This window comes from Peromyscus maniculatus, chromosome 16, assembly GCF_049852395.1.
Source record: "Peromyscus maniculatus bairdii isolate BWxNUB_F1_BW_parent chromosome 16, HU_Pman_BW_mat_3.1, whole genome shotgun sequence".
Lineage (NCBI taxonomy): Eukaryota > Metazoa > Chordata > Mammalia > Rodentia > Cricetidae > Peromyscus > Peromyscus maniculatus.
In genome coordinates, this window is record NC_134867.1 from 33,833,280 (window position 1) to 34,121,637 (window position 288,358).

General features: G+C 41.4%; 2 protein-coding genes and 1 pseudogene across 16 annotated transcripts; 1 reads left to right on the forward strand and 2 right to left on the reverse strand.

Annotated features, from left to right (window-relative positions):
- The first annotated feature begins 15,703 nt into the window (after positions 1–15,703).
- On the forward strand, positions 15,704–131,610 carry L3mbtl3 (L3MBTL histone methyl-lysine binding protein 3). 14 transcript variants are annotated; one of them, XM_016005237.3, is made up of 24 exons: positions 18,146–18,277; positions 20,004–20,080; positions 23,830–23,922; positions 39,586–39,706; positions 49,842–49,953; positions 50,321–50,395; positions 51,929–52,088; positions 53,311–53,440; positions 55,477–55,561; positions 57,083–57,174; positions 58,666–58,770; positions 63,568–63,703; positions 65,936–66,027; positions 68,474–68,625; positions 80,527–80,603; positions 86,548–86,633; positions 88,256–88,366; positions 97,363–97,477; positions 98,905–99,007; positions 108,228–108,377; positions 118,690–118,769; positions 126,231–126,721; positions 127,000–127,062; positions 129,781–131,610. In XM_016005237.3, exons 4-24 carry the CDS (start codon positions 39,605–39,607, stop codon positions 129,922–129,924), a joined length of 2,661 nt encoding a protein of 886 aa, XP_015860723.1. In that variant the 5' UTR covers positions 18,146–18,277; positions 20,004–20,080; positions 23,830–23,922; positions 39,586–39,604; the 3' UTR covers positions 129,925–131,610. The 14 variants fall into 14 exon arrangements, with proteins under 14 accessions (XP_015860728.1, XP_006986770.1, XP_042118108.1 ...); XM_006986708.4 differs by lacking the exons at positions 18,146–18,277; positions 23,830–23,922 and adding an exon at positions 15,779–15,857; XM_042262171.2 differs by lacking the exons at positions 18,146–18,277; positions 23,830–23,922 and adding an exon at positions 16,738–16,844.
- Positions 131,611–134,876: 3,266 nt separating this feature from the next.
- Positions 134,877–140,468, reverse strand: LOC143268877 (sterile alpha motif domain-containing protein 3-like; annotated as a pseudogene). The gene is made up of 3 exons (XR_013045020.1): positions 140,358–140,468; positions 135,331–135,413; positions 134,877–135,126 (listed from the first exon to the last, which is right to left on the reverse strand). The product of XR_013045020.1 is annotated as a sterile alpha motif domain-containing protein 3-like (transcript).
- A 17,903-nt stretch (positions 140,469–158,371) lies between these two features.
- LOC107402426 (sterile alpha motif domain-containing protein 3) lies at positions 158,372–183,559 on the reverse strand. The gene is made up of 7 exons (XM_076552571.1): positions 183,511–183,559; positions 182,480–182,582; positions 181,677–181,866; positions 178,407–178,511; positions 166,418–166,603; positions 165,596–165,680; positions 158,372–158,614 (listed from the first exon to the last, which is right to left on the reverse strand). Exons 2-7 carry the CDS (start codon positions 182,556–182,558, stop codon positions 158,405–158,407), a joined length of 855 nt encoding a protein of 284 aa, XP_076408686.1. The 5' UTR covers positions 182,559–182,582; positions 183,511–183,559; the 3' UTR covers positions 158,372–158,404.
- Positions 183,560–288,358: the final 104,799 nt, after the last annotated feature.

Consider the following 288,358-nt stretch of genomic DNA (forward strand, 5'->3'; position numbering starts at 1 on the left):
CGGTATAACTTTTGGAGTGCAAAGATCAAAAATCCTGTAATTCTATTATCTAAGAGCCAGAGAAGAATCATGCATCCCATCTCAAAGAGAATAATCTTTCTGTTCTATCCAGGTTCCCAGATGGTCGATGGTAGTTTACAATATTGCATTAGAGTTGCCTGGTGTAGATAACTTGTGGGTCCTCCAACTCATGATGCCTCTCCTCTGGAAACCCTCACAGACATGCTCAGAAATAATGCCTTACAACTCCTTGCGGAAATCCTCAATCCAGTCAGAATGCTGATTTAAACACCAAACGCACATTCATCAGATGAGAAGGGGAAGAGGGGCGGGGCCTGGGGCACCAGGGAAGAGTAGAACAGCAAATTGGCAGAGATGCTGCATGAGAAGACAGGTATAAAATGAATTAGTCAGCACTGCCAAACGATTCCAAAATCTTAAGTAGGAAGTAGACTGTGGCCTGTAGATTGGATGTGTAGGATGTTGCTGGGGACTTGCCACGGAGGGAAACACACACACAGAAATCTCCATGGTTTGAAAAATGACTAAGAAGTAGGGAAATGAAGAGAGTAAGTGTGAACCACTTGCTCAAGAATGTGGCAGGTGGGGCAGCAAGATGGCTCAGTGGGTAAAGGTGCCTGCCATGCAAGCTTGGAGACCAGGGTTCAATCCCCTGAACCCACATAAAGGTGGACTGAGAAAGGCAACTCCACAAAGTTGTCTTCTGACCTATATGGACACACACTAATGACAAACAAATAAATAAATATTGGGAGGCGGGAGAGATGACTCAGGTTTTCAGAGTACTTGTTGCTCCTGTAGAGAATAAGCAACCTCGTGGCATGGCTGCTAACCACCTGTAACTCCAGCTCCTGGGGTTGCCCTCTTTTGACCTCTGATGGCACTGGGCATGCACACGGTGCACATATACACATGCAGGCAAAACAGTAAGATAACTAAACCTTAAAAAAAAAAAAGAATGTTGGAAGCAAAGAAAAGGGAGAGATTATGGTTCAGAGTTTGAAGGGATGTAGAAATGAGGAAAGAAAAAAATGGCTTTAGGCTATGAAGAAAGTTCTAGAGAATGATAGTCTGGAAATTTTGAGAGGATGATGAAAATTCATGGGTTAAGGAGAGGGTGTCTTAGAGTGATAAACACCATAACCAATGGTGAGAAAAGTGTGTATTTCACCTTATAACTCTGAGGTAACAATCTATTACTGAAGGAAGTCAGGACAGGAGCTCAAGGCAGGAACCTGGAGGCAGGAGCTATTGCAGAGACCATGGAGGAATGCTGCTTACTGGCTTGCTCCTCATGGCTTGCTCAGCCGACTTTCTTATAGTACATCAGCCCTCTAGCCCAGGGGTAGCAACACCCACAGTGAGCCGGGCCCTCCCATATTCGTCAATAAAGAAAATGTACCACAGTCTGGCCCACAGGCCAATCTGTTGGGGACATTTTCTTAATTGAGGTTCCTCCTTCCAAAATGATGCTTGTATCAAGTTGACATAAAACTACTCAGCACAGGGGATGTAAACAAGAACACTTTGAAAGGCATGGCATGGGTAAGAAATAAGGATATTGTTTCTCTGGAAATAAGAGAGAGTTTAGGAGTTAAAGAGAAAAGTTAGAGGTATTTGGTGTGTGTGTGTGTGTGTGTGTGTGTGTGTGTGTGTGTGTGTGTGAGAGAGAGAGAGAGAGAGAGAGAGAGAGAGAGAGAGAGAGAGAGAGAGAGAACCTAATGAATGAGGAGATTCTCTGATGAAGGCTGATTTGGAGCCATGAACCCTGACGAAAGGGGAGTCAACACCTAGGCCTAAATGGGTAAGTCTTCCAGCTTTGCTGACAGCCCCTCGGCATTAGTAACATTTCAGTCTGTAAGGACAGTGACCGAAGGCCAGTATCTCTTTCAGAGCAGTGTGTGTCCCCTTCCTGAAACTCTAGAGTTGTCTAATGATTGGGCTTGGGCATTTCCCAAATGACCTGAGTGTATTTATAGACCCTTACACTACACCCATCTTTGCTGATTTCATCAGTGGAATGCTGAGTTTTATCCATTTTAATTTTTACTGTTAACAATTTACAGTTAACTACGTATAAACATTAGAAAGACCTACCTTGTGTGTGTGTGTGGGAGGGTTTGAGATATGTATAGTCATTTGTGTGGGAGTATATGTGTATGAAGACCAGAGGAGAAGCTCTGCCTCCTTTGTCCCCTAGGTGCTATCCACCTTGACCTTTCCTGCTGTCATGACAGGGTCTCTCTCACCTGGTGCTTGACAATCAGTCTAGGCTGGCTGCCTAGCAAGCCCCTGAGACCTGCTTGTCTCTGCCTCCCCAGTGCTGGGCTTGCAAGCATCCACCACCACACCTAGCTTTTTACATGGTTTCTGGGGATCAAGTTCAAGTCCTCAAGCTTCACCCATGGGGCCATTCCCCCAAGCCCCAAGAGCTACTTTGCTGAACAGTTTGTCATAGGCAAACATTGAGAAATTACTGAACTATGGTGAAATGGCATAATAAGAAATTTCAAAATTACATTCTGTGAAAATGTTAAGCCCATTGAAAAACCCTCAGCTTAAAACTCTCCTATTGGATCGGAGATTCAAGATGGCGGAGACAAGCAGACGCAGGTAGGCCTGTGGCAGCGGCCCGCAGAGGTAGACGAGTCCGGCGGCAGCGGCCGACAGGGACATTCAGTCCCGGCGGCAGCTGGCGGAGACATTCAGGCCCAGCGGCGGTCCACAGAGGTGGACAGGCCCTGCGGCGGAGATAAGCAGTCTGAGGTGGACGGGCCCAGCGGAGGCGGCCGACAGAGACATTCAGGCCCAGCGGCGGTCCACAGAAGTAGACGGGCCACGCGGCAGAGACAGGCGGACGCAGGTCGGCGACTCGCGGAGGTGGAAGGGCCCCGTGGCAGCGGCCGACAGGGACATACAGGCCCGCGGTGGCAACCAGCAGAGACATACAGGCCCGGTGGCAGTTCGCAGAGGTGGATGGGCCCGGCAGCAGTGACAGACGGAGGTAGGTAGGCCCGCAGTGGCAGCCGGCAGAGACATACAGGCCCGTTGGCCGCCCGCAGAGGCAGACAGATTCAGCGGCAGCTGACAGGGCCATACAGGCCTGGCAGAGGAGACAAGCAGACACAAGTGGGCCTGTGGCAGCGGGCCACAGGGGTGGACAGGCCCGGCGACGGAGAGGGGCGGACACAGCTTGGAACGGGGAAGCCCCTAGCCCCAACACCTGGGGAAGAGGCTATCTCCGTGGGTCAGAACCAGGGCGAGTCTGGGCACTCCATCTGGGGACAACCCAGGGCCCAACTGCTGATCCTGTGAAACCCAACAACTTGAAGGTGTTGGTGAGACTACCCTGCTCAGCTGAAACTCATCTGGGAGAGGATTCAGATGCCTACAGTTTGAAGTCTGAAGAAACAAGATCAGCTGAGGAGTTGACAAATGAACAAAACGTGACCTGGGAACACAGAAGAAGGCGCTACCCAGCCACTAAACCAGATCACCAGAATCATAAGTATATAATTCACCGACTGAAATCAGCTGTCCCTGAAGAAACAGCCCAATAGCACCAATTTAACCAAGAACCCCTACTAAACCAAGACTAAAAATTAGAACAAGAGAGGCACTCTCAGACACAGACACCACCTGCACCGCACAGAGGAAAAGATGAGTAGACGCCAGTGCAAAAATACAGGCAACAACATAAAGACCTATATGGCAACATCAGAACCTAGTGATTCTACACCTGCAAGACCTAAACATACCATGACAGAAGAAACAGAAGAGATCAACCCTAAAAATGACTTTAAGAAGATGATAGAGGCCCTTAAAGAAGAAATAAAACATTCCCTCAATGAGGAAATAAAAACTTTCCTTAAAGAGGAAATGAAAAACTACCTTAAAGAGGAAATAAAAACTTTCCTTAAAGAGGAAATGAAAAACTCTCTTAAAGAGGAAATAAAAACTTCCCTTAAAGAGGAAATAAAAAACTCCCTTAAAGAAATGGAAGAAAAAATGAACAAAAAATGGGAAGAAATCAAATCAAGCCAAGAAAAAGCAATTAAACAGATGAAAGAAACATTCCAAGATCTGAAAAATGAATTTGAGACAATAAAGAAAATACATGCTGAGGGAATGCTGGAAATAGAAATCCTGACAAAACGAACAGGAACTACAGAAACAAGCATAACCAACCGATTGCAAGAGATGGAACAGAGAATTTCTGACACTGAAGACATGATAGAGAAAATAGATTCATCAGTCAAAGGAAACACTAAAGACAAAAAAGTCCTAACACAAAACATCCAGGAAATTTGGGACACCATGAAAAGACCAAACCTAAGAATAATAGGGATAGAAGAAGGAGAAGAATACCAACTCAAAGGCACAGAAAATATATTCAACAAAATCATAGAAGAAAACTTTCCTAACCTAAAGAAAGAAATACCTATGAAGATACAAGAAGCTTACAGAACACCGAATAGGCTGGATCCAAAAAAAAAGTCCCCTCGCCACATAATAATCAAAACACTAAACACACAGAACAAAGAAAAAATATTAAGAGCTGCAAAGGAAAAAGACCAAGTAACATATAAAGGTAAACCCATCAGAATAACACCAGACTACTCAATAGAGACTATGAAAGCTAGAAGATCATGGACAAATCTCATGCAGACACTAAGAGACCACGGATGCCAACCCAGACTATTATACCCAGCAAAACTCTTAATCACCATAGGCGGAGTAAACAAAATATTCCAGGATAAAACCAGATTTAATCAATACCTGTCTACAAACCCAGCCCTACAGAAAGCACTAGAAGGGAAAATTCAACCCAAAGAAGCTAAACACATCCATGAAAAATCAAGCAATAGATAATCCCACACCAACATACACCACAGAAGAAACAAGCTGGTGTAGCTATCCTAATATCTAGAGAAAAAGGATGTTTCAAAAGAGAAGAAGTCTTGTGGCAATGCTCAGTGGTCCAGGTAACTACCAGAACTTGGAAAAGTTGGTTGAACTTGGGATTGACTGGGAGGCCAAAGATTTAAAAAGCAGAAGATTCTCTCAAGATACAAGTTGTGTGATAATAGTGTGTTTTGTGTGTGTGAATGAGAATTTGTAAATGTTGAATTCTAGGCTTCGACAATCATTGTCAGTGCAGATTAAGCTGCAAGTATTTATGTTCTAAAACTTAAAGCTAGTTACGTCTTTCTAACAACTAGTTTTAATGTTTATGAGCATATTTTACCTACATTACCTTATCAGGATGTTGAGAAAGATGCATCACAAGCACAGGCAGGAGGCTGGGGGCTAGATGGTTTTGAGGAAGAGGTCTTGGTGGACTCTTTCATAGAGCAAAGGGAAGCAATGCCTTCTGGGAAATGAGCTAAGTTTTAATCTAGTCTTTAAGATTAGAAGTCAAAAACAAAAATATTAAGGAAAGGAAAACCTAACTGATCTTTGAAGTATTGTTATGTGGAATTGAGTGGGACTTTTGAGGCCTTTCTTCCAGAAAACAAGGACTTGGTTGTCAGGCCTATATTAGGCCTAAACCTTGGTGCCATGTAGTTGTACTTAAATCATTTCAATGGAAAGTGTCTTAGTGATTGGAACTTCTAGTGCAGTTTGGAGTTCTTCCATTTGAAAAATGTGATATTTGCATGGGATTGTTTGAATCTTGTTTTCTAGTTCCTCCCCATCACCACCCTTATAGTCTGAAGGTAGATTTTTCTCTTGATAAAGAAACAAAAAAGGTGAACATCTTGTTTGTAAATAGGTATCTAGTAACTAGTGGTAAACTTGAAATGGTAGAATTCTTTAAAGCCTAATTCTAGGTAGCCTTAAGAAAATGTATCTTAATTATTTTTGAACCTGTATTCACCTTGTTTTTTTCAAATATCTTAAGTTATATTTTCTTTTTCAGAGCTGCTTCTTATTTGGGGCTACTTTTTTTTTTTTAAATTAGGCGTAATTCATAAAAGGTATATTGTTTTGATGAGACTTTTTACAACTGTGGCTGGATGTCTTTCTTTAGTCTTCCAAGAAAGGTCATTTTACTTTTTTAGAGTTACTTTTTAAAGTCATGAGGTCAACAACTTGGACTACTATGCATGTAAGTGCTAATGCAAATTAAAGCCCAAGTTGACCTCCAGCAGCAGTTCATTCTATGTTGACAGTGAGAGAACACTTTGCCTGTTAGGATACTGTTACTCGTGGACTGAAATGCTGAAGAAACCCCTCCCCCTATTTTGTTTTTTGCAAAAATCAAGGTATATTCTAGGGTTTCCTGGTTGACCTCAACAGATAAACTGAGATGATAGCCTTAGTTCAGAAATGATCTGAATGTAGATTTACAGCCTACGTGTATAGCTGGCTAAGTGAGATTGCTTTCACAGTTCTGCATGTATCCCATCGGCTCCCCATTAGTCACTGAACTTAAAACTGGTATTGTAACATTATCACAATGTTTTGCGCCAATTTTATAAACTTTACAGTGCAATATGTGTTCCTTTTCTGAGGCAAACCAAAGGTATATTTCTCAAGGTTCTGCTGCTAACAGCAGCGTTGATGGAGGATTTTTTATACATTTGTAATAGATAGAAATAAACCAGAAAAAAAGAAGAAAAAAAAAGTGGTGGAGGAAAAGGTGAACACTGCAAGAATACTCAAAAGGGCTGAGAGTTGCAAACGCCAAGAATGGCTTTACATAGTAAATGGAATAGAACAGCTCTGAACTATAGCTTACTTTTCCTGGTTTGGTCTGACAGAATGATTGAATGCTTTTGTACAAAAATCAGAGCCTTAAAAACAAGGATTTGGTGAGATTGTAAAATGGTGTGCCACTTTGGCAAAACAGTTTGGTGGTTGGTCAAAATGCAAAACATTGTTACTCTGTTACTCAACAATTCTACCCTTAGGAATATATCCTCAAACTACTGAAAATGTGCACCTATGAAACATGTACATGAAGGTTTACAGCAGTGTGTTAAAACAACTCAAATAGCTATCAAATACTGGAGAGAAATAAAATGTGGCTTATTCATACAATAGAATATTATTAAGACATAAAAATGAATGAGAAACTGACAGATTAAATGACTTTGGTGAAGCTTCATAAAAAAAAAAAAAAAAAAAAAACTCTCCTATTGTTTTCTACTTCTGAAATAGAACCAAGTGCAAGACACAGTATAATGTAAAGTAACAGATTGCTTCTTCTCTTACAGTGACATCCCATTCAGAGCCTTCTACACAATATAATGTTACACACCACACACACACACACACACACACACACACACACACACACACACACGGAGAGAGAAGGAGAGAGAGGGAGAGAGAGAGAGAGAGAGAGAGAGAGAGAGAGAGAGAGAGAGAGAGATTTACTGTATTTATATGATAAAGTCAGCATTTTATAATACCAAATATAGGTATTAGCAACTGGAACCGTGCCTCAGTTATCTCTCTTAAGAAAGATAGTATAGGAATGCTTTAAACAAATATTTAGTTAAAAATTTGAATAGGCCTGGAGAGTGTAAAGTGTAATATAAATGCTAAATAAAGATAATATATTCTGAACAGCAAGCTCCTTTGAAATGGGGCCTATGGATTTCATGATCACTCTGTTTATGTGTTTTTAGAAACCTTCAGGACCCACTTGCCCACGAATACTCCTACAGCCTGATACCTATAGCCCAGTGACCAGCGAGAAAGGAACAAGAAAGAGGGTGGTATAGTAATATGTATCACAGTATTTCTTTCAATTGCTTAATCAATGTTTATTGCACAATCATGAGTAGTTGTGAAGACTTTGTCTTGGCTCATGGTGCCTGGGCTCTCACTTCTGGATGATAGGCACACCACAGGAACAAACAGACAGACTGACAGAAGACTTCAACAAGTACTTCTCTAACAAAGACATACAGTCAACAGATACAAAACAAATATTCAACACCACTAATCATTAGGGAGATGAAATTAGCTGTTACCGATTGCACTCGAGTTAGGAAGACCATTATCAAAAAGCGAATGAGAAGTGTGGGCCAGGACATGAAGCATATCTTTGCACACCAGGGGCACGTCACTCTGTAATGTCATTACAGAAAACAGCATGGAGGTGCTAAAAAATACTGAAACTATAATTATTACTCATTACTGTTCTACGCATTCTACATCTCAGTGTTTACCCAAAGAATTTGAAGACAGAATGCAAAGGTTATTGCATTCACTCCTGTGGTTATTGCAGCACTATTCGTAATAGTTGACTAGTAAATTCAACTTGTATCCACCCGCCAATAAACATATAAAGAAAATGTGGCACATATGCATAGTGGAATGCTGTTCAGCCTTAGAAGCTGGGAACTTGTTTCATGTGAGACAATAGCATGATCATGAAGTTAAATCCACTCACAGAAAGATAAACCTCAAATGTTCTTTTAACAGAACCCTGACACAGACGCAGAGTAAGTAGAATGGTGAGTCTTAGAGGCTGGGGTACCAGAGAATGTGGAGATGTGGGCCAGTAGATACAATGTTTCAGTTAAGAGGAAAGTGAGACTAAAGTATCTGAAGTGATGGATAAGTTAATTAGTTTGACTCAATCACCCCCCCCATAAACATATTAGAATAACTTTGTAACTCATTGTGTTCCCTTTTTATTTGTAACAAAAACACTCGAGAAAACAAATTAGAAGAGAAAGATTTATTCTGGCTCACAGTTTCCGAGGGTTCAGCTTTTTTTTTTCCCCTAGGGGCTGACTTTATTGCTCTGGGCCTGAGATGAGGTAGAATTCCCTGATGGCAAAAGAGGCTGGTCCTTTCAGTGTAGGCAGGACATAGAGACAGAGTGGGGAAGAGCCGGGTATAAGATATGCCCTTTGAAGATATACCCTATTAATCTGCTTAGGCTAGTCAAGATTGCATTCCATTTCCCTTCACTTCCCCATGGTCCATTCAACTATGAACCCATTGAAGGATTAAATCATTAATCAGGTCAAACAGAAGTCCCCTGATCCAGTCACTTCCCCAAGTCCCTTCCTCTGCACATTGCACTGGAGACCAAGCCTTCAAAACACAAGCCTTTTGGAGACATTTCATATTCAAGGCATAACTCCTGTAAATATATACAATCATCATTTCCTAATAGCTGATAAATACAATAAATATGGGCAAGTCTCTACCATTTATTCGTTACAACTAAATACTGAGGACTTTTTCTAGCATTCATCCATAAAATACTTATAATACCCTTCTGGGCTAGGTATTGTTAGCCATTTCAATTTACAAATATAGAAAGGGAGCGAAAGAGGTAGAGTAGATGGTCCAAACTGCATGTTTGAGACAGGATTCTGTCCTGTTGCCTCTGCTATGGCCTCAGACTGTGGTTTTCCTGCCTGCATTTCCTCAGTGCATCAGGATTACAGACACATGCCATAATGGCTGGTGTCTTTCTTATCTTCCTCTGACTATGAATGATCTACCATTTGCAATGCCTATCAGCTACCTTCATCTCTGGTAGCTCTTGTCCATATGGCTAAGTGTGACTGGCCATTGGCAAGGGCAAGCACTCTCTCCGAGGCTGCCCTTTCCATTCACTTTGTAGATGAACTGTTAACTCCTGGTCCAATCACCTGTGGCCAGGAAACCAGGGTAAAAGCAAAGGGGGTTCTAGAGTGAATTGCTAAGGGAATAATGGGACAACGGTCACCAATATATTCTGAAATCTGGTTTGTTCTCAGGTGTTTGGTGAGGTGTTCAGATTAAGGTTTTCCTTCTAAATTTTCTTTTCTTTATTTATTTAGTGTTTTCATTTTTAGCAGTGCTGGTGATGGGATGGCTCTTTTGTATGGCAGGTGAAAGAGCTCTACCACTAAGATGCTTGAATTTGGCTTTGTTGGCTTTCAGACAGTCTCATATGTAGTCCAGATGGCTCTTGAATGATCTCTTGATCCCCATGCTTCAGTGTGACTCAAGTGCTGGGACATCCAGCATGTTCTCAGAATTTCAATTGTATTTCATGATCATAAGCTTTGCGCTAATAAAGCACACTTATGCAGATGTGTCGCAAGAACAGGATTCAGGATTGGAGTTAAAGTACTTGGACAAACCTTTCAGTGTTGTGTAGAACTTGTTTTCTCAAGCTGTGGATCGCATCTCCATTTTGGGTTACATAACTGAATGTGGAAGTCATGTACATAAAACAATTGGCAACAGTACAAGGTTCTTTTTGTTGTTGTTGTTTTCCAAGACAGGGTTTCTTTGTGTAGCTTTGTGCCTTTCCTGGAACTCACTCTGTAGCCCAGGCTGGCCATGAACTCACAGAGATCCACCTGGCTCTGCCTCCCGAGTGTGGGGATTAAAGGCGTGAACCACCACCACCCGGCTCAGCACAAGTTTCTTGATCATGCAACAATCAGAGATTAATTCAAAATCAAACATGCAGTACATGCATCTAAGCTGTATCTGGAAGTGTTTGCCAGTGTTGCATTATGACTTCACTGCAGCCTTGGTTCTGAACATACAGGATGTGCACATTGCAATGAGTTCCCAGCTACACCGTGGAATACCAGAAAAGATCACCTGAAACACCAAGGCCTAGATTTGAGACTGTTATATGCTATGACCTACAGTGTTTTGATTGTACATACAAAACTGTTTGCACTTAAATAAGCATAAATGTATAATTATAGAAAACAAAGACTTGCCGGGTGGTGGCGGCAGTGGAAGTGGAGGCGAGGCAGCAGCAGTGGTGGGTGGTGGTGCATGCCTTTTATCTCAGCACTTGGGAGACAGAGGCAATGAAATCTCTGTGGGTTCAAAGCCAGCCTGGCCTACGGAGTGAGTTTCAGGATATCCAGGGCTACACAGAGAAACCCTATCTCAAAAAAACCAAAAAAAAAAAAAAAAAAAAAAAAAAAGGAGAAAGAAAAAAGAAAACAAAGACTTTTAATATTTTTCTATCATCCCTCAGCACATAAGTATCAAATTAGTATACCTTTGGATTATATTTTGTTAAAATGTTTGATTTTAAAAGTTACTACTTTCATTACATAAAAAAAGTCAAAAAAAAAAAAAAAAAAAAAAAAAACCCGGGCGGTGGTGGCGCAGGCCTTTAATCCCAGCACTCGGGAGGCAGAGGCAGGAGGATCTCTGTGAGTTCAAGGCCAGCCTAGTCTCCAAAGTGAGTTCCAGGAAAGGCGCAAAGCTACACAGAGAAACCCTGTCTCAAAAAAACAAAAAACAAAAAACAAACAAACAAAAAAAGTCAAATAAATTTTGACTTGGAATTAGAACAAAATCTTCAAAAATCTCTGAAATGGCCCTAAACATATTTCTGCCATTTTACAGTATATATTTATGTGAATGGCATTCTCAGCATTGATAATTATAAATTTTAAATGTCAATAAACTCTGGAATATCGTGAAGATGCTCTACATCCTGCAATATTAAATATTCAGATGAGATTTGATTCTTGATGTACTGATAAACAAGCACATTCATTGCATTAGTATGCAAATTTGCTTTCATCTTTCTAAATGGTATGGTTATATATCAAAGAATTGTTTTAAAACAAAATTCTTTATAATTTCTTATAAATAAATGCTTGATTTATGTACCTATTTTATATACTCATAGATGGAAGGTCCTATAAAATAATTTTGGAGCAATAATGGGTTGCAAGTGGAAAAAATGTAAGAAGTCCTAGTTCAGAGAAAGATCAAACTGAGCTCTTATAAGTATCAATAGTAAGAATCTGGGTGAAACCAGTTTACACCCTTGGAATAACATGGAATGCACAATTACCTGGGGGGAGGGAAAGAAACCCACAACAATCACCTGATCACTCAATGCATATTTAAAAGCAAGACAATTCAGTAAAAAACACCATTTTTTATTATTGTTCACTTGACAATTTTTCTAGAAATAGCTGACTTTACCATAAAGACTGATGACCAATCACACATGGCAACATGAGGTCCTGGGTTAGGAAAAGCAGTTATGTGACTACAAAGCCGATCAAATCTAACTGGCCTTAGGGAAATGGAATCTATGACCTTTATCTCATTAGCGAGGGCTTAAGCCCGGGGAATGAGCTCTCCGTTGACAACATTCTGGTACCTGGATGGCGGATGAAGTCTCACTCCTGACTTCAATTACTTCCTGGGTTCTATATCATTTGTGCTACAAAGTGACATGTGCCTGTGACACATTGGGAGGGGTGGAGGGACGTGGTTTTTAAAGAGGCTCAGAAGTCAGTTAGTCTGTTTTCACTGTCAAACCAAGGAGAGAAGGGAAACCCCCAAATGTGGATGGGCCTGCTCAGTGGTTCCCAGTGGCAGAGAACACGAACCTACTGGACTTCATTCTCTGGCATCTTTAAACTTGGGGTGGGGCGGGGGCACTGGCTCAGGGAGGAGGCCATCCATCACAGGCCTGTGTCCTAAAAGGGAGGACATGCTTAGTGTTGGGGACAGGGAGTAAAAGTCATTATTAACTTGAAGTTCATGCAGTGGCAGTTACAGGAAGGATATAGAGTAGGAGGCGCCCAATGACCGCCACTTGGGAGCTGTTGAGAAGCCTCAAAATGTCTTTGAAGAGTGACTGTCATCATTTGTTTAAAATATTCTCCACATAAAACTACTTTGGCGCCTGGCGGTGGTGGCTCACGCCTTTAATCCCAACACTCGGGAGGCAGAGGCAGGTGGATCTCTGTGAGTTCTCGGCCAACCTGGGCTATCAAGTGAGTTCCAGGAAAGGTGCAAAGCTACACAGAGAAACCCTGTCTCGAAAAACAAAAACAAAAACAAAAACAAAACAAAAAAAAATTACTTTGGCTTCAGCATATCTAGGAATGGACATTTGGGGTGGTATGGATGGACATTTGATATAAAAGTATAGAAAAATAAGGAAGTGAGGTTATCCCCTTGTTTGGGATGTCAGGAGAGTGGTAGTCCTATGTCTGAAAAATGAGTTTGGCACTTACTGTTCTGGGATGAGGCGGGGTTGGATAAGTAAGAGGTAGAGCAGGAGGAAATTGTACAATGCTGGCCAGAAGCATAAAGTATTCTCCAGTTATCCAGCAAATGATTGGTGGAAGGCTGAAGACAGGACACAGAAGCTTCTATTAGTATATTACTTTCTTGGGGAACAAGTGGTCCAATGTACTGATGACCGTATTAATTTATACGAAGAATAAAATTGACATCTAGATTCTAAGGGCATTTCTGCTTGTCTGTGATGGTGTCATTTCAGGATTTTTTGTGGGGGTGGGGGCGGGGAGAGGCAGCAGTTTTTAAAGTCTTTATTCTCACAGGTCTTCAATATCTTCAGTATCTCCTCTATGTTGGGCCATAACAACTTGAGACAAAGTTACCACAGTGACCTCTGGAGCAGAGATACAATGTATTGTATCGAACTTCAAGCCATCCCCATTTCTGTTGGCCAACCCTTGCCGGGGCAGGCTTCCATATGCAAGTCATGCTCTCCAAACCCTTGGCTTTAATAGGCCTTCTTTGATTGGTTGTCCTTCATAGACTCCTTCCAGGATAATGGGTTATCATACATTCTGGACGTACATCTTTCCTTGCTGCTAAAGGCCCTCCTCCATTATTCATTCTACCATGGTATTTACTACTTAACATAGTTGCTCATAATGTTACTTTTGGTTGCATTTTCATCTCAGGCACCTTGTAGGAAGGTTGGTCAGCGTGGCAGCAAACACCTACTATCCCAGCCCTTAGGAAGCTGAGGCAAAGGGCTGCTGTGAATCTAAGGCCGGCCTGGGTTGCAGTATAAGACTTTAAACCAAAACCAAACTAAAACAAACCCAAAAATCTAATTAAAAAAAAAAAAGGACTATTGAATTCATGTCTATGAAAACACACTCACACAATAGAAATAGAAATATCACCTAAAATTATCTGGAGAATGATTTTAAGATGGATGGAGTTTTAGAAAGAGGAATTTGAGATTAATTTTGATTTTCTTGGGGGGCAAGGTTAACACACAACTCAAGGCCTTTCTTTCTTTTTCTCTGGTAGTCTGCCTTTGGCGGGTTCACTTTTTGTTATTCAAGAGTTGGGGAGAAAAGGACGGAGGTTGAAATTCCTGTCTGCTAAGGAAGCCGTCCTGGCACAGCCTTGAAGCTGGTAGAATGTAATGAGTAAACTCAGGTGGTGGCCTGAGATTATCCGTAGCCCTCACTAACCTTTTTCCTGCTGCACACCCCTGAACCATGGCAACACATGAAGCTTATTTTACTAACTCGTCGAAACTCAGCAGGGTTAGTCAGCACCTGTGTCCCAAAGCACATGTCAAGCCATGTACCTCGGTTTGGGGTTCGGAGAACTGGTCTCTACAGTAACTGAAAAAAAATTGGTGGTGTGATCTGTTTCTCTGGGGCAATTTCACGGGCCTGAGGAAAGAATTGAAGAGTTTATTTTCCCGAAACTAGTTCAAGGAACATTCCTTAAGCGGAAAAAAAAAAAAATTCAATCAAGAATAATCTTACTTACATTTTAGGGGGAGGCTTTTTAATATGGAATTTCCATCTGTGATATATTTAAATTCTAGGCCTCAGGCAACAATAGCAGAGAAAGGCCCCTGTACCCCTCATGAGATGCAAAACAAACAGTAGACGCTGGGGGCGGAGCCTTCCTCTACTTCCCCAATGCTTTCCCTTCTTCCCTCAGAGAAGTGTTAGCCCGGCTTCACCATCTCAGAAATCACACGTTGTTACTGCCTTTTTTCCCTCCCCCTCCTTCCCTCCCCAGCAAACTCTCCTGTTGGCATCAACATATTTATCGCAACTTTAATGACTTTGAATTGTTTTGTCTGTCCCCGAACCTTGTAGAAAAGGGGAAGCGTAAACTCCCCCCCCCTCCCCAAAGCCAGTTGGCAGTCCGCAAGCAAAAGGCTGTCAATATCGAAATACAATACTAGCTTGATCCAGATTTGACGCGCTGACAAAGGCTGGGTTTGCTATTTGGGAAAGCTCAGCCATCTTGCCTGAGTACATCGAGCGGGCGGGCGGGCGGTCCCGTCTTATTGCCTAGGCACTTTACCAGGGATTTCTAAGTTGAGGTGGAACTCCCAGCATCCTTTAGAGCAGAGGCCTAACCCGCTGAAGCTGTCAATACAAACCCCATTTAGGATGCGGAAAGAACGCGCAAGTTTCAGACTTTATGATGCATTCTTCCAGTCTCGAAAAGGGCAAATTAAACTCCGTACGAGCTTGGAACTTTATTTCTTATTTTTCTTGACCTGTGGCATGTCTTTAGCCTCCCCCCCGCCCCGTCCCTCCCTCCACCCCCGGGTAGCAACGGTGGGAGACCAGGGCCCACTCTTTAATGGCTGAATGCACACATTTCACCAGCACATGGTGGTGGATTCGCTGCTCTGCGAAATGCCTCGGGAAAAAAAAAGAAAAAGCAAAAAAAAAAAAAGTAAAGTGCAAAAGCAGACAAAGAAATCTATAACCTTCTCGGTCTGTTCCCATTTGTTCGGGCCGTTCTTTTGAGCCAGCTCGGGGAAAGCAGGCGACCGAGGATCGCGAAGAAGAAGAGATGCACCTGAACCGGGGTCTGCTGCGGGCGGCCGCCCGGGCCGAGCCGCTCAATCGCTGCTTTCCAGCGGCGAAGGCGCAGCAGCAGTAACAGGGAAGCCAGCGCGAGCCTCCCCGGCGGCGGCGGCGGCGGCGGCGGCACCGGCACCAGCGCAGTTTCCCCTCTCCCCAGCCCTGACTCTACGCGCACATGCGCACTGCGCCCGCAGCCCTGGACCATTTGTCAGGACTACTCGTGAGACGGAGAAAAAAAAAAGAGAGGAAAATTTGGGGGTAAGAAGCGGCTGATCGGATCTAATCTCTAATTAATCCGCAGCTCGGGCCCGTGCCAAAGCCATTCATTGATTTTTTTTTTCTTTTTCTTTCTGGGGGGAGGATGAAAGTTCCGAGACCTTAGCGAGGGAAGGAAGCGCACCCTCGTCTTGGGAAAGAGATCAGGGGAGGGGAAGGCGAGAAGGGGTTTTCTCCCCCACTTCTCTGCGCCTCTGGGAAAGAGGAGAAAACTTAATCCCGGGGAAAAAAAGTGGGCAAGTGACTCGGAAGCGGCTGGCGGGGGAGTCTGTGGGCATCTCACTCCGAAGTAGTGAGTGCGAGTGCGAAAGAGGAACAAAAGAGAGAGAAAAGAGAAAGGAAAAAATGGGGGGAGGAGAGACTTGTATTTTTTTTTTTCCCCTGCTTTTGCGCGCACACGGGGAAGGGTGTGGGGGGCCGTGCGGAAGGGAGCGGGCCGAGGCGGCCGCGTCGGGCCGTCGCCGGCGCGCAGGCGGCGGGATGCGTGTGGGCCCCCCTCCCCCGCGGCACCCCCCTCCCCAGCTTGTCACTTTGGTCGCTTTTTTGACACCGGGCGCGGGGTGGCGGCGGTGGTGGTGGTGGTGGAGCGGGGCGGGGGGGGGGGGAGCGCGGCGCCGCGGGGCTGCGTGTCCGGGGCGGCGCTGGGGGGGATGGGGGGGGGGGAGAAGAAACGCGGCGGAGCCGCAGCCTCCCCGGGGTGTGTGTGTGTGTGTGTAATGGGGAGGGGAAACGGCGGGGGAGCGCGATCGGCCCGAGGCAGGGGGCGCCGGCTACCGGAGGGGGGGGGACCGTGGGCACGATCGCGGTCGCGACTCCGGTGCGGCGGCGGCGGCGGCGGCGGGAGGAGGACGCGAGCCCCGGCGCGCCGCCCCTGCGGCTCCCCCCTCCGCCCGTTGTGGCCTTTGTGCCGGGCGCGCACCGGGAGAGCGAACGAGCGGGCGAGCGAGCGGGCGAGCGCGAGAAGTCCAAGTACGGGAGACCGAGGCAGTGGGAAAAAAAAAGAGAGAGAGAGGAGAGGCCGGGCTACTTTGCTTCCCCGGCTCGGCGGCTGCGGAGAACGGACTGGTTGAATGTGGCAGCAGAGGCGCGTCTCGGCGGCGGCGGCGGCGCGGCCGTGTGTGTGTGTGTGTGTATCGGTGTGTGTATGTGTGTGTGTGCATATGTGTCGGGTGTGTGTGTGTCGGTGTGTGTGTGTGTGAGTGTGAGCGCGCGCGGAGAGGCCTCCGCGACTCGCACCGCGCACACGCACCCTCACACGCACGCACAGCCCGAGCCGCGGCGGGGCCGGCGGCCGAGAGTTTGCGTGTGTGCTCTTCTTCCCCGCTCGCCGCCGCCTCCCCCGCTCGCCGCCGCCGCCGCCGCCGCCGACTGTGGGAGAATTTCCTAGAGATCGCCTCCAATTTCCGCCATTTTGGGAAAGTTGCACGGAAAAAGAAAAAAAAAAAAAAAAGAAATAAAGCCTCTTGCTTGATTTTTTTTTTTTTTTTTCCTGCCCGAGGCAGGAAAGTGCTTTTTGGGGGAGCGCGGCGGCGGCGGCGGCGGCGGCGCGGGCCCGACATCGGCGTCCCCGCGGGGAGGAGGGCGCGGGCCGAGCCGGGCACCCGCGCCGTCGCGGTGTTCTTCTTAGTGCAGCGCCGCCGGTGCGGGCGGGCGAGCGGGCGGGCGGGCGGGCGCGGGCGTGCAAGGCGAGGCAGCGGCGGCGGCCGGGGGGGGGGGGCGGCCGGGCGGGCGGCCGGGCTGCGGCGGGGGGCCCCGCGGTGCCTGCAACTTGTTTACGGCCGCCCGCGGTGGCCGAGGCCGGCGACCCGGGTCCGCCTGGCGCCGCGTGCGTGCGCCGATCTGCGCTCATGGGCTGCTGTCTGCTCCACGCTCGCGTCCTGGGCCCGGCGGGGCCGGCCTCGCGCGGCGGCGGCGGCGGCGGGGCGGGGGAAGTAGAGGCCGGCGGGGGTGGGGATCGGGAAGCGCAGGAGCCGAGGCATCCGCCGCGCGCCCCGCCAGCCAGCCAGCCAGCCAGCCAGCCAGCCAGCCAGCTAGCCAGCCAGCCGCCGACCGGAGGAGGAGGCAAACTTGAGAGCGGCGGGGCGAGGGGCGCGCTGGCTGGCGGAGGGAAAACTTTAATCGCCTCCTGAGGGTGGAGAAAAAAAAAACCAACCCAAAAAGACAAAAAAAAAGGGGGGGGGGGAGTGATTCTGAGATCCGAACCCCGCGATCACGGCCCCCACCGCGCCACCGTGAGAGAAAGTTGACCGGCGGGGCGGCTTTCTCCGCGCCCCGGCCCGCGCGGAGGCAGAGGTGTCTGTCTGTCCGTCCGCGCTCCGTGAGAGCCAGGGTGGGAGATCGAGCCGCACTGCCGGGTCGCGTGGGTCAGGGCTCTTGCCCCACCCTTCCACGGGGACACGAAGGTAAACGACGCTTCGGTTTCCCTTCTCTGTCCTCCTGCAGCCACCGCCCAGCTTCCTTTTCCTCCTCTTTCCCCGCTGATTTTTTTTTTTTTCTTTTTCTTTTTTCAAGAGGGGACCCGAAAAACGGAGTCTCTTTCCTTATGCAACTTCCTCGGGCGCCGTTTGCACGGCCCTTCCCCCTCCGCCTTCTGCATCCCTTGGCCCGCTCCTTTGCCACCTCGGGGCCACCGCCAGAAACATGCATGCATTAGAGATCACCCAAAGTGCCCAGGAACAAAAATAGATTTTAAAAAATTGTTCTAAGTTAAGGGAAACTGAGACGATTGTGGTGTGTGTGTGTGTGTGTGTGTGTGTGTGTGTGTGTGTGTGTGTGTGTGTAGGGGGGGAGCGTTGAATTTTCATTTCGATTTTCGTAGATGGTTGGTTGTGATGTCTTTATTGGTGTGGGGAGCCCGGGAGGCTCTGTACTGGCTACCTCGGTCGCGTAGATTTTTGCGCAAGTTTTTAGAAAAACACTGAGTCGAGCAGAGAGCATTTCTCCGGAAAGTTTCAAGTGCAGCAAAATAACGAGCCTGCAAAACTGGCCAAGGGGGGACCTCTAGTGGTTAAACGCATCTTAAGTTCTCGAGGCCGAGAGCAAAGTTTGGCCTTTACTTGTAGCTACGTAGTCCGTTTAGACGTGGAAGTCATTAGAGGACCTGAGTTAGCACCCAGATGTGGGAAAGGATGCTGATCAGAAATAAAAAGTTCTGTAAACCAGAGAACAATGAAGTCTGAGTTTTCGGGACCTGTGATTTCCACCCTTCCTTGCTTACATTAAAAAACAAATCTTTTTTTTATTATTATTCTGAGATTTGAGATTGGCACACCTTTCACAAGGAAATTTGTTTTATAATTACCATCATCTGTATCCTTCATCTTTTTTTCCCCCTCTAAGTAAGGAGTCATAGCAGTTGCTTAATCTGGAATGTTAAGGAGATAACATTCAAAATAAATCAAATCAAAATAAACATGTGCTTAAAACTTTGCGAAAAGTGAAAAAAAACTTTTGAAATTTGCTTTTGCTTTTCATAGGAGCCGATCATTTTTTTTTCTGATACAATGTAATTTCAAGCTAACAAGTTATTCACTAACCTACATATATACTCATAAAATAAATAGTACCTTCTCTTTGTAAGAATGTATTTTTGATTCACTGAGTAAAAAGTTATTTCGGGGACACTTTGTATAACTTATGATTTAAAAACATTGATATGGGTAAAAATTATATGAGTTATTGAACTATTTCCCAGTGTTTATACTGTAAAGAATCCTGAATTTTAAAGGTTAAAAACCAGAGAAATGACGGTTGTATCAAATCATCCTTGTAATTACCACCTGTCTGTCATGTATACAATGAGAGAGACAAGGTCCAAGTTCAAGGCTGGTGTTGAACTTACATTTTCCTGCTACAGGGTCCCTAGTGCAGGGTCCCTAGTGAATAACATCACTCTTATTTACAATGTGAAATTTTATTATGTGAACTTAGAATACGGGGATGATGTGAATGATTAAAATTAATTTCACCTCATGTGGAACTGGTTAATTTTATTTTAATACACAGAGCAAAGTTGTGTGGAATGATACATGTTGAATTGTAGATTGTAGACGTGAAGGCGTTATGAGAGTGCTTTGATTTTTTTTTTCTTTTTCTTTCTTCCTTTTCCTCTTTTAAAATCATTGCTAGATCCTTAAGAGAAGTCTTGGGGGTACTCGGCAGTTGTGAAGGCCACCAGACGGTTCTGTCTTTCACCAGTGCTCAAGGTAAGAGCCACTTGATGCAACCATTTGTTTTAATTTACTAGAAATGCTGAACACTGCATTTGGAAATCAAGGAGAGTGTGTGGCAGGATGAGCAGAGGGAAGTAAAAAACTAAGTTTGTGGGAACTGCTTTGAACGTATGAACAAGGAGATACCAAGTGTGCTTGAAAAGTTAGGAAAAATGGGATTGTGCTAGGGTGTGTTTATGTTTTTGGTGTGGGTGCATGGAGATGGAGAGGCCAAAGATCACCTGGAGTTGGAGTTGCTACTTGTCTTCCTGTATTGCTGGCTACGGGCTACGCTTTTTTTTTTTTTCTGGAAACCTGGTCCCTCTCTCTGAATCTGCCTCGCTGATTGGCTGGCTAGATTGGCTGGCCAATGAGCAACAGGGCTTCTTAGGTTGCTACCCTCCCCCAAGTGCTCAATTTGCAGATGAGGGTGCTATTATGGGAGTGATGAGGATCTGAACTCAAGTCTTCACGCTTTTGTGGCTGTCGCTTTATTGACTGAGCCTTCTCCCCAGCTCCATTTTTGGGGGAGGGGAGCGGGCCTAGGATGGGGGTGAGGGTGTGTTTCGAGGCAGGGTTTCTTTGTGCAGCCCTGACTGTCCTGGAACTCAACTCTGTAGACCAGGCTGGCCTGCCACTCACAGAGATCTGCCTGCCCCTGCCTCCTGAGTGCTGGGATTAAAGGACTATGCCACTGCTGCCCCGCTGTTACTGGATTCTTTTTTGTTTGTTTGTTTGTTTTGTTTTTCCGAGACAGGGTTTCACTGTGTAGCTTTGCGCCTTTCCTGGATCTCGCTCTGTAGACCAGGCTGGCCTCGAACTCACAGAGATCCCCCTGGCTCTGCCTCCGGAGTGCTGGGATTAAAGGTGTGCGCCACTACCGCCCGGCTACTGGATTCTTAATTAGCATTTCAGCACCCCCTTTTCTACTGAAAGCAATGTTTTTCTTTTCAATTGAAAAAGTGAGAAAACAAGAAAAAAACGATTGTGAATTAATATCTTATATAAATGTACAATAGTAGCGAAGAGCCGGGAACTTTAAATGTGTTTGGAGTCTGAGCTACAGTTTTGTAGCTAAATTTTATGATGGTGTGTGTGTGGGGGGGTTTAATTAATTAATATGTAATTAACATTTAAGTGTCTCCTATGGATTAAATCCAAGAAGGCCTTACTTCTGCCACATACCACGTCTTAGGGATATAGCATAGACTTGTGAGTTTTTGAAAACATTTCTGTGGGATATGGAGCTATTATCTAATAAGATCTTTTTGCTCATCTTGGAGGGTGCTAGCTTAACCCCAATAAGTAATCCAGGACCTACCTTTAGGATCAAGACCATTTGATGGGGGAAACCGCAGCAGGGTTAGAATATCTAAGTAGTGAATTCTGTTATTTATTTCATTTCTACTCTCTTTTTTTTTTTGCATTTTCAAGACAGGGTTTCTCTGTGTAGTTTTGGTGCCTGTCCTGGATCTCACTCTGTAGACCAGGCTGGCCTCGAACTCACAGAGATCCGCCTGGCTCTGCCTCCCCAAGTAGGAGGATTAAAGGTGTGCGCCACCACCGCCCAGCATCCCCTTCTACTCTTGACTCTTCCTTTCTCCTTTCCCACTGGCCTTCCTGCCTCCTCTGTCTTGAGTACTATAGAGTTTGTTCATTTCTGTTTGGCAGAAGCCAAAGGAAATGAAAGTTAGCTTTCCTTTTAAAATTTATTTATTTATTATTAGTATTCCTCTGTGTGTGTGTGTGTGTGTATGCATCATATTACATGTATGGCAGTCAGAGAACAGCTTTGGAGTTATTTCTTCCTCTCCATCTTTATATGGGTTCTGGGGCTTGAACTCAGGTTGTCAGGCCCAAATGACAGATACCTTTACTCACTGACCATCTCATTGGCCTAAGGCTTTTTTTTTTTTTTTTACAAGCAGAGCCAATTACCTTCTGTGGATCAGGTGTGGATGACCAGTGACACTGAATAATGACCAGAGAATAAAAGTGATTGTGGACAGTAGTTTATTGTCATTTTCTGTTTGTGGCTTGACTTAAGGTAGTAGAACTCACAGATTTCGTCCTTGTCCCCGTGTGGGTGAGCCTACAGAGAGAGTGCACAAGACCAGCTACCCGACCACGCAAACAGGAGCACAATTCCAGGGAGAGGAGTACCCCGGCTTTCTGGGGTACTCAGTGTAGTATCTGTGTGCCGAGTTGAAGACAATGCTTGTCAGTCTTCCTGTGGGGAGCCACACGTGCTGGGGATAGGAAGCTAAACTAGGCATCAGCAAACGGAACTCCGCAATCTATCCTCTCCTACGAGTTACCGGGCCCCCTTCAGCCTGGATTTTCCCCTCTGGAAAATGGGAATGCCAACATTTACCTTTTGTTGTAAAGGAAGGAGGGTTTTGAGAACGGTAAAGAGGTGTTCACGTGTGTGGTGGGCATTTCCCTCCCCGTCACTGTCACTTGGCTTTGTGAGGAACAGAGGCAGGTTGTTTAGGGCACAGCCTGGGGTGGCGGGTCAGCTCCTGGCTTTATAGGATGTATAGCACATAGACTTGTCCAGCAATGAGTGCCTTTCTTACTTCACTTTTCTTTCTTAAGTTTTTGTTTGTTTGTTTGTTTTGTGTTTTTGAGACACGATCTTGGATTTGTACCTCTGACTCTCCCTGTGTAGACCAGACTGACCTGGAGTTCACATAGACCCTCCCACATTTGCCTCAGGAGTGCTAGGATTCAAGTTGTGTTCCATCATGCCTGGCTTTGTCCGTCTGTCTTTCCTTATTACTTACATTTTTTTCCCTTCGGATTTATTTGTTTATGCCTCTCAGTGGTGATGCACGCCTTCCATCCCAGCACTCAGGAGGCAGAGGCAGATGGATATTTGTGAGTTTGAGGACAGCCTGGTGTATAGAGCTAGTTTCAGGAGAGTCAGGGCTATACAGAGAAGCCCTCCCTGTCTCAAAACAAGCAAACAAACAAACACAAAAAGAGATTTATTTGTTTGTTACTGTATATGTATGTGCGCTTTGCCTGCATGTATGTCTGTGTGCCGCATTTGTGCCTGGTGAACTCTGAAGTCAGAAGAAGGTGTTAGATCCCGTAAGGCTGAAAGTGGGTGCTGGGAGTCTAACCCAGGTCCTCTGCGAGAGCAACAAGTGCTCTTAACCACCGAGCCAAATCTCCAGCTCCGTCGTCTTTTGTTTCTTAAAAAAAAAAAAAAAGTATATTGGTTTCCGAATGGACGAACAATGCTCTATCATGCTGCTGGTTACGAAGCCTGAATGTTGTCCCAAATGAATAGAAGGGCTAGTGAAATGCTTATGAAAATAAAAGAAATGTTTAAAAAATAATGCCTGCTGGTGGAAATGGTAGGGTGAGGGAACTGTGGGTTGGTGTGAGGGGAATTTGTTTACTGTAGTTAACGTTTTGATGGTATAGTGTGAGTCTGCCTGGAAAAGATGGTGAGAAATTTGGTGACTGTGGAGGTAGTGATGGGATTCACTGGGGAGGACAGGAATTGATTCCTGAGAATGACTGGTTTTAAGGAAAAGTTCAAATAAGATTCTCCCCACGTTTTTAGACATCCTTGTTGCTGGGTTGCTCATTATAGCTAAAATCGAGATAGAAAAAAAGAGAGAGAGAGAGCAATACTATGTTATTATTTTCATCCTAATGATACTGAACCTGACAAAGCAAACCCTGACATGTTCTGGTTTTATTAGTTTTATTTCATCTCCTTTTTATAGATTATCCAATCAATATCCTGAGGGCCTAAACACTCAGTAGTGAAGGAGAGAAGATGTACTTGTCCATTTAATTAATCCTGGAGTAACTGAGAGGTAATTCTTGAGTAAACTCCATGGTTTTGTTGTTTTTTAATTTTAGGCCTATTGGCATTTTGCCTACATGCATGTCTGTGTACCACTTGTACCTAGGGAGCACGGAGCACAGAAGACATCTTAGAATCCCCTGGAACTGGAGTTACAGATGATCATGAGCTGTTGTGTGGGTGCTGAGAACTGAACCTGGGTCCTCTGGAAGAGCAGCCAGTGCTCTTAACCACTGAACCGTCTCACCAGCCCATGGTATTTTATTTTTAGGAATCATGTGCTGTCATAGATAAGATACCTGGGGTTTATGCTAGATGGGTCAGGATAGGGAAATCATAAGAGAAGTCACTGTGTGTGGCATGTGACAGTGGATGGAACCCATGGAGTCCCAAGGACAAACAGGTCATGGAGTCTTCCGCCAAGCAGTGTTTTTGGTTTCTTAACTAGTTGTTGCTGATTTTTCACTGTGCGTGAAATCTGAAAGGCTGGGTGTTGTTCCCTGGGAGCTCCCAGGATCTTTAGTCCAGGAGGAGAGATAACAGAGCTCTGCCAGTTGTAACAACTGCTGGAGTTTGTTCTGGTGTATATATAGTAATAGTGTAACCAGTGCACGGCACACACACTGTGCCGTGGAAGAGAACACATGCTCCAGGTGTTGTAGAAGCCAGTGAGTCAGGAAACAGGAACTTGAAGGGTGCTGACTGATGGTGCCAAATGTTAGACACAAGACACTACATATCCCGTGTTAATTAGTTTCCAGACGTGAGTAAGCCACTTTCTAACCCGGGCCGAGGTACACCTTAGTTGTGCTTCTAGTAAAAGTGATGGGTTTTCTTTGACCGGTGTGCTCACAAGATGAGCTGATGAAGATCGGCTCTACCACTATTCCTGTTTGCTACTATGGGATGGACTCATGCCTCCTTAGGATTTGGGGATTATTAAAATATAGATGAAGATACTGTGTTTAAAGTCATTACATGTTCACATGTGTTCAGATTTGTATATGATGTCTTGAAGTTGAAGGGATCTGTAGGAGTGATATTATTTGTATAGTCTTTATTTTAATATATATCTTTATAAATATAGATACATATTTTGTAAAGTCTTCATTATCCAGTGGAGATACTCTCAGGGGTTGTCTTTTAACAGTGGTTGAATTATCTTAGTAATATGTGTGGGTGAGAGTCAGTGATTGTTCGTGGCCGTTATGGAGCAGGTGGAGGAAAGGCGGTACCAGGAAGATTGCCCTGATGTAGAGTTGAATTTGATACAGGGTTGAGGAAACCGCATTTAAGAAACAGGTAGTTTGGAGGAAGGAAAAGAACGTGTCAAAGGAACTTGGCTGAAGTGGGGTGATCTTGGAGAGAGAAGTAGATTTGGGGGCCATGGAGATGGACCTGACCCGTGGGTAAAGTCACCTGCTGCAGAGTGAGGTGACCTGAGTTTGATCTAGTCAAGGAAGAGAACTGACTCCAGGAGGTTGCCTGATCTCCCTGGGAGTGCTGTGGCATGTGTGCTTCAAGTGAGTGCAGAGACACATGCATGCACTCATGCACACATGCACAGGCACTGTGAGACAGAAATACATGTAATTAAATGAAAAAAGTGGTTTGGAGTTACGAGCTTTGGTGGGCATTATAAGGACTGCGTGTACATTATATGTAATATGGTAAATGCCTTCTCTAATATCTCTTTTCCCCATATGTACCGTAAATGTTTTGTGTTCATGTAGCTCATTTGTGGAACATCTGTTTTATATAGATCAGTATTGGGGAGAATTCACATCATCAGCATTTAGCATTCAATCAGTGAATGCTTTGTCTCCAGAGCTGCAGAACACGTCAGTCTTTAGTCTCAGTGTGTCCGTAATCTAGAGAGATAAGCTGTACACATATGACAGTGTACAAAACATGATTGGGAGTGAACGGTGGAGATTAAGTCACAGGTACACAGTATACTTCTGGATGTGCTGTTACCCGTGCTGCTGACCGCAAGATGGATAGAGAGCATGCCCTGTTCATAATTTATGGTGATTGTTCTTCTCCTAATACTTTTACTAGTCTCAAACAGTTACTTCTGTTTTTGAGACAGTGTTTCACTGTGTTGCCCAAGGCAGCTTTAAATCCCACTGTAGTGGAGGTTGGCCTTGAACCCAGAGTAGTCCTGCTTCAGCCTCCTGATCTGTGCTTCTGCTTCCACCTGTTATTTACTTCCAAAGTCAGTCCTCAGAGATACTGAGTAACTTGTCCAAGTTCATTTCCTGCTGTTTGAAAGGGGAAGGGCCAGAGAAAATGAGGTATAGGCTTAGGACTGCTTTGTTGTCTTTAGATTTCTGATTTTCAAACAGCAATTCCTTGAATTAAAATAGAAACCTATTTCCAGATTAATGTATTTTCTCTGATGTATTGGCTCATACTAATGGACAATAAAGAAGGATTGATGGGAAGAAAATATTTATCTTTTTATCCCAATTTTTTTTTTAATCAGAGAACTGAGATAACTGATAATGGTTTATGCTGACAGTCCTCTGCCTTGAAATGACACAAAGTATTAGTAAAATAGGGAAAAAGTATGGAGGCTAAGATTGTGGCTCAGTGGTTAGATCATTTGCCTAGCATATGTGAGACCCTGTCTTCAATCCTCTTTAGCATAGAAGAAAGTGGAACCTAAGTTTACTGACACAGTCTGAAAACCTCATGAAATTTACTCAACAGCCAGGATTGTAAAAGAAGAAACTTAAGGGAGACACACACGCACACGCACACACACAAGAGGGGGTGTGGATATCACATGGGTGGGGTGGTGATGGTGGTGGTGGTGGTGTAGTATCCTTGAATAAAAATGAAAATGCAACCCGGGTTAGAAATATTTCAGCAAACAGTGCTTTAATTACTGGTGCTAAATTCTGATGAGAAGGCCATGTGTATGGTGGGGGAAGAGAAGAGTCTTTTGCCTTCTTCAGGGAATTCTGTGTTGCAGTGGCCACACATATCTGCTGTAGGAGTTGTTCACATCTAACAAGTCTTTAGTGTGGCTTAGAAAGTTGTCATCACATTACAGAGTAATGGATCGCTCAAATTCGATGGTCTTTCCCCCCCACCCCACCCCCCCCCACACCCCGTGCCCCTGCTAAGTAGGACCATACCTTTATTCTGTATATTGTATTCATCTGCAAAAGCAACTGAGTATTTTCCCCATCTGTTTCCCCATTGACTCCTGAAGAGTGAATTGGAAGGACTGCATGGCTAATTGCATCTGGGTGTTAAATAATCTAAATAATTCACCCTGTTGGTGTGGTCTTACTTGGTGGATGCAGTTTAGCTGCTCAATCTGTTGATAGGGAGGCTGGCTCCAACTGGTTATCGAGATAAGCCTGGAGGCATGACCTCCATGAGAGAAGGAAAATCTGGTCAACTCTAAATTATGACATGCAAAAAGAGAGAGAGTGTAAATGCTTCAATTTTAGTTCTGTGCGCTATAAAAATATGAAGCGGAGTAAGAAGATCCTGCTTTTAGCATTTAAAAAATTATGAAATGAAATAAAAAGAACAAGGCACTACTTTTAGCCTCTTTTCTTTTAAATTTCGGTTCATGCATATGTAGCAAAAGTAAGGAAGTGTCTGTGTCAGTCAGGTGCCTGTTCTTTTTATGGCCCTTGGATCTCTCGAAGGGTGTAGAATTTCTATTACTGCCATTCTAGTATGTATGTAGTATGCTGATGAGATGGTGGCGCTCTTCAGACCATTTCTTCTTTGCCCTGAGATGTCTCCTCGTCTGTACACTGAATGTGAACTCAAAAGCGTTTGGTGGGAGCTTATTAAACAGGCCACCAGCCCGTTAATGTCAGTTAATGTGATTTCACTTTCTGTGTACATTTTTTTTTTCTTTCTTGAAAGACATTTTTCATTTTCTGTTCCTCCTTTAGAGGAAGTAAATAGGTTAGGCCCCAGAATTTCAAACACTTCACCTTCTTACAGGAACGGGCGAAGGGGCAGGAAGTTGAGATTTTTTGTGAAGGTTGCCCTGGGTGACGACTGCTTTGCATACAGTCTTCATGATGGCAGAGGCAGCAAGTCACAGAAATTCTGTTATGCTGTAAATAAGTCTGTTCTCACTCCAGTGAGGCCGGCAGGACAAGTAAGGAAGGAAGAGCAAGACCTGGCCATCCTAATTACGGAATTTGTATTTAAAGGCGTCGTAGATCTTGGGTTGCTCGGGGCCAGTGGAGAATAGGAGCTTGATAACCTCAAGGATTGGTTCTTGATTGTACTAAGGTTTCAGTTCTCACATCATAATAATATAGAGTTCTGTCTGTTCGCAATATGTGAACCTGGGCCCTCAGGGCAGAACTTATCATCTCTCCACTACAGATCCCAATTCCAATATGTGTGCAACTCAGAGTTCTTATCAGGCCGGGCGAGTAGAATATCAAAGCTTGTGGCTGTCATGCTTGATTTGAAAGGGAAATTTTTCTTTGTAGCAATATGTGTTTGTTGAGAGATGCTTCACGCGCGAGTTTAGATCTCTCTTAGCCTTATTGAATAAGCCCATTTAAGAGGTTTGAATTGAACTTCTTTTGATGTGTTCTTCTGACGCTTAAGTGAGGGGAGTTTCTTGGAGCACCAATGCTGTGCTTCTGCAAAGCAGTGAACTAGGTACTTAGCAGCCGAGGTGTCGGTTGGGAATTTTCAATGGAGAACATGACATGGATGGATAAGGGAATTTCTTTTCAGTCTCCCCAGTGCTCTCTTCCACTAGTCTATTGTCCCTCTACTCCTTATTACCCCACCTTTTTTTTTAAACATTGCAAACACTACACCTCTGAGCTGCATCCATAGCTCTCCTTTTTTATTTCTCTCTCTCTCTCTCTCTCTCTCTCTCTCTCTCTCTCTCTCTCTCTCTCTCTCTCTCTCTCTCTCTGCATAGGTGCACGTGGAGGTCTGATGGCAACCTTGCATATGTTTACTCTGGGCCCCCCTTACCCCTTGGATTTGAGACAGGGCCTCATTTATCTAGAACTTTCAGCAAGTCTGATAGGCATTTGATTAGCCAACAAACCCAAGGGATCCTCCACCTTTCTCTGCCTCCATCTCATCCGGCGACATTTCGGCGCGCACCCCTGCCCGTGCTTTTTAAAATAAGTTCTGGGGATCTGAACTGAGGTCCTCACCGTGACAGGGCAGCCCTGTACCAACTGAGCCATCTCCCCAACCCTGGTTCACCCAGTTCATAAACGTTATACCTACCACGCATCTTTCTGAGGGATTTTAAAAGTTAGCAAATCAAGTTCTCGCTCATAGCCTTCTTCCCTGTAGATGATCAGGACACCGTGTGGGTGTTATCATCAGAGGGCAGATTCTGTCTTCCAGTTCTTCCCCTGGTATCTCCCTGTGCGCTACGGGCACATGCAGGGCTCATGCAGAGACTCTCCCTGTGCTCACAGCCGCCCTGTCTGGGTGGGTGGCACCTCCTTTATCTTTCTTTACCCCCTACCTTCTCACCACAGTGCATTCTGTTGTCTTTACACCTGCTCTCACCAGCACCGTTGTTGGCAGAGAGGACCTTTTAATGTTCCCTTAGCATAAATATCACAGAAAGGTCGCCGGTGGCTTCATGGTAGTTGTTCAGAAGTTAGGTCTTCATTATGCTTATTTGCTTTCGAGTTGTTAAAATCTCCTTCTTCTTCTTCTTCTTCTTCTTCTTCTTCTTCTTCTTCTTCTTCTTCTTCTTCTTCTTCTTCTTCTTCTTCTTCTTCTTCTTTTCCTTCTTCTTCTTTTGTAAAAGATTTTGGCCAAACTAAGTTCCCGACCTTCTATTTGGGAGACTTTACAAAGTCTTCCACATTCTCTTTGGAATGTTCATGGAATCTCAAGAGTCCTTGGGCTTCTTGCCTCGTCTCTGAACAGCTGGATAATTGCAGAGGGATTCATAATGCAGCGGTATCAGTCTTGGCACAGTTATCCTCTGCCCTGCACTGCTTATAACACCTCGGATCCTCAGGCTGGAGGAGCGTGGGCACTACAGAATAGATTTCTTTCCTTTCTTCTGGATGACCATCCACTGTGCAGAGCATTTCCACTTGAATACTGTAGCAAAAAGAAGTTCTTGTGTCCCTGGCAAGTAGACATTCCTATCTGTTTTGGAGCCAAAGGCTGAGGCGGGGCCTGATGCCTGGCCTAAGGCAGTGCCTAGAGTAAACTATGAGACTGGTGTTTAATCCCAAGGGTTGTGGCTCCCAAGCTTTTGCTTACCACACTTATTTGATGTTTACCTTTCTATTGTGTAAAATTTAAAAAAAAAAAAAAGATATTGGGCTGGGCGGTGGTGGCGCACGCCTTTAATCCCAGCACTTGGTAGGCAGAGCCAGGAGGATTTCTGTGAGTGTGAGGCCAGCCTGGTCTACAGAGTGAGTTCCAGAAAAGGCGCAAAACTACACAGAGACACCCTGTATGGGCAGGGTGGGGGGAGGGGGTGGATATTGAGTACTGTCTTGGAAAATAAAAGGGTGTTTCTTATCCAGATGGCCTGAATTTTCTTACTTTCAGAATGCAGATAATAGTCCTTACTGGTTTTAAAAGAAAGTTATAGGGTTCAAGCTTGCTTGTGTTGGGTGACATTCTTTAACAAGAGTCCCCTTTTCCTCAATATGTCTGTGTTCCTCGAGGGTCCTGTGTTCGTATTTTGGGGAATGGGAAATGTCCCAATAAAGGCCATATAGGAGGTATGGAAGGTCACTGAGACCTCTAGGAAGGTCTTAAAATGCAGGGACCAAATCTTTCTCAGGATCACTTTCTGAAGACTGGACTTAGGGGATTGTAGGTGTGGGGCCATTCCCAGGATTAGACACTACAGACGTCAGCACAGGGATGCAAACCGGGAGCTAGATCTGAAGATAGCATCCCAGTAGTGAAGTCCAATCTGAAAATAAATAAGCCCTGTTCCATAGTGAGGATTCTGTGGAACTCCATGTACTACGATAAGGAGCCCAAGGCTGAGTGTCTATGGAGAACATCAAGAGAGTACCTTACCTGGGCCTGCAAGACCTCCTGTGTGTACCTTCATTCTCCCAAAGGCTGCTAGGGAATTTCACTTTTCCTTTTTAACCACAAAATCTTTTTAACATGAGTAAATGGCTTCCTAAAATGCATTTGGAGGGAGCAGACTTTGGGACATATTACCTGGCCTTAGTCTAGTCTTGTTCAAGTGCAGTTGGACCAGTGCAGTGGCCGTATGGGCAGTCACGAGGCTGGGCCCGAGGTGTGTGGACGTCAGATTCTCCAGCTCCCCTTAACACATTCATCTTCATTATGGCAGAAGAATTGCTTTGGGAAGAGGTCAGTAGTCTTTCTAGAGTGTTAAAATGAGGAACTCTGAACAATGAAAGAGTCACTTTGAAACAAATTTATATGAGAACTTCACATAGGAGTACTTCACATTATTTCCCCCTTCTCTTTTTAACTCCTCTCATGTTCCCCCACACCCTCTCAAATTCATGGCCTTTTTCTTTAATTATTGTTGTTACACACACATTGTGTATGTATATATATATATATAATGTACACATACACACATATAAATACAGTCTGCTGGGTCCATGTAGTATTGTTTTCATGTGTATGCCTTTAGCACTGACTTCTCAGTATTGGTACTGGATAACCAATTAGGAAGCTCATCCCTGGGGCAGACTGATTCTCCCTCTCGGAGTGTCATTAATTGCCTGCAGTTCTCACTCTAGGGGTGGAGCCCTCTGGGATTTCCCCTATCATTTTTCTTTCTCTTTTCTGTGAGTGCGTCTTACTGTGTAGCCCTGTCTATTCTCGAACCTGCGTAAACCAGGCTGGCCTTGAACTCACGAAGATCCAGCTGTCTCTGCCTACCCAGTGCTAGGGATCAAATACACCACAGCCAGCAAGAATGTCAGTTTCTATAAGGAAACAAAAGGCCTTCTTCAGCTAATGATCGTAAGAAAGCATTGGATTCCTACCTCTGAGTGTGGCTTTCAGTCATTGTCCTGTTACTTTTTGACATAATTGTCATTTTATTTGGTTCATGGTAATGATTTGAGTGCTCCTGACTCTCTATAGAAGGTATTAAGGTATGTTGTCTTCTTAACCAAAGCTTAGAAAGGTCAGTCTATCAGCATCAGGCAGTAATATCTCGGGCCTCTGTCAGTCACACACCTTTAATCATGTTCTCTGAATTTTAATGGGATCCTGCTTTGATGTGACGTTTGCTCCATTGTATAACCACTCTGGGTTCACAGCCTTAGCATCTCTGTGCCTTCATTTTGAAATTGCATCTGTTCAATGAAAAGCTATAAAGTGCAGCTTCAAAGAAAGCAGGTAGAAAATGACCGTGGCTATTTAACTCTCTTTTGTTTGTTTGTTTCTTGGTTTTGTGTTCCTAAGAACTGAGTCCAGGGCATCTAACATTCTAGGCAAGCACTATACTGCTGGGCTACACCCCAGCCCTTATTGATGGTTTTTGTTTGTTTGTTTAGTTACAAAAATCTCTTTGTGGGATGTGTGTGTTCACATCTGTGGGCTCACGTGTGTGCATGTGTGTGAAGGCTAGAGGATGACATCGAGTGCCCGTCTTGATTATTCTCAACCTTATATCTTGAGACAAGGTCTCTGACTTGAACCCCAGCTTGCTCTGGGGTTCCCCTGTCTCCACTTGCTGAATGTTACGATCAAAAGTGAAGCATCATGCCCGTCTGGCATTTATGTGGATGGTGTGGATCTGAACTCTGGGCCTCGCTCTTGTGTGACAGAGTTTTTTCTGCTGAGCTGTGTCCTCGACCCCTGTCTCTTTGCTCTTTATGAGCACCGACTTGCCATTCTCGTCAATATAATTTTTAGAGAAAACGCTTGGAGCAGCAATGGCCAAGCAACACACAATGCTGGACCGATGTCATCCTTGTCTGCTCCCTCCATCTGCTGGCCCAGACTTCCGGTGGGAGTTGGGCAAGTTGGGCCACTCTTTTGCTTTGTGCTGAGCCAGCCAGGTTGTGCTGTTTGTCTTCAGAGGACTGTTATCTTGTCTCCATCTCATGCCCTCCCTTCAGAGTCTGCTCCCGAAAAGCCTCTCTTTTATCTGCTCACGGCAGAAAGCGCAAACAAGTGGCATGAAAGAATCACGAAGAGCACACACGCTCTGCTCATGTTTAGTCGAAGTGAGATGCGTAGATTCATGACATTTGCGAGGGGTAGGTCCCAAGCCAAACTGTAAAAAAATAAAAATAATTTAAAAAAGAAAAAGAAAATTGTGGCACCTAAGTTCTGTAAAATCACTAAAGTAGAGCTGAAATAATCTCTCCAGGCCCTAACTACTCATCTCACTTGTTGCGTGATCTTTATGGTGTTGAGCACTAACTGAAATAAACTTGCACATCTTTTCTACTGATTTCCTTTTGGAACGCTTAGTCGTTGTGTTCACACAGTGCGTCTGAGTCATTGCCTTTGACATTTCAGTCTTTAATTTATCCGAAACGTCTATCTTGTGGCCAGGGTCTATGACTTTCATAAGCATTTCCATATTCCCTTTATTCTGTCTTCAACACTAGACTCAACTAGCAGCTAATTTTGCTTGTTTGGTTTCTTAAAAAGAAACTTTTTTTTTTTTTTTTTTTTTTTTTTGTGTGTGTGTGTGTGTGTGTGTGTGTTAATCATTTTATTTGCAGTGTTTGTAGCAGTAAGAATAAGTTCGGTGACTAAGCATACCTGGCCCTTGGCCAGGCCTGGCGATGTGCTCCTGCCCCTCGGCTGGATGGCAGAAATGATTCAGAATCACATCTCTGAGGCAGGATAGATTAGGAAATGTCAGCAGAACTTCAGGTGTTGCTCAGGAACGGTGGGAACTGTAAATGCTGGCTCTGGGGATGCATATGGTCGCTGTGAAGGAGCGAGCCCTGCACGTTTCCTATCATCCATCTGCTCTGCCGATATCCTTGCCCCAACGCTTCTCAGTGAGTTACCCAAGAGCTTCACAGGGCCTATTTCCCCTTAACGACTTCTAGACCATCCTTTGTCTGTTGACATCAGTAGCAACTATTCCCATGGGAAGACATGCCTTTTGTAATGCACTTTTAAATAAGCACGAAGCAGAATTTAAAATTTATATATTATATTTATATCATAATTGTTGAATGTATTGTTTCAACATTAGTAGATACACATAGAAAACTCAGCATGGCTGTTGAGCACCATTACCTTTTTTGGACACAGCTAGATTTCCCAGTTCCTGAGAGATCTGTCTAAAAATATTTTATGTGCATACACAATGCATACTTCATATTTCCTTCTGTTTTACACAAAGGGTAGCACACATTTTTGCACTTTGCTTAACATTAGTCCTATTAACCATGTCTTGAATTATTTCTGTATTAGAACAGAGACTTGCCTTGTGGCGTTTTACACCATGGCATGGAATACCCATGATGAATCCATGGATTGTTACAGGTTTTATACACACAGAAGTATCTAAAAGGACAATATTCTAGAAGTAGACTTCCTGAGTTGGAGGATAAGGTCTGGGTTATTAGTTCATAGCAGTTTTAACTTACAATGACTATGAGAGGCCCAATTCCCTCCAGCCTCATCACATAAACATTTGTTTGTTATTTTATTTGTTTGTTTGTTTTGTCCCAGGAGTTTTCTACCACTGAGTTGTATTCTTAGCCCCTAAAACATGTTTTGTTTTGTTTTGTTAATATCAGATACTAACTAGTGACATCATTTGCCTACCTAGAAGTGCTGTATGAGGCCTAGCTTTCAATCTCAGTCCATACATTCCTCCCAAAACAAACAAATGAGAAAAAGGAAGAAAAAAATTTAGTTTTATTAACATCTAATGAAATACTTTTATTTACATTTTGTGGGAAAGGTTCATTAGCCGGGGGCTGCCAAAGACTTGTTCACATGAGAAACTGGGGTGGTGCATTCAATAGGTAGATGATCTCAAGGAAGGGTCAAGTTGTACAGCTTTGATTTGGAGACCAGGAAGTGGTAGAGGAGAGAGAGACAGGAGATAATTCTGAGGATACCGCCATGTGTCACCCTACCCTAGAAACTTAAGTCAAGAAGGTTGTAATAGAAGTGGGCAAAGCTGAAATGTTCACAAGAGGGCACTTTGGGATATAATGTATGGTACTGGTGCCAGCAGTGATAATCTTTTACTTCAGCAAGTGCCATCCGTTTTTTGATGAGGCGTCCATAGAAGTCACTGGCAAAAGCTTGCTGGGCAACAATGCCCTTGATTGTCATGGTCAACAGGTCATCGATACTTTTGAGAATCAAAAGCTTCACTGGTATATTTGGTGGCCATCTGAACCCCCAAAGTGCCCCGTCGAACATCATTCATGGCTGGAAAGCTTGAAAAAGGACAGGTTAGGAAGAAAATACTGTCTCTTTCCTGGTAGCGCCTATCATGGTGCACTTCTGTGGTACTTCCTGAGGAAATCTCAGTGCTGTTCACCAAGAGACTGGGAATGGCATTCTTGCAGAGTGAGATGCTGTTTGTGGCTTTTATTCTCTCTCTCTCTCTCTCTCTCTCTCTCTCTCTCTCTCTCTCTCTCTCTCTCTCTCTCTCTGCGTGTGTGTGTGTGTGTGTGTGTGTGTGTGTATTTGTCCACTGTAGATATAGTGTGTGTGTGTGTGTGTGTGCACGCGCATGTCCCCTGTAGATATAGTTTACTTTATACATAGAATTAGAAAATAGTATCAAGTAGTAATTAAAGAAATAAAACAAATCTAAACCTTTGAGAGTGCTGCACAGGTGAACTCTACCACAGGAGCAAGAAGTAAAGGCCTTTGTGTATTTTGTCCATGTGCACAGGGTAAGAATGAAACAAGAACGACTTGGGTGTCATAAAAGAAACAGCTTTTGTGAAGTGTTGGTTGCCTACTGCTCTTCCTGATTAGTAGGTGGTGGGAAACCATTTTAATCTGTTGTAGCTATTCAGACTCCTTGTGTCAGAGTAGCCAGGGGCTTCAAAATTAGAAGATGGGAAAGACAGTGCAGTAAACGTCTCTTGCTATAATAGCTTATACAGCACCTCCACTGACCTTAAAGGGAAAGACATGAATGGAAACTGTATTTGCGCGTGTTGATGAATGCACAGGGCTGAGTTTGCTGTGTAATGTTGATGTTGTATGAAGCAGAAGCATATTCAGGCATTTCATAATGTACACAGTGAACATTTACCACCGCTTTTATGTAGTGCCGACTTTCAGATTTGTTCTACGGTCCTACTGTTGTGGAGTTTGTACTTGCATGGCTCTTAGGTAGGGGAAGACTAAACACCCTGCTTACTTACTGTTTACCCAGCAGGGGAAAGTGTTCTGTCAGGGAAACACCACTCTTACATGATTTCAAAGGGAGCCAGTGCCATTGCGATCTGAGTCCATGGGAAGTTTATTCACAATTTAAGTGCATGTCTCTTCTGGCTAGTTTTTTTTTTTTTTTGTCAACCTAACACAAGTTAGAGTTATCTGAGAAGAAGAACTTTAATTGAGAAATCACCTCCAGCTCATCGGTGGTGGCTCATGCCTTTGATCCCAGCACTCAGGAGGCAAAGGCAGGTGGAGCTCTATGAGTTCGAGTCTAGCTTGGTCTACACAGTGAGTTCCAGGATAGCCAGGGCTACATAGAAAGAGCTGTGTAGAAAAAAAAAAAATCACATCTATTAGATTGTTTTTAGGGCAGCCTGTAGGGTATTTTCTTGATTAATGATTGATGTTGCGGGGTCCAGCCCACTGAGAGCAGTATCACCCCTGGGCCTGTGGTCTTAGGTGATATAAGAAAGCAGGCCCCGAGGAGCTCTTCCATGGCCTCTGCTTCAGTTCCTGCCTTTAGTTCCTGGCAGGTGTCTCGCAGTGATGGAGTGTGACTTGGGAGCTGTAAGATAAAATAAATCCTCTGAACAAAGTCTTAATTCACTTAATATTTTCAAAATTTTTCACATAATTCTCCCCTGACAACCATAGCCTAGTTCCTGTTCTGAGCATTAAGCCTTAGTAATAGTCAGATCTGGTTCTTGTGTTTCACACTACATACAGTTTGAAATGTCTTCTAGTTGATATTTTGTTTAGAGCAAAGAAGACAGAATATTGGCACATCTGGAAATTCTCCGTGGAAGATAGTCTCTCATTCAAAGAAGCACAGAGTTTTTACACACTATTTAGAAATGCATACGACATGTATTAAAGGACCACACTTAAAAAGCCTTGAGGCTGGCATGGGGGAGCAAGCATGGAATCCCAGCATTTGGGAGGCTGAGGCCGAGGGAATAAGATCAAGGCCGGCCTGGGCTTCATTGCAAGTTGTGGGTAGTGTATTACATAACAAGATTCTGTCTAAAGAAAAAAAAAAAAAATGAAACACCTTGAACTATTTCTTCTATGCATATGTAAAATTGAGGATGCAGAATGAGTCACCAAAGGCCCTGCTCACATCTGGACAGTTCCCAGCACAACACTGGTTTTATTTGGCCATGTGGCTCCATTGATTAGTTTAAGACAGATTTCTCACATGTCTTTTCACCTATCCATTTTAGTTTGTGTCACTAAAATGTAAAGCGCTGCCCACTAAAAGGAGCATACTCCCTGGTGTGGTGGAATGTACCTGTGATGTTAGCACTTAGGAAGAAGATACGTGAAGATCATGAGTGTGTAGCCTTCATAGTAGCAAGACTCTGTCTCAAGAAAAAAACAAAAAAACAAAAACAAAATAAAAGGTGGCTCAGTATCATCAAATCTGATGACCTGAGGTCAACCCTCAGAATCCACCTGATATAAGGAGGGAACTGACTCCCTGCAAGTTATTGTCAGACTTCCACACATGCACTGTGGAATGTGTGTGCCCTGAAAGATACACATACACTCAATGAATGAATGAATGAATGAGTGTTTAAAAAAATTCTCAATTTCTTCTTTATGGAGAGAAGCAAGTTACTATTCTGCATAGCAGTGACTTTCAGACTTTTTGGTCTTAAATATCCTTCATGATTGAAAACTCAAGTAGATATTTTTATAATATCCTATGCATATCAATACTGTGTTAAAATAGATCGATTACTTATTTAAAAAATAATGGTAGTAAACTCACTATATGATAATTCATATAAATACAACTTTTATGAAAGAGCAATAAAAATATAATAATAGTATTAATAAAAATGAGAGAAGTTGACATAGTTCCAACTTCTGCAAATCTGTCTAATCTCTGGTTTTACAGGCGATAGCTGAATTCTTACAGCTGTTTCTGCCTTTAGTCTATTTCAGCTTATTGTTTTGGCTGAAGTATATGAAGAAAGTCAGGGTTCATGTAGATACACGGTTGGAAAAGAGAGGAATATTTTGCTAGTCTTTCACTAATAGTAGAAATCTTTGATCACAGCAAAACTCCAGGAAGGGTGGTTTATCTTCAAGGTAGATTGGTATGCAGTTGAAACCTGATCACTGAGGTTTCACCCTGTATTTAAACATATTGATCTGAGAGTTGGAACTAATCCATTTTCTGGGCTCAGTGTTGGAACAGTATACCTTAGTCATTCAGAGAACATTTCTCCAATGGACTCTGTGAATCTTCCAAATCTCATCATAGCTCATTGAGTCTTTTAGACTTTGTGCTCATTTCTGTCAAAGTCTTGGCTATTGGGAAGCCATGGGGGTCATAGTAGATGCTTCAACTTAGTCAAACAAACATGATCTTGTTCTGAAACAATTACATTCACATTTGTTGTGTTGGTAGGTCCAACATGTAGATAGGTTAATATAGATAACAGTGAATAATGGACTCAATTTTGCTTTTATTTTCCCACTATCAAAATCCACTTTTTATTTAGTAGTACTCTTATCTTTGGTTCCACTTTCTGAGATTATAGTTAACTGAGGGCTCAGTTACTTGAGGACAACAGCTGCCCAAACATATTAAATGGAACTGTCCAGACACAAACAGTCCATCAGTTTTAAATGTTGTTCCGCATAGCGTAAGATCTGAGGCTGCCCAATTTCACTCTGCTTAGGAATGAGTCTCCTTTGGGTCCGGCAAGTCCATACTATACAGACTACCCCCCTCCCCTACTTAGGTGCTTGGTGACTTGGCTGTCACAGTTACCAGACTGACTGTCCAGGTTCACCACGCTTGTATTCAAGTGAACTTCAGTTTACTCACCGTTGATGCCCAGCTGCAAGAGCACTCACTGATGCTTATGACTTGAATAGGCCAAAGAGAAGTCATTTATTGTTTAAACGAAAAGATGAGGATTCTCACCTTAACCAGGAAAGAGAATCATGCCAAATCATTGACAGTTGTTGCTCTTAACCTTTTACAGTGTCTCATTTATAAGTTAAAGTTTACTGTAGGAATGAATACTTGGGGACCAAATTGTACAGAGCTGGTGGGGTAGCTCAGTAGTAGAGTGGGTGCCTTCCCCAGCTCTGGTTGCAGTTTCTGGCACCACAAAGTAAAACAGAAACATAATATAAGAAGGTCTGGAGGGCCTCATACGTGCTAGGCAAGTGCTCAGCCCCGTTAGTGATCCTTTTGAAGCAGTTGTTTCTAGATGGATGAATCAAGAAAATAATGTGATTAAAAGAAACAAGTAATAATGAGCACTAAATCAAAATGATGTGCACATGAAATATTTACACTCCCCTTTTCCTCTTCCAGGTTAAAAAAAAACTAAATCATGACTGAGTCTGCCTCTAACACAAGTGGTCAAGAGTTTGACGTATTCAGTGTTATGGACTGGAAGGATGGAGTTGGTACCTTACCAGGAAGTGACTTAAAGGTAGATTTTCTTTGTCGTGTGTGAATTATCTATTGTGTGTATCTGCGTGTGAGCTTATTTTACAGTGATTGCATACATGGAATAAGAATTCAGAGCATTAAATATGGTGTTATGGCTCTAGATAGTATATGGTTTTCTGCAGTAAATTTGCAAGGCAACTTGAAATACTGATAGAGTGTCAGATTTTGTCATTTGGGTTAGGCGACTGAAGAATATGTTTAGAATGGCCTTAGTTTAAGAAAATCAATCAATAGCTCTGAGGAGGATCATCTATCTGTTTTGACTCTATTATGAAAATGGCCAATATATATGGAAATGGCAGACCTAGAAGGTCTAGTTTTTTTTGTTGTTTTTTTTTTTTTTTGGAGATTTTAGTAATGGCTTTGTAGCTTTGAGTGTATAACCTCATTCCCTGGGTCCTAGTGTTCTTATACAGAAACTGGGTAAAATAATATGAAAAATTTGAATCAATAGAACTATTCACTGCCTTTAAATTACTTATACTATGAACATGAGTTTTTCTATAATCATTTTTTCAGCAGCAAGCTCAAGCTCTACCTGTAAGTCAGACTGTGATTTTTTTTTTTTTTTTTGAGACAGGGTTTCTCTGTGTAGCTTTGCACCTTTCCTGGAACTCACTCTGTAGACCAGGCTGGCCTCGAACTCACAGAGATCCGCCTGCCTCTGCCTCCCGAGTGCTGGGATTAAAGGTGTGCACCACCACCACCACCACCACCACCCGACATCAGACTGTGATCTTATAGAAAGGGCACTGTTCAGTTTACTGGGGTTCAGTCTACTCACTATATATGTGTTAGCCCATTGTGTGTCTCTGTTCTTCATGGGGTTCAGTCTGCTAACTCTATATGTGCTGTCCGCCTCTGTCTCCATTCTTCATGGGGTTCAGTCTGGTAACTCTGTATGTGCTGTCTGCCTCTGTCTCCATTCTTCATGGGGTTCAGTCTGGTAACTCTGTATGTGCTGTCCGCCACTGTCTCCACTCTTCATGGGGTTCAGTCTGCCCACTGTGTATGTGCCGCCCACATGTGCCCTGCCCCATTGAGTCTACATTAGGACCACCTCTGCCGCTCCATGAAACACAGCTGTGCAAGCTCAAACCAAATCACCCTACTTCTCATTTCTAATTTGGTTTAGCTGTGTTCCTATCTCTGGGACCTTGAACCTGTCTGTGGCCTTTTAGACTTTGTGTTTGTACTCAGTCCTTTAGGTGTTTAAACTTTCTGTCTCTCTAACGGGCTGTCACTGGGCCTGTCTCTGTAATACTTGATGTGCTGTGCTGTCTCAAATAGGAAAATTTTGCTCCTGACTTAGGCTTCTTGAAATCTAATCCTTTTGATGGCTGATTGACAAATATCTTAGCCAAGTTCCTGCCCTCACTTATCCTCAGGGGTACAATTTAAACATCTGCCTGCCGTTGGAAAAATGTTTGAGAGTTTAGTTGGCTTAGGTTTAATTAAGTACAAAGTGCCAGTGCATGAGTTTAAGGAAATAAAACTATTGCAATGAGGTTTAGTGAAATCCAAAGAAACTTTTTTTTTTAAATGGGTACCAAAATATAGTCAGAGGTTTTTAATTCTGGTATTCTTTTATGCCATAAGGCAATTATAGTCTAAAGTAATGCATGGTATACTTTAAAATAACTAAAAAAGAAGATTACAAAGGTTCTTAATATGTAGAATTGGAAATATTTGAGGAGGTAGGAAAGCTAATTTCCTCATTTGAACATTACGTATTATAGGTGTATATAGAAATAGCATATAGTGTTCATAAATATGCACATACTATGAATCCACTTAAAATTATTAAAAAGAAGAAGTTTTCAGTTTTAGTTTTATGTGATGACTAGTCATGGAGTAAGTTAATCCTTCAGGATCAAGATTGCTCGGCAGTAAAATAAATAAATACAAGAACAAATAGGAATTGAATTGCTCTGACATTCTCCAAGTGTCTGTCTGCATGAGACATGATGAATATAGAAGGATGAAGTTTTTTTTTTTTTTAACTAAAAAAAAAAACCCTATTTCTCAAGCTCTGATAATGTATTAGCCTCCATGTATTAGCCATGTGAATTCTGTCAAGTTATCAGGGACTGGAGAGGTAGTTCAGCAGTTAAGAGCATGGACTACTTTTGCAGGGTACTCTAGTGTGGCTGGGCAGCTCCCAACTGCCTGGAAAGCCAGTTCCAGGGGATCCAACAGTCTTCTAGACTCCAAGGGTGCTTGCACTCACAGCTTCCCAATCCCAGCCACAGACACATAATTAATAATAAAGTAAGTCTTATGACTGATTACTTAAAATCCTTACACTTTGTAAGCTTTATCTGAAGAAAATGGGAGTTGTTAGGATCCTTAAGATTCACAGCTGTACACAGACCCTGAGCACAACCATTAATAAATGGGACCTCTCAAAACTGAGAAGCTTTTGCAGGGCAAAAGACACAGTCAATAAGACAAAAAGACAGCCAACAGATTGGGAAAAGATCTTCACCAACCCCACATCTGACAGAGGATTGATCTCCACAATATATAAAGAACTCAAGAAACTAGACATCAAAGCACTGAACAGTCCAATTAAAAAATGGGCTAAAGAGCTAAACAGAGAATTCACAAAACAAGAACTACAAATGGCTGAAAGACATTTAAAGAAATGCTCAACATCCTTAATCATCAGAGAAATGCAAATCAAAACGACTCTGAGATACCACCTTACACCTGTTAGAATGGCTAAGATCAAAAACACCAATGACAACCAATGTTGGAGAGGATGTGGAGCAAAGGGAACACTCCTCCACTGTTGGTGGGAATGTAAACTGGTACAACCACTATGGAAATCAGTATGGCGGTTTCTCAGAAAATTAGGAATCAAACTACCTCAAGACCCAGCCATCCCACTCTTGGGCATATACCCAAAGAATGCTGATACATACCATAAAGATACATGCTCAGCTATGTTCATAGCAGCACTATTTGTAATAGCCAGAACCTGGAAACCACCTAGATGCCCATCAACGGAAGAATGGATGAAAAAAATGTGGTACATATACACAATGGAGTACTACTCAGCAGAGAAAAACAATGAAAGCATGAAATTTGCAGGCAAATGGATGGAACTAGAAAATATCATCCTGAGTGAGGTAACCCAAACCCAGAAAGACAGTTATGGTATGTACTCACTCATTGGTGGATTCTAGATATAAAATAAACAATCAGACCACAACCCATAGAACCATAGAGGCTATATATATATAGCATGGAGGTCCGTAGGACGACTGTGGCATATAATAAATTTCAGTTTTACTCAATTATTGAAAAAAAAATAGCCAAATGAATGGAAACACATGAACTATGAACCAAAGACTGAGGGGCTCCCAGCTGGATCAGGCCCTCTGAATAGGTGAGACAGTTGATTGGCTTGATCAGTTTGGGAGGCATTTAGGCAGTGGGACCAAGTCCTGTGCTCATTCCATGAGTTGACTGTTTGAAACCAGGAACTTATGCAGGGACACTTGGCTCAGTCTGGGAGGAAGGGACTGGACCTCCCTGGACTGAGTCTACCAAGTCAATCACAGTCCTCGGGGGAGGACTTGTCCTGGAGGAGATGGGAATGGAGGGTGGGCTGGGGGTAAGGGGAGGGCGTGGGAGGGGGGAGAATAGGGGAACCCATGGCTGATATGTAGAACTGAATGGTATTGTAAAATAAAAAATATATATCACAAAAAAAAAAAAAAAAAAAAAAAAAAGATTCACAGCTGTAAAAAGGAGCTGTGGGCTGATAAAGAATGTAAACAAACACTTAGGGTATGCATTTTCGGACTTTGCGATATATTATGAAAACTGCCTTTTTCTGTTATTTCATATGCATATGATTCTTGTGCATTTTTACTGTATAATGCCTCTTGCACGTCAGGTACATGATGAAATTTATAACTTTCTTTTCGTTAGCTTTTGGTAACAAAGGGGAGTTTCCACCCCTAAGAAATCTGGATTGCTTTAAAGTTTTTTTAAGCAATGGATTTTAGAAGTTAACCAATTATTTCTATTAAGATAATCAAGTAATTAAGTCATTTAGGGTATTATAATCAGGGTTATTTGATATGCCTTTTATACTCATGTAATTACCGGGGTAATTGCGATGTGTCCCATCTACTTCATGAGCAGTAGGCAGTTTGATACCTCGATTTATTTATTTATTTATTTATTTTTATTTTTCGAGGCAGGGTTTTTCTGTGTAGTTTTGGTGCCTGTCCTGGAACTCACTCTGTAGACCAGGCTGGCCTTGAACTCACAGAGATCCACCTGCCTCTGCCTCCCTAGTGCTGGGATTAAAGGCATGTGTCACCACCACCCCGCTTGATACCTCGTTTTAACAAATGATTTGAAGAGCTGGGGAGGTGACTTAGTGGAAGACCAGAGAGGAACTAAATCTGAACCCTTAGCACCGTGTACGAAGAGGCCAGTTGGAGAAGGGGAGCAGACAGGAGGATTGCTGAAACTTTCTGGCCACCAGCCTAACTAGGTTTGGGGCAAGATCTTTTCTCAAGGAGATAATAAGGTGGCGAGTAACAAGCAGAACATAGATATGCTAGCCTCTGTATGGATGGTGTGTGCACCAGCATGTGTGTGCATACAACACTCATGTATACCTCTCTCTGTCTCTCTGTGTCTTTATCACACATAAAATATATTATTTATAACCCCTTTAAATTGAGATTCATAGCCCATCTGTTGTGTAACAGTTTCCTATGAGATTTTTTTTGTTTGTTTGTTTTTCAAGACAGGGTTTCTCTGTGTAGCTTTACATCTTTCCTGGGACTCACTTGGTAGTCCAGGCTGGCCTCGAACTCACAGAGATCCGCCTGCCTCTGCCTCCCAAGTGCTGGGATTAAAGGCGTGCGCCACCACCGCCCGGCAGTTTCCTATGAGATTTAAACATAACAGCCTGCAGGAAATTCCTTAAGCAGGAAACTAAACAACTCAAATAGCTTCAGGAAGTCCCCGAAACTGAACAGATTCACTAGGCCCCTCTCTGCCAGGATGAGCAATAAAAGCTGAGAGTCCCTCCCCAAAGAGAATTATCAAGCTGCAAAGAAAATTCTCAGAAGAGCTGAGCTGCAAGAGGTCAGAGCAGACCAGCTGCCTGGAAGAAGCAGAAATCAGCAGAGCAGCCTGGAAGAGGTTCAGATCAACCGTTGAAGCACCTGGAAAGGCCACTCTCCAAGCTGATGAGCTGTCTGAAAGCTGTGCAGTATGCTCCAGGTTCCGAGCCTTGTGAGCTGTCACCCATGCCGGGGTGGGCTTTGGTGATGCAGCTGTCTGAGTTGTTTTTTGCTTCTGAAAGTAACCCCAATAAAAACATGTGTTCACCAAGTTGAACTTTGGTAGTGTCAGTATTTTGGTCTGTTGTGGGCTCCCTATCCGGGATGAGTAGATGTATGTGTTGTGACTCCCTAAGAAAAATTTTGTCACATAGCACCACCTCATTGACTATATTTCGTAGCATTTCTTACATCAAAATTGGGGTTCTTTACAAGGTTGAGAAAATTATTTTCTACTAAACTAAAATGTTACCGCGTTGAATAATTCATAAAATTTGCTTCCTCATATCGTGGAGGGTATGCTACATCACCCAGGCTGCTGCTTTTCAATGGTTTGTGAATTGATAGGCACGTGGATTTCCTAACAGTTGGTACTAAGTCATCCAACTCAAGTTTATCCAGCTGATACAGCCTGGCCTCATAGGTAGAGGTCAACTTCCCGTTGTGCGAACAGGTTTTATGTTTTGTGGATTTTTCGAAAGAACTTAGCTCTGTGACAGCCTCATGGTTGCTGGCTGATTACATTGTCATTTTTCTGGTGAAACTTCTGGGAGCAGTTACCATTGTCCAAGTTGGAGCTCCTGAAGGGTTTTGGTTTGCTGGCCCCCACTTTTCTCCGGTCTCATCTCCTTTTACCTCAGTGCCTCTTTATTTCCTCCCTCTCTCCTATCTTGAGCTTGTGTTCCTGTCTTGTCACTGGTATGTTCTGCCCTCTCACACTGGGCCACTTAACCATACTTTTCTTTTTTTTGGTTGGTTTTTTCGAGACAGGGTTTCTCTTTGTAGCTTTGCGCCTTTCCTGGAGCTCACTTGGTAGCCCAGGCTGGCCTCAAACTCACAGAGATCCGCCTGGCTCTGCCTCCCGAGTGCTGGGATTAAAGGCGTGTGTCACCAACGCCCAGCTTAACCATACTTTTTTGAAATAAAGCACAAACATCTTTTTGGGTGCAGAAGTGAGAGAAATAGGAAATTGACTCTCCAGGGGAGCACCTTACCTGCGCTGTGTTTCATCCTTTTACTCAGCTCCTTCTGTCCATCTTTGGTCAGTTTACACATGGGGAAACTGACGACAAGAGTGTTTATTCCTTTGCTCACGTCAGTTATTGCAGCTCTGGGGTGGAGGAGACCGCAATGGTATTGAAACTGACTCTCTTAGCACTAGTGCATGGCTGTCTACAGGCAGAGTGTTCGCAGATCGAGACCAACAGACAAGGAAAACGGTACACATGTAGAGAGGTGGGAACTTCCTTGGGTGGGAGGGACCAGGAAGCCTTCAGAAATCGGGCATCATTTGAGCTGAAAATGCTCTTTGTGAGAAGACTTCTTGGAAGGTGTCGGGGAAGAGAGCAGAGCAGGGTTTCCAGAGGCAGAGTCATTTTAGCAGGCAGAGTGCTAAAAAAAAAAAAGAGATTGTGGTCATTATCACGGCATTTCTGCCTAAACAAGCTTCAGGAATTTTGCCGTTACCTGATTTGTTCTTTGAAGATGCAAATAAGCTTTAGTAGAGTAATGTCTGAAGGAGAGTCAGCTATGGGAGAGGCAACTGACTAAGGGACTGGCAGTAGAAAGGTGTCTGGTGGGGCTTCCCCAGGCCTGAGTCCTTTCTCAACCTGAATATCTAATGGCATCTGAAATATTTCTTCAGAAAGAAGCAGTCCTCTGAGTCAGAGGGAGTTAGTCTTTCAGAGTCCCTCAGTAAAACGCAGATGCTCCCTGGAGAGTGATAGCATCTTATCTAGTAAGAATAATTGCTCCTCATCGGAGAGCCAGACCTGTAACAGCAGCAAGGCAGAAGCCAGCTGTAAATCCAGCCCCTCTTCCTAATGCATGGCTTCACCTTGTCTCAGTGAATGTTTAAAACAGTTTAGTGACCAGACATCTTTGCCCTTACAACATGTTGGTAACTGGGATTCGGGTTTCAACATCGAAAGTAATGAAATGGAAATCATAGCCTCAATTGAGTCTTCTAGTGATCTATTAGTAAAGAGACCCCCAAAGAGGGAAAAGGGATTTTCCCCCTAGAAGCAAAAATAAAGAGCGGAGTAGATAATTTGTTTTATTGGCCAAGCCAAATAAACAAAACCTGACGCATAATTCTTTATTTTTATTTATTTTTACTGACCTGGATAGATTCATATGTAGAAAAAGCTGCCCTGCCAACTTTATGTTTGCCTTGCTTAATGAATTACTTTTGTAAAGTTTATAATTTGATATTTTCAGTTGGAGAATGGAACACATGAGAAATTTCACAGCATGCCAAAGTCATTCATAAAAACATGGAGGACCCAGGTGTCTAATTGGGGAAACAAAAGGAAATGCATCCGTCTTTCTGGAATTCTGTATTTGGACCTCTAGTGACATCAGCATCCCTGTTCTTCCTAACATTTCCCTTCATTAGGAATGTCATGAAAGACACAAAATCCAGGTTGAGAAGCCATAGCAAAATGGATTCCCTCTGTCTTTTCTCAAAGAGTGGGATGCTCTGAAAGTTCTCAGAGGGTTTTGATTTCTGAGCTGAGTGACCGTAGGAATGAGCAGATGTGCTCCCAAGTTCTAGAGTTTTAGGGTGCCTTTCGGGGTACAGTGAATCCTATGAATCCTAGTCTCACAAGTATGCACATAGCTTCATTTTATGCCTGTTTTGTGCATCAGTCCTTGAAGTCCATCCTTGGTCTCTGGCTTCCGGCTGTTCATGGTGTCCCCAGGTGACTTTGCGCGTCTACTTTGTGTTTAGACCGTCAATTATGGCAGTTAATGTTAGCAGAAGGAGAAGATGGCTAAGATTTAAATGTTGTGTTTGCAGACATACGACCTTTGAACTTTACAGGTATTTGAGCCAAACCCTTGCGAGTGTCAGGTCTGCACTTTTCACCCAGAGGTCTGGCATCCTTTCTCAGGCGTGTATAATGCAGGGTGGTTTGCAGTGTATCGGCCATTGCGATCATTTCTGTCTTCTCTAAATGTCTGGGGCTATTGCTCACATCTCACATTTGTCAAGTGAGCATACATTAGCATAGACAGCAAGTCATGAAAGCAGAATTATTCATCTTAAGTGAATCATCATTTGTGTCTATTAAAAATAATCTGAACTCAGAATTGATTTTTGTATCACATTCTTTAATATCATTAAATAATGATCTTGGTAGCTTGTTTTAGCTACTCTTGCCCAGTAGATGGTACTGTCAGCCTTATTTTGGAGAGTTGCTAGTTAATTTTTTTTTTTTGAACTTTAAGGTTTCTTTCTTTTTTCTGAAGTTGTTATTTTTAGTTCTTGTCCATGACATTAATTTCTTTCTTTTTTTTTTTTTACCATTTTCTAAACTGACATGGACACTAGGTATGCTATATACATTGCTTGTGAATTTGTACTCAGAATATATAATAGGGAGAAAACATTCTCACCTTCCTGAACTATTTCAATTCTTTCAAACTGGGAAGTATTTGATACTTTTATACAATGAGTGTGGAAATTACACATAACTGAGTGAAAAATCTGAAACATTTTATTGTCCTTTCACATATGAGCTTTCTACCGCTCCGTCCTCCTGCTAACACCTGTGAATCCTGACAGCCATTCTGTTCTATGGAAACTAGAAATGAAAAAAAAAAATTTAGATCCATGAATTCTTGAATCTGAGAGATAACAGGGTCCCTGCCGCCATATAATAGCAACGATTAAGCCTTCCACGTAAATATAAGTGGGTTGATGCAGAAACCTGCTTTATCTGTAGCTGCCGTAAATTGAGAGGAGGCTTGTAGGACCTGGCATGAGCACTCCATGACCTTCCTCTTTAGTGATGAAATGGCATGTCCCAGACTTGTTCGCTCTTACGGTGATTTCTCCATTATCTCTCAGTTCTTTGGGAAAACTGGGACTGAAGTGCATGGAGAAGTTTTGAGGGTGATGAAAGAAAAGGGAAGTGTGGCCCTGGGGAGGGAATATCTTGTAACAGGAATCTTAAAAGGTCTTATAATAAAAAACTCAGAGCCAGATATCAGGGTGAAAGCTGAAAGATCAGAGAAGCAGAACAGCCAGCCACTAGCTTACCTCTACAAAATCCTCAGCCTCAAGAGAGTGAGTTCCTGTTTCCTCATGCCTTATATATCTTTCTCTGCCAAGACATCATTTCTTGGGATTAAAGGCATGTGTGCTTCCCAGCACTGGGATTAAAGGTGTGTGCCACCACTGCCTTGCTCTGTTTCCAATGTGGCCTTGAGCTCACAGAGATCCACACTGAATCTCTGCCTCCCGAGTGATAGGATTAAGAGTGTGTGCCACAACTACCTGGCCTCTATGTCTAATCTAGTGGCTGGCTCTGTCCTCTGATCCTCAGGCAAGTTTATTAGGGTATACAATATATCACCACAGTATCTCATGGTTTATGTATTTTTGTCTTGGACTATAAGGAGGGAGGTGACAGGCCATTATGTCCTTCTCTTTAAATTTGGTCAGCTTTAGTGAGATGAATCGATTCCTTGAGGGGGGAAAAAAGAGAATTCCCCTCTAGTAGCTTTGCTAAATAAACAGTAGTATTAAATAAATAAAAATCTTAGTGAAAACGTGTCTGAGATGACAAATAGAAGTGACACCCACTACATTGGTCCAGTCTTCCTCAGTCTAAAATTCACAAAACAAAAGGGCCCATTGTTACTAAAACGCTTATCCAAGATAGGGCTGTTTTACCCCTTTGCACGTGGTTAATTTGCTTAAGACTGCAGGTCAGTCATGAAATTGATGACGCCCTGAGGAATTTTGTAAATTTTGCTTTTTTTTTTTCTTCCTTCCGTGTTATTTGCCAGTTTAGGGTGAATGAGTTCGGAGCTTTGGAAGTTATCACAGATGAAAGCGAGATGGACAGTGTCAAGAAAGCAACTGCCACCACCACCTGGATGGTCCCAACGGCTCAAGAGGGTAAGGCTGGCCTGCCCACTGCCTACTACTTCTTATTGAGAGATTTAAAATCAGTCTAAGCTTTTATAGGAGGGCCAGGCTTCGAAAGCCCTGGATTACTTTTGTGTCTCATGTCCCTACATAAATTTTTGTAATGCAGCCGACAGGAACCAGCTTTTACATTTTAAAATAATTATTCGCTGTCTTGTGTCTAATGCCAGATCTGTAATAGCACGAAGTTAGTTGCAAATTATCAAGTAAATCCAACTTGCTAATGGCCTGCCTAGGTGATTTAGCCAAAAAGCCTGGCACTTTTTTTTTTCCTCATCTACTCCAATGGTTGTAACTAACATCTATATGCTGACGACTCCAAAATCTATATCTCCAGCCCCGACCTCTCCCCCGAGCTCCAGGCCCGTATTTCCACCTGCCTACTGGACATCTCCACCTGGATGTCCCACAGGTACCTCAAACTCCACATGTATGAAATGCAATTCATCCTCTTTTTCTTTCTCCCTTCCCCTAAACCTACTCTTTCCTCCGTAACCCGTATGTTAACTGACGGCAGCACCATCTCCCTGGTGCATAATCAAGAAATCTAGGAGTCATCCTGTATTCGTCCCTCCTACTCCCTGTTCCTTAATGCTCTTGATTTTGATTCCCTAAACAAGTCTCAGATCTGGCCTTTCCTGTTGTCACCGCCACTGACTTAATGTAGGCCTCTAACTCTCCCTGAAACTACTGCAGAAGTCTCTTAAATAATCACCGCTTCTAACTCACCCCTTGCCAGTTTATCCTGCACCCTGAAGTCAGTGGGACTTGTGTAGTCTGCTCACCTGCTGCTTTGCTAGTTTCTCTTTGCCACCCTAGCAAAGCCTTCCAAGATCAGGTGGCCTGCACCCACCTGCTTGCTTTATCTACCTACTGTATCCTCTTCTCTGTGTGTTGTACTCTGGCCCTTCAAGCAACATGGACCTACATGTCATTTTCCCAATCATCCTATGGTTTCTGCTTCCCTGCCTTTATTCATGTTGGGTTTTTTTGTTTTGTTTTGTTTCATTTTCTGGCTCAAATGCCATTTCTTTCTCTGTCTATTTTTCTTTGACCTTTAAAACCCTGTTGAGGGGCTACATTAGAAACTCCTTTCCTGACCTTACCCATGGCTGAATGAATCACCTCTTCCTCTGCAGTCCTAGAACTTGCTTGTGCTTCTATGAACTTCTATGACTGCATGCATCCCACACGATTAGAAGTCCTGGGTTTCTTGTATGGCTTCTCTTCTAGACTGTGAGCTGTCTTGGGCGAGGTCTGTACTGACATAATCAGTGTCCAGCATAAATTGGTGCCTAATAAATGTTTGCTGAATGATTCAGGCAGAAGGAAAATACGAGTTCCTAAATGATTTGGGTAATTATGATCCAGGAAATCAATTACATTAAAATTACATGTGTTGATTTAATCAATTAAATAAAAATCACTCATCAAAATGTTATAAACATGAAGTAACTTAGATGACCTTTTTAGCATTATCAAAGATCCACCTATAGATTAGAACTTTTAGGCCAATAGTATTATCTGAAATTCAGTAACTAATGAAATTTTTTTCATTCCATGTTTAACTCTGTAGGTCTCATGTGAATTTTTTGCTTGTCCTTTTTGGAGATTGGTTGTTGTTGAGATAGAGTCTCACTAAGCCAAGCAGGTCTTAAACTCAAAGAAATCCACCTGCCTCTGCCTCCCAAAGGGTGGGATTAAAGGTGAAAGCCTCTACATCTGGCTCTCTATCTAGATTTTTTTAAAAAAGAAGTGATTCAACTGATTTCCTGCCATGCTTAGCCCTCATCCCCAACTTTTTAGTTCAATCACTGATTCATTCAACAAACATCATTCTTTACTGTGTCGCTAACAAAATTAGTAGAAGAGAAAGTTTACATATACTTTGAAGTGCCTGCTGACATGGTTTTAATTTCTTCTCTTTTTTTCCCCCATCTTCTAGTCTTTTCAGAGAAGACTGGGGTACCATTCCGGTTGAAGGATCAATCAAAAGTAGATGGGCTTCAGTTTTGTGAGAACTGTTGTCAGTATGGCAACGGAGATGAGTGTCTTTCCGGAGGAAACTACTGCAGCCAGAATTGTGCTCGGCATGTCAAAGACAAGTAGGTTTCCTTCCCTTCCGTCTATGAAATGGGTCAGAGACTTCCAGATCATAGTATCTGAGGAGACGGAGCATTAAGTGTGCCGCCGTCAGACATCTGTCCCCCTCTCGTACCTGTTTGCTAGACTCTCTCTCTGGTGACAGATGACCCTTGACCTCTCCATTGGACCCAGTGCCTTCTCTAGAAGGTCTATTCTAGTAGCACTATTCCGTCTCTATAATCGACCACTGTTACATTAATTTGATTGTTTCCAGTGAAGAGTACTTAGGTGTTTCTGACCTATGCACGCATTAGGATGGTACTGATACTTATGACAACACACTTATTTACTTCCACATGGGGGAACTAAGGTCCTCCGTGGAAATGTCCATAGTAGATAATGTAATAAGTCCTTGTAGGATGACCTCAGGGGGTATACAGTAAGTGATGTGCAACTTCCCCATCTGGGGACTATCTAACAAAGTGCACCTTAGGAGCAAAAAGGTGTGTTTCTTGCATGTAATAGCATAGGACAAAGTAAATAACTTGACATTTATTTTTTTTTTAGTTTAATTTTTTAAAAAACTTTTATGTATATAAATGTTTTGTCTATGACCACATGCATGCCTCAGAGGCCAAAAGAGGACATCAGTTCCCCCTAGAACTGTAGTTACAAGCAGTTGTGAGCCACCATGTGGGTGCTGGGAATAAAACCTGTGTCCTCTGAAAGAGCACCCATTGCTCTTAGCCACTAAGCCATCTCTCCAGCCACTTGACTTTTGTATTTTATTGGAGATTCTCTTGTATCATATTTAATATTTGTATTGGTAAAGGGATTCTTTACAAATTTATAATCATTTTTTTCTACTGGATTTGACAATCTTAAAATTGTTAGTTCCTTGGTTTCAAATTGTCCTCGAAACATATATCTCTACATAATTGATTCTTTTATTATTATTATGGGAGACAAATAATTATAAACACATTAGAATCCATTTTACATACATTGATAGTTCCCCTTTAAAGCTAATATATAAAATAATGTTCAGTTTTTACCCAGAAATATCTATGAAACATGATTTTAAAGGTTCCCTAAACATACTATATGCTGTGGATTTCTCTTAGTAATTAAATGTTTCTTTGGAGAGTAATTTTTTCAAATAATTTTGCATCAATAATGAACATGTCGATATTTGATAGACATTGTTTCCTGTCACTTTTTTGGGGGTTATAAACATAACAGAGATCAGAAGGACGAAAGAGATGGCGGTGACGACGAGGATGAGGATCCTAAGTGTAGTCGGAAGAAAAAACCAAAATTATCTCTGAAAGCTGACTCCAAGGAAGATGGAGAAGACAGAGATGATGAAATGGTGAGTAGCCCTTGTGTGTCTATTCAGAGACATGGGCAGTCTTCTTGGGGTGTTCAGTCACCAGATCTGTTGTGGAGTCAATTGCTTGAGTTAGATAATGCTAGTTCAGGGACCACTTACATCAGGAGATCCCATTCCACTTTATGCCTCACTATCATCATCTAAAAATGAGAATCATAAGTAACAGTATGCCTCCTTCAGTACTAAGACGTTGGATGTCCTGAAATTTATTACTTGGATGAGGAGCAACAATCAAAACTTAAGTTTTGCAGATGAATTTCAAATTCTCTTACCAGCAAAATGCCAATACAATTTTGCTAAATTGCAGACAGATCTCATGAACTATGTGAATGGATAGAAAATGACATGTAACTATCTTGTGTGTCTAGGGGGAAAAAATCATTCAACATGTGTTTATTGGAATGTAACTACTTTCACCCTGAAGTAGGTATTAGTAGTTCTATAGGAATTGAAGACTTTGAGGTCTTGAAGCCTTTCACCCAAGATCAACTATTGAGCAGTTGTTATCTGCTAGATACTATTCAGTGGACTGGGAATATGGAGGTGAATAAGACGTGTAGCAGGATTAAGGTCCTTCTTCATGGAGACATTGTGCTCTGGCTAAGGAGACATGATAAACAAACAAGAAGAACCAGCGAGATGCCAGTTCATCCTGAGTAGTGCTATGCTGGTATTTAAAGTAGAGCATTAGGACTGGCTGACTGGTTTAGATTGGGTTTTGGGGGAGAGCTCCTAAAAAGACAGGAACACTAAGATGTGAACAGTCAGGAGGAATCTGCTATGCACATTCAGCCCTCTGCACCATACAGCTTCTGAGTGAGAATACCTAAAGTGGGATCAGTTGCGGCACATTTTGTTGGAGGGCATACTCAAAAGTCACAGAAGACTAGGGAAGAGGGGGGGAGGAAGCGGAGGTTAGTGTGATTTGGGTCAGGTCAACTTCATGGCTTCCTGAGTGTAGTGGGAAGACCCTGGGAAGTTAAAGGCAAGAGACTGCTGTGGTCTGACGTGTTCTTTGCTTGACCAGTTTGCTGTGACCTATATAAGCAGGAGTAGAGTCGGAAACCAGTTAGATATTCTTGCCATCGCTAGGTCAGAGGGCCGTGTAAGATAGAGGTTAGGTGATTCTGTTAGAGTTAGGGTTGTGAGGATATAAAAAAAAAGGGAAGAGTCAGGGATTCTATGAATCATAGGTTCCTGGATTGAATACATGCCTGGAATGTGAAGGAGGCAAGGGTGGAGTAAAGACTCAGGAGGCCTTTGGATGTGCAGAGTTTATTGTGCTTCTTACCTACACATCTCAAAGTCGTTAGGTAGGCAAACACAGACACATGGAGTCAGGGAAAGGAAGCTAGAGATGGAGGGGGAAATTATTTAGCGTAATAGCGTGACTATAAGGACCCAAGTTTAGATCTCCAGAACCCTATAAAAAGCTAGGTGCAATAGCACCTGCTTCTAATCCCAGTGCTGAGGATGTGGAAACAACCGGGGTCCCTGGAGCTCACTGGCTTAAAGCCTAGCTTACCTGATGAAGTGTTCCAGTCCCACCTCACAGGGAGGTGGAAAGAGCTTGCAGAATGACACCCAGGGTTGTCTTCTGATCTCAATACCACTTCATGCCCTTCACAGCCCTCCTCACATTCAAAGAAATGACCTTGAAACATATGGGCTAGAGAGGAGCAGGGGTTGAATGGGTGTAGACATCAGTAGAGAGCCTGTGAAAAAGACCTAAAGAAAGAGATCTAAGCAACAGCAGGACACTGTTCATAGAGCTAAGATCAGGACGTGTTCTAAGGAGGAGGGAGCGGGGCTTGTACTCTTTCAGAGAGCAATTGGAAATGTTCTTTGTCAATGGCTCAGTTCAAAAGCAACAAGGTCTCTAGTGGACCCTATCGCTGCTTTAAAAGTTAGGAAGCAAAGATCAACAGCAGAAAGCTTTTCGACAGACCTCTAAGTGTTCCTTGAGACCAATTTCATGAACTTGTGAAGTCAAAATTTTTCCTTTCTTGCTGTAGGAGAACAAACAAGATGGACGGATTCTGAGGGGTTCCCAGAGAGCCAGAAGGAAAAGACGTGGGGACTCGACTGTCCTAAAGCAGGGTGAGCTGATGATGTAAAAGCTGTGTTGACTTGGTGGTCCTGAAAACCGAGTTCAGAGATGCAGCTTCAGTCTTCATGTTTCTCCACACCACCACAGAGCACTCCTATGAGTTTCTCTTCGGTGCAGTTTCCTCCATAAAAACAAAGGCTAGAGGAAGCAGCTTAGAAAAGGAACAGTAGCTAGTTTTCAAGTTGTTACCGTGCATGTCTTGAATACCTTCTTTCGTTTACTGGTTTATCCATCAAGATGGAAGTTCCTGCTTCTACCCCTTTGCCCAAACCCTTGTTCTTGCTCATTTCCCAAGATGTTAGGTTTATTGTGCTCTCTCTTCCCATGTGATCCCCCCTTTTTTTTTCTTTTCCTTGGCCACACCTGATTCTGTTGGGAAGTCCAGTTCTCGGTTCTTCCTCTTTGCTGTTTCGTTGGATAAACTCTTCTTCTTTAGTGTGGCCCTTGGGTCATTTCCATATAAGCTCCTCGCAGCCTTGCACACATAGCCCAATGCGTCTGCCCTGCCCGGCCTTTGATCGAGGTCACTCTGACGAGCACAGCCCAGCTACCAACCTGCACGCTTCCACTCTTCCCTGAAAGACAGGGCTGTGAATCCAGTGACCCAGCATTCCCGCTCTGCGCATGGAGGCACTCCTTGCTGGTTCTTCTGGTAATCCCCCAGAAGGAGCTGTAAACATTTCCTTCCATCTGTCTCTAGCTCACAGCAGAACTTCTGCGTCCTTTCAGATGGCCTTTTGGTTTGTTTGTTTGTTTCCGTGATTAAGGGAAGTAAATTAAATCCTGTAGTTACTCTACGTGAAATGTCCTTGTCCTTCAGCCTTTCTCTTCTCTCCTCCTGATGCCTGCTCTGGATGAAATTCCAAACCCTCGGCTCTTGAAGACCCTGTCCTTCCAGTCATTTTTACCCCTTCAATGTTTCAGTTTCCTTCCTTTGTGAACTGCCCGTGTGCTTTGCACATCCCAATGGACCCACAAGCGCCTCCAGGGTTGCTACTGGTCAACCTGTTTCAGCCCTTCGTCTGTCACATTGTTAATCCAAAGCTTTCTGGTTTTTATCACATAGGCAGTTTCTGTATTTAATGAATATGATTTTCACCACACCAATGTTTTCCTTCATTTCCAAGATGCGTAGATAGTCCCGACACACTCAGTGCACCAGCCCTTTCTCGGTCTTCAACTTTTAGACACCAAGGAAACAAACAAACAGCACCCTTAAACATCTTGCTCCTGGAGAATTTTACTTCCTGTAGCTTCTCTGGGCTTCCTCCTGTGCTTTTCGTGCATTCCAAGTTCTTCCACTTTCTTCTGTCTTCATCAAGTGGATATTTATGCCACAGCTCACATCTCAGTTCTTGTTTCTATGGAAGAGGAACCAGAAAAAGAGAGAAGTATCAGCCATGGAAAGGGAAGAACCATACAGCATCGTATTTGCGCAAGAGAGATGTCCCGGAACATTTCATTCATTTCTTAGCTTCAGAAAGTCCATCATTTGGTATCCTGTCTTTCAGGGTTGCCTCCTAAAGGCAAGAAAACTTGGTGCTGGGCATCCTACCTAGAGGAGGAGAAGGCTGTGGCAGTTCCTGCAAAGCTGTTCAAAGAGGTACGAGTCCTTCTAGAAGCACTGTGGGCAAAGGGTGATGGAGCAGGAATGCTCATCTGAATTCATATGGTCATTTCCATTATCTGCTTAGGAAGTGTGACATGGGATAATGTTTCAGGTATATTGTTTCTCTTTCTTTCTTTTTTTTTGTTTTTTTGTCGGAGCTGAGGACCAAACCCAGGGCCTTGCACTTGCTAGGCAAGCACTCTACCACTGATCTAAATCCCCAACCCAGGTTTATATCATGAGACTGTTATGTGGAAGATCCCTCAAAAGGCAGCTATTACAACACTCACAGATGATCACAATGTTTCCTCCACATTTTCACTCACTTTTCATTACCAGAATATTATTACTGAAACACGAGTAGATGCATATCTTGTCTGGTTAGGAGGGACTGAAAGTGAGTTACTGAGGTTTGCATCCTGTTAAGAAACATTTAAAATGGTTTGCCAGATATATTACTGATAAGAATAGAGCTTGTTACATAATAATAATAGAGCTTGAATAGTGATACATTCATATGCTTTAAAGTGTCAGTACTAAAAGGCAATAAAGTATGACCCTTGTGACTTTGTCCTTCTAAACACTGGCTTTGTTCCCGCTGAAGGGGCCAGTATGCTAGTTCTTCCATTTCCTTCCTAGAATGTCCTAAGCACACACAAGCACCTCCCTGCCCTGTCTAAAACACAGTGACAATGGCTGGCCCATACTTTCTTAGACTTGCTGTTTAATTTTATAGTTTGGAGATTATTTCATTTGAGGTCATTGATTCCCTCCATCTTTCTTTTTATGATAAACCATAGTATTTTAAACACATTTATTCCATAAAAATTGAAGTTGCTCTCTATTGGTTTACAGGCAGGTGTATGTCTTTAATTTTTTTTTTTTTTTTTTTTGGTAGATGCTTTAGTGAATGTGGTCACACACCTAACATTTGCATATCTATGAATATCTCTGTTAGGTAATTCCCTAGAGTCAGAATTGCTGAGGAAGGCTCAACTTTTTGTAGATAGCATGAAAGTGCTACTGATTGTCCAGACATTATTCCTAGTGGTCTGTGCCCGAGTCTGCCTTCCTGGGGCCTTCCAGCACAGAGCCATTAAGCTTTTTGATTTTCACCCATCTAACAGGAAATGTATCTTGTGTGATTCTGATGGGCAGAGCTGATTGTCTCTTCAAACCTGTCAAAGACAGAGGCTATAAATCATGAGACTTCTTTTTCATGACTTGCTCGTAGCCCGTGGGAATTTCTCATCTTTCATTAGCCCCTTTCTTTTGGGATTTTAAGGAATTGTTTATTAATCTATATGTTTGGTGAGATCCATCTTTGGGATGGTAGGGATGGGACGCAGGGCCCTACCTGTGCTGGAGAAGCTTGTAGCCACTGAGTCCTATCCCCAGCCCCAAGGGCTCTGTAAGAATAGAAATTGTTCATACGTTAAGTTAGTCTTGGGGGTTCTGCAACGCTGCTGTTATTTTATATTACAGCACCAGTCCTTCCCATACAACAAAAATGGATTCAAAGTCGGTATGAAGCTAGAAGGTGTGGACCCGGAGCATCAGTCTGTGTACTGTGTCCTCACTGTGGCTGAGGTGAGCTTTGCCTTGTATTTGCTTGGAAAATAAAATGATGGCTGTGGGGCTGTAATGATGAAGAAGAAATGTCCTTGGCTGAGTGTTTACTTCCTGTGAGGCAGGATGCTCAGTGTTTTTCATGTACATTATCTCTCCTGATCATTGTGAGGTATGTCTTGTGCAACTCATATAATTTTTTTTTTCAGCCCTGATTCACAGAGGAGGGACATGAAACCAGAGAGGTCAAGTGATCAGTCTAAGGCCAGACAGTCTCAAGGTGGTGGACCTAGGGTTTGAAATGATGTCCACCTGATTCCATAGACTTTGCCATACTGTATGTTCCTTGACAAAAGGAACCAAGCAACACACACACACACACACACACACACACACACACACACAGTGTGTCCATTATATTACTAAGAGTATTATTAGTAATTAAATTTCTTTTTCTTCCTGTGGTAGCTTCCTTACTTCTTGCACTGAACTAGGGTTGTGGATCTTTCAAAACCTTCTCCCCCAAGGAGTAAAGTGTAGGCACTAGTTTCAGTTTTTGCAGAGTTCTTTCAGTGACTGGATTGTAAGAAGCTGGCTTCCTGCAGAACGCAGAGAATGCCATGGTTGTGTGAGGTGGTCACGGTAACCATAGTTCCCTGGGGCATACTGTACACCCTGTGCTGGCTGATTGTCTTGTAGATTTGGGGAGGGAGCAGCAGCAATGGCCAGGTGCTGTTGTTGAAGATGAAGCCTGGTGTCCTGGGCCTCCGTGTTTAAGGGATGGATCTGGAGACAGGATTGAGTTTGAAGAGTCAGTAAATCTAGGTTGCTTTTAAGAGATGTATCTGTGAGAGAAAGGGCCCTGGGGGGCGGGAGGGGTGGATTTTAACTCCTGTGTTTACTTCTTCTTTGTGGTATTGATGGTGGAAGCCAGAGCTTCACGTTGCTAAGCAACCAGTCTATCACCAAGCTATAAACCCAGCCCCTGACTCTTGTTTTTTGAAGGTTTATTTTACTTACTGTAGGTTTTCGATTATAAAAGCTGTCTGCTCTTCGTGAAAACTTCGGAGTCTAAGAGTACTGATCTCTGTCCCATCCACCTCTTGCCAAATCCCAGAAAGCATCACCCTTATCAGTTACTGCTGCTTGCTTCTAGTAGATGCCTTCTCTACGCATATATTTCTCCTTTACATGTAAATGTTACATTATGCATAATCTGCCTCTTCCTTCTGTGACCTATCTTACACATTTAGTTTTTTACCATGGGCTCTTGTTGAAAGAGTTTTGCTACGAAAGGGTATCTTGGAGATTGGGGCCAAGGAATGCCACAAAAATCACACCATGCAATGGACCTCCTGCAAGAGATTTATTAGGGGGTGGGGGACCAAAATGGCTGCCTCTGAGCAGGGATGGAAAACAGACCTCACCAAGCCAGACTATGATGCTGGGTTTTATTGGGGGGGCGGGGGTAGTATGGAGCATGCGCATAGGGAAAATCCAAAGATGGAGGCTGGTGGTCGGCCACTAGTGATGACTATTGGGAGTTGAAGCTGATTGAAGGTGAGGAGGAACCTGGAATGTGGGCAGTTCTTAGATGACGAACACTTGTCCCACAGGATTGCTTTTGTTCATTTCAACTGCTTGCATACTGATCTCAACTGGGTGGGCATCTCTTACTCTAAGGCAGGAGGGTGGTGAATTTGAAGCTAGACTGCATAGTGGGACCCTGTCCCCACCCCCAACATCACCAACTATGTTCTTGAATGAATAGTCTCTTATCCCTCCATCTCCTCTGGTTTCTGCTTTTGGGTATCTGTAAGAACCAACCCTGGCACTCCGGAATGAAAAGTTATGGATACATTGTTTCTGATAGGTGTTGCTGTTACTGCCTGTGCGACAGGGCAAGGCAGGGCAGCGGCTTCTCCATCCCCTGTTCTTGCTGAGGCCATTTTAGGTTTCACTAGCCTTCCTTGAGTTGATCAGTTCTTAAAAATCTCACCAAAAATGTGTGAGGATTTGTTTACCTACGACTGAATAACAGTTTTGTCTTTATTTCAATCTACCCCCTGCCCTGAGAGGGCAAAAGAGCAGATGGAGTCCTGATACCTGAGGGCTTCAGGGCTCTAATCTAAGGAGCAGTGTCTCCCTGCTTGCCCAGGAGGAAAGGGGAAAGGCTGGCGTCCTGAGCACAGCAGGCTTGCCTGTTGGAAGCTGACAGGGTAACTTCTTTGACTTCCATAGTGAACAATTGTCAAAGAAATGGAGATAACTGTGGGGTGTGGCAAGGCATTAGAGATTAGCATGAATAATAATAATGAAAAAGGAAGCTAGTGGAGAGAGCCCAGCATTCCTCCATAGTTGATTTCTTTCTTTCTTTTTTTTGTAACACTCTTATTGTGTAGAATCTAGCCTCACAGATCCTCCTGCCTCAGTTTCCTGAGTGCTGGAATTACCACCAGGTAGTTGATTCTGGTGACTCTATTCTTCTTCCTCCAGGTTATTACGTCCCTCAGATTAGCTCAGATTAGGAAACCATTGCTCCTACAGGAAATGAAGACTTAGGTTCCTAGGAGCCTCTGGTCACAACGCTTTGGTCAGCACACATACTTGTTTTTGTTTCATGACTCCTTATTCATTATATTGTTGTTGTGTTAAAACTGAATCCTCATTCATCAGCAAGCACTGCTCAGTGCACACGTGAATAAAGCTCCTATAACACACACATTTCCTCTGTTAGGTACACCATAGCATTCTGGGCACTTAGAGGTTAATGAGTGAAACTGCTAAGAGAAAGGCTGAAGATGTGGAAAACACGGTTTTAAACCGAGTCTCTAGAGTACTTGTTCATAGGAGGACAGTCCCAACAAGAAGGCCGGGCCAGTCCCTGCTAGGCACCTGGATCTTGGGTGACTCACATATTGTTGTCATTCTGTATTCACACCTCTACCAGCTCCAAGCATATTATTTTGGGTTAGAAATAAATTTTAACAAGCAAGTGAATTCATAGGTACAGAACATATGAATAATGAAAAATGACTTAGTTTTTTTCTTCCCAGAAGTACTCACGAGGCGAGGTATGGGTACACTCTTGGAATCTTGGGAAGAGGTGGGTCAGAAATTGGGAAGACGGAGGCTTTCCTCCTAGGGTTAGACCTTTAATGTAGGAGTTGAAAGGCTTGATAGTTCCTAGTGGGAACCAGTTCCATAGGAGCTAGGTCTGACACTGGAAAGAAAGATTTGTAAGTCCTCAGAATGGAGAAGAGTTCTCAGCTGGGGCTCAGGGACTTAGTGAGAGGGGACATGCTAGAAGGATAGGACGGAGGATGACCCCTGTGGCCCAAGCCTTGGAGGAAGAGGGTACAGGAGTCAGCTGTGGAGAATGAAAAAGCCTCCAGGCAAGGCGGTCTCTAGGCAGGGAGGCTGAAGATATAGGAGGTTGTTTACCAAAGCACAGAATTGCAGAGGACAGGAGAGTTAAGGAGGACAGGCTCAGAGTACTGTGACCACAGGGATTAGAAATGACTAATGGCTTCACTTGTAGGAGGGGAGTGGAGACAGCTGCCTGCAAGACAGGGTAGACCAGAGGCCCCTGAGCTCCCTCTGGGCTTGAGACAGTGGGGGTGGGAGTAGCCCTCAGCCTTCCTGAGAAATTGCATTCCCCGGGGACCCCAGTGTCACCTAGGACTCCAAATCCTGGGAGGAGTAGGCTTAATTGTGAATTTGTATATGCTGTATATGTGTGCATTTTTTCTATTGAACTCTTTTTCTTTTTAATTAAGAAATTTTTTATTCATTTTACATGTCAATCACAAATCCCCTTCTCTTCCCTCCTCCTGCCCCACCCCCAGCCTTTGCCCCCCAACCCACCAGTCCCTCCTCTGAAAAGGTAAGGTCTCCCATGGGGAGACCAAGCTCATCCCCCTGCATCAAGACTGTGCAAGGTGTTTCCCCCATAAGTAATGGGCCCCAAAAAGGCAACTTATGCACTAGGGACAGATCCTGATCTGACTGCCGGGCTATAACATATAAAACATAAACAGGACATTATTCCTTTTCTTTGCTCTTTTCCTTGTTGTTTTGTTTTTCGAGACAAATTTTCTCTCTGTATCTCTGGCTGTCCTGGAACTCTCTCTGTAGACCGGGCTGGCCTCGAACTCACAGAGATCTGCCTGCTTGAGTGCCGGGATTAAAGGTGTGCGCCACCACACCTGGCTCCTTCCTTTTTAATTTTCACTTCCCAGAAGTAATAATTGTCAATATTTTGTCATGTTCTTTAAGACTTTATGAATTTCTATACTATATATATATATATATATATATATATATATATATCCATGTATGTACATGTAATTATGTGTATAAACGGCCGTACATTTTTAGAAGATGTACAACATATATGTAAGTGCACACATGGTTTTCTCACAGACTGAACTACCTCGTATAATTTACTCTGCCCCTTGAATTTTAGCAGACTGTTTTAGCGGCCTTTCCATGACAGTAACTACAGTTTCCTCACTTTGGCGGGGGTGGGGGTGGGTGGGTAGCGGTGGGGAGTGGGGTGTGAGTCACAGTGCTGGCTCTGTACTCAGCCTCCAGCTTTTTATGGGGTCCTTACATTTGTGTGGCAATTACCTTCCTGACAATGCCATCTCCTTAACCCCAGGATATGTCATACCTGATACCTAAGTTAATTTATTTTATTATCATTATTTTTATTATTATTATTATTATTAGTAGTAGTAGTAGTAGTGTGTGTGTGTGTGTGTGTGTGTGTGTGTGTGTGTATTTTAACTTACTGAACCTGCTTACCTATTTCAGGTTTGTGGATATCGGATAAAGCTTCACTTTGATGGATATTCTGATTGCTATGACTTCTGGGTAAATGCAGATGCTCTGGACATCCACCCGGTGGGGTGGTGTGAGAAAACTAGCCATAAGCTCCAGCCTCCAAAAGGTACTGCTACTTTTTGTTTCGTGCTTTGAATTCAGTAAAATCTTACTTTCTTAGATGCTAACTTGGTATTTTTAGAAGTTATTTTTTGTGAAAATTAAGTGAAGTTTATTGTTCATAATGTAAAACATATTTATTAAAGTCAAAGAAATCTAATTTAAGAGAATTACTTCCATATATGTATTTTCATATAGATTAAAATCTGAATAATAATAATTCTTGACTATAAACAACTTTTACATACAGATCTGTTTTATCTGTTTATGTGTGTGACTACATACACATATATACACATAGCGTTGAATAAAATTATTTGAGACATTAGTTTTACTGCTATTTCATTATATGAAAAAGTCTTGAGAAGCCAGATATGGTGGCACACACCTGTAATCCTAGTACTAGGGAGGCTTGTGGTGGGAAATCATGGGTTAGAGGCCAGTTTGGGCTTTAAAGTGAGTTCAAGGCCAAGACCTTAGAGAGAGAGAGAGAGAGAGAGAGAGAGAGAGAGAGAGAGAGAGAGAGAGAGAGAGAAGAGAAGATGTAACCAACCGTCTTATTAAATAAGAAACACAGAAACAATGTAAAAGAGAAAGCCAAGAGCTCAGAGCTCAGAGCTAAAATCTCACCCTTCCTTCTGCTGTCCCAGCTTCCCAAAAAGAGCTATATCCTGTCTGTTCGTCTATTTATAGTATTTTGTTCTGCCTTCTCATTGGTTGTAAACCCAAACACATGACTGCCTCGTCACTGTCTGAATGTACAGCCCCCTAGGTCTTAAAGGCATATGTCTCCAATGCTGGCTGTATCCCTGAACACACAGAGATCTATGGGATTAAAGGCGTGTGCCACCACCGCCACACTCTGTCTATGGCTCTAATAGCTCTGACCCCCGGGCAACTTTATTTATTAACATACAATCAAAATCACATTTCAGTACAATTAGAATACCACCACAAGAGAGAATATGAGTATCTTGAGAAATTATACGTTGAGCCTATAGGTTTTGATATTTTAGAGATTGAAGAAGAAAATATAGTACTGAAAGCTACCATGCATAGATGTTGGGCTAATAATAATCACTTTTCAGTGCTAGGGATCAAGCTTAGGATTTCATTCCTGTTAAGCAAGTGCTTTACACTGATTTATGCCCCTAGCTAAACTGAAGTGCTTTGCTTTTTACTCTTTTTTTTTTTTGAGACACGAAGCCTTGTCTCAAAATGAACTCTTCACCGTCTTTCCTGTCTTGTGAGTGTTGAGATAGGCACCCACAATCACACCCAGTAGAACCCCTTTATATTACAGTCTGCCAGGGTTTGTTTTTTTTTTTTTTAACCTGTTTTATAATTGTAAAAAACACCCCCCAGAAAAAAAACAAATATCACTTTCAGCTCATCCCCTATGTATTTAATATTTCTTCCTTTTTAGCTTTTTTGGAAGGTCAAAAATTCAAGCTATCAGTTGGATACTTTTGTCCTCTCTCCCTGCAATGTTGGGCATGGAGCTCAGGACCCCTGCACATGCTAGGCAAGAGCTTGACCACTGAACTAAGCTCCAGCCCCAAAGAGGTTATTTTATAATAGGCTAGCATCCGTGAGTTCTAACTAAAAGTTAAAGACAGTACGGCATTAGAGATGTATAAAAGCCCATCTAGGAATTCACTTCTCGTAAGGAGATGCTGACTGATGAATTGGCAATGTTAGACAAGGACTTTTCTCCTAGTGTTGTTTATCAAAACCCTTGATGAATGTGGGATTATCCACGCTCCCCCCCACCCCCAATTTTTCTTTTGAAGAACTAAAATGGGTTTTCCCCAACTTCCTATTTGTTCATATTAGTCTCTCAAAGTAAACGAGGTGAGGGAAACTGAGGAATGAGGACTGTGATAACTCCGGTTCACTAGTCCTACTTCTGAGGAATTGCTACCACGTGTTGATGGGAGTGGCTTGATAAGACAAAGCCAACCTGGTTCAAAATACATTTGCTTCCTTACTCCTTTTCTCTATGTCCATTACCATATCCGTTTAGAATTAAAAATAATAACAAAGTTTGTTGAAGGTAAACACAACCTGTATCTAAAAAATGCAGAGTTATCCATTGTGGATTAAATTGTATGTGTTGAAAAAAGGCATTTGGTTGCTTGATTTGAACATGTTCCAGCTACAGGCAGAGTAGGACTGGGAATTAGCTGGTAATGCTTGGTGCATTTCCTAAGTCTGTCCACATGTGCTTTCGCTCTAGGGTATAAAGAAGAAGAATTTAATTGGCAGTCCTACCTGAAGACGTGCAAAGCCCAGGCTGCTCCCAAGTCATTATTTGAAAATCAGAACATAGTAAGTGTATCCAAAGTACTTTTCCTTTCAGGAGGAGTGATTTTTTTTTTTTTTCCGTGTCTCATAGGATAAATCACAAGTGATAACAAGGAACTATAATAAATTTTATTGCCTTGGTAAGTGGAATTCACGTATCTTAATTAAACTTTGAAATGAGCTTAAATTCTTCATGAGTCAATATCTATTTTATAGCCATATTATGGTTGTCTTATTGAACGGTATGACAACATAATAGGAAATCCAGGTGTGACTTACAATTAAGATGCATAAAAATTATATCGCCTGGAAGATTGTACCGTTGCCATCATCTAACTAGGAGCGCTGTTCAGATGGGAGTCACACAGTGTGATGGATACAGCCCTGCTTGAGTTTGCAGGCAGGAGGTCGCCAGGGACTCCACTGTGCCTTCATTGAAGCTCATAGCTTTGTTGTTTGCTGTAGTTGTTGTAGCAAAAGCGAAGGCAGATGTGCAGGCAGGCATTGTCTGTTTTTTTGCTGTCTTTCCGCTTTTATTCGGGGTTCCTCCCATGGCCTATCTGAGAGAGACTTATGCGTTACACTCGTCCTTCCCCAAGATGTGATCTAATTAGAGCAGGGGCAAACAAAATGTCATCCTCATAGCTGACAAGGACTAGATGGGAGGACATACACGACCTTTCACTGCAGACAAATGAGTCTCTTGATTCTGAGCCCTGGAATGAAAGGTTTTCTTTTCTATCCCACCTTACCCCAGCAACACTAGAAAGCCCTGGAGCCACAGCAGACAGAGTAGAACACATGCCCACAGCCTGGCTCACTTAGGCTCATCCTTTAGGTAGCAGGGAGTAAGAGGTTAGAGACAGCAGCATCACTATCAGGGTTCCCTCCAAATGGAGAAAGTATCTGCAATGGGGGGGGAGGGGGACACATTCCATCCAGACCGTGGTATCAGGCAGCTGGTTTGAGGGTGCAAATCTAATGGAAGAAATGTTCTCTGATGAAATTGAACATCAACTAGGTTGAAATAAGAATGAAAGGGGAGAGAGAAAATATGGTCAGCCTATTTTATTATCTCTTAATTGGGCAGACAGCTTAATCACTGGAATGTAAATACTGCCTTGTCAGTGTACATTCTCTGACAAGACATTTCCCCGGAGGAAGGTCAGTTGGTTGGAAACTCAGCAGCAGCCTGCTGTCTCTGCCCCACGGCTGCTCCTCTGATGCTGACTTCCATCTCGGTGTGATGAACTAACTGCCTTGAACCATCACTACGTTCTGGGCATGGTTAGCATACAACCTAATCTTAGGCTGTCTGTTGGTATTTGAGAGGTAATTAAGTTTTCTATTTCTAGATTCTCTGCATCAGAATAGTCAGATATCTACGGTCATAAATGGTATATAATTTCAGGGTTCGAATAGATGGTAAGTTTTCTATAGGTTATTTGCACTCCTTCACTCACTCAGGACTTGCAGCAATTTCAGATAGTACTTGTTTACATTTTTGCCACCGTGGCCATATAATGTTTCTTTCACGTTAATCTTTTACTGAAAAATGAAAGGTAGCGTGCTTGCTTAAAGCATTAGAATCGTGCCTGTCTGCTTCAGTTTGAAATGAAGGGGTTTTATTGGAGGATAGAAATGACTTACATTGTTTCATAGTTACCATAATGAATATTCAAGCGTCCTATTCTGAGATTAGAATGTTTTCTCACAGAAGATTGTAAGGGTTGTTTACACATTGCTGTCACTCAGGCACTAGCTTAGTGAACTTCTAATGTTTTCATTGTAGATCCCAGAGGTCTGGTAATCTGTGCATTGCCTAAAAATACGTAATAGTCCTAATGACCCCGTGTATTAACAGCCACCTCCGCTGCTGCTGCTGCTGCTGCTGCTGCTACTGCTGCTGCTGCTACTGCTGCTGCTAATAAAAACTATTATCTGTAGTAGTAAGCCGCTGTTGTAATAGCTTGAGGCTTTTCGTATATGATGGTGACCTACTTTCTGTAGAGTACTGGAGAGATCTTCTCAGAGGTGGAAGCAAGTTTTTACTGACTTTGCATTTTTTTACCCAATTAAGTGTACCTTTTGTGTGAAATAATTTTCATTGTCCAATCTATAATCGAGGAAAAGAAGGCTAGACAATCAGGCCACGTGGTGAATAAAACTTGCCTGCCTAGTATTACTCCTCTGACTAAGGTATTAAAACACACAGAGAAAGTAATTATTTTAAACTCTGCCAGGTTGCCGATGTTACAGTTCTGAGGCTCAGACAGTTAATTGAATGTAACTGTAGAGCTGCGTTTTTATTGTTGCCAGCGCACAGCAACCCCACTGTGAGGCTGGCGTAGCATTTTATATTAGGTGACTACAGCTGTGGATGCCTGTCCTTGGAGCTGGGGTACAGGGTATGTTGATCTCACTGTTGTGAAGTGTGCTTATCTCTAATTAAATCTGCATGTTTCCATAGACAGCGATCCCATCGGGCTTTCGAGTGGGAATGAAGCTTGAGGCTGTGGACAAAAAGAACCCTTCCTTCATCTGTGTTGCCACGGTAACAGACATGGTGGACAATCGTTTCCTGGTCCATTTTGACAACTGGGATGAGAGCTATGACTATTGGTGAGACACTTTCCGTTAATGTGTGCTTTGAAAATGTAATGCTTATGCAGGGAAAGTGAGGACACAGTTCAAAATACGGAACAATGGGAAGTTTGTAGTTAAACACAAAAGCACTAACTATGTGTGGTGGCTGGCGTCATCTTGCTCTTGGGAGGTGAGGCAGGAGGATCAAAAGTTCAGGGTCATCCCCTGATACCTAGGGAGTTTTGAGACCAGCCAGGATCGTAGGAGACCCTGTCTTGAAAAAATAAAAATGATGGTGCTCAGTGGTTAATTGCATAGGTTGCTCTTCCAAATGACCTGGGCTGATTAACAGCACCCACATGGCAGGTCATAACCTGCTTTAACTCCAGTTCTAATGCCCTCTTCTGGCATCTGTGAGCACTGCACTCATGGTACACAGACATACATGCAGGCAAAATATCCATACACAGAAAAAGCAAAAGCAAGATTAAATCAAAGTTCTGCTCCACTTTTCCCTATTTCAGATTTTTAAGCTTTTGCTTGTCCCATGTGTTTCATCTAATTAACATCCTTTCAGCCAACTCAGGATTTGTGTTTCACTTGACTTCATAACATAGAATTGAAATTTGTGTCCCTGTATTCCCAACATAGACCTATGTGTGCCTGCATTCAGAGACTTACTTTCCTCTTCTTCTTGAGTGTCTTGTGTAAGATTTTAGAAATTTGATCATCTTTCTATATTTTTTTATACTTAGCTAATTGAACCACTCAGATAGCTGAATACAAATGATACCAATTAAAGAACATTATTTTTAATCCTTACATTTTTAGATATACTGTATCCAATAGTAAAAACACCATACTATGAAATTATACAATTATAACGGAGCATTTGACTTTTATATTCATGGATGGTGATGCCAGGAATTAAACCCAGGCTCTTGTGTATGCAAGGCAAGTCCTTTACCTCTGGGCTACAGCCCCAGCCTAACCCTAAATCACTTGATTTCACAGCTGATTACTAGAATTGGTTTTCATGGTGAAGAACATCTCTGGAGTGTTTCTGTCTTAAGAACATGTGAAATAAAAATATTTTAGAGCCGGGCAGTGGTGGCGCACGCCTTTAATCCCAGCACTCGGGAGGCAGAGCCAGGTGGATCTCTGTGAGTTCGAGGCCAGTCTGGGCTACCAAGTGAGTCCCAGGAAAGGCGCAAAGCTACACAGAGAAACCCTGTCTGGAAAAACCAAAAAAAAAAAAAATATATATATATATATATTAGAGACATCTCAGATGCAATATGACCATTATCAAGTGAATATTAACTTGTGTAAATATTTCATATTTTTTCTTTTTCAAAAATTTATTGCATATGTTCGTATTTACTAAGGGGAGTGCATATGGCGATCACAGGACAACAATTGGGAATTGGTTCTCTCCTTCCACCTTGTGAGTCCCAGGGGTTGAGCTCAGGTTGTCAGGGTTAGTGACAAGTGCCTTTACCCATTAGAGTCCACTGTTTAATATGTATATTCAGTAGACCTATCAATAATCCTCATACTGAACTTTTAGATATCAGTTTCACTTGAATTATTTAAGAAGGGGAATCATTGAATTTATGTGTTTTCTTGTGTGGGTATGTGTGTGTGTTTGCATTTGGAGGCTACAAGTTAAAGTCAGCGTCTTCCTCGGTTCCTTCATTTTGTTTTCTGAAGTGGAATCTTCCACTGAGCCTTAGAGCTTGCTGATTCAGTAGTCTAACTAGCCGTCTGGCCTGGGGGATTCCCTGTCTCCTGAGTGCTGGGATTACTGGCTGGCCGCCTGCCACGCCCACCTGGCTTTATGTCGGTGCTGGGGTTCCAATCTCTGGTCTTCATGTTTGTGTAACAAATGCTTTTTCCCAGGAGCCATCGCCCTAGCGCCCCTCCCCCCACAAAAGACTGCCTTACTTGCTCTTTTGTTCTCTGTAGACACAATGAATTAGTGTTTATTTGTGTGACCACCTAAGTGTCACCGTGATTTTGTTGTCGTCATTTTTCATTTATTTATTTTGTTTGTTTGCTTTTTGAGACAAGGTCACTTTGTGTATAGCCCTGGCTATCCTGAAACCTGCTCTGTAGACCAGGTTATTCTCAAACTCACGGAAATCATCCTGCCTCTGCCTCCAAGTGCTGGAATTAAAACCTTAGCCACCATGCCCAGCACATCACAGTGTTTTAAAGCCATAATTACTTCTTTGCTATGACATTGCCTCTGTACATGGATTTCTGGAATGAAGTAATGACCATGGGCAGCTCTGGTACAGGCACTTTCTCTGATGTCAGGTACCTTGGTGAATAAACAAAAAGGACTCTGGTTCCTTCTGAGAAAGAGTAAAGTGAAAATCTGATCTCTTATTACTGGTTTGGCACTTTTCAAAGCATAGATGAATGTCCTTAATTTTAGACTGGAATTGTCCTTTGAGGATGATTTATATCTCTATTGACATGAAATCATGTTAATTGTCAGAAAAAGAAAGTGTGCCCCCTTCCCTGGTGTGTAGCTAAGCCACATTAAAAATTGCTTAAGTCCTCTGGAATTTCTCCAGTTCTCTAGTCTTTGAATTTTGAATTTTTTTTCATAAATGACTTTGGTGTGTAATTGAGGTTACAGATTTCCTTTCCTTTTTCAATTCAAAGTAGTTTTGAAATGAGAGTGTTTACCCCCCTCTGAATAGGATATGGATACTCTATTCCATCTTACACAGAGGGAATGGAGAGCATGCATCTGTCTATCTTCATCGAGATATTACATGTTTAGTTGTAATAAAGTATTTCTTCATTCTAAAGAAGAACATGATGAAAATTTCTGTAGAACTACATAAAACGAAAGGAAAATAGTATATGCTAGAAATAAACTAGCTTTACCCCCGGGGATTCTTAATGATTGTTAGACTTAGAAATAACCTTAAAAATCACAGAATATTGTAACTAGAAACTATTTTAAAGACGCAGGAAGGAAAGTGAGGACCGTTACAGGGATCCCACCAGAGATAACCACTCAGATACATCTTAGGGCCAATTGAAAGTCTTTATTCCAGTCGGCTGGGAGTACACTCAGGGACCCAAGTGTAGCACTGAGCGTTTGGGGTAAGGGGTTTTTAAAGGCCAAAGCTCCTTTCTGGTACCTTGCTCCACAGCTGCAGGGGAGTTTTTGTACAAGCAAGCAGTTTAACAGAAGCTAAGATAAGTGGTTAGCTGGAGGAGGAGGCTTACACAAGTAGGCAGTTTAACAGGCTAAGACAAGTTAGCTGGGGCATCTTGACTGTGGGTCCATAGCATAAAGTTGGGTAATTTTCCATGGACTTCTCCGTCAAGGAGATCAAATTCTAGTTAAAACTGAAATGCCTCAGCAAGAATACAAGATGGAAGAAACTCTGCATTGTCTTGCCCTGTGACAGTGACCTTGGGAGTCCTGTACCCTACCTACCGCCTACTGTACACACAGCCTCTTTCCCTCTTACCTTCCTGCTGTCTGATACTGGGCTTCAGGGACAGAACCTATAATGAGAACAGTCACCTCTTCTTTCCCCTTAGGTGCTGGGAAATATTCTTCCTTGTAAGAAATGGTATTTTCTGGTGACCTTGTCTTTGGGGATTCTGGACAGCATGACAGCAAGACTTTGCATGTTCAGCACAAAGCCCTGGGTGACTAGAACTGCGGCTTCAGCCACTTTGATTTCATTTTAGTGTGGCATCTCAATGAGTAAGGGCAGAAGTCAGCAAGGAATAGATCTATGGAGCAGGAAGCATCAAATTAGTGATTTATAAGAAACCTCCCAGTCTTTCCCCAGTTGTTCCTAAGTAAACTGCAAACTTTTTTTAAACGGTAGATCTCTTTTATATTTATGAATTGAGAATAATAATGACTTTGTTTCTCCCTAATGTAATATTGATGTATTTGTAACCTGGGTCTTAGAGTGATATCAAAGGTGATGGTCTTTTATTACTGAGTTTAGTTGGAGGTGCACTGGGTATCGATGTTGACAGGAAGAGATGGAGTGAATGAGACTCAGATGGTCTTCAGCTTCAGCCCTGGGGGCAAGTGTTCTTAGGGTAGGAGTGAAACATGCCCCCAGTCGTTGGTGGTTAGTGTTTAATTAGTAGAACCAGCTGCTGCTGCCTTCTATGGCATGTGGAGTAAAGGACTGACTCAACCTCACTGGAGGGGCCACAGGGAAAGATGTCTCAGAAGACTTGAGGTTAGAGTTACACCATGAAATAAGGCCTGGGCGCATGTAAGATGGAGAATCACTGACCAAGGAAAGAATGCCTGTGTTCGGCCCCGGGGCTAGGGTGTGTAGAAGTTGGCAACCTGCTTATTAAGTAGATTACTTGCCTCAAGCGCTAGTTGCCCTTGCAAAGAGGTCAGCAAATGCCTCCTCATCACATGCTGCAAGGATTCAAAGAAGAGTGTGAGGGGCAGAAACCGGTTTGCAAATGGCTGTAAGGGACCCTCAGTAGAAAAACTGTGCCAAAGGGGAGTGATGAGGTCATCTTCTGAGGTGAGGGTCCTGCACCTAGAGTGTTTGGAGTATGGTTTCTTGGCTGGAGGAAGGCTGAAACCACTGTGAGGGGGAAAGTGAAAGTATCTGAGACTCGATTATTGGTCACACTAATCACATCTCTCTCAGCCCGGAGAAAAAGAAGAAACAAAAGTTTGATCTCAGAGTGACTAAATGGCATCCTTTTGATCTTTGCCAACTTAACTGTGATATCAAGAGACTCTCAGCAAAAAGCACATTAATTAATATGAATTAGGGATGCAAGAGAGAACGAGGTGATTCAGCTGGATGAAAATTGTAGTTTATTAGCGAAACAGAGAGTTCACATATGATGGGTGACTGGGCAGTCAGGTCCTGGATAGCAAATAGGCAACCGTGTTGTGGGATGAGGCATTGGAAGAGGTTGGCGGTGTATCTTACAAATCTGCAACCATTGTTGCTTGAAAGAGACTTCAGTGTTTATCTTACATAAGCTCCTGGAAATATTCTGCCTTAGCTCTCTGCCTAGCCTTGCATATGTACATGATTTTATGTAGTTTTTGACTGTGACACGATGGTACTTATTTGTAATCTCATGGGAGGTGGAGGTGGAGGCAAGAGGATTAGGGGATGAAAGCCATCCTTAACTTCACAGCAAGTTCAAGGCTAGACTCAAAATCACTGCCAACAAAACAGATCTCTTTCTTTCCAACCTTGGGGGCTGAGGTACTCACTTAGCCTGTCTGTATTTCTATAACATGACCTTCATATCTTGCTCACTTTGTCATTAAATCAAAAATAATGAGGTTTTGTGTGTGTGTGTGTGTGAATTGTTTTCTTTGTTTCTGAGTGTTTCAGAATGGACTAGTCTTGATCTGAATGGATCATAGCAGACTTTGTGTTTTCATTTTCACTTAAAGAGTTTTGCAATGTATTTCGGACATGACATCCATAAAAACACAAGTGATGGAAATAGAGAGGTACAGTGAAAAGTGATTTGCTGTTAGTTCCTTATTATTCCTTTTGGTACATTTCTGCCTTTGAACACTAGATGGGACTAAGATGTGGCAAAAGAAATGAGATTGGAGCCTTCCAACTTCTGAGGGAAGTGTTGTTTGCTACAGACAGTATAAGAAAAATAGGTCAGAGGAGGCTATTCTTACTTTCTCTATTGAGACAGTGACTTTCTCTTAAATGGTGAGTTTAATCAATCTATAGTTATGAATAAGGCCTTATGTAATATTCAGGCAGTACATAATATGCTGTAGATTTCCTTAATTATAATTTATAGAGGAATCAAGTATAATCAAAAATTAGTGATATTTATTGTTATTGCTTTGAAATAACCACTGTTGATCTGGTAGGCACTTTATAGTTATATTTGATTGACAGAGGAAATAATTAAATGAGTGTGTATTTATTATTTTTTCATTTTGTATGAAGCTATTTATAAATACTTCCTTTTTTGCCTACAAAGTATTTTTATTGTAAATAGAAAAATATAAATTGCTAAAACATAGCAATCTATTTAGTATAATATAACACAACAATATTTTAGAAATAGAGAATAGTTATTTCATGTATTGAAATATTGTATACTACCCCATAAATATGTACAATATTTTGCTTTGTGCGTTAGTTATATAATTTAATGTAAACTTAAAAGAAAATTGTTTCAGTACTCTTTTTAAAATGAGATTGGCTGAGAGAGAAAAAAAATGTTGTTCCAGAAGGAAGATGTAAGTTCCGGTTATGTGACGTGATTTTGCTAAGCTTCTGTCTGGATACATGGCAATTGATACTTTGTAACTTAGCTTTGACTTTAAAACTTTTGCATCTAGAGTACTAATCTGAGAAAAGCAGGCTTCGGAGGTTTCTAAAATGCGGAGTTCAGAGGAGGGGAATATAGCATGTTCCTTATTCTAAAGAGACCAACAGGCCTTTTTGTAGCACATGGGCAGCAGACCAGTCCATACAAGCTGCTGGAATAGAAATACTTCCTTAAAGGGAATACACCATCAGTAAAAATCCATAACCAAAATGATGAAGAAGAGCGGAGGCTATCCAAATAACCCTATTTATGTAATTCTAACAGTCCATCCTAAGGAGCTGTATGTTAAAGAGTCTTTTATGAAAGTAGACCAACTTGACATTTTTATGTGCATGTGTGTCTTTGTGTCATGTGCACGCAAGCTCCCTGATGGCAGAAGCAGGCATCAGGTCCCCTGGAACTGGAGTTCTAGATGGTTGTGAGCTACCATATGGATTCTGGGAATCGAACCCAGGTCCTCTGGATGAGCCCCAGTGCTCTTAACTGCTGAGCCACCTCTCCAGCCTGAAGTTAAAAGTATTTTCTCCTGAAGTAAAAAGCAGATTTCAATAGTGGTTTTGTCTTCTCAGCGTGTTCCTGTTGAACACTGTGCCCTCGAGGAGCATGGCTTGGGAGGTGGTGACTATGCTTATCTCAATCACTTTGAATAGTTCTTAGAATGTTCTTTGGCTTTTACTATTTACTAGTTTTTCTTACCCACCAGGAACCCCAGTCATTGTTACTTCCTGGTGTTCTACCTTCTAGTTTCCCATGGAGAAGGCTGGGTTGAGATTCCAGCCTCTCTCAGTACAGACACAACAGATCTGGGTAGAAAGGGAGACTGGACTCTGGCCCCTAGTTATCTCTAGACCACTATTTCCCAAGCTGCGTTTTGCAGAGCAGTCATGTTCCACGTTTACCTGATAAAAATACGATCTCATAACTAATCACCTCCAGGAAACGCTGCTTTAAGATTATTCAAAGCTGGCTTCTTTATAGTATAACTTTACAGTCTTATTATTATTTTGGTTTTTCAACACAGGGTTTCTCTTGTGTAGCTTTGTGCCTTTCCTGGAACTCACTTGGTAGCCCAGGCTGGCCTTGAACTCACAGAGATCCGCCTGCCTCTGCCTCCCGAGTGCTGGGACTAAAGGCGTGCACCACCACCGCCCGGCCTTAACTTTACAGTCTTTTGATAGGCTGTGTACTGACATTCTCGGAAGTGGAGTTTCTTGTGCTGTTTTGAAGTATCTTGACATGTGACGTATATTTGAACTCCAGTGTCAGGTCTGGTCCAGTGTCTGTCTGTCTCTCTCATCTCTGTCTGTCTTGGTCCCTCTCTCTCTCTCTCTCTCTCTCTCTCTCTCTCTCTCTCTCTCTCTCTCTCTCTCTCGTGTGTGTGTGTGTGTGTGTGTGTGTGTGTGTGTGTGTGTGTGTAGGTTTCAGAAACTTGTTATCTTTGAGAGCACAGAGGGGGAAAGGTTCTAACCACTTTTTAAAGAACGATGCTGTGGTGTGCCGATGGGCTTCTTGGCATTCTGTAATATTTTCTGTAGCTGCTCCCCTGTAAAACAGTCTCTATATTCTTCCTGTATACTTGCCTGGCATCCTAGTGCAGGTCGGGTGCCCTTCCTGCCTACCATGTCTGTGCTAGAGACAGGGACACCCCATGCTGACTGGTGTGACCTTCCTTCCGCTTGTGGATGCTAACACCAGCTGGGCCCCCAGTCCTTGCCTCTCTCTCCTTGTCCTACTCCTCCAGTCTACATTTCCTTCTGGCTCTCTCCTCTCTCAGACTTCTTACACTCTAACTCTGCCCCCTCTCCAAACAGATGTTTCCTTTCTTATTTAACTGAGAAAAACCAGTGAGAAGAGACGCCTTCCTCCCACACCTGCCTTGGCTCACCTTCCGGATCTCCGCCTGGCTGACCAGCTCAGCTGCTCCCTGCCCCCCCCCCCCCCCCCCCCCGCCCGCCTCCTTGACCTCTCCTGGGCACCAGGATATCACCCTCTCTGATGAATCCTTCCTACCGGTGCACACATGAGGGAAGAGAAGTTCGTTTTAAAACCCGATGTAGCCTTAGCATATAGAATGCCCCGTCACGGGGTTTGTTCAGCAGCCATTTCCTTTTTAACTAATGTATACTTCTTGCCTTGTTTAGAACAAAACAAAAACCCAACTTTTATTTTCAAGTAATCTGAAACTAGAAAATAGAAAATCCCCATATATACCCTGTTAGGTTTCAAACCTGGGACAAATGGCTGAGGTGCCTATTTAACATATCAAAGCAGGTGCTGGCCTCCAGGTTCTCCCTGAATTCCTCAGTCCCTTACCGGGCACTCATGGCTGGCGGGCCCCTCCCCCTCCCCTAAATGTCTCCAGCCCAGGGGCTGGGCTGTCCTTCCCACAGATGCTCTCCCCATATAATCCAGCCATTTGGGTTACCTCTCCTCTTTGGGGCCTCCTGGCGGCTGCACCTGGTTCCCCTCTTTCTCCTCCCCCTCCCCCTCCCCTCACGTGGCTCAGGGTCATGCCCACTCTGGACTCTCCCAGATGTCCCTGCCTCTGGCTGTGCTCTCCCACATATCTATAATAAACTTTCTCCTCCACCATACCTAGGAGCAGTCATGTCCTTCCTTCTTAATTTCTGTTTTTCATTCATCTGGTCCTGAAACCTGGGACCAGTCATGTCCTTTCCTTTTTTATTTCTTTTTTTTTTCATTCATACCCCACCCCGTGTCTTTCAATTTTCCAACTTCAGCAATGAAACAAATCTTCACTTTTGCTCTCTGATGCCTCGCTTCGCTGCCTCCATTTGTAACTGAGCGTCTTAAATCTGCTGTCACTGTCTCCATCCCCTCCTCTCCGCTCTCTCTGAACCCTGTTTGTTCTCGCTTTTGGGCTGTGCTCTTGCCACTGATCCTAGAGACCTTTCTGCTGACAGGTCCCATGACCAGCCCTTGCTTCTCCCTTGATCTGTAGCACCATTGCATCCAGCTGATTGCTTCTGTTACTTCACTTTCTAGTCATCTGACATGGGCTTCGCCCCCTTCTCTCTCTCTGGATTATCTCAGGTCTGCTCCTGGATTAAGTATCATCCCAGTTGCTGATAACTCCAAAATGGATACTAGCCAGCGCCCCCATCTTCTTTCTGTGTGAACGTTAGACTTTCATGTCCGTGATTTATTTGACATTCTTTCTTGTTTGTCTAACACGTATTTGCTAACCATGCCGACAGCAGGAGCTTTCATTCACCACTTGGGATGTCCGAACTATTGCTAACAGCCATTCCTAGCCCTGGAAGTGGCTGCTACATTCTTGTTGCCTATGCCCAGAACCTTGTAGTGTCCCGACTTCCTCTCGACCACATCCTATATTCAATGTACTGACAAATGCTCTTAGTTCTATGTCTAGACTGTTCATCTAATCCCGATCACTGTTTTCACTGCCTCCTCTGTGGTCCAGGCCCCTGTGATCCATTTGTGTCCCCTTGTAACTGGCTCCTGCTTCCAGGAAGGATTACTGTTTGCATAATAGTTAAAATTCTCACTTTGAAACACAGATCAGACTAAGATACTCCTCTGCCTAACACCCTCCACAATGTTTTACGTCAGTCTTGATTAAAATCCCCCACTTCGTTATGTAATGAGTGGCCTTCCATTCCGACATCATTTTGTATTTCCTGTTTCCTTCAGTCTGTCCTACCCTGTCTGTGATACAGCATTGTGAGGATCCCCACATCAGAACCTTTGGACTTGTCTCTTCCCAGGATAGTTTCCTCTCTATGTTTGAGTGGCTCACTTCTCTCTTTCAATACATCCTTCAAGTATTTGCCCAAATACTGCCTCATGAGAGGCTAGACTCGACTCCACAGAGGAGCTCCTTTGGAGTCTCCATGTATTCCTTTACTTCACGTGTCTGCTCTCCTCTGTGCCAGCCATGGCTCATAAATTTAGGCCTGTGGTGGCTGCAACGGTACTGAACATGTGCAAGCTTAAAATAATAGATTCTCCCATAACACTTCTGTAATATTTACATCATATTAGCTATTGTAAGTAATCCTAGAGTGATGCACATATAGAAGATCCAAATGTCACACCATTTTATATAAGGTTCTTGAACACCTCTGAATTGTTATCTTCAGGAATCCTGGGCTTTTATTTCTACAGTTCCTTTCTCCAAGGCTGTAAGTGCCATGGAAACAAGGACTTACACTTAATGTACGGTGGCCCTTTCCTCAGGGTCGGTCCAGTGCCTGGCACATCAAGTTTGGACATATTGTTCTCACTTGATACTTAAAAGAATGAGAGAGCAGATAAATGGGTGAGATACATTGCATGCTGAGGTAGGGAATGCATAGAACGAGTGGGGTGAGGAGCAAGGAATCCAAAGCACCAGCGTTGTGTGCTGATAGGAAAAATATGTGCTTAATTATAGTGAAGAGGATGGGCCAGAGAAAGCAACAAAGGGAAGAAGCGCCTCGTTTTATTCTCTGGAATCTGCGATTTTAAGGAGTAACTGAAATAGCATGCTGTTACCATTTCTGCATTTGTTTGTTTGCAGTGGACCTTCTGTTAGTCTATGGTATCTAGAAGCATTCCACACTCCCGTTATAGGATAAGGCCATTTATACTCATTGTGCGTGCGTGCGTGCGTGCGTGCGTGCGTGCGTGTGTGTGTGTGTGTGTGTGTGTGTGTGTGTGTGTGTTTTATTTATTTTAATTTGTAGGAAGCCTCTGCAGCCATAGATTCTTGCATGGAGTTCTAAACTTCTTTAGCACTAGTCAACCTTTCCTGTTCTATTACCCCTCCTCCCTCTGCCCTGCCCCCTCCCTCTGCCCTGCCCCCTCCCTCTGCCCTGCCCCCTCCCTCTGCCCTGCCCCCTCCCTCCCTCCTAACCTTATGACCCACCTTCCTCTTCACACCACACGTGTTCTGTCCTCCAACACTGCCTTTCCCACGGCCCCTTATGAGTTTCCTGAGTTTTGTAGGTACTGTAGCATGCTGGTTTTTTGATAGTGATCTTGCCCATGAGCCTTAGACATGCTAAAATAATTTTAGTTTTCCTTTTACATGGTTTATTTTCTCCCATGATGCTTCTAAAGGATGCTCTCTTGGTACTTTTCCTGCTTGAAGTTTTAGATTTTTTTTTTTTTTTTTTTTTTTGGTTTTTCGAGACAGGGTTTCTCTGCGTAGCTTTGCGCCTTTCCTGGAGCTCACTTGGTAGCCCAGGCTGGCCTCGAACTCACGGAGATCCGCCTGGCTCTGCCTCCCGAGTGCTGGGATTAAAGGCGTGTGCCACCACCGCCCGGCTGAAGTTTTAGATTTTAACAACATTTTTTTTTTCGTGAAAAATAAAACTATAGTGTCAAATCCACATGATATTTATCTAGCAAAAATACACTATATGTGTGAAAACTTCATACATATATTTATATGAAGGATGAAAGATCCTTTAGAATTTTTTTTTCCAAATTGGGTAGATTGTAATAAATAGAACTCTTGAATGTGTTCATAATTGCTAATTAATTCTCCTCTTAAAACTTTCTAACAGTATTTGCCTGTCTCTCTAATAATTACAGCTTTTTCATTTATATAACTTGCAGGTGTGAATCATCCAGTCCACACATCCATCCAGTCGGTTGGTGTAAAGAACATAGAAGAACACTTATTACTCCACCAGGTTTGGATTTAGAATGTGTCTGTGGTCTTCATATATTTGAACAGTCGACCATGTTTTTCTGTAAAGAGGCAGATAATAGATACTTTAAATGTGGTGTGCCCTGGAGTCCCTGTCACAATTGCTCAGCTCAGTCGTAGCACAAAAGCAGCTGTAGGAAATAAGACAACACATAAATGTGAGTGTTGCATCTGTGCTGTACAAAGCCCTGCGGCCACTGCTGGCGGAAACTCTCTGACCCCTGATAGAGCCTCGTAGTTTCAATATTGACATTGTTTATATCACAACCTTACATTAGCCTCTTCGTTGACAAAGTTTGTAAAAATAGTTCTCTGTTTTCAACTTGAGATCCATTTGGGGACTTAATTGTATTAGGGCACAGTTGCTAAACGTGGGCAGATAAGAAAAGTAGATGGGGTGTTGAAGGTGGAGCACAGACCGCATTGTTGAGGTCAGTTCTGGCAGGTGTGATGGTCCTGTTGAAGTGAGAGCTTGTGGCTTTAGGACTAAGTTCAGAGCGTACACATTTGCTTTTGTTTATGTTGCTGTGATTTCTGGTTCCACCATAGATTGCTGTAGCTTGTGCTAGCTCGTATCTCTGTTCCCTGAAGCTTTTGGGGGGCTTGTCTGCCAATAGTGTGGAGCCTTCTTATTTTACTCGCTTTCTCTTTGACAAGAAACAGTGTAACTGCTGATGAACAGTGTCCTTGTGGTTTTACAGGCTAAAAAACAGATGCATCAGCGTCATCATAATAAGGACTCTTTTTGAACATGTCACTGTTGAAAGTGTCATGCTCCCTGCAGGTAGGAAAAGGCAGGGTCATCAGGTGACATGAAGCCCTACTGATCAGGAGCTGGTGGCTCAGTGGATATTAAAGCAGACCACCTTGATCACAGAGAAAAAAAAAAAAAAACGAGACTTGGGTTTCATGGCAGCTAGTCTGTGGATGGAGCCTGCAGCATGTGAGATCAGCCCCAGTTTGCAACTTCTCGAGATAGCTTCATTCCTGTCAAACAGCTATCTGTGTTTTAAGATTCACCTCCAGTTCCTTGATACTCAGAGCCACACTCAGAACGCCTGATTACAAACGAGGGAACCAACCGTTCCTATCACCTGCCTATCTAGTCCTTTTTACGGTCAAAGTTTTCGTGTAAGTAGAAGGAAAGAAAGGAGTGCCTATTTCCTGACTAATTTTTATGGCTAGTTTGAAGATGAAAGAGACGTAATTGGCAAAGAGTTAAAGCAAAACGTTAATAGTTCTGTGGCACAAACCGAAGACAGCTTTGGCTGGTCCTCTGGCAACACCACCATCCAACCTGCTGTGAGGGTTCTTGTTATTTCCCAGTTTAATATCAATTCTCTCATACACATCACTGTTTTTGTCATAATCAGAGTCTGGTAAATAAACAGTGAACCAGTGAATAATGGACTCCTGATGCTGTCCCTGGGAAGGGATGTGTGTGGTGTTATTGTGAATTTCATTTGTGAGACCCAAGCCAGGCCATCCATCGCCATCATAGGCTTCTGTAATGAAATGGAAGGAAACAACATTTTTTTGACAAGCTTTTAAAAGCACAGAACTGTATGTGAAAAATGTCCAAATATCAGAGTATGTTTTTAATGGCCTAGAACTGCACACCAAAGATGACGAAAATGATAAATTCAGTCTTAAGTAAATCTTACCACATTAAAAATAAATAAAAGCAAAAATAACAGCAATGAATCCCAGTCAAATTATGAACCTAGTTTACCATGCCTGCACTTGAATGGTTCTTTACAGAAATGCACTTTCTCGCTGGTTCCTTTTCCTCTAAGGGCTCTAACCATTCAGTGTCCTTGGACAACTTTTTTATCATCTTTATAATATCATGCACAGTCTGTCCATATCCTGACCAGTTCTCCTGGCTACACTGTGTTCGTGTATTCTGTAAATATGCTTGTCTTTATTGTCCCTTCTTTGAAATTAAAATCCTTGCCTTTAAAAAAAAAAAAAAAAATATATATATATATATATATATATATATATATATATACATATATACACTTATAAATTGAAATCAAGGTACTGCATATGAAAGAAAATATGTGATACACGTCTTTCTGAGGCTGGCTTATTTTACTCACATGGTGGTTGTTGGATGTTTTTGCTCTTTTACCCTTTTGGGGGTCCACCTAGCTCCCAGATAAATCACACACGGAGGCTTATTCTTAATTACAAATGCCTGACCTTAGCTTGGCTTGTTTCTAGTCAGCTTTTCTTAACTGTAAATTATCCTATCTGTCTTTTGCCTGTGGGCTTTCTTCTCTTCCTACTTCTGGGTATCTTACTTTCACTCTTACTCCGAGGCTTGCTGTGTAGCTGGGTGGCTGGCCTGTGGAGTCCTCCTTCTTCTCTAGCTACTTCTTCTTTCCCAGATTTCTCCTTCTATATATTTATTTTCTCTGCCTGCCAGCCCTGCCTATCCTTTCTTCTACCTCACTATTGGCCGTTCAGCTCTTTACTAGACCATCAGGTGTTTTCCACAGGCACAGTAACACAACTCCACAGAGTTAAACAAATGCAACATAAACAAAAGTAATACATCTTAAAATAATATTCCCCAACACATAGTGAGCTCTGTTTCCACCCACTTCCCTAAGACTGTCATAATTTTATTTCCTTCTTAGCTGAAATTCCACTGTGTGTACCTACCATATTTGCTTTATTCATCTGACGATGGACCTCTAGACTGGTTGCATATTTGGGCTAAGATGGATAGTGTTGCTCTAAACGCAATGCCTGTATCTCTGGCAGCCAGAATGGTGCTTCTTCCAGGTTTTAAAAGTACGGAACTGCACATGGAGTAAGGGAAACTTCACCTCATAGTAGTTCTATTTATAGTTTGTACAGGAACCAGCACACTAATTTCCATAATGGCGGTGCCAGTATGTATTCCCACCAGCAGTGTGCAAGGGTCTGTCTTATTCTCCCCAGTATTTCTTGATGTTTGTTATGATATTATTCATTTTGACATTAAGGTTTTTAAGGGCCTTATCTGAATCTATTAATTTTTATGTAGGGTGAGAGAGAAGGACCTATGTTCATTCTTTTATGTTTTGAGAACTTTCCTGTCTATGTTCACCAGGAAAATTGGTTCAGGCTTTTTTTCTTGTGTGTGTGTGTGTATCAGTACCAAGTTTTGCGAATCAGAGTGTTGGCTTCGTGGAGTGAGTTGGTAGTGGTGCGGCAGTTTCAGGAGTGAGCTCTTCTTAAAAGATGTGGAAGAATTAGCAGTTTATCCACTCTGGGCTTCCTCTGCTGGGAGGCTGTGTGGCTGCTTCAGTTGGTAGCTTGTGCCTTTGGTTGTTCACAGCTGCTTCTTTTCATTTCGGTAACTTACACATGTCTCGGATTTTCCCCCTAGAGTGCCCTTGTCTTTTGTTTGTTTTGAATATGCGCTCCAAGGTTTCACTAATAATTCTCAGGATTTATTTGTAGTTTGTTCTTACCTCTTTGTTTTTTATATCTAATTCTATTATTATGGATCTTCATTCTCTTCTGGTTAGTTCTGCTAAAAAAATTTTGTCAATCCAGTTTAATTTTTTCAAAGAACAAACTCTGCTTGAGTGGTTGACTGTATTGTTCCTCAGTTTCCATTTCATTAATTTCTCCTGGGATCTTTATTATATCTTGTACTTACCACATTGGAATTTTAGTTTGCTTTTCTCTTTCTAAGAACTTATGGTCTATCAGATAATTTATTTGGAATGTTTCTGAAGTTTTTTAAAGATTTATTTATTTATGTATTTTATGTATGTGAGTGTTCTATCTGCATGTGCAGTCATTAAATATGCTGTAAAATGCATGTGTGTGTATAGGCTTGCATATTTCCTTTTTAATTACTTTGAGACATCCTCCAGTGGATAGAAGTTTCAAGACCACTTCCAAACTCATTTGTACTTCCACTTGAGCCAGAGACTCATCCAGATCTGACAGCTGTCCCACAATGTCATTTATGCAAAGGCACCTGGCATTGCTGCTCAGCTGCAGACTTTTCTGGTCCCCAGTTAGACTCTTCTTGACAATTACAACCTTAGTAGGTGTGAGACTTACGGACTAATCATTTTGTACAGAGTGATGTCATTTGAGTATGGTGGACGTTTCCTCATGACTGAACCCAAGTTGTACATTTGTTTGTTTTGTTTTTTGAGATGGTCATACCAGGTAGGCATGCTGGCCTGGAACCAATATGTAGACCAGGTTGGTCTCAAAGTCACAGAGATCCACCTACCTCTGCCTCTTGAGTGGTGGGACTAGAGGAAAGCACACTTACACACATCTCCAAGTTGTACTTTTTTTTTTTTTTTTGAGAATATCACAGTGTTTTTATTATAAGCCTTTCAAGGGCACAGCATTTCAGTCTTTTTTTTTTAAAACCATGAATTAATCAAGGAGATATTTGCTAGTCTTTTCTACCAGTACTTCTTTCCTAGAAGTCTTTGAGATTTTGCAATTACCTCTCATCTCATCTGTCTTTCAGTAGTTATGCCATATGCTAATATTTCTATTTGGAACTAATTACTGTTCTAAGTTGACAAATGTTAATGGGTAATGGTAATTTTATTCCATCTTATTCCATCTATTTTTGTATATAATTAATTGATATTCTTCTGCAAACATTAGCTTTTTCATTTCCCAGTTATTCATCTGGTTAATGTATTTAGTAGAACTGTAGATTACTAACTTTATCCAAGAGTTTATTGTTGATTTCATGTAGGTAGTTGTTTTAAAGATGTACCCAGTAGGAGCTCTTTTAAGCTGGCTTCTACCTCTTTTTCACACACTTGTCTTGGTTTCTGCAAACTGCTATCTGGAACAGCTAAGGATATTGTATACTCACTTGTCTAGACCCAATCCTACAGCCATTCTTTCAAAGGCTTTTTTTTTCTTTTTTTCTTTTCTTTTTTTTTTTTTTTTAAAGTGGAGAGTGCTATTTAGAAACCTGATCTGGTTGCTATTTGCTTAGTGCTAGTAAGGTGATGCTCCTATCAGGATCTCAGTGACTGTAGGAAATATACATCCTTAAGCATATGAAGAAGAACTTTATATTCTTTTCTATTTTGGCACTAGTGTGTGTTTAAAAAAAACCAAACCCCCTCGGAGGTGCCATGGGACCTGATTGACATCTCAGACTATTGGCTTCATTTTAGTTTTCTTCTGTCCATGTTTATACCTGTTTCTCAGTTGGGTAGAAACCCGACTTCTATCATAACTAATATATTTTCAGATTTTGTAAATCCCCTTCCTGTGGCAAATTTTGCACCCTAATAAGCCACTGTTGTGCCTGCCTAATGGATTTGGGGCTCTAGAGGAAACAAAAGGCAGTGGGGAGGAGAAGAGGGGGTTATTTTTACACATTTAAAAAAAATTTATGTATTTATTATGTATACAGTCTTCTGCCTGTATGTATGCTTGGGCACCAGAAGAGGGTACCAGATCTCATTATAGATGGTTGTGAGCCACCATGTGGTTGCTGGGAATTGAACTCAGGACCTCGGGAAGAGCAGTCAGTGCTCTTAACCTCTGAGCCATCTCCCCAGCCCTATTTTTACACATATTTTTAAAAATATTCTGTGATATAGCTGTGTTTCTCTATTGAGCCTAACAAAAGGAGGAGTTATCTGAAATATTTCGTAAATAGTACTTGTAAACCCCATGTGTTATTTCACTATTTTAATAAAGCTATTTCCTATAACCTCATCTAAAAAGTAAAGGAGTCAGATTCAACGATGAGAATGGAACTAATCATTGTGAACATGCTCTGGAGGAGCATGTTTTCCTGTGGGCGGGTGCATTCTTTCCTGGGTTACACTGCTGATATGTCATGATGTTTCTAGGACAGTTGGTGTTCTCACTCTCTTCTTCATGACACCCTCATAGGATTCGTGTTTTTCTTTATTTCCTAGGCTATTCACACATGAAACACTTTTCTTGGGATAAGTACTTAGAAGAAACCAATTCTTTACCTGCTCCTGCAAGAGCTTTCAAAGTGGTGAGAGAATTTGCTTTGTATTCTGTGCTTTTGTGGGTGTTGATGATGCTGTTTATTAACATTGAAGAAACCAAACCAGTCTCCAAGCTGACTTCGGAATGAGAAGAAGCAGGAGGCCAAAGAAGATACTTTCAAAGTGTTTCGATTTTGAAAGTCAGATTGTTCCTGTGGTTTCTGTATGTGTGGATGCACGTGTGTTGGGGAGGCAAGCATGGGGTGGATCCTGAAGAACCTTGAATGTTGTCCCTCTGATACTGTTCACCTTGGCTTTTGAGACAGGGGGTCTCACTGGCTTGAAACTTACCAAGTAGTTTAATTTGATAGTGTGAGCCACAGGGATCTGCTTACCTCCACCTCCCTACCTGGGATCACAGGTGGACCACGGTGCCCACTTTTGAAGTGTGGATTCTAAGGAGCAAACTTGCAAGGCAAGCACTTTCCCAACTGAACTATTTCCCCAGCTCCTCAAATACACTGCTTTATACTTGATATTTTCTCGTGATTTTATGGGGAAAATAAATACACTAAGTAACTTTGTACGACTCGGGCACTAGACACATTCGTCAGCCTAATATTTAAGAGGGGAATGAGGAACCCTATAATTCAAGGCCAGTCCAGGCTATGTATGAAGATCCTGTTTCAAAATAAAAAACCATTCTTTTAAATATGACCCTGTCTTCTGTAGACAATTTTCTTCTTTAGATGATACTTTTGTGCAAATATTGCTCGAGTTTTTAACAGTAGACTTAATTAGTAAGCATAGCTTACGGTAGAAAGATAGGAAGAACATCATGAATTTTAAGAGAAAAGCCATAGTAAGTAGAGAGAAACCTTGTGAAAGGATTTCTATGATTCCATCTGAAGGTTGTTCAGGCTTTTGAGTAAGACTGAGGGGTGCTGTATTTGCTACCTTTTCTCTACCCTTCCAGCATGCAGGCTTTTAACCTGGATGCATAGGCAGCATCAGCATCAGTCTACATGTCTGTTCTTCTATGAGAGAACTAAAATTTCTTCGGCTTGGCCGCCAAGAATTTTTGCAGCAATTCTTCATGTTATTTTATATAATTTACCAAAACCATATATAATATCACCTTACTTGCCTCTGCCCACGGCTTTCTCAGAGACGGAACGGTTTCCTCTTAGTGTTAAACTTTCTTTCCTGGAGATTTGAGTGTGCTGAGCCCGACTGCAGATCTAAGAGGATGGTGGCTAGTAAGAGATGCGAGCATTTTGAACTGGGAGGTGATAAGAAAAGGCCAAGTGATCTGGTTCTAAGCCAGTTTGTTATGAAGACAATAAAATCATGACCTTTTACTCACCTCAAAAAAAAAAAAATCATGCCTATTGACTGATATCATGACACCTCAACCCATAAGGAAAATGTCTAGTCTTCCCTGTGGCTGATCAAATAGTTATGGTACCTTTGCCTCTGCCTTTCTGTCATCTCTTCAGCTGGGTACACAGGCTGCCCTTTGCACGTGTATTGAGCTGTGTGTTTTGACTGAAAAGTGTCCCTCAGTGCTAGTCTAAGAACGGGTGGCCTAAACGATTCAACTGTTGGTGGCTGTTGTTGTCCATCAACCTACTCTTCCTCATGACATGACATCTTTCTGTTGTGGCAGAAACCTCCACATGGATTCCAGAGAAAAATGAAGCTTGAAGCGGTAGACAAAAGAAATCCCATGTTTATCAGAGTAGCAACTGTAGCAGATACCGACGATCACAGGATAAAGGTAAGTGTTCTTGGTACTGGGTTGGCTTTGACCTTTGTTTGTTACTCTGTATCTTAAATGGAAGCTTTCGATCACGGGATAAAAGTAAGTGTTCTTGGTCCTGGGTTTGCTTTGACCTTTGTTACTCTGTACCTTATGGAAACTTTATTAGACAGTGTACTTAAACCCGGTAATTAAATTACTAAAACCATGGGAATATGCAAAGTGGCTTTGCTGCTTTGAAGACTTGCATTCATCCAAGTGTTTCCTTTAATTACTCCGAGCTATTTTTTCTTAAATTATGAATGACACTTTCATATTTTGAATGTGTATTTGGAGAAAGTAGACATAACATGTTGTGGTAACATTCTCTTTAGAAGAGAAAAAAATAAGTACACCGTGCTCCAATAGTACCCTCTTTTGAAGAGGTTACATTTTTTTTGTTGACTCCATTAGATGTAGTTTATAAAATGTAAGTAAAGATAAATAACTTTATAAATAAAACCAGATTTTTACATAAACATCAAATACCTCTCTTAAAGTAAGCCAGTGTCTAGAAAATATTGTTAGTTCCATCCACATGTGGTATCAGTGTAGTGGTTCGGATGTAATGCCCAAAGGCCCCACAGGCTTCTGGTTTTACCTCTCATTTCTCTCCTTAGCCAGAATCATACCTGTCCTACTTTTTTTCCTAGAATCAGCTAACTTTTCTGTGAGGAATAATAATGTCTCTAAAAACAGCAAGTCAATATCAGCACATCATAATGAGTTTCTTGGTGCAGTCGTCCTGGACATTGGTAGTGGCTTCCGTGGGGACCATGGGGGCCATTATCTCTGTGTCGATGAGGCCGAGACTTGGGCAGATCTGAGGAAGCGCTTTATTCAGTACTGGAAAGGGAAGAACCCACAGTTCCATGCAGTAGGAATCTTAACTTCAAGTTCATTTTTCAAAGTAATAATAAATCATTAGCTATTTCTAATGAGATAATTGATAAGATAATAGTGTTTAAAATGAGATGAGAAGTTATACAAATTGTTATTTCCATATAATAGAAACTTTAATGTTTAACTCAATATGTTTAAGATCCAATCAGTCCAGTCTGGTATGGTAGCACATACCTATAATTCTAGAAATGGAGAGGCAGAAGCAAAAAGACTTTTAGTGTTGGCCAGCCTACATAGCCAGACTCTTCCTAAGAGACAAACAAAAGATGATATAATCATAAATTTTGGAAAATCATATAAAAACTGTGTGTATGTTAACCATTTTCTAGAATACTTTCCTTTTTTTTAATTTTTATTTTTTAAGACAGTGTTTCTCTGTGTAGCCCTAATTATCCTGGATCAGGCTAAACTCGAACTCAGTGATTCATCTGCCTCTGTCTCCTGAATGCTGCAATTAAAGGTGTATGCCACTACCACCCGGCATTCTAGTGTACTTTTTTTTTTATTCATTATGGTTGGTTGTAATGTGAAAATCATAAAGGAATCAGTGTTTTAGAACAATAATTTTAATAAACATCTAATAATAAACCAGTTTTAATAAACCAGCAGCCAAAAAATGTCAAGGATAATGTGGTTTTTACACCAACTTGTTCAGTATGCACAATGACAACTTTTTAGTTTGGGAAATGAATTTGCCATCCCGTCACAGGGGGTAGGAATATAAAGCAACCAAGTTCTTCCAAAGAGCACTTTGGCATCAAAATATTAGAATGTTGTTTATCCTTTAAGAATTTTGGTCCCGATTGCTTGGGGAAGTAACCAGAAGGAATGTGCAGAGATAGAAGCTCAAACCAAAGAATGTACAGCCACACTGACCGTAACATTAAACCCCGAGAACAAGCTCAGTAGATGATGGGAAAATAAATTACATTACATTCATGCAGAATATTTCAACAGATCTAATACTGAGAAGCAAAATATTCAGGCTTAAATTATGATGTTAAAATATTTGTTTTTTTTTTTTTTCCAAAAGAACAAACTCATAGTGGATTCCATCAAAAATAATGACAGTACTAAGACTATAAAGTGTTAGGCTTTGCATTATTTTGAAATAAATTCATTTATTTATTTTTTTTACTTGTGTGCGAATTTTGATCCAGAGGAATGGAATACTGTGAGACGGTTTCCACTAAGGAATGGAAAAATTTGAGACTAGAGCCCATCCCTTCACTTGTTGCTGGACTCCCAATCTTATGCAACATCCTGCTAAATCTGTGGCACCCAAAGAGGAGCCCGCTGTGGCTGTGTGGAGGATAATCATCTTTGCCCGGTTTTTAGAATGAATGTCACAAGCTCAATTCAACCACTGTACAGATGTCGCACCTGCTTCTAAACACCTCAAAGGGTCAGCTGACAGACAGGGACTGGGTTTCAGATTCAGCAGAGGCCTTGAAAAACCAAAAAGCATCCAGCAGTAGTTTTTCTTATAGCTTGTGAGAGAATACCGCAAGTAGGATCATTTCTCTTTTGCAGAAAATGCCAAGGACGAATGTGGTTTTGTATTTTAAGTGTCTTGGGAATAAAGTCAACTCAAATAAGGTTGACTTTTAAAGTTATCCACTATCTACTATTAATGCCTTGAGCTTCTCTAGTGGTTAAGGTAGCTGTTCCTGCTGGGTGCTGTTGAAGTTAAGGACCAGAATGAATGCTCTCATCTTCTGCTCTGGGGACAGGACATGAAGTAGCTGCATCCCTCTTCAGTCACATCTGTCTGCCTCAGCTGTGTGTGACCATTTGTCTCCAGTTTTTAAAATACTTTCTATGCACTGGTGTTTCTCTGTTCAGTTTCCATTGTTGTTTTGAGACAGAACTTCACTACGTAGCTCTGGATTTCCCGGAACTCATTAATGTAGATCAGGATGGCCTCAAACTCAGAGATCCTCTAGCCTCTGCCTCTTGCCTCTGTCGGGATTAAAGGCATGCGACACCACACTGGCTTCTCAGTTCAATTTTAAGTTGCTTTGTCTTCTTTCTAATGGACCTCAGGGTTTAGATCTTGCCATGTTTTGTCTTGTTTTGTTTTCGCTTGTCTGTGTTATTATTATAAATATACTACTCTTGTTCACTTCTAAGTCAAGTCTTTTTAAATTACTTTTTTCTTTGGTTTTCCTGTAGTCAATGATCTTTTTGTAGTTTGCTTTCCAACTTTCTAGCTTCTTATTGGATTTTTTTTTTCAGATGCTACAGTAGCTTTGATGTGTTTCGAATCAAAAGCGTGAGTGTGTTTTTCGGCAGCTGATATCTATCTCTTTCGCTTGATCTGTTTTTCCCACAGCGCTTCAGCCACCCACTACAACCGAGTGGGTCCTCTCAGCCAGGCTCACAGCCTGCATCCTCAGACTCGTTTTGCCTGACACACCAGACTGTTTCATTTTCCTGGAAATTACGAAGTTTAATGGCACGCCTTGTTTTGCTTAGTGTACTTTGGTCCCGCTGAAACATGTCTTTTTGTGTTTTTCTAAGAAAGGGTATTAGAGAGAAATCTTTTCACTCCTTGCATTTGAGAAAATGTCCATCTACTGGCTTTGTATTTGACTGTCAGTGCATCTAGGGGAGATATTCTAGGGAGGGAGCTTTTATCCTTAGTGCTGCATTGTCCCGCATCTCACTCCTGGAGCTTTTGAAGACCCAAGGCCACTCTGATTGCATCTGTCTGGGCCATGGGCTTATTTCTACAGCACTTGAGGGGATGTCTGTCTCCAGGGGTCTCAAGTTCTGTGATGGCCTCTTTCTGTTTGTCAGACTGGGTCCTCACGCCTTCCTACTGTGGAGCTCTCTGTCCTGAAGGCTCTGAAATAGTCTACTTTTGCTTTCTAGCTTCCTTTCTGCTCTCTTTCTGGAAGTTGCCGCCCTGATATCGGCTGTCAGGTTGACGCTCTTCTTTTCATATGCATTGCTGATATTCCAAAATTCTGTTTCCTTAGAACTACGTTTATCTCTTTTTAAACTTTCTATTGCATTTTTAATTACAATTGTGATTTTTTTGTGTGTGCTATTCAAGAAATTTTTTTAAATGTTATTTAGTATGTGCTTCTTTTTAAAAGCATCTTTTTTATTTCCTGAAGCAATGTTGCTTCTGTCTGAGGACACTGCTGATAGTTTTTCTTCTCTTTCTTGATTATTTTCTTAAATTATTCATAAAATATTATTTTTGTTGATTTATTTAGTGTGTGTGTGTGTGTGTGTGTGTGTGTGTGTGTGTGTGTGTGTGTGTATGCAGGTGCCTTTGGAGGCCTGAAGAGGGCATCAGGCCCATGGAACTAGAGTTGACAGGTGATTGTGAACCACCTGATGTGGATGCTCAGAACCAGTCAGGTCCTCTCCCAGAGCAGCAGATGATCTTAACCTTTGAGTCATTGTTCCAACATCCCACATTGCTCCAGCTTCCCCTGCCCAGATTTCATGATTAACTAGCATGACCTCTATCTTCATATTGATTCTCATGTGTCAGGTGATCCTGGGCGTCTGTCTGTTCACATTAAGAAAAAGGTACAATACTTGAGGTGTTTTTGTGACTAGGCTTATATTGTTGTCTATATATGAATGGGCCTGTATTCTCTTATCTATAGGAGCTATCTTCCATGATCCCTAGTGTATGCCTGCATCCACACATAAAATCCCATATGCACCGTAGTTTTATTTATGCATACATATATACTGTAATAAAGTGTAATTTATGCACTATATATAGAAAGAGTAACAACAACAATAATAGGAGAATTATAGCAGTATACTACAAAATGTTGTATGAGGCTGACCTCTCTCTTTTGATCACAATATGGAATTCTCCCTTTGACATTTTTATACCACAGTTGACCTCAGGCAACTGAGAACATAGAGGGCGAAGCCCTGGGTAGGGAGGGGATGCTATGTGACTTTTTTTTTTTTTTTTTTTTTTTGATATAGTATAGGAAATCAAGATACCAGCCTTCCCTCCTTGGTAAACCTCTTTTGTCAGCATCCAGGTCCTTCCCCTGGGGAAGGTAGAACCTAGGAAGTCATATCCTAGAGTTCAGGATTTTTCTCTGCTTCCCGAAAATCAAAATTCTGCTCCTTTGAAGGATTGCTGAAAAGAGCATTACCCTGGTACACATGGGGGCGGCCCTTACTGTGCCCTGACTACCTTGGGAAGAAGAGGGCCTTCTCACACTTACAGTTTCCAGGATGAGTCTTTTAGAACCTATGTTTCAACCATTTGTTCTGATGATGGAAAAGCACTTCCTTCACTCGTTTTTAATCCTACAAACACGGGAACCATTTCCCAGTCGGATATGGCTTTAATATCAAAGGCAAACCTAAAATGTGTTTTTCTGAATTACCTTTCAGATTCACAAAAGGTCCAACCAAATCTGTCCTTTAAAGAAATATCGTATTTTATAAAAGTATTAGCTATTTTAATATTAAAATTATCTGTAACATATGGAATGTTTTTATAAAGACTCTAAATTATACTCGTAGGTGAAAAGTATATTCTTTTCCCTGAACTATTGATTTAAGTAGTAAAATTGTTGGTTCTGTACTTTGATCCATTTTCTTTAGGAATTTATTAGCATCTATTATCTTTAGATATTTAATTAAAAAATTCAACATTATTAATGATTTGTTTTTAATATATTGTCTTAGTTACTTTTCTATTGCTGTGAAGAGACACCATGACCAAGGCAACTTATAAAAGAAAACACTTAATTGGGGGCTTGCTTACAGTTTCAAAGAGTTAGTCCATGACTATCATGGAGAGGAGTGTGGCAGCAGGCAGACAGGCAGGGTGCTTGAGCGGTAGCGAGGAGCTTTTATCTTGAGAGAGAGAGAGAGAGAGAGAGCTCAAGATTGAGCCTGACATAGGCTTTTGAGACATCAAAGCCCACACCCAGTAACATACCTCTCTCACAAGGCCATACCTCCTACTTCCTCCCAAAACTGTTCCACCCACTACAGGGGCCATTTCGTTCAAATCACCACATGTATGATTATGTCTATAATGGGAGAACATCATAGATATTCTCATTTCTCTTTTGTTATGTAAGTTTCTCATGACACCTTATTATTCCTTTTTGGAGTGTAATTTTAGTCATTTTATCCCTTTAGTAGACTTTGCCATTCCACTTCTGCTGAACCCTTATTCTCAGGAGGCCCCCCTTTTATTGTCATGTCTTTTATGGTATGTGACCCCCTGGGTTGAAATAGGGTTTCCTGCCTGAACATGGGTAGGAAGCTATTTATTCAAAGTGGGCAACTTATCCGTGGCTATGTCACTGATGAACGTGACACCCCTTCCACCAGCAACATGTCCGTAGATCTTCAGGGAGGGTAGGACTCCAACTTTTCTGCTCCCTCTACCCCGTATTCCTCAATATTCCCTGAGCCTTGGACGGGGTCGTAGAGATGGTCCACTTAGGGTCCTTTATTCTCAGCATCTTACCTGGTTATGCATCTCGTGTTAACCGCTGCCTACCACACTAAGAAGCTTCTCAGGTGAAGGCTGAGAGCAGCACGAACCCATGTATGGCTATAAAAATGAGTCTTTATAAGCAGTTTGATCGTATGTCCATTTAGCAAAATGGTAGTAATAAATGCCGCCCCTGGAGCCCCCAGCTCTTGACCACATTTGTAATAATAGGCATGAGTTCCTCCTGGGGACCAGGCCTTGAATCCAAGAAGAAAGTATTTGATTGCTCCCATAGCATTCACACTACTATTGCATCAATAAGATGGGCTCAGACACAGCCCCTCCCTCTTCTCCTCAGTGTTCACAGGCAGTTATGGTGTTCTTCCAGGATGGAGGGCCATTTACCTTGTGAGAACACTTACTCAGACAGCTAGATAAATCGTATAACATTTAGTTGTTTATATGCACAGTGGAAGTAGTATGAATTATATGAACGCAAAGTCTAGTATAAAAGAAAAAGAATCGGGAATAGTAACATCACAAATACCAAAGCTTCAGGTTCGAAGGAAAACAAAAATAACTTACTGTGGTTAGTTGAAAACTAGAACATTTAAAATAAAATTTAACACAAGTCATTACTCATTTTGTGATAGCATTGATGCAATGACTTTATTTTCAGCAAATTATGAATATCATTCTCATTGTTGTTTTGACATTATTTTTGATCAAAGGAAAGGAAGCATTCAAAGCTAACTAGCCTTAAATGATGCTTTATATTTTTTGTATGTGAATAATAAATGACTTTATTTTCTATTGTTGGCCTGCTTCCTTCGAACTATCTGCTGATTAGCTAGCCAGTTTATCTCTGTAAGCTCTAGCCCCCTCTTTAGTATGGTTTCCATGACTTCTTCCAGGAGAGGTAGTCTTTAGGGCTTTAATTCTAGGAAAACTTGAGTTGTAGGCTTGAGAAGTCACATTACTTCAAGTCCACATACATGCGTATGTATTTTTAATAACTGCATGCCGTTTTCCCAATAAATGATGAGTTACTTTTTATTATCCTTTTGGATAAGTCAAAGACAATATGTTTGAAATGTTGATTGCTATTGCCAAATAGTGCTCCAGACCTTTTGGTCAGTGTCAGTGGTCTGTGGGAATTCCCTTTCTGCTTCCACTTCCAGCAGTAGGGTGCAAAAAAATGTGAATATTTGGGGCAGGCTGGTGGGAGATAGTATCTTACTTTTCATTTGTACATTTTACATCGCAAATAAATTGATTGTCTCTTCATATATTTACCAACAATTTACATTTATTTACTTGATGATGAGCCATTTGGATCTATTTACCATCTTCCTGTTGCAGTTTCATTTTTTTCTTATTCATAGATTGGGGCTTAATAAGGTGGAAAGGGTTTTGTCACTTGTATAATACATGTGTTTGGGGGTCTCTCATCTTGGCTTATCCAGTGAGATTTACCATCTGAAGCTTTACCTTTTTATGTAATTAAATTAATTGATCAGTATTGCTTTTTATAGACTTAGTTTGGTCTCTCTCCATGATTATACTGTGTTTACTCATGCATTCTTCTAGAATGTTTATTGTATTGTAAAGATTGAAAGATTCATACACTTCAAAAGTCTAATTGGCAAACTTGACCTAAAAGTAAAATATATGAAGTACTTTAATATATCTTCTCATTGTAAGAGATTATATATGTGTGTGTGTGTGTGTGTGTGTGTGTGTGTGTGTGTGTGTGTGTGTGTGTGTGTATGTGTACCTAAAAGATAAATAGCTGATAACTAGTGACATTCCCTAAAAGACCACTGCTCTTTACTTTTAGTGACCAGTAACCATGTCAACTGTGACCACTTTATAACCTATCTTGAGAGATACTATGTTATTTACAAGAAAGACTATATTTAGGGGCTGGAAAGATGGGTAAGTGGTTGAGAGCACTCGCAGCTCTTCCAGAGGACACAGATTTGATCCCCAACCCTCACACGGAGCCTAACAAAAACTGTCTGTAACTATAGTTTTGGGGGATTCTGTGGGCACCAGACATGCACGTGGTGCACAAACATCCATGCAGGCAAAATACCCATACATATAAAATAAAAATAAATCTTTATAAAAGAGAAAGACTATTTTAAAATGGCATGGTTCAGGGTTGTTTTGTAAGTCAGCTGTGTTTCTAGCAGGCAATGTATTTAAAAAACATTTTCCTTCTATATTGACCTCAAAGGTCTTTCTTTCTGCCCTTCCTGTTTTCCCTTCCCCTGTTCCCTGATTTTTAAATCACCTCAGCGGTGTTTGTGTTTCCTTTGCTTGTTTGAAGATGTTATCCATGGTTCCTATTCTTCATTTGCTAACAGCGTTTAAGGATATGTGTAATGAATCTGTGGCATGGCTACCTCGGATGCATCTTTGGGAAGGCAGTTATTGATGACTAGATAATTTGTTGGTAGTTTCAAAAGCATTTTTTTTGTCGCAGGTTGTCACTGAAGTATTTTAAATAATTGAAGTGATTTATTGGGCGTTAAATATACTGTGTAATCAGAAGGCTCATGACGTGGATGGAAGTTTTACCGTAGGAATCCTTATAACTCTGTGTTCTTCTGTTACCCAGGTTCACTTTGATGGCTGGAGCAGTTGCTATGACTACTGGATAGATGCAGACTCTCCAGATATTCACCCTGTAGGCTGGTGCTCCAAGACTGGACACCCTCTTCAGGCTCCCCTAAGTAAGATACACATAGATAGCCATGATCAACATTTTCACTTTTCTGAATAATGTGCTTAAGTTTTTGTCTTCTCTTTCTCCATTTCTGTTTCTCCATATATTTCTTCTCTTTTGATTGCCAACTGTGTGTGTGTGTGTGCAAAATATAAAAAATATAATTTTTTATAACAAAAAATTATAAAAGAAAAATCATATTGCCTAAATAAGTAAGGTGTGCTGGTTTGAATTTCATTTAGAAATAAACATAACCTTTTACAATTAGTGCCAATTTTTAGAAGATAGTTTGTCAGACTATTAAAATTTCAGTATCCCAATAGGGACCTGATACTGTACCCTTGAAAATATTACCATTGGCAGAAACTGGTAAAAGTATAAAAGAGGACACCCTCTGCCTTGTGATTTATTCTATGTGCAGATTTTTAGTTCACTCAATAAAGACTCAAATTCAGTTTAATAAAAAAGCATACAGAGAGAGAAAGACAGAGACAGACAGCATGGTAATGTTCTCAATTTTAAAGACTATATACTTTGTATGAGAAAATACAAGAAGTACAATATACTACAGTCAGTTTTTAAAAAATAACATGTTTTTTCCTTATGAGTAGCTTTACTCATGTGAGCTATATGCAGACTGAGGGTGCATAGCCAGCCATGTGCATATTTCTAATTGAAGATGTTTAAAGTAACGAAGTTGGAAGCAATGTTAGTTAAATAAACTATGGCATATAGTTTTTATAGAAAGCGTAGTTGTGAAGAATATTACTATTATAAAATGTGAAAGTCAAGTCCAAAACCAGATGAGACTATTTTAGATACACATCTGTATTGTTCCTTTTATGAAGCAAAATGAAAATCCTAAACTTGATACAGCTGTGCATCGGAATGTTGGAGCCATTGCTAGGAGGGCATTCATCTGCTTTGGTGGATGACAGAGAATCTGAAGTAAGAAGAGCTGTTGATGTTGGTAACTGTTCCTCTGCATTCCAGCCCTGGCCACTCGGTTGGCTCAAGTGGTTCCAACATGGTGTTTATAGTTCATATTCTACGACCTAGTGTTTGAAGTTTTCACATTGAACATTCTTATGCAATTTTTTATTTGATAACAGTTCTTTCAAATATTCCTGTCAAGTCAGATTTAAATATCTCTGTTGTGTGAGATCAAAATTTACCATTTCAGTATTAAAGAAATATAAACTTTGTGACAGAATGAACCATGGAGAATATCTTTAAAAATAGAGATGTTAAAAAAAATTAAATTTTTATAAGAACTACTTGTTTTTCTACATGTATGCAGGTAGAAAATGGTTCCAGAAATGGAGTATTTTTTCTCTGTCCTATTCTCATCCTAGACATGTAGATCTTTAGCTTTCTGCTCAACTTCCTGTTGAATTTTTCTTTTTTACCTTCTCTTTATTATTTTTGTTGTAGGCCCTGCAGAATTGATGGAGCCATCAGAAACTGGGGGATGTCCAACTCTAGGCTGCAAAGGGGTTGGTCATTTTAAAAAATCGCGGTACCTGGGCAATCAGAGGTACGTACTTGCCACTACTTCCAGGGGAACTTTTGTGCGTGCTCGTATAGAAGGTGCCTATCTATGAATGTAGAAGATTATTTTCTTCTATAAGAAACAGATGTGAACTGATTTTATATTCAGAGCCATAAGAAATGTGGTTACCATGGAGACTGTAAAAATGAAGGCTATATCTAAAGTTAAGTCTTCCTGAGAGGACATTCATTCACTGTTTAAAATAGATTTACTTGAGCTATTTGGTGTTCTTTGTTGTTTGTTTGTTTGTTTGTTTTGCTTTTTTAGTTTGACTAGTTTTACAGATCCATGGCTTCTAAAATAGTTATTTGGAGATTACCGTTAGTGAAGGCAGGTCCTGTTGAAATTATTTAGTGGAATAATGATATGGGTGGGTGACTTTACAGTTTGAATAAAAAGATGAGATATTGTAGATTAGCAATGAACATCACAAAACAATACAACCAAATGTGGGATTTAGTGGTCAGAAAAGAAAATTTTTTTTAAATTGTAAGTAACTTAAAAAAAAACCAAAAATACAATAAAAATTTGATGTTTAGGTGATTTGGGAATCTTCATAAACATTTAAAAATATTACTGAGATAAATTCTTATGATTTAGTGGGATTTCTAAGGGACGAAAGCATCACCCATTTGAATATGTATTAAAATGGTAATAATTATCAGTGTAAGCTATGGAAACATGCTAATTGTATTACTCATTGAGAAAATGATCTCATATCTAGTTTGTATAGGGTTATGAGTCTGGTTCTTTAAATTTTTGAAATTATAGGTCAGTGAGATGGCTCAGTGGTAAGGGCCTCTAAGCCTGGCAACCTGAGTTCCATCTGGAATCCATATGGTAGAAAGAGAGATACAGCCCCGGAAAACTGTCCCCTGACCTCAACACATGCCATGGCCCCTGTGGACCCTCTCGGTAACAATAAAGGCATTCAGAAACATTGCTACCTATTCTTTTTAGAAAGAGTTAATAAGACTTGCAAAATTGGTGTATTATTTTCACCTGGGTACAGTGAGAGGACCCCCCCCCCAATCTCTCTACATCCACAAGTGTTGCTTATCTTCCTTTTTTTTTTTCTTTCTCTGATGTTCATTGTGTTCCAGAATTAAAAAGTGCACAGAGACAAGGTGATGATTCCGTTTGCAGATACCCATTTTTAAACCCTTTGTGCCACTCGTATGGCTGCAAACCAAAGATAGAGCATTAATTTAAACTCTACTGAAGACACCACATCGTAGAAGTTATTAGCTGTATCTCATGAAGGCAGCTGGATCACTTTTTAGCTAATAGATCAGTCCAAGTGCAAGACTTACTTCCTAAATTGAGAAAGTCTTTTGTTCGGTGGTTTCTTTTGAAAAACAGTTTTCTTTCTTTCTTTCTTTTTTTTTTTTCAATCAGAACACATAACATTTATCAAGCATTTGCCTACTTTGTGTTCTGTTGCTTAATGTGAATCGGCTGGCTTTCAGAACAACACTGGTATATAGGAACTTCTTTTCCCACCAGCTGTGGGGAGCCCAAGTGTAGTGTTCCATAGGCGTAGTAACTTGTCTTATCTCGCCACTGGTGAGGGCAGCTGAAGGCTCTGGTCTTGACCTTTGCCATCCCACCCGCCCCTCACAGCACTGCTCCATGATTCGGTCCCACATGCAGGCTCCACTCACACTGCATCATTTCAAGTATAAGATACAAAATCATAACTAAAATGAGGATCTTTGGCTCATCTACATTACTACTGTACAGTCTCGTGATGTTCATTAGACCAAAGGCAATTTCCTCAAATTAAAAGAAAAGAACTGAGAAATTTTTAAATTGGGTAAATACTGACGTGTTGTTAGGATCCAGTTGGCTATTTAAAATTTGCATTTAGCTCTGGAAGGAAACCCACCATACAACACCGTGCATACTGAATATCTCTAGAGATGAGAATACCACACCATGTGCATAGGCTCGTAGACTCATTAGGTCCAAGTAGCAAAGTTTGTGGCAGCGAAGTCTGTAGTGACAACCACGTCACATCACTAGTCGCTCAGCAGGACGGCCTTTACCCTTAGACTCCTTCAGCCCAGCTGCTCCCACAGTCTAGTGGCTGTCTTTGGGGAATTTCTTGATTGATTGGATAAGACAGGTGGTATTGTGTTTGTTGCTAGAAGGGTAAATGATGGGAAGACTCAGAGAATAACTTATGCAGAAATGTGGTAAGGAAACTTGGAGTAATTGGAACCATGTTCGAGAACTGCTCGTTTTCTTGAAGGAGTGGCAGAGTATAGTTTATGACTGAAAAGACAAGGCTCGAGCAGAAAACTATCCTGGTTTTCTTGTGCATGCAGGGCATGGCTGCTGCAGTCTCTGTCTTGTGCAGAGTTGGTGGGCTGGGTCTCTGGACAGAAGAATAAAACTGTGAGAACTAACGGCATGGTCCAGGTTCTGCTCTTCACCCTTCCCAGCCTGTGCACAGGTTTTCTACACTCCTTGTGCAGTCTGTATAATTTACAGTGCTCCACGCTGTCTTCTTGGCAGGACATTAATCCTTAGCGGGCCCAGCCTGTTTTCCATCTCATCAGTACACTTGTGGATTAGCTTGCTGCATCATACATATTCCCTGAAAGGTTCATTTCACTGGCAATTATTTCTGTCCTTGCTGAGAATGCTGTGCTTAGGAAAACATAATGAGAAAATTCTCTTTGGATTAATTTACTGGGAAACTGAATAAATCAAAACATACATTCTTTACATAGATAACAAAGAAGGTTGCTCTTTCAGTAAGGATAGTTTTATGGACACATAAGCAAAAGACTGTAGTTTGGCTAGCATTTGCTTGTGACTATCTCTGAAGATTACAAATTATGTTTGATCTAAGAAACGTTAGAAGCAGAGTATGCATTTGGTAACACAGTTTGAGGATGCAACCTTTCTTTAATGTGAAATACGATTAGTGAGAGTTGGATGTGTGGTGTGGTATTCTCATCTCTAGAGATCTTCATTCCATAGCCAGCTTGCTCAATTCTGACTCTCCAGAAGAAAGTGTAAGTAGGAGTTAGATGTTGGCATTTTTTAGTTGTTTCATTCTTGGCTTACTCAGAGATCTGAGAATGGGAAAAGCCCACTTGAGGTTAAGAGAGCTGAAGTTACATAAAAGTAGCTATTCTGCATATTTATTGCCTTCAGAAGTACATCTTTGATATATAAAATTTGATCTTTTAGAAATTAAACAAGAGGACGTTTATTTCCTCCAGTCTCCAAAGAATATTTTTGAAATCCGTGGAGTGTTTTGCAAATTAATAACCGTGGCTGCACATCTGAAAACTGGTTTTCATTCAGTATCCATCCACCTAACTCTCATATACAGTTGAGTGCCTGCTTGGGGCCAGCTAGCTTTGGTGGCTGCACAGAAGACGGGCCCTATATCTGAGGCAGTAGGAAAGGTAGTACTCAGTAAAGCATTAGCTATTTCTGAAGGGAGTAGAGCCCTCCTAAATATGTTTTATGGAGTTTTTCATATCACTGTTTATTTTTGCTGATTTCTTTTCCTTACACAATGGAGGTCACATGCCTCGTTTGTGAGGTAATAATAATGTGCAGGATATGTTTGTCTTCCTCCGTCATAGCCACTGTTCTAAGCCTGTGTGTATGAGCACATTTAATCCTTTCCACAAAGTCTGCGAGTTGAGCACCACTTACAGATGGTGAGGAAAAGTTTGAACGGTTGAGTCAGTGCTCTGGACGGTAGGTATTTGATGGAAGCAGAACTCAATCCAACCCAGAATGGCCTTTATTTCTCTCTTCCCATCAGGCCCCTGTCCAGAGTCACCTGATACAGCCTGTCAGTATTGTGTGTGAGAGTAACTATGTGAATGCTTAAACTCGATGTGTTGCCTGGTTGTTTAAGCATGGCTAGTTATAACTAAGAGGGATTTTCGTATGGCAGTGGACAGCAAAGGACAAGGCAGCCCCTTTACTTACAAACAGTCTCCTGAGAGGCTCTGGGGGCTAATGTTTGTCAAGTGGCTGGTGTACAGTAATTTGCTAATATTTTTACTTACCTTAATAAAGTCATTTTAGGGGGGAAGGGTCTCACAGGATTTGTAGTGTTCTTTCCTGAAAGGACTTTATTTGGATGGCTAACTGGAGGGGAGAAAGGGTGAAGGAGGAAAAGGAGGAGGGGAGAAAGGAAGGAGGAAAAGAGGGAGAGAGAAGGAATGAGCATGAGAGAAAATGAACACCCATGATGGAATGCAAACACACTGTAATGAATCAAACCTTACTAAAATTCAGTTGCTAAGTACAGTAGGTGAAAAACTAGAAATTTTTCATTGTAAGGCCAATGAGAATCTGCTCTTTCCACAGAAGTTAATAAACCCTGAGGGGTTTTCCAAGTTCAGAATGTTACTAAATTGAAACAGCACCCACAATGGGTGGTTCACAACTGCCTATAACCACAGCTCTGGGGCAGCTCATGCCTCTAGTCTCTGTAGGCACCCGTACTCACATGTGCATCTCCCAACACACACACACACACACACAGATTAAAAATAAATAGTCTTTAAAAATGTAGCTTTATTTTTGCTTGTGAGCCTAGCCTTTAGTCGGGTGGTGGTGGCACACACCTTTAATCCCAGCACTTGGGAGACAGAGCCATGTGAGTTCGAGGCCAGCCGGGTCTACAGAGCGAGAGCCAGGACAGGTTCCAAAGCTACACAGAGAAACCCTGTCTCGAAAAACAAACAAACAAAAAAGCAAAAAACAAACAACAATAAGAACAAAAAAAAACGCAACAACAACAAAACACATAGCTTTATATTAATACAACAGAGGAAACATTGACTAGAACACTTAATGGTCATGATGGTGATGAGAATCCTGCATATCTTTTGTTCCTTTAAACAATAGGCATGTAGTGATCTCAAGTCCTTGACAAAGTGGTTTATTATGAGTTTCACTGTAATTCATATCCCAAGGGGTAGATAATGGGAGACAAGATAGGGGAAAACTCTTACATCTGTAGCTTGGCTTGCCTTGAAAGGCAGCAGGTAAGCCTGAGGATCTTGAAACGGTATTTCACCTTTCTCCGCCAATGTCTTCGTTTGTAACCTAGGTGACGATGGCATTCATAGGAGTGGTGTGATGAAAGAATTAATTCATGTAAAGGACTTGGAACCCTGCCCAGCACCGAGAAAGTTGCAACACATAGAGCTGTGTGCGCTGTAAGAGGTGGGCAGCCGCAGCACTTTGATGATGCTTTCGGATCCATGTCATTGCCACGGATTATGAATAAGGAAATTCTTCCATAACACCGGCTAATATTTACTCATATTGTGTAGCCATTAAACAGGAGCCAGTGTTTATGATGGAACTCCACCAGGAACTGTGTGACACTCTACAAGTCCTCTTTGAAGCCTAATTTTTTTTTTTTTTTTTTTTTTTTTTTTTTTTTTTTTTTTTTTTTTTGTATCTGGCAAGTGAACGCTCTCTTGGCGCTGCCTCCATGGCGGTGGGGATGAATGCTAGGCAAGGAGATTGTTCACCTGGGGAAGGCATGCCCACCTGTGTTGGCATCATCATTTTGCGATGGAAACTCAGCCTCAGAAGCTGTGCTTGCTCATCGCTGTGCATGGATGAGGCGCCAGAGCACTTCACCAGGCACCCTGCTTCTTCTACCTGAAGCACTTCTCATTCTGCCGTGACCGTGGCTTTCTGTTGTGTCTTGTCGCATCCCCTTGAAGTCATCACCTCCAACTTCAGGAGCCAGCTGGCATTCTTCTCCACCCTGTGCGGGTGTAAGAATGAGGGGTCCTCGGGGTTCCAAGGAAGAGAGAGGCTTGGCACACATCTGTGGCTGACCATCACATGGTTCCCTTGATAGGGCAGATTTCCTCACTCATTAGGGCATTTCTTCAGAAGGCCAGGATTGTTTCTCTTTCAACTGAAAAGTTGAAAGAGCTAGGGCAATCTGTTTTTAAAAGAACAAAACGAAACAAACAAAAAAAAAAACTCACAGGCATTTAGACAGCAAGGCTCCTGACCACCATCTTGTCTTTCTCTGAACTAGCCTCAAGTGTTTCGTTTAGTCAACAACAGAAGCAAAGGGCTGATTTCACAGGGCTTGAAGACAATTGTCTGCTTTGTAACTGGTGTTTCACTGGGGACCTAGGCCATCCAAAATTCCTGCCTGGCTTCCCATTGTTTGAACCTGGTGGTGTGTCCTTCAACCCCGATGCCGTCCAAAGTAAATACCCACACTGTAGTTCGCCGCTTGTTCAGCCAGGATCTTAAGGGTGAATGAAGTTGAACTGGACGTACGCGGCTGCTGGATTAGCACTATATTCTCTGTCAAAAGAAACCAAAACATTATCTTTGGATTTTTTCTTTTGTTGCTAAAAATCGAAGTACATAAGTTCAGTGGAAAACATGCACTAGAGAGAACGGCCTAATGGGCATCAGAGATGACTGGGATCATCTTAATTCCTTTGGACCAACTTAATTCCTTTGTCAGAGCAGAGGCTGGAGCTTGGGAGGAGCTGGTTACATGTAAGTTTTGATGGTTGTAAGGAGCTTTGTTGAAGATGATAAATTGTAAGGTGAGCCTCGGCTATCTGAATAGGATGTCACTGCACATTTGTACCCTGCCTGAGCTGAAGGTCAGCATTGAGGAAAGTGTTGTCCCCTAAGGTACCCACATGACAGGAAGCACAGCACCTTTGCTTCCTCGGCAGGTACAGGGTAGCCGAGGACCCGAGCTCCCACACAGTACTGCGGTCTGGGCTTCCTGTCTTGAGGAACGAAGCGCAGGCGGGTCAGGCTTTGTGTTTGTAGTCTCTGTGAAACTGAGCAATGTGACAGGACCCCAAGGTAGGGGACAGGCTAAGAGTGGCATGCTGTCCCCAGCAACCTCATCCCATGGAGATAGTCCCTAAGGGAGTATGTTGTTCTGGATGCTGCATCCTGCCCACCCCTGGCTGTCTGCCTTCCAACTTAGCTACTAGTTGCCTCCTTCAAAGTCTCTGTTCGCATTAGGCAGAACTAGTTTTGGTAATTTGTACCCATGAACTGTTGATTAGCTCAGGCATCCCAAGCAGGATCCCGTGCAGTGTTTGAACGGCTGAGGTGGTTAGATTTTTCCTTCATCGTATGACTGACTGAAGTAGCATGCCTGTGATTAAAGGAGCAGACGCAATTTGCTGAGCTATTTCATTGCTATGTGACCTCAGGCAAACAGCGTTTTTATTTACATGTCTAATAATAAACTTTCCATAATTATTGGCTTGCTCCACATTTTCTTCCCACCATCCATTCTTATCTTAAATGGTGTCTCTTTTGCCTCCAGTTCTTCAAACCACAAAACAATAAGCGCGTCTCGATGCCTGTGTGTCACAGACTGTCTTGGGCTGCAGGGCATCGTGGGTTGGCAGAAGATGCTGACCATCCTCTAACCTGCCCTGCGTTTCCATCACATACACCCAAGTCAATCCCTATCACTTCCCATGTTTAGAGATTTCCCAAGGGCTTCAAACTGAATCCTTCAAACATGCCAATCAGAGCATCCTCATGTCCTCCCTAAGAGCACACTCTTACTTTCTTTATAGAAGCCAATCCAGTGTAAAGTTACACAACTAATTTGTGTGATTAGGCATTGCCCATCTTCCCCTAGATCAGCAGTTCTCAATCTGTGGGCCATGGCCCTCTTGGGGGGTCAAATGACCCTTTCACAGGGGTTGCCATAGACCATCGGAAAACAACTATTTACTATTCATAACAGTAGCAAAGTTACAGTTAGGAAGTAGCAACACAAAGAATTTTGTGGTTGAGGGTCACCATAACATGAACTGTATTAAAGGGTCACAGCATTGGGAAGGTTGAGAATCACTGCCCCAAACTACCACTCATTGAGGCCAGAATTTTCACCTCCTCACTTTTTATTATGTTCCTAATGCCTAGAAAGTTGGTTAACACAAAAGGTACTTAACTGATAAATACTTGCTGATAATGAGAAAAAGACTGAAGTTGCTTAGCCATTGGAAAACATAGTGTGTCATATGAAATGTCTTTTTTATAGATTAAAACAGTGCGTATAAGCACAGCACAGTGCTTAATATATTGTATGTGCTCCATAAAGATTTCTATCAATTGTGTTTTGGTTTTTTTGGTTGTTGTTGGATAGACATTATATAAATTTATGTCAGTGTGTGATTAGGTGTTATTGCTTTTGCTTCAAGAACAAGTGTAGAGCAGCATGTACTTCCTAAAGTTTGCAGTTTTGCTTACAAGATACCTGAGATAAATTGTATGTCACTCCTGGAGTTACCAGAGAGCATTTCTTCTTCTCTTTTCCCTTGGCTCCTCTTGGTAGAAAATACATATGCGCTGTTTAAAAAGTTCCCTTGGGTGATGGTTGAAATTCTCCCTGTCATAGAAACTAAAGAAAAGAACACACATGACACCAGTATAATGTATCTTATGTCCAAACGGTTTCCAGGCTTAAGAAGGCCTCTCAAAGCAGAGGGGCAAGATGTGTAGTCAACTGGGGAGCTTGGTGTTTATTGGAAGCCTGGTACCCAGATGTTCTCGAGACTGGAATGCTAAGACCCAGGCCAGGTATCTGCTAGCTAATGCCAAGTTAATACTCAATGACCCCAATTTCCTCTGCCTAGGTAATGGGAATTATCACCACATGAGACCCCAGAGTATAACCTCTAAGGGCAGAGAGATATGGTTGGCCCGTGGCCCCTTTTCATACCAATGTTAGAATTAGCTCCAAACCATTTGTGTGTTCTCTAGGAAATCAGCTGTAACTACAGTCCCAGAAATAGTAGTGTTCCTGAGGACACTGAAAGTTACTAAATGTTATAGGGGAAATTAAGTAGTTATGACTATCCCAAGCATGGGTATTTCTTGTGGATGATTATTCCCAGACATACACATAGGCCTTACCCATAAGAAGTATAGAAGGGTGCTCTGGATGCTCTGACTCTTGCTCCATTCAGAGGTTGCAGAACACTGCTTTGAGTCAGGTATGTTCACTAGTGGAATGAACTTAAATTATCTGTAAAGATACATTTTATGGCTGTATGTCTACTCATGCATTTATACACATACTTATATAACATGCTTGGTTCAGTGTTGGAATCTTATATTCACTAGCCTACAATTTTAATTGTATAATTATGATCTAATGGGAGTGTACTTTTCTCTTCTTTTGATCTGTTAGTGGTGCCTACTGTCCCTATTCAGAAATCAACTTGAATAAAGAACGGATTTTTCCAGACCGCCTAAGTGGTGAGATGCCTCCATCGAGTCCATCATATCCAAGGAGTAGAAGGATAGACTCAAATGACAGCTCATCATCTCCTGAAACCAGGTAATTAAGGGATGATGCTTACATTGTCCAGAAGCACTCTCGTTGAACAGATGACCATCTTGCGTGCTTTATGTTTTGTGACATTTCACATTAGAAATGCCAGGTTGGTATGCACTCCCAGAATCCTAGCACTTGGGAGGTAGAGACAGGAGAACCAGGAACTCAGGAAATGCACTACACAGTTTAAGGCCAGCCTGACCTACATGGGACCCTGTCTCAAACACAAAAGAGAACAGCACTTCTTCTACAGTGAACAACAGTGGAGATCCGTTCGTGGAACGGCCCTAAGATCAGTCCTAACAGTTGACCAAGAGGTCAAAGAGTGGTCCCACCTCCCTAAGATCCTCAAATCCTTCACTGAACTTGGCTCAGATAACATGCAGCACGCCACTGGCAAGGCTAAAGTAGGAGAATTGCTTAGTTCAAGAACAATCTGAGCGACAGAGGAAGACTGCATGACAAATAAAGAAATAAGTAAACCAGTTCAACCCGGAGTTGAATGTTACTCAAGGCTGGAAGCTGTTTCTAGAGGAAGTAGAGGGGATCTACTTTTTCTCTGATGGGTTTCCCTCTTTTAAGAAAACTGTGAAGCTGTTCTAAAGTGCATTATAATAATTTCAGTGTGTCTTGTTTATTTCGTAAGCCTGGTTGAGCATCCCTTATCCAAACACTTGGGATCAAGATGTTTCAAATTTGAGATTTTTAAAAATGTTACATTGGCCTAAACTTTACAAATTGAGTATTTTTTAATCTGAAATGCTCTAAGAAACACTCAAGAAATTTCTGCTTTGGGCACATTTTAGATTTTTGGGATTAGAATTATTCAACCAAAAAATACTTTTTTTTAAAAAGAAAGAAATATTCAACCCATATTTCCTTTGTTTCCTAAGAGTAAGCGCAGTAATATTCCTGGGCTATGTGGAATAGATTGCTTAAATAAGATGATTTTCATAATGTCCATGTTCTGTTTTCTTCCTGTGATCGCTGCTCACCTCACATGTTTAGCAAATTTCCTGTATGTCAGTTTTTAATTTGTTAAAATTTAGCTGCCATTCTGTACTTCTTAGATAATTTGCACCCCCAGAGGCAAGCTGTGAGGTGGATTTGATTGTAAGTGGCTTATTTGTGAGGTGCAGAAAACATCAGTAGGGGGCTGGGAGGGAAGCAGAAGGGGAGACAATCAGAAGCAGCTTATCTGTCACACCAGTTACTGCTGCAGGCAGCGTGGCGCGGACCTGCTGGGAATAGTCTGTGAAGTGTGTAAACCGCACATTTCAGAGCCTGCCTTGGGCAGAGGCAGGGGAGTAGAACTATTCACACACCAATTTCCTTCCGAGTCTTCCAGATGAAGAAAGTAAACTTCAGGCCTGTGTGTGCCGAAGAGGCTGCTAGTGGCCTGGGATGTGTGCAGCTAAGGGCTGATAGGCGCTACTGTGCCAGCTCTGTACCCATTTACCTGTCCCAGATGCCAGCTAGTCCCCAAGTGAGTGATGTGCTGGTATGGCTTTTGGTTCAGGGGTTAATCTAACAGGCAAGATCAAATGAATAGTAGAAGTCACATGTCTATGCTTTCCTGCCTTGGCACTGTTCTACCTGACTTAGGCTTATGGGCAACTGAGAACTCTACAGCAGCGGTGTCCAAACTACTGTGTGTCGGATGTTCTGTGGTGTCCTTCAAGCTTAGGTTTGGGACCCGACCCTACCCACGGAACCTTGATGTCTGAATTTTAAAAGTTCTTCTGATACTAAATACCCCCCTTCTTAAAACTGTCAGTGACTTCCTGGTACTTGGTATTGAGACCTTAGTTCCCAGTGTAGCTCAAATTAGAGTCCTGCATTCCTTCCAACTCTGCCAGACTCTTTCCTCACGCCGCGGCCTCAGGCATCTTTCTCTTTGCAGAGAACCTGAATCCCTGCTCTTTGCCATCCCCCTCCTGCCCTTCAAGAAGCTTTGGTTGGCCCTCCAGCCTGTGGATCAGGCCACCATGTGTTTCCACATCTCCTTACACTACGTTTTGAAAGACTTCCTTGGAGTCTTCGTGCTTTGCTTTATAAGCTCTATCATGGTAGAGGCCATGTCTCTCTTCATTTCCCTCACCATGGAATGTACTTACATTGCTAGGATGTAAATGCTTCGAATCAGTGATCCTTTTTCAAAGGAGAAATGCTAGGTATATGACCTAAGAGACAACCGTTCTGTAGTTTTCTCTCTATTTACATTCTCACCTTTGTAAGAGTGCCACACCAGATATTTAAGATGTCATTATGAAATGATGACACAGAGTCTCCAAATACAGACTGGTACTCTTGTAAATTAGGGTGAGACGTTCTTATTTGTTGTTTACCATCCTGGCCTGCATAGATTAGGAAAGATACATGGACATCATTGTCTATTTGGCAAACCAAGGACAGAGGTGAACCCGCCTTCTATTGACCAGAGAAAAAGGTCCAGACTATGTCCTATACCTGGGATTCAGGGTATCCTCAAGTCTTTTCATTGGGTTCTGAGTACTTGGACCTGTTTTCTTTTAGAGGCTGGTCAAATGGGTATGAACAATCCCCAGGGCATTCTAAGGAGAAATGGGAGTGTTCAGACAATCCTTTTCCATCTATACCCTCATCCCATCTGTCACAAGTTTAGTGAGCATCTGCTGGGTCCAGTGCTTGCTGTGAGGTAATGTCCCCACTTTGGACAGTGCAGCTCATCACTACTCTCTCATTACCCCTGGCTGTAAGATGGCAGCTTCTCCTGGGCATTGATAGTTACATCTCCACATGTCTCCAGCTGAGTAAAAGAATGTGTATGTCTTTCTCTGTGTGTTTTAACAAAACCTGGGCCTGGAATTTTGATTTGCATGATATCATCTAGGTTGCTTATGTAAAATGTGGCTTTTGATACAGGCAATTGGAAGGGACATCCCCAAAATCCTTTCTGCTTGACAAACATTCCAAGGTGACAGGAGCCAGTGGTCTTTATGTTAGACTTTGGGGAAGACTATTGCTTGTAAGCACCCATTGGAAGGAACAGAAGGTATCCTCTCACGTAGTCTTATTCCCATCAAGTCTGTCTGCATCTACTTGTACGTGCATCTAAATTAGACACTATCTCTATTAAAGATTCACGTAGTTGTTTAAGCCCCACACTCTCTAAACTTGCTTAGATATAACCACAGAAACACAATAAAGCATCTTTAAAATGCCTGGCAATTACTTGTATTACCTTGTAAGGCAAGTGCCCACTGCTAAACTTAATTTAATGAAACAATTCAGTCTGTGCGGTTCATTATAGGCTCTTCAAATGCCTTTTTATTTGCAGGACCAGTGCTTCTATTCTGAAAATTACATAGTGCTTGGTGTGAGAATTGCTGCCATCAATCTGGTTTATCTTTTTCACATGAACTCAATTTTGCCAGTCATACCAAGAGCCCATCTATACCCTATTAAGCAGATGGGGAAATGAGCTAACATAAAGTGTGATGGTGTGTGTGTGTGTGTGTGTGTGTGTGTGTGTGTGTGTGTGTGTGTATGCTTTGCAAAATGATCACACCAAGCAGATCATTTTAATTAAAGCCAAACTCATAAATGCTTACAAAAGTTAATCAGCAGTCTTGGGGAACTCGGGTTTTTTGGTCCTGGGGGCCTGCTGTAGACTAGAGAGTCATCTCTCTGAGCATGCCTTCCCCAGCTGCCAGAGCCTGCCTCCTCTTCTCAGTAGACTTCCAGGTACACATGAGGAGCTGTTCAAGGGCTCAGGTCTCCCAGCTTTTGGGGATCTGAGTCTGGGCCTGGGTGGCTGCTGTGTGCACCAGAGAGAAGTCCTGTTTGAGTTAAACACTCACCTTTCTGGTGCCAACCGCTGTGACACCTAGGCAACCATCGGAAAGGTAAGAAAAAGCGAGTGTCATTGCTGGATGGTGTGCAGTTGTCAGAACAATATTGTAACAGATTATTTTATCTCTTGAATATCACTAATTCCTACTCAAGAGACTTTTCCATTTGGAACAATAAGAGCAACAACAACAAAAAAGCAGTAGCATCTGTTGTCTTTTCTACAGCAAGCCAGTGCTGAGGACTCAGTCTCCCTGTGAGCTCACCTTACTGAGTAGAACTGTCATCATTTCATGGGGGGATTGACTAGTGAATTGCTGGGTGCTTTTTTCTGGAGGCTTTTTCTTTGGTATCTCAATGATACCCTCTTGAGACACTTGCTGTGTTCCTTTTATTGTGTACCCTCTCTGACATGTGTTCTATATGCTAAATTGTAATTTTATAGGATTGGCAGTCTGAATGCATCAGTTCTAGTCACCAGATAAAGACTAAGCCATGTTTACCTCTTCTAGATCTTGCTGATGGAGCCATGGTTAATTAAAACTCTTGCTGAGCTATTACCAAAGAAGCCTAACTTTTAAACTTCCTTGTGCCAATGTGGACCCATAGGCATAAGAGGACACTGTTCCAGTCACCACCTGTTCCAAATCCCTTTGAAGGGACACCCTCCTTGTTCTGAGACTTGCCAGATGTCTACATTTGTAGAAGGCATCTTGGATTCTTAACCTTTGATATTTTATCCGTGAATGACTTCAGCCCAGAAAGTTTTAAAAGATGCTAGTGGGTCCTACAAAGAGGTAACTTTTGGGCATTCAAAACAGTGACACCTGCCATTTGTATAGGTGCTTCACCCAAAGGCATGTCTACCTACATGTCCTGCCCCCCTACTTCTTCCCATGCTGGATGTGGAAAAGTGGCTAAAATCAACACATCCCCGAATGGAGGCAAAGTGACTTATTATTTAATATCTTTTCTATGTCATTCTTGGTAGACTGGGACTGGCTTAAACATAACTAGTCGGGAATTGTTTTTAAGTGAAAAAAAAATCACCTCGCTGAAGAAAGTGAGCTGTGTGCCTTCAATGTCACCTATTTTTTCAGGCACTTGCTCTTCCCATGTTTGTTTCCCTAATATTTACCACAGGCATAATTTGAGTGAGATAGCAAGACAGTTAAAATGTGACACATGATTACAGAGAAAGAGATGGCTGACTCAAAAAAAAAAAATTCTGCTTCACCAGCTAAGCAACTTCGACTGTCTTAATTAAAGCGGGTTTTCTTGAGTAAGCTTTTGCTATGGTTGTATTCAGTTTAAGCTAAAGAAATGTTGTAATAAACTGGTGCTTGAAAACTCTAAAGTCCCAGGAGAAATTGCTCAGTCAGGGCACTTTTCAGGCTTCTTCTTTCTATGCTTCCCATTTCACCCTTGGTGCTGGAGATGTTGGGCTAATCTCTGGGCCTTTTTTTTCTTTCTTTCTTTTTTTTAATTTTTGGTTTTCTGAGACAGGGTTTTTCCATGAAGTTTTGGTGCCTGTCCTGGATCTCACTCACTCTGTAGACCAGGCTGTCCTCAAACTCACAGATATTCACCTGGCTCTGCCTCCCCAGAACTGGGATTAAAGAGCATGTGCCACCGCTGCCTGGCTCCCAGCCTGTATCTTTATTGTTTGTTTCTAAGCTGTGGCTGCCATGGAACTCACTGTGTAGGCCAGGCTGGCCTTGAACTCATGGAGATACTCTTGCCTCTGCCTCCCATTTAAAGACTTGTGCCACCACAATCACCCCATCCTCTGTCTTGGTTTTAGCCCAAACAGCTAGTCAAGACCTGGCTTAGAACCTAAGCTGTCTAGCTGTCTGGCTATGGAAACCATTGCTCCAAGTCTGCTGTATCTTTGAAGAAAGCAGCTCACAAGACAGGTCATTTATCCCAGCATAGAAGGAAACGGGAGCTTGAGGAAGCTGTCATGGGCACTTTCTAAACAGATTTTATTCGGTCTTCAAATTGGCACATTAGGATTGATTATCCCTATTCTGTCAATGTTGCAACTGAGAATTTGGGAAGTTAAGTAACTTGCCGCTAATGTCTATACAAAACTGGTTAGTAGTAGAGCTGAATGGGGCCTAGATCTGCTTCCCACCAAGGACACACTTGTGGCCATAGCTTATGCTTCCTGCTTAAGGGACATTGCTGCCACAAGAGAGTAATGGTCAAGGAGACTGAGTCAAGAAGCTTTTGTGCTGAGCGACAGCGTAATATTAAAATACACTACAGAGTATCTCTGTTATTTTTTTTTAATTTGTCAAGAGCTTATCTTGTTCTTGGCTACAGAAAATATTGTATTATCCCAGAATTTTCAAATTGTATGATCACATTTGTGTGTCCCTGGACTACCACTGGCGGGGGAAGAGGGAGGGGCCGACATATCCCTTGGTCCTCTTTCCCTGCCACAGCCTGCCTTGGCCAGTCCACAAGTCTCCACCTGTCTCTGAGCGAGTGCTCCAGGCATTCCACTCCTCCCCTGTCTGCCCACTCTGTGCCACAGGAGCATGCAGAAAAGACCTTTCAGCTAAGGAAGCTGAAATTCCAGGAGGATTTCATCTTGTGTACAGGAAAAAAAACCTATAGAGTAACAGCAATTAGAACAAGGAGATTTCTCACCTCGCAGAGGAGAAGAATAATGGTTCCCCAATTAAGACAACATTTTAAAATTTTGAATAAAATGTAAGATAATTAAGAAATGTAGGCTTCATTCCCAGCTTTCTCAAGGAAGGGGAATTTGAGAATAAGTGTGTGACATGAAGCATACCCTTTACCATCTTGGAACAGGGGCATATGCTTTATTTTGGAGAAACCCAAGTATAATCATTAAAGAGTATTGGTTCTACGTACAGGTTCTTGGTGTCAGGAGGACCTGGTTGTTATTGTTGTTTGGTTGTGGTTTTTTTTTTTTTTTTTTTTTTTTGGTTTTGTGTAGCAGGAATCTTAAAAGTTCTTATTAATAAAATCAAACCTGAGCCAGGTATTGGGGTGAACACTGGAAGATCAGAGAGACAGAACAAGCCACAGCTAACCTCACCTGGCCAACTTCTCAGCTGATCCTGTTTCCTCAGACTGGAAGCTTCTGAGTCCTCATCCAAATGGATCTCAGCTGAACTGCTGCTAGAAAGCCTTGAAAGCTTAACCAGCCAAATGCTTAACCAGCCAAATGCTTCTAGTTTCTGGTCCTCACGCCTTATATATCTTTCTGCCTTCTACCATCACTCCCTGGGATTAAAGGCTTGCTTTCTGGGATTAAAGGCGTGAGTCACCATGCTTGGCTGTATCCTTGAACAGATGGATTTCTGCCTCTGAAATGCTAGGATTAAAGGCGCGTGCTACCACTGCCTATCCTAAGTATCTAGTGGCTTTTCTGTTCTCTGACCCCAGATAAGTTTATTAGGGTACACAATATTTTGGGGAACACAATACCACCACGGTTTTGCTTTTGGTTTTTTGCGACATAGTTTCTCTGTGTAGTTTTGGAATCTGTCCTGGATCTCACTCCATAGACCAGGCTAGCCTCGAACTCACAGAGATCAGCCTGGCTCTGCCTCCCCAGTGCTGGGATTAAAGGCGTGCACCACCACCACCCAGCTGAACTTGATGCCTTTATGTTTCACTATATAGAATACTAGACCTTGCACCAGGGAGTGCTATAGAATATGCATCCTGCCAACCACTCAGCCCATGTTTGGCTTGCAGTATGTTCTTAAGAATGCTGACTGACCCCCCTTCTTCGTATCTGAATGGACTGTTAGGATCTGTTCACCTTGATGGTTCGATTTACACATCTGCTTCATGGCTCCTGTTCTAATAGACTGGATGTTGACTCTTCCATTCCCCAGCTAAAGGAAACAGCATGTGGAACACAAGAGAGCCTGTCACGTATCAAGTTTTAAGATTTATATGAGTTGCATTTGAAGATTGGAAAATTGGTCATGTTTCCATAAAGACAAACATGTAATAACATTTTACTCTTCTTTTGGAGTACATTTTGGAAGATTTGGGAACTTTTGGGCTCTGAAATATTATTTTCCTTTTCTACATTTCAAGACATAAAAAATTGACATTGTTTTTGGACATAGACTACAAAGGAGTTTTTCTTATGTTTAAGTCTTTTTTTTTTTCTGGTGTTTTGAGACAGGATTTCTCTGTGTAGCCCTGGCTGTCCTGGAACTCACTCTGTAGACCAGGCTGGCCTCAGAGATCCACTTGCCTCTGCCTTTTGAGTGCTGGGATTAAAGTCATCTTAACACAATTTATTTTGAAGAGTAATTATGCTTTATTAAAACTACAAGAGGGTAACTTTGGTTATGAGTGGATATTTCTGGTCATGAACACACAAAAACACAGAAAAGTCCAAGACTTAGTTTTCCCTTTTTGTCTTACTTTTTTCCCCCACTTTTCAAAAAATCAATCACCTGTCCATCTAACTTCCTCGGAAAGGCACAAGAGTTAGTTGAGAATTTATTTTCTTTGACTCTGAGAAATACTAATTTTAAATTATTTCACAACAGTGTGTGATTTTTTTTCTGATATTAATATAGCCACTAACAAGCTACTTTCTTTCATTAGTCACACACAATATTAGGATATAGAGTTTGTAGACACAAAGAATGCTATTTCTGGCTTAGTGCAAACAAGTCTAGAAATTTGTGAGTCAATTTAGCATGTAGCAAGTTGACTTTGACATATTGTAATTAGGAAGCATGACTTCATTGAATCTTTTGTTTTGTGGGTGTTTTATTTTGATTTTACTTATTTTTTGTGGTACTAGTGATTACGGTACTTGGATGTGCCAGCCAAGCACCCCACAGGCTAGCTGTATTTGCAGTCCTTTTTGAGTTTTTGTGTGTTGTTTTGTTTGTTTGGATTTTTTGTTTGGGTTTAGGGTCCCACTAAGTGGGCTCATGCTGGCTTTGAACATACCCTACAATGTAAATCTCCTATCTTGGCCTCCTGAGTAGCTAGGATTACAGGCCTGTGTAATTAGGGTTGGCTACTCTACTGTTCCTATGGAGAAAAATAAGATTTTTCTGTCAAAACCTCGGGTAACGACGTTTGTCAGTCATCAGTTCTCACATGTGGAGTAAGACCCTCAAGATGTTGAATTGGCACTGTACTAGACTAAACAGGTTCAGGATGCTCTGAAGGGATGTGGTTCCTCAAAGTCCCCATTTGGAGTTCTCTGGATCTCTTGGGGAAATATTTGTATTGCATAGTGGCTGGATCCTCATTATCAAATAGGTGCTTGTCTTCAGCAGTTACAAGATGTTCTAGTCTAACACTAAAACAGGAGCTAAGGTTCAGATGAGAGTTCACATATACTCTGGAAAACAAGATTTCTAAAATGTAGTGAACATTGATTGCATGCTTCCTCTGGTAGTTTCATTGTATTGCCACACCATGGTTTCAATTACAGAGTATGTGCCTTTGGAATTAAAAGTAAGAATTGCTTTTGTGTTAAATTAATTTGTTTAATTGTATTTACTTTGTTCTTGAACCTTAAAAGTGCAGCCTGGGTCAGAATATTGCAAACACAGAGGAGTGTGTTCTAGTATGACCTTCAGAATGGAATACATTAGATTGAAAAATTTTTTTTTGTTGTTTTTTTTGTTTTTTGTTTTTGTTTTTGTTTTTCGAGACAGGGTTTCTCTGTGTAGCTTTGCGCCTTTCCTGGAACTCGCTTTGGAGACCAGGCTGGCCTCGAACTCACGGAGATCCGCCTGGCTCTGCCTCCCGAGTGCTGGGATTAAAGGCGTGCGCCACCACCGCCCAGCTAGATTGAAAATTTTTAAGTCCCATAAATTTCTACTTTAATTTAGAAAATTTAAAAAAAAAAAACAGTTTTTGTCCTTAACCTCAGGGTTAGAGTTCTAAATCAAAGTTTTAATAAGTTGTGTCCATTTTAGAGTATTCAAGGCCTATGATTTCAGAATTAATCCATTCCTGCTCAAAAAGAGGAGCATTCACTTCAGTGGATTGACCTGGTTAAGCCAGGAAATGCCAATGGACTAGTCTCAGCTTCTACTCCAGTCTCGGGGCTGAGGCATATAGAGTGATTTGATCTCATGGTGCAGACTTTAGGAAAGTTTTGGTTTTTTTGAGTCTTACCAAACAGTACAAGTGTTACTGCTCCTGAAGGTATATTCCAAGCTGTAGTTGGAATTTTCAGTAACCATATCTTCCAGAGCAATTCATCTTCATAGCATTCTCACCATTAAGAAGCTTTCTGAATAGCAGCCGCCAAATGATCATGAAGAAAGTGAGCATTTATGGGTATCATTGGCATTGGCTGCTTTGTGGTGTATTTCATTCAGTAACATTTAGTGGTACCATCCATCCGTCTTTAAGTTAAGGAAAAAAAAAACAGTTGCTACGATGCAGTTCTGATATGTTTTAAAATTCATCTGTGATAAAATACTGAGACAGCTATTTTTCTCAGGGAACAGCGTGCTGATGATGCCAAAGGAGATTCTGAAGAGAAAAGAGAAAATGAAGTGAGGACGTCAGCTGAAGCCAAAGGTAACCATAGCACTATCATGTCATTATTGGTTATTACCATAAATATTTAGGAACCAAAAACTTCACTGTAGCCCAGGGTGTAGTCCATAACAGCATAGTGTCTATGCACAAGAAAGTGGGTTTGATTCTCAGCACCACAGAATAAGTAAAAGTAATTAGAAACAACTGGAAAATAACAATCACAGTGTACTGAAGATAAGCTTGGTTTGGCTCTTCCTTCATGGAAAACAAGAGAAGTCCAGATATCGAGAGACTTTCAATGGCACAGACTCAACGGGCACCTGTGTCCACAGTTTCTTTCACACATTGGTGCAGCATCAGATGTAAGGTTTGCAGAGACATTCTTTGTGGCTCCTGCCACACATCTGCTTTAGTATTGCTGGCTTCACTTGCTTCAAATGTGTTTTGAAATCCAGTCTATCGTCTTGATGTGAAAGCACAAAATGAAAAGAAAATAAACAAGTGTTTGCTAGGCTAAGTCATACTTCTTCCGTCTTTGTTTCAAAGATGATAGTTTAAGCAACGAGGGCATAATGACTCTTAGTCATCATGTAGATTGAACTTATAATTTGCTTATAGCTGAGTAATTATTGTTTATTTTTCTTATAAGAAGATGCTACCGTGGCTACCACTGTGTTGCTTGTTCTTGTAGACTTCCCTTCTCATATATGTTTTCTGGTTTAGATGATTTTAGGCCTGAGGGAAGGAAACTAATGACTGTCTGAAATGAGAGCCTGATTATTGTAAAGCAGTAATTAATGATTCCATTGAAATCTGTGTACAGGGCGATGTTCAGCATGGTTTATGGTAGAATAGTAATTAGTGATTACATTGTACTATGTGTACAGGGTGATGTTCAGCATGGTTTATGGTGCTTGCTTTGGCACTAAATACAGATCCTACAGTTGACCAGGCATAGCCTCTCCTTTCCTACCTGTCCTTGCATGGCTTTATCCATAGCATTGAAGCCACTGTTCCTTGTCTGTCCCGAAGAATGGTGTGGTCTATGTCCATGAGCTTGCAAGGAAGATTAAAAGCAGTAATGTTGTTCCCTGCTTAGTACGTGTCTGTCCCATAAGTCCTACACGATTATTTGATTATCTACAGTGTTGCTTATAATTTATAAAGGAAAGAGATATTTAACCTAGGAAGGTTTCGTTATCATAGCTGTTTGGACTTCTTATACAAAGAATCCAGCTTTTCTTTGTAAGCCATTGGTTCATCAGAAGTCAAGAGCAGGGCTTACAGTCAGGCCTCAGCTCACACGTACTATCGGTGTGTTTGTGCCTCACTTTCTTCTCATGTAACCCTAATGTAGTCCTAGGATACCTCCTTGGCAATGTGTTAGTAGCTGGAGGACTCCCTATGGTGATGCTGCTGCCCCCGTGGAACAGTCTATACTCAGTGGAGAATGTCAGTCCTGTTCACATTTGGTAGTCTAACACTGCTACATTTTATCTAGTTTATTTCGAGTTTTATTTTTCTGTTGTTCTTCCCTTGAGTTACATAAGAGTTTTGTTTAGTGATTCCTTGCAAAGAAAGATTGGTAGAACCCATGTTTATTTTTCTAAGTCAATTATTCCTTTTCCTGTTTTCTCCTTGGTTTTTATGTATTTGTCTGAAAAACCTATACTTGAATATGCTTGTGTCACTTCCTGTCTTTTTAATTGGTGAAGAGAGCTTCATAATGGAAGTCATTGTCAGAATTTCCTACATTATGTTCCTAGGTGAGACTGGCCGGCAATGCAGTGCTGACTTTCTCGATGACTTTTGAAATTTTGGACTTTTTGTTTGTTTGTTTATTTGTTTGTTTGTTTTTGTGGTGTTGAGACATTTTGAATAAGATTACTCTATAAAGTTAATTTAATGTATAAGAAAGGTTTGTGTTGTCTTTCACTCAGCATCTAGTTTACTAGTTTTATATTTCATTTGGAATTCTGTTCTTGGCTTACCACACAGTGCTTGTGTGGCTGTTATTACCTGAGCCCCAGGGACCTGCAGCTTCCAGTCAGAGCTGAGACTCAACTGGAGACATTGGGATGCCTCAGACCTTAGTCACTGGATGGCGTCCTACCTCTCAGTCCTTAATGCAGACACAGCCTGTTGTCACAGATTCAGCTCCCTGGAAGCAGACCCTGAGAAGACTGAGAAGAGGGAGGCTAGGGAAAGAAGCAGAGGTGGGCAAAATTAAAAGGTGGCCCTGGTACAGAGAATGGAAGTGGATGCCCTGAGTGGTTTAGGTCATCCCAAGTTCAGCCAGAGGGTTGGACTTTGTGTCTTGGGATTGGCCAGTTCTCAGCTGCTGGCTGAGAAGGAAGTGTTAGACATTTTTTTTTTTCCTCCATGGTACAGAATGCATTAGAGGAAGAAGGATTTTTTGTTTGCCCCCAGTATCATAGAGTGGGGCACATGGTGACTTGGGGTTTTGCTGTAGTCGTGGGAGCTTGTAGTATGAAGTAGTACATGGAGACAGATTAGGAAGCAGAGGGAGACTACCAAAGCCAGACTGGACTGTAAACACAAGATGTGCTTATATGCCCTATGTTTGGCAGCTAGACAGACCCCATTTCCCAAAGTTTCTACAGCCTCCTGGAATAGCGCCATCTGCTGGGACCAAGGGTTCAAACACATGAGCCTGTGGGAGCCATTCCACGTTCAAACCCTGCCGGGGTACATCTGCAGACAAAGAGGCTCCCTTTGTCTTGGGCAGTTTCTGAAGAGGGGGGTCACTGTAAGCCCTCTCCTCTCAACAGGCAGGAGAGTCCACGCTTTCGTCCTGAAGGGAGACTGAGTGCCTGGATATCTACTATATATTCAGCCAGAACTTGAAGCTTGGTTCTTCCTTTAAGAAAAATCAAACAGAAAAGAAACAAATCAAGATCATTCCATGCAGGTAGTATTAGGCTAGCTGAATTCAGTCCAAGCTTTAGGGTTTTGAAAAATGGAACCTGACTGTTAAATCCAATCTTCTCTCCGTGATTTTTGCCTGGAAAGCAATGAACATTCTTGGTTGTTTTTTTTTTTTTTTTTGGGGGGGGGGGTGGTGGTGGTGGTGGTGGTTTGGTTTGGGACTCTTTAAACATTCAGATCTTATTTAAATTGAAAAAGAATCTTTTTGTTATAGTTCACATTAACACCCCTGCTCCATTTACCCCTGTCTCTTCCTTTACTGGTAATATCTCTCCGTCTTGTGTTAAAGCCAAGGTTTGGCATTGGAAGTATTTAACAGCCAGGTTGGGTTCAGTATTGCACCAGGTGGCTGAGCACACTGGGCTAATTGTAGGTGAGTAGGTGACTTACAGTTTCCCATATGGGCCATGATTTATGTCATTTGCCCGTTTTTTGTTTGTTTGTTTGTTTTGTTTTGTTTTTGAGCCTGGCAGAGGTTTTGTTCCCTGGGGCTTATAAAGATCATTAGACTATACTGTCCATAAATCTATGCTCTTCAGAATGTACTGTATCAGGAGCCTGATGGTGGTGCTTTCCTTTTTCAATCGTTTTTTTTTTTTACTCCAGAGAAAGTTCCATGTGTATTTTGTGAAGAACACATGCTTCTTCCATTTGAGTCTCAGCAGAATCCCTTCAGGGTGAAGCCTGAAGGTCAGGTATGGCGCAATCCATGCTGAGCCCACTGTCCGCTCTAGAGTGTCCATTCCTAGTCTGTTCCTTGATGGTGGAGCAGCCCAGCCCAGCCCAGCCTAGCCTTGTGCCTCTGGGGGTGAGAGATACTACAGAGGCAACATTCAGTGAAGGAGCCTGAGAAGCAGCCACACAGGACTTCCTTCTAGTATCAGTAAGATTTAGGTTTTCAGGATCCACAAGAACTATTTTGTTTGGAGTCTTAGGACAAACTGATTGTTAAGGGGGGGGCGGGGGCGGGCAGGGAGGATTTCTCCCTAAAAAAAACAAGAGAGACTCAGATCCTTCCAGCCAATCCAGTGTAGTCTGTGTGATCATGACCTCTTTTTCTCTACTGTTTTTGAACTTGACTTTGGGAAACTGACTGTAAGCTGCTCATTTTTTCCTGTCTGCTTTATCTGAAAAGATAAATACTCCTTTCCACCATTGTGGGAAAGCCTGCACGGTGGGGATTCTGTAAAGTGGCCTTTCCCTGGCATCCTTCTGTCCTGGGGAAGGTCCAGTTCTTTGTTCTCTCTGCAGGCTTTCTCTCTCATAGGATACTTGTATGGGGAAGCTGAATGCTGTGTAGTAACATGTCAGATTCTCCTGGGGAAACCCGAGCATCATTTTTGCCTCTGTAACAGTTGGATTGATTATTTGGATCTTTAATATTGGAATTACCCTCAGATATTTTTCATGCCTGAATTTAAGTAACTTGAAAATTGTATCTCTGTTCTTGGTGATTTAAATCCACTTGTTTTATGAAACATTTTTGTTCACCCTTTTCCCATTTATCCATCAATTTTTTTTAACAAATATATCCCATTTATTCTGCCTTTCTTCCTTTCTCATTAAAAATCTCTTTTATAGACTCCTGGAATATCAGCCTAGATGGATTATTGACTCATTTTCCATATTTACCACTTTGAATCTAAAAGACTGTCGACTATTTTCATTCCTTTCAAGACAGAAGTAGTTTCTACCACTTGCCGAGCACTACACGTTAGGATAAGCATTGAGAAAACCTCATGCAGTTCTTCCAGGAGTTGTTAAACTGACTCCACTGGGATTCCAGAGCAGACGTCTAAACCGCGTTTACCAGACGCCGGCATCTCGGTCAGGACCCTATCGTTGAAGGGGCTAGGATGACAGCCGTCTACTTCTCTTATCTCTGTGTGGGTTTCCTGTGCTGTGGCTGGACCTCTCTCCCTTCTGTATAGATAGCACCATCATAGCATGGTTTGACAGTGACAGGAGACGCTTCATTTTTGTCACTGGCTTAAAAAACAAAAAACAAACAGAATGTTTTAACAAACCAAATAAAGTGTGTGAGCGAAGAAGACTTTGGTCAGATCCTTTTGATAAATTTCACTTTAGGAAATTTCCAAACTATGGGAATGGAAAGTGTTATTTTTCATTCAGGTGGATGGTATCGGAGGAGGGCAGTGGGAAAGAGAGCCTTGGCAAGATCCGAGTGACCGGAGTGCCTTCCACACGGAATGCCTGTGCTTTCCACAGCACACTGTCCCCTGCAAGCCTCCTCATCCTGACTCTCACCATTGTGCCGGCTTTGCCACCGAAGTCTCCTTGCCTCTGTTCTAGTCTGTGTCACGTGTTGGATAAAATCCTGGAGCCACTTCCCATACCGTTTAAGGAATCACTAGTCACTCACATGAGGATGCTTTCTCCATCCCATTTGGATGCGAGTCATAGGAGAGAATGTGTTTTAGGGTTGGTGGATACCACAGGTACCTCATTGTTTAGCCATAACACTGGGGTCCAGTCTCAGTTATATAGAAGAAACTGCTAAAGGAAGGAGTATCTGAAAGGGAAGGACACAGAGTCACAGGACAGTGGTTCTCAACATGAGGGTTGCGACCCCTTTGGAGGTCAAGTGACCCTTTCACCGGGGTCTCCTAAGACCATGGGAAAAACACAGATATTTACATTACAGTTCACAGCAGTAGCAAAATTACAGCTATGAAGTAGCAATGAAAAAGTTTATGATTGGGGGTCACCACAACTGCATTAATTGGTCACAGTGTTAGGAAGATTGAGAACCACTTTGCTTGTAGAATCAGAGTGGTATGTGTTTACAGTACCATCCTCAAAGACTTCAGAGGCCACCGCAAGTGTTGGAGCCTCGTGTTTTTCACTTGTTTAGAGTGGTTGTTGATTTTCTGAGAGATAATGCACAGCACTAGAAATGAACGGTGAGGAATACAGCTTCCAGAGGGGAGTCGATGGAACAGTAGTGATAGAGTAAAATGTCAGTGTCATTAGAAAACAAAAAGCATCATAGGATGCGATGAACATGCGTTTGCAGAAGACTTACATATGGCAAGCTATCTCTACCCTGTTGCTCTAGTGTGGGGATAAAACCTTAGCGTAGTTCATGTAAGCCAGCCTTGTGTGTGCATTTATTTCAAGTACTTGCTAAACTCTTGGGAATAGCTGAGATGAAGTTTTTAGGTTACCCACCTTCTCCCACATTGTTCTTAAGTACTGCGGGTCAAACCTGGGTTCTTGTGTATTCTGAGCAAACACTCTGCCACAGAGCTGCATCCAGCAAAATATTTTCAACTTAAATAATTTAAGTTAGAATGAAAACAAATGTGGTTTAAATAATTTAAAAAGAATAAAAAATATAAGCGGTGTTTGTGTTTGGTTTATATGAGATATTCAGTAAAAATAGGGTAAGGACCCAAAACCTTGATTCAATGAAGCATGGAAAGAGCTATCATAATGTCTATGATTGTGCCCTGTTGCATCCATTTTCCAATAAATGAGGAGACAATGTTCTTCTTTGGGGCCGAGAAAATTTCCATCATGCATATACACCACATTTTCCTTAGCCCCTCCTCTGTTGTTGGATACCTAAGTTGGTTAGCTGTTGTGAATAGCTCTGCAGTGAACACTGATGGGTAAGCGTCTCTAATGTGTCTGCTTGATGTCCTGGGGGTAATACCCAGCAGTGGGAGATCTGGGTCATAGTTCTTTAAGAAACCTTCACACTAGGTCAATAGGGGTTAGACTAATTCCCACCGACGGGGTCTAAGTGTTTCACTGTGCCTGGATTTTTTTTCCCTTAATGACTGACACTCTGAGTCCATTGACCTAAAATCTCAATGTATTTTTTTTGATTTGTATCTTTCTGATGGCTCGTGAGGTTAGGTTGAGCATTTTTTTCCATATGTTCATTGGCTATTATATTTCTTCCTTTGCAAATTTGCACATTTACTAATTAGATTTTTGTTTTCTTGTTATTACCTGGTTTGGGTTTTTGTTTGTTTTTAGTTCTTTGTTTAACCCAGATATTCTCTCTCATTCAGTGGATTTTCTCTTCACTTGATCAACTGTTGCAATAGTTTCTTATCTCCATTAAAGAAGTTGATGGCTGTGTAATGCCACTATGATAAGTAGCTTGGATGAAACCAAGGCTGGAACAAGTCAGGGAAGCAACTACCTGAGAACAAATTGCAACAGCTGCAGATTGGCAACTGCTACCATTATGTCAGCTAAAGCATGGGGGAAGAGACGGAATTTCTGAAGGACAGAGTTCTGTTCTGAGGCGCAATTATCTAGAGCACTCAAGAAGCACCATTGAGCAACAGTCAATGATAGTCGTCAATAGTGTGTGTCAATTGAACGTACAGTGTATTATGACAAACATCAGTAAATGATAATTACTCAGTGAGTGTGATATTGAAAGTACAAAGCCTTTCTTTATCTATGTCCACCTCCCGGATGCCATTATCTAGTGAGATGCATGGCCCATGGGGCTGTCCTCCTGCCTTTCAGATAACAGATTTTCTTTTCTTTTCTTTTTCCATTGACCAGTTGTTCGGGAAGAACCTACCCCTACTATACAACAGGTTCAGCAGGTACAGCAGCCTCACCAGGTACAGCAAGTACAGCAGGCCCAGCCTGCTCAGCAGCCTCCGCCGGCCCAGCAGCCTCCGCAGCCGACAGCCAAGACTCAACCGGCCCAGCAGCCTCTGCCGGCCCAGCAGCCTCAGGCGGCCCAGCAGCCTCAGCCGACTCCACAAGCACAACAGGCCCAGCCGCCACAGCCGAGTCCTCAGGCCCAGCAGCCTCAGCCGGCCCAGCAGCCTCAGCAGCCTCAGCAGGCCCAGCAGCCTCAGCCGGCCCAGCAGACCCCACAGGCGGCAGCGCAGCAAGCCCAGCAGGCTCAGCGGCGGTCGGCTGTCTTTCTCTCCTTTAAGCCCCCAATCCCATGCCTGCCCTTGCGCTGGGAGCAGCAGAGCAAGCTTCTTCCTACTGTGGCCGGAATTCCTGCCAGTCGAGTTTCCAAATGGAGCACGGATGAGGTATGTTGGCATTCATCGCTTCATTTTGTTATCATACTTGGTCTACGGGGCAAGGATATTGTTGGCATCATGTGTGATAAACCATGCATTGACTGGATAGTGTCTAGGCTTCCAGGGCCTTTTTTTTTTTTTCTTTCCCGATAAGAGATAATTTGTTTAGAGGGAATGACCTAAGCTATATGTTTCAAATACTTTAGAACCTCAGCATTTTGGATCCCAACTTCTTCTTTTTTTTTTTTTTTTCAATTAAAAACTTAGAATTTTGATGTTTTTGACAGGTGTCAGAATTCATTCAGAGCTTGCCTGGGTGTGAAGAACATGGGAAGGTGTTTAAGGATGAAGTAAGTGTTCCACTCTGTTGTGAAATGTTTCTTAATGGGATCAAAGCACAGAGAAATACCAGTGAGGACGTGTGTTAAACTGGCAGTCCTGAAGAGATGAGTTCTGTCAAAGTCCACAACTGGGTGTGTAGTTGCATTACAAGCAGCATTAACCACTTGAATTAAAATGTCTTACAGAAGATGAGGTCTGAAGGAAAGTCTGCATGAGCATTTCAGGATCGTGCACAGTAGCACTAGACTCATTATAAAACTCCCTGCAAAACTTAATAGCATGCCCTTATATAGTTTATAGCACAGAAATGAGCCAAAGGAAGAAATGAGCGGTATTTTAATATGGTGAGGTTTTTTTTCTCATTATTTTAATTTCAGATACCATCCTAACAGTATCCATTTGATGCTCAGAATAAAGACTACCATTCGAGCCAAGAGCAGGCTTAGATCTTACCTATGTCTCAGTAATATGTGCAAGAACAGGAATTTATTACCATCTCCCCTGAGATTATCTTTTGAAAAAGCATTTATTTGTTTCGAGTTAGTGTACGAAGTAGCAGGTCTCCTTGTGGTGTTTTCACATACACTGTGTTTGGCTCATGCCTTCCCACACAGGGTTTTCCCCCATCTCTGTGTTCGATGCCCCCTCCTTGTCCCATTCTGTCCCCAGTATTCCTCATTCAGCTTTCATGTCACATATATAGTCAATCACCCTTCCCATCCTGCTTCCTTAATACCTCTTCAAATTAGAAGCTGGGATTGTATATGAGAGGGCATGCACTATTCAGCTTTGAGCCTGGTTACTTGACTTAATATAGTCATTTCCAGACCCGACTATTTTTCCTGCAAATTTCATAATTTTATTTTTCTTTGTTGGCTGAATGAGATTTTATCTGGTGGATACTAGTCCTCCTGGACCAGGAGCTCACCTGACCTGTGTGACCTTATCTTAGGCAGTTGCTGCTTAACGGTTACAATGACATTATTTCCAAATAAGTTCACATTCTGAGCAACTAGGGTTTAGGGATCCAACATAGAATAAAAGAGGGGCTGGGAAGGTGGCTCAGTGGTTAGCAGCACTGCTCTTCCAGATAACACAGGTTTGATTCCCAGCACCCACATGGAGACTTACAACTGTCTGTAACTCCAGTATCAGGGGATCAGACACCCTCTATCCTCCACGGGCAGTGCACACATTCAGTGCACAGTCATACATTCAGGCAAAACATCAATACACAGGAAATAAAAATAAAGAAAAAACTTCCAGAGAATTTGCAGCTGGGCATTGTGGTACACACCTTTAACCCCAACATTCCAGAGGCAGGTGGATCTCTGTGAGTTCAAGGTCAGCCTAGTCTATATGATGAGTTCTAGGACAGCCATGACTATGTAGAGAGACCTTGTCTCCTAAAACAAAAACAAAAACAAAAACAAAGCAAACAAAAACGAATTTTCGGAAGACACAGCTTAACCCCCATCAAGCCGTTCATTGTGGTCAGATTTTTCTGTTGTTCAAAATGGGGAAATTGAAGAAGAAATTAATTAATGTGTCTTAAGACCATCCAATTTCTTAAAGGCTGAAAGTCTATATATACATACATACATACATATATATATATATATATGTATACACACACACACACACACATATATATACACATACATACATACATACATACATACATACATACATATAAAATCTGTCACATTTGTCACCCTACTAAACCAAATAATAATTTTTATCATGTTGTGGCCTTGAGTTTCGAAGTGTCCTATTCTGTAATACAGCTTTTCATCTTAGAAGGGGCCCAGAAAGAAGAGGATTTACACAATTACCCTAATAGTAGAAGAAACAACCTATGGTCTGTGACGTTTAACACTGGCCTCACATTCTTCCACCCATACTGTGTGTTGTTTCTCTTCTGCTGAGGGAGGCTAATTATGGTCATGCCAGACAAAAATACTGTCTTGATTTTCCTCATGGTAGAAGACTAAATCTGTTGGGTGTTTATGTGTAACTGGTTCTTTGCCGGAATTCTCTTATGTCCCCAAAGCATTATTATCTTCTGTAACTAAAAACCCTACATACTCCTCTTGACTCAGTTCCTAATTCAGAGGAACACAAGAAGGTTTGGGGAGGGGGGGAAGGCTCAGTGGGTGAAATTTGCAGCATAAACATAAAGACCTCTGAATCCCCACCACTCACATAGAAAGTCAGGCATGGCAGCATCTGTCTGAAACTCCAGCACTGAGAAACAGACGGGTGGGTCCCTGGAACTCACTGGCTAGACAGTTGAGCTGGAATGGCAAGCTCTAGGTTCAGTGAGAGATCCTGTCTCAAAGAAAGATGGAGAACTATAGAGGGAGACATGCACAATTGAACTCTGGCCTCCTACACACACACACACACACACACACAGAGGCACACACATGCGTGTGTACACACATGCGTACACACACATTTTAAGTTATAAGAGAGTATGGCCACTTTCTACTTTCCTGTGGACTGAAGTTTCAGACAATTGAGTTTTACTTTGTTGATGTGTGATTTTAGGTAAGAAAAACCCATAGATCAGGAATATTGTGTTCATCAACTCTGGTAGAAGCCTTCTTATTGCTATGAAGTCAGCTGATATTACAGCACATAGCTTTGGATGGTCCCACAACAATGCATCTGGTTAATCCATATTCCTTTGTCTGTTTGTTTTTTTCCTACCTTTATTTCAGCAAATTGATGGAGAAGCATTCTTACTTATGACCCAAACAGACATTGTTAAAATTATGAGCATTAAGCTGGGCCCAGCTCTCAAAATTTTCAATTCTATCCTGATGTTTAAAGCTGCGGAGAAGAACTCCCACAATGAACTGTGAAGACGGGGGATTCTGGTACCTTCAGCTTCCACTTTAAAGCTCATCATGTTTATTCAAAGCACAAGGGGGGTTCTAGCTCCTGAGTGAGAAGTCTTCAGGACTCCAAGAGCAGCACTCGGGGACCCCATCCGTCCCACCAGACTGCGTGTGTAGGAAACGCCTGGGCTTCTCATCAGCTACTGTCCAGCAGCGGTCATCCTTCTGTTCTGCTCACTGAGCTAAACGTATCTTTGTAAATCTTTTGGAGGTGGGGGGAGGGTGGGGACACCGGGGGCTTCATTATTTATGGATGGGGGGGCAAAATAAGAACTTTCGGCATTTTGTAAACATTGTTGGGTTCTCTTTCATGTACACTCTCTTTTTTTCAATACTTTCAGAAACCTTTTTATATAACTGAATTTCAACCTAAACCAAATCCGTTGAATCCTGGCTGAGTTTAGCCTGGGACTAGCGTCGGTCGTGTTCGCCGTGTGCCATATTTGGAATTACAGCATTAGCCAAGTGTAACTTTGCGAGTCACGAGATTGCCTAACTATGTGTCATCCTTTGTCGGGACTGAAGAGCTGTAAATACGACCTTTCTTTGAATCCATGTTTTTACTTTTGCACGCATTATGAATTGTTACACAAATTACTTTTCACCAGCATCTTTACTGTTATTACCAAAAAAAAAATGTATATAAAAGTACGGAATTGAGAAATAAAATATATGAGCCTACTTAGATTTGAATGAAGTAGTGTATCTGAGCAGAATCAGTTTTGTACATCATGGTGCCCATGTGTTTACAGCAGTCAGCATCAGAGGATTGTGTGGTTACATTCCAGGGGATGTTGATCCGCAGCTTGATTTATGAGATTATTGTGTGCATCTCTGTAAATGACATGCAAGTAACCGGTGCTTCATAGCGAAGGACTCATCTTGTTGATGGAAACACTAACCGTTCAAGAGATCCCATCAGTCTCCCAGGCCCTCCAGGCCCTCCACGCCCTCCAGACCCACGGGATTTCCTCAGAGTGAGCTGAGAAGCAGAGCGTGGATCTTCCTGCACAGACCTGGTGTGAGAGGGTGACACCAGCAGACCAAAAAATTCTTCATACTCACGAGTCGAGGGAGCGGTTCCCAAAGCCAAGGTTCGGGAACCTCCAATGTGGAAAGATTCCTTCTCCTATAAAATATTTTGCCTTGATTTTTAAGCATCTGGATGCACTTTAAATGAAAGCCCTTGGTTATTTATAAATTCATAGCTGGCGGTGTTTCTTTTGTAAGCATGCACTTCTAGGGGAAAGGTAAATTATTTTGTCGGTCTTTCAATGTACTTTCTAATTCCAGGATTAGACATTTGTTCAAGGACTGCTTTAAAAATAGAGAGTTCAGTAGCATGCTGTCGGAACTCTGGGGAAAGGCCCACCTCTCTCCATAAACTCTTTAATGTTTTCTGATGTAGGACTTCCTTTGATGTGCCATGGTAGGAGTTTATTATCAGTCCTTTGCATTTGTCATGATTCAAGGTAAAACAGGGTCCGTGACATCTGCAGTGTCCAATTCATTTCTTTGCATGAATCTGCTAAATAAGCTTTTTATTGTTATTTTTTTTGCCTTTTTTGTTGTGTTCAGTATTTGTACATTAACTTGCACTTGTTACATGTGATATGAATGAAATAAAATCTTAAGTACAGATTGTTTTTATATATGTATGATTTTTAAGGAAGTTATTAAACAGGAGAAGTAGGGGAAAACAGAAATATCATATCTAAGAAGTTATGTAAGGCGTCGGTAGATATTAGAACACCTACCTGGCATCTACAAAACAACAACAAACAACAGCAACAACATTAAAGATACCAAGCCGGGCAGTGGTGGCGCATGCCTTTAATCCCAGCACTCGGGAGGCAGAGCCAGGCGGATCTCTATGAGTTCGAGGCCAGCCTGGTCTACAAAGCGAGTTCCGGGAAAGGCGCAAAGCTACACAGAGAAACCCTGTCTCAAAACAAAACAAACAAACAAAAAAGATACCGTAAGACTGGGGAGATGCCTCCATTGCTAACGTGCCTGTACAATATTGTGAAGACCTGTACCCATGCACAAACCAGGCACATCTCCCCATTGCTGTGGGGGCAGAGACAAATGGGTACCTGAAGCTCATTGGCCAGGGAGCGTAGCTGAATTTATAAACTCCAAGTTTAGTTAGAAGCCATGCCTCCAAAGAGCATAGGTAGTGTAATGCAAGAAATACGCAGAATACTGATAAAAGGGCTATTTATTCCAGGATTATATTCGGGGGGCGGGGGGGACTCACTAATGCAGGATAAGGCAGATTCAGTCACAGAATCCGGGAAGGCTGAGAACGGGTCCCATGCTGTTTGACGCCGCCTGATTCGGTTCCCACCATCCAAGAGTGCAAGAGCAAAGGGCCCACTTACATGCTCCCCGGGTCTTAAGCTAGCCAAGAGGCCACATCCTAGAGGCTGGTACCTCAAGGCCATAGGTGGGCCAAATACCCACTACATTAGTGAGGCTAGAGAAATAGGTGAATGGTTAAGAGTACTTGGCTCTTGTCCCTCTGCAGCTCCAGTTCCAGGGGATCCAGTCCCCTCGTCTGGCCCCCATTGCATTAGGCACATACACAGTGTACAGACTTACATGCAGACAAACAGTCCTAGATGTTTTTGTTTTTTTTTTTTTTAAAAAGAGGAAGTCGGTGCAGAGAGTAGCAACACAAGGAGACACAGGAATACAGGAGATGGACCAGTGGCCCACACATAGACACACATGAACAAGTACACACACCACAAAAAACGTCGGTGTGTGTGGCAGGGTGACAACATAGCAATCTAGTGACTGTAAGAGCGAGTGTTTTTGTCAATGTACTCAGATGATAGGGTAAGTATTTAAAAACAAAAAGCTTCAAAAACTACATTTTTAGCCCAAGTTGTTTTCATCTGCATTGAGAGTATTTTTTTTTCTTTCTAATTTAAAGTGTATGCTGTAATGAAGGAGATTTTTTTTTTTTTTTTTTTTTTTTTTTTTTGGTTTTTCGAGACAGGGTTTCTCTGCGTAGCTTTCTTTGCGCCTTCCCTGGAGCTCACTTGGTAGCCCAGGCTGGCCTCGAACTCACAGAGATCCACCTGGCTCTGCCTCCCAAGTGCTGGGATTAAAGGCGTGCACCAGCACCGCCCGGCGAAGGAGATTTTTAAATCTTATTAAAGATTTCCCTCAGGGCCACACAGAGAAACCTTGTCTGGAAAAACAAAATGAGAAAGATTTCACTCCTAAGCAGTACGCTGTTCTGTTGGAAGAAAAGCAGAACATTGACCATTCTTGGGTGGCATAGGATTCACTGTACTTCAAGCATGTGATCTTTCACTGTCCCATCACTGAAGTATGGTCTAGGTGTTAAGGGAGGGAATAGGAAGAACTGATGGTAAGGGATCCCGGGAGTAGAAACAGGCCTAGGATGAGGCAACAGGGAAGGGTGCGTTTGTGGGATGCATAGGGACGGTCCGTGCGGTTCTGGAAGATTTAACGCACTGTGCAGGGTCAGATGAAACCTGTCTACCCTCCCGTGTTTACCACTGACTGCATTTACATCTACATTCAGTGGGCTCACATCCCAAAGAAAACAGTGTGTAAGAGCCAAGCAAAGTTGAAAGGTTCCCAAGTGTTGGTACCAAACCAGGCTCAAAGAGACACACCCTGAGAAAGTAACACAGCCATGACTCAGCCCGTGCCAACACTTTCATTTGTGAGGTTAAGAGCCCAGCTGTCCCATATCCCCATCCTGTCACTCTGCCCAGTCTGAGCATAACAGAGACACTCGGACTATGACCCTCTAAGGAAAGATGTACCTCAGAAATTAGTAAACCCAGATTTAAGGCAGATTGTGAAATTTTTAAACAATGGGTTAGAAGGGGTAATTTGAGGAATAAAAACTTGTAAGGAAGTTATTACATTTTAGCAAAAAGGGAAAAAAATTAAAATTTTCGACATTTTTTAAAAGTTCATCTGATGAAAGAATCCAGAAAATGCTTACCCGATTGTGTTGCAAGTGTTAACACATTGAAATCTCTGCCATATCCAGAACAACACCCCCCCCCCCCCCCCGCATCTTTCAGAATTAGGAAATAACATGCTATGTTGATGTTGCTATCAAGGCACACTTAAACTATCGTTTTACAGTTTTTCCTGTAGAATTCTTCAGAAAACAGAATTCCCTGAGTCTTGTTAGATCCCAGAAGCATTGTCTTGACTATTATGAAAAAACAAACATATTTCCAATGTGACCATTGCACGTGGGCTGAGCCTGGAGAGAAGGAACCATGGAAGATGGACGTGCCCGCTGACCCTGCACCGCAAAGACCACCTACCAGGGAGGATGCTTCAAGATTGCAGCTATCCTGTGCTCAGTCGTGATAGAAGGAAACCAAAGCATAGCAGACCAGGCAGGCTGCCATGTGGGGTAAGGAAACTGAGAAGTATGTACTTTAAAAAAAAAAAAATATATTGAAGTTCAAGATGTTTCCAATCACTGTTCTAACCAAAGAGACTGAAGAGGCAGCTGGCAGGTTGCGGCTGTCCAACTCAACGATTTTCAAGCCATCACCCTGAGTTAAATTCAGGGTCAGACCCTAACTGGGAGGATTTTACCTCACCATGTCTTTTAAAAGCTGACACTCCTGACACGCATGTAACCTTGGCCGTAGAATTCCTATGAACTCAGATCAAATTCAGAGCTTTTAAGCAGTGTTTTATTACCAAACCTAACAGAGAGCTTAAGTATCTAAAGGGAAGGACAGAGGCATCAAAAATTCATGGACACTTGAGACAACATGACTTCTTCAATCCCTACCTCTCAGGCAACCAACCCTAAATCAATCTGCAATTGTTTATGAAGCTTCAGCTGCCCTGGAGGTTAATTTTGTTACTCTTAAGTGATGGAAACTTGAGATCAGATTTCATTTCCTTTCGAAGACGAAACAGGGACTCTGAACATCAAAGATCAACGTCTCCAGGAAGTTAAAGGTTTGGGACAGTCTTCTTGGATGCTGAATCCCAAATACATGAAAGGCAGCCACCAAGGCAGCCAGGGCTGTGACACAGTCACCCTCCTTGGCGACCTTCACTCCGTCCAGGTACAGAGAAAACTCACAGCCGTTGATGCGGAAAGGGTTTTTAACTTCCAACACAGGGGGTGGATGTGTGCACCTAGAAAAGATGAATGACGTCACCACCCACTGATATGTAAAACAGCTAAATGATAAAGCATGCCTGGACCTCATACAATACTGCAGTGAACTAGTTACAATATAGCCTAACCGTGAGTATGATACAAGGACTTGAACAGACCACTGACCTTATAAATGAGTTATAGGAAGGTATAAAATGAATGGCCATAAGCATCCTGCGTACCTTCTCATTCACAACGACATAAAGGCTGGGATCATCCCCAAAAACATCTGGGAAGAGTACACATGTGGCGGTCATCTTCATATCTGTCAGAGCAAGCACGTCCAAGTAAATGAAATGGACTTTAGGACATTTTAAGAAAAGCTACCATGAACATGTTGGGCTTGCTTTTTATTAAATTATTGTTACCTTCCATTGTGAAGAGCAAATCTCCTTAAGTGAGTACTTCACCACCATTTTTTGCATGCATATGTGTGGTCTGTGTACATATGTGTACGCATCTTGACGTATGTGTGGGTGTGCACGCAAGTGCGTGTGGATACCCAAAGTGTCTTCCTCTATTTATTGAAGCAGGATCTCCTGCTGTACCTGGAGTTTGCACACTCAACTAGTCCAGTTTGCTGGCTTGCCTCAGAATCCTGTTTCTGCCTCCCGAGTGCTGGGGTTGCAGATGGCGAGAACACCTGCCTGGCTTTTCCGTGGGTTCTGGGGTCCAGAACTTCAGTCCTTATACTTGCACAGTGAACACTCATCATCTCCCCACCCCTCATGACCATTTTTAACCAAGAATTTCTAGTGAAAACTTCCAAACTTTAGGTTAACTCTCTAGGTCATGGCCCGCAGAGGCCAAAGGTGCTGTGTCCACTTACAAGGATGATTCAATTTGCTTGGCCTTGCAGTGTGTCTTATAAAATTAAAGGATACAAGTACCCACAATAACTTTATAACATTGAGTGTGCTTTTTAAACCTTTTTCTCTCTCTCATTTGAAAAATTCTTCCTTGTCTCATTGAATTTCACTAATTGCAACAAAAACGCTTATGTCTGTAGTTGCAGAAATGGCTGAACCTCACCCCCACACCCCTGGGCTTCACTGATACTTCAACACTCCTTCATCTGTATAGTGTTTCATCTCCTCTTGCAGTGCAGTATTGATTGAATTGTCTACCCCTGAAAAGGTAGTCAGAATATTTTCTGAGTAGGATTCCAGAATACACCTTGTTTTCTTATAAATATCTGTTCTTGTGAGAAGTTGGACTTCTCAGAACATCTGATAGGAGGAAGGAATACATATGTCAGGCCATGTGTAAAGATTATTAGCTTTCATAATATATGGAAGTCGATATCTCATTAACTTTCACAAAAGACTTAGAATATATACCTGAGTTTTTAGTAGCTTAGTGTAGTGAATACAGATAAGGAGGAAAAGAATGGAAGTCTGAATTGAATAGCAAAACAAATAATGGATACAGAATTAAAACTTTGGTATCTGGTGTGGTAACACACGCCTGTAATCCCAGTGTTTGGGGGGGGGGGGAGAGGGGGAAATGATCTCTGAGTTCCAGACCAGCCTTGTCTACAGAGTGACTTCTGGGACAGCTAAGACTACATAGAGAAATCCTGTCTTGAAAAACAAAATAAAACAACAATAACAACAACCTTAGGGAAACTTTTGTTCCTCTTGTTCTATTTTAAGGAATTGGATGTTTTCCAATACTGAATTGATAATAAGGCCAATTACAAATTAAAATGTTAGATATAAATTCCACTAAATGAGGATCGCAAAAAGTGAATACACATGGATACTGGCTGTTTGGTCACACCTGTAGAATCTAGATCCATTTGTTTATATAAACCACATTGCTACCATTACAGTTCATCTTTATAAACTTGACATAAATCTAGACATAGCAGGGAAGAGAGACTCTCAATTGAGAAATGGCTTCTATTAGGTTGGACAGTGGTCTGTGGTCATCCTAATCCTATTAACTGCTAATTAATGTAGGAGGGCCCAGGTAGCACCTGCCTGGGATTTGTAAGAAAGGGAAGCCAGGGGAGCAAGCTAGTAAGCAGTGTTCCGCCAAGGTTTCTGCTTCAGTTCCTGCCACCAGGTTCCTGCCTCCAGGTTCCTGCCATCAGGTTCCTGCCTCCAGGTTCCTGCCTTGGCTTTTCCTGATGATGGACTGTGTAACCTATAAACCAAATGAGCCAAGTTGATTTAGGTCTGTGTTGTCACAGCAACAGAAACCAAACTAGAACCTTGTTAAGCTTCAGCAGCATCCAGCAAACAGAAACACTAATGGATTTCCAGACAGAACTCTTGAAAAACACCCAATCTTAGGACCCTAAGGGAGTGTTTCTGAGACTGTAGTTTAAGATGAGTTAAACAACATACATGTGGAGGAGTTGACCTCCAGGTTAAAGAAAACCCAATGGAAGCATCTTGACTCCAAACTTCTTTTCCCTACCTTTCTTAGAATGTTCTAAATTTGTCCTCCCAGAGAATTCCACCCCTACGGCCCCTCCCCCTGTGTTGACAGAATGAAGCCATCAGACCCCTACTCATCTACACCAGTATGAATTAATTTAGTCACCACTCTCCCTAAAATTGTAGCATTTAACATTACCCACGGTGCCTCATAGTTCCTTAGATACTTTGGTAAGTCATAAATGGACCAAGGAATAGGTCTGAAAGTTAAGCCGTTCGAAGCTGGAACTCATCTTCATCGAGGCACAGTGGCTCTGCTCAAGCAGCTCTCGGGGGAGCACTGATCCTTAGGAAGGAGCTTTCACCAGGCAGGCAGGAAATCAACTGTTAAGAAGGTCAAAACTTCTCTGGGCTCAGGGCCTAGAGTTCTGGGGTTTTTGTTTTGTTGTTGTTGTTTGCTTTTGTGTTTGTTTTTTCTTTATTTTGAGATAATTTCAAGTTGATAGTAAAGTTTAAATCAGTAGAGCTTACAGATGCCCTTCATGAAGACCCACTTGACAATAAGCTGTAGACACGATGCCCCTTAATTTTCCTACGTGCACTTCCAAAGCACAAAGACACTTAAAATTGGGGACTCTAATTTTCTGTCTCATTCAGATTTGCTGGTAGTTTCAATCTTATTCTTTCTAGATACAGGGTCACTTGTGTGATTTTTTTTAAAAGATTTATTTATTTATTATGTTTACAGTATTCTATTTGCATGTATTCCTGCAGGCCAGAAGAGGGCACCAGATCTCATTACAAATGGTTGTGAGTCACCATGTGGTTGCTGGGAATTGAACTCAGGACCTCTGGAAGAGCAGTCAGTGCTCTTAACCTCTGAGCCATCTCTCCAGCCCTTGAGTGATGTTAATGCCATGTCTCAAACCAGGTCTCTTGTCTGAAATAACCTCTGGATTTCTTGGGCATTTTTGAAAAGTGGTTCATCACTATGTATACCCTCCCTCCCTGTATTTGTGGTGTTTCTCCAGGGCTTATGCATTTGGGTAATAAATACTTGCCTTCCTCACTGTATCAGGAGCACTAAATGGGAATTTGTCCCAGTACTGAAGATACTAACTTTTATGAATTGATTAAGTTGGAATCTACCAGCTCTCCACTTCTCAGTGTCTGAACTCTGTTGAATTTTATGAGATGATATATTGAGAATAACTATTTTTATATGGATTTTTGACACAAGGTTTTTGCTAGGGAGCCTGTGGAGCCCAGAATGACTTGGAGCTCACTATGTAGCCCAACCTGCCTCCTGCCTCACAGATGCAGGGATTACAGATGAGTGCCAGAACACCTGGCCAGCTCACGTAACTTTATCTACCAGATTTAATTCCCATTGATGCAAATATCACTGTGTTCACTGCCAAGTGGCACTTGGCTTATCTGTCTTTTCTAAATATATTAGTTGGCACTCTACTTACCGCGAGGTAGGATTTTCTCTTCTCCTACATTTATTTACTTATTTGTAACACAATATACTAATAAATTTCACTCAAAGGGTTACAAATATGATCCTCAAAATATTTATATAATTTTATGTTTTCTAGATTTTGCCGGTAGAGGTTATGTCCTCTTGACATAGTCTAATAGTTGGTGAACATTTCCTTAGTTGTGGCATTTCACAGTATTTCAGGCTTATCATATATACTATATATATATATAAAGTATGTATATGTGTATGTATAGTATGTGTGTGTTTCTTAGGCATAGAGTCCATAATGTCTCTCAAAATATCTTATTCTTTCTATTGGAAAATGCCATTTAGGAACTAAAATTTCAACCCCCAAAATGTGCCTCTTCCTACAGAAATGTTATTGCTGTAGGCTTTTGCATAGAACAATATTGAGGAATGTGTTCTATATACTGTGAGTGTTGTTGGAATCAAAATAGAGTAACTTGTTTCAAATACTAGCAAAAGAGAAGCTAACAGGTCACAAAGGAGGATTTCACATGGACATAAGCCTCATCAAAGGGCCACCACCAAAACCTCTGTCACAACCATAACTGTGCACAAAGGCCACCACAATCTTATACACACAAAAGACTTCTGCAAGGACACTTAGCTAGCTGTCTGTTTAACCTTGATAGTGACCTTATAGCCAAGGATTATATTTCAAAAGCAGTTTATGTGATCTTCCTCCTTTTGATTTTTAGATCCTGTTTTTTTCCTCCTTGACTATGCTGACTCCTCAGGATAGCCAATAAAATCGCATTGCAGTTTCCATTTTCAAATCTAGTGTCCTCTGAGGACCTCCCATCTGCCATTTAAGTGACAAGGCAGAGAAAGAGAAAAATAAGTAACTGTTTATGTACCTGTACATAAATAGAAACGATCACACTGGCACTTTGTAATCTAGTGCAGCTCACGGAGCTTTCTCTAGCCTTTCTCTTTCTATGCTTCTAACTCGGCAGCAGTAATGCCTGCCACTATCCTCAGGGCAGATACGGTCACCAAACTCCCAATGGAAAACGTCCTTCTCCACAACTTAAATCACTTTTCCTTTGTTCATGTATTGGAACATTTCTGCTGACCGGTCTTCAAGTCCACCCTTGCTCTGGTTTTCACTATGCTGTTAAGTCTACCCAGTAAGGCACTCACTTGAAATAATGGGTTATTCAATTCTAAATTTCTATTTCTTTTTCTTTCCTTCTCCCCCTCCCTGCCCCCCCCCCGCCCTATATTCATTGTGTCTGCTGAGATTTCCAACAGACATGATGCATCGGGTTGAGTGGCCCTACTATGCTTCTATCACCCTGGGGCAACTGACTTGACAGACTGGAGCAGCCTTTGGAAGGCTGGGTCACAGGCTGGACCAATCGAACGGCCATATGAGCTAGGTGGGGATAAGGCTCGGCAGGGCTGTCTACACTCCAAACCGGTGTTCAATGTACAGTCCTGGCTCTTCCGTAGTCAGGGCTCATGAGTCCAGAAATCTAGCCTAGCAACCAGAGCAACACTGCTCACTGCCTGGGTGTTACCTGGCAACCCCCTGGCAGGGAGTTTGTATCACCTGGTTTCCCTTTACAGGGTGCTTAATTTTGGACTGTCAGTCAATGAAGAACTGGTTGTTCCTCCTGGCCTGCCAGACTTTTATCATTTGTTTGGGCAAGTTTGTTCTGAGTTTTGCCCTTGGACTGGGAAAAACCAAGCCTAGGGGTGATTCTTACTCACAAGGCGTGGACTTCTGGATGCTACATGAGTGTGTGAGTGCTTGGACTCATCACACCGGGCCCAAGCTCTTACCAACTCCCAGTGCTTCTCAGTCATGGAGCAGCCTCACTTTTCAAGGCTTTAGGGAGACCAGACCCCAAACAGTGAACTTCTCTTCCCATGTCTCCCACTTCTTCCAGAATCCTGTCCAGCAAACAACAGCTGTCCATCATTCCCAAAGTCCAGGCTCTTCCTGTTGGGCTGAGTGGGACCCCTAAGTGATGCTCACCCCCACCTGTCAGTACAGCTATCTCAGTGTGGCTCTGCAAGTGCCTCCCCTACCAAAGATCCCAGTCCAAGGAAGCCTGGAACTAAGGCCTGCAGGCAATTGTCTTGTCTATATTGGTTCCTCAGCTTTATCCATGCTGGTGGTGAAGGCCCAGGTCCATATCCCTATTCCACTAGAGCAAAAGCAAAACTCAGATTCTTTACAAACTTTTTCCATGCTCCATTAGCTTGGTTCTTAGGTGTTTCCGTGAAGTTATGAGTTTGGTTTGCTTTTGAGTCAAGGTCTCTTATGTTGCCCAAGTTGGCCTTAAACTCCCTAGCATAAAAGGTTCCCCTTGCTCCAACTTCTGATTGGCCGGGACAACAGTTTCAAACCACAAAACCCACTTTCACTTAGCTCAGTTGTTGCGGCTGCTTCACAGGAAGGAGAAAGTGATAGCACCTCAAAGGGGCTCTAGAAACTTCAGGTGTTTAATTTTTTTCCTCCTCCCTCCAAAATCCCTGCCTCACCTGACTTTCATCATATCCATGAAGCCCAGGGACAGAAGCCTAGTTGAAGTTTTATACAATCTAATCTTATTTTATTTTTAATTTTTAAATTTCCTGTTGAAGCCAGGTGGTGGTGGCACATGCTTTTAATCCCAGCACTCGGGAGGCAGAGGCAGGAGGATTTCTGTGAGTTCAAGGCCAGCCTGGTCTATGGAGTGAGATCCAGGATAGGCTACAAAGCTATACAGAAAAACCCTGTCTCAAAAAATAAAAAAATTCTGTTGAAAGAGTTTTAAAGGAGAGGATACTAGTGTTTATGAGGTGGCGAAGCATCAGTTTAACTGCCAGGGCCCCTCCCCACAACAGCTACTTTTCTGCCTCAGCACCTACATGCCCAGCAAATCAACTCTGAGTAGTTACAGGACTGTGGAGCAGGAAGATCACTTCATGCCCTGGTTGATTTTTCTCAACTTGACCCAAACCTGGACTCACCTGAGAAGAGGGAAACTCAATGGAGATCATTCCTGTCAGAGTGGCACATAGGCAAGCCTGTGCAGGGAATTGCCTTGATTGACACTTTGTGTGGGAGGGCCCAGCTCACTGCGCACAGTGCCACACCTTGGGCAGGTGATCACGGCAAACTGAGCAAGCTGAGCAAGCTATGGCGAGCAAGCCGATAAGCACTGTACCTCCATGGTATGCGCTTCAGTTTCTGCCTCTGGGTTCCATAATCCTGGTGAAAGACTATGATGTAAAAGTGTAAGCCAAATAAGCACTTCCCCCCCCCCTAAACTAGCGTTTGGTTATGGTATTTTATCATAGAAATAGAAACCCTAAGATGCTTTATGAAATGATTTGATATTATAAAAGACATAGAAAAACGTTACTTGGGAAGAGTTCTGAGCATAAACCACTTTACTGTCTAAATGCATGCAAAACGGAATTATTCACGTGACTAAATACCCTACAGTAGAGACACCTCCGCCCTGCCCTCATAGTGTGCTCTATAGGGAGCTCTAATCCTCAGGACAGCAGGGCTGGGCGTCTTGAAGCGACTTCCTGCAGTTCTGATTGGCTCAACACCAATTGACTCTGTCCTGCTCACACCCTACAGAGACTCACACCCACTGTCTTGCCAGGCTGTCTGGTCACTACTCCAGAGGCAGGAGGGAGAAAAAAGAACGTGACGCCAGGAACAGAGACTGTTCTAAGTGAGTAGCTTGCCTGGTTGGGGCACTTCAGGAAAGGAAACATTTTAAGAATGTCCTTGAGAGGTGTTGGGCAGCCAGTCATCTTCTGATTTCCAAAGTCTAACCCAGCCTCTTGTTAATTTCTCTTCAGTCCTTGTCTGTTTTCCCATACTCTCGCTGGAACCAGTGAATATGTTCGTTCACTTCTGGATCTAAACAAACAGATTCTTCCTGCCAAATACTTTAAAGTATCAGTTAATCTCATGTTTCAAGGCAATTGAATACTTTACGGAAACCCAGCTCTCTGGGGAGCTGTTATTGCACTTTTTATGATGTATCCCTAAGGTGTCTATTGCCATGTGTAATTTCACTTGGCCTTGGACGTGGTTAACCAAGGGACAGTCATTTATGAAAGCAAATTAGATAGTTACTTACAGTGGAATTATAGCCTCTGCTTTTTTAAAAAAAAAAAAAAACTATTTGTTTTTGTTTATGCATGCATGTCTATTTGTCTGTATGTACACTGTGTTGTACTGGCAGTTGTGAGCCGATCGATCTGGGTGCTGAAACTGAACCCAGGTTATTGGCAATAGCAGCAAGTGCTGTTAGCTTCTGAGCCATCGTTCCAGCCTCCTGTGGTCTTGACAAGTTTAAAAGTGTTACATTAATCCTACTTATCTGGTTACGTGGATTCAGAATATCCAGAAAATTCACAACATACCACAGTGTTATTTATATGCATTTAATTTTTAGAAGACAAGAAAAGGTTTTAATAAAGGTTTTGTTACTTTTCTCTTTTGTGCAGGTGTATGTACGTGTGTGTGTGTGTGTGTGTGTGTGTGTGTGTGTGTGTGTGTGTATGTGTGTGTGTGTAGGGGTACACATGTATGTACATGAGTGTAGTGATCAGAGGTTGACATTAGGTATCTTCCTTGATCATTGTCAATAATTTTTCTTTTTTAGACAGGGCTTTTACTGAACCTGCAGCTCCCCATTGACTAGACTGGCTGACTGGGCACCCTAGGGATCCTCCTGTCTTTACATCCCCATCAGTGGACTTAGATTACAGGCTCATGCACAGCATCCACATGCATGCTGAAGACTGAACTCAGCTCCATGGTTATTCAATAAACACTTTACCCACTGAGAAGTCCACCCAGCTCTTTTTTTTTAAGTGCCTTTTTAATAGTTGCCAAGGTCACCAAAATTGAAACTAACAACTGGTTTCTGTGACAATGACTCATTGATGGGTCAGTCTTGTTCATTATACACTGGGTAGGTCGGGAGTAGTTACAGAACATCTCACATACCCTTGTTAAAAAATTCTAAGACAAACAGCTTTGAGGGGGCAAGAGGGAAACCTTCCTATAACAATTCATTTTGAGGAACTCAGCTGACTACATTTGGATGAAAGTTAACCAGCAGTCTAGCTCCCCAGGATGCAAACAGATGTTACCTGTAAGTGAGGAAGACAGTATTAAGGAGTGCTCTGGCATCAAAGCATTACAAATGCTAGGGAAACTTCAGGTCCATCCCACTGCCTGTGGGCTCAGGATGGCTAGCCAGACATAGATCATGAGAATTCCTAGAAAAATATAATTCATCACAACAGCTTAAAATGAAATCTCTCCAATCTTACATAAATTCCATTAGAAGATAGAAATCTTTCCACAAAGAAATATTAGGGGTTTTAGAGCTAAATTCTACTTGACATTTGAGGCTGAGTACTCTAAATTTATGCAAATTTTGCCAGAGAATTAAGGGGAAAAAAAAGAGAATGCCTCCAGCCGTTTTACGATGCCTCTCTGATATTACCTTCAAATGAAAGAACAGTGAAATGGGAATTCAGATTACACTCACGGAAGAGGTTGAAATACTAGGAACCAGGGAAACTAAGGGGCTTATCACTGAAATGCAGTGATCATTTGACATTGCAAAGGAACTATGGAACTAAAGAGAAATGTGATTGATTTCTCCTAACATTTTACACGCTATCATGCTGAAATCCCAATCTGGGAGCCACTATTATGGAAAGGTTTGAGACATAAAAGAGAAATGTAATGTATTAAAAGCTCCATCATTTACTGGGCCTGTCCAAAGATATATAAACCTTATATAGTGCCTGAGTCAGTCTGAGATGAAAAACATGATCATTTCAAATAATGTTCAAGAATATTTCATATAGTTCCACATCTACTTATGATCTAAGGGAAAACATTCACCAGAGTAAAACAATAAATTTAAAAAAACTATAGTTATTGAACAAAAAAAAAGCTATCACCATTTTTGAATGGTAAATTTTTAAAAAGGATTCTCCTTAAAATCAGAGACATCTCAAATATATTGTTTTGTATTCTTATACAGCTGTCAGCTAGACAAAGAAAGAGAAACAGGAACCAGTAAGACGGCTCAGGGGGAAAGGCACCTGCCAGCAAGTTTAACAATCTGAGTTCAATCCCCAAATCCGCATAGTAGGAGAGAACCAAGTCCCACAAGTCATACTAACACACACACACACACACACACACACACACACACACACACACACACACACACACATACACACACACCCCATAATAAAATTAAAAAGAAAGAAAAATATGTTATAAAACCTAGAGATAGAAAAGAATTGTAACTATCCTTAGGTTATGAGATTAAGAAAAACACGAAAGGATGCACCGTATGACTGAGGGGAGATTTTCTGAACTGCTGAAAACAAATCAATAAACATCATGTACTAACAAATAAAAAAATATATTTTGTTTCAAGAGAATTTTACCATGTAGCCCAGGCTGGCTTCCAACTCTTCAAACCTTCTACTTCTGCCTCTTAAATGTTGAGATTACAGGAATGTGCCATTTTACTCAGCTAGGAAATATTTTTACTATTTCAAAATATAATAATAAAGTACTTTTAATGTAATTGGAAATAAATCTAAGAAATAACACACAAGAAGTGCCGGAAGAAAACTACATTAATAACTAAATGTGTGGATTGACCATTTACAGTTAGAAAGGTTCAACTTGTAAGAAGTCATTTTTTTCTAAAAAGAATTATAGATTCAACAATATTCCTATTACTATATAAACTATCTGGAGCTGGGGAGATGACCCAGCAGTTAAAAGCACTTACTGCTCTTTCAGATGACCAGAATTTGGTTTCCCAAACCCATGTCAGTTAGCTAGCAACTGCCTGTAAACCCAGCCCCAGGGGATCTGATGTCCCCTTTTGTCTTCTATGGGTACTTGCATGCAAGTGCATGTATGTGCACATAGACACAGATATACATACACATAAATAAACAGAAAATAACCCTTTTTTTAAAAAAAGATAACTATCAAAAGCAAAAACAACTATAACTTGATCAAATTCTAAAACTCATGGAAAAAAGATGTAAAAAATCCCGAGTGGGCCCGTGAGATGTTTAGTTGGTGGAGGAACTGATGTACAGACTGATGATCTCACCTCAACCCCTGGATCCTAAAGGGTGTCAGGAAAGAGCCAATTCTTGAGCTTTGTCTTCTGGGTGTCATGCTTGTGCCTACACACCACACACACACACACACACACACACACACACACACACACACACACCACACACACACCCCAATTTAAAATTCAAGCATAAAGCTGTCCTGAAAAAGAATAAGGGAGTGATGAGAAGGTATCCAGATGTTTCATAGCTGTGCAAAGAACGCTGCTGTTGTTGCAGAGGTAGGTGGCTAGAGCCATGGAGTACAACACACTTTCAGACACAGAACCAGAGAAGCAACAAAACACACCACAGGTCCCTGGGGAAAAGAAGGGCTATTTTATAAAGGTATACAGCATTATTTTGTCCACAAATGAAAAAAAAAAATCCTTCATGGTTTAAAGACTTTAATGTTAAAGGCAAAATATTTTTTTAAAAATTAAAGGAAATGGAGGAATATTTTTATCACTTCAAGGTAATTTAAAAAAAAATCGTTTTAGGAAAAGATTTCCTATGCCGGGCGGTGGTGGCGCACGCCTTTAATCCCAGCACTCGGGAGGCAGAGCCAGGTGGATCTCTGTGAGTTCAAGGCCAGCCTGGGCTACCAAGTGAGCTCCAGGAAAGGCCACAAAGCTATGCAGAGAAACCCTGTCTCGAAAAACCAAAAAAAAAAAAAAAGGAAAAGATTTCCTAAAGGCATCAAATCAAAAGAGAGACGACTGATAATAATAACTGTATTAAAATGACAACTGTCTGTCAAAACACAGGCAGAAAGAAATTTAAAAGGAAAGGTACAGACTGAAAGACTACTTACAGTGGATTTAATTGATAAAGCAATTAAATACAAATAAAAGATAAAGATATTTATGATTCTTGCAAATAAGAAAAAAGTTCATCGGAAAAAATGGCCAAAAACATGAACAGAAATTTTGTGGAGAAGTAAATGTGAGCCATTTACAAAGATATGAAGATATGATCAATTCATAAGCAGTTATAATGAAAATCAGGACCAAGAAAACACCAATTTATTTCCAGTAGTTTTGAGTGTGAAAGAGATCCAATGGTAAGTGTTGCTTGGGGAACCAAATGTCTACAATGACTTACAAAAACAATTGAGCTCTATCTCACAAAGTTGCATATTTACACAATCTCTAAGCCCGCAGTTTCACGATAAGCAGAAGTCTTTGGCAAAAGCTCTTGCATAGGAACCAAAATAGCATGTCCTAACAGCCAAAGCTAGACCCAAGTCAGACGATGGTGGACAGGCGAGCAGCCAGATCCAGCAGGGTTCCCTGTCACATTAGATTACCAAGCCCTAGAAAAATAAAGGAATGCGCCATTGAACTTAACACCCTGGTTGGATCCCAAAGACATTACAGCAAGTGGAAAACAGGAAGTTTTCCAAGTCAATCATATTCATGACTCCATGTCTCAAAAATAAGTCACATGGAACAATAGATTCATCGGGAACTTTTGCATTGATGACAAAATAAAAGTCATTGTCTTAAAAAGCTGGTGAACGATGACATAAAATTCCAAGGCACAGTTACTTCCAGATGCCATGGTGTTGGCAAGGGAACTGCTGGGGGAGGGAAGAGGAACTCGGGCCCGTCCAATGGTATCAGCAGTGATCCGTTTGTAAGCTAAATGTCACTCCTGGTGTCCACTTTGTCTCACAAATTGTGTATATGCCACACACCACACATTTTGCATTATCTCAAATGCATGGAAAGTACTTTTTAACAAAAAGAAAATGTCATATTTGTTAAAAAGTAAAAGGGAATCTAAATTTGAGTTACAGGAACAGCTTGCCACCATTGAAATATAATGGAATTTTGCTGTTGCTTAAATTGACATTTATAAACTACTATATGCATTATGCCATCCCTTACCCATTATGACAGTGAAATATCTACACAGCTACTATTTGATGTACTAATACAACTAGCAATGTTTAGGGTTTGTGTCCCAGAGTGAGTGTATTTACTTATTAGAAGAGTGCATCAGAATTTTAACATCTTAATATTCTTCCTCTTTGAATGACTCATCTTTTATTAGATGTACTATTAATGACCTTTATATTGTCAGAGCCAGAAGGAATTTAGAAATTGGTTGATGCAAGTCTCTCTCCTTAGGAATGAGCATTATTGAGATCCTTAAAGACAAAGCAACTTTTCAAACACAGAGATGGCCAGAGAAAAGAGGATGGTTCTCTCAGTGTAGACCTGCTTCTCTTGTTCCCAAGGCTCATTCCCTAGCAGTGAACACCGGGCAGAGGGGACTTGGGGGTGAGCACATCTGACGCTCACAGAACTGTCACTGAGGTGTCTTTCATAAAGACAATGCGGGATGTGCTCTCTCACAAGAGCAGAGGCAAAGGGAAGAGGAAGAAAGGCAGAAGGCTGAAGACACCACTCCTGCCCTGGGAAACAGGAAAGGACACTACAGGACAGTGGTCTCAAGGGAATCACCATCAATTAATCAACACATGGACTCCAGGTGAATTAAGACACACTAGATCTTCCTTTGCCTCACTCTTAGCTGTGGAGTGGTCTCTGCAACCCCTAGAGATTCAGCTAGAACGCTGGAGTCTAAGGTGATGGCTGGGACAGAGATGAGAAGATAAACATGTCCACATCAGATACCAACAGACAACTGAGCCTGCTTTTGAAAAGAGAAGGCAAAGGGTGGTTTAAAAATGTAGTGAAACCTTTTCTTCCTCCCAGAGGTGAATAAACTCAAGTTACATTTTTCCAAACATGCTTTTGTTTTAGACTCAGTAGTCTGAATGATTCTGCAAAGAAAGTGTGTTGTTATAGGCCAGGTGTGGTGGTACACAGCCAAGTGGGATGTCAACACTTGGAAAGGAGAGGCAGGAAGATGGGAGTTTATGGTCATCTTTGGCTACAAAGTGAGTTCAAGGCTAACCTGGGCTACCTGAGAGCCAGCGTCAAAAACAAATTGAGGCTGGGGAGATGGCTCAGCAGTTAAGAGCACTGGCTCGTGATTCAGAGGACCTGTGTTGGATTCCTAGCACCCTGGTTCAGAGCCCTGAGCAACTTCAATGCCAGTTTATCCAATGCCCTGTTCTGGCCCCCAGGACACCAGGTGTGTGTGTGGTACACAGATGAAGAAGCAGGCAAACCACTTTTACATACACAATTTTTAAAAACTTTAAGCATGTTATTTAAAAATTTTTCATTCTTGCCAGGTGGTGGTGGCACACACCTTTAATCCCAACACTCAGGGGGAAGAGCCAGGTGGATCTCTGTGAATTCAAGGCCTGGTCTACAGAGGGAAATCCAGGACAGGCACCAAAACTACATGGAGAAACTCTGTCTCAAAAAAACAAAACAAAACAAAAGGTTTTTTAAAATTCTCTTTTAGTATAGTATCAAAAATCTACTTTAATGGCATTGTGTACAGTATGCTATCAAACATCTACTTTAATGGCACTATGTAAAATGCAGTCTGCTACTATAATGTCCTATATGGAGTGTCACATTCTTATTCTTTATTTTTTTCCCAAGGTTAAATGGACTTGAGAGACCCAACATGGTAGGCACTAGGCACTTGTGGCTTCTGATCACCTTAAATGTGGCTAGTTCATTCGAAGGGCATGCTGGTAACACTAGATTTCATATACAAGGACAGAATGTGGAATATATCATTGATTTTTATTGTGATTACACCTCAAAATGATAATGTGGTGATCGTAGTCGGGTCAGTAAAAGATACTATTAACACCAATCCCATCTGCTTCTTTTTCCCTTTCATAGTGTGGTTCCCAGAAAATTAGAAATTACCTATGTGGTTCATCTTGTATTTCTGCTGAAGAGTGCCATGTTAGAAGCCCGGGGTTTGTTCATACCAAGCTCCAGTTGTGCCTGTCTTTAATTTTCTTGTCATTAAGTGAAATTTGGAAATGATGTTTTCCCTACGGATTCTGATCAGCCTCTGGGCTAGCCTGTCGGCCTGCATCTCCGGCAATCAGCAAGCAGTTTGCTCCATAAGTCTCGCCTAGTGCCTCCGAGAATTCAGCTGACTTGTAAAACTTCCCAGCATTAGTGAATTAGCTGCCCGCTGATGGCAATAATTGCATTCTATCTGGAATACAGCTAACTGTCAACAGTTTTCTTCATTTTCTGCTGTCTAGTTTGGTTTTGGACCAAGAGAGAAACATCTGTGGAAGCGGATATAAAAATAATGAGTATTTATGCAATTAATCACTGTGTGTCAGCTGCAGCTTGAAACAAATAGCAATACTCTGAGAAACAGCCACGGGGACTCTGCTAGGATTCCTGAGCAGGCTTTGGCACAACTTGTGACCCATTTTATTTCTGGGCCAAACCAAGTAACACAAAACACCGCTTCACAACTTTAAACACAGGAGGTGCGTACATACTGAATAAATAGGAAAATGCTTTAAAGAGAGCTGAATGGTAAATATAGTGTTGGTAACTTAACAAGTGGTAATCTGTTTAGCTTTTCTTATTTATTTATACTTGGAAAGATTTGGGATAGAAGGGCACCATCATTAAAACCATCTATTAAATCCCTGTGTCATTATCCTACACATCATATAGGTTGAGAGAGAGAGAGAGAGAGAGAGAGAGAGAGAGAGAGAGAGAGAGAGATCCAAGATCCAAATTTCCAAGTTTCACATCCCAGGGGGACAAATGTTCATTTTATTTCTTCCATGTTTCAGACTCTGAGAAGTGTCCTTAAAATTAAGGTCACAATGGAAACAATCTATCTCTAGACTGAAGGCTGAGAAGGATTTCCAAATGTCTTAGGGAGGGAAATGAAAATTGGATGCATTTATATAAAGCAAAATAATTTTTCTGCTTTTCAAGCAGTTTTATTACAGCACATGGCAATGCTTCTCACAGATCTCCCTCGCTGACTAGAGAACAAAGACGCAGACTCTGAAACCCATGTGGAGGAAGGCAGGACCAGCCGGATCCTTGGGGACACATCCATGACTCCAGGAGGCTGACAGAAGAACAGAAATGTCACAGAGAAGCAAAGTGGAAGCCTGGAGTGCCCAGCACCGCTCAGGCCAGGCATGGTTATTGCCATGAGTGCCAACCGATAATGGACTGAGAACACTATTGGCTACAAAAGGAGCTCTCAAGAGTAACTTAAGAAGAAAAAGTCTGTGTTAATCAAAAATAGTATTCAAATGTTTCTAAATTTTCTTTATTTGTTTATTCTTTTCTTTCTTTCTTTTTTTAAATGAGAATGGAACCCAGGGACTTGTGCATACTAAGCAAACACCCCATGCCCTCCCCCCAAAGTATTAAGAATTTAGCTATTTCAAAGGATATGTTTAGAGGGCTGGATAAGAGGATGGACCACCCTTACAGAGGACACAAATTGGGCTCCCAGCCCACATGCCAGGTGGCTCCCAACCACTTGTAACTCAAGCCTCAAGGGATCAGACACTTCTGGCCTCTGTGGTCACCTTCACACACATGTACATACCCACACACAGACGCACACACATATACACATAAGGAAAAATAATAATAAATCTGGGCATGGTGGCACACACCTTTAATCGCAGGACTCGAGTGGCAGAGGCAGGCAGATCTCTGTGAATTCAAGGCCAGCCTGGTCTACATAGCAAGTTCTAGGCCAGCCAAGGCTCCATAATAAGGTCTTCTCTCAATAAATTCTTTAAAAGTGTTTATATCCCAAGGCTTGTTGGGGTGTTTAGAAGAGACCCAGAGGGTCTCCAAGTGATCCTTCGGGTAAAGAGACCCCTGAAAAAGAGTAAGCATCAGCCTGTGATACTGTGTGGGGTTCCAAGGTCCAGTGTCTCTGTGTACAGCAGATGCCCTAGCCCCCTTGCTGGACGACAGCAGCACAAATAGGACTCTTCCCTGTAGCTCTCTTCACACTGTCACAGCAGCCTCCAAAGGAGCAAGACGGCATTGATGATGGGGTTCCTTGGGCTGGCCAGTATTTGGAAGCTTCTCCTGGCCCAGGGATCCTACTTGGATGCAATACCGCTCTCCTAGTCTGTGGTTCTTTGTAGCATGGGAAGTCACATACTGCAAAGCAGTCCTGGGATGAGTCCAATAGGAGACCAGCCATCCTTCCGCTTATTCAGATGTAGTTCATCATCCACGGGCAATAAAAATTGCCTTTACATGAAGCATGGGTGACAAGCATTCAGTCACAAATGTTAAGAAGCAAATGCAGTGTGGGGTGTCATGAGACCCACGCAACAATGGAGTAGAAGAGAAAACATCAGCACATGTGCACAGTCACTAAGGTTAAACGATCTGTTTTGAGAATCTATCGCATTCTTATTAATTTACTGCCCTGGTTAGGGTTTCCATTGCTACAGTCAAACACCACGACCAAAAGCAAGTTGGGGAGGAAAGGGTTTATTTGGCTTACACTTCCACAGAGCTGTCCATTACTGAAGGACGTCAGGACAGGAATTCAAACAAGGCAGAAACCTGGGGCTAGGAGCTGACACAGAGGCCATAGAGGGGTGCTGCTTACTGACTTGCTCTCCTGGCTTGCTCAGTCTGCTTTCTTATAGAACCCAGGACCACCAGCCCAGGGAAGGAACCACCCGCCATGGGCTGGGCCATCCCTCATCAATTGCTAATTAAGAAAATGCCTTATTGCTGGGTCTTATGGAAGCATTTTCTCAGTTGAGGTTCCCTCCTTAGCCAGCATATTCATCAAGAAATATACAATAAAATACAATTAAGAGGAAACTAAACAGAATTTTTAAAAAGTGAGTGAGCAAGAGGGTGATGTGGGTCATTGGGCCAAAGTGCATGCTGCACAAGGCCTGAGTCCAATCCCCATAACCCACATGAAGAGGGAAGGAGAGAAGAACTGACTTCACAAAGTTGTCCTCTGAGCTCCACACGCTCACCGTGGGATGCACATGAGCACATAACATCATACATACACTCCAATAATTTTTTTTTTTAAAAAGAAAAGGAAGCATAGTGTTCAATGCATGGAACAACAAATTATTTGGTTGTGGCTTATCAGGACACGTTTACTGGCTCACAGCAGGTTACCATGACCCTGCTCTCAGCCTTTCTCCTGTTTTATTTCTTTTGACACTGAAAGTCAAATGCTTCTGAAGTGATAGAGTAGCTGCTGCTGGAAGACCAGGCAAGCAGCACCACGAGTTCTGTAGTTTGGAAAGGCATTTTTTTTAAAAAAAAAAAAAAAAAAAAAAAAAAAAAAGGTAAAATACCCAGCTTCTTGAGGGATGGGTCTCGAGATGTAGCCTAGAATCCTGGCAAGGCAAGCCATCCTTAAGATACAGTGGAAGGGTTGGTGGAGCAGTCAGAGGTACCCCAGCACACCCCCCCAGGTGGGGCATTGGCATTGCTCTTGCTTTGGGCACTGTAGCCAAATAGCACAGTGTTGTGGGATGTCCTGTATGCTGTAAATATATGTTGCTATGATTGATTGATACATAAAATGCTGACTGGCCAGTAGCCAGGCAGAAAGGATAGTGTAGGTGGGGCAAGGAGAGAGGAGAATGCTGGGAAGTGGAAGGCTGAGGCAGACAGATGCTGCCAGCCACCGTCATGGGGAGCAGGATGTAAAGTACCGGTAAGCCATGAGCCATGTGGCAAGGTATGGATTTATAGAAATGGGTTAATTTAAGATATAAGAACAGCTAGCAAGAAGCCTGAGCCATTAGGCCATAACATATACATGTACATATACATATATGTGTACATATACATACATAAATAATATAAGTCTCTGTGTGTTTGCTTGGGTCTGAGGGCCGCAGGAGCCAGGCAGGAACAGGATAACTTCACCTACAGCATGGTTTGTGCAGAACTAAACCAAGAGACTGTAGAAGGTAAGGATTAGGAACAAAGAATCTGTAGTCCCTGTTCAGAGCCACACAAGTAACTTTGATTATTTATGGAAGCTATGTGATAGGACTAAGAAACCTATCTTTGTTCCTTGAGATATTCTCCATTCTTGCTTCCTATCACCAAAAGGGAGAAAAAAATAAATAAAAGCAGAAAACAAAGCCAATCAAACCAATCCCTTCTCCTTCCACATTCCTTCCCCTAAGGGACCAATCCCTCTTCCCTGCCTTAAATGCATGGGCAGCTTTCTGCTTCTTGCCTACACCGACATTTTGCATCTCTACAGCAGATGAAATAGATTTATTTTTCCATAGTGTGTAAATATTGAACTAGTCAAGGAACTTTTTAAATATGAGAATTTCCCAACAATATTTAAGTCCAAACATCTTTGATGTTCAAGCCTTAAGAGATCTATCGGAAGGTCAAAATGGGGATTGAAAGTAATTTAGGCAATCAGTATGAGATACTAGATGCCATGAGATAAATCCAATGTATTGAGATTCTGCCAACCTTCATACTCAAATTCATACATTTTTTATTACCATAGGATGTGTGTGTGTGTGTGTGTGTGTGTGTGTGTGTGTGTGTAGAAATACATGGATTATGTGTTCCATCTTTTAAAAGCTTATGACTTTATAGAATACACAATCATCAACAAAGAGGCTGTAGGATTTATAGCTCCATTTGAAAAAGGGAGATAAGTAAATACTTCCAATGGGATTTTTCTCCCAGGAAAAATGTTGTCTCCTCAGATATAAAAAAAATAACCAATCACCTTTTTAGCCTAGATGGCAGGAAGGTAACTCAAAGTTTAATTACAAAATAAAGCCTAATCCTGAAAATTTTGATTCCCTCTTCTTCTTTAAACAATTCCCCCATGTAGAGGGGTCCATCCCATGATGTAGGAACTATTTAGGGTCTGGAAGAGAAGACCGATACGTACTGTAGCTCTGAACAATTTTAAGGTGAAGGGTTTAAACTTTGCACTTTTACAACTAAATTTAGGTTTCAGTTCTCTGAGTGGGGCAAACAGGTGTCTCTCCCAACAAAGGGCCATTTATTAACAAATGGCATTCAGGGATGAGGGAGAGAGCACAAACAAGGCCTGAGTCAACCACACAATGTCTCAAGGACAGTTCCTGCAACCCCCTTGAAACTTACCCAAGTATGTCCAAAGATAAAACTTCAGCCAACTAAAAATATACTAGTGTAACTGATGCTTGCTTAACCAGTTGTGTTTAAGATATCCTAACCATCCCTAAAATCCCTCTAGCTGTGCTTAAAAGTGGTCTGCACATGTCTCTCAGGGTCATTGCCATGTTGTACAGGTGAACGACCCCCCCACATATGCTGGTAAATAAACTCTCTTTGCTCTTGCACACTATTTGAATCTGGGGTCTAATCTGGGGTCTTCCTTCAGCATTTTCTCGACCCTTACAAGGTGCTTTAACAAGGAACAATATACAAAAAAAAGGACTCAAAGATGTTATACAAGCAGAAGAAAAACTTCAATATCAACTTGTGCTTCTCAGTGTGACCTCAAATCCCATGGAGACATTAAGTTTTAATGCAGAAGACAATTGTTATTTATTCAATTTTATCACTCATCAGTTCCAAATTACTTCAGTGAGACACGAACCATGAAAAGAGGGGAAATGGAACTGATTTTTTTTAAATTCACTTATGAAGGAACTTTACTTTCAATGTACCAACAAAAAAAATCTAGGTTTTGGTAGGAAATCAATTTACACACGGTTCTTACGCAGTAGTGCCCTTGAGGTTAAAACCTTTCATCCTGGAGAAAAACTCAATATGTGCAATGTTAAAGGGGAGGTAAAACAATGGGATATTTTAAAACAAAATGTCTGCAGGGAAGTGAAGCAACAGGATTTTTCTAAGGAAAGGTGAAACATTCCATATTGCACAGATGTTCATTAAGACAGGAAGTAAACAACTTCAAATAGCTTCAGGAAGTCCCTGAAACTGATCAGATTCACTAGGTCCCTCCCTCCTCAAGGTGCTATATAAGCAGTAAAGACTGCCCATAGACACTGGAAGATAAGCCTAGCTGCTTGGGAGAAGCAGAGACCATCTGAGATGCCCAGAAGACTTTCAGGCAAGCTGAGCTACCGTTGAGAGGCTCAGACCAAATGAGCCACCTGGAAAGAAAGCGGTGTAACCCACAAAGCTGCTTGCAAGTTGTACAATAAGCTCTAGGTTTCCAGCTGGGTGAGCTGTCCGCCATGCTGCATTGGGCTTTGGTAATGCAGCCATCTTTGAGTCATTTCTACTCCTGTAAATAACCCCTCACCCATATTCCTGTAAGTAAAACAAATAAAACTCATTGGTTCACCAAGTTAGACTTTAGTGACGTTCATACTTGGTCTGTCACCAGTTTCCTGTCTGGGGTGAAATGCTTGTTCACATATCCCCAGGCATAGTGTCACACAGCAATAACATAATAAAGTTCTTTTCCAGAGTGACTTTTTAAGAATATGTGAAATGCTGGGTTGGGTGGTGGTGGCACACGCCTTTCATCCCAGCACTGGGGAGGCAGAGGCCAGTTCGAGGCCAGCTGGGTCTACAGAGCAAGATGCAGGACAGGCTCCAAAACTACACAGAGAAACCTTGTCTTGAAAAAAACAAAACAAAACAAAACAAAAAAGTGAAACATTTAAAAACATATGTGACGATGTGACTATCTTATCATGGTTTCTGTTCATTTTCTCTTGTTTTACAAGTCAGTGTCTCCTTCTATAGCTCAGACCAAGCTTGAACTTTCTGCCCTTCTGCCTGAGTCCCCTAAGTGCTGGGATTACCAGTGTGTGCTTCTATAGTGACGATGGTTTTAGTTTATATCTGGAATTGTGCAAGCAAAATTTCTAAAAAAAAAAAAAAAAAAAAAAATTGCCTCACTAAATTCAGGGTACCATTCAGTGGTCATGTCATTTTGCTAAAGGAGACATATCTTAACTGATTTAGCACGTGAAAGTCTCATTTACAGTTGCAATAATGTATTTAAGCAATACACCTCTGCCTGGGAACTTTGCATGGTGCATGATGCTGGAGTGAAGGGTTTACAAAAGATATCAAACTGGAGTTCATAGAAAAATACTACTAAAGCTGATACGACCAAATAGTTTACTCTATTAGCAATCAACAAATACACAGGACTAAAAAAAAATAGAATATTTACATCACAAACATTTTATAATATAAATGTGTAAAGAATGAGAATTTACAAAACCCCTGTAAAGTGAAAAATGTAATTGGGAGGGCAAGAGATTCAGCTTCGGTGTTTGGTAATTTGGACAGCATTCCTAAGATGTTCAATCTATTATTGTAGCTAGTAATTAGTAATTTAAACAGGAGCCTGTTTTTCTGAGGACATCTGGGGCTCTGAGACAGTTAAAGGACACATATTAAGACTCCTAGGATCTCCCCTTGGTGGAGGAGGAATCTCTTGGAGTTGCCTGATCCTCAGCGTGAAGCTATTCACAGCATGGAGTTGGAAGCCTTCTAGACCCGCAGAGGAGGGAAGCTAGTATGGAGCTCTGTACCCACACTTATGGATAACTGCCTCCCTGCGACCTTGGCACTGGAGACTGCCTAACTTCTGCAATGTGAGTATTAAAATGTTCCGAGGCCTAGGAGCACAGTTCAGTGGAAAAACATTTGCCAAACATGCACAAGGCCCTGGGTTCAAACTACAAGACTCAAAAATCAGTGAATAAATTAACATTAAGAATCCAACTTTCAAGCCAGGCAGTGGTGGTGCATGCATGCCTTTAATCCTTGGGAGGAAGAGACAGGCAAATCTCTGTAAGTTCAAAGCCAACCTGGTCTACAAAGCCAAGGCTATACAAAGAAACCCTGTCTCAAACAACAACAACAGAGCAGAAGAATCCAACTTTCTTTAGTAATATGAACATCACAACATGAGCCGCAAGTAGGTGAGATAGTACAGTCCTGTAATCCCAGCATTTGGGAAGTGAAAGCAGGAGGTCAGCCATTTGAGGTCATCTTTGGCCATATAAGGAATCTGAAACAGGTTTGAGCTCCACGGGACATTCCGAAAACTGGAGGAAAAGGGAATATGCAATGCATTATAGAATGAGAAGAAAAGTGATAACCCTGGAAACCAGAGCTTAAGGATTTTTTTTCCAGTTTCTTCAAAGTCTGTGAAGAAAATCGGTCATGAAATGTTTAATAACATATTGCTCTCCCAATGTTTACTGACACCCTCTTTAAGAAACATTTTGTCAGCCATGCAAACCGTCATTTTTTTATTGGTAACTTTGAAGAGGCATCTCACTTGTTTTAATGCTACAGTTTATTGCCACATCATTCACCAGCCATAGTTGTCAGAGTGTTTAGGGTTCAGGCTTACTTTTATCTGCACAATTTTAATTTCGTCAGATCCTAGGTCAGCAAGAGACTTCCTTGTCTGGCCCCTTCGGTGTCCAAATTTACACTTATTTCTCATTACTTGTTCATCGTCTTCTATGGGTCTTCGAACATATTTAAAGCGATCTTTGAGGGCTCGTTTCCATAAAAACTGTGTAAAATAACAAAGCAGGCCAATCAGTCCTTAAAGAGCATTGCATAATCCTACAGAACAACACAACTTTTGTATGTCACCCTGAGGACTGAAGTTGTTTTCATTTTATTATCATAATAGAAGCCACAAATCTATCCTTATCCTGACAACAATTTTGTGATGTTGCTGTTCAAATTATAATCCCCCAATTAGAGCTAAGGAAACAAAGCAAGCAAACATACGTACTTCATTTCCTTGTGAGCAAATGGAACCACTGGAATAACGTTAGTCCAAGATCTGGCATTCAGCTATTGCCATTCCTGGTTTCATGGCTCAAGTTCCAGCATACCTAGATCTTCAGAAAGCTCTTTAGCCTAGGTTGGGAAGATTTGGATTTTGGTACTAAATCTAGTATGTACTGATCAAGTAACTTTCCATAAGTAACCCTTTAGTCTATGTTCCTCCGCTACCAAATGGAACAGCATGATCTTTCCTGCCCAATGCACTATGTGTAAGCAGGTACCTATGCAGGGGTGCATTCCATGCATGTGTATGCATAAGGAAGGAAGCCAGAGGTCACTGTTGGGTGTAATTTTTCAGGATCCACCCACCTTGGTCTCTCACTGGCCTGGGGCCTGATGATTAGCCTGGGCTGGCTGACTAGTTAGCTTCAGCGATTTGTTTCTCTCCACTTTCCCAGTGCTGGGATTATAAGCGTGTGTGTGCATCACTATGCTTTTGGTGTGAGTGTTGGCTACCACACTTGAGTCCCATGCTTACGTGGCAAGCACTTGAGAGAGAGAGAGAGAGAGAGAGAGAGAGAGAGAGAGAGAGAGAGAGAGAGAGAGAGAGAGAGAGAATTCCTAAACTGTGTTTTTAAGAGAATCTTGGTGATGCCAGATGGTGGTGGTGCACACTTTGATCCCAATACTCAGGAGGCAGAGGCAGGCAGATCTTGAGGCCAGCCTGGTCTACAGAGTGAGTTCCAGGACAGCCAGGGCTATACAGAGAAATCCTTTCTTTAAAAATCAGAGAGAGAGAGAGAGAGAGAGAGAGAGAGAGAGAGAGAGAGAGAGAGAGAGAGAGAGAGAGAGAATCTTGTGAATAGTGACTTGTGGAAGATATTTATAAAGTGCTATTCATAAAGCACCTTGACAGTTCCAAAGTCCTGGTGAGGCGTTCTGTAGGCTCAGTAGGAGGCTGGTTTGTGCTTTGATTAAGCCCCTGGGTATGTGTGAGTCAGAGATGCTCCATCACCTCCCACAGGCTTATATGTTCTGCCATTGTTTTACAACAGCACAAAACTAATAGATGGCTTGTGCTTTTTTCTCAGTCCTGAAATATAAACAAGCTCAAATATATTTGTCTCTGTGTTTCCTACAGCTCAGAAAGGACTCTAGCTGTGCTGAACCCAGTAGAAGCTATTATAGCCATCAGTTGCTAGGGTATCATTCCATGAACAAGTTCTTGTGACTCTCTTCCCGAGTATCTCAAATGGGAAAGGACCAATTAAATATGATCATCCATGTGAGTGTTCACTCTATGAGTGTTGATTGAGCACCTGCTATATGATTGAGCACATATGTATTGTGAGTTATTCACTTAACAGTATGAGGTAGATAGACTCAGTGGGAGATATTTGAGCTGTGGACTTATCATCCCTCCTTCCCCATATTCTCCAGCTAAAGAAGATGTGAAGAGTCCTACACAAGAGCAGCTTTCCTAATCATTCTGAAGCTAGGTGCGTCTTGTGACGTGCGAGGCAATCTGCAGCCCCGGGCGGGTGCATTACCCCATGTTGCAAACCCAAATTTAATCATTAAGAAACATTCGGATAAGTGAAGCATGTGCATCACCTTAAATGACATATGGGGAAAAAAACAACAACTTGCCTGCTCCGGAAGTCCAGTCGAAGAGAGGGAGAGGGATTCTATGAGCAAGGAGGGTCAAGATTGTGATGGGGGAAATCTACAGAGACAACTGAACTAAGCTCATAGGAACTCTGAACTTTAGACCGACAGTGGTGGATCCTGCATGGGACCCGACTGTACTAGACCCTCAGCATACGGGAGACAGTTGTGTAGCTGGGTCTGTTTGAGGGGCCCCCGGCAGTGTGATCAGGATCTATCCCTGATGGCTTTCTGGAACCCATTGCCTGTGGTCCGATAACTTGCTCACTCTTGATGCATCAGGGACGAGCTTGGTCCTGCCTCAACTGAATGTACCAAGCTTAGCTGTCCCCCCACAGGAGGACTTACCCTTTTGGAGGAGGGGATGAAGAGGTAGGTCCAGAGAGAAGGCCGGGGTGTGGGGATCGGGAGGAGGGATGAGAGGGGCATCTATGGTTGGTATGTAAAATGAATAAAAAACAAAACAACTTGACTAGAAAGTAAATATCAGGGAAAACAAACAAACAAAAAGACAAAGAGACTAAATTAGAAAAAAAAACAGAAACAGAAGAATCAGATGCAATCCATAATACGGATTATATGGGACATCATGCAACTATTATTCGTTTTCATAGGCATAAAAACAGTATTGTTGCTATAGAGGAAACTGTCATTATCTGTCTATGCTGAAAGGTCTGTGGCTGCGGCTCTGTGGTAGAGCACTTGCCTAAAATGTAAGAAGCACTGAGTTCAATCCCCAGTACAGCAAAAATAATGCAATAAACAGCAAAAAGATATTTAGAGATGTCACCAGTAACTTCTAAACGATCACGTAACACCAACAACGCTCGGGATGAAGGTAGATGCCGCAATGGCCAGTGAACGTGGACTAGCAGCTCTTCACCAGCCTGCTGATGCTGCTCCCTCTCTTCCCCAGAAGACATCTCATGTGTTAGAGGACATGTGTTGTGATTGCCGTGGAAAAGGCACTACACACACGTGGTGGGTGTCAAGGGTCCTGCTCACTGTCCCACGATGCTCAGGATGACCCTCACTACAGAGAACTAGTAATTATCCTATACCAAGTATAACCATGTGAAGAGAAATCTTGATCTTGAAAGGCCTATGGTAAGCCACTGTGTAGATTTGAAAATTTACAAGATAAAGAGTTTAAAATATAAATCATCCCTGAAAGTGACCAAGTATTCTCTCTTCCTCTTTTTCCTTCCTCTGTCTCTCTTTTTACACACACACACACACACACACACACACACACACACACACACACACACACACACTATACCCCTCTCAATATTCTTAGGCATTTCCTACACCATGCAATCTAGCATGAGGACCACAGCCTCATATACAGATGTGATGAGAAGCTGGGCAAATACCTATCCATGCACCAGACTCCACCTATACTCTTCAACTATACAAATGAGGCCACAACCTGCTAAGCCATATTCCATGGCTCTCTATTATCTTTGCATAATATGTGGGAACGTGTACATCACATGCCCACAGGAGTCCAGGAGACATTATTCATTACTTTGTAAGTATCTCACTTCAATAACCATAAGAGTAAAGGTCAAAATGTAACTGGCAGGCAGGAGAGATGACTTACTGAGTAAAGGCACTAGCTCCCAAGTCTGATGACCTGCATTTGATTACTGGGACCCACACAATGGAAAGAGAGAACTGACTCCCACAAACTGTCCTCTGCATCCATCCACATGACACACACACACACACACACACACACACACACACACACACACACACACGGAGAGAGGGAGAGAAAGAGAGAGGGGGGAGAGAGAATTTAAAAAAAATTACAGATATTTATTTGCTTATATATAGGTAAGACTCTCTGGAAAGACTCCCCATTAATTTCCAGTATCTCTGTGCTACCTGGAATATATAATACAATGCAAATGTCAGGTAAGAGTTGTATTGCTTGGGGGACAATGAAAGGAAAGCAATCTGTTCAAGTTCAGTAGAAATGTACCACCCTGGTCTTAACTACACAGCACAGTATCAGAGATTGATTGAAGCTGAGGGTGTGGGATTTACAGAGACAGAGAAGTGCCTGTCACTGATCAGATGACCAGTGTTATATTGTATTTTGAATGGAGAAGGTGGGTTAGTGTTTCCTGTGTTCTCATGACTGGAGCTGTCAGAAACCCAGATTTTTGTTATTGCTTGGCTTACACTATTTTGTTTTTAGTAAGAGAAACATCAAGTTCTTTTGTAGCATGCTTTATATACAGAAACACATTTTTTAAAAGGACATCATCCTTTGTTAGCAAGAGTCTTGACGAGCTGCTATTTCCAGGCATGGGATACCACAACTTTTCTGAGTTTGGAGGGTAAAAGAGAGCCCTTAAGGCTTTCTATCATTCAGCATCTTCTGATTTTACCTATGTATACTAAGCCCTTACCTGAAGATGGGAAGACGACAGAGAGAAAGGGAAAAGGAAGGAAGAAAAGTAAAAAGAGAGAAGGATGGAGGTGGGAGGGACAGAGGGAAAATTCCTTCCCTGCATGTAGTTGAGAAGATGAGATATAGAAGCACATCTGTCATCTTAGCTGTGTTTACCAAAGTGGATTTATAAAAAGGTGGATACCACAGTGGGTTCATGTAAAGACAGATACCAAAGTGGATTCCTGTAAAGACAGATACCAAATTGGATTCATGTAAAGATAGATACCAAAGTGGATTAATATAATGACAGATACCAAAGTGAATTCATATAAATATAGATACCAAAGTGAATTCATATGAAGATAGATACCAAAGTGGATTCATATAAAGATAGATACCGAAGTGATTTCATATAAAGATAGATACCAAAGTGAATTCCTATAAAGACAGATACGGGAATAGCAGCGTATCTTCAGGTACACATACCTATAGTTTCTCACCACTGTTTCTTAAATCATACCTTTCCTGTCAAGAATGTTCAACTTTTTGTTAGAATTTTAAAGTATTTCTTAAGTTTATCATTCAGTAATGCTAAAAATATTTCCACTGTTACAGTGAAGACATGAAGATGTTCTTCTTGTTTCATGTGAAACAGCATCTCATGTAGCCCAGACTAGCTTTCAAGCTCCTGATCCTCCTGCCCCAATCTGCCTAATGGTATGCCAATTCCTAAGCATGCTTGAGCACTGGTTCTCAACCCTTGATATCCATCACAGCCTTTGGAATCTTTCTGGAATCCTTTGAAAGCCTTGGTGGCAGAATCTGTCCTCACATCATTTAAATCAGAATCTCTGGAGGACAAACACCATGAAACTGTTTCTTAGAGCATCCTTAGAGTCTACCTAATCCAGACAGCAGAGATGTGAGAGGGTGGATGAGGTAGGGGGACAAGACCTCAAAGCCAGACAACTTCCCCTTTGATTAGATCAGAAAGCAAGAAACACTCCATCAACTGCAGCTCTGATGAAGCCATGTCCTCCTTCTGGGTATTCACAGGAGCTCTGAGTTACACAGGAGCTCCTGGATGGTGTTAGGAGAGGGACAGAAAGACGGTGACTTCCAGCTGAAGACAAGATACATGGGACAGAGACAGAGATGAATCACAGAGGGAGTGGGAGAGAGAGAGAGAGAGAGAGAGAGAGAGAGAGAGAGAGAGAGAGAGAGAGAGAGAGACAGAGAGAGAGAGACAGAGACAGAGAGACAGAGAGACAGAGAGAGAGACAGAGAGAGAATATGAACACCAAACTTGCCAATATGGACAGAGGAAAGACCACAATGCTTCAACACTACAAAAAGAACTATAGGCAACTAAGATTGGGAAAAACAGTCTTCCCTAGGAAAGAACACACCAATTCATTATCCAATACCAAATGATAAGCCCTAAAAACATATACCCAGCAGACTAAGCAGGATATATATATATATGAATGTAACAATAAAAAGGTTATGAATTTGAAAGAATGAGGAGGGTATATGAAAAGGATTGGAGAAAAGAAAGGAAAGGTGTGGAATATTCCTTTACACTGTATGAATATATGTCTCTGTAATTGGCTTAATAAAGAAGCTGACTGGCCAATAGCTGGACAGGATAAAGTCAGGCAGGAGAGCCCAAACTGAGAATGATAGGAAGAAGGGTGGAGTCAGTGGAGTCTCAAGCAGACACAGAAGAAGCAAGATGGGCATATTGTGCTGAGCAAAGATACCAAGCCACGTGGCAAGGCATAGATAAGAAATATGGGTTAATTTAAAATGTAAGAATTAGAGCCGGGCGGTGGTGGCGCATGCCTTTAATCCCAGCACTTGGGAGGCAGAGCCAGGTGGATCTCTGTGAGTTCGAGGCCAGCCTGGGCTACCAAGTGAGTTCCAGGAGAGGCACAAAGCTACACAGAGAAACCCTGTCTCGAAAAACCAAAAAAAAAAAAAAAAAAAGTAAGAATTAGCTAGTAACAAGCATGAGCTATTGGCCAAGCATTTATAATTAATAATAATTAATATTGGGGGCTGGAGAGATGGCTCAGAGGTTAAGAGCACTGCTTGCTCTTCCAAAGGTCCTGAGTTCAATTCCCAGCAACCACATGGTGGCTCACAACTATCTGTAATGAGATCTGGGGCCCTCTTCTGGCCTGCAGGGATATGTGCAGAAGGAACACTGTATACATAATAAATAAATAAATTCCCCCCCCAAAAAAAAGAAAACTTGTAAAAAAAATTAATATTAAGCCTCTGAGTGGTTACTAGCTTGTGGGACAGAAACTTCTGCCAACAGAAAGGGATAAATGGCGTAATTATATTATATTCTTTTTTTTTTTTTTTTTTTTTTTGGTTTTTTTTGAGACAGGGTTTTTCTGTGTAGCTTTGCGCCTTTCCTGGAGCTCACTTGGTAGCCCAGGCTGGCCTCGAACTCACAGAGATCCGCCTGCCTCTGCCTCCCGAGTGCTGGGATTAAAGGCGTGCGCCACCACGCCCGGCTCTCCCCCCCTTTTTTTTTATTATTATATTCTTAAAGTAAAAGAAAAATCAAGAAAATGGAAAAAAAAATACCAGAGCCAGAGTGGAAAATGCAAAGCTCTTACTTCAAATGGACTAAGATGGACAGGGTGGTGGGGCCACGCAGTCACTTACAAAGCCACAGCCGTCCTCATCCAGGAAAGGGTGGGCCTGCAGCAGGGCATTGATCACATCATTGTACTGCTGGGTGGTGGGGTACCTGTTCACAACAGATAAGATGGAGTTCATGTCTAGCAGCCCCCAATTCAGGTGAGTATAAAGAACACAGGTTTCTTCTAAACTTTCTCTTGCTGTGGTGTCTGTCTCTCTCTCTGCGTGCGTGCGTGCGTGCGTGTGTGTGTGTTTAGGTATGGAGGAATCTTTAGGTATGGAGGCCTGAAGTTAACCTTGCTCCCCTGCACAGTTGACCTTGTTTGCTGAGACAGGGTCCCTCATGGCAAACTGAGCCCACTGATGGTTTAGACAAGCCTGGCTGGCCTATCAAGTACCAGGTACCTATCTGTCTATTACCCGACCCTCCCTGTGCAGAGCTATAGTCACAAGCGTGTGCTGTCATGCCTAGATTTTGTTTGTTTGTTTGTTTGTTTTGTTTTGTTTTTCAAGACAGGGTTTCCCTGTGTAACTTTGCGCCTTTCCTGGAACTCACTTGGTAGCCCAGGCTGGCCTCAAACTCTCAGAGATCCATCTGGCTCTGCCTCCCGAGTGCTAGGATTAAAGGCATGCGCCACCACCGCTCGGCATGCCTAGATTTTTATATGGGTGTTGGGGGCTATGCAGCAGGCACTGAATCAATTTAGACAATGACCACAGCCCCTGTTCTAAATCTGCATGTTAAATTTTTATTCATTGTGTCATCCATAAACCATGGAGACTTGGTTCTCCACAAATTCTACTCTCCTTTGAGCACAGATCACGTCCTCACTGTTAACTACTCACAGCGAGCCTTCCAGGTACTTTGTCATATCTGCCTGGAGAAACTCAATGATCCTTATCCTCATGCTGTGATCAGGGCACCTCTGCTCCGCCAGCATGCACTTGACATCATAGGGAAACTCCGGTAGGACATAGGACTTAGTCCATTGTAATGCTTTATGCCTTGCTAGAACGTGCTTTACATTTCTTCTGTGGAATAAAAAAACACCAAGAGTAAAATTCTGTGTTGAATCTACGAAATATATCAGTTCACCACACTCTGAAAACCTTGGGTATAAACCACCTCCTGGCACCTAAATATACCATATACACATAATCACATGGGTTTGAGAGTTAATCTTGACGCTGGAAAATATTACTCCATATGTCTTGAAGGGACAAGTTGTAATACATATCTCAAAATTGAACAAAATATTTAATAGACAGAAGTGATAAATTGCAATTCTGCCAAGCAAGCGAAGCCACACTAAATCAGTTTTAGTACCTTGTTAAGAAAACTCTTTTCATCTACTCTGTTGTTGTTTGTGACAAAATCCAAGATGCACCTGAGTTGGTCCTTGGCTATTTCAGTAAGAAAAATACACTATACGCTATACATGTGGTCTCTACACTAAAATAAGATTCAGTGTTCTTAGTCCAGTGTAGCTGGAGTTTTCTCCAATCCTGCCTGGCCCACAGTCAGGACAAATCTCTCTCACCCGCCAGTCCCGCAGCCGCTCAGACCCAACCAAGTAAACACCCAAAGACTTTTGGCTGATTAAGCATTTGGCTGGTTAAGCATTTGGCCTGGTTAAGCATTCAGGCTTTTGAGCAGCAGTTCAGCTGAGACTCATTCTGGATGAGGACTCAGAGGCCTCCAGTCTGAGGAAACAAGACCAGCTGAGGATCCGGCGAGGTGAGGTAGCTATGGCTTGTTCTGTATCTCTGATCTTCCAGCTTCACCCCAATACCTGGCTCACAGGTTTGATTTTATTAATAAGAACTTTTAAGATCCATGCTACATCTGGTTGGGTCTGAGCGGCTGCGGAATTGGCGGGTGAGAGAGATTTGTCCTGACTGTGGGCCAGGCAGGACTGGAGAAAACTTCAGCTACAGTCCAGTGCCAAGATCCTTGAGTCTATGGAAGGTGACAGGAAAGGAGAACTTTAAAGTCAATCTGCTGCTGCCTAAGGCTACAGGCAGCCCAGTGGATTGTGTTGATGACTGGACAAACTTTTTCTAAACATAAATTTACTAAAATTAACTGCCTGTACATTTGAAATTGGTGGAGTATCTGCCATGTAATTTAAGCATTGATAAGATTGTTTATAAAATTGAGCTTCAGAAGCACACTAACACCTCGAATCAGAGGCCAGTCCTTATGTATACACAAAGAAGGCTTCAAAGTAACTCTTAGAAACCACGTTAATCAATGGCAGTAGGCAGATGTCAAGCTAGTTCACTCACAGGACTGAGTAGGATGGGAGGGAAGAGACAGTGGCCAGCCAAGTACAAGTCAACAGAGAGGTTTCTTAAACTAGTCTAGAGAAGTTAATTCTCTGATCACAGTTGAGGTTAGTTGTTCAAATACAATTTGGGTGCGTTATCAAAAGCCAGCCTTCCCTTAACATTGTAAGCCATCCCTGATCAGAATGCATGTGCTGTCATGGAAGGTGGGGACTTGGGAAGCAGAGGGCATTTTTTTATCTCTTTGTATGGTAAGCTTCCTCACATATTCCCCCTTTGACACTCACTGTAGCCGTGGTGAAAAATGTGGTGATAATAGACACACCAATAATTTCATACTGGACTTAATACAGCAACAGGCAACCTTCAACTTCTCACTTCTAGGTCAGGGCTCTTTGAAAAGCCTACTACCACAAATGCAGCTCTGTTTTCACTCCTGGATATAAAATAAACCTCCAAGCCACTTAAAATATGTTAATGGGAACCCCAGTCTGAGAACATAGCACTTGCTAACTGCTCAGTTCATACAGAATAAAAATATATATTCATAATAAAATTTATAATAAAGTGAGCTATTTGACAAATGACAGTATCATTATAACAGTTTCAAAATTGTTTCAGATACTGATGAATGATAATTATATATATTGATGAGATTAAAGTGATACTGTGGTATAACTATCATATATTTATACAATGTAGAATTATTGAGTCAAGCAGATTAACCTATCCATCATTCCCAATTCTCATCAGTAATATCACCTGCCCAACTGAAACATTATATTTTTAAATTGTGCACTAATTTTTTTAAAGGATGAGGTGGGAGTTCTCATAAAAGGCTCATTGATTTTCTAACTTTGTCTAAGTGTAATAAGAATGAAAAATCATTCTGCTCATTCCAAGAGCAGTCTAACTGTAGTTTAATGGGGTTCACATAGGGTAATAATGCTATTTCTGTGAGGAACAAGTCCAGTGGAGTATCAGCCTGCTAAGGAAAAGCTTACACAGAAAATGTTGTTGAGCATCTGTAGGAAGCAGAGAGACCTAGCTGTCACACGAGGGCAGGAACTTTCTGGCATAGTGTGGATACCATTGCTTAGCAAGGTTAATGCATGATGTTTTTCTTAAAAGAATGAGAAAAGTGAGTGGAAAGAATTTGCATCCGACTCCCCACTGAAACTCCAAACGATGCCTCCAAGCACGCCTCATGCCTTTCTTTAAATCCTTTTACTTTAATCTCTTCTCAATCAAGTTTCCCTTCTTTTTTGATGGTGTATTCTTATTTATGTGTATATGTGAGTATATGCCACATGTGTGGATACCCAAGGAGGCTGTGAGAAGGTTTCATACTCTCTGGAACTGTTCACTCAACGTGTAAGTTGTGAACTTCTCAGTGGAGGTATTGGGAGCAGCAAGTGCTGTTAACTGCTGAGCCATTTCTCTATCTCCCAGAATTCTCTTTTCCATGCTCTAACCCATATTGCCAACAATTTTACACTGTTTACCTCCCATTCAACCCATCTGAAATAGTTTATCATCTTTAAAAAAAGATACTAGATTGTTGTTGGTTGTTTTTTTGCTCTTAACTCTTTTGCTCTTTTGGGGTGCCCACTGCTTGGCTCCCAAATAAATTACATGGAGTCTTTTTCTTACTTATAAATGCCCAGCCTTAGCTTGGCTTGTTTCTAGCCACCTTTTCTTAAATTATCCCATCTATCTTTTGCCTCTGGGCTTTTATCTTTCTCTATTTTTGTATACTTTTCTTCTTACTGTGTTGCTTGCTGTATAGCTAGGTGGCTGGCCCCTGGAGCCTTCCTTTCCTCCTCTTTCTTGATCCTTGATCTCCTCTTCCCAGATTTATCCTCCTTTTTATTCTCTCTGCCTGCCAACCCCACCTATCCTTTCTCCTGCCTCGCTACTGGCCATTCAGTTCTTTATTAGACCAATCAGGTGGTTTAGACAGGCAAAGTAATACAGCTTCGAAGAGGTTAAACAAATGCAACATAAAAGAATGTGACACATCTTTGCATCATTAAACAAATGTTCCACAATATAAATAAATGTAGCACATCTTAAAATAATATTCTACAACACCAGATTCTCATTTGTGTCTCCCTCCTCCCAAGATTCCATACTGAAACTCTAACCTGTATATGATATGACTGTGTTTGGGGACAGGCTCTATGCAAGTAACTTGAGCTAGATGAGGTAAAGGAGGTTGACTGAGACGTAGCATCCTTTTATGAAGAGACACCAGAAGTGCACCTGCTTTTTAGGATCATGTGAGGATGTAGAGAGAAGGTGGCTCTCTTAGTTAAGGTGACTGTTGTTGTGATGAAACTCTGTGATCAAAGCAACCTGGGGAGGGAAGGGTTTATTTGGCTTACATACCCAGAATCAGGCAAGGTCCACTGAGGGAAGCCAGGTCAGGAACTCAAACCAGACAGGAACCTGGAGGCAGGAGCTGATACAGAGGCTATGGAAGAGTGCTGCTTGCTGGCTTACTCCTCATGGCTTGCTCAGCCTGCCTTCTTATAGAACCCAGGACCACCAGCCCAGGGGTGACCCCACCAAAAATGGGTTGGGCCTTCCCACATCCATCACCAATTAAGAAAACAAGCTACAGACTTGTCTGCTAACAGCCTGAGCTTCTGGAGGCATTTTCTCAATTGAGGTTCCCTCTTCTCAGATGTCTATAGCTTATGTCAAGTTGACATAGAACTAGTGAGGACAGGGGCCAGCCATCTGCAGGGCAGGAAGTAGGCTCTTATCAGAGAATGAACTGGTCACCATTGTGACCTTAAACTTGAGACTCTCAAATCAGAATGTAAATTTGTACTGTGCAAGCTACTCAGCCTGTGATGATAATGGCTAACACAGTGTCCGATTTCCTGGTGGCCTTTACCATGTATCTTCCGCTTAGCAAGTCGAGCCTTGACATCTTTCATCTTCGACCCTCACCCTCCCTCGGGTGTCACGAAAACTTCCTACACTGTATCTCTTGTATCATCTATGTCTCCCAATGATTTATGCTCCCACATTAAGCTGGGGTTTGACCATACAACTTCGAGTGTCTTGTTAGCAGAGTTCTGCTTTTATAATAGCAAGCTATGAGACTTACAAAAGGTCTGGAGCACACTGCCCCAATGTAAGCAGCTTAGCCCCTCACTCCCTCTCCTCAGCTGGGTATTCATGGCTACTCCTGTAGCCCTACTGTGCACTTCCTCGGCTGAAACACCGACACTGCCTGCTCCAGCACCTCATGTGGGTTTGCAACTGTTCTCGCCCATTTTGGTTTCTTTATTGTGTAACAGAACTCTTTGCAAATCAGGACTTTTAAAGTTATTCTTTGGGGTTTTTTGTTTGTTTGTTTTGTTGTTGTTGTTTTCTAGGTCCACAGGGAACATCACACTGAGAGTTGAGGAAGCCTTTACCACCCACTAAAGCGCAGGGCCCTGGGTTGTGAGAGGTTGTAACAAAAGCCTGAAAAGTAATAATTGTGACTTTTGTGACCTCCCAGCTCATCTTACAGGGACTCAGAGCTCTCTCTCTCTCTCTCTCTCTCTCTCTCTCTCTCTCTCTCTCTCTCTCTCTCTCTCTCTCTCTGTATGTGAGAGAGAGAGTATGTGTGTGTGTGTGTCTGTGTGTCTGTGTGTTAGTGTGTGTGTGAGTGTGTGTGTCTTCTGACTGTTTTCCCATTCTTTCAATAAACATTGCTGTAGGAAAGGAAGAGACAGAGAGAAGCCTTTTCATTTTGGCTCAAATGTAAGAACGTTAGTAAATCCATTTTACATATTTTACATCATTTTCCCTCTGTGCAGGTGAGCCGCCAGGTCCTGAGGCAGGCCTTTGTGATCAGGGGCTGCAGTAACTTTCTGTTTTTGTTGTGTGGAATGGATTGTGATAACAATGTTCTGAGAAGATTTAGGAATGTGTGAAGAAGAGGGATGTTAAATATAATGTACTGTAAAAGCTGGGCATCATGGTGCAAGCCTGTAAAGCCAGTACTTGGGAGACAAAGGCAGAAAGTTCACGGGGATGTTTTACTGCATAGCAAGTTTGAGGCCAGCCTGGGCTACAAGAGGCCCTATCTCAAACAAAACAGAGCAAAGCAAAGCAAAACAAACAACAAACCAAAAACCTGCCATTCAAGATAGAAAGTCTTAAATTCTTTAACCTTTAACTGAGCACACAAAAATCATATCTTTCAAAAAGCAGATTTCCATTATGTAGTATGAATTCTATTTGGTCTTAATAAAAACCAAGTCAGATATCAGGGTGAGAGCTGAAAGATTAGAGAAGCAGAGCAGCCAGCCACTAAAGCTCTTCCCTCTACCAAATCCTCAACCTGAAAGAACCTCAGTTCCTGTCTCCTCCTGCCTTATATTTCTCTGCCAAGTCATATCACTTCCTGTCTCTACCTCCCTAGTGCTGGGATTAAAGGTGTGAGATCCCAAGTGCTAGGATTAAAAGTGTGTGTCACCACTGCCTGGCCTCTATGGCTAACTAATGGCTTAGCTCTGCACTCTGGTCTTCAGGCAAGCTTTATTTGGCAGATCACAAACAAAATATCACCACACCATTCATTGTATTAGAACAGTCCACACATGGCAAGGGAGCCATTGATTAGTAAGGCACCAGAATGTCAATGTCAAGAACCCACCACCAGAGGCAGCCTTCCTACGGAAAGTGAGACGCACCTCATGCTTTCAGGGACTGAACTAAATGACTGGGTCCCCCAAGCTGCCATGATGTGACATTGCATTTCATCTAATTCTCTTTACCTTTGAACTGGAGTTCTCTGGAAAGTCTTCACACCTGTTGAAAACCCCCAGAACTGGTTGGCTGACTAGCATCATGATTGTGGGGAGAGATGGGATATTGCAGACCAGGAGCCAACTCCCCTGGGGGAGCAGTCTCCTCCATAGCCGCTTGCTACACACTTTTCTATCTGACCTAACATCTTTGTGACTGTTAAGTAAAACCTTTGGAATGCATTATTAACTTAGTGGGATCACCGGCTTCCAGCAGCCCGAAAGCCAAGACTGTTACAGTACCCAAAACCTCTAGAAGACATTACCTTGTTCTGCTGTACTATCTGATGCTTTCCTTGGTTCTGTTACTCTAAAAGTTTTCATAGATTATTTCACAGTGGGCACGTCACTCAGAGTAACGTGAATCTGTGCTTCTGGCCATAGTTACTCATCTTTGGTTGAGAATTAACCTATTATTTGTTTATGTATCATTTTATTTCTTCTTATTTTTGAGGTGGAGTTGGAGCAGGGTCTCTCTCTGTGTAGCTCAGGTCAGCCTGTAACTCACCACACAGCCCAGCAAGATATGATGAGCACAGTGAAGCAGACGTTGCCTCCTGTTGCGTCTTTAGTGCTTCCAAAAGTACCTCTTGTGCAACAAGTGCTCAGGGGACATTGGCATATTGGAGGAATGAATGATAATTTAATCCTGACTTAGGTTGGCAGTCTTTAGATAAGTATTTCCTGTTTTATGAAACTAGCAAATATTCCACAAAGAATTGTAGGTAAATTCATATTTTACCTGTAGGATTCCTCATAGTCTCTACTATATGATTGTACACTGGGAGTTTCTCAAGGAACAGGACTAGTCTGTCATATGTCTCTAACACAGACCTTTGGGTAGGAGCGCCTGTGGATCCACTGAGATCTTGCTGTTCCACTGACCTGGGATTCAGTAGCTAAATATGGCAGTGTACCACCTGTGTGCTCTCTGATGCCTTTGCAATGGTAACGGTGTCTGTCTGTGAGGTCTGGAAGCTTCTCTCTAACTCTCATTGTATACACAGACCTATAAGACTCCTTGTCCTGTTTTCTATTACAGCTCTCAACCCATGGCCCAGACGTTCTAGGACAGGGTGTTCCGTCTTCTGTCCTAGAGCCTGAGTCCCAGGAGGGCACTGCTGCCCCAAACATCCTGGTATAAGCCTTGATCTTCAACCTGGGACCACCTGTGAGAATTGAGACCAGAATCCTCTGAATCTCACTGGATCCCCATGCTTGCTATAACACAAACAATAGTTAAAATTTATGTATGCCAACTGTGTGCCAGGTCCTAAGAACTTTTCATATACTAACTCACCATTCTGTTCATTTACAGATGAGAAATAAGCCCCACTTAGGCTGGAGGACTTGTGACCTAGTTGGCAAATGACAAAGCCAGGCTCCAAAACTAAGCTCTTAACTATTTGCTTGTCCCTGGTGCCCAGCTTTATTAACTCTGCTGTCTCAGGGTTGACAATGCTCATCTAATGCTTACATTTACCCCTTTCTCAACTCATCTGTCTTGTTGAGCTGTGTGTGAACCAGTAGCTATGGTAGAGAGTCTCAAGACCTCCCGTCTAGTCACAAGGTTCTTCTGCAAGACTCTTTCATTTTCTTTTTTAAAGATTTATTTATTTATTATGTATACAGTGTTCTGCCTGCATGTATGCCTACCAGCCATTAGAGGGCACCAGATTTCATTACGGATGGTTGTGAACCACCATGTGGTTGCTGGGGATTGAACTTAGGACCTCTGGAAGAGCAGCTAGTGCCCTTAACCTCTGAGCCATCTCTCCAGCCTGATTTTTTCATTTTCTAATGTGGTCATATAGATTTGACTCAACTATGAAGAAGCCATAGAAAATGCATAAAATACTTGCTCCCTTACATAGTGAATATTTATTGACACAACAAGGTATGATTAGTCTCTGATAATCACTTCCCGTGGCTCTCTGCCAACAGAACAGAGGACAGAAGCATATAGGAACTGGGAATTCTAATCACAAGGCTGGGTCCTAGTGATAAAGTGTTCCATTAGCATGTGTTAGCCCCTGATTTTATTCACCAGCATTGCTGAGAAGACTCACTGCATATCTGGGCTGCCAGGCTTCATTAAGCCTTCCCTTTATTATAGTCTGGGATCGAATACATACACAGCTATGTTGCTGTCCCTTATCTGAAATACCGATGTGAAAATGCAACTAAAATATCAGAAATGTTGAGGATCCATTGATATTTGCTTCACAGAGCAGAGGCAGGAAAAACTACACCATCTCACAGCAGTAGCTAGACCACGAGAAAAGTCATTAACGTAATTCTTAAATATGCATGAAACCATGACTAAATTGTAATTATGCTCCAAGGCAGGAGCAAAGCATGGCACATGTACTTAAAGTTCAAGTCAAGAGTCTTTAAAGTAACAAGTAGGAAACCTTGGTTTATCTGATTTCTTGCCTTATTGAGCACTAAAAGAGAAATGAACAGTTTTTTAGTATGTAGATTAAAAAAGAAAAGAAAGAATTCCATTGCAGAAGAAGCCCCTAACATGTCCACAGCACATGATGATGTCACCTAATGATCCAGAGAAGTATTTAAACCATTCTGTGATTCAGTAACAATCACAGAATCACCTGTCACCCAAGACAAGTTCACTGCTCCAGAGTGTCATGGGGTTTCATCCCCTGGGACACACATCTTATTTTGACTGCAACCAAAGACTTTTGCAGAGACTGAGCACAACCAAAACCAGGTGAGTATGCAGCTTCAGGAGACCTGCTTTTTCCTTTTTACCTGCAAAAGTCCGCATGCAAAGATGAAGCCCCTGTCAGGAAACACTGGAAAAATATCCCAAATAACTGCAACTGTCTCCGTGTGACCTGGTGACAAGTGTCAGGTGCTTAGGTCTGTCTCCCACCAAGTCTCTGTGGGTATCAAGTGGTGTTTCCATTCCAAGTAGTTACAGAAACAGTTTTGGGGGGGCAAGTGGAAAGGAACAGAGCCCCGAAACCAGCACTTGCTCCATTGCCCATTCCAACTTAAAAGCAGTTGACTTCATGAAAGTCTAGTGGGCAACACCTTCAAATGCATTGCCTGCTATGAGCAAATGGGAAATAAGTCCCAAAGCGGTGTTTGTAAAATCGCCACATTTGGTATCGATTGCCTCAAAGGGCTAAAAAGAAATTGCTGCTACTCAAACATCTATCCTGTCTCCCCAAAGCATATTGTCTTTCTTTGGTTCAGTTTTGAAAGTCTGATTGGATTTTAAGGTGCCAGAGGCTGAGATAAATTCAGTCTATAAAATGAAAGGATGTGGTCATTGCCTCTGAGGTGTTTATAGTCTGAAGAGGAAATAGGCTTTAATAAACCAAGGTTATTGTCCACTTTTGTAAGCAAAACAAGAGTTACAAAGAAGGTAGCTTTTATAAAAGGACTGAACCTGGATGGCCTGGATGTCCCTGGAGGCTGGCTAAACAGTTTTAAAGGATGGGGTAGGTGTTAGGCAGGCAGGCAGGTGAGGGGACCACACAGCCTAACATGAAAGACACACAGGAGGCCCTTGATACATAACTATCAAGAGGATAGAATGGCAGAGGGTAGAAGAAAAAGGCTGAAGATGCCTTTAATTACTTTAGTTCACACGGCTGGATGGGGCTGTCACTGTCTGAGATAAAACATGAGGCGATGGGATCTCTGTCCTACTCCAGTCTACAGGACCAGTGCAGTCTTACCTTGTCTCACAGAGCCGATTGCCTAGAAGAAGGCCATCGACCATGCAGGGCTAAGTGAGTTCCCCTTCCCCTAATACATAAATGAAGCAATCATGAAGGACTGGGTCAGTTGGCATTGGAGATCTGAGTTATCATCAGAGAGAATTTCTGTGGAGTTGGTGCTGGATGAGGCAGTATGGAGGAAGCAGAACATCCATAATTAGCAGAATAATACATCCTTCTAAGGAAAAGTAAAGGAAGGAAGCAGAAAAGAAGGAAGGAGACCAGAACCAGGCCTCTGAAGCCAGGGGAACTTAAGGATTCTGCCCCCAGATGTTGTGAGTTCTTTTTTCTTACAACAAACGCATTTTGTCTTTAGTTTTCATGAATTTTTGTTTCTTACACTCACATGTACTTGAAGGTAGGAGAGACTGATGAATATACACACATACACATATATGTGAGTCAAACATATATATAATTTGAGGCTCTTTTCTAGATGGGTGGATAATAGGTAATCTAATATACAAGCCAGCAGCTTGGAGGTATTTTGAGGTGATGTTTATGGGCATATATGTTCTGGTTTCTAAGCCTTTCCATTTCTCTCAACTTCCAAAGCAGTCTTGTTTTGATTTCTTCCACTGGGTGGGTGTGATGAAGAATGATAAATACGAGGATTGTCAATCCTGTTTTACACCAGAGGATGGAGACAGTGGTAAGGAGGCAGATCCCACTGGCACTCCTCCTCACACTTCTAGGGCAGCAACAGCATCGCTAGCAGCTTTGCATAGAGCATCGGGAATTCACAGCGAAGGAAAACCTTAGGAATCCAACGGCACCCCGAACAGAAAGTTGAGGATGAAGCTGCCTTGAAAACGGATCTGCATTTTCTGAACTGTCCTTTGAACGAAGAACACCCAAGGAGCTGATTTTCTGCCTAGCATCTCCCTTTCATCTTCCCATGCTGTAGTATACCCAGACCTTTGTTTTATTTTGAGACAGGGTTTCACTAAGTTGCCCAGGGTGACGCTGAATCTGTGATTCTTCCTGTGTCAGCCTCCCAGGTTGCTGGCTTATTTACTACAAGGCTGTGCCACCAAGCACAGCCCTCCCTTCCATCTTTTAGTTCACCATCCCCCAGGGGAATCGTGGAATAAAGGCAGCTGGACTGTAAGACAGAATCTGTCGGGAAACTACCTAGAAATCCTTTGACTTCTCCAACTCTCAGTTTTATTTATGTATAAAAAGAGAAAGCAATATGGATGGTGCCAGAGGTTGTACACACACACACACACACACGCACGCACGCACGCACGCACGCACGCACGCACGCACGCACGCACGCACAAAGGACCATAGTCCTGGTTGGTTGTTCTGGATATTTCCTTTACACCTGGAAAATGTTTCACTCTACAGGGATTCTTACCATGCATGGTGGATGTATGGATCATCTGAAATGTTTCACTCTGTAGGGACTCCTTACCATACACAGTGGATGCATGGACCGCCTGGGCTGGGTAGCTATAAGAGGCTAGAGGAGGATGCTGAGACACCTCTTATCTGCTACCCCGCATCAGTTTTGTCTGAGCACTGGATTTCTGCATGTGAGTCTCTAGGTCCGTAGTTTATTTCCTTTGCTGCAATGGAACCCAGACACTGAAACATCACTAGGAAAGTTAACGAACTGCTTATGAGAACAGCGCCTCCTTCTAGAATAGTCAAGTTAAAGCAGCCTCCAAAATCCAACACAAAACCAAAGATTCTTACTCAATTCAAGTTCTACGGGACATTATCTGCAAATAACCCTGGATAGATTATAATGGAGGAACATACTTTTCCCCACCTAAGAATAAACACTTGAAAGAAATGTATAGCATCATCAAAACTCTTTTGTCAATTCAGCCTTGATATTTTACCCAGTATCTTTATCACTTGATAAAAGCTCACCTTCTAGGACAATGAAAAAAGCTGTAAATTATAGTGTATTTAAACATATGAAATTTCATAAACAAAGACAAACAAAATATAAAGTCAGTGTCTCACCTCTGCTTCAATACTCTTTGGTCAATGAGTCCATTATCAAGGTTTTCAGCTGGATGCAAAGATGTCTGGTCTCCATAGCTGGTGAGACTGGAGTTCTCTTCATGCCTGCAGCAAATTGGAAGAGCTGTGTGATTGTCATGGGCTGTTAAATAAAAGCAATAACCACTGATCTCAGGGTGTTCGAGGGGAAGGCTCAGCCCATCTTGATCCTTATCTGAGCTTTTATGAAACTCATGGCTAAGAATATTGATTGCATAGAAGACCCCATACATTACCGCACACAGTGGCTTCTCTATGGAGTGGACTGATTCCGGGTTCACTTTATTGCCTTCATCAATCTGGCGGAGGGTGTGTGTGTGTGTGTGTGTGTGTGTGTGTGTGTGTGTGTGTGTACAAAACAGAAGTCAACCTCAGGTGTCATTTCTCAGGAGCCTTCCTGCTGTTTTATTATGAATTGGGACTTGATGATTACTCTAGGTTGGCTGGACCATGGGCCCCAGGTATCTGCCTTTCTCCATCTCCTCAGTGCTTGCAATTGTGTGCCACTATACCTGCCCTTTCATGTGGGTACTGTGTAGTGAGCGTGTGTCTTCATGCTTACATAACAAGCAAGCCCTGTGCAAGCGAGCCATCTCCTCCGCTCCCAATGTGGCAGGTCTTTAAATGGCGTTGAGATAAGACTTTCCTAAGAAGTGATCGTGAGAGTAGTCTGTTTATCCTCAGTTATTATTCTTACAGTAAAAACAAGTACTTACCCGTGTCAGATCGTGCCTCGACTCCCTACTATTTTCAAAGGAAGTTTTTTTTTTATTATTATCATAAAATCTTTTCATCTTAGAACTACACTCCATTCTTCCAAGTGAGGAAACCCAGAAGCCCAGAATGAAAGGAAGCTTGCTCACGGCCACAGGCTACACAGTATACTGTGCGTCAGAATTTGCACCTATTCCCTCCAATTTCCCATTCAGTGATTTCTCTACCAGATCCAATGAAGACAGTAATCAAAAAGCCACTGCAAGCTACACATTCCTGTTATCTGTGTAGTTCTGAATAGGATGTATCCTCTTCAGCTGTTTCTTTGCAAAATAGTATACTAGGCAATCAACCACTGAATGGAATATTCAAGTTAAAACCCATTTGCTCTCTCTGATCTAACTATTATAGATTTTTAAAGAATGAGTCAAAAGAATCATTTATTCTATATTTCATCTTACAGTTGAATAGGCTCAAACCAAAAGTGGTAAAAAGTCAAATAAATGCCCAGGGTTAGATGAGTAGCAAATATAGCAGGAATCTGAAATCACATGTATTAGCTGCCTAACTGTGGGGTTACTTCAAATTTCCTGTCCTTGTTAAGCATTTTCTACAAACGTTTGATTCCATGGCATATATCCATATCTGCTTATTGTTGTCCTCAACTGACAACATATTCTTTAAGTACAATGTGCTTGGCAAATATAATGAACAGGCAACTTGTCATTTCACACAAGAATACTTTCACCTAAATACAAGACTACACAAATCCTTAAAGTAAGTTGGAAACTTGCTGGATAGAGCAATAACTCACATTCATAAATCTCTGGGCTACCAATATGCCCAGCCTTGGCTGCAATTGAAAGTAGCAGTCATAACCTGGTTAAGAAAGTTTCATCACTAACAAAGGACTGTGTTGGTCTGGTAAGTAGAGCAAAGATTTGCCCCGAGATTATGGTGTCTCATCGTGTGAATTCAGGCAGTGAGGAATGCAATTACTTTCTCAACATGCAGATGAAGAAACAAGATTTCCAACATGGGAGCAAAATTAATTCAAGTCAGTGGTAAAACCAGGATGGATGAAACCCCAAGCTCTTGGCAGTCCAACCAGCTCCAGTGTGTGGCAGAGCAGTCTGAGTAAATTTACGGGCTGCCGGTTTTCTTCTGAACTGTGCCCAAGGAATGATCAAGATTCCAGTCAATGGGAAGGGACTTCCAGCTCAGAAGTTCTAGCCACCCCAAAGTGCCTGGAAATGACACTGCAATCTCTTTGAAACTCACCCCCCCCCTTTGCTAGAGAGGATTAAAAGATTATAATGGGAACTTCACAAAAAGTCACAGACCCAAGACCATGCCGCAACCATGTGTGGAAGAAATCCTTCAAATAAGTCACTTGCAACAATTTCCAGTCTGACCTCATTTATAATTATTTTTATTTTAAAAAACAACATCTAACTCTGTAGTCCAGATCAACCACAAACTCACAGCAATCCTTCTGCCTCAGCCTCTCAATTTGTCCTGGAATTACAAATCAACCATGTCTACTCTTCAGCCCAATGTAAGACTAGCCCTTCATGGCGACTGGTCCCACATATCTAAGTACTCTAGAAATCAAATCACTTAAGCTGAGACTCCCTAACATTATATTGCTTATTAAGGAAAAGAGAAATATTTATAATTACAGGCCTAGTTTTAGGAAAGGTAAAAAGAAAATGATACTGTCAAATATCACATCTTATTTTTTTTTAATGAACTGTAATTGGTCAATAGCAAATATTTAATCTTTAAAGTCTTCCTAAGTCTTAAAAAGGGAAACATTAAACCAGAGTGCCTGAAAGAATCTTGAGGCATAGATTGGTGAAATGAACATTTTAATCGATAAATCTTATTATCATTCCTTTAGATCGAAAAGCCAGAGGTTAAAAACAAACAATAAAGCCACCCTCCAACCTTAGGACTTTTACTTTCTACATGATTTCTCTTAGCATTCTGTCACAGTGTTCCATATTTTATGGCTAACTCCCAAAGAATTATGAAACTCAATTGTGATGAAGGGGCTAGCAAATTCTATTGTGATGGTCCTAGAGAAGAGAGTCTGAATTAGTCACCACAGAGAGGCCTAAGCAAATAAACACGGAAAAGAACAAAGGGCTTGGGACAAGACAAAGGGACAGCCACAGGTCCTTGTGGCAGCCCGGTTCCAGCAGCTCATCTCCTTGCCACACTTAATATGTGCATGGTTACTCTTGGCTCCGCATCATCAGCTTGTTCGGGAAGTTCCTGCCTGCAGGATTGCCCCCAAGAACTGCATGCAGTCAGTGTTGAAAGAACAGAGGAAATAAAAGCAACAAATCCTGGCACAATTCCTCATAAGAGTTAGTCAAATATTAGAAATACTGTGCACACTGTCTAGCTGAAAATTGGCCACAGTTTTGAAAGGGCTTTGGTTGTTTGTCACAAGGCAAGAGCCACGCAGGCACAGGAACGAAAAGCAAGCCCGTTCACGCGTGTACTCACTCGGGGCCAGCTTGTGCCAGGGTCAACAGGGATGTCTCTCTGGGGCCTCCAGTGGGCTTCAGCCATTGATTGCTCTGCTTGTATTTTTTAATGAAGTCCATCAGAACAGCCTGGTGTCCAATTTTCTTTACCAGTTGCTGTATCATCCGATCATTAAGTGCCAGGAGTGCGGCTCCGCTGACTTCTTCCTCTGGGAAAAAGAAAGCTAGCTTTCATATCACTTCCCAGGAAAACATGGACATAGAAAAATAAAGATAAAACTAGTTCTAGTAGTAAAAGGATCATCTAAGCTTGTGATGGCAGTTACAACATTATCTGTCAGAGCTCTGAAAGTGCATAGTTTGAAGTTGATGTCTGCTGCTAAGAAATTACCAGAACATGGAGTCCCAATAAAAACTTTGTTTGCACATGAACACTTTTTCTCAGGCCAGTTTTAACAGTCAAAAGAAATAGAAGGTCTTTGGGAGAAACTGTGTATAATACCTCCTAGTTGATATTTAATATTGCCACATCCCCCACTATATAAAACACATGTGATTATGTAAGACAGAAGAAACATACAATGTTTGTATCAAATGTTACTCCCAAGAGTTTGCAATCGACTAGAAATAGTATTCTCGTCAGAGGGTGGTAGGTAAAACTAGAAACTGCCCCAGACTATAGGAAAGAGATGAAGTTCTTCATCCAAACAACCCCTTTTACACCATAGGCAGACACAGGGTAACATAAGCAGCTTTCACAAGAAAGGGCCCCTGAACAATCGCATGACTCAATCAAATTCACTGAAAGAATAAACAACTCACCTTGAAACCTGGGGACTAGCTCACCTAAGTTTTTCTCCACCAACCACGTGCAGACCTGATCAACTGACCACGTTTCCATTGCCGGATTCTTGTCAATAAAAACCTGTAGAGTGAAAGGTGAAGATAGCTTGCCTGCCTGCTTTCCTTCCTTCCTTCCTTCCTTCCTTCCTTCCTTCCTTCCTTCCTTCCTTCCTTCCTTCCTTCCTTCCTTCCTTCCTTCCTTCCTTCCTACCTACCTTTCTCCCTAATTTCTGGTCCTTGACTTTTTTTTTTTTAAATAGTCAGCTTTCTACTCTGCTACACTCTTTCCAATACTTAGCTCTTAAAAAATTAATCTTTTCTTTTTTTTACAACGCACATTTAAAAGATGCTAATAAACAAATACATGCTTTAAAGATGGATTTTAGTCTATTGCCTAGTCTCATGTCTTCACCTTCTCCTACTTTGTTTCCACAGGCATCCCTCAGTTTAACTAACAGACAGCCCGTGTGCGTACAATGGCACCCAATCCTGTACCATTAACACCCAGGTTTCTTCACAAAGAACAGAAAGGTGTGAAATCATCAGGAAGTGGTTGACATTTACCGAGGGGTGGGCAGGGGAGAAAGGAAAGAAGGATCAGATAAAAGCCTGACTGCAAGAGATGAGCAAACCAGGATGGCTTAACCCTTTCTGCTCCCAGCTAGGAAAGAGGACTGACTTCCCAACACCCTGGCAGCTTTGGGTTAACAGAAGTCAGTGCCAGCTTTCTCAGGGAAAGATGACTTCTAGTACCGTTCTCCCATCCTTCCAGTGTTCCTCTTGAATATTCTTTTGCGTTCTCAAGTGGTACCAAACACTATTATAACTGGTAAAGGAGCTAGTATCATTTTTTTTTTTTTTTTAGTTAGTTTGGCAGATTCAATATTAGGAAATAATTGAAATGTTAATGTTGTCGAAGTGAAAGAAACAAGCACAGACTTGGCAAGGTACATTTTTAAAAAAATGGGTCATAGGGATTTATTAAATATAAATTGAGGAAATACACTCACAAATACAGAATGGAGTAGACACCTGAAGTCGTCCTCTGAGCTGACCGGGAGCAAATCCACCTGGCAGGCAGGAGCAGGGAGAAGGGGCATGTGACCTTCTCCCTCTCCTTTGAAGAGGTCATGTACAGCGGCACGAAGCACCGCCTCCTTCAGGCCCTGTAGCCCAAGGTTGGGAAGGTATGTTCCTAGCGACTCACCAAATTGCCATGCCGCCAACCTATCCTACCAACTTCCATGATTTTCCCATTTTCTCAAGGAAGGGCCTTTTCTGTCTTTAGAATTTAACACAAGGGACTTCTAAGGAACTAACAGAAACAAAAAACAAAAGCAGAAAACAATCCTAAAATATTTTAACCTTTCACCATTATTTCCAATATTGACTTTCATTCTAGATGATTTATCGTTTCGCTATACGATACTAACTATATTATAAAGACAGAGGAAAAAGGTCCCCTTGGTGGAATTGGAATTATAGGGAAAGATAAAAAAAATATGTATTAGTTTATGTGTTTACATTTTATTGATGGCAGTTTTAAAAATAAACGTGTGTGTGTGTGTGTGTGTGTGTGTGTTTAAGTAAGTTATAGTTACCAACATCAGACTAAGGATGGTCAGAAGCAAAAAGATGTCCCCTTCATTCAGGACAGCCTGACAATAACAGACTACAAAAGCAATTTCCTAGAAAACAAGAAACTTCAAGGTAACGGGCCACATCCTCCTAAGTATCCACAAACACCGACTGGAAAACCGAAAACAAGGGTTAAATACAGAAGAACACCTTTTGAATTTCAACAGTGGGTTTAATTTGCTTCAACAAACAGTAGCCACAGAACTCCTCCCCCAGGCTAAGCAGCAATCGCGGGGTGTGAAAAGTCATTATTTGCAAGACTCTGGTGTAAATTAAAAATCACACCTTTCTGTCACACTTCTGGCTTCCTTGCGAAGAGTTAGAGTCAGAAAAAAAAAAAATAGAAAAGTAAGAAGAGAGAGAGAGAGAAAAGCAATCTCTAAACACCAAGATTAGGTGGTATGCAGAGTAGGGGGTCCTGCCCTGCAGCCAGCCATTGATAGGAGAAAAGAAAGAAAAATAGTACTTGGAAACACAGGTATTTTTAGCTGGTAGGGGCTTAGTCTAATTCTGCTTCTGGTAAAAACACAACAATTATTGAATAATGAACTCAGACAAATGTAAGAAAATAAAAACTGGTAGTTTTCACTCTGGTGTTTCTGAGTATCAAATAAAATATGATTGTTGCCTAGCCAGTTCAACACCGTTGTGTTAGAAAAAGCACTACATCCAACGAGGGGGGAAATGTATCAGGGAGCTCCAGGTTAAGTTTCTGAAATCCTGAAATTACATCAAAAGACCAGGGCAAATACTGACTCTAAATGCTTACTTCACACAATAGCAAGAAAATAAAGAAGAAAAATTAGTACCATGTGTGAGCATACCAGCCAACAACTCTAATTTGATTAAGTTTTGCTTCCATGAAATAAATTTGTATAAAATATTAAAGGGGGTGGGCCTATCTAATTAAAGCCAAAAAGAGGTAACATTTGAGGTAAAGCAGCCTACATAGGAGGGAATTTTATTTCATAAATTTGTTAAACTCCTAGGAAGATAATAAGGTAGACTGCTGTGAGCATGGCTTAGAATTTGTAATATAACACAGAAGCATTAACCACAATGGAGCAGTTTTTTACATTTTAATAAAATATTTAAAGGTTTTGCCTTTTTTTTCTCTGTCTTCATTGTTCATTGTCCTGCAGTCTAAAAGCTGAGATAAGAAGATCGCTAGGAGCTTTGCTGACACAGCCATGTGTCCACATCTGGAATAGTCCCTCATCCCACCCTACAAAGAGCTTCTAATGTATGGACATAACAAAACAAGCCACGGAATAGAAGTATCCCAGGCTACAGCTGTCATACAGTCCAATGTCTAGCCATTGCGTTGAGTAGCAGTCTTGGTAGCATTTTAGATGACAGCATCATGCTACTCATTAGTGTTGTACCTGTTTCTTGAAACCCTCAGAGACCACCAAGGAGCCAGTTTCTGATGCAAGCACATAAGGGTCCTTTTATTCATGTTCAACCTGGGCCACTGCATGGCAGATGGAAGGAAATGTGGCAGCGGCCATGAACCCAGGTGTGGAAAGTTTTTATAGGGAAAAACCACAAGCCGGGAATTACATGCTTGGGATTGGGTAGAAGGGATATGGGGCAAGGTGATTTTTTTTTGAAACTATTGGTCTAGACTTTGGGTGCGAAACCACATTTGAAACCACTGGGTTAGACTTTTGGTGGGGAACTACAACCCGCTGAACAGGATTATCTGGATCTTGTTAAAACTTACTGCCCTGTATCTGTTCAAGTTGCCATGGCACATTCCTGAGATTCTCCCTGGAACTGAGTACAGCAGGTGGTCTGAGATGGTGGCCCTTTCCCTAAGATGGAACCTGTAAAGTCAAGTCTAGACCTTCACCATCAGCACCTTATCTACTTGGACCAACATTCATCTCTCCTATCCCTAGACAGGATGGACTGCAAACTGGAATGGTCAACTAGAATACTTTCATACTTCAGTTATCAAGATGTTTGCTGCAGATAGCTCAGATCAGCGTGAGCAGATACACAAAGGTCTTACCAGAAAAATAAGATGCAACATTAACAGAGAAACAGAACAAGACAGGGCCAGTTGAGATGGGGAACAATGTTGGCAAACACCAAGCTGCTGAGTTTCCCCTTAGTGTCTGGGAAATGAAAAAAATCTTGATCTGGAATGTGATGATAGGTGTAATTTAAACAGTGAAGGAGCTGGGAAAGGCGTAGTCTCTGAAAGAAGACCCCTGCTTCTGGACTAGGAGCCACATGGTAGACAGTGTCATTTGGAGTTCTGAGCTGTTTGCAGATAGGCTTGGGCATGGGAGTGTCATTGATTGAGAGAGTGTTTCATCTTTCAAAAGATTATTTAGGCAGCAAAGTCAGAAAACTGCAAGAAAGAATTCTTTCTTGAAGCAAAAGTCACACACGCTAAAAGAGTTTAATTTCCCCCGGCATTAATATAAGTATCAATTGTCAGTCATTTATTTAAAGCCTTGAACTCTTATAGGAATTATAATATTTAATTATTTCCCCGTTAATTTTTGCCAGAAAAACATCAACAACTACAAAGCAAGCAGACACCAAGTAAGTAAAACACATACACTCACTGAGGCTGCCCATGAGGTATAGGAACTAGCCAGATTCTGTACACATAAGCGCCTGCGATTGAAGCCAGTTGGTGAGATAACACAACAGAAATTCGTTTGTATAGTCTGCACAAGACATCAGGCTAAGTTCCCAGCCCCCATGCAAAAAAGTTGATGCCCCAAGGCTACGACTGGAATTTTTGATTGTCTTGATTTTGTAAACAACTAAGTCTTTGACAATTTTCTCCAGCAGATCTTATCAGAGAGATCTATAATTTACCACTTGTGTGAAATTGAGGGAGAGGAAAAAGAATGAGCACAAGAGTAGTTACCTAACTTCATTTATTTATTATTGTATGTGTACCTGTGGGAGACGGTGGTGAGCACACGTCACAGTGTGCAGTGGAGATCACAGGGTGACTTTGTGAAGTGTTTCTCACCTTTCACATTTACATGGGTTCCAGGGATTGAACTCAGGTGGTTAGGCTTCCCCTTAAATTTTATATTCTTACATTCACCGAGAAACAATGTGGGAGGTTTAATTGAAACAACAAACGGGAGCAGCCCTGAGTAGAGTCTCTAGTCACAGACGCCCGGGGTCACGTGGCCTTTCCATCAGCCTTGTTTTGTTCCTCCTTCTGGTCACATTATGGTCAAAGCTCAGTAATCAGGAGCACAGAGTAGATCTTCCTGGCTCTTACCAGAGACATAACTTCAGACTGCTGTTTGTAGCTGTCAGTCCTTTCAAATTTTATTTATAAATTCCAAATGAAGTTCTAGTGTTTATTTGGGGACAAAAAAAAAAAAAAAAAGAGGCTGAAATGCTTTGTAGAACGGCTTTAGCTGCTGAATTATTAAAACATATCCTATAATAAATTATAAATACATAAATTATAATAAAGATACAAGTCGTTCAAAGGAACAAAGGGAAGCAGCATTCAAGTACAGGAAGCTGAGTGGGAACAGGGAAATGGATATTCACAACTGGGAGAGCTAAGACCACTATTTGAAATCAGTGTTGAGAGAAAGCATTACTCAACATGCTTTGTTAAGGCAATGCTCATATCACCTATAAAACGAATAAGTTACTCAGATGAATTAAACATTTAAATGGAAAATTAATTAAAGTGACTTAAAATATGATTACATAAAACAAAAGATGGATATATTTCACTAAAAATATATTTATATATCTATATCTATATCTATATCTATATATATATATATATATAATACATACATATGCAAGTCCTTAAAACCAACAAAAGGATAAATATGCCAATAGATAAAAATAAGAATATATAATTTATGAACTAAATTTTAAATATAAAATATCTCATGTTCTTTGTAATAAAGATAATTAATTTCCACTTTGATTTATTCCATTTGAAAATAATTTCAGCAAAGGTTCAGGTCCTGAATGTGTCCATGCATTGTTAGGGGAGTAGAGATCAGGAGAGCTTTTCTGTCGTGTTAGTTCCATTTTATGGGTAAAATTCCTGAAACTTTCAGAGACAATTCATGTAAAATTCTAGAGCTTGTGAAAGAAAAGGTGGTTTTTCATTCTAATCTAACCAATTTTAAAACCTATCAATATTCCCAAAAAACATTCAAATATTCCCACCCAGTCACCCACAGTTAACATTTCTTAACATTACATAAACAAAAAAAGGAACACGAGACCATGTGCCGTAGCAATAGTTAGAATAGCATGTGAATTAATCAATGAATGGAATATTGTGCAAATCTTAAGTACTTTGGAAATACACAACTTGGAGAAACAGCCTCGAAGTATATAGTTCAGGGACAATACATCTAAAATAGCATGACCAATAATAAAGTAAAAGTATGACATCATTCTGTACCCTGCTACTCTTGTCCCATGGTTGGTTCTTCCCATCTGACTGTTTTATCCTGGGTGCAAAGTTCCATCCGCAGCTACGGAAGTACTTAGAGCAGTGGTTCTTCACCTGGGTCTCTTAACCCCCTTGGGAGCGAATGACTCTTTCACAGGGGTCACCTAAGATCATTGGAAAACACAGATATCCACACTATGATTCATAACAGTAACAAAATTATACTTAGGAAGTAACAACGAAAATGATTTTAGGGTCGGGGGTCACCGCACCAGGAGGAACTGTATTAAAGGGTGGCAGTGTTAGGAGGGACGAGAACCACTGCCTTAGTGTCTCAGGGCAGTACCAGTTTCTCCAGGACAGGGTTCAGTTCCTTTTCCTGAATTTCCTGTATGGAAGTGTGCACAGGCTGGCTCTTGCAGTGGGGAGATTTGCTACCGAAGAGGGTGAGATTGCTGTTGACCCACGCTGCTCTCCCTACTGAATTAAGACCTTTATTTTTTAAAATGTATTTTCTAGCTCATCTCATATGAGTCAGCTGGCGACTCTTCATGAAAACATTGATGGTTGACTCCCAGTCCCTCTCCCAAAAATATTATGATTCAGTTGGGTTGGGGTGAGTCCTGTAGCAGTCCTTAGAGTTTTATGAGCCTAGGTATGTAAAATGCACGTAAGAAACTGATTATAAAGTTGTTTTTCTCTGTGGTCAAATATATAAAACATGAAATTACTGTTTTAACCCTTTGAAATAAATTTACATCACTCTGCAAGCATCACTGTTCATTTTTAAAACTTTGTCATTGAAAACTCTGTTCATTGGCCATAGCTCCAATTTCCAGCCTTTGGTGGCAAGTACTATACTTTCTGTTCCTATGAAATTTTAATTTAAAATTTTTGGACAATTTTGTTTATGTATGTACTTATGTTGAACATTTTAATCCCCATTAACCTCTTTCACATCATTCTGAAATTCTTCTTGCAACAAGACCCCTCCTAATTTGCTTTTTTTTTTTTTTTTAAACCCACTGAGTTTAATCATGATTGCTTGCAGGATTGTTTAGTTACTAGAACATGGGCAACAGATTAGTGACTACATTGCTTAAGGCAATGATACCCTTTTCTCTAGAACCCACTAAAGATAATAAGGATAGAGCCTCCTGAATCCCTCCTCTATGCATGATGAAACAGTGATCGGATCAGTCTAATGCAGGTCTTGTGTGAATAAACATAACTGCAGTGAGTTCATGATCGAATTTGACTATTCTAGATTTGAGACAACTAGAATCATATATCCTTGCGTGCCTAGTTTCTTTCTCTTTCTTTTTTGAGATAGTTTCTGCCTTAGTCACTATTCTAGTGTTGTGAAGAGACACCATGACCAAAGAAACTCATATAAAAGAATGCATTTAATTGGGGGCTTGTTTATAGTGTATAGTTTCAGAGTGTTAGTCCATTATCATCATGGCGGGGAACATGAGGGAGGCTAGGGCTGGCATGAGCTTTCGAAAGCTCAAAGCCCAGCCTCAGTGACACACTTCCTTCAACAAGGCCTTGTCTCCTAATCCTTTTAATCCTTTCAAATAGTGCCATTCCCTGGTGACCAAGCATATGAGGGCCATTCTTATTAAATTATTATCACAGTGTCTTATATAGCCCAGGCTGGTCCCAATCGCACTATATAGCCTTGTTTTGAACTTCTAGCTTCCACTTTTCCAGCAGTGTGATTATTAATTATACCTCCATTATAAATTATAAATTATACCTCCAGCTTATGTGCTGCTGGGAAATGGTCCCATGGCCTCACATTTCCTAGAGAAGCACTTTACCAGCTGGGCTATGTTCGCAGTCCTAGTTACTTTACTTAGAATAATTTCTAGAAGCTCCATCTATATTGTCAAGTATGTTAGAATCTCCTTTCTTCCAAGGACTTTCTAATAGCTTATCGCATATTTTATCTGCTACTTAGGGAGGACATACTTGGCTTGGGCCCCCTTTTTGTGTATGATGCTGCTACAGATATTCTACAAGTATCCCCTGAAACTCCTGCTTTAGAAATCTGATTTTGTGTGTTTTTCGTTTTAGGTTTTGGGACAAGGTTTCCCTTGTTAGCCCAGGCTGTCCTGGATTTCATTCTACCACAAAGGCTGGCCTTGAATTTGTAGCCATCCTCCTGCTAGATCTTTTGAATGTAGGGATTAAAGGCTGAGCCAGAACAGCTGTCTCCATAATCTGATTTTAACGCTACAGAACTTACACTAATCGCTGGTACACTCTTTTTTCTTGCTGCATCAGCAACATAAGGGAAGCCATGTGAATGATCTGGTAAAAATCCTTTCACTTCCTAGATGGAGAAAGAATTTCAGGAAGGCAAAGTGTCTCTACATATAACTAGCGAAATAAAAATACATTTAAAAATGTTTGGGTGTATATGTATGGCGTGTGCATGTTTGTACAGACGTGTACAGTTGTGCTCAGGCATGCACGCATGTACCTCTGTCACCTCCCACCTTATTTATTTATCTACTTTCTAAATTTATTTATGAGATGGGCTCTCTTGCTGAAGCCAGAGCTCACTCTTTTGTCTGGACTTACCGGCTAACAAGGAGTCGACATGCCTCTCCTTCTGTACCTCCCATGGCTGGGGCTGTAGGTGTTTACTGCTACACCTGACTTTTATATGGGTATAGGGCACTGGACTCAGGGCTCCTGATTGTGCAGTGAATTTTTAACCCACTGAGCCCGAGATAAACTTTTACTGTGTTGGAAAAGCAAATAAAATGAGTTGTGTTCAGTGATACCATGCAGTAAAGCCTTTCCAGAGCAATAAAATCTAGCAGTTCTAATGGGATGGCAACTGTGTCTGCTCATCTTTATGTCTTTGTGATGAGCACTTCAACACACAGCAGCCTGGTAAAGGATGTTGTTCTGTTTCCTTTCTGTTACTCTGACAAAACACTGCCACAAAAAGTGGCTTAATGGAAGGTCATGATTTAGAAATTGTGAGGGTAGTCAGGACAAAATCTCAAGACACAGGAACCTGAGGCAGAAACCATGGACGAATGCTGTTTACCCACTTGTTCCCTGACTAATGCTCAGTTAACTTCCTTATATGCCCTAGGCCCAGGTGCCTAGGGATGGCACTGCCCACAGTGGGCACCATCCATCATCAATCAAGATAATCTCTTACAGATGGAGGCAATTTTTCAGTTGAGGTTCCCTCTTTGGAGGTGACTCTAGGGTGTGTCAAGTTGACAATAAAAACTAACCAGGATAGATACCAAGTTAAGATTTCAAGCAGACACACACGCAGAATGACTGTGTGACTGCGCTCTGAGGGAAATTCCATTGGTGTCATATGTACTGGGCCAGATGTCTATATGATCCCAGAGGTGCCTGAGCTTAGTTAACCAAGTAAAGCATGAGGACTCCCTCTCACCCGCTTTATTGTCACCCTGTGCCTACCCCACGTAGGCTCACTATGCAGAAATCCCCTGCCTGCAGAAGTTCCTCAGGGTGTTGGGTGAGAAAAGAGAGAAGGACATTTCCAAGGAGAGTCTGAAGTCAGGAAGGCCTCCCTGGGCACCTCCAACCTGGGACCATTTTGAGAACTGGACTTTACTTGTGTCCTAAGTTCCAGCCTCTTCCAGATTTCTAGAGACATCAAGCAACCTATCATTTAAACCATCATGCTCTATCTTTTCCCCATATATATACCATGATGAGAAAAATCTGAAAAGCACAGAGCTAGGCTGGAAAATGGAGCTTAGAAACACACGAAGAGATGGGCACATGATAGGTGGGGTCATACCTCTAGCTGTATGTCCATCTCTAGGGAACCACAAAAAATAAACAGATACCCATCCTCCATACTGGCTGCTAAGTGGGTCGCAGGCATGAGTATTGGGAAAAGCTCTCCAGGTGAGGCTAGCATGAGTTGGAGTTCAGAACTGATGGTGTGAAGTGGGCCAGAGAGAAGCATGGACATTCAAAAACAGACTTTGCCGTGGAGATACCTTACTAGCTATATTCAGGCAACACAAGGAAGGACCCTTGGGGCCTTCAAGTAGGCAGTGTGAGTGCTAGTGCTGCGTGAAGGTATTACTCTGTGTGTCTGGGCCATTGTGTCCACACTCCTCTTCACTGTCCTCTGTCTCCAGGATGGACTCTGGACTCATTGCTCCTGGGGAGCAATGTCGTAACAGAAACTAAAAATGATTATGGATGTTTCTGATGTTTTTAGGCAAAACCCAGAGCCCAAAAAGAAGTTTAAGTGTTTGTCCATCTTAGAGAATATCCTGACTTGGAAAGCCTCTGAAGGACAAGCATCTTGGCCTCCTTGTAGCACTTCAAAGGAGGGAGCATTCCTGAACTTGAATCTGTATAGGTCTGGGGTCCTGGAGGCCTTTGGTTAAGTTTCTTGTGCCTCAGGCTCAAGGTGGATGGGGGCTTCCACCCCTAGCCAAGAAGATATCTGTAATTGATACTTTGTGCAAAGGAAAAAAATTAGTTGTCTTCAATGGATTCTCATGAACCACATTTTAGGGTAGGCCCCATGCCCAGCAGTAGATGGCCAACACAAAACAAACTCTGTATTTTATAGACTGTTTTATATTGTGTTTGGGCATTTTTTTTTTTACCTTATTTGATCTTTTGCTTGTATATTTTGGTTTCCAGGTTTTGTGTTTTTGTTTTGTTTTTGGATATGAGTTTCTTGGTGATTTTTTTTTGTTTGTTTTTTAAAGAGAGAGAGAGAGAAAGACAGGACATAGAGTTGGGGAGGTGGGGAGGTGGAAAGGACCTGGGGGGAGGTTGAGGGAGGGGAGAATGATCATGTATAAATTTTTTTTAATTAAAGAAAAAAGATTCTTGTGCCTAAACATGGCCCATATGTAGTAGTGGGGTTCAGTAAAGACAGTGGGTATTGTGACTGAACACAATGTGCCCAATAACTAAAAGCCAGATTGCACCTGACTACTATCTCCATGCCAAGTTCATGTCACAGAGCACATGACTTAGTGACAGGGAGTCAGACAAGGGAAATCCAAGTGAAGCAAAGTTCCTTGTTTTTCTCATTACTCGGGTCAAACAGACTCCAAACGTCATATGAAATCACCGCGAGATGATAAAAGATTTACAACTCGCACTTTTATGTTAGTGGACTGAGATTTATACCTGTGTGTTGACACTTCTTAAAAAATGAAGTCATAAAATATTAGGAGAGATCGGAGGGGACATGGTAGGAACTGGGTGCACTATAATGTCATGTTATACTTCCATGATGACATTCATCATGTAGAAATAAAATCGGTTATTGATCTGTGATTTCCCCATTAAGCTGAGTTCTTCCAGGGCAAGCACTGTTTGTTATCCAGCAATTGGATTCTCAGCCATTACAGCTATGCCTGGCACCTAAGAAGCCCTCAGCAGATGATCTGCTGGCAGACTGCACAGAAAACAGCTAGAAGAGGAAGTGCCGAACAGAAAAGTCGCAGACCTCAGCCAGTGACACCATTAATGGTTATTAAATGTCTAACTGCAGACTTTGGAATGTGGGTGAGCTTCACAAATGGGGAATCTTTGTCTAGTCACAGTTCATAAGATAGTCATGTACATGTGCAAGTAAATCAGATGTTTACAATACATTGAGATGTGTGGTATTCTGTCTTTCTTGTCCAGTGTAAGTTATAAAGAACAATGCTGATGGTCAAATAACTAAAGAAAAATCAAATAACTAAAGAAAAGCACAGATTTATTTCCACAGAATTTTATGAGGTCTGTTACTTTAATGTGACTACTTTGAGTCCATCAGAAGAAGGTAGTCTACTGGGACTAGAGTGGATGTGTGCGTAGTTGAAAGTTTTCCTATGTCCCGCCTGGTCCTATAACCATTCAGACCCAAGTAAACACACAGAGGCTTATATCAATTACAAACGGGATGGCCTATGGCTCAAGCTTCTTGCTAGCTAGCTCTTAAGATCTTAAATTAACCCATTTCTATTAATCTGTGTTTTGCCATGTGTTCCGTGGCTAGGTCTGCTGTCAGGTTGTTTCTTAGGTGGTGGCTGGCATCTCTCTCTCCTCTCCTTTCTTCTCCCTGTATATCTGCCTGGGTTTCCCACCTGCCTCTAAACTGCCTTGCCATAGGCCACTGCAGCTTTATTTATCAACCAATCAGAGCAACACATATTCACAGCATACAGAAAGACATCCCACATCTCGTGTGTGTGTGTGTGTGTGTGTGTGTGTGTGTGTGTGTGTGTGTGTGTACACCAGAAGTTAACTTCAGGTTTTTAAATATAGTTCTTTCTTTCTTTGGCCTGGAATTCCTCAAATAAAGCAAGGCTGATTGGCTCAGGGATCCTGTGATCTGTGCTTAACCAGCCTTATACAACAAGTGTACCATGCAAACCATTTTTTTTGTGGGGAGAAGGTAAGGGGTTCAGGTCTTCATGTTTGCAAGGCATGTACTTTTTTTGACTGAGCTATCTTCTAGGTCTTATGATGGAACTCTTGCACTCAAAATATTTGCACCACAATCTCAAGAGTTTTGTACCACAACTTTAAGAGGTACATCATACAAGTGGTGAGCAGGCTGAGGCAACCCCAGAGCAGCTAAAACAAAGAGGATTTGTCATACTGCTCAGATCATGCTCACGAGGTGACTGGCTGATGCACTTTGGAGGAAGCTAGCTTTTGTCTCCTCTTGGATACACAACCATGGGACCTGTCTTGTTTAACTCAGGACAAGAGGGGTCCTTAATAAATATTTGTTGAATAAACATCGTTGTGTGTGGTCCTGTATTCTAGTTGAAAAAGTCTAATTAACATCTTGTGGTCAAGAGAAAGAAATATAGTCCAGCACGCAGGACTTTTACACAAGTTAACTGACTGCTGAAAACATTTGTAGCCTGTTAAACTGAATCCAGGGAAAGCTTTTCAAGCTCTTCAATGTCTTCTCCATCAATTCAGCCTTTGGCTAGGTTTCATTCAACAATATTAACAATGGCTTAATAAGAGAACAAAGATTTCAAAGACCTTACAAGGGTTGAATATGAATGTGTGCACTTTTCTTTTATTTTTACTTAATGGAATAACATTATCAGTCTAGAAAATATCAAAAATATATAGGACGCAGGGGAACATACTTAAACCCCACAACATATATGTTTTAATACTGTGAAGACTCAATGCACAGTTATATTTGTATTTTTCTTGGGTCACTTTTCTTCATAGCAAAAAATAAGGTAAAGGAGTGGTTGAGGAAAGACATCCTAACAACCTCTGGCATTCACATATGCCCACACAGGGGCATGCATACACACATGTACATACAGACACATGTGTACACATAAGCACACCAGACACATGCATACACACTTGCATATGAGACACATGCATACATACATGCCCACACAGGCACATGCATATACACGTGCCCACAAGTATACCACAGATACTCACATGAAATTAATAATAAACAAATAATATGGTGACCACCCTGTTCTCAGATGGCTCATAAATGGTTCGCCTATTGTGAAGGTAAAAACAAGTATAAAAATTTTTTTCATTTATTTGTTTTCATGTGGCTTTTTGGAAACATCCCACAGAATGGTCCTATGTGGTCGTATAAACTAAAGGAACAGACACAGTGGAGCTTCTGAGCTATGAGAGTCTTCTTTGTAGTGTTTGTAGTGTTGTCTAGCTTTGCAGCCCCCATGGCCACAAGCGGTTGCTGAGCACTTGAAATGTGGGTAATGTGACTAAAGCAATTTCTTTTTAACTTTATTTAATTTTAATTAAGTTAAATGTGTCACCACAGCAACAGATACTACAGGGGCATGGTTTCTGTGTCATTAAAACTTTAATTACAAGGAAGGAGTAACAGGATTTGTCACTGCCTACCCATAACCTGTCAGGCTTTGAGAAAAGCCTCCTGTGACATACAGAAGCATGGAGCTCTAACAGAGGCCAGGAGTTGTAGAATAAGCTCAAAATGGAAGTCTTAACCATGAACTGATGGCATTTGATATATTTGTAATATCTGCACCTCATACTGTAGCGGAGATCACACAGGTATAAGTTCTATTCTGATTGCATGAGTTCCCAAGCATGACCGTGTAAGGGATCTACAATGGGCAAGCTAATCCATTTACCCTTTACCATGGCCTCTTCCTGCTTCATTTTCCACAACTCTCCAGGCATTTCTTTGCATCCAAATTCTCCAGGGATCTGCTTCTTGTGATACAAAAACTTTTGGAGTGTATTACTCACTCCAAAGCCATACCCATCCATCTGTATAATTGAAAGTGTTATTTCCCAAAAGCAAATAGTTCAGGAGGTCAAGTAATGGAGACAGACAACAGAAGTACAGCTCTTGGTTCCCACCATATCGAGATGTGTGGCTTTGGGCAAATTATACATCCTAAGGCTCAATATTCTTATCTGTGAGAAAGAAAACTATTAACTTTGCTTGACTCATGGTAATGCCCCCAAATCAATTATCAATGGCACTTAGCGTATGTTTATGCTTTAGTTGATTATGTATTTTAGTGATGATGTGGAGTGCACTTGGTGCCTGGCAATATGGTCTACTCTGTTATCAAAATGTGATAATACACAAAAAATATGAATCATCCAGTTAGTGTCGGAGTTGTTTTTAAATAAATAGACATTTGTGTGTGTACATGCATTAGAAGGCTGGATGACAGCCCTATACAGGTGTTAGCCTCAAGAATGCTGTCCACATCCTTTGAGACATGTTCTCTCACTGGCCTACAGCTCATCAATTAGGCTAGACTATATGGTCAGTGAACTCCAGAGACCCTTCTGCCCCTGCCCGTTGCTACAATTACCATGCTATCATGCAGGTTTTTAGTGTGGGCATTGGGGATTTGAACTCAGGTACTTATTTATTCGGAAAGCAGGTACTTAACCAACTGAGCCATAACCTTAGTCCCTAGGGTGTTTTTGAGTTCTCCTTAGTAGGCATTCTTGATTAAATCACAGCAAAGCAACTTCTGTCACTAGGGAAACCACAAGTGTTTACCAGCTATCATCCAGGGACAAAGGGCAGCCAAATTCTCTGTCTCTGTGACCCAGCCAGAAAGTACACGCATCAGGCCCATAAAGCATTTAATCACTGGGGCAGTAGGGCATTTTGTGTGTACTCGGTGTCCCAATTCTTCCTGCCCTCTCCAAATGCTTTGGTTCCAAAAGCCAAGAAGGAAAATAAAAACACAGAGAACTATATCAATCATAACACAGCAAAACTATAGAACACCAGACATTTCCTGGTGATAGTTTTGCCACACTACATTTTGCTGAGTTAACACAGAAGCAGGACAAGGATGGGCACGTGTGTAAGAATCTTTTTTAAATTCTAAACCTAATTTTCACTCTGTATCTGAGGGGGAAATTCAGACAAGCGAGGGTCAAAATGACAAACCCAAATCCTTCCTTTCCCCTGTTTTTCTAAAAGACACAAGCACCTACAACCAAGATCCATTTGCTGCTAAAATCCAAGTGGGTTCACATAGAGTAAACAAGGCAAGTTGCCTTCATGTAATACCCAGGATTCACTTTTTTCTACAAGGGCTAGGAGCCACGACAGCACAAAGAATTATTCTCAGTCAGTTCTTGTTGAGAACAGAGATCATACAGGCTGCCTGGGAGCTTTGATTGGCCCTGTGAACGCTGTTAGAAAAGAAAAATGGTCCTTAAGCAGACACGTCATTTTGATACAAAGTCCTTGAAAATTAGACGACCTTCGCCCTCCGTCTTGATTGTTAATGATCATTCAGGATTTAAATTCAGAGCTGAAAATGGAAAGGATTTGATTTAAATTTCAGATTAACATTGTCCTCTCAGCAATCTGCCAGAATGGTGAATGGGAAGCAAATGAGGCCATCAAGGGTCCCACACTGAACTGAAGAATAAATGTCAAGTATCTGGTTGAATTTCCACTCAACAGCTACGTCTTCTGAAAGGAATCACTCTAAAAATCAAGATTGGCTGGAAGGTGACATTTGCCCTTTGGTGTACGCTGGGAGATTTTTGAAACTTAAGAAAAGGTAAACCACAGAGCCTCTCAGTATCTGTCACCACAGAAGCTAACTTGCTCAACGTAAGAGGAACCCAGGGTTCACCACGCATATATAAATTTAATTTCATAGGCTAATTTTATAGGCCATTAATCTCTAATATAAGCTAATTGCTTTTAGAGTAAAGTACATGTTATTTTCTTTGATAATGTGGAGTTGGGCCAATGAGCTGGCTTGGCAGTTAAAGGCATATATAGTGAAGGAGGAGAGCTGACTTCCACAGTTTGTTCTGTGACCCCCACATGTGTCCCACGGCAAGTGTCTGTCCATACACACATATACACTCAATAAATAAGGGTAAAAAAGATACAAATACAACTTAAGGATTGTGGGTGCTACTACACCTCAGTGCTAGTATACCTCTAGGCAAGAACACTTGCCTAGAATGCATGATACCAGGTTCCGTCTCTAATGCTGAATCATCATAACCATCATCATCATCATCATCAACAACAACACAATAATGAGTAAGGTTGTGTATATCTTTCAGTATTCCTTAAAACCCTAATACTATTTCAAGTCTTTATAAGTTTCTTCCATGATTGTTCAACACTTTTTTTGGGGGGGGAGGGGTTGTAGCTGGAGAATTTATCTCCAGCTCCTGCCAAGTCCCGCCAGTCCTGGAGCCCACTTATAAAATAAACACACAGACTCTTATATTATTTAAACTGCTCGGCCATTAGTTCAGGCCTATCATTGTCTAGCTCTTACTCTTATATTTAGCCCATTTCTATTAATCTATACTTTGCCACGTGGCTCGTGGCTTTCTGGTACCTTACATCTTGCTTGTACAAGCAGTCTCTCCTTTCCCTTCCTGTTTCCTCAATTCTCCTCTCTGTTAGTTCCACCTATACTTCCTGTCTGGCTATTGGCCAATCAGTGTTTATTTATACAGAGCGATATCCACAACAGGGGGTAACTAAAATGTCTTTGTTTATATTTACTTAATTATATTTCTATATAAACATAGGCCTGCTCCTTGCTATGATTTGGATGTGCCTTGTCCCCACCAGCATGCATATTGAAATGTAACTCCTCACCATGGCAGTACTGCAAGCTAGAGTCTTTATGAGATACGTCAAGAGGGCTGGCACTTTTCTCCTGGCGTGAGATCTGGCTTCTGCAGCTCCACTTTGGTCCCTGAGGAAGATTCTTGAAGAACAAGGCCGCCCTTAATATTTTTGTTTCTTCTGTTCATGTCTGCTGGCCTTTCTGTTATCTGCCACAAAAGGAGGTTCCCACATAAACCTTCTGTGTGTCTAGGTCCCTAGCTCCCAGAACTATGACAGGAAATCAACCGCAATTCTTTATGAATCACCCAGTCAGAATATTGCTATCTCAATAGAAAATGGGCCATGATAGCCCTTAAAATATCTGAATGCCTAAAAGAAGTGTCTTTTAGGAGTGTAATTATGTGAATTTTCAGTCATTGACAGGATTAGATTATGCTCCTTGTTTATTAACTATGTTGACTTCCTTCCCATTACTATAACACATGCCTGAGATGATCAACAAAATATGACATGGAGGCTTATTATTAATTATGAAAACTCGGCCTTAGTTTAGGCTTGTTCCTAACTAGTTCTTATAGTTTAAATTAGCCCATATCTCTCAATCTACATTCTTTTACCTAATTCAGTTACCTTTACTCTGTACTGCGTATCCTGCTTCCTCAAGGTCTGGCTGGCAACTCTGCCTTCTTCTTCCCAGCTTTCTCTCTCTGCCCAGAAGTTCCACCTATCTCTCCTTGCCTAGCTATTGGCCATTCAGTTTGTTCTTTTTTCTTTCTTTCTTTTTTTTTTTTTTTTTTCGAGACACGGTTTCTCTGTGTAGCTTTGGCACCTTTCCTGGAACTCAATCTGTTGCCCATGCTAGCCTCGAACTCACAGAGATTCGCCTGCCTCTGCCTCCCACGTGCTGGGATTAAAGGCGTGCGCCACTGCCGCCAGGCGGCCGTTCAGTTTGTTATTGCACCAATCACAGCCACACACCTTCACCCTGTATATAAATATCTCACAACAGGTTTTGCTTTGCTCACAGTTCAGAGGTTCCAGTCTATGACTGCTGATTTTGTCACTCTGGGCATGTGGTGAGTCAGAAAGACAAGAAAGAAAACAAGGCAGAACAAGGCTAGTTATCTCATGGCCAGGAAGCAACAATGTGTGAGGAGGAAGCTCCAGGATCCAGTGCTCTCCATGGGCCCTCATACCTCTCCCTGGGGCCTGCTTCTCAAAGGTTCTGCCACCCCTAATAGTGGTCATTTGGGGACCAAGCACTAACATGTGTCTCCAAGCAAATAACCAAAGTCAAAGTTAGCACCAAACACCGACTCCTAAACACCACATAACATAGTTCATCATTTTAAAAAATTAATAAACATCAAAATATTTCAATATTTTTGAATTAGGAATATATTCACTTGATTAAAAATAAAAAATATCAGGCGCGGGGGCGGGGTGGTGGTGGTGGAACACTGGGAAATGGCTCAGTCAGCAAAATGATTTTCTTGGACCTGAGTTTAATCCTCATATCCCATATAGAAGAGCAGGATGTAGTGGTACTTGCTTGCCATTCCCGTGTTGGGGCAGCAGACGGGCAGATGTCTGACTTCAATGGGCAGCCAGCCTAGCCTGATTAAGGAGCTCCAGGAAAGCCAGAGACCCTGTGTCATGGAACATGATGGACGGACGGCTCCTGAGAAATGACACCCAAGTCAGTCTTCGTAAGTAGGAGCAGTGAAACCACTCAACAGACCTCTAAGGGCCGAAAAACAGTTTATCCGGGGACAAACGGCAGGGTTGTGTCGCAAGAGCAGAGAGGAGCAGCTTGAAGAGGAAACAAGTGGATTTTGTGTGGTGGTCAGCAGGGCAGGGTCTTTGAAAACATGCTCATCACCAGTCAGGTTAATGGGGAACCAAATGCCCTATGCCCTGGGCAGCTGACTGTTGAGGTGGACAAGAGAGGAAGTGGCCTTCCTGACAAACAGAAACTCGCATCACAAGGTGTCTGAGGACCGCTGAGTGTAGGTTTCTCTTTACCCCATAGGAGTTCTTTTGCTTACCCAGTAAGAATCTGGCCCGGGTTGGGACATCTTAGGACATTGTCAGCTGCACCGCCACTTTGGGGCCCACTTTGTGACCTAAAGTCCTCTAGACTTCACAGATAAATACACACACACAACTAAAATAAATAAAACAACCCGAACAGAAATGAAGAAGAGTTTTTGTTCCCATTCTGCGCTGCCGGGCTAATTTCCTCTTCTCACAGGTAATTATTTCATTTTACCATATGATAAAAACAATATGTTTTCATCCTTTTGTTGACAGTAGCAATCCAAATCTGTAGCTAGTGCTTTATGAAGAGTAAGGTACGGAAATACATCCTTCTCAGAGCACAGAGCATCCTTCTTTGCTACAGCTGAGAGGTGCATTGTATGAGCAGAGCCTCATGGACCAGGGCCTTGGGGTCCCCAAGGGTGGTTTCCGAATTCTGTTTGGACAGGAGCACTTGAACTCATGCATGATATAAAATAACTCTACTGACTATATTCCTAGGCTTTTTTGATTTCATTTATTTATTTGTTTGTTTTTAAGACAAGGCCTTGCTAATTTTCTCAGGATGGCTAAGAATTCACTCTTTAGCCTAGGAAATCCTTGAACTTGTGATCTATTTTCCTCAGTCTTCCAAGACACGGTATTACAGGCTTGTATTGCGAGACCCAGCTCTAGACTCCATTTCTTCTCTCCCTCCCTCCCTCCCTCCCTCCCTCCCTCCCTCCCTCCCTCCCTCTCTCCCTCCCTTTTGTTATTGTTTTGAAACAGGGTCACATGTAACCCAGGCTAGACCTCTACCTCCTGAGTGCTGGGTTACAGGTACATACCTTACAAATAAGAACAATGCTTCAGGCTGGTATATGTCACTTATTTCAAATATGGGAATTTGTAAAGTAGATTCCATAGAACTTAACTGCTTGGATCAAAACGCATTGCTCATTTCAACAGACATTTTGGAAGAATCCTCTAAATTGCCTTCTGCAGGTTTTTATTTATTTATTTTTAGCACTATCAGAATTATGGGAAAGTAGCTTATCACCTTCATCCGTTTTGCTATTGCAGGTTGTGAAACTTTGGGATTGGAGGCTTTTTTAAAAAAAAACATAGTTTGCAAAGAGTTAATTGTTTTACTACGATAAAGTCAACCATGGGTTCACGTATTCAAGATATGTTTCCATTCACTTTTATATAAAGTCACACAACTCTATTAGTCCCTGTGAATATTGATTTCCAATATCAAAGAAACTTCTTTAAAGTAACTTTTTAAAAGTTTAAGTGTTATACAATAAGCTATGTATTCAAAAATGAACAAAATGATGAATTTTGATGTCCATGAATGATGTCCATGAATAGTAGTGCCCATATCTCTATGGCATCTTCACCATCACCATAGTACATTCATTCCCTGGATTGCTACTGAATCTCCATAACAAACCTGACCCAGGAAGAAAGCTGATTGTCCTGAATCTCAAGCAGGAACAGTGCTGGGAGGTCTGTCCTGCCACCCACAGAACCGCTGGCCAGCAGCTGGCTGTTAGGGGACCTGTGCTTCCATATTCGCTCACTGTTAGGTGAGGGTTTAAAAATGAGCTTTTCTTTAAAAGGCAACCATCATGTACTTTTACAAACCGTTTGAAACAAAAGTGAATTCTAAGAGAAAGTGGAGAAATGATAGTTCTTTGGATTGTAAAACCAAATTTCTGTTTTGGCTTTATCACAAGCATATGGAAACATGTTATTTTTAGCTTAAAGAGCTGCTGCTGGAAAAGGTATATACACATGTATATTTCCATGTATATACCTCCACCTAGCGCACTGTGTCAGTTGTTATAAATGCAGTTTTATGCAAGCTATATTACTCGCCTATATCTGTAATCATGTTACTTTCTGGCAGAACTAACTCACACTGTCTACAGTGTTCTGTGCTTTCTACAAACCAATTCCAAGTTTTTATGTTGAATTTGAAAACAATAACTTGATTTTCCACTGTGCTCAAACATGTGGTGAGTGTTGAATTTAAAATTGTCCTCTTTAATGATGCAATTTTTCTTTTGAGTTTCTTTCCACTGATCTGAAATCCAGAACTTCGAGTATATGATCTCTGTTGGACTAAAAAAAAGATAAAGATAATGGCAGACAAAAAAAAATGATAGGGAAGATTTTCTACCTGGACCATGGCCTTAAGTTTACAAAACCGCACCTAAAACTGTTAAAGCTATGAGGTTTGGGGCTCAAAACATAAAAAAGACTTTGGAATTGAATGTGAATGTGTTGCTTTCTTAGAAGCAGAGGAGTTACTATTTGATGCCTGAAAACATTTGAAATACAGAGGCAGATACAGACGGTTATATTCTCAAATTATTTAGTGAAAGCTACTTTTTTCAGTTCATATTTAAGAATATTCATACTTGATAAGATTAACATTTACTGAGTGTCTTCTGTGTTCCAAGTACTGTAAAAAGTGACTAACATGCATTATGTCAATTAGTAATCTAGGTGGTGGTATGACTGTGTTCATTTTATAGTTGAGCTGTAGTGATGTAGCCAGCATACAGTAACAATCATCTAAACAAGTACTAGATTAAATGATAAACTTCAAAAATGCTCAAAGTAATATGATACTGCTATGATAGATTTAAAATGAATACATCAATTTTATTTTCCAAACTTTTATGTGTAAATTATTTGTGAATTTTATTTAATTGCAAACCACCTTTATTTGTGTTGCTTTTGGTTTTGTTGTGAATTTTGTTTGTTTTTTCTTTTTTTCCATTGTTCATGTATCTGTATGCACATTTTTGCATGTATGCACTCATGGGCACAGGTGTGACTACACATGTTCATGTGGAGGCCCAAGGTAGATGTCAGGAGTCATACTGGATCATTATTCTTTTTTTTTTTTTGGTTTTTTCGAGACAGGGTTTCTCTGTGTAGCTTTGCGCCTTTCCTGGGACTCACTTGGTAGTCCAGGCTGGCCTCGAACTCACAGAGATCCGCCTGCCTCTGCCTCCCGAGTGCTGGGATTAAAGGCGTGCGCCACCACGCCCGGCTGGATCATTATTCTATCTTATCCAATTAGGTTGGATCTCTTAGTCAAAGACAAAGCTCACCAAAGTGGTTACACTCAGCAGCCCAGGCTAGATTCACACTTGCTATATAACATACAAATAAAGCATCTATCTTGCTATAAATAAATGTCTCTGTCTATCAAGGCTGAAATTGCAGGTAGCCTATCTGGCATTTCCATGGGATTCTTGGAATCTGTATTCTGGTCTAATTATGCCTCATGTTTTAGTGGCATGCTCCTTAGCATCAAATATTCAACCTCTTTTTTTTTGTTTTTGTTTTTTTGAGACAGGCTGGCATATATCCCAGGCTAGCCTCCGACTTACTATTAAGTCGATGACAACCTTAGATTCTTGTTCCTCCTGCCTCTATCTCCCAAGTGCTGGCATTATAGTTATATACCAAACTTTTTGGCTTTGAAAGTCATGCTATAGGACTTTCAATTAAATATAGTGGAGTATTCAAGCATGTTGATCTCTGTAAAACAGCCTTGTTATTTTCTTATAACATCCTAAACTATGACTACAAGTTGGATCTCAGGTTAATTTCCCTACCTTTGGCTAAGAGAAAAGCAAGAAAATATTTTTAAAAATTAATACCCAAGCTATGATTGCTAGTAATATTATGAAGTGAGCGTTTAGGTTACTTTTCCATTTCTTTGGACAAAGACATCAGTGTATTGTTTGCATAATCAATTCTTTTAGCCTGTTACCTCTTATATATTTTGGTAACACTTCATGGTTTTTCTTTTCATTGCAGTATTATTATTGAAAGATTTTCTTTGTATGCACCCTTTATAAAAACAAACAAAAAATGTACTAAGAAGAGATTAGCCTTCTTATTATATTACAACTAGTCAAATATTCCCTGATTTTATCAAACCCAGATAATAGACAAAAGGCCCTCAAACAGTATTTTAAAACATCACATAATTCAATAAAATATTGCCAGCAGGGGGCATTTCTTGTCCAACTCATATCTATATTAAATATAGATTTAATTTATACTAGTAAAGAAGATGAAGAAGTACCAACCACCTCTACTTTAGGGAAGAACACTGTCAAGGCTGGAGGTAAGAGAAAAAGGAAATAAGTTCCTCGGTCAGTTATCTCAGGTCAGATAGTGGAAGCTACTACAAGTCAGCCTACGCTGATTTCCAGAGCGAGAACCACACACTCATATCCGTGAGACAGAAAACGAGGAAATTTGACTATGAGCCTCTCTCTGTGTAGACCCAAGAAAAATATGGCATGGCACTGGACACACTCAGGGTAGGTTGCCTAGATGACACCCTAGTTGGGACTACAGAGCTTCCTTCCTAATCTAGTGGAGAAGAATAAGAGGAGGGGAATGGACAGACAGATGGCATGGGATTGTGGGCAGTGTAAAAGAAATGTACTCTCAGACAAAACTGTAATCCTGTCTTGGCAACAAAAATTTCATAGAAGACAAAAATGGCAGCAGGCCTCTACATAGAAGTACTGGCAAAGTTACAATTAAAATTCTGCATTCCCCAATGCCCAGCTTACAAGAAAACAAAGCCACAGACCACATGAAGTACAGCATTCCTAAGTTTATCATGAGATGGCTTCTTGTGTTGTGTTTCCTGTAATACAAATAAATGCTTCTTTTAAAAGCTTTAAAAAAAAAAGAAAAGAAATGTACACTCTTTTCTATCAATGGGTTAAATAAGACAAAACTCCATTTAAAAAATTTGTAAAAACACCCTTTGGCAGAAATTCAAAATCCTCCAGGGTCAGAACTTCTTGGAATCAAAACACGTGCTCAAGGCTGCACTCGGTGCTCAAAATTGCATTCTTCTTATCAACTGCACCCCTTCAAATTAGCCAGCCATGTAAGAACATGAAGTTGAGCTCTGGCCACCCAGAGTGAGGCACAGGACTTCCTTTGCATTAGGAATGAAAATCCAGTGGGACTCCTGCTGAGTGTACTTGCCTGCTTGCACACTAATTGCAGCTAAGTGCCCTACTGCTGAACAACATTTTGCCTCACTGAAATACTTTGAATTGTGTGGTCATTTTCTTGAGACCCACACACCCAGTTCTAATACCCCAGACAGCTGGCATCTTATAAATAGGTAGCTTGCAAATCCCGTCTCTATTAAGCTGCTTTCACACTAACCCAATAAAAAGGCACAGCCCAGGAGGAGAAACTAGTCTCTCTCTTGGCATGTGACTTGTTGTGTGCTCTGGCTCAGCATGCCCCTCTCTGAAGAACAGAAAAGGACCTTGCTCCTTATATGATCTCTTTCTGCCCTTGGCTTTGGAAGTTGCCCCTTCCCCAACAAAGCATTTTGGTCAGCCCACACTATAGAAAAGTGTAGAGTTTTTCTAGTACCATGGGGGTTCCTCTACTACTGACCCCACCTTGTACAACGAGCAACAAGCACAGTGCCTCAAAATGTCTTAATAAAATATCCACAGCATCCAAGAGGGACAGAGGGAGTAAAGTTGAGTGCTCAGAGATGGCAAAATGTCAGAGGTAAGCAATGTAACAAACAGCACCTGTAGGATCCAAGACAAAGAAAAAGTCAATCAACTAAATTAAAGTTCTGTCAGTTAAATAAAAAAAATTCTATCATTTAAAATTATTGAGCCATACCAATGATAAATGTCCTTGGTGGAATAATCTTTCTGTACACTGTGTGAATATATGTCACTATGATTAGTTAAAAAAAAAAAAAGACAACAAACTGACTGGCCAGTAGCTGAACAGGATAAGGTTAGGAGGGAAAGGCAAACTGAGAATGCTGGGATGAGGAAGGGTGGAGTCAGAGGAGTCACCAGCCAGACGGAGAATGAGTCAGACACACAAATGAGTCAGACACACAAAATGAGGTAGAGGTAAAAGTGATGAGCCATGGGGCAGCACATAGATGAGTAGAAATGGGTTAAGTTGTAAGAGCTAGTTAGTAACAAGCCTGAGCTATTAGCCGAGCATTTAGAATTTATATTAAGTCTCTGTGTTGGTTATTTGGGAGCAGGTGATCAGGACAGGAAAACTCCACCTACATGTCCTGAAGTTATTTATGGAGAATTTATAATAGCCAGTCATAGCAGACAAACATGCTCCTTGGCATTCATCCTCAGTGCAGTTGTGTTGGGGGCTGTTTAGATTCCAATGACTCTGCCCTTTTAAATGGATTAATCCTGATAGAAGGGCTTGGCAGGGTCCATTCACTCTCTCCATTTCTTCTGGGTGAGGACAGGGTACCCCCGTTTCTTGCCCTTCTGCCTTTTGCTATGTAGAGTCGCACCAAGACAGCTGGCACACTGATGATGCCTTGACCTAAAGCTTTCCTACCTCCAGAACTGTGAGGATGTGTTTCTGTGCTTTATGAGTTTCTGAGTCTCAGCTGTTCTCTTACAGCCACACACAATGAACCAAGCTGGTAGACAAGTGATCCTGCCTTCCCTGCTTGTGCTTTATTGGTTACATCAGCTCACGGTCTTGAGGCATGCTTCCCTTCTGGGCATTCATCCTTGGAAGACTGTCTGTCAAGATGCTCCACACTCTCTTCGCTAGAAATTGGGACAGGAAGCAGAGCGTAGGGACAGCTGCAGCTCATCTGTTTTGCCGCCTCCCTAAGATCCTGCTCCACTATGCAAACTCCCATTGAATTCTGCTTTCTACCCCAAAGAATTTCAGTAAATTTACTTTTGACTTCATAGCCTCTGTGTCCAAAATTGTATCAATTAAAACTTCATTAATGATACACAAGAAACTGTTATAATTTTTTTTTAAAGACAGGGTCCCCATATAACCCAGGCTGGCCTTAGGTTCTTGGGCTCATTGTGTAGCTGAGGATGACCTGACCCTCCAATTCTCCTGCCTCCTGCTGAGATGACACGTCTTGCCCCACCAGACTTGGTATTATGAGGTATTGGAGGTGTACACCAAGGCTGTCTGGGCAAGCGCTCCACCAGCTGAACTCCATCCTCCGCTCTGACATTTCTTTCTCATAATTGGAATAAAGACTCTCCTTAAGAAATGAGATACATGTTATTTTTCTTCCCTCACCATTTTCAATAATAAATATACTCACTACCTTTTAAAATGAGCTCTATAGAGCAAGATAATTTTATTTCAGAAAATTGATACAGACTTTGATCAAATCTAGTTATACAATAAGCCTCTGAAAATATAGTTAAAACTCAATCCTCACTCCTGCCCAGAAGCCCCAGCTGCAGAAGCAAATAAAGCAGAAGCTTTCCTGAAAAGTCGAAATATTAGCCATTTGATTTTTCAGCTCCTTCCATTAGTATGAGCTTTCCATGCATTCAAAGAAGGATAGTTTCTCTGTAACACTGGGGCCTCACTTCTGTCTCTAGTGTTTATTTATCATCTACTATGAATCAAGCACTGTTCTACTGTTCTACAAGGCAACAGAAACCATGTTGGCCAACTTTTTTAATAAGGATAAGATAAGACATAGTTCAGGCTCTATGGGCCAGATAGTATCTGTTTCAACTACTCAACACAATTGCTGTGTACAGAAGCCCACTTAGATGGTGTGTTTCTAAATAGATGTGGACCTATTTAAATAAAACTTTATTTATAAAAATAGACAATTGGTCAGATTTGGTCTATCAATACTGCAACTTGCTAACTCCTTAGTCATATAGGCAGAGTTTCTTTTCGGCTAGAGCTTGTTTTTAGGAGAGAGTGAAAGGAAAAATAACCACTCCAAAGTGAGTAAAGATATTTTGAACAGTGGTGAGCTGAAAGGAAAGGGAAATAGGCCATGTGATTGACAACTACCTGAAAATGAGGCTCATGTTTTCCAGGTTAGCAACAAAGGCCTCTCTGTATATCAGGAAGAGGGAGCCATGTAAAACCCAGGAAGAGCAGGCTGTGGGCTGAGCATCTAGGAGTGACTTGCCTGCAGCATCCAGGACTGCTCTGCTCAAGACAGAAGCTTCCCACCGCCAGGAGTGAGAGCAGAAAGGGCTTCTGAATTGTGCCCCTTCAGCTCAGAAGACATGGTTAGCTTTGCCGGCTGAGTTAGCATCCTTTGATGGTACACTCAGTTCAAGGGCTGGACCATCAAAGGAATCAACAGCGTGCTGTCAGCGTGTGGCACTAGCTGTGTTCTTTATTAGTTAGGGGCTCGGGGGTCAAAGGCTATTTGACACACGCTCATGATGCAAAGGCATCTGCCCACCACTCTTCACCTAGTCTCTCACAACAGAGGTAGAGTTGTTCTACACACTCCATAATCTTCTTGCTTCGTGGCTCCCCCATGTCAAGGGACAGACTCTTGTCTGTTGTGTCTGTGTCCAAACCTCTACTTTGATGTCCTGGTGACCTGGGTTCACCATAGATAGAATGGGGTTTTACAGACCTATTTTAAGCATTCAATCTGAACACTGCGTGTGCTCTCTACTATGTCTTCTCTGGGCCCACCAGGCTTTTCTGAGTCGTTCAGATACCTTTGAAGAAGATGGCACCTGTGCCCCTCCAAATCCTACCTCCCCAGGTGTGAGTGACCTCCCCCCCTTTCTTAAGAGAAGACAAAAGACAAAACAGAGATGAGAAGAACATCCACACAGACAGATGTATACATGTGTCAGAAGCCATGCATTTTACATGAAGCTCACTTATTCTTTAGACCGCTCTATTAGCTATTTTTTTTATGGTTATGATATATCGTAAGTAAAAGCAACTTAGGTAAGGAAGGGAATATTCTGGCTTTGGCTTATGGTTCCAGAGGGTTAGAGTTCATCGTGGCTTGGAGACACAGTGGCAACTGGCAGGCATGAGGGCAGGAACATGGTGCTGCCTGTACACATCTTGACCCTCAAGCACAAAGCAGGTAGAGTGAGCGTGAAGTAGAGGAAGGTGTGAGCTCCCGAAGTCCACCTCCAGGGACATGCTTTCTCCAGCAAGGCTGCACCCCCTAAGTGTCCAGAAACAACTCCAACAACTGAAGAACAAATGTCTGTCACTATGGGGACATGTCTTGTTTAAATCAACACAGCCTTCCGGGAAGATGAAGAGTTTGCCTACTTGTTCAGGTTAAGGAACAGCCTCCATGTGGTTTCCCATGTAACTACTCAGGATAGACCTGGGATTTGACTGGCATTTTATAAAATTCTGGTCTCTTTCAAGTACAGAAATCCTCAACTGATAGTTGTTTTTAGTACTGTTAGAAACCAAAGACCCAATGAAATCTTCATAATTTCTCCATAGGTCCAATACTCAGAGAGAATGAGGCCTTCCGACTCTGTGACACACATGTATGTGCACCCATGGGTCTACACATGTGCCCACATAGCACAAAACTACCATCAGATATATTGAAAAAAGGTTTTGGATTCATCTCCTGATATTTAAATGCTGCTTTCTTATATAATTTCATGACTATCTACTTTCTGAAACTTGGTTTTGAATTTGTTTATGATGCTGGATAAAAAGAGTTGGTAACCATTAAATTCTCATTAGATAAATGACTAATAAAATTTTAATACACTTGCAATACAAAATAAAGGAAAGATTTCAGATAATGCTTCCTTTTCAGTGTGAATAAGATTGGTAAACTTGTTCCCAGCAAGTTAGAAGTGCATTTTAATTGGAGTGTATAATTTCGTTTTTATTGGATGATTTGATTTAGAGGAAAGTATTTCGTGCCTTTGACAGAGATGAATAAAACTTCTATCCTTTTGAAAGGTAATTTACAGCTTCACTAACCTTGTAAGACATGTCATTATCAAGTATAAGTGATTTACATACTTATCAAGAAGCCTTTCCCATTAGGATGGGATATAATGTAGTAGATGAGAGTGGGCATAGAAGTCACAGTGACGGGTTTGATTCTGCTTCCTCATTTATCACCTGCGCGATCTCAGGCCAAATATTTAGAAGTTCCGTGTTTTTCTACCCATAAGACAGCACATTAGGAAGCGTCATTGCAGTGAACCTTCGTGAGACCGCATGATAGAACAAAGCTGTGGAATGGCCCTTGGCACCCCAAGTAAATGTCAACTATTTTCGCTTCTGGGATGGTTAGTTTCAATTGTTTACTTGATACAAAGTAGAATCATGTGGGAAACGAAACTGTCTGTTGCCGTGGGCCTGTAGGCATATCTGTGGAGGACTGTCTTGACTGTTTTCATTGATGCGGGAAAACCACCGTAGGTGTGGGTGGCACTGTCTGGTAGCAGCCTACATGAAAGCCACGTGGAAGGGAGGCCTGGCTTTTGTGATCGCCTGGCTTCCACTCTCACTGGTGAGCTTATCCACTCTGTTGCTGCTGCTGATTCCTTTGTGGATAGTTCAGACTTCCAGCTCTCCAGGAATCCTTCAGACCTTTGACACAAGATTGGAACTACTGAGCACAAAGCTTTATGGACTAAGCAACTACTTCATTCTCTGCCTCCACTATGAAACAGCCATTGTTGGACTATTCTAACTGTATCATGTAAGCCAATCTAATAAATACCCCTTTAATATATACTCATTCTATCAGATCCATTCCACTAGAGAACCCTGACTAACACAACTTCCAAGGCATGTTTTGAGGCATCACTGGTGGAAAGAATGTTCTTCTCACATGATTGGAAATCAACGACATGGCTAAAAATGTTCTGACATGTTGCTGGGCTATGTAAATTTCCACTCCGGATGAACTCTTTACATCACTTCCCTAATCCACTGGAATTCAGGATATTTTGGTCATAGACTCATGACAGCTCAAAGGAAAAGATTCAACGGAACTTTGGGAATCCTAGTCTGAGCCATCACCATCTTCTCTGGCAATGAAAGTTGTGTGGAAGGTGTGAGACCAGCTTGATGGTTACAAGGCATTTCCATTGCTAGAGAATAAGCAGAAAACACATGAAGACTGAAAGTGTCTAGAAAACTATCCAAGGACCATTATTGTGAAAAGGGAGCAAGCAGGGCCATTTTAGCATCCCACTTGGATATTCTCTCACAAGTTCCAACTGGCAGTGTTTTCAGAACTCATATTTTTCCAGATACCACATACCTCTAATAAAGAATGAGAGGAAGTGCCTCTGGCAGCTTCTCTGTGAGCACTCTCAACTCACACTCAGCACACTGCAGCCACTCAGGTGGAAGGTCACTCTCAATGACTAAGAAGAAGGCGTGGCTGCACTCTATTAGAGGAAACCACTCTCTGAGGGTACACTGGTGGCCATATTTCAGGAAGGAAAGGTTCTTCTTAGACTTAAGATTCTCAGCCTTCCTTGGGGCAGAACCATGAGGAAGGTTCTGTAGTCGGAGCCTTTTCTCTGTCCCGCCTGGTCCCTCAGTCCCACAGCAGCTTATAAAATAATCACTCAGAGGCTTAATATTAATTACAAACTGTTTGGCCTATTGCTCCGGTTTATTACTAACTAGCTCTTACAACTTAAATTAACCCATTTCTATTAATTTGTTTTGCTTCATCTCGTGGCTTTACCTGTGTTCTAATACATTTTGCTCCTCTACTGGCTGGTTGGTGACTGGCTGACATCTGCCCTCGACTCTGCCCTTCTTCTCCCTGTAGCTCTGCTTGGATTCCCCAGCTGGCTCGATCCTGCCTTGCTATAGGCCAAAGCAGTTTCCTTATTAACCAATGGCAATAAAACATTCACAGCATACAGCGGGGTTATCCCACAGTAAGGCTCAACACAAATAATGAAGCCCATGGACCATGTGTAGTGCTGTGTACAGAGGGAAAGAAAGAAGTTCTGTGAGGAGCCAGCTGGGAGCAGACACTTGAACACTATTCCTACCTTCCTGACATCCAGAGGTAAAGAGAAACAGTTACCTGAGACATTTTTCCTTCTTTGTGTGGCAAATCACTTGTTTTTGCTTTCCTTATTTACGTGAATGTTAATGGAGTCAGAGGTGAGCATGCCTCAAAGGAAACTGGAATAGTTTCCGAATTTGTCATTAATTTGTATAGCAAAGCCAGTGCTAGGCCATGTAGGTCCACCTGCAAATAGAGTTGGTGGGCAACTCCACAGGACCCCATAGCTGTTTTCCCAGATCCAGAGCTTTTAGTGACAGGCAACAAAAGCCAGTTTTAGCAGAACGAGCAGAGAGTTTGTTTGAAATGGTTTTCAGTAGGTCACAGAACCATTGGTAATCCCAGAGAACCAAGACTAAGAATAAGCTTTGAGAAAATATATTAAATATCGTGATTCAAGCATAAAATATTTTAAATGTGTATTTATACCCTATTTTGTAAATTTAAATTTGAAACTATATAAGCATGTTACACAATCATAAAATGAAACAAAATCTTGAGCTATTCTGCTATACTCACAGATTAGTGCCTAGCCCAACTGTTATCAGAGAGGTTTCTCCCAGCAACTGATGGAGCCAAATATTAGATGGAGCTCGGAGAATCCTGTGGAAGGGGAGGAGGAAAGATTATGAGAGCCAGAGACACCACAAGAAAACTGACAGAATCAACTAACCTGGACTCATAGAGGCTCACAGAATCTGAACCAACAACCAGGGAGCCTGCATGGGACTGACCTAGGCACTCTGCATATATGTTACAGTTGTGTAGCTTAGTCCTCTTGTGGGACTCCTAAGAGTGGGAGCAGGGGCTCTGACTCCATTGCCTGCTTTTGGGACCCTTTCTTCCTGCTGGGTTGCCTTGGAGAGGAGGTATCTAGTTTCACTGCAACATGGGAGGCCTACCCTTTCCTGAAGAGAAAGGGAGGAGGAGTGGATGGGGTGGAGGGCTGGGAGGAGAGGAGGGAGGAGAAACTTCAGTCTGGATATAAAAATGAGCAAACAAACAAACAACAAAACAAAAAAAGCAAAACAGCAACAAAATCTTTGAAAGTCTCCCATTAAAAACTTGACAGCAAAAGGAAACAAAAGTTGGTGGCACAGTCAGGGAGGCAGGGGATTATCTGGGTTTAAAGCACACTCCTTTGACTCCGCATTATTATCGGGTAAGTCCAGAAAACAAAAGGAACAAGAAAAGCAAAAAGAGATGATAACCTGTTCTCAGTAATTATGTCTCTGGTAGCAGTACAGTGGGGTATTGTTTGTTTTTGAGATGATTGCACATTAAGTGGATAATTATGTTGTTGCAAGAAAATGGGATGTCAGTTGCAAAAAGAGCAGATAAATGTTAGACTGGGATGTCTAAGCACAAGCCCTCTGTTTGTAATTTTTCACTGGAAATACTATTGTGAATTCATGGTTTACTTTAATCATATTATTTTAACCATTTAAAAGGCATAGAGCCAAGAATACTTCTAGGATTTATTTTAGGATTTTTAAATACTATTTCTCCTTGGAGAAATGGCTGATGGCTTGGCCTAAGGCAAGAAATGGATGAGGCGACCCCGAGATGTGTTATTACTTGAGAAACTGAAGGAGTTATTACAAGTCATTGTTGTCAGGCCCCAAGGACTCAAGGACCAATCTGAATAGGTTTTCAGTGAACAAAGACGGTGCAAGTTAAGCATCAGTGTGGATAATAACTGTAATAGATGGAAACGCATTTATATTCAAAACCAAGAATTTAAAACTCAGCCATGGGACCAACAATGGAAGACTCTGCTTTTAGTTTTCCCTGTCAGCTTGTCACAACCTAGGCTTCTCTGGGAAGAGGGAATCTCAAGTACTGGTATTGACCAGACCAGATTAGCCCAAGGCCATGTCTATGAGAGATCGTCTTAATGATTAATGATTGGTGTGGGAGGGCCCACTCCAGGCAGGTGAGTCTGGGCTGGATAAGAAAGCCAGCTGAGCACAAGCCAGTGAGCAAACCACTGAGTGGCATTCCCCTATGGTTCCTGTTTCAGTTCCTGCTTACACTTCTGCCCTAATGTCCCTCGATGATGGACTACAATCCAGAAGTGTATATTCAAATAGACTCTTTCCTCCCATAAGTTGCTTTTGGCCATGGTGTTTATCACAGAAATAAAAAGCAAACTAGAAAAACAACCATAACTTTCAAAAACTGGTAAATAAGAACAGCCAATCAACAACCACCCAATTGGGTATTCATCCTACCTTACAGGTTTGGAGGCTCCAGGATGGTACTGGGGTCCTCTCTGTTCTTGGCAAACGGAAACACACCAGGTAGCAATGGTCATGGTATATATTGGAGCAAGCAAATGTTATGCCTTGAACCCAATGGAACAAGCTCAGGCTTTTTCTAACAACCCTCTTGGGAGAAGCAGGTCCCACCAGATCTACATTCTGATGGCATACCCAACAACCTACAGAACCTCATAGAGACCACCTGGGAAAGTTTCCACCACAACAAGACCCTCCTGGGCCACAAAATCCAAGTCAAATTTTCAGCATTTTTATGTCTTTTATTAATTCTTGACCAATATATACATCCTAGTCTGAGAGAGATGCACCATGGCTTCGTACCTCTGGAAAGTGTACTTCTGTCTTTATCTACTGTTTCTCTTATGACTATTGCTGGTATAGCTTTTGAGTCATATCTAGTGTGCAATACACCCTGCAGCATTTTATATTGCTCTTTGCTGTGTTAAAATTGTTGGCAATATTTCAACCTTGCTGCTATTAGTATCCATACACATGGCTTCTTTTAATAACGTTCATCTCATATACTCCCACCCTCCCATCTCATATACTTTTGATCACTCTGTTTTGAACTCCTATGGATCATTTCATCTCAAATATTTTTTTATGATCAAACCTGAAAAGTGGAAAGGGTTTGATTTTGTTCCTTTACTAACGAAAAGTTATAGACTGTAACCACTGTCAGTCATGAACTGCAACCAGTGGCCTTAATAAGCGACCATTTAATGTCTACTTTGAAGCCAGGGCTCACGAAGCAGAGTTTGCTCTTGCTCTGTTCCTCCAGTACCTCCCTCTCCTCTTCTCCTATTTCACCAGCACCCCGGAGAGAGTTCCAAAATATGCAGAAAGAAAACCATTTCAAAGACCTTAGGAACCTAGATCATTAATGAGGGGAGGTATTTGGCGGCAGAGAAACTAAGAGGAAGTGCGGCCACTTGCTGCCGCAGTGGGGGGTGCCAAGCTGCCTGTCCACTATACCTTCCCTGTGCCATCCTCAACCTGTTCGTTCCCTGGCTCCCGGGAGGGGCCTCAGCGTGCAAAGTAGAAAGAAGATAGACAGTCCACGTGGGGCAGTGTCTCACACTGGGGAGTTTCGCAGATTTGCACAGACCAGGCAGTAGGCAGAAACCTGCAGTAATAAGCCAGCATCCCCTTGGGGACAGGGAAGGAGGGGAGAGAACGCTGTGGAGAAATGACCCCAGCTCCATTTATAAGCTGCTTGGCTTAGATTCCTCCCCAAACCTTAATAACAAATCCTGCTCAAGAAAATTTTAAATTGATATCAGCTGGCTAGCAGGGCTAAATTTGATTAAAACCAGCCCTCGGGGCCGGAGATACCATCTAAGTTTGGCTCGCAGAACATACTTTATGAGGCTCAATATCAGTTTTTAAAAACAGGGTAGGATTGGGAACTTTGGAAAAAAAAGACAAAAGAAAACTTCTTTAAAGCTAATGATGCATAAAGCCGCCCTTCCTGAATACCTCTTCCCTTCTGGGACAGTTTGCAGAATACAGCAGGGATAGGGGCCTTAGGAGGTGCTGGGACTGAGCTGGGGGGTGGGGTGGGCGGGGTCAGCATTCCTAGGAGTTGAAGGCTAAGGGGCGGAGCCTAAATACTTCATGTGGTCTGGACTCCAGCTCCTTTCTGTCCACGTAGGTCTCATGTCGCTCACTCTATATGTGCATCTTCCACATCAATTATCTGCTCTAATGCTGGCAGCTTTTCTCTTAACTTGGTTCTCATTTTTCCTTGAATACACGTAGAGCCGAATTTCTGAAAAAGAATGGTGTTTGGAGCCTCCCAGGGAGAGGTGATTTCATTGTTGTCAGTTCAGCATCTTGAGTTCAGGCAGGAGATTTGAGACTAAGGCATCTATTCAGACAGAAGCTCCTGCTCAGGTATTTATCAACAAACACACATGTAAAACATATTGATGAATTTTGAGATTTAGACTTTTTATTATTATTTTATGTGTCCGGGTGTTTTGCGTGTGTGTGTGTGTGTGTGTGTGTGTGTGTGTGTGTGTGTGTACCTGTGGAGGCCTGAGGAGTGGGCCAGATCCTCTGGAACTGAAATTACAGATGGTTGTGACCCACCATGTAGGTTCTGGGAATCGAACTCAGGTCCTCTGTAAGACCAGTGCTCTTAACCACTGAGGCATTTCTCCAGCCCCCGTTTTTAGTACATTCTTATGAAATGAAAGCTGCACCAAATAAGAGAGGAAATCAGCAGAAGAGGTATCATATTTGAGCAAGATTACCTCCTATGTTCAACAGATCTATGATGATATATATTGATTTCTCAACATTACCAGAATAGAAGCCACATGAGTTGTGGCTTAGAGAGACCATGGACTGGTGGCAGGGAGGAAGAGCACGTTTATTAAAGAAGCATTTTCAGAGATACACAAGATCTGAATAGAATTGGGCATAATACTAATGCTTGCCCAAAGAAAACAAAGTACAACACACACACACACACACACACACACACACACACACACACACACACCACACATACAGCCCCTAAATTGTCTGGTTCTTACATGTTCTAATATGGTCTCATTGAGACTGGATGATCTGAGAGAACATCAGATAGAAGCAACTTCTCTGAGCAGCAAAAACACACAGAGAGGAGGAGGTGTACAGCAGGCTGCTAGAAGCAATTCAGTTCACTAAATAAGATCTCCCCTTTTATAACTTTGTTAGGTGAAATGTCTTATAGCATCAAATTTACTTATTTAAGTGTGTAGTACAGTGCATTTTTGCATGCATAGAATTAGGAAAGTTTAATTTTAAAGTATTTGCATTATTCAAAAAACAAAACCATTTAAAAATATTTGTATCATTCAAAAACCAAACCAAACAAACAAACAAAAATCCAGAAACTGCCTGCGTGAACTGTCTTTCCCTCTCTCCATAACCTCATCATTTCTCCAAGGAACAACCAATCTACCTTCTTTCTCTTTAGACTTACATATCCTGGAAAAGCCATACAACTGACACAGGATACGTCATCCTTTGTTCCTGGCTTCTTGACTTCAGCATATTTTCAAGGTCCATCCACACTATAGTATGAGTGTGTACTTCAGTCTTTTCTAGGATCACACAATTCCCTGTTTTTTTTATACACAGCCACATCCTCATAGACGTTTGAGCTGTTTCTTCTTTTTGGTCACTGTGGAACAATGCTGTTATAAGCATGCATGAGTTTTTAATGTAGACACATTTTCATTTATCTCAGGCATATAATCAGGTTTGCAATAGTGTAGTAACATGATAACTCTGTGTTTAACCTTTTGAGGAAATGTCAAACAGCTCTCTAAAGCAGCTGAGACATTTTCCATTCCCAGCAGCAGTGGATATGGGCTCTGGTTTCTCAACGTCCTTGCCAACACTCACAGATGTCAATCCTTTTGCTTAAGGACATAGGGAGTGCACAGTGAGTTTTTATTTTACTTTTGATTCATGTTTTCTCTATGATCCCAATGTCAAGAATCCTTCCAGGCACCTGTTGGCCATCTGTTTATCTTCTTTGGAGGTATGTCTAGTTAATTATTTTGCCTATTTTCAAATTAGATTTCTTATCTTTTCATACATTAATTACTAATAAAGTTGGAATTTCTGAGTCTTTCAACTTTCTTGATAGTATTCTTTGAAATCCAAGCATTTTTAATTTTGACGAAATCCAAAGAAATCATTTTATTCCTTCAATTACATGTCTTAGATGTGATAATAAAGACAACAGTTGTATAACACAATTAGATTGTTAGCTTCATTGAAGATGTAAGTGTTTGGTGCGACTTTTATGTACCTTAAATTTTAAACTTTATTTCTACTAATTTTATTTTTAATCATCTTCTAGCTAAAATCTTGCTCCATTGTCCTTGGAAGGACAGCAGTTTCAGTTTCAGTTGCTATCCTAGGCAGACTAGAGTTTGGGTTTTTCATGTATGAGTTTGCGAGACTCTTGTCTCCCCTTGTATAATGGATGGAGGCAGATTAATCGATACAAAGACTCTGCCTCTGCCTGGATCCAGACTCCTTCCTGACAGCATGGCCATGTGTATGAATTTGCAATCTCACCTTATTCTCTGGGCCTGACAGACAGAAAGCTCTTGCCAGTAACTTCTGAAATTTAGGGTTGGGAGGGCAGGAGACAGAGTCTCACTTGCTCTGTGGACTTGTGTTGGCCTAAACTCACAGAGATCTGCCTGCCTCTGCCTCGCAAATGCTGGGTTCGAGGCATGCATCACCACACCTGGCCAGCTTCTGAATGGTTGACTGTAGCCTTTTGTAACCGTCTTAGCAGAAATAAAGTCCCTCTTCCTTTCTCTATTAGACTATTGAAATAATGGATCACAGGGAAGTAGAATTTCTCAGGAATCTTATACCAAGGGAAAGGAAAGGTTGAAGCCTAGTGTCAGCCAAGGGAGAAACTCACTGTCTCCCAGGAAGAGATTTCACACAGTTCTGAAAATTGTCCAGATCACTTTGCAGGACAGAGGCAGGGGTAGGTGGAGAGCCAGATAATTGGTTGGATGGGACCACAGAGCAATCAGTGCAGCTTGGTTATGCCTAGCTCTTACCCTCTATTTGAACTTAAATTTCATGCCAGTACTTTGAAGATGGACTTGGGGGGTTGCTGTTGGACCCCATTTGTTTTTCTCATCAATGTGGCCACATTAAATAAAACTCCTTTCTCTGCTTTCCAGTATTACACCTCTTTAATTGCCATTATTAGGACCAGTGACTGAGCTTAACTTTGGGCTGGGGCCCACATTTGGACCCTGAAAATTCTGCTAACACTTCTGTCTTCAAGAAATATCACTCTGAGGGCTGGGGGATGGCTCAAGGGATGAATGAAGCTCTTGCTCTGTAAATCTGAGGACTGCAGTTTAGTTCACTAGAATTCACATAAAAGCCTTCCTGGTAGTGACTGTAATCCCAGCACTCAGGAGTCAGAGACATGGGAATCCCAGGGCACGCTGACTAGCTAGAAAAGCCAATATGTTTCATCCAGAAACATTGCTTAAATAAAGTAAAGAATGACCTAGAACGACATCCATGTAAGCATGCATGCATAAATGCATACAGCACACACACACACACACACACACACACACACACACACACACACACACACACACACACATACACACACACACACACACTTACTGAAATAAAAAATTGTAGTTCTCTTTTCCTTTATTTCTTGAAGTTCTGGTGTCTGCTTATTCCTCAGCCTCCTCTCTCTGGTTTTCTCCCTTCTCTTCTCCAGATCTTTGTTCAAACCCAGCTGGAGACAGGAACCTTTGCAGTTATTTAGGGCCTGAAAATGTTGGCTTCTCCCAGTTTTATTTTTAAAATGTGTTTTTTGGGCTAGGGCTGCAGCTTAGCGGTAGATCATCAAGTCAACAGACCAAGCTCAGTCTTCAGCACCAGAAGAAAGGAGAATATGGTTTCTTTCATACCCACTTTCTTTTATGTTCTGAGATGATTCCCAGGGGAAAGGGAAGTGTACAAGAAGCTCATAACAGTTCCCATATTAAATAAATACTTGGAAATCATTAGTCTCCTTTGGCTCCAGTAGCCAGCTACAAGCCACAGGAAACTCATTGGTTCTCACCAGCCTGTATTCATTCCCTGCAAGTATTAAACATCCACTATGTATTAGGTCTCTTGGTACAATATGGTTTTGGATTTCTAGTAGTAATATTTCATTGCCCTTTGATACAAGCCCTTATCAACTTATTACTTTAAGGAATGTTTCTATATAGCAACTTACTTTTTGATGTGTAGCAGTATATGGAAACATTAGCCCTAGAAATTAGGAAACATGTGAAGATGAACCTGCACAGAATAAGGAAACATTTAAGAGTACATTCCGGCTAGTTTTGTGCTAATAAGAGCTGTTTCAGTTCAATAAAATGTAATAATGAGTATCATTTACTGAATGTGCTGTATATCAAGCATTCTACACGAGGTTTGTGTATCCATTATCTCTTTTATGGCAGTTTTAAAATTTGCACAATAGTTCTTTTCATGCACGAGCAAAGCATGTATCAGATGACTAACCCCAGCTTACACAGTTCATCTTTGATGAAGCCAGGTTCCTGTTAACTCTGTGGGTACCACACCCATACCCAGCAATGTCCTGCTTGCTTGTACTCGATGACAAGGATTTCTTCCCACCATCAGCATAAGGTCTGTCTCTTCCTGCCCAGCTCTTGTGAATGGCCTGGGAGTGTGACCTCCTTTATTGGAGGAAACTGAGTGGAAGCTTCTGGGGCATATCTGGAGAAGATTTTGTCTAAAAGACAAAACAACAGCCAAGTGGTAATGTGATAGGAAGAAATATTTCCTCTTCACTCAATGCATGTGCATCTTTAGGATGGAAACAACCAGATTCTAATCATGAGAATGGGTAGATGTACCAAGCAGGTAAGTTAAAGGTGGACAAAGAGAGAGAGAATGGATTCCTGTTTTCATTCATGGACTTCTTAACCACTGAAGGCCAGACTTCTTACACTTTAGCACAATTTAGGAATGAGATCCTTACAGCAGTGTCTCCTGTGGCCAAAAGCTACAGCATTATAATGTGGATCAATTTTCATTCTGAACTATTTAGAGTCTTTAAATGTTTCACTCGGAGGCCACTCTGTGTAACAGTATACCAGAAGGTTTTTTAAGACCAGTGAGGGCTCTGCTCTCAATCTTGACTGAGTTTTTGGTTTATCTGGGTTTGTTTTTGAATGCGCAGCCATTATTATTCACTGCAGACTCTCTTCTTGGAAACAAATTTCCTTTCTCACAAACCGCTCTAGCTCAGACTGCTGCACATCACTCCACCTCTAAGCTAGTGGAGTCTCTGTCCCCAATGTGTCTGTTCACGATTGCCAGTTTCGTCTGTGTGCATCCCCCACCCTCCCCCGCAGTGTTCCTGGAAGCAGATGTTGTTGTCCAAGCTCTTTCCCCCACTGAAATAAATGCAACAGGACTGCAATAAAAACACAACACATTTGCTGGTTTCAAATTATTTTAAACAGCCAAACCAGATGTCCCAGCTGATCCAGATTCCATTAAATAGATGAGTTCAATTTTCTATCATTATGTAAGACATTTACACTTATGAAATGGCATGGAATGAAGGTATTTTAGAAATACTTGAAAATTAGCATCTCACATTCTTTTGGAAGGAACCACCCTGTAAATAATTATTTGAGTCTTTTTGTCCTTACTTTGAGTTCACTTGTATTAGGAATGTGACTCTACCTGGAAGGGGGTTTTCTAAGAGGTAATTGAGGTTAAATAAAGCCCTAGAGTGGGCCCCCCGATCTGATGGGGTGGCAGCATTAGAAGAACAGGAAGATTTCCCCTTCTTTCTCTACCATATGAGGACACAAGGAAGTAGAAATCTTCGAGCCCGGGAGACTGTCCTCGTCTGAAACCAAACTGGCACCAGCTCTTCAAACTTCAGAACTGTGAGAAAATGAATGTGTAGGTTTTAAGCTACCCAGTCTCTAGTATTTTGTTATGGCTTCCATGAAAAACAATCATAATGTCTATGTATTTTAGTTCCACAACTACACTGACCTGTTTAAAGCAGTATACAGATAGTAGAAGACTTCGATGCCTATAACTAGTTTTCATTCATTGATTTTTACAGTAAATGAGAACAGTTGAACTGCTGACTAAGAAAGATACTAAGTCCTAATTTGTAATTACTTGTTCTTAATGACAGTTGTCTTTTTTGAGGCAGAGTTTCTCTGTGTAGATTTGGTGCCTGTCCTGGATCTCACTCTGTAGACCAGGCTGGCCTCGAACTCACAGAGATCTGCCTGGCTCTGCCTCCTGAGTGCTGGGATTAAAGGCGTGTGCCACTGCCGCCCAGCAACAGCTGTCTTTACTTAATACCAACTGTACTCCCTGTTTATGTCTGGAATCATCTTATCTAATTTACTCAAAATATTATCAAATTCTTGAGTTCTAATGCTTTTGTGTCTATTGAAGTTACACACAAAGAAAATGTGCGTATTTTATATGTGCAAAATAATGAATTTTAAAGTAAATATATGCACCCTACAAACTAGCAATCAAGCCCACGAAGATGTCGACCACATCTAAGTACCAAACCTGTGAATCCAGCCCCTCCCCATGCCACCACTGATCACTCTTAGGTACCATTATCCTGTCTTGTGTTCCCATACATTAATTTTGTCCTCCTAGCTGTTGATTGTAACAGTGTGTTATGGTTGTTCATGTTCATGTAATACCTGCTATTGTACTTATAGTATATTAACTTTTCCCTTTTTATTGGGAGTATTCTACTGACAGAATTTATGATACATTATTTTTCATTTCTATTAGTGAGATGTTTTATGCATTGTGAAGAAAGCTGTTTTGAGCATGTACACACACACACACACACACACACACACACACACACACACACACACCTGCTTCCTCTGCTGTTTAGTAGAGTGGTTTTAGCTTTCTTGTTCTTTTTTTCTTTCAAAAATTTTTTAAAATTGATTCTTTGGGAGTTTCACATCATGCACCCCAATCCCACTCATTTCCCAGACCTTCTGTGTCTGCCCTCCACCCTTGGAGCAGTCCCCTCAAAAGAAAAACAAAACAAAACAAAACAAAACATCTCACTCCTCCATCTTTCCTGCCTCTCCATCACACATTCTTCTGTCAGAGTGGCCTTGGGAGCTGTGGTGTGTCACCCAGTACACCAAACAGCTTTACTTGCAAATGTTCAATGTGAGGGGTCCTTGGTTTGGTTCAAACCTCTGGCTTCTGGTTCACCATCAACACTGGATCTTCACCAAAACTTCTCTTGGATATCCTGCTGTCATCCCAAGTCACGGAGATCCAGCGGCTGTGGGTTCACATGACCTGTCACTTCACATGCCCTAGCAGGGGTAGATATTGGGTTGGGCCAACTCAAAGCACTGAATGAGTGTGTGTGTGTGTGTGTGTGTGTGTAAACAGGGTTATTTTTAATTATTTTCTTTTCCAAAATACACTGCATTCAGGAAAAGTTTGTTTTTATTTATTTTATTTTTATTTCAATATTTATGTGTATGGGTGTTCTGTCTGCATGTGTGTGTGTGCACCATGTGTGTGCAGTGCCCTCTGTCAGGTGATCAGCGTTACGGACAGTTGTGAGCTGCTGTGTGGGCGCTGGGAATTGAATCCAGTCCTTGGTAAGAGCACCAAGTGCTTTTAGCCACTGAGCCGTCTCTCCAGCCCCAGCAAAAGTTTACTGATTAGCTAAATCTTTGTGTTATTTTTTCATCCACTGAAGGTAAGCAGACTTCTTTTATTTATTCAGAACTAAGAATTTTTCTATTAATTTCAAAGGGTTTTAATTGACAAATAACTATATATGTTATAAAGTACAATGTTATATTTTAAACCCTATAGATAGTGGAATGATGAAATCAGGCTAATTAGCATATCAGTGTTGACAAATATTTATCACTTTATTCTTTTAGCTGTTTTATGATATATATAATACATTATCAACAATTATAGTTGATGTATTATCTAATAGGTCTGTAGAAGCCATTCCTGTCTGCATGTTATACTCAACTTCTTTCTCTTCCTCAGTCTCATCTTGCATCCAGCCTCTGGTACCTACTATCATTCTACTCTCTACTTCTGGAACTTTGATTTGTTATATTTTATTCATAAAGAGGACCATGTAGCTCTTTTCCATCTTCATCTGGCTTTATTCACTTAGTGTAGTATCATCTCGCTCCATCCATGCTGTTGCCTTTCAAAGACAGAATAGCATTCCATATGTTCCCTCTGTCTTTCTCCCGTATATATAAATTTAAGAATTCATGCACCTGTTTCCAAATGCTTCGGTGTTTCCATATTGTTCTGTGGTGAATAATGCTGCAATGAGCACAGCAGTACAAACTTCTCAAAGCGTTGACTTCAGCTCCTTTAGATGTAGACACAGAAGAGGAATTGTGATGTCAGAGTTTTGAGGCACTCCCACGTTGCTTTCTCAAAATAGATATACCAATTTACAAGAGCAAACAGGTTTTTAATTGAAATTTTATATTGGAAGATAATTCTCTTAAAAATCCTAAATTGAACATAGGTGAGCATATTATTTGCAAATTTTACTAGTTATTCTGTAAATTATTGGTAGAAATATATATGATAGAATATATGAAATAGGGCTACATTAAATATTACCAAAAGAAATCTGCACTTATAGAAGACATTAAGAAAGAATGAACTTAATTTAATCACAACATATGTGAAAGAGACATTTTTTGTTTTAGTTTGTTTAGTAGTTGTGTTAAAATTCCAACAACCCCATTAAGATTCTTGAAAGGGATGTAATAACATCATAGGAGTGTCTGTGTGTATTCTGCATTTAATGGGTACAGAGCTTTGAGCATAGGAATTGAGAACAGTTATATCTCTAATATATATGGTAACTATGTTTGTACAGACTAGTGCAATTCTTTTTCCATGTAATCTGAAGTGTATCCCAGAAGAAATAGTTTTTTTACAGTAAAGAGAAATATAGTTGCTAAGGTTTTCAAGAGATTAGAACCCATGTTATATGTAGTCAGCATTCATGGACTATCAATCAGATAAGAGCCTATAGGTGCTGAGGAGGATTAAACCTTGTAGGGACTGAAGTTTGTAATACATTTCTACTGAACACACACAGAGTTTTCCTCTTCTCATTCCCTAAACAAAAACATTTAACATTTTTTTCATGTCACTTACATGATATTACATATTATAAGCAATTACAAATGACTATAAATATATGGGAGAATGCACATGTTATATAAAAAATGCCATATATACTAGTATCTGTGGGCCTTAGTATCCTCAGGGAGTCCCAGAATGCATTCAGAAACAGCTATATCTACCTACTATAGAATGCAATTTATTTTGAGGGGTAGGCTAGTGAGATAGTGCCCCCTCCCTATTCTGAGTTTATACACACATATCACACACACACACACACACACACACACACACACACACACACATATATATATATATATATATATATATATATATATATATATGCCAACTTTATTTGTATAGACCAACCCAATTCTAGCTAGGTTGTCTAGAGAATAGAACCAATGATATATGTAGTCAGAATGGGGACTGGGGACTTGAACTCATGTCCTCACACTTACTAGCAAGTGCTCTGAGCCACATCCTCAGACCTGAATTGACTATCTTAATAATTCTCAAGCAAGTGATTCATAAAAGTTAGCCCATAGTGCTTTCTGGGTTTTTAATTAACCTGGAACAATCTCCTCTTTTTTTTTTCTAAAAAAGATTTATGTTTTTAATTATTTTAAATTGTGTGTTTATTTGTGGGTCTGTGAGGGGTTTGCATGTAAGCACTCATGTGTGTGCATGGGTTGGGGAGGGGAGCCATCAGTGTCAGATCTTCCTGGAGCTGGAGTTACAGTGGACTGTGAGCTGCCTTACATGGGTGCTTAGAACTGAAGTTGGGTCTTCTTCGAGAGCAGTCCATACTACAACTACCAAGTCAGAGTCTTTCCATTCAACTTGACAATCTCTTCTAGGGATGTTAGGTAAGAAGCAAACAAGCAAGAATTTGTGTAGTTAAAACGAAATGAAACTATGTTCATTTGCAAATATAAAACTTATGCTCTAAAAATCACATTTTCAGAGATTCCCTTCCCCAAATATTTCCATATTTCCCATCTGATGGTCTATACATCAACATGTACACCTATCTTATTCATTGTAGTGGCTAAAAGTATTCCTTTGTGTAGTCAGCCCGTTACTAACAAATCTAGCAATATCATCAGGATTCATCCTGATATGAAGACGAAGTATCAATGTGGATATATCTTTTAAACCTTCCCACAAGTGGCTCTGCTGGATCAGACGATAAGAATTTTTACAATACTGGTAGATACTGAGAAAATGACCTTTTCCAAGCCACATTTCTAGGACTGTGGAGAAAATTCAGTTGGTAAAATGCTTGCCTTGAATGCACAGGGACCTGAATTTGATCCCCAGAATCCTCATTAAAGATAACAAGTCTCTACATTGTACTCACAGTGCTGGGGAGGTGGAAGTAGGCAGATCCCCAGGGTAAGCATACTTGGTGAGTCTCAAAACAAATAAATACACCCATGCATACACCCACACCCCACCACACATGCACCAAGGTGGAAGATACTGAAGGAACAGCAGATGAGATTGTCCTCTGGCCTCTAAATACACCTGTACTCACACGGGTACCTGGAAGCACATGAACATGTACATGCATGCAAGTGTACACACACACACACACACAGAGAGAGAGAGAGAGAGAGAGAGAGAGAGAGAGAGAGAGAGAGAGAGAGAGAGAGAGAGAGAGAACTATATTGCCTTCAAAAGACTTTGTCACCCTCTTGGTAGTGTTCTGCATGCATCCCTGCTTCCCTTCAATCTCCCCAACACTATGGACTATCCAAGGAGCCTCTTACAAATTCGATTTGATTACTGTCTTTTCTCTTTGAATTTTTAAGTCTGTGAGTCAGTGTCTCTTCTCATTGGGACTTTTTGCTGTTCACATCCTCTGCTCATTTCCTGCCAGGTGCTTTGTTTCTGTGGTTTCTTGGTTTGCAGACCCTCCTTTCATAGTTAGAGAAAAACCTTCAGTCTGCCCATGTGCTGCAAATATCCTCACAGATTTTGCAGTTGAGGGTTGGCATTCTTTATTTTTGTCTTGGCAGAATTCCCAATTTTCTACATAGGCAAATTTATTATTTACCCCTTTCTTGAAGGTTTATGGAGTTTTGTGTTTGGCCTTAGGAGGTCTTACCCTTTCTAAGGTCATAAATAATTCTCTGGTCCTGTTATGCTTAAAGTTTTGACTGCCTGTAATTTATTCCCATGGAAGAGTAAGGGGAAAGGAGAGCTATATTTGTTTTTTAAATTGCTGATCATTATCCCACCTCTACTTCTTAGATATCCATCTTTTCTCTATTTTGAAATGCCACCCTTTCTATATACTCAATACCTTTGTGCAAATAAAGATTTATCAATATACATTAAATAGACTAAATTAAGGGATAGTTAAGATAAACTGCTTTCTTCATATGCTCTTAAAGTTGGGAGCCAGATTGGGGTAGCCACAATATAAAGTAATATGTTTTAAATTATTTCATATATAAGTTGTAACTTTAGAGTTCCCAGAGTGACTAGCTCCTCAGGCATAGATCCACTAATTCTAATTTATGAAAACAATAAATAAATAGCTAAAAATCTAGGAAAACATTCCCTTAAAATACAGGAAGACAAATGGCTGGTGATGAGAAAATAATCCTGAACTGATAATCAAATATTGCCAAGTTTCATGAAAAAGACTGATCCGATGGAAGATGAGAATAATTTTTGTTTCTTTAATTGGCATAAATAATTGGGTCTCAACTTTTAATTATGGCTACTCATCTGTGGGTGATTAAAAATATTAGAATGAGGAAAATACATACAAAAGCATAATAGTCTGGTGGGTGAGAGATAGTATTGTCATGGTTGGCTTTTTTCATCTTGACATAAGCTAGAGTTACCTGGGAGTAGGAATCCCAATTAAGAAAATGCCTCCACAGATTGCTTGTGGTCTGTGTGGCGTTTTCTTGGTTATTGATTAAAGTGAGATGGTCCAGTCCACTGAGGACAGTGCCAGCCCTGGGCAGGGCGGGTGATCTTGGGTTGTATAGAAATCTAGCTGAACAAACATTGAGAACAAGCTTGTGTGTGAGTTTTCTTCCATGGTTCCTCCTCTGCTCCTGTTTGAGTTCCTACCCTGAATTTCTTCAGTGATGAACTGTGATCAGCATGTCTAAGTCAAACAAACTCTTTGCTTTCCAAGTTGCTTTTGGTCGTGGTGTTTGACACAAGAACAGAAAGCAAACTAACGTAAACATCCTCATCCTTAGCATCTATTCCTTCACGGCTTTTGTTTTTAACTAAAAAATATTTCTATACAAAAATAGGAAAAAATGAAATGATGTCCATTTATCTACCATTGAAACAGGACAATTATTAATTTTCAAATCCCCATTTTCCTTTTTAAATAGTAGTTCACTCTTATGTACATCATTATGCATTTCTCATACATGTGAATACTGTCTTTTATCACTGCCAAGCCATGGCACTGTAGAACAAAACCCACAAATTCATCTGGCAATGTAAAATAACAGCATAAAATCAAAGCCAACTGTCCGAGCAAGTTTTTATTTTATATATTCTATTTGCTTAAAACCGAATTCAACCACATTTTGCTATTGCTAGATTTTTTCATGTCTTACAGTTTTATTGAGGTTTCATTTATATAAAAAAGCATACATTTAGTGTTTGCAATTTGCTGTGTTTCTGAGATTGAACCCACACATGCTAAGAACATGCTCTATCACTGAACTACATGTCCACGTTTAATGTGTGTAATTTGATGAGTTTGAACATATGCATGTTCATGTGATACCATCACTATGGTCATGGTCATGTTAATCTAGTGTCTACCTAAATTTCCTGTATCGTGTGTGTGTGTGTGTGTGTGTGTGTGTGTGTGTGTGTGTGTGTGTGTGTGTGTATGTATGTTAAGAACACAGTGTAAAATATAACTTCTTAACATTTTTATTTTCAGAATGCTTTATTGGTTGTAGGTACTATGTTGTACAGTGTTTCTCTGGAATTGACTTACCTTAACAACTGAAACATTATACTCACTTAGCAAGAACTCATTAACCCACCTCCTTGTTCTTCTAAACATATTCTTATGGTATATTCATCTCCGGGTCTCCATGTTTGATTTGTGATGTATTATTTTTCACTATCTCTGTTTTTTGAATGCTTGTCCAGCCTACTACAATCTTCCTTTTCTTCTCCTGTTTTCAGAAGCCAGCCCCTCATAGGTTTCTAGTCAGCCATGTTGTGATTATTCCACTTTGTTAGAACTTTCAGGTGCAGGTCTTTCTGGTGGCCTCCTGGCTCCCATTCATGTCCCTGGTTCAGGTGATGGAAAAAAACTCTCCCCTCCCTCTTTCCCTTCCCACACCTCTCATTATTAAATCTTTCCTCCACCTGCCTGCTCAGTACCTTCCAGAAGTTTATCTCTTAGTTCTCTTCTCTGTTCTCACACGCTTGTCCTTGGCACTCGGCAATCACCTGAAGGCTTCAGAACATCACCTGCTCATGGGCAACCTCAGTCCCGTCTTTGACATCAGTCTACTGTATGAGTTCCTTTTCAGCTTTCTGGTGCCCAATCAAGCTTTCACATGTAGTATTGTTCTTCTGCTTCAAATGTAATGCATCCCAAATTTAATTCTGTGCCTGTCCAGCAATATTCCATGCTCCTAATTTGGTAAAATGTTGTAGATTGTAGCTACCTGGGACATCGTATTACAGATTCCAAACTGACTCGACTATGAGTTGTAGATTATATCTTCAGCTCTCCAGTTCTGTTTCCTTTCTCTGTTCTCAGTATTAAAATTCAGCAATCATTTCGACAGCCATCAAGAGTCTGTCTGATAGTTATAATACATGCAGTATATACTTCAATATAACGGCTCGCATAAAAATGGGCCATAACATAACAGCACAGCAGGAATCAGCAGTGTACAAGAGATCACTTCATGTTTATTTGATTTTACTGCATCAAATCATTTCACTTTTATTTAAATGTCAGGGCCAACAGACACGCACCACTGTAGATATTTAAGTAGGGTTAGATGTGTACTGCCTATTTAATTAGGATTAGTCATGTCCTGCTGCCAAGAAGGGGAAGACACAGCCTGCATCTTCCAAAAGAACATGAAAACTTAGCAACAACATCCACCTCTTGGAATGTCACCAGGTGGAGCTCATCATTCGGTTTAAAGTGGGTTTTGCTTTAAAATTGGAAGACTACATCTTCATGCTGCTTCTTCCTTTGGAGCAGGAAGAGAGTGATAAACACCTGCTGGGCATCTAGAGGTTTGCCAGACTCCTCTTACAAAGCAAATGGAGAATCAAATCAGCCCATACTGCTTCTTCTGGCAGGAACTCTGCGGCCATGCTCCCACGTGATAGGTCTATCTTTGTAGCCACAGAGACACAGAAATATTGCATTGAAAAATTATCTCTCACAAGTCAAAACACGTGATGCATTATTAATACACTGTTGGCCCACTTTCATTGTTGGTTGTATTTTAGAACGAATTTTTCAGTCGTGTTGATGGATCAGAGAGCCAATCAGAAAGGCCATTAACAGTAGGCAGTGGGTATGTGTGCATCTTGTGTGAATAGTGGAAGCAACAGACCTAGAAGCTGTATCATTATTGAAACAGCACACCACGGTAGTACCAAGTTTCTTCATTTTTTTCATGTTGTTCATTTGTATTGACTGTTTCACATCGTGCTGACCTGGGTTTCTTGGTTCCATAGAAGTTTGTATGGGCCATAATTTATCCTCTGTCTCTTGAACTTCACACTCTCTGTCCAACTTCTCTCCTGGTTGATTCTTCCTTTGGTTTGTACATCTTTGGTATGAGGCATCCTGGGCACACTTCGTAGCATCGGGACCCTGCTCTGCTCTGATATCACCGGACCCATATGGTCCTTTATGGGCTGGAGAATCAGACACGTGGCTCAGTGCGGTGATGCCTTCCTGCATCTGTTCTCCATATTGGTATTCTGCAGAGGAAAACCAACTGTGCCACTTTTTCTATTGGAAATCTTCCAGGGACTCTTAATTCTCTTTAGGATAAAACACATGCTTTTTTTTTTTTTAGCATGAATTCAATGGGTTTACATGATACAGACTTTGACTCTGGCCAATTTTTCATGGCCAGCTTAGGTTCCTGTAGAACAGACCTTCTCACAGAACCCAAACAATTGGTTCTCCTTTAGGTCCCTAGGCATTTACATATAGGGTGTCTTCTACCTAGTTCAGGACTCAGCTCCTCATGAAAACCCTCTTTGAGACATACGTATTGCTTCCCATACTTACATTCACACAAGGTATAAATCACACATGAGTACATGTACACACACACACACACACACACACACACACACACACACACAAGTTTGGCCTTGTTCTTTACCTTAAAGTTGATTTCTTAAAGGGAAAGCTTTCTAGAATTAAAGAGATAGACCAGTCATAAAGGGACAGGCTGGGCTCACTCCTGTAATCCTAACATTGGAGCATCTGAGGCAAGAGGATTGCCTTGAGTTTGTGGACAGATTAGATGAGAGTTAGCTCTTATCTCAAAAACAAAGCCAAACCAAAATGATGATACCACAAAGAAAAGATGATAAATAGAAGATAAAGGCAAGTACAAAATTTTATGCCTGTAGCCATCAAATGATGGATGCCAAACAAACACAGAGATTGACTGATTGAACATTCGGTTGATGCTAAAATGTTTTAATGTGTGATAATTAATATTGATTGGCAAACTAATGAGATTTAGAGTCACCACATAAGCAGACCATTGGCACGTCTCTAGGGAATTTTCCTCATAGGTTAGTTGAGGTGGAAAGACCCACTCTTAATGTGGGTGACACCATTCCATAGACTTGTGTCCGAAACTGAATAAAGGAAGAAGGGGGCTGAGCTTCCCCACTCCTTGCTCTCTCCTTCTGACTGTGGACAGGATCTGGCTCAAGCTCCTGCTTCATGACTCGTTGCCCTGATGGACTGTGCTTCTCCACACTGTGAGCCAAAAATCCTCTTCCTTCCCTAAACTGTTTTCGTTCACAGCAACGAGGAAAGTAAAGATACATGCATATTTACATTTATATTTAAATAGATGACTGTTATAAAATATGTGTGCTTATGTTTTGACTGAACATAAAGGAAGGGTTGCGGACTAGTCTCGTGTCAGTGAAGTGTTGCAGACTATGAGCAACCAAGGCTGCCTTGGGATATTTTTGGTTCTGATCTTTGTCTGCTCATTCACAGACTGGCAGTTTAGTATCTCCAATAGCTGCTTTTAGACCTTTGTAGTCAGAAGAGGAGGCTGAATTGAGAACAAAATAAATAGGGAAACCTCACAATACTAAGCCAAAGGAAATACTCACAAAAAAGGATTGTAAATAAAATTGACAACCACCCACTGGTACAGAAGGAAGACAGATGTGTGCAAGTGTAAATGCAAGTAAAGGCATTTTTTTTTGAGAAACCAAACTCCCAGCCCATGTTTCATGTGATTCCAAAAAAAGAAAAAAAAATCCAGTCTTCTCACCAAGCCTGGATTCTTAATAGAAATAAGTCTGATTAAAAAGTGGCCCCACCAGGGTAATACTCACCAGGCATGTTGAAAAGCAAATATGAGACTGTTTCAGAGAGGCACACCCTCAGTCCAACCTCAGCTGCTGGAATATTCTAGGGGAGCATACAAAACAGACTGGGTCCAAATGAAGGAAGCATGGTACCTGCGATAGGCTGAAATGGTAAGAAAACACTAGGACGCTGTTGAAAAAAAAATAGCACACTTGAAAAATAATCAAAACGGAGAGACAGCTCAGAGGGCATCCCTGAGAAAGTGCAAAGACCAGAGTTCAAATCCCTGGGACTCATGTAGAAGCTGGATGCAGTAGTGAGAGTGTCTGAATCACAGGACTCGTACAGGGAGAAGGGGGCATGGGGGTGGGGGATGGGGGAGGGGACAGAGACAGGAGAATCCTCAGTGGTTGAAGGACAGCTAGCCCAGTGAATGCAGCAGACACACAAGAAAGAAATGGTGTCTCAAACAGGGTAGAAGACAATTCTCACAGCCAAGGTTGTCCTCTGACCACCACAAGTAACTCAATGGCATGCATCTACTTGAGTAACACACTCATGCTCTCTTAAAAAAGAATATAAATTAGATTTTGTTAAGATAAAAAGTAAAGGGATGATGCTCTAAAAAAATAACAAGGCACAACTAAATAAAGGATAACGAATAGATAGGTGGAGAAGATTTCTCAGAATACACCATTGAGAACCAAAGAACTAAAACATCACAAAGGATAAATGAAAAGTCATGGAAGTTAGAAGGAGAGTGGCGTGCAGTGGAACTATGAGAAGGAAGAAGTTGAGAGAAAAAGAGGAGGAACCATATTTGTTAAAGTATTGGCTAAGAATGTTGAAAATTGGTAAGAGATAGAAATCCCTAAAGAAATATTATGAGCCACAAGCAGGCTACTAAAATGTCCCATATAAAACTGAAGCATGCAGTTTCAGAACCCTAAAGAGAAAGATAACAAGGTCTTGAGGACAGTCAAAATGAAAAGTAGATTGCCTTAAAGACACACTCTGCTGATGCATACCCAGAAGCTAGCAGGGAGCCTGGAAGACAATTCTCCTATCCATCTGCAAAGCCCTAAGGGAAATTAACTTAGTCTTGAATAAGTGGCTCAAACTAACATTTGTGAAAGGGGATTAAAAAGACATTTTTACACATAATTGATGAATAAACACTCCTAAGGATGTAAGAACGGTGTGAAGACGAACAGAGAGCAGGTGGAGACTGGACACAGACGAGCAAACCTGTGGGACAGTACCAGACACTTCTCAGCTAGGACAACAACAATGGCTGCCAGCTCGGGAAATTAAACAGACACAAGAAAACCGATCCATAGTATCTAATAAGGAAAGTGGATAATTACTAGCTAGAAGGTTAGAATTATTCATCTTAGTTTCTGCTTCAAACGAATGTACTAACAATTTCAGCATAATCATTTCAATAATAAAACTTGATTGTGTAAACACACAAATAATCAGAAGAACTGACCCATAAAGTCTCACCAACATAGTGGTCTAAATATGAGCTGAACAAGGATGATACCTATACACATGCCAAAGTGGGTGGGGGAAAGCCCTCTAGGTCTCAGCCTCTCCAGGCATCTAAGGGATGCTGAGAGCAAGAGAAGTGGTCTTCCTTAAGACTATCCAATATCAAATAGTCATCCCTGAGAACAAACATGTAAGTAACATCATACAGACTTAGCTGATTATATTTAGAAAAAAATATATAAATGAAAGTAACAATTAATTTTAAAAAGAAGCCATGAACTTGAAGGAGAACAAGGAGGTGTATATGGGAGAGTTTGGAGGGAGGAAAGGGAAGGGGGAAATGATGCAATTATAATGTCAAAAAAGAGAGAGAGAGAGAGAGAGAGAGAGAGAGAGAGAGAGAGAGAGAGAGAGAGAGAGAGAGAAAGAAAAGAGAGAAAGAAAGAAAGAAAGAAAGAAAGAAAGAAAGAAAGAAAGAAAGAAAGAAAGAAAGAAAGAAAGAAAGAAAGGAGAAAGAAGGATTTCTTTGTAAAACTTAAGGTAGGACAAGATAAAAGTATTTTAAATACAAAATGGAGAGATAAAGAATAAGAACAAGTGATCAAATCAAGAGAGTGAGAGAAAGAAAGCAAGAGAGACCAAGGCATGATAACCAAATACAGACGTGGAGTTCAGAGAGATTAGTGCTGGCAGTACAAATCTTTTTAAATCGTGACGGTGTATAAATATCAAGTAAAACACACACGCACACACACACACACACACACACACACACACACACACACACACACACATACACACACACACACACACACACACACACACACACACACACACACCACAGTTTAGAGTCTCAGAGCCTTATAGCAATCACGTGTAAAATTAGAAAGAGAAAGTGGGACTGGGAAGATGCCTGCATCAGTAAATTGCTTGTCACACGAGTACATGGACCAGAGTTCAGATCCCTAGCACCCAAATAGAAGCTGGGCATGAGAGGGCATGTCCATCACCCAGTCAGTGCTGCTGCATGTAGGGGGTGGGACCCCTAGAGCCCACTGGCCAGCCAGTCTAGCTGAATTGGCAAGGTCCAGGTTTGTTGACAGATACTTTCTCAAAAAATAAACTGTGGATTTACTGGGGAATTTACTTGTCATTCTTTGGTCTACAAACACACACACATACACACACACACACACACACACACACACACACACACACACACACACACACACACACACAGGGGTGGGGGAGGGAAAGAAAAAGAATTAAAAAACGAAAATGGAACAAAACAGCCTCACAGGGGATACAGACTAAAGCTCTCTGTTGCTCATCTTCACTGCTTCCTGCCTTGAGTGTTGTCAGGGGGTCACACAATGCCCAAATCTCCAGCAGTCAGTTTGGAGCCAGGAGAACCTATTTGAGGAGGAAAACTATGTGGAGGACAGGGGTCAGGAGCAGGGAAGGGCTTGTGGTCACTGTTGAGTCTCCTGATCAAGTTGGAAACACCACCTCCAGAATTTTGGTACAGCAGAAGGGTACCTATCCTGAAAAGTCATTTATAGCAGCATTTTGTGTGACACCTAGAGCGTTTTCTGTCCCAGTGACAACTAAAAAAGAAAATCTACTTTCCAGATAAAGGATGGTTGGTCTCGGATGAATGCATTAGCTATTCAGTGGAGTTTGCCACAGTGACCAAATCCAACTTTCCACTCTGGAGATCATGGCAGAGAGACATTTTCATTTATTAACTTGCAGCCTTTTGGGCTGAGATCAAGTGCAATGCCACGTTTACACTTAAAGCCATGAGAAATGGCAGGGCCTTGAAGATGTTTGATGACAGACGTGAGACCTTAAAGGCAATACTTTAGAAATGTGAATTTTGTGTCGTAATGAAAACGAATGAGTACCTCAGGTGCCTAGGCCTGTCCTTATAACAGATTTTATTTTATTTGAGCCTTAAAGCAAATCAATAAGGTAGGCAGTGACCATATTTTATGGGTGAAAAAAGGCAAGGTTCACCGTAATTAACTGATTCTTCTCAGGGTAAGGCAGCGCAAGTCTGACACTAGGCTTGTTTAACTGGGGGCCGGGGTCTCACAACAGCATCCCTCCTGCTTCCTCCATCCTCTGTGTCCTCGGGAACAGCACAGGGTGGGTGGTCTGAGCCTGCCGAGAGGGGCAGCAGTCATCAAGGAGGAAATCAGTGAGGGGGAAAAGTACACAGTGGAGGGAGAAAGGGAAGGCTGAGATGGCAGCCACTCAAACAGGAAGGACAAGAAGACTTTGTGATTCTCAGAACGTGGCTTGGGTGATCATCAAAGGATGGTGGTGGGTTGCTCAGATCCCTTTCTTTCTTCAAAAATTAAATTTAATTCTACAAAGAAAATAACACTGAATTCATCCAGGAATTGATATATAACTGTTCCCTTTAAATGTTTTTTCCTTGTATTAAAAATAGATTTCTCCCCTCACATCAGACATTTTTTATTAGGTTTTCTGCTCCCTCCACTCCTCCTGGTTTCTCCCCACCTCCCACCCCATCCCGATCCACCCCCATTCTGCCTCTCATTAGAAAACAAACAAGCAGCTGGGCGGTGGTGGCGCACGCCTTTAATCCCAGCACTCGGGAGGCAGAGCCAGGCGGATCTCTGTGAGTTCGAGGCCAGCCTGGGCTACCAAGTGAGTTCCAGGAAAAGGCGCAAAGCTACACAGAGAAACCCTATCTCGAAAAACCAAAAAAAAAAAAAAAAAAAAAAAAAAAAGAAAACAAACAAGCTTCTGAGGTATATAGTGAAATAAAATAAAATATAGTAAGATAAAACAAAAACTAACACATCAGACTAGAACCAAACAAACAAGCAAAAGGAAAAGAACCTAAGAGAAGAAACAGCTATCGATGCACAGACCGACTCATTCACACACTCAGGAATTCCACGAAAACGCTAAACTGGAAGCAATAATAGATATGCAAAGGACCTGTAGGGTAAAAAGAAAGAAAAAAAATATGTTAAGTAAAATAAAACAAAAATAAGATAATATTAAAGTTAAAAATGGGGGAGAAACTGTGGCATAACATTATGAGACAAGGAACCTCCAAAGATGTGGTTAAGTTACTTTTCTGTCCGCCATCTACTGCTGAGCATGCAGCCTACCCTTAAGAATAGTTTGTTTCCCCAGTGAGACTTGCTTAGAGAAAACAATGCTCATTTGCAAGTGGTTATCCGTTGGAGGTAGCTTCTGGATTAGGCATGAGACCATGTGTCCACTTCTCCTTTCAGCTCTAGGATCTCATCCGGTGCAGATCCGTGCAAACTCTGCATGATTTCTCAGTCTCTGTGAGTGCATATGTCCCATCAATCTTGTTGATTTCAAGGGACTTGTTTTCTTGGTGTCTTCCATCTGGCTCTTACACTCTTTCTTCCTCTTCTTCCACAGGGTTCCCTGAGCACATAGGGGAGGGATTTGATGGAGACATCCCATTTAGGGCTGAGTATTCCAAGGTCTCTCACTCTCTGCATATTGCTTGACTGTGGGTCTCTGTATTTGTTTCCATCTGCTAGAGGAGGAAGCTATTCTGATGATGGCTGAGCAAGGCACTGGTCTATAAGTATAGCAGAATATCATTAAGAGTCATTTTATGGATACTTTAAAATTTTATTTATTTATTTATTTACTTTAGAACAATAGTGCATCTAGGCACCTGGGCTATCTACTCTCGTGTTCCTGGTTTAAATAAAAAGCAAGCGTTGAGTATGGGTTCCATCTGATGGAGTGGCCCTTAACTCAAATCAGGTATTGGCTGGTTACCTTCATAACCTTTAGGCCACCAGTGCACTAACATGTCTTGCAGGCAGGACACCATAGTAGATCAAAGGGCTTGGAGCTGTTAGAGCTGGATTGGTGTTTGCCTTTCTCCTTTAGCAGCCTGCAGAGTACCTTACTATACCAAAGACACTAGAACAGAGGGGTGAAGGTTCTATGTAGGCACCAGCTCAACCTCTCCATGTTCAGTGATTTGTGTGGGTGTTGTCTTCAGCAATGGGATCTTGCCATCAGTTTGTCTTGGCAGCAGCCTGGATTGTCTGGAGATTCCCATGGGATCCCTCTGGCCAAAAAGTCAATTAAGATGTAACCCAATCCTGGCACTGGAAGCTTCATTTGGTGACAAGGGATGTGCAGTTGGGACTCTGTCTCCCCCATTTATGTGATGATTTCATTTAGATCGCCTTCCTATGGGTATATATTTTAGGAAGTTTCTATTGTAGTAGGTTTCCATACCATCCCTCTAATGGCCCTTAGTTTTAGCTGTCTCTCCCCATATTCCCTCCCTCATCTCCCTCTCTTTTCCCCCCTCCCCACTCTATCCTCCCATTTCAACCCCCCCATTTATCCATAACTGTCTATTCTATTTACCTTTTTTCAGGAGATCTACCTGCTGCCCCACCCCCCACCCCAGTCCTTCACTCTATACCTAACCTCTGTGGTTCTGTGTATTGTAGCTTGGTTATCATTAATTTAACAACTAACATCCACAACTAAGTGAATACATACTCTATTTTCTTTCTGGGTCTGGGTTACTTCACTCAGGAAGTTTTTTTTTTTTTTTTTTTTTTTTAAGTTCCATCCATTTACCTATGAATTTCATGATTTTACTTTTTTAATGACTAAAAATATTGAACTGTGCAAATGTACCACATTTTCTTTATCCATTCATCTATTGAGGTATATCTATTTTGTTTCCAATTTCTGCCTATTATGAATAGGGCAGCAATGAACATGGTTGGGCAAGTGTCTCTATGGTAGGATGAAGAGTACTTTGGGTGTATATGCCCAAGAGTGGTGTAACCGGATCTTGAGGTAGGTTGATTCCCAACTTCCCGAGGAACTGCTACACTGATTTCCCTGGTATCAGTACAAATTTGCAGTCCCACCAACAACGGATACCCCACATCCTCAGCAGCATGAGCTGTCACTTGTTTTATTGATTTTAGCCATTCTGATGGGTGTAAGATGGAATCTCAAAGTAGTTTTGATTTGCATTCCCTGATGGATAAGGATGTTGAACATTTCTTTAAGTGTTTCTCGGTCTTTTGAGTTTCCTTTTTTGCGACATCTCTGTTGAATTCTGTTGGGTTATTTGTTTTCTTTAGATCAATTAAAAATTCCTTCTATATTTTGGATATTAGCCATCTATTAGATCTCTTTTCTTAAAAAAGTAGTTAGTATTGATGATGGGCTTTGGATAGTAACCATCTATTAGATCTCTTTTCTTAAAAAAGTTGTTGGTATTGATGATGGGCTTATTGACCAACCTGGCAAACAGAGAGGTGGTTCATATGATCAAGTGGACAAAGAGAGTGCCAGGTAGCCTGAAATGGATGTCTAATTGGCACAGTTAAGTATGATTGAGAGCTGTTTGAATGACCATCGGGAAGAGAATCAGACACTGATTCTGTCCACACACACTGCATGTCTGGGTTACCTTACCTCATAGGACCTCAGCTAGATAAGCCTTGCAAACCAAACTCACCTGAAGTGTTCACATAGCTGCAGGTGTCTTAGGAAGAGACTAATTTTGTTTACTGATTAGAAAGAATGGCCAGATCATGAACTCTAAAAATCTGCTTCATTTCTCATGTCCTTGATGGCATGTTCTAAGTTTCTACTTGAAGTTGAACAGCGGCTCACTCCTCCTGTTCATTCTGTATCTCCATTTCAAGGCTCAGGAGCATCTCTTCTCAGCTTACCCCCTACATAAGCTTTTATTTTCTTCCCCATATTACCGTTCCTATAGCAGTGACTTGTCTCCAGGGGAACATAAGTGAGGAAAGACATAATATAATCAGGAATCTGGAGGAGTTCCTTGTTCATGGTCTTAGTCATTTTTAATAAGCTGTACCATGCATAGTAAGTGCTACCCAGTTGGCATGTGACCAATTTTTGCTGCATTGAATTAAGTTTGGTCTTAGGATACATGGCAATAAAAGACAATATGACAGATATCTTTAACTCAAGAGAAATATAGATGGAGGAGTTTGATTTTCTGTCTTTGGATGGAGCCAGAGTTTTGCTCCTTGAAAGGCAAATTCATACTTAAATGTCACATTTTTGGTGACAGGTCAAATTCAATAAAATGGACTTGAGAAATATGTGAACAATACCTATTAAACTGTTATGAAATATATGTAAATGTGATATCTATAGGAAATTATTGCATCTCTAAGCAGCCTGAACTATAAAAATTTAGACACATGCAATATTTAATATCTTTATTCTCCTGTTGGTTGATATGTTTGTAGCCCTGTCTGCCTCTTTGGACATTTGTCTGTCTTTCACGAGTCTACACTCTTTATGCTCATCATGGGCCACTTTCCTCAAAACAGAATAGTTTCTTAGGTCAGTTGTAAATGCCAAAATAAGGAGTTGTGTGGTGTCCCCAGGCCCATTTTCATTCTCTCTCTTTGTTAAATTTGACATTGAGATTGCACAGATTCCTTTACAAGACATAAATGTATTTATATAACTGTATTTTCTTCATTTACTCTGTATTTAATTCATTCAACAAAAAGTGTATCTGCTGCCAAAAGGACTACTTATTGATTACCTCCAACATTTGTACTCTCACAATGACAATTTAGCCTCTGCCTCAATTATTCTTTACTTAAAAAAAAATATATGTTTTAATTTATGTGCATGTGTGTATTGAGTGAACGCCAGGAGTGTGGATGCCAGAAAGGTCAGAAGAGGGCACCAGATCTTCTGGATTGGAAATACAGGTGGTTGTGACCCAATGCAGGATCAGAGAACTGAACTCAGGACCTCTGCAAGAGTAAAGCATGTTTTGAACTGCTGAGCCATCTCTCCAGCCCTGGTTTCCCTATTGAAAACCATTCTCTACCTGTTTACTCTTGATTTCGTAACTGAAAATGACATCAGTTTAGATGTCAATGTATCTTTTGTATATTCTCTTGGATGTTTGTGAACCTTTTCAATTTTTTTTTCTTTCTTACCTTCTTCACGGAACCTGATTTACCCCTAGAAAAGGAATCTTTAAAAATTTCTCTCTCTGCCAATTGTTTGCTCGTATCCTGAATTATTTTTGGGTGCCTTGTTTCATATTCATAGTTTTACGTTTTTCCTTATCTAGCTCTCTATCTCTCACTGCTTTTTTTTCCCACCTTCAAATGAATGTTTAAGGTATGTTCTTTAGTGTCTTCATCTAAATGTTTCTTCTTCTAGAATACCCCTGGACAATCTCTGCTCTTTTCTATCCAGATCTTTACCATATTTTATAATGGCATCAATTTACACATGCATATTTATTGATATTTGTCTTTTTAATCTTTGTTTGGTTTTTCAAGACAGGGTTTTTCCAGCGTATCCCTGGTGGTTCTGGAACTCACTCTGTAGACCAGGCTTGAACTCATAGAGATCTGCCTGTCTCTGCCTCCCGAGTGCTGGGACTAAAGTCATGTGCCACCATTGCCCAGCTTTAATCTTTATTTAATTTATTTTTTCAATTCTGGAATTAAATCCCAGTCCTTCCTCTGTTCAGGCAACCCTCTACCTCTGAGCTGTATCCCCAGACCTCCCCCCATCATTGTTTTGAATGGAGAAATATTTATGTTTTTCATAGTTCCCACAGTGCCTAGCATGCCTGCCTTCATCATTCCTTTTTAAAAATTCATTCAGTAAACACAAATGGAAGAAATCAAATAACTATAAAAAATATGAAGTAGAGAAGAAACTAAGGTGATAATTTAGGAAAAATATTAACTTTGTATTTTATTTTATTTTTTTTAATTTGGTAGCTTTTGACTGGTTGAAAATCAACCAAGAAGTAGAACACACAAAGTAAAGCAATCGCAAAGATGTGAGTAGGAGTTCTAGAAGGTTCGGCGGATAACAATGGCAGGTGTACTGAGGCTGTAGGGTCTTCAGCTCCAGGAGCCAATGGCTTCTGCCTATGGGCTGCTCATGTGTTAAACAAATACTGATTTAAATAAAATTAAAAGTTGAGGAAAGTTCTCAGCATGTGACCCGCATTGGCCTTATAGATTTTTGCCACTGTGTCTAGCTCCTAGTACTATTTTGAGGTGGATTATTACATGCAGTATTGGGGAGACCAGTTAGGAGCTTCCAAAGAAAGTAGATGAGAATGCAGAGAAATAAAACAAATAGGATAGTCTGAGTCTATGAGTCTATCATAGATCTGTCTACCTATCTATCTATCTATCACCATCTGTTTATTTATATCTAATCTATATATCATCTCTTTCACTCTCTCTACATATATTACATAATATATATATATATATATCATCCACAGATATACCATTGATTGATCTATCATTATCTATCTACAAATCTGTTTATAGATCTGTTCATTTATTAATCCATCTACCAGGAGATCTAGCCATCCATCTACCTTTCTATGGATCTGTCTATATAACTACCTATGTATTATCTATATGTAGAGAGTTAATTTCAGGAGTTTGCTAACATGGTTGTGGAGGATGACATGTTTGAAATTTGAAGGTCAGGATAGTGGCAGGCTGGATTTGGGTAGGACTCAATGTTGTAGTCTTACTCCAAAGACAGCCTGGAAGTGGATCCTTGCTCCCAGGTGACTATCCTCTCTTAAGGCCTTCAGCAGATTGGATGAGGTCCATCCGTATAATATGCCCCATCTGTTTTACTGATTTAGATGATAATTGTATCTAAAAGAGACCTTTATTGCAACACTGATGTTGGTACTTGACCAAGCAAATGGATACCATACCCTAGCCAAGTAGACCAAAAAATATATATATATATATATTCACCTCTTGCATGAAAGCCAGGAACTAGGTAAAAATCTGACCTTGGGTAGAGGAGGATCAGGTGTGAACAGGAAAGTGGGTGCTGATGTCAGTGATTAGGAGGTTCCATGCTGCTGGCCTTGCTGAGTAATAGGAAAGGACTGAGGGTTGAATGGCAGTAGGTATAGTGACAGAATTAGAGATGGGTCAGGGAACAAGTTTCCAAGAGCAAGTGTCAGATTCCTGAGCAGAGCTAAGGGCTGTGATTACAGTTGTATGAGTGACTTCAACCTCATTAGTAAATGCTTTTTGCATAGCTATTTTACATCATCTCAAATGGTATCTCTCAAAGTGTTTGCACAATGTTTCTCTAGTTAATGACCGTGTACCCTGCTGTAATCTCTTTTTCAGTAGTGTTAACTGTGACATGCTTGGAGAGGAGCCTTGCTAATGTTCACCTCGGATGTGGCATTTCACATACAATATAAGATATAACTCTGCATGGTACACAGGCCACACAGTGAGTCAACTTAAGGCTAAGAATGTTGTTACTGAGATCGATTTCAATGCTAGACATACTTAATAGGCATTAACCATACACCCACTACTGCATGGCCTGAGAATCACACACTGTTGTGTCACCATTTGAAGGACTAGCTTGCAAAGTTGCGTCATGTCCTTGTATGTGTCCCAATGAACAGATAAAAAATTTGATTTCTTGATTCTCTTTTCCACAGATGTGTCTATCTGCATGTTATATTAGTCCCGGAAAGTGGCTAGAAGGTGATATTTATCTATGGCTATAATTAATTTTTATTATTTTCCTCTGAATTATCTGGCAAACAGTATATGCTCATTTAAGGAATAATAAGATTTAACAAACAGATTCTTCAGAAATGTGGTCATAAAGCCTCTGTAGGTGGCAGACCACTTCAATCCCTGAACAAATGGAGTATGTTTGTACCTGCCAAGCATGACACTTGTTCCAGAAGTGGTTCAGGATTTATCACTAGACCCTATGATATGGACATAATCCATCAGTGCTGGCTTAATTTCCTTTATCTTAAAAATGTTTGCAATAGTTATTTCACCTAGGGCACAGGATTGGAAAGAGGATTAAATCAAATAATGTTATGTAACATAATCTTTAGATTATACAGATGCACATGTATTAGCCATGGTTCTACACAGAAATGGAACAAATAGGATATACATACTCTCTTTCTCTCTCTCTCTCTCTCTCTCTCTCTCTCTCTCTCTCTCTCTCTCTCTCTCTCAGAGGTTTATTTTGAAGAATTGTCTCATATAATTATGAGGCCAACCAGGCTGAAATCTACACAACAGGCTGTCATCCAGGATATTCAAGGGAGAGTTGTAATTGTATGTGCTGATGTGGGATGTCTTTCTGTATGCTGTGAATATGTGTTGCTCTCATCGGTTAATAAATAAAGCTGCTTTGGCCTATAGCAAGGCAGAATAAGAGCCAAGTGGGAAATTCAAGCAGAGATACAGGGAGAAGAAGGGCAGAGTCAGGGGTAGACACCATTCTGCCACCCAAGGAGCAAGATGGCAGCAGACCAGTAACACCATGGCCACATGGTGATAACATAGATTAATAGAAATGGGTTAATTTAAGTTGTAAGAGCTAGTTAGTAATAAGCCTGAGCAATAGGCCAAGCATTTAAAGTAATATTAAGTCTCTGAGTGATTGTTTTATAAGTGGCTGCAGGACCAGGCAGGAGGCAGAAGAGCCTACATCTACAGAGTTCCACACTACAGTCTAAAAATTTGAACAGAGCTTCTTGGCTGCAGACTTGAGGCAGAATCATTTCTTCCCAAGGGAACCCCAGTCTTTGCTTGCAAGGCCTTCAACGTGCTAGTGAGACCTACATGCATAATAGGAATAGAGGGTGGAAATTTAATGGCTTAAATGATGATCACATCTTAAAAAAAATATACCTTCACAACAGCACACAGACTAGTATTTGACCAAATAATAAGCACACTGCAGGTGCAATTGCCTAGTCAGGTCTATAAAATTAACTCTTGCAATACAGCATGAAGATTAATATTTGGACTTTTGAGTTAGGATGGCTAGCTTTAACCCTACCTCTGCCCTTGGGGAACAAAGAGCCCTTGAATAAGTACTAAACCCTCTCTGTGATTCAGCTTCCTCATCTGTTAGATAATATGCATATTGTGTTCAGAGTAAGGTGGTGTAGAATAAATACACGGTGAAAATGACTATCACTAGACACTAAGGACTATTACTATTATTTTATGGTGGTGTGTGCCAATATGCATGCCACAGCTCTTGTGTGGAGGTCAGAGGACAACTTGCATAAGTCAGTTCTCACTTCCACTCCATGGGAGTCCTGAAAATCAAACTCAGGTCATAAAACGTGTAGACAATTGACCTTTTTAAGATGGTAGTTGACCCTCACTGCTCAGGCTCATGGTTTATGTTATAGCTTGACAAAGAACTTAAAAGTTAGCCATCTGTCAGTTACAAAGCCATGCTGACTTGTGGGCAATATCTTGGTGGTAGATTTGTAATATCATGCAGCGTTTTTCATTAAGTCCTTGTTATAATCTCAGAAGGTTGTAGTTTCTTCCCCTGCATCTGAGCATGTCAGCACTATTTAAATGCAATTTGTTGATCAGTGATTTTATTAATACCCCAGTGATTTTACCATTTCAAACTTTCACTGTTTTTTTTTCCCCTCAGAATTACTTAATCAACTGTGGGTTTTCCTTTGGGCACATAATTACACATTTAATAAGTTCCCAATTCCATTAGCATAACTGCATGTGGGAGGTTCTGTGGGTTCTTAGTGTCCCCACATTAGATCTCTTTAGATAAGAATTAATTTGGCTTAGAAAATGAAAATAGGAATGATAAAGGGAATTAAAAATTATAAAAGTTAAGTGACCTATATTATTAAAGCTAATCTACTGCTTACCTGTTTTCAAGACAAAATTTGAACATGGGTTTACTATGCCATGAATGAGTATGAAGCTAGTGTCTTTTGTACTAATACAGACGAGATTGTTGTTTACTGGGGAGACTCATGGTGATTAGACTCTGACTTTGGTTGAGGGTCCCATTTCACGTTTAGAAGTTAATTTCATTGGCTATATTCATACAATTTAGTTTTGAAGCAGAACTTCTAATTATCAAACTCAGAAATGATCACAGAATATTTTAGAATATCCACTTTTTCATTTTCTCCAGAGTTTCTTTCTATTAAAAGATTAACCTAGGTCTCAACTCTTCTGCCATCAAGAAGCCTTGGACAAATTGGGAGACATTTAAAATATGTTTAGAAGGCCGACAGCTTGGATGAAGGGAACAAAAGTAATGTATTAACTTTTCAATCAGAGGTTCATATTTTTAAAGTAATTGCTTGCTTTGAACAATTCTTTTTCTTCTTTAATTTCAATTCAGATTACCCAAAGGATGGAATAAATTTGCATACTGGACTATGAAGGGCTTTATGCATTCTTTGCAACTGTGAAAAAAATATCTTCAGAGTCTTGAAGAAGCCTTTTTAAAGGGAGCATTTAGATGACTGTAAAGTTATTATTAAAAAGTCACTTCATATGTATTTTAAAAAAGAAATTTACTCTGCTTCTAGTTAATAATGTCTATCTTTATAAAGCTGTTTAGACTCTTCAAAAAGGAGAATTAATATTTGAGCACCAAGGTAATACCTTGCTATCCTTTCTTTAATATTGTTTGGTATTCAATTGAAGAGGATATGAATCATTACCATCACAAACTTATTAACATTTCCAATTTTAAAGATTTCTCTTGGTGTTTGCAATGAGTTATTTGACATTTTGTGATATGAGTACTCAAAATTATACAATATTCTGAGTTTTGGTTCTGTAGAAAGTTGTATAAAGTACCCTGAATGTCACCAACTTCTCCTCTCTAGAGCAAATTTTCCTTCCAGTAGCCAATAACCACAGTCTAACCACCCACCTGGAGCATCTGCAGGTAAGTAATCCCTTGTTATAGACTGTCCTACATTTAGTATTTTTATACACGAAGAATGTTTAATTTTGCAGAAGTTGTTCCGATGACTGCATATTGAAACTGTGTCATCAAATGTATTCGGCATCAATTAACATAAAACCCGATGCAAGCTGAACTAATTAAAACCAGCCTAGCTCACATCAAGAAGCGACAGAGGTAAAACACAATATTATGATGAAACAGCATTTCTGGGTATCTTTAAATCAACAGAAGATTGATTCTCGATGCCTTGAGTGCTGAGAAGTCCAAGATGGAGATGCTTGCAGACTCAGTATCTGGTGCCTTCTCATTGGTTCCCTGGGGGTGAGAAGGTCGAGGAAACTCTCTGGGATCTCTGGTCTTGGATCTCTCTTACAAGGGCAATAATGCCATTACAAGGCTCTGCCCTCTTTTCCTACTCATCTTCCAAAAGATCGCTTTCTAGTGCAAGCACATATAGGCTGAGCTTTCAACTTAAGAAATAAAGAATGCCATGCAGAGAAAGAACATGACCAATCCCATGTATCAAGATGTATGTTATGTCTACAATGTAAGCCAGAGAATGTTCTTTTTCTTTCCATTCTCTCGATGAATTGGTGAATATGGCACTAATTGTCCATAGAGGTTTTGGTAGAAATAGTTATACGCCACCTAGGAAAGTGCTTTCTTTTTCTAAAACCCTAGATCAGTGATTTGAGCTCTGGCTCACTGCTATGGTTCCATTTCCACAGTGTGACAACAGTTGTGTGCTCTGTTGGACCTGCTTCCTTCTCTCCTCTAATGACGACTGTAATTATTTTTATTGTATTTTTTCTGTATCTTCTGTGTTTGCAGATGTTTACTAATGTATCTGAAATAGCCTGTGATATTTATGAACTCATAAAGACTAAATTTTATAAACATGGTCAAAATAATAGAAAAGGAAGCATCCGGGAAGTTCAGGAAATAATCTATGAGGTGACAGGAGCTATGTGTAAGAGCTAGCTTCAGCAGTCCAAGATCTGCACAGGTCCACACTAAGAAGGCCCCAAACTTGGTTTAAAGTCTGCTGTACTGACATTCTGAAATCTCCCTCTCCCAATCTCTCTCTCTTTCTCTCTCTCTCTCTCTCTCTCTCTCTCTCTCTCTCTCTCTCTCTCTCTCTCTCTCTCTCTCTCTCTCTCTCTCTGTGTATGTGTTTCTCTGTGTCTCTCCCTCCATCTCTGTCTGTCTGTCCCTTTATCTCTGGGTCTGTCTGTCTCTCCACCCCCCCCCACCGGGTGTGTGTATATATTTGCACATGTGTTTGTGTCATTTGTGGTGAGCAGAGGAAGGTGACGGATGCTTGGATACACTGTTTTCTCATTCTCACCCTTGCTACCTTGAAGCTGGGGTTCCCTCTGAGCCTAGAGCTAGGCTGGAGGCCAGCAAATCCAATTCCCCAACAATCCTCTTGTCTCTGCCCAGCACCCCAGTTTCAGGGTTACAGGTGTGCACACTGCCCTGTCCGGCTCTTTATGTGGGTGCTGTGTTTGGGCAGCAAGTGCTCTTACCCATGGAGTCATTTCCCTAGCCTCTTTAAAATTTTTAATAAAGGTCTTCATATTTTTATTTTGTTTTTATCTTTGCAATTTAAGTAGTTGGCTTCATTTTAAGCATGGGGGCAGAGTAGATTTGGAGTTTTCTTTTTTATTCCCCATCTTTTCTTTCTTTGTTTTTAATTATTAGAAGATGTTCAGTAACTGGAAAGATAAACACTCTCATAAGACTTTATTAAAATATCAGTCAAATATTCTTTTAAGAGAAGAATTAGAATGTCAACCAACGAGGCCCAGGTTTGTAATTTAATAAAGGTGAAGAGGGTTTAATATTTATGGATGGAGTGTTCTGCACAATGTGAGAAATATAGAGAACTTACTTTTGAAAGTTGAGTAACTATGATCCTCAGTTCAGTTTTATAAGGTTTTACTACAAAATTAATTTATAGATGGCACTTAATGATTATGCCTGTAAGTTGGATTTAAAAAAAAAAAGCTTTGGTTACAATAGGTAGTGAGACAATGTTCACTTAATTTAATCATCCAAGTCAATATTCCTTATGAATATATTGATTTTGGTTTGAAAGGGCTTAGCATCTGTTATGCTGGAGACAGTTATTACAAAATGAAGACCTGCAAGAAACCAGTTTTTGAGTCACCAGTTAAGACCCATATCTTTCATATCTTTTGACAGAAATGTATGCAGCCAAAGCGTACTTGAAAATAAAGTTTCTAAAGGTGAAATTGCCCATTCTCTACTCTACCTGGGGTCTGCAATCAAACAGCTTTGTTTGAATTTTCCTTCTTTGGTTGGGTTTCTTTACTTTAGATCTGTGTTAGTTCTGGCATTTGAGAAGCTGGAGTGAATGGCCATCCAGTTCCCAGAGGATTAAAGCATATTTTCTAAGGAAGGGAAGATAATCTCAAGCTTTTGAGTACACTGAATCCCTGGGAGGATCAACAGTCCTTGATTAATGTATCTTAATTTCCTTGATCTGGCAAGTTCACAAACCATTCCATGGTCATTGCTGTGTGTCGTATGTGGGAAGTGTCCTGGGCAAGAACCTAATTTTGGGGCTAACCTGGGAGATTTATCCACCCTGCCAAAATTCCAAGACTCAATTTTGATAATGTCCCATTGGACCTCATAATGAGTACAGGTGAAATAAATTGAGAGGCTTATGGGTAGATTCTAGGTAACTAGTTTAAACTCAGAAACAAAGGACTTGCAAAGTTTCCTTGAACACAAAGCTGTCCTTGATATAGAAGGAAATCAAGGTGTTCAAATGACATTTTCACCTAACTATAGGTAAATAGGTCTCAACTACTTGGGCGAGTGGGTTAGGCACCTACCTACCTTTTGTGTAAGAAATACCAACGTCAGTATTAAAATATCAGACGTTTACTGAAACAATGAGTTTGTACTATTCAACTTATAAAAATTAAAATTTATACATATGGGTGTATTGCCTGCATGTATGGCTGTGTACCATTTATGACCTGTAGAGGTCAGAAGAGGGCATCAGGTTTCCGGGAACCACGGTTGTAGACATTTGTGAGATACCAAGTGGGTACTGGAAAAAGAACCCAAGTCCTCTAGAAGAGTCTCTAGTGTTCTTAATCTCTGAGCCATCAGTTGAGCCCCAAGTTTATACTGTTCTTTGTGTGATAATCCTTAATCCTCGTGAAACACATACAATTATTATTCACGTTTTAATGATAATAACTCGGACACTTAGAGACTTTGAGTGACTTCACAAAGTTAGTAACTGGCAAATGAATACTCTTACTTGATCCTTTGTGCTAAGACTTGGCTTCTACTTCAGTGCCTTCTGCTATAAGATCCATCCTAGTGGAGTGGTTCTCAACCTGTGGGCCACAACGCCTTTGGCAAACCTCTATCTCCAACAATATTTACATTATGACTCATAGCAGTAGCAAAACACAGTTATGAAGTAGCAACAAAAGTAATTTTATGGTTTGGGGGTCACCACAACACGAGGAACTGTATAAAAGGGTTGCAACATTAGGAAGGTTGAGGAACACTGCCTTCTCCAAGTTCACTGAGTGGGGATTGGAGGATCTAGGAATTTAAATTAAAAAAAACTGGAAGAACAGAGTTCTTAACATTCATATTTGACATGTTCCAAAAAGGCAGACAATATTTGTTGTGGTGTGAGAATCTAGACTATAAGAGTCTTAAGAGGTTAAGTGTTAAACTTTAAATTTAGCATCTGAACCCAACTTCACTCCATAGGGTTGTTAGGTTGTTACCAGGCCAGATGGTGCTGTAGTTAATGCCATGCTTGGCAGGAAAGAAAGAAAGAAAGAAAGGAGGGAGGGAGGGAGGGAGGGAGGGAGGGAGGGAGGGAGGGAGGGAGAGAGAGAGAGAGAGAGAGAGAGAGAGAGAGAGAAAGAAAGAAAGAAAGAAAGAAAGAAAGAAAGAAAGAAAGAAAGAAAGAAAGAAAGAAAGAAAGAAAGAAAGAAAGAAAGAAAGAAAGAAAGGGGGAGGGAGGGAGGAAGGAAGGAAGCAAGGAAGGAAGGAAGGAAAAAGAGAGAGGGAAGAAGAGAGGGAGGGAAAGATCAAAAGGTGATTGATGTTGAGTTCATTTTTGTTGTTTCTGTACATATTGAAGACTCAAAATTAGTTATTAGGAAGCCACAGGTTAACCAAATCAGCGCAACAGACATGAATATGGTGGGAAGTACCTAAGTCACAGCATTCGAAGCCTCCAAGCAGGGGACTTGAAGAGCAGCAAGAAGCCTGAACATCATTGAAAAGGATGAGCCTCCTGGTACCCAGCCCAGGCGAGCAGGAGATAGAAAAGCTTTGGAATTCATCTCGGCTGCTGCTGCTGCTGCTGCTGCTGTGTTTGTCCTTGACAGACCCTTGCCAAGCCTGAGCCAAGGGAGGTGAAAACTCCCCATTGAACACGCTCTTAATTGGATACGTCAACCCTCCCACTTTTCTCCTTCTGGTTCAGGAAGCAATCACATAATAATATCAGAGGAAAGAAAGAAAATTTTTGTCCAATTTACAAAATTGCAGGTAACTCCCTTATTCAATTAGGATAATGCCTGTTGTTCAGCACAGTCTCTTGTCCTAAATTCAACCCTCAAAGGGGCCTCAGATGCATAGACAAATAAGAATGGCATCCTCATGGTTTCTCTATTCTTATATTAGGGATGATCTCAGAATTATCTGATAAGTACTCCCATTTCATCAGTTTTAATTGTCTCAAAGAATGTAAGCCATCGCCATGACAACTGCCTCCATATCTGATGGGTACCGTAGCACCTGTAACATGAATGTAATCTCAATGATACCCACATAATCTTCTGAGAACATTTCATTTCTAGTGAATTTCAGGACCTTTATGAGAATAATTCTTATTCATAGAAATATTTTATATGTTTTATTTCATCATGGACCAAAGGAATTATTTGCTTTCCATTGTTAATCTTCTCTGTCTTCTAACAATAGCTTTTGGTTATAATTACAATATTTACATTCTTTTTATTAAAAAAGGCAAAATACAGTATACCATATTATTACAAAAACTGCAATATTCTGTGCACATATATGGTCCTAGTTAGGAGCCGGGAAGCACAATTTCCTGGACTCTGTAGGTTTTATATTCTATTTTGGTGCTGTAATTTTTTTCCTGGCAATATGTAATGTACATCTATTGAATCCAAAAAAAGACCATAAATGTGCTCTATGTAGATAATTTAGCACCTGTGAATTCCTATGCCCTACAATTGTGGATTGTATATTTCAAATGCTTAAGGATCTGAGCCGTCCTGCAAGAATGACAAACAAAAGACTCATTGAAAAATGCATATTTATTAGTGCTGATGTGATTTTCTCCACGTCATTGGCTAGCTTGGTACTCCAATGTAAGATATTCAGTAGCCCAAGAAATATTGGATTGATCAGGCTTAGATAGACACAAAAACAAGCTAAAATTCTTTGGAAATTAAGAAGCACTGTGTGGGTGCAAACTCCCCTCTGAGGCACTATCTAGATGGGCCTTGGCTGTGTAACTGCAGGCCAAGTGATGCTGCAAAGGTGTGAATAAGAATGGTGAACTTGAACCAGGCCCCTTCCATGCACCATCACATCTCCTTTTGCAGAGCATCTTTAATACGGCCAGAATTGTGACATATTAGGACTGGGAGGTTATCTGGCAAACATTTAAATTTTACAGAAGATAACATTTTAGGAGAAGTGAGGGTCTAGGATCACAGCAAGGGTAGGTGCCCTTCCAAAAGACCAGAAGAGGGCACCTGTCCAGAGTCCTTCCCCAGATGCTGCTGTGCCCAGTCTGTATTGTGTGTCCACAAAGCAGTGCTCTGGGCCTTCCCAAGGAAAAAAGTGAAGGGGTGTTTTCAGGAGCTGGACAGTCTACAGATGCCCACAGGTGACAGAAATATACAGAAAGAATAACATTGGAAGTGTTGAAAAGGAAATGCATGGGACCGCTTTTTGTTTTTAAAGTTCCTGTCTTGATCCATCTTTCATCACAGTAGGATAAAACATGCATAAGAGGAAATGTTTTTGATGAATATACCTTTCCTATTGCAAGGTTGAGGTATGGTCATAGATTGGCTCAGCTGACCCAGTTTATTGGACATCTAAGCCTAGGTGTTTTTCTTTCCTAATGAAGATTCAATTTTAATAAGCAAATAATTCAGTCTTCAGTCAAGGAAAATGATTAACGGATATATATGTCAGACATGGGAGAAGCCATCTCATTTACTTTTTCTTGGTTATCTTAGCATTCACTTCCTTTTTGAGATTCCCACTTTCCTGCCATTTGTATATTTAATATGGTATTAAGAATAGGGGGCTGGAGAGATGGCTCAGAGGGTAAGAGCACTGGCTGCTCTTCCAGAGGACTCTGGTTCAAGGCCCAGCACCCACATGGCAGCTCACAACTGTCTGTAACTCCAGTTCCAGGGGATCTGACACCCTCCTACAGACATACATGTAAACAAAATACCAATGTGCATGAAAAATAAAAATGAATCATCAAAAAAAAATAAAGAATAGGAAACATCTCACCTCATTTAACTAAAGCCTAAAAACAATAGGTATCAGATCCTGAAATGAAAATGGAATAAACCTCATATAAAAAACTTGCTGGGAACATATTTGAGAACTGAGTGCACACTAAATATAAGAAAAAAGATTTATTTCTTTTATTTTATGTATATATGTGTGTGTCCCTGCGTATACATATGTGTATAACATGCATGTAGGTGCCAACCAAGTCCAAAAGAGGGTTCTGGATCCCTATAAACTGGAGTCACAGAGTGTTGTGAACTATCTGATGTGGGTGCTGAGAACTAAACCCAGGTCCTCTGCAAGAGCAGCAAATGCTCTTAACTTCTGATCCCATCTCTTCAGTCCCCTGAGTTCACAGTTTTTTTTTTTTGAAGGTTCACCAAAGTCATTTAATCTGTCAGTTTCTCATTCATGTTTATGTCTTAATAATATTCTATTGTATGAATAAGCCACATTTTATTTCTCTCCAGTATTTGATAGCTATTTGAGTTGTTTTAACTTTTTTACTATTAGCAACACACTGCTGTAAACCTTCATGTACATGTTTCATAGGTGTACATTTTCAGTAGTTTGAGGTTATATTCCTAAGGGTAGAATTGTTGAGTAACAGAGTAACAATGTTTTGCATTTTGACCAACCACCAAACTGTTTTGCCAAAGTGGCACACCATTTTACAATCTCACCAAATCCTTGTTTTTAAGGCTCTGATTTTTGTACAAAAGCATTCAATCATTCTGTCAGACCAAACCAGGAAAAGTAAGCTATAGTTCAGAGCTGTTCTATTCCATTTACTATGCAAAGCCATTCTTGGCGTTTGCAACTCTCAGTCATTTTGAGTATTCTTACAGTGTTCACCTTTTCCTCCACCACTTTTTTTTTTCTTCTTTTTTTTCTGGTTTATTTCTATCTATTACAAATGTATAAAAAAATCCTCCATCAACGCTGCTGATAGCAGCAGAACCTTGAGAAAAATACCTTTGGTTTGCCTCAGAAAAGGAACACATATTGCACTGTAAAGTTTATAAAATTGGCGCAAAACATTGTGATAATGTTACAATACCAGTTTTAAGAGTTCAATGACTAATGGGGAGCCGATGGGATACATGCAGAACTGTGAAAGTGATCTCACTTAGCCAGCTGTACACGTAGACTGTAAATCTACATTCAGATCATTTCTGAACTAAGACTATCATCTCAGTTTATCTGTTGAGGTCAACCAGGAAACCCTAGAATATACCTTGATTTTTGCAAAAAACAAAATGGGAGGGGTTTCTTCAGCATTTCAGTCCACGAGTAACAGTATCCTAACAGGCAAAGTGTTCTCTCACTGTCAACATAGAATGAACTGCTGCTGGAGGTCAACTTGGGCTTTAATTTGCACTAGCACTTACATGCATAGTAGTCCAAGTTGTTGACCTCATGACTTTAAAAAGTAACTCTAAAAAAGTAAAATGGCCCTTCTTGGAAGACTAAAGAAAGACATCCAGCCACAGTTGTAAAGAGTCTCATCAAAACAATATACCCTTTTATGAATTACGCCTCAATTAAAAAAAAAAAGTAGCCCCAAATAAGAAGCATCTCTGAAAAAGAAAATATAACTTAAGATATTTGAAAAAAACAAGGTGAATACAGGTTCAAAAATAATTAAGATACATTTTCTTAAGGCTACCTAGAATTAGGCTTTAAAGAATTCTACCATTTCAAGTTTACCACTAGTTACTAGATACCTATTTACAAACAAGATGTTCACCTTTTTTGTTCCTTTATCAAGAGAAAAATCTACCTTCAGACTATGAGGGTGGTGATGGGGAGGGACTAGAAAACAAGATTCAAACAATCCCATGCAAATATCACATTTTTCAAATGGAAGAACTCCAAACTGCACTAGAAGTTCCAATCACTAAAACACTTTCCATTGAAATGATTTAAGTACAACTACATGGCACCAAGGTTTAGGCCTAATATAGGCCTGACAACCAAGTCCTTGTTTTCTGGAAGAAAGGCCTCAAAAGTCCCACTCAATTCCACATAACAATACTTCAATGATCAATTAGGTTTTCCTTTCCTTAATATTTTTGTTTTTGACTTCTAATCTTAAAGACTAGATTAAAACTTAGCTCATTTCCCAGAAGGCATTGCTTCCCTTTGCTCTATGAAAGAGTCCACCAAGACCTCTTCCTCAAAACCATCTAGCCCCCAGCCTCCAGCCTGTGCTTGTGATGCATCTTTCTCAACATCCTGAAAAGGTAATGTAGATAAAATATGCTCATAAACATTAAAACTAGTTGTTAGAAAGATGTAACTAGCTTTATAATTTAAGTTTTAAAACATAAATACTTGCAGCTTAATCTGCACTGACAATGATTGTCGAAGCCTAGAATTCAACATTTACAAATTCTCATTCACACACACAAAACACACTATTATCACACAACTTGTGTCTTGAGAGATTCTTCTGCTTTTTAAATCTTTGGCCTCCCAGTCAATCCCAAGTTCAACCAACTTTTCTGAGTTCTGGTAGTTACATGGACCACTGAGGCATTGCCACAATACTTCTTCTCTTTTGAAACATCCTTTTTCTCTAGATATTAGGATAGCTACACCAGCTTGTTTCTTCTATGGTGTATGTTGGTGTGGGATTATCTATTGCTTGATTTTTCATGGATGTGTTTAGCTTCTTTGGGTTGAATTTTCCCTTCTAGTGCTTTCTGTAGGGCTGGGTTTGTAGACAGGTATTGATTAAATCTGGTTTTATCCTGGAATATTTTGTTTACTCCGCCTATGGTGATTAAGAGTTTTGCTGGGTATAATAGTCTGGGTTGGCATCCGTGGTCTCTTAGTGTCTGCATGAGATTTGTCCACGATCTTCTAGCTTTCATAGTCTCTATTGAGTAGTCTGGTGTTATTCTGATGGGTTTACCTTTATATGTTACTTGGTTTTTTTCCTTTGCGGCTCTTAATATTTTTTCTTTGTTCTGTGTGTTTAGTGTTTTGATTATTATGTGGTGAGGGGACGTTTTTTTTGGATCCAGCCTATTCGGTGTTCTGTAAGCTTCTTGTATCTTCATAGGTATTTCTTTCTTTAGGTTAGGAAAGTTTTCTTCTATGATTTTGTTGAATATATTTTCTGTGCCTTTGAGTTGGTATTCTTCTCCTTCTTCTATCCCTATTATTCTTAGGTTTGGTCTTTTCATGGTGTCCCAAATTTCCTGGACGTTTTGTGTTACGACTTTTTTGTCTTTAGTGTTTTCTTTGACTGACGAATCTATTTTCTCTATCGTGTCTTCAGTGTCAGAGATTCTCTGTTCCATCTCTTGCAATCGGTTGGTTATGCTTGTTTCTGTAGTTCCTGTTCGTTTAGTCAGGATTTCTATTTCCAGCATTCCCTCAGCATGTGTTTTCTTTATTGTCTCAAATTCATTTTTCAGATCTTGGAATGTTTCTTTCATCTGTTTAATTGCTTTTTCTTGGCTTGATTTGATTTCTTCCCATTTTTTGTTCGTTTTTTCTTCCATTTCTTTAAGGGAGTTTTTTATTTCCTCTTTAATGGAGTTTTTCATTTCCTCTTTAAGGGAAGTTTTTATTTCCTCTTTAAGAGAGTTTTTCATTTCCTCTTTAAGGAAAGTTTTTTTTTCCTCTTTAAGGTAGTTTTTCATTTCCTCTTTAAGGAAAGTTTTTATTTCCTCATTGAGGGAATGTTTTATTTCTTCTTTAAGAGCCTCTATCATCTTCTTAAAGTCATTTTTAGGGTTGATCTCTTCTGTTTCTTCTGTCATGGTATGTTTAGGTCTTGCAGGTGTAGAATCACTAGGTTCTGATGTTGCCATATAGGTCTTTATGTTGTTGCCTGTATTTTTGCACTGGCGTCTACTCATCTTTTCCTCTGTGCGGTGCAGGTAGTGTCTGTGTCTGAGTGTGCCTCTCTTGTTCTAATTTTTAGTCTTGGTTTAGTAGGGGTTCTTGGTTAAATTGGTGCTATTGGGCTGTTTCTTCAGGGACAGCTGATTTCAGTTGGTGAATTATATACTTATGATTATAGTGATCTGGTTTAGTGGCTGGGTAGCGCCTTCTTCTGTGTTCCCAGGTCACGTTTTGTTCATTTGTCAACTCCTCAGCTGATCTTGTTTCTTCAGACTTCAAACTGTAGGCATCTGAATCCTCTCCCAGATGGGTTTCAGCTGAGCAGGGCAGTCTCACCAACACCTCCAAGTTGTTGGGTTTCACAGGATCAGCAGTTGGGCCCTGGGTTGTCCCCAGACAGAGTGCCCAGACTTGCCCTGGTTCCGACCCACGGAGACAGCCTCCTCCCCAGGTGTTGGGGCTAGGGGCGTCCCTGTTCCAAGCTGCGTCTGCCCCTCTCCGTCCCCGGGCCTGTCCACCCCTGTGGCCACTTGTCTCCGCCGCTGGGCCTGTATGTTCCTGTCAGCTGCCTCTGGGTCTGTCTGCCTCTACGGGCGGCCAACGGGCCTGTATGTCTCTGCCGGCTGCCGCTGCGGGCCTACCTACCTCTGCTTGTCACTGCTGCCGGGCCAATCCACCTCCTCGGGCTGCCACCAGGCCTGTATGTCTCTGCAGGTTGCCGCTGGGCCTGTATGTCCCTGTCGGCCGCTGCCACCGGGACCTTCCACCTCCGCGAGTTGCCGACCTGCGTCTGCCTGTCTCCGCTGCGTGGCCTGTCTACTTCTGTGGGCCGCTGCCGGGCCTGAATGTCTCTGTCGGCCGCCGCCGGGCCCGTCCACCTCCGTCTGTTTATCTCCGCCGCACGGCCTGTCCACCTCTGTGGGCCGGCGGGCCTGAATGTCTCCACTGGCTGCCACCAGGCCTAAATGTCCCTGTCGGCCGCTGCCGCCGGACCCAACTACCTCTGCGGGCCGCCGCCACAGGCCTACCTGCGTCTGCTTATCTCCGCCATCTTGAATTTCTCTTTAGTTGATTTTTTTATGGGTTTCATGTCATGCACCCTGATCCCATCCAACTCCCCGTTCCTTCATATCCACTCTCTGCCCTTTGCAGCCTCCCCTTTCTTCCATTCTGTATGTCCTAGCTTCTTGCTTCCTCCATGTCGGGCTGGCTGACCACTCGAGTTCACAGTTTTGAGCTTCCTCCAACTTCCGACATAAGGGTCTGGGGCAAGAAGTTGGAGGAGTGGAATCTCCCTTCTTTCTCTAAGGAGAGATAAGTGATAACAAGTTTCCAGCCCAGCTTAGTAAGAAAAGGGGCAAAAGGGGGAGAGAGGGAGAGAGAGAGAGAGAGAGAGAGAGAGAGAGAGAGAGACATAGAGAGAGACATAGAGAGAGACATAGAGAGAGACATAGAGAGAGACATAGAGAGAGACTGGGTGCTTGAGTCAAGGCTACAGATGCTGGACTGCCCTGTGAAGAATAGAGATGGCTGCAGCAAGATACTCCTGTGAGCTCTAAGTTTGTCAAGAGAAGGATACATAAAAGTTTTCCATGGACAGAGGACAGCCATGTTTTCAGAAGAGAAAAAAGAGCCCAAGTGGAGTGTATTGGGCCAGTTTTGTCTTATCCTTTAAGAATGTAGGATGGGTCACATATCCTCTTGGATGAACCTCCAGAGCAACAGGAACCACAGGAATCATGGCAATTAGAACTGGTTCCATTTTCCACTAGAGAGTGATATGAAGAACACAAGTAAATCTTTCTTGAGAAGAGGAACCTGCCAGAAACATCCATCATACCCAGAGAGCATGCTCACTCACCCACACCCCAAACCTGGGGAGACAAAACCTAGTTAACAAGGATGGGAGAACTAGAATAAGACAGAGAGAAAAACCACAGCTAAGAAATACTTTTCTTTGCATGTAAGTTTCAGCAGAAGTGGGGAAGATATATCTTTCTACAAATAAACACAGCGTTGTTGGTTGATACATTGGTAGACACATTCAGAGTGCAAGTTGAGACTTCATTTTGTCTTAACATGAAATCATGGATCTGTCAGACATTTGTCAAAAGCAGAAAACAACAACCACTAAAGAAAATGTATATCAGGGGGAAAAGAGTGAGAAAAGTAGTTCTTACTACTGTAACTGTAATTCTTGCTTGATAATTGTTTTGTTATCTGTAATTTTACTATGTGAAAGTTAAAACCCTCCTTTTTGAAAACAAGAAAAGGGGAAGTGCTGTGGGATGTTCTATATGTTAAATGTGTTGCTCTGATTGGTTAATAAATAAAACACTAATTGGCCAGTAGCCAGGCAGGAAGTATAGGTGGGACAAGGATAGAGGAGAATTCTGGGGAGTGGAAAGCTGAGTCAGAGAGACGCTGCCAGCTGTCGCTATGACAAGCAAGATGTAAGGTACCGGTAAGCCACAAGCCATGTGGCAACTTACAGACTAATACACATGGGTTAATTTAAGATATTTAAGATAGAAGAATTAGATAGCAAGAAGCCTGCCACGACCAGACAGTTTGCAAGCAATAGAAGTCTCTGTGTGTTTACTTAATTGAGTCTGAGCGGCTGTGGGACTGGCGGGTGAGAGAGATTTGTCCTGACTGCAGGCCAGGCAGGACTGGAGAAAACTCCAGCTACATCTTACCTTTTACAGCTTCTATTAGTCAGAGCTGGAATCTTGCCTTGTTCTAGCTACCTGTGTCCAGAACCAATTCAACCCTGAGAAGGAGATTGTGAGGGGATTTTATACCATTTACCCGGAATTTAAAATCAAGTTGTCCTTCTGCAATGTGGACCAGATTTGAGATTTCTACTCTGGATCTGTGTCCTATTTTTGAAACCCACCTTATTTTGTCAAACACTTTAATTGTAAGATAAGAGGGGAAAAAAAAGAGAAAAGACCATAATAGTGAGGCTTATTTTGGCAAGGAAAACTTTTAGTTAGAAGGTAGCATTGCAGACTAAAGATTGTTCAGAATGTCCACCCACCAGTTTCACAAAGAAACCACTTTGGCTGTGGTCATTGTTGGCTTTAATGTCAATCTAGTTTGACCAGTTAACAATTGTGGTTGGCTGAAGCATAAATGCTGTGATTGTTTGAGAACCATTTGTATTATTAGACCAGGTCACAATGAGTTTACATGTCATGACTGGGCCCAATTTAATATGCCTTGAGGTTCATTTTAGCTAAACTTTATCACTCAAGGAGGGACAGGTTTGGGGGTAAATTTTGGGGTGAGATATGTTTTGTTGAGGCAAACTGTTCCTTTTTAAAGAGTAAGGCACGAGCAGATGATAGGAAACTCAAGGAGAGGTTTAGCATATGAAGAGGGCATGAAGCAAGGTCAGCATCAAGGAGTCACCAACTCTCAGCAGCTGTAAGGTGTTTCTCCTGGGCAGAAGTCTCTTTAGAGCAATAGTTCAGCATCTCTTCTAGAGACTATGGCTGCATCACAAATCCCAGAGAGTTGAGCCTCATCCCAAAGTCTGCCACTTGGTCCATGGGGGGAGGGAGAGTGTCCTTTGCTACAAGTTCCCAGGTGATGCTGAGGCTTTTGGTGTGAGGATCACACTTGGAGCACCCTTGTTTTAATGCATGATCTCTGCCACCCTTTTAACCACAGAGTTTTGCTATGTAGCTCAGACCAGCCTCAAATTTGTGAGCCTCTACCTCTGGCTCCAAATCAGTGGGATTAGAGGTAAGCGCCACTACAGCAGTCTAGCCCAGGAACTCTCAACCTTGGTGCTACCAACATTATAGGAAGGGTAATGCTTTGTTGTATGGGACTGGTCCAGGCATTTGTAGAATTCTTAGCACAATCATTTTGTATCTGCCCATTAGACACCAATAACAACCTTTCCTTGTCAAACATCCCTTAGTGGACACGTTTTCCTGGACCGAGAACCACTGACTGCCTTGGGACTTCTGTCTCTTTCTAGAAAGTTAAAAAAAAAAAAATACAGCTGTGAGCAATCTAGCAGGAAAGGGGGGCAGGGATTGAAAGTCTTATCTTTCACTTGGTACACTCTATTTAATTGCTTCATTTTCTGTATTGCCTTTCACCAATGCCATCTGGCTCTCCATTTCCAGCTGTAAAATCTCTCTTTGGAGTTTCCTGGGGAGGAGATCTGCAGGTCTAACAGACCATCACACGCACTTTAGCATATCCTCCAGTCTGCAGCCCCGCCATGGGTACTTTCAGGGGCACCCATCATCCTGAAGAGTTCTTTCTGAGCATTAGAAGAGCTGAAGCAGTTTACTCTCAGCCAGCAGCTCACAGTCCTCTCTTGTCCTCCCAATCTGTAACTCTGCACCCATCTGCTTTCCCAAGTCCAAAGCCGTGTTGGCACCTCCCATCCACTGTTATCTACTCTCTCATTCTCTTTGCGTTTGAAGATTTAGGTTTCTTACACATTCATTTTCATTTTGGAATGGCACAAAGGCACAACAACAAACACATGTGTTTAGTCTGCTGTGGGTACCCAGAATTCCCAGATGCTCCTTTGGAATTCAGTTTTGGTGGGAGCAAAGACACAGAAGGCAAAAGTCAATGGGGTGGGGAGATGTTTATAATGGTCTTGATTAAATAAGGATAAAGGCTAGAGGAACAAGGGACAAAGCACATTGTTTTCATATTTCTTTCCTTCCTTCCTTCCTTCCTTCCTTCCTTCCTTCCTTCCTTCCTTCCTTCCTTCCTTCCTTCCTTCCTTCCTTCTTTTCTTCTTTCTTTCTTTCTTTCTTTCTTTCTTTCTTTCTTTCTTTCTTTCTTTCTTTCTTTCTTTCTTTCTTTCTTTCTTTCTTTCTTTCTTTCTTTCTTTCTGCCTCAAACTGTTATCATCTGTTCAACAAAGCAACATTCAGAGCTGAAAACAGATCCCTGGAGAGGTTTTGAAATAAAAGACCCACCCCCCAAATGGATATGCTTGATGAGTAACACAGGATGCATTAAAAAAAAACTTTGCAAGTTTCAGTAGTTGCCTATGCTGGTTCACGGCTCTTTCCTTAAAAGCATGAAGATTATAGGTCTTAACTTGACTCAGAAAACCAAAGGTATATATTCTGACAGTTGGACTTGCTCAAAAATAACACTGGAACTAGTCCAAATAGCTTTAAAATGAGTTAAACACCCCCTGGGGTATTTGGAGATTTTTTTTATTGTTGTTATTAATATCTACCATCAGTAGAACCTCTTGGTTGCTTCTCTCTGAGATCCCCTCTGGATGTATTCTCGAGGTATCAAACTCCCCCTCTGCCTAATTCCTATTGTTGTTGATAAAGCCCAACTCGTGACTCAAGGAGATCAGGTAGGATTTAGACCTAAGAAGGACTCAGAGAGGATATTGAATTTGAATTCCATAATTAATGGAGTGACAGGTGGAAATTCTTTATAGATCTAGCTCTGGGAAAATTGCCATGTCCCGGGGGGGGGAGGGTTGTGTGTTAACCCTTCCCCAAGAAAGGGAACCTATGAAAATATTCCAGCTGAAATGAATTAAATGACATATGAATGAAATTTTGCTTTGTTTTTTTTTAAGCTTTCTAGGGGTATTGTTAGGTGTGATTTAAAAATATTCCCCAACAAATTCTAAGGCTAATCAGTGCTTTTAAAATATTACACTCAAAATTATTACTTGTCACACCCTCACTAAACAAACATTTGAGTACCTAAGATCATGTGTTATATTGTACTTTCAGGCTTGTGGGCATTGAGAAGAGTGCAATGTTCTTATCCTTGATTTTGTGCCGTGTAACCATTGACTCGTTATTTAGAACTAACAGAAATGAACTAAGGGCAAAGCAAACAGAACATGTGAGATACGAAAAGAAGGTCAGAGCCACTATCATGTCAGAAATGTAAAATATGAATTCCCACACAATACACCAAATTCAAATGTGGGGTAGGTTGTCCATGGAAACCTGGATGGAGGGTGGATATGGAGGAATAATTTTCCATCAAAGATGGTTGGATATGGTGACCAGCCACTGGATCAGACATTCAGAAATCAAGTTATGTGACCCCCAGAGAAAAGTAACTTTACCTTTTTGAAATTCTAATTTCAAATCTGTAAAATGATGTTAATATGTCTTTTTTTGATTCCCAAGAGATGCATGAGGATTTGTAGAGATAATGTGTAAAAATATAAAATTTGCATATTACATAAATTTAAGTTGTTAGGGAGAAGAGAATCAGTGAAAAACAGAGCTGGTAATGTCCTTAGAGGGTGCTTAATTGTTATAATCATTTATGAAGAATTTGTAGGTATTTTGACTATATTTGTCTACATATTTTAAAATTTTACAGTTTAAAAAATATGAAAAAATTGGGAATGATTTTAAAGTATTGCTAAACATCGATTCACCACATAATGATAGATATACGATACAATTTTATTCCTTAATGATTAACTTCCTAAAGCAGGATCCCATGCAGGCCTTGAGGAGTTTGGGACTTGCCCACGGTACTCATGAAAGCGTGTGCTGTGCTCAGGGGATGTTCTTGGGGAGAGGATTTGTACCTTTCATTGTGGTTTCAAGAGATTAAAGCAGTAGGACTTGAGGAGGAGAGGAAGGACGCCCAAAACCCATGAGGAAAGGAAAAGAGGAAAAAGGGAGGTACGTGTGCCCTTTGTAAAGTGACCTGTAGGTTACACACGTTCTTTCAGAAGGGCTGAACTGTGTCTTTATATGAGGGTCAAAGGGATCATGATTGAAAACATTGATATTCCCCACGGCTGAACTGTGTCTGGGCAGTGTGCTAACAGCTTTCATTCTCCGTGTTACAATGCCTCACACAAACCTGTGCTGTGGCCCTCTTAGAAAACGTGTGCTCCAAACGCATGCTGTGTTAAGGTATGTACACTGGGGCCAGATTTGGTGATTCATAATCTTGGTTTTAATGAAGACAAGTTGTGCCTTTACTGGCTATTATATGATAAACCCAGGGAATTCTGAGCAATCGTAATGGCTTCCATGAACATTTCTAAAGGGCTCCACGTTAGTTATTTCACAGGTCAGGTGTCAATGTCAAATGAGTTATGCAAGAACATTTGGTTTTCATAGCTTTTAGGATAAGGCAACTGTAGATAAGTGACTGTAAAACTGTATTGTTAGCACTCCATGTTATGAATGAGAAAGTGGCTCCAGGGCTTAATCAATAACTCTCCTTTATACTGCCAAGAATCAAAAAAGCAGATTGTACATCTGGGTCTTCTGACTCCTAGGTTATGATAATTTCAGAATTCCACACAGATGGACGAAGGAGAAATCCCAGGAGATACCATTTGGTTCTACTTCACAGCTACCACCAACTATCTACTCTACTGTTACTATGAGTTATCACTTCCCCTAGCAACCATGAGCAAGGAACTAGGAGGCAAGTGGGTGGGAGAAGGAAGAGAGGGGCGGAGTCCAGTGCTTTCCTAGATTCCTGAAATGCCACTAAGAAGAAGACTGGTCTCCAGAATGACAATGAACTGAGGATTGTCCATGAGCATCTCTCCAAGAAGAGTGGGAGATGAGCTCAGTGAGCGTGAGCAAAGTATTAGCTGAATAACTATTATGTGTGAGGTACTATTTTGGGTATTGATGAAATAATGAAAACTATAAAAGGTTTTATCCGAATGAAGAAGACATACATACAAACCACATAATTAGAATATACCCTGATCACTATTATAGTAGGAGGTTTTAGGAAATAATGGGAGCATTAAGAAAATCAGGGAAAACAGAGCTGATGTTACATCTGCACTCAAAAGATGAACTTCGAAAGACAAAAAACCGCAAAGTATGCAAAATACCTGTTATATAAATGACTTTTTAGTTTCTGGTTTTGATCAAGATAGATTGATAGGGCTATGACCTCTCTTCTAGAGAAACAATGAAAACCTGGGAAACATACATAGAACAGCAGTTCTTAGGACAATGCTCCTAAGCACCAGTGGCTCTGGAGAGATGCAATTTTAACAAGGAACTCCTACAACTGTCTTAGGTCACAGTCTCATATGAACAACCACACTGCAGGCAGACAACAGCCCAGCCAGACTGAGTTGAATGGCTGATGTTGATTACCCAAAACGCTGAAAGTGACTAGCAGCCACACCAAAAAAAAAAAAAAAAAAGGCTGCAAAGACCAGCTGGCCACCCAGAGAGAAAAAACCACAGCCCCACACACAATCTTTGTGGAGTCTTCAGCTGAGATGTGAGCAGCACATACATGTCAGGAAACCTCCCAAAGAAGGGCAAGCACTCACAGGATTAGATAGGGAAATCTTTGGACCTCTCACACAACTGTAGATGACACCTGTTCCCACCAGCCCGAGGGGAAGGACTCCTAAGCCACTGTGCATTTGTATAAAGGACTTAGAAGAACTTGACCTCAGTAGGGGGAACCCACATTAGGTCTAGACTAACCAATGCTCTGTCAGGGCCTAAGAAGGCCTAACAGCGCAACTTGAAAGGATCATATACCTTCATCTCACTGTGTCCCAGAGCAAACTTCAAGATAGTCAGAGTTATAAGAAGGCATGCAGCACCAACAGTAGTGAAATTTAAGATCTTTAAGATTTATTTTCTTTTCTTTTTGAGATTATAATATAACAAAATAGCCAATTTTACAATGTCTCATATCGAAAAGTGTGTAGACTTGGTAAGACACAGGACAAAAGGACTCACAAACAAGCGAAAAACACAACTGAAACGAGATAGAAATGACACAGGAAATTCATAATCAAGGGCACTGAAAATTATTAATATAATTGGCAGTTCTATGGTTACAATAAAATCTCTATATTCTATATGTTTGAGAAACTAAAATGAAGGGGCTGGAGAGATGGCTCAGCAGTTAAGAACACTGGCTGCCCTTCCAGAGGACCCAGGTTCAATTCCCGGCAGCCATGGCATCTCACAACTGTGTTGAATAGAAATATGTTTCTATTCAAAAATAGAAAAATATTTTTTAAACTATTGAAAAAATCAAATTTGATGAAATACCAGTTCTCAAGTCAAATAATTAAAAAAAAAACCCAAGGACAAGAAACATAGTGAAAAACCATACAATAAACATAGGGAAAACCGTACAAAACCATCCCATAATTAAGTTACTTAAAAGCAACCAGAAACAACAATCATACTACATACAGAGGAACTAAGAAAAGGCCGAGGGCGTGGTTGTTCATTGAACTGATGCAAAGGGGAGATGATCGGAGAACATGTTGAAAGTACTACAAGAAATAAAACAAAATAAGATCTGAGCCTGGAATTCTTCCACAAGGTAAACATCTTGCAAAAAAGTTGCAAGTTGGCTTAAGTTGAAGAAAACAAATACTAGCAGCCCTGCTGTCCAGGAAATGGTGAAGGACAGTTTTTACTAGAAGGTAAATGATAGCAACTGGAAACCCGGCCCTACCCAAAGAAATGAAGATATCCAGAATGTAATTACATATGCAGGTAAGCAGAACATTTTTCTTCTTATAACGTAAATCTCTTTAAAATATTCATCTGCTTAAAGCGAAGTTTATGGAACATTGTGGAGCTGTCACGTGTGCCGAAGTGAAGTGTCTTTAAATAATCCAAAATGAGTCAATACAAATCAACACATCTAAGAGCTGGTTCTTTGAGGAAATAAGAAAGATCTGCAAATCTTGAGCTCAACTAACCAAGAGAGCAAGAGCAGTGGGGGTGGGACAGGGGATACAAATTAACAGAATCAGAAACAAAATAAACAGAGAAATGTTAAAATAGACACCAAAGAAATTCAGAATATTATGAGAATACTTAAAAACCTGTATGTACTTCATTAGTCTGGAAAACTTAAAAGAAAGGGAAGAATTTCTAGATTCACCAAATAGACCTATAGCAAATGAAGAAAATGAAATGGTAATAAAATTTTCCTACTGAAAAAAAGGCCAGGTCCAGAGAGATGCACAGCAGAATTCTACCAGACTTTCACAGCATATCCACAGTCAATCCCTCTTAAAATATTAGAAAAAATACAAACAGAAATGGCACTCCCAAACTCCTTCTATGAAGCTGATATCATTCTAATGCTCAAATCAGGTAAAGACACAAGAAGAAGAAAGTTCCAGGCTAGTATTCCTGGTGAACATAGATTCATAAATGCTCAATAAAATACTTGCAAACCAAATACAGACATACATCAAATATTATCCACCATGACCAAGTTGGCTTTATCCAGGAGATGGAGGGATAGTTCAAAATACACAAACTTAATAAATGTAATAAACCACAAAAGTGGATGTAAAGACAAAAATCACATGATCATTTCTATGGAGCAAAAAAAAAAAAAATGCTTTAACGAGATCCAGCACACCTTCATGATAAAAGTCCGAGAAAGAGTAGATAGGACTAGAGGGAACATACCTCAGCATAATAAGAGGTAAATATGAGAAACCCACAGCAAATATCATCCTAAATGGAGAAAAACTTGAAGCAATCTCACTGAAATCAGGAACAAGATAGGGCTGTTTACTCTCCACAATCCTTTTCAATATTGTGCTTATAGCTGGAGCAGTAAGACCAGAGAAAGAAATTAAAGGGGTATAAAGATGAACAAACAAACAAAAATCTCAGTAAAGGAGCCAAAAGTACTTCTAGATTTGAAATGGCAAGGGAAAAAAAATCAGTGAACTTCAAATAGATGAATAGAAATGCCCCAACAGAAAGACAAAGAGAGAAAAAAGAATAAAACACCTATCTGTCCAGAAGCTTCGGGACAATATAAAAATAGAGTAGTGTTAAATTTAACCAATCTATAGGAAGACGACCAAAGAAACAAGATAATAAAGAACAAAGGATAAAGCACCAAGCTCTGTCTAACAATGGAATTAAATCATCTACTGGGATAACTAAAAAGACTGACCACAGCAAGGGCTGGAGAAGACTGTGGAGAGACTGAAACTCAGCATTGAATGGAGACAGTGTACTTACTTTCCATAATGGTCTTGCCACTATGGAACACAGTTTATCAATTTTTAAAAAGATAATAGACCGGATGTATGATGTAGCTACACTATCCTATGTAACTGTCCAAATTAAATGAGAACATATCAACACAGGCAATCCATAAATGAATACTTGCAACAACCTGAGCCTGTTACTATTTTTATCCAAAAATAGAAACAGCTGGAACATCCGTTTCCAGATGGGTGGATGAATAGACTGTGAGACAATGACATGAAGAACAAAGGGCTCTTAATAAACTCAATAACAAAGATAAATCTTGAAACAATTATGCTAATTGCCATCTATGTGCAAGTACGTTTTCCATTTATAGAAAATTCAAACTGGTCTAATTAATATAAATCAGATCAGTATGACTTATGACTAGTAGCAGAACAGGACTGGTTGAGAGGGTGGCATTGCCGTGATGGATTTCCATCTTGCAAACTTTCCTAGCTTTCCACACCCATCTTTCTTGAAACCCATAGGGCTGAGCTATGCGGAGGTATTCAAGGAAGGAAACGATTTCTCCAATATAGCGCATCTGGGCTGTTATCTGCCACATGAATGGGCTCAGACAAACCCCGTCCACATTGGCCCTGGGGATGACTGCAGCACAAATTGAGCATCTTGATGGTGATCTGCAAAGGGCCATTTGGAGACAATAAAAGAACAAATGGTTGCTATCCTTAAGCAGGTAAATTCACAAGGAATTTTTTATTTTTTATTTTTGCCCCTGCAACAATAGATAACAATTCACGGAAGGTGTGGGTTCCATGGCGGGATTTTGTGAACATGATGTCATCTCTGTGGTAAAATGAGCTGTGCATTCCAAGTAACCGAACCAGAACCAGTTAAGAGATGTGTAAGTTTGCGGTGTTTGAATAGAAATTTCTGTCCATCGCGGAAGGCGCTACTAGGGACCACTAGGTGGCAGTGTGGTCGCGACTTGCAGGTGAACCGAAGATGGAAGTGTTGAATCTCAAGCTACTGATTTTTCGTTTGACATTTAGAAGTTTACAATAGAACGTGTTCATGAAATAATAGATGGGAAGTCAAACAGTGAGAGTCATGAGAACAGCTATTGACATCAAATAGACCTGTTTTACAAGCGGTTACAATGGAGCATTTTATGAAGAGTCAAAACACCAAATAATGTCTGCTGCTCATCATCGCTGTAATAATGTGCTAGGATGATTATCCCTACAAGTGTATGCTAGGCGTTGTGAAACACGGGCCGATGAGAGAATACGGCTTCGGTACCTCTTTCTCAAACCTTACCAGAGCCAGGCTTCCCGAGGCCTCCGTTGGAGCTTTTATAGCCCCTGAACTCCACTTCCGATCTAGATTCTTTATTGGGTGCTTGGTGCTCTCTTGTTAAATGTTATTTTTTAAAAAAAAATGCTGAGAAATATCTCTTCGAACTATATTACTTATTTGTATTTGCCTAAATTTCTGTATAAGGACAGACACACTGATATTTTGCCTTGTGAGTTTTCCTTTCTTGTTTTCGGGGATGATTACTCAGCAGCTGGGCAGTGCAGCCGGGCCAAGGTTACTGAATCTCTCTCGACTTCGTTTCTGTTATCAGTAAAATAGGATAATAAAGTCAGTCTTATAGAGTGTTGCAGTATTTAAAGGAGACCTGACTGCTGTCATAAGTGCTAGGTACCATATTAGGAGTTAATTTTCCGACCAGATTGTAAGAGGAAGGGAAGAAAGCATGCTTTTTGTGGCCCGCTTCATGCCTGCCTTTATGTGACGGATAGGCAGCTTATGCTCCATGAATATTTAAATTAATGCATGAATAAGTGAAGAAATAAAATATGAGGGTCCACGTGAGCTGCACAAGGGGTGAGTTAATAAATGTGCTCTGGCACTTAACGTCCTGGAACATTTTTATGAACATATTAATTTTGCATGATTTAAAAACAGAAATATTATAATAGTAATAAATAAATAAATGCTTATAAATAAGTAAAAATTCAAAATATGTAAATATGTAGATGCAGCGAATGTTGTTAAGCAGGATAATTGTTTAGAATAATTAGTGGAATCCTTAAAAACCCATTTAGGGGGTTAGGCACATTTAGCTACAAGTACCTTTGAGATGATTAGGTAACCCTCTCATTTTCAGACTAGAAAGAGAGACCTTAAAAGTTAGTGTTGCCCACACACCCTAAACAGAGTGCCATCTCAATTTGGCAAAAATCCATAAATATGAAATTTTTGTTAATTCTGGTTGGTATTCTTGTTAAGAAATACGTGCAGAAACTAAGCCTGGATGACTCTGTGGAAGCAAAGTGGAGGACAGTGGCCACCCAAGGCCAGGAAGCAAAGGGGTCAGGATGAAGAAAAGGAGACCAGATAACCAGTGCAGAAATACAACCAGGAGAAGTAAGTGCCAGTGTTCTGTGGCTTCTTGGAGGGAATATGGTTACCAACAATTTATCTTATATTGCATGAGCAACTAGAAGAGAGATTCTTGGAGTTTTTCAATAAAGAAATGATACGTGTAAGAAGATAAAAATGCTAAGTGCCCTGATATAATCATAACACATATGCCTCCATCAAATGATCACAGTGTACTACAAAAACACACACAATAAAAATAGCTGAAAATTCATTATTTCCATCATATTTTATGTGTGTGCACGGGTGCGCACGCCTGAGTGTATGTATGAGCACCACATGCACACAGGTGCCTGAACAGGCCAGAAGAGGGTGTCAGATCCCCCTGGAAATAGTGTTGCAGATGGTTATCATTCACCTGATGTGAGTGCTTGGAACCAAAGCTCAGTTATCTGTAGGAGCAACAAGTGCTCTTAATACCTGAGCTATCTCTTCCACTCCTAAATGATTAAGAAAAATTATGTATTTTTTATTTTTGAGAACTTTGGATATAAGTACCATATTTACATAATTTCCTCTTCTCCCTCCAACTACTTCTGCATCTTCCCCTCAAGTTCATAACCTCTTTTTTATAATTATTATTGTTACATGCATACTCATAAATATACATAACCTACTGAATCCATTTAGTGTTGCTCAAATGTGCATGTGCTTAATGGCTGACCACTGGGATTGCATAACCTATCAGGGAATAGGAGGGCATTCTTGCCTGATAACTAGTTAACTGTCTATGGCCAGACAGGTCATAGATGCTAGGGGAGAACCCACTACCACCTTTTTCCTGAACCACTATAACTATAATTTCTAACTGTGTGCTCAATACTCAACCTATTACCGACAATAAGTGAAGTCCTTACCCCTTGTCAAAGAAGCTTCTTTTTGCAACAGATGGAAACTGTTGCAGAGGTCCATAACAGTCAAAATACAGAGAACAAGTGATTGTAGGGTGCCCAGCCCCCAGTTCTACAACACAAGCCAGATGCTTAAGGTTCAGGGAACATCACGAAAAAAGAGTGGAAAGATTCTAAGATCCAGAGGCCAAGGATGTCTGCTGCAAGAGAGTGTCACCTAGACATGACATGGAAGCTGCCTCCGTGAAACTTCAACAATATACCTCAACAAGACCTGCATGATGACATCATCATTGGACACGCCAATGCCGACATGGGGAATTCCACAAGGTCCTAATTCTGGATGAATGACCGCTCAGAGAGGGAGAAGGTTTTCTCTAGATAAGGCCCCTAAAAATAACTTTGAATTTAAAAATATATGTGAGGAAAACTTTTGGAAGTCTAGATTGTTACATGGTATTATCAATTTCTATAAAACATAACTATTTTTTGAACAGCCTTCTTTATTGCTAATTATACGATTTTATTCTTAGCCTTCTTCCTGGACCATTAGTACCAACATTCTGTGTGCTTTCTTCTCACTTTGAAATTGTTTCTTGTTTCTTTAGGGAAGCTGGTTAAAAGCCTGATTGCCCAGAAAATTAGGCTCAGAGAAAAACAAACCATCTATTACATATGTCAAATAAAATTTTAAATTTGAAAGATCTAAACATTTTCCTTTAAGGGAACTGGAGTTAAGTCTGGAAGGATAGCTCAGAGGTTAAAAGTGCACACTGCTTGTCTTAGTTAGGGTTTCAATCATTGTGAAGAGACATCATGACTACAGCAACTTTTACAAAGGAAAACATTTAATTTGGGTGGCTTATAGTTTCAGAGATTTAGTCCATTATTATCATGGTGGGAAGCATGGTGGCATGCAGGCAGACATGGTGCTGGAGAAGGAGCTGAGAGTTCTACATCTTGATCTACAGGCAACAGGAAGTGAACTATGACTCTGGGCATAGCTTGAGCATAAGAGACCTCAAAGCCCACCCCCATAGTGACACATGTCTTCCAACAAGACCATACTTACTCCAACAAGGCCCACAGCTTCTAACAGTGCCACTCCCTTTGGGGACTATTTTCTTTCAAACCACCACACTGCCCTTGCAGAGGATCCAGGTTCAGTTCCCAACACCCATGTCAGGCAGTTCCCAACTGTCTATAATTTCAGTTCTAGGGGACCCAATGACCTCTTCTGCTTCTACAGGTACTACACTCAGGTTCACACACCCTCTCACGCATATACATATACTTTAAAATAATAGGAATAAATATTAAAAACAAAAAAGGTGGAGCTAAAACAAGAAAAATGATTTTTGAAAAAAATTCAGAGTGGGAAAATTTCAGTACATGCACAGAACTTGCCAGGGTGATGTTATCTAATGGTCTAGAACAAACCCCACTCATAGAAGGTGGGTGTCTCAACTCCAGGAGAGAGGGAGGGGCTGATTATTTATCTTCTTTCTTTTGCTGTATTAGCCCTCAGCTGATTGGACATGGCTCATCCACACTGATGAGGCAATCTTTGCTCATTCCACTGATTCAAATGTCGGTCTCTCTGGAAATACCTTCAGTGACACACCCAAAGTTAATGTGTGGCCAGCTTTCTCATAGAGAGCAAAAGTCAACCACAGATGCATGGCTTATGCATTGCTTTATGGTTTTGTTTTGTTTTGTACAATGCATTGTCAACATTCTGAAGTGCTTGGTTTAAGTGCCTCAAGTCCAATTTGTCCACCGCTGAAGTCACCACCGCTTCCTCCTTCTCCTGTAGTAACTGCAGAGAACAAACCATGCCTCCCTAGCAGCCCATCCAAAAATCTGGAAGTAGACCTGTGCTGATTTCATTTCCCATATCTGTATCTGACCCTCCACTTGGCCTTCTGTGTGTTCTGCCTACTTGATTTCATGTGCCATCCAGAAAGGCAAGTCCTCTGCAAACGTAGAGGACTACTGTCCCTGGGGCACAGTAAACATCTGTGAAATGGACAGATGGTGAATTATTACCTCCTGGATCTCCTTTCCACTTTTGTTATGGCAATATTAACTTAAACATTCACCGTCTCTCACTGCGCTAGCTCCAGAATTGGATTTTCTGACCCTATTCACTGTCTCACTCACCGGCTTTATACTTGGCCTCATTTTTCTTTACTCTTTCCTTCTGTGTTATGTTCAAATAGTACTGAGCTGATTCTGTCTCCTGGCATTCACACTGATGTTTCTTGCCTTTATGGCTTTTCCCTTGGTCTTTTCTTCCCTAGAACAGCCTATCTACTTTTCTTTATTTGAAAACCACTACTCATCCTTATTCTTTGGCTCTCACAATGCAGTTTCCAGTAGTAATTTCTTGAAGTCCTAGGTTATATTCAACAACTCTCTCTTTGGTACCTTTCTTTCTTATGTATTTCCCTAACTGCTTCCACTGCATTTTATTCTATTTTGCTGTTTATCTGTCTTTCCTGCTAAGCTCCTGAGTAGGAACTGTTTTTCAAACACTGTATCAATCCCAGGGGACACAGCAAGTCTGTAAATGTTTGCACTTTCTACATTTTTAGGGAATGAACAAATGGTTTGGATAGTATAGAAATTTAATATTTCTTCTGATGTAGATATTTCTACTCTATCTAGGGCCATTGGCTATAAATATCATGTCCTCTTCTACTCTATGAGTGGTTACTGATGAGTCCCATAGACTATAAGATGAATGTCCACTTACCTCATGAGTCAAATGACCACAGGTACTGCCCTGACGAATCTAGAAGAAATACTGCGGTAACTGTAATGTCCAAATTTAGAAACTGTGATTTACCTTGATTTTAAAAACTCATGTCTATACTTATTAAACAGATATTTCTGTTATAACTTACTGCATCTCTCCTCTTTGCAAAGAAAACCATTTGACTTTATATGGGGTCCTGTTCCCAGTCTGGGCTTCAGAAACTGTAAGCTGAGTGACCCTCTGTTCCTGAGCTACATACCCATTCCCTCAGAAGGATCTGCTGCTCTGGGAACATGAAGTTTATTTGGATAGACAAACATAAGTTAAGTGATTTCACCAGGAGAAGTAAGTACAGGCTTGAAATATCATTATCCCTGTCATACAGAGTGTCAACATAGGAAAGTCATTTGAAATCAGAGAATGAACTTGATCTTAAAGAAAATCACTAGTAAAGAACGAGCACCACTCTCTAGCTCCAGAACTACATTAATTATATTTAATTTATCATTAAATGTCAAACTCATAGCTTTTAAAAGATATTCATTTCCTCTAGGAAGTCAGGACTTTGGAAGTCGAACTTTGGATTGAAGAGATGAAGTTCTATATTTAGAAACTAGAACATTACAAATTAATGGGCAATAAACTAGAGGGGTCTTTCAATAAAATGAAACTAGTGAAATAGCCTGAAAATGTATCAAAATAAAAATTAGCCAAATGACCAGCCTGGTGTGAAGCCTATGGCAGGCCTTTTAAGTCATAGGTGATATTTATAATCCATATGGAATTGATTTTATAATAACTGCCAGGCTGGAGGCTGTGTGTCTGGGACTTCACTGTCTATCAAGCCCTTTCAAGGTTCTTCCTCGAATCATGCAGAATTTATAAGGAAGACATGATTGCAATACTCATGCTATGACAGACAGCATGTAGATGTGGAAAGACAGAAGAAATTAAGGAAGATGTGAATGAAAAGTAATTCAATGGTAGATAGTGGTCGAGTCAGCACTGAAAATCAATGAGAGCATCATGGATCCATTGAAATGTGATTAAAGATGAGCTAGTCCAGAAAGCTCTGACCCTCTAATGTGCTCTGTCCTAGCCTTGTCTCAGCTCTTCCATTTTTATACTCCCTTTCTGAGTCTGCTGTGGAAACACAGGGTTGGAATATACCTTGTAGTGCATGCTCCAAATCTCATGCACATCCCTCAAGTGAAACTCTGTGGTAGTTGCCTAGTCCTCTTCACTACAGCTGCCTCGTGTGTAGGGGACTCAGGCCTCCATTTTACACATGTCACAGCATTTGTATGACCTTATGCTATGTTTTCTGGCATCAGACAAATGGCTTTAGCCATACAGTTGCTCAGTCCTTGCCAACCCATGCTTCCTAGTAAGCTAAGCCCTGTCTCCAACCTAAAGGCACCACTGGCCCATGTGGTGATATTGTATTCCCCAATATAGTGCACCCTAATAAACTTGTCTGGTATCAGAGAACAGAACAGACACAACATTAAACATAGAGGTTAGGGAATGGTGGCACTCACACCTTTAATCCTAGCCTTCTGGAGGCAGAGATCCATCCAGATCTCTGTGAGTTCAAAGCCACACTGGAAACAGCCAGGCATGGTGAGTCACGCCTTTAATCCCAGGAAGTGAGGGCAGAAAGCAGAAAAGTATATAAGGCGTGAAAACCAGGAACTAAACTGGTTACACTTTTCAGCTTTTAGCAGCAGTTCAGCTGAGATCCATTTGGATGAGAACTCAGAGGCTTCCAGTCTGAGGAAACAGGATCAGCTGAGGAACTGGTGAAGTGAGGAAGCTGTGGCTTGTTCTGCTTCTCTGATCTTCCAGTGTTCACCCCAATAACTGGCCTCCAGGTTCGTTGTTTTTTTTTTTGTTTGTTTTGTTTTTTTGTTTTGTTTTGTTTTGTTTTTCGAGACAGGGTGTCTCTGTGTAGCTTTGCGCCTTTCCTGGAACTCACTTGGTAGCCCAGGCTGGCCTCGAACTCACAGAGATCCGCCTGGCTCTGCCTCCGGAGTGCTGGGATTAAAGGCGTGCGCCACCACCGCCCGGCCTCAGGTTCGTTTTTATTAATAAGACCTATTAAGATTCATGCTACAGGCCCAGGTCTCAAACCTTCTCAAACCGTCTGTCCCTCCTTTCTCTTAGGAGAAAGACACTACTATGACGTACTGCTGGTGGCAGAACCCCATGGTGTCGGGGCCTCAGAGATAAGAGTTGAGTTTCTAGATACTCACATTAGCCTTGGATGAAGCTGACATTCTCAGACCACCCTGGACAACTATCCATGGGACTGACTTGAAATCGGGTGCTCTCCTCTCAGCTGCTGGTCCTGTCAGCCTGCCCCCATTGAACTGGCATCACAGGTGCCGCAGGACCAAGCTCACTTTGGTAATTGCCATACCTGAACTGCCAAAATGGCTTCCATTTGTTCCCATCCTTCCAAACACAGACCTTGTTTGCTAGGATTCTATGCAGAGCCTTGACCTGATTTGTCAAACTTGAGGGAATGGTTGGAATAAAATATGGAAAAACCACTTGGGATCTGAAGTGGGAAGATAAGGAGAAATCCAGGCCTAAAACGAAATAAATATAGGGTTGAGAATATGAATGAAATATGGCAGGCATACAAGACAAGGCTGAGAGTGTCGGAGGGTATTATGTTAATCTTGTTAGCTGAGGAAGATTCAGAATCACCATGGAAACGCACCTCTGAGTATGTGTGTGAGGCTGTTTCTGGAAAGGGTCAACTGGGTAGGGAAGACCCACCCCTGACTATGGTTATGAGCTAGGATTCCAAACTGAATCCAAAGGGGAGGCAAGATGAATACCAGCATCCATAGTGCTCTGCTTCCTGGTTTACACATGCATGTGTCCTGCCTCCTCACTCTCCTGCTGCTTGAGTGACTATCTTGGAGCCAGAAGCCAAAATAAGCCTTCCTTGTCAAAGTCACTTTGGCCAAACATTTTGTCACAGCAATGAGACAATAACTAATACAGAGACAGTAACTGATAGGGTAACTAAAATGACCTCGGTTTTAGGTGGGTGTGGGAGAGGAAGAGGGTCCAGACTTCAGCTCTCATCCATTTATGTATCTATCTACAGATGGAACAGTGATCTAATTACTGGGATCACTGTTAACTCGTTTCTGCGTTCTGTTTCAGTTTGTCAGGCCGTGATTAACTTATTATCTGCTGAGATGGTAGCTGCTGTCATTACCGTCACTTTCTCTCCAGTGGCTAAACAAAGAGATTAACAGCAGCACAAAGAGCTGGTAGGATTCGCCTCTGCTGCTTACACTCACTTCTGTTATGAAACCACTTGCACTCGGCAATATCAGCCCGACATCTTTGCTATCGACTTGACTTGAACACCCAGCATGAAGTCCTGAAGGGTCATAAGATGAAGTCTTAAAAAACCAAGGGGAAATGGCCCCATGACTATAGTAAGTGCAGCAAAGCTGAATCATTGCAGGATAGCTTCCTGAACGTCAGGTTATCCCAGAAGAAAACAGAGTGTTATCCAGAGACGAGGTAAATTCCAGAGAGAAGCTTGTAAATGGGAAACGGCAGTGGGGCTGTAGAGGTGGCTCAGCAGTTCAGCATGCACGCTGCTCTTCCAGAGGACCTGAGTTCAATTCCCAGCACTAGTGTCAGCTGGCTCACAACTGTCTAAAATTCCAGCTCCTGGGGCTCCAAAGCCTCTCCACAGGCACTACATTTATGTACACACACACACACACACACACACACACACACACACACACACAGACACACACACACATACACACACACACATACACACACACACACACACACACAATTAAAAATAATTAAAATACATCTTAAAATGCACAGCTGAGTTTTTTTTTTTTTTTAAGATACAAAGGCACATTGGGGTACTGGGAGGGAGAGCCTTCCAACATCCCACTTATAGAGCCTATATATTACTGATGACCAAAACTACCCTTCCAGGAATGGGGAGATGGATCAATGGGCGATCATTTGCTGTGAAGTTGTAAGGACCTAAGGTGGAATGCTTTGAACCCACAGAAAGCCATATGCAGTATAGCACGTCCATAACCCAACATTCTTACATGGAATTGGGAGACAGAGACAGGAGAATCCCCAGGAGCTCTTGGGTTTCACGATGTGGCTGGAGTATAAAGCTTAGGAAGTAAGTATAAAGAGGTGAACATCAAAGAGATCCTGTTGTCTTCTACAACCACACATATAGTTGTTTTTGTTTGTATGTTTGTTTGCTTGTTTTTTAATCTTTGTTCTTTACTCTTTGGGGACCCACTGCCCAGCTCCCAAATAAACACATGGAAGCTTATTATTACTTATAAATGTGTGGCCTTAGCATGGCTTATTGCTAGCCAGCTTTTCTTAAATTTAAATCTACCTTTTATTTTTGGGCTTTTATCTTTCTCTATTCTATATACCTTTCTTTACTTCTTACTCCATGGCTGCTGTGTAGCTGGGTGACTGGCCCCTGGTGTCCTCTCTCCTCTTTTTCTTGCCCCCCTTTTCCTCTCTGTCTTATATTCTTCTTCTATTTATTCTCTCTGCCTTCCAGCCCCGCCTATCCCTCTCCTGTCTAGCTATTGGACATTCAGCTCTTTCTTAGACCAATCAGGTTTCATAGGCAGGCAAGGTAACACAGGTACAGTTAAACAAATGCAACATAAAAGATGAAACATATTTGCATCATTAAACAAATATTCCATGGCATAAACAAATGTAACATATCTTCAACTAATATTCTACAACACACATAGTAACATGCTCATGTCCCTCCATGCACAAACATACACATATACATATCATACACACACTCAAACCACCTCCACACTTTCTGCCTTTTAGGAATCTGAAAATGAGGTTGTCTTCTGGAACTGATACTAAAAATATGACTATAATATGAAGGAGGTTAGCAATTTCCCAAAGTCAATTTAATGAGTAGGATATTTCTTTGAAAGCAAACTGAAGTCACAGGGAACACAAACTAATCCAAGTCATGGTTGTATATGAAAGGAATATGTAGCCAAATCCAGAATATTAACACATTAAGTTTATGAGCAGAAACAGTAAAGTGTGAATGGAGCCCAAAGTAAAGACATCACTGTAATAATTGATGCCACACTAGAGCTGTTTCTGCTAAAATCAAGAGAATATGGTTTGCCATCATCACTATCTATGTGGCTGAACATTTTCTGCCCAAAGTAATAATACCAGAAAGGCAAATAAGACATAAAATAATTGTAAAAGAGAAGACAGCATCAGTTTATAAACAGAAAATAAGGTTTTGGGATAAGAAATTTAAGAAAATTTTTTTAATCTTAGGATAAAATAAGTATATAACGTATCAGGTTTTACTATGCACTGAAATAGTTTACTATGGTAATATTTTATTTGTACTGAAATGTGATTTTAATTGTATATTAATAAATAAAGTTGCCCTGGGGTCAGAGCTATTAGAGCCATAGCAAGAGCGTGGTGGTTAGAAGAGCTAGGTAGATTTCTGTGTATTCAGGGATACAGCCAGTATTGGAGACATACGCCTTTAAGACCTGGAGGGCGGTACTTACAGGCAGTGACGAGGCAGTCATGTGGTTGGGTTTACAACCAGTGAGAAGGCAGAACAGAAAGACTATTTAAAGACAGACAAACAGGAAGAAGCTTTCTCTCTTGGGGAAGCTAGGAGCACTGCAGGAGGTAAGATTTTAGCTCTGAGCTCTGACCTCTAGGCTTTCTCTTTTACATTGGCTCTGTGTTTCTTATTTTAATAAGATGATTGGTTACATCTACAGTTTACTATCCTTAAAAATGGTAAAAAATTAATAAAGATGCATGTGTGTTTTGTTTGTGCATGTATGTTTTTACAAAACATAGTGGGTTATCCTCTCATAGGTGATATTAGAGACAATATTTAGACATCAAAGTAGTATAACCCCAACAGTGATTAGGGGCTAATTATACCAGGAGAGAAAGCAGTAAGAAAAGACCACATGAAGGGCTAGTGTGCTGGTGTTCTTTAATAAACAGGAGAACAAGTAGCAGATTAGGTTGGGATGAGAGCAGTCGATGATGAAGTTGCTGAGATAAAGTAAACCAGAAGTTCTCCATCGTAACTGATGTGACTTGATTCAATTTATTCTTAACAGTATCTCTGACAGTCATTTGAGGTCATCTATGAGGGTACAGGAGAGTAAGAAAGAGCTCAGCTAAGTGACTAAAGGAACAATCTAAACATGTCAGCACTATAATGGCGGAGGTGGGCAGAGGTGAAATAGGCTTGGCTATCTTTCCATAGAGGTGGCAGGAATTTGAAGCAGAAGGGAAGGACAAGTGATGGATGAGTTGTTACCCCCATGCTTTTCTTCTGGGTGGCTACATTTGTAGAAGGGAGTGCCCCTTCCTGAGGATTGGGTAAGACTGAGGGGAAGTGGGAGTTGTGTTTTAGAAATGTTAAGTGTGTGAGATGTTTTGTATATTCAGATGAAAGTGTGAAATAAAAAGATACATCCAGGAGTCTGGAATAAAATGGTGAGATGAGAGGTAAAGTTGGAGGAAGTGTCCCAGGCTGCACACCACCCAAGAGTAACCAGAAAAGGTGCTGAAAAAAAAAAAAGATCAAAGCACCAGCTGGGGTGACTGGAGACCCAGGTAAGTGGAGTGTGGCAGAGAAGGAATACTGGGCGTGTTGAACAAGACAGTGGTGAACACAGCAGTGACTGCTGAATTTAATAGCGTGGAGGACCTCTGTGGATGACTCAGGTGGTTCAGGTGGCGGTAGGCAGCCCGTTGTTCAACTAAGGAGAAGGGGAGAGATGAGGAAGGTAGGTAGGCTGTGAGGATGAATAGATTTTTATTACCAAGTTTTTCTGTAAATGGGAAAAGAGGGGCACTGAGGTAGGCCTGGGAAACCTCTTTTGAGTTTCTGGTCAGGGGAGTCTAAGAGATAACAGAGGCCACTGCCATTACCCTTGGCTGTCTCCCAGAACTTGAAGTTAAGACCCCACTGACACAGGACTTGGAGCTGGAGCTGGCCTGGAAGCCGATTCCCTGAGGACTAGTTTCTATCATGTCCAGAGGCAGTATACCATCTGACATGGAAGGAAAGCCTGCGCACCGCAGCAGTGAGTCACATGGCAAGACCCTCTCAAAGGCGCAAGGATGGCTTTGATGTCTCGGGAGTAACCAACAGCTATCTAATTAGACTTCGAAGCTGCTCATTTGGAGGGAATCCATGCCTGATGCTAGAACCCGAGGCAAACCTGTAGCCAGTAAGACTGGAACCTAGACAAGAACGTACTACTGGCACTTTCTTAAACCAGCACATCCTAAGTGCCATTTATTTATTTATTTATTTATTTATTTATTTATTTATTTATTTATTCATTCATTCATTCATTCATTCATTTGTCTATCTATCTATCGATTTATATTTTATCTGCATTGCTATTTTGCTTGCATGTATGTCTGTGTGAGGGTGTCGGATCTCCTGGAATTGTACTTAGAGACAGCAGTGATCTGCCATGGGGGCCTGGGAAATGAACCTGGGTCCTTGCCGGAGACGGCATATGAAAAGCCTGACGCATTGCCAGTGGAATCTGTGCTGGAGGTCCCCGAGAATGAGGATATCGATCCCTCTGGGCCTGCCCCACTGGATATTCTACTAAGCCTGCCTTCTGTGGGCCAGGGAGAAAACAACATGGCGTATGCATGTCATGTTGCCACCCATCCAACTGTTACTGGTTCTTGTAATCCTCCTCCTCTATTTGCTCTTTATGATTTTCTCTCTCTCTCTCCTGTGGTGGTTTCCATGACATTAGAAATGATATTGAGGTTTTGACAATGGCAGGAGTTACAGCTGTTCTGCAGGTCATGGAAAAAACCCAGAAGGCTGGTGGCAGAAAGCTGTGGATGGAGTGACATATAGATAGGATAGAAGACAAGAGTTGTCCAGGACTAGTTAGAAGATAACTTAATGAATTACAGAGAGATGAAGAAGGACTTTGGCTGAGAGGAAGCTGGCAGTCTGGTACCTTAAAGCATTGCTTGTATTTCTGTGCTTTCTGAGAAATGGCAAGTAGATGGCCTCTGGGGTGATTACCTCAGACGTTCTAATAATTATTAACCTGTGAAAGAATAAGCTGGTATGCTTTGGCTCTCTTTCTGGGAACTTCTATGTGCAATCAAGGGGCACAGGGTACACTGGCTGATTTACAAAAACGAACTTTTGAAACTATTGTGAAGAATCCAATCACCTGTTGAATTTTCTCACCCCCTATTTCCTTGTTTATTACAATAAAAGATTGGGGTTGAGTCATATCAGGAGATGGTGGAGAAGATGCACATCTCCAGATCTGACAAGACTTGTCAGCTTGCACCAACTCCTGTATCCGAGTCTTTTCTTGCACCTGTCAGACATCCCTGCCCTTCAAGACCCTCAAAACTGCTGAGGCTGGTCCCCGGTAGGTCCTCTGGAAGAGAGAAGTCAGTGCTCTTAACCTCTGAGCCAATTCTCCAGCTTCCCTAACTGCATTTTAAATATTTATCCTTCTAAGGCTCAGGGAACATCATGAAATAAGGGACAGAAATAATGTAAGAGCCAGGGCACCAGAACACCTGCTACTAGACAGCATCTTCCATATATGACAGGGAAGCTTCACCCGTGCAACCTCAGCAATATGGCCACCTAAGCAAGATTTGCACAAAGACAATACCAGTTGGCATGCCAACGTGGATGGAGGAAATTTCACAAGGTCCCACACCTACATGAAGAGCTTCGTGCAGTCAGTGGCTGCTGTCAGAGAGAGGATCTGTCTTCTTTGGAGACAAACCCCCGACAGGTTATCCAGACCCAAGTCTTCATCTATAAATATACATACATATGAGCAACACTAAACGGACTCAGCAGATTGTATCTGTGTATATGCAACTGTGTGTGTGTGTGTGTGTGTGTGTGTGTGTGTGTGTGTGTGTGTGTGTGTGTGTGTGTGCTGAGTGCATGTGTGTGTAAAGGGTGAGAGATTTAGAGTCCTAAGGAATAAATCAATATTCTCCTAGAGCAAGGAAGCAAGTCCTGAGGCTTTGTATTGATATATATTAAGACTGCGACCTGAGTCTTTCCAGAACTTTTAGCATTCAAAATATTTTACTATAATATTTAATACATAAAAGTGGGCTTATTATGCATATGTTAGGAAGCACATATAATAAAGAAAAGATTCGTGTTTTCACTATCTAAATCAAGATCTAGGTTTTTGAACTATATCACAAGTAGAGCCTCCCAAGTAAGATTATGAAACGTGTTTTGTAAACTGGGTATGAATTAATGGTACTGCACATCATAACCTTCCTCTGTATGCTTACCTCATGAATGACTACCAGCAATTAGATTGTTAAAAAGACTTGGGGCTATTAGCGATTCTACTGGAAGCTGATTTTAATTTCACATAGAATTTTGAGTAGCTCATTTTTAATCCTTTTAAAATTGCACCTTGAAAAAGGGAGGTTGGGGCACTGGGAGAGATTATAAACAGAAGAAAGATAGGTTTCAATAAAGCTTCCATGTGCACCACACACAGGCTTGACTCATAGCCAGTATTATGCAGGTATGACTCAGTCTGCAAACTGGTGGCAGGAAATACCACGTTTACTTACTATTTTAAATCACTATTAGGCCTACTCGAAGTTCCTGCTCTGTGAGAATAAGCTTGATCATGCTGCAGAACATCAGGGAAGTGTGCACAGTGCTGATACATGGAGGGAAGAGTGCTGCGTCTCCAGGTCATCACACGCTCCTTCCACAGGGCTTCTTAAGCCCTTTCCACTGGCAACTCCTTTTCACCAGAGAAATCTTTAAGCCCTCTTGGATCTATATAGGTAAATAAGAGTTATATAAATCATTTACTGATAATAAACTCTAAGGTATTTATCTTACAATTCTTTGACCCACCTTACTATTGATTAAAGATGAGAGCAAATTTATATATCATTGAGATGGGTGTGCTTGTTTATTTATACGTAATAAATTAAATCTTGGATGAGCATTTGATGCTGCAGGACATGGAACATCATCAAAGCTGTTTAGAGTTGACTGATACTTGGCTTTTGTAACTTAATGTCGAGAGACTGCTTTGCACAAATACACAGTACAAAGAGTGGAAATAGGTTTAGGTCCATTTCTGTCCTAATGTCAAGACAAAATTTACCTCAATTTTTTTAAAATGAAATCTTCATCAGTAACTCAACCAGCAACTTTGCTGTTGTTGTTTGTTTGTTTTTGAGACAGGGTTTCTCTGTCTAGTTCTGGCTGATGAGCAACTTTTATAATCTAATATTTTAATGCAATACAATTTGGTATGTGCTAAAGGATGACTGTCTTTGTTTTCTATTATTAAACCATTACTTACTTGCAAGAGTAGAAAACTTTGTATGTACTGTGAGAACACTGAACTTCAGGACATCCAACATTTCAAATCTGAGCCAAGGTGTTTGGGGCAGCATTTGTTGGTGGTGTGTGTCATTTGTGCATGTGTGGTGCAAAGGATACAGCTTGTGTATTCTGAACAAAAGCTGCAACATGAGTGAGAACTACCAAAAACATCTGCTTCACTACATGTCTAATTCTTAAAATTAAACTTCTTTGAGAATTTTGTACTTGAGTATTTTATTTGCATCATGTCTATTCCTTCTTTTATCCCCTCCATGACCACATACTCTTTCCCAAATTCAAGCCCTATTTAATTATTATTGTTTTACACACACACACACACACACACACACACACACACACACACACACACACGATCTCTATAACCTACTGAGTCTATGTATGTTGCTTTTATATACCTGTCTATGGCTCACCATTTAGAATTAGACCACCCATCAGAAAACTCATCTATGGAGAAACTGATTCTCCATTTCTCAGCAGCCCTTGACTGTCTATAGCTTTTCAGAGAGGGATAGAATGATGGAGCCTTATGAAATTTCCTCTGTTCATGTTGGCATGTCAGTGGTGTGGTCCTTATATTGGTCCTGTTTAGGGCACCTTATTGTTGAGATTTCATGGATGCAGTATCCCTGTCTAGAAGACACTATCTCACAACAGAAGTTCTAGTCCTCTGACTCTTACAATCTTTCAGCTTCCTCTTCCCCTACATTCCTTGACTTTATAGAGTGAACCACGTTGTATATGTGCTAATTGGAGATTGGTACCTCCTATCACCTTTTCTGTGTATTTTGACCAGTTGTTGTTCTCTGTAGTAGCCTTTGTCCATTGCAAGAAATTCTTGCTGTTGTTTTTGTTGTTGCTTGAGGAAGCATGAGAGCTACACTGATCTGTGGGTATGAGGATAAGTATTCAGAATGCAGTTAGGACTTATACTGTTTTAGGAAAAATAGCAGCAGCAACAGTAAGTTGTCCTATAGGTTCCAGGGCACCCATCACTAGTTACAGGTATTGCCTAGGTTTATAGTACCAGGCATAAATCCCCTCTCACTGAGTGAGTCTTAAGTCTAATTAGTTGGCTGCTGACTACCCTCAAGATAAAAGTGCCACTATAGAACCATTGGGACTATCTTGCTGGGCTTGCCATTTTGGTGGGTCATAGGACTTAAGTAGGACTACTACTGATTGTTTGATTGACATGTCCATTGGCACGCTTGACTTTTAACTAAGGTTTGGTTGTTTTGCGCTCATAAGTCTTTTACTGTTGCCAATTTTTTTTTGCCAGCCCCAATTCAATCGTGTAATTTCATATGAGGTCACAGTGCACATTTTAAGCAGCTAGGTTCTGGGGTCCCGCTTCAAGCTTGTGTCACTCAGTATCCTTGCCATGTCAAGACCCAGGATCTTTTCTAAGGCTATGCTTGGAATATAGTCTCTGCAATCCCAGAGAGGAACAGCTGGACCCCTTCACATGTGGCCATGTCTCTGAGGGTCTGCCTGGCAAGCTACACTCAGAGTACCACATGTGGAACACCATCCTTTTCTTTCTCTGGGGAAGGCTCCTCCCACCCCTCCTGCCCCATTACCTCCACTGACACTGATTTCTCTCTGATCACCTCATCACCTCATGGTAGCATAAGAATATGAAAGAGTTTAGAGCTTTGCAAATGACCTCTGTTTTCTATTCCACCTTAATACCCAAGGAAGTAGAACTCTACCAGTGGAGAAGACAACACAATTAAATAGATTTCTACCTTGGGGAATGGCAAATACTTCTGCATAAGGCACGAACATGTTACTAAAGAAAATTCTTTAGAATTTAAAGAAAGGAAGGAATGAAAGAAGAAGCAAGGAAGGGAGGGAAGACAGGAGGGAGAGAGAAAGGGAAGAAGGATTGGAACCTATAGGACCTTCGATTTTGATCTTGTTTTTTCAATTCCCTATTCAGAAAACATG

Coding starts and splice junctions, on each gene's coding strand:
- L3mbtl3 (XM_006986708.4), top strand. CDS start 39,605: ATGACTGAGTCTGCCTCTAACACAAGTGGTCAAGAGTTTGACGTATTC. Junction 53,441..55,476: donor AAGACAGAGATGATGAAATG/GTGAGTAGCCCT, acceptor TTCTTGCTGTAG/GAGAACAAACAAGATGGACG. Junction 68,626..80,526: donor GATGAGAGCTATGACTATTG/GTGAGACACTTT, acceptor TATAACTTGCAG/GTGTGAATCATCCAGTCCAC.
- LOC107402426 (XM_076552571.1), bottom strand. CDS start 182,558: ATGGAAACGTGGTCAGTTGATCAGGTCTGCACGTGGTTGGTGGAGAAA. Junction 166,604..178,406: donor CAAAGAGTATTGAAGCAGAG/GTGAGACACTGA, acceptor TTTATTCCACAG/AAGAAATGTAAAGCACGTTC. Junction 165,681..166,417: donor AAGTACCTGGAAGGCTCGCT/GTGAGTAGTTAA, acceptor TGTTGTGAACAG/GTACCCCACCACCCAGCAGT.